The 228,759-nt window shown below is 39.4% G+C and overlaps 1 protein-coding gene across 3 annotated transcripts; it reads right to left on the reverse strand.

Annotated features, from left to right (window-relative positions):
- Positions 1-13,412: 13,412 nt before the first annotated feature.
- TAFA2 (TAFA chemokine like family member 2) lies at positions 13,413-210,956 on the reverse strand. Of its 3 annotated transcripts, XR_009631595.2 has the most exons (7): positions 209,582-210,944; positions 82,768-82,874; positions 49,252-49,404; positions 46,821-46,945; positions 31,739-31,967; positions 30,238-30,346; positions 13,413-14,971 (listed from the first exon to the last, which is right to left on the reverse strand). XR_009631595.2 is itself a non-coding variant. In XM_060777545.2 (5 exons), the coding sequence occupies exons 2-5, from the start codon at positions 82,871-82,873 to the stop codon at positions 14,960-14,962; spliced, it is 396 nt and encodes a 131-aa protein (XP_060633528.1). In that variant the 5' UTR covers position 82,874; positions 209,582-210,956; the 3' UTR covers positions 13,413-14,959. The 3 variants fall into 3 exon arrangements, 1 of the variants encoding a protein (XP_060633528.1); XR_009631594.2 differs by lacking the exon at positions 30,238-30,346; XM_060777545.2 differs by lacking the exons at positions 30,238-30,346; positions 31,739-31,967 and having other exon boundaries at positions 209,582-210,956.
- Between the last annotated feature and the right edge of the window lie 17,803 nt (positions 210,957-228,759).

A 228,759-nucleotide genomic window follows, 5' to 3' on the forward strand; every position in this document is an offset into this window, starting at 1 on the left:
CCCGATCTCTCCCTATAAGCAAAATTGATCAAAGGGGGACTACTGCACTTTGGACATAACATGAGAAGACATGACTCACAAGAAAAGACAACAATACTAGGAAAGATGGAGAGCAGTAGGAAAAGAGGGATACTGTATTACAGTGGATAAATTGAATCAAAGAAGCCGTGTCCCTGAGTTTGCAAGAGATTGAGCAGGTCTCTTGGTAACTGAGGGTCTTGGAAGTCTTTCATTCATAAGTCACCATAAGTCAAAGTCATCACTTTAGTTTTAAATCTTTGATGAAATAGCCATCTTGGATAATAATCATAGACATAATAATAACTTTATTCTTGTACTCCGCCTCCACCTTGAGGTGGCTTACATATGGCACAAAGTGCCTAAAACAAAACACAAAAGAAACACATAGTACAATAAAGTAAAACCATAGCATTAAAACAACAATTTAAAACTCAGAACAATGCCCAGTGATCTCTGGTGACAACTACTGTAAGATATGACCAAACTGTAAACAAGATGAGGGAATGGGATAGTGCAAATTGTAGCTAAGGAACAGAGCATGGGATGAAAGTGCATTCCTGAATATTTAATTGTGAACCGTTGGGGTTAGATGTTCTCAAAGGCTTTTTTAAACATCCAAGCCTTCAGGAGAGCAGTGGATGTCCCTGCCTAAACTCCCTTGGGAAGGTGTTCCAAAGCTGGGGGGGGGGGGGCATCACCCAGAAGGCCCTCTCCCTTGTCCCCACCAACCACGCTTGTGATGGTGGTGAGACCAAATGCTCAAGAAATTAGACTTCATAGATTTTGACCAAAAGGAACCTCATTTGCATCTCCCACCATAACATGAGCAACAGAAACTAGATAATCAAATTGATTTTACAGTTCCCTGATATTTTGCAACAAATCATATCCCTGAAAATGTTAAAATTAAGAAGGGAAGGACTTAATTCAGTTCAGTTGGAGGGGGGATGGCAAAATCACATTCCTTCAGATTTAAGATGGAAAGGACATTGGAAAATCAAAGCTGACAGACTCTACATCTAATTTTATGAATATTTTCTGCATAAAATTAGTTTAGATATGCCTGTTTTGGTGCAATATATGTTTATAGTCATGTGAATTCAAATGAGTAATAATTCACATACTGGACAGTACAGAATTATCGGTCTCTGAAAGGTATGCTGGCAAGACAGATGTACCCACCCCTATCTTGGACCTTTCAAAATGATCTGAGAATAATACACAACTCAAGATATACCTCAGAGTTTGCACCACCAAGGGCTTACCATCAGTCTGCCAAGTCGAGCATGCTGTATGTCATAGGCCATCTCTGATTTTCTTTGCCATTGAATGACTTTATAAAATGAAGGTTTACCAAAAGAAACAGTAATAGAAGTGGACATTTTGAGCAACAGGAGAGGAAAATCTGTCAAATCAATTTTCTCAGGACTGTTTCCCCTATTGCAAGCAAGCATTCTTATGTAAAGATAGCATGATATGAAAACAATGAAACGCATTTTTTTAAAAAAAAAAACTTTGTACATCATGCACTATGGAAGAATGTTCATTTTATTTACCTACATATTTTAGTTTAAAAATTGCTAGAATTTTGTTTAATTTTACTATACTTTTTTACAGAAAGCACAAGGGTCCCCAAACTAAAGCCCACGGGCCAGATGTGGCCCTACAAGATCATTTACCCAGTTCCTACTCTAAACTGTAGATTTGGGGTTGCCCCAAGTCTGAAACAACTTGAAGGCACACGACAACAATCCTAATTAACTTGACTATCTCATCAGCCAAAAGCAGGCTCACACTTCCCATTGAAATACTGTTAAGTTTATGTTTGTTAAAATTGTCCTTCATTTTAAATACTGATTTGTTCATTCTATTCTTCTTTTGCTGTACAAATAAGATATGTGCAGTGTGTTCATTCTTTTTCCAAACTATAGTCCACCCATCCCCCAAAATTTGGAAGGACCATGAACTAACCTTCTGCTTAAAAGATTTAAGGATTCCTGCTTTAGCACAAGAATTAAGCAAACACTTGGCCAGTATTGATCAAGTTATAAATAAAGAAGATAGATCTGCAAAGGAAGAGATTTTTTTCGACATTGCCTCCTGCTATTGCTAAAAATGTAAACAATAAATAAGTAGTAGACAAAATACTGGGGTGGTTCTAGTGTTGGAAGACTAGATAGCTATATGAAAAACACCTCATTTGCATTTCTTTTTATACTTAGTGAAACTGTACAGAGATTAGGGATGTCTTTTCCATTTAAATGATGGCTGTGCTAATTAAGATAGATGAAAGGATTGACCAAGCAATTATTAATGAAAAGTACAAGAACCAAGGAGAGATAAAGGATATATTTTTCAGAAGTGGCTTAGAATTTACCTGAAAGTACTCTCTTGCTCTCTCATGCAATCATAGATATGGAAGAGACTACAAGGGTTAGCCAGTCCAACCCCATCATGCAGGAACATACATTCAGGCACTCTTGACAGATGGCTGTCCAGGATCTGTTTAAAAATCTCCAGAGAAGGAGAATTCTATCACACTCCGAGGCAGTATATTCCACTGTCAAACAAATCTTGCCATCTAGAGGTTCTTCCTAAGATTTAGATGGAATTTCTTTTTCTATAGTTTGAATCAATTGTTATGTGCCCTAGACTCTGGAACAACAGAAAACAAGATGCTCCATCGTCATCATCTTTCAAATATTTAAACTTGTCTGTCATGTTACCTCTTAATCTTCTTTACTCCAGCTTAAACGTACCCAGTTCCCTAAACTGCTCCTCATACAGCATGGTTTCCAGACCTTTTAACATTTTGGTCAACTTCCTCTGGATACATATCCTTCTTGAATTGTGGCACCCAGAAGTAAACAAAGTCTTCCAGGTGAAGTCTGACCACAAAAGAATAGAGTAGTGCTATTACTTCCCAGGATCTAGACCCTAAACTCATATTGATATACTGGAAATTTTAGCTGCCACGTCATAATGTTGACTCATGTTCATCTTGTGGTCTACTAAGGCTCCTAGATCCCTTTTACATGTACTGTTGTCAAGTTGGGGCTACCCATGCTATATTTGTTGGTTTCATTTTTTCTGCCTAAGAGTAGCATCTTACATTTCTCCCTGCTGAAATTCATTTTCTTAATTTTGGCCCATTTCTAATCCATTTAGGTCATAGAATCATAGAGTTGGAAGAGACTGCATGGGCCATCTATTCAACCCTCTGCCTTGGCGGAAAACACAAAGTACCCTTGACAGATGGCCATCCAGCCTCTGTTTAAAAGCCGCCAAAGAAGGAGCTTCCACCACACTCCGAGGTGGTGAGTTCCACTGTTGAACAGCTCTTACAGTCAGGAAGCTCTTCCAAATGTTCAAGTGGAATCTCCTTTCCTGTGATTTGAACCCATTACCCGGAGGTACTTTTAGATTACGATCCTGTTTCCTCTCCTAATTTGATATCATCTGTCATTTGATATCATCTGCAAATCTGATAAGTATGCCTTCTGTTCCATCATCCAAGTCATTGATAAAGATGCTGAATACCACTGGGCCCAGGGCTGAACCCTGAGGCACCCCCCAATAATAATAATAATAATAATAATAATAATAATCAACAACGAATAATAATAAACTTTATTTTTATCCTGCCCTATCTCTCCAAGGAGACTTATAGCGGCTCGCAGCAAAATAATTAAACAAATCATCATATAAATGTATACAATTTGAATTAAACCAGCAGTTAATAACGAGGCGAACAATTTAAAAATTATGCAGCATTTTAAAATTACATAAACACTAGTCATTTCTTTCCAGGAAGCCTTTGGGTCTGGCCAGTTAATCAATTACCAATTCCCCCAGTAGTAGCATTGACAAAAGTCTTCCTGAAATCAAGGTGTATGACATCCACACATTCTCTTCAGCTCACTTTCTGCTCTCTCTGTCTGTCTACCTCTCTCTCTCTCTCTCTTAATTTCTTTCTTTCTCTCTCTTTCCACCTCACTGCTTAAAGTGACATTCATTTTGGCTTTTGCAGTTGAATGTGTTCATGTTGCATGAATCTTCTGCCCCCTAGCCATATCCTTGGGTTGGTCAAGTGGACAGAGATTTAAAAAGCAGAAAGAAAAAACTGGTCTTTTAATAGAAAGCTGCCTGGTTCTACATGGGATGAATTGCTATTCCAGAATATAGCTTCATATAGTAATAGATTGGGAAGATATCACATGGGTTAACTAGTCCAACCCTCTGCAGGAAAAGCACAATCTAAGATATAGGGGAGAAATGAGAAAAGATACACATATTTTCTTATTTATACACTATACAATGATTTCTATATTAAGATGTATACTGTTCAATTCTCAAGGTGGTAAAGAATGACATAACAAGATTTTGTTTCCAAACAGATTATTTCTGCAAAGAGTAACATATTTGAAAAATTCAATCACTATATATTTCATACAATTTCCTTTTCTTGGTGTTAGAAGCAGTGCTTTTCCTGCCTGCTGCCTTCTGAAGGCTGCTATTTTCCCTTAAGATCCATCACACAGCATTTGTTCCAAGGTGGAGCCCGAGGAGGAAAATGTGGCTCCCAACCAGCAGCCTCCAAAAAAGAGCACTCCCTGTACTGCTGTCTCAGGGAAATGACTATTTATTCAGTTACCCAAACCATCCAAGGACATGAATGCATTGAAAAAATGGAGGCATTTCAGCATCAGCATCCCAGAGGCAATGCAAATAACAATCACTGCAAAATTTGGTTCTATTTTTAAATGGCTACTCTGCAATAATTTTTACTTCTTTTTACAATTCATAGCCTTGAGCGCTGCTTTTTTTCTTTGAGTCTTCATGACTGATATGTTTTCAGTTTATTTGTCTAGTTGTATGTATCTACTCGAATTAGACTTTTATTTGCAAAAATTCATGCCAAAGACTTTTTTTTATATTCACTGAAACACATTAAGTATAGCCTGACAGAAATATATGCTTGAAGACCTATAATTTATGTTGCTTTCCTTCCTCCCAACCCCTGGCGAAGTTTTCTTCTGTAAGTATTTAATACTGATTGACAATCGTAGCTCTTTTGCTTTTTATTTCAATTTGATATGAATGACTGTGTTCACGATGATCGGGTGTTTTCCTACCTGTTCCAACAGTGACTGATAGTCAGAACAGTAGAGCTAAATGATGGTGAGGAATTTGGTAATGGGGCTTATAAAGTTTATTGAATAAGATATAGAAGCTCATTTTGAATGTCACATAAACTCCTTAATGCATTTCAGCTTAAACTGACTGAAAAGGGTCCATTGCTTTCTTATTTTGAAGGACATACGAGTTTCTCCTGCAATAAAAGAAACTTGAATGCAGGGTTATTTTAGCTACTATGGCTTATTGAGCTCAGAAATGGTCAAGAACAAAATTGTCATTATTGGTGATTAAAATCAATTAGGTATATGGTGATTTCCCCAAAGCTTTCCAAATGGATTTTTAGATCTCATTTGGAGAGATCAGCATTTGGCACACCAATTATTCATCTTCATTTGGTTGGTTTACCTTTAATTCCTCAATGTGGCTCTTTAGATCTATAATCTTCCCTTGCCTGCCCACTCTGAGGGATCTCCTTTGCCTGAAATGTTGCCACTCAGGTATCAAAGAGCACACTTTCCATCATTCTAATAGTTAAATGATGGCAACATGCTGTAATTGAAACAGCAGGAAAGGTCACCTTGTTGGTGCTGCGGCTGGGTTTTTTTTTTTTTTGTTATGTTTTTAAAAGTAGCTCAAGGCACCAGAGCATTTTGCAGTGAATGGTTTGACTAAGATTCAGTCTACGTGTGCAGACAAAGTACATTTAAATAATCTTAAAAGGTGTGACATAAAGCCTCCAAAACCTGTCTGAGTTTCTGCATAGAATCAACATATTTTCAAAAGAGATGCCAGACCAGACAGGCTGTGCAATGTCGAAAGCAGAGGAGTGGGGGGTTAGAGCATTACCAAATATTCCTCGAGGAAATTGTCTGCCTGCTGGGGCCAATTGGAAAGAAACTGATGGGCTATAGCCAGTATTCTAGTGATAATAATCATCCAGGAGTCTTTTTCTCCAGTCCTTGTATTCAACTTGTATTCCTTGGAGACCAGCTCCAAACGCTTTCTTTCTTTGTGTTAGCAACCTTTGCATGCCTATACTCACAAACGGCTAGTTTACAGATTTCTTGTTTTCTTGCTATACCACACTCAATCTCCTCTTATTATTCTAACCTGCAACCCATTAGATCACGTATTTGATTCTGGACAAAAGCCATATTCATATATTTACAATATGCTCCATATACTCAGTTGTCATTTTTTAATGGTTTTTTAAAATCTTTTTAAAAGTTATTGAGTGGGGAGCTGCAGTATTTTTGTTGGGTGAAATGCTGCTGGGAAGACAAGTCATTTTTTTCTGACCAAAGAGCAAGGGCAGTTGAGAGATTCAGGAAGGTCATCCCATGACAACCATTTGCCTGCTCCAGAGACACAGCCTTAAGTCTATACAAAGTCACTATATTTTCAGATCCTGAGAATGAGCATATTGTGTAACACAGACTTTGCCAAAGTTATACTTTACAGAGCCTTCAAAGAGCAGCTTAATTCGGACCTTGCTTCTGCCATCATCTACATCCTTTACATCTTTAGCTGCTGCCTCTGTAGTCTTCTAGTCTCAGACATCCCTTTATTCAATTTGTTGTGGGAGGAGATGCACGAATGGGGCAATAGTAGTGGATGGTGGCCATGAATGAAGAGGATAATCATCCTTCTCTTACAAAGAGTTAAATATAATAGGTATGGACACTGGGTTATGTAGAGGGAAGAAAGGGGGATGAGAACAAGTAGTTCTAGTGAGAAGCAAACCTAGAGCAGTCTTCTAGCGTCACTTCTGCAAGCACATGAATGAAACTTTCTTCTGTTCTTCTTAAAGACATTTTTAATTCATTGGTTAATTCATTAATTAATTAATGATAATATGCCTGAACTGTATCAATAGATCTCAAGATGGGACAAAATAAGTAAAATATATAAAACAACCCAAATACAATTTCAAAACATAAGACAGAAAATAAATAGAATGATTTCACAAGGGACTGAATTGTTTGGTGAAGAGCCGGGTTTAATATGGTAGCAAAGTAAAAGTAAATCTGTGCTAGGTGGACATCCAAGGGCCCATCTTCATGACTAAGATGTTTCTTCTGAGAAAGTCTCTCCCATGTTTCCATGTAGTGAATCTAAGGGTAAAGGTGACTCCCCAAGCATACAGAAATAAAATGGTTCTCAGTTTTTTTTTATTGTTGTTGTTTGAAGCAGGGAGGAGGTACACAAGTATCGAAATCCCACACCACATAGTAAAAATGTAATGGACCAAATTTGGGATGGAAATTTTGTAGTCCTTTAATTCTTACTGAATAGCTCACTGCTTCTTAAGCTATGGGTCCCAATCCCAAATGGGTCCCCTTAACTCAATGATGAGGTCACAAAAATTTGGCAACAGTAAAACATTTCTGAATGCCACCTAGACATTTACATTATTCAGTAAGGAACAGCTTATAGTGTTTGCAGTGGAAAATGATTCAGCTGTACTTCATAAAAAGTAAAACAGCCTGTTTATCAAGCCTTGCAAACGCTAATTTTCTTATCAGTAAATGTTTGATTTTATAAGTAAAACGTCATGTAAAAATTTCTGGGGAGGAAAGAGGGAGTGAGTGAGAAAAGGTAAGAAACCTGGGTACAGCTAATACTAAGAAATGCTGATAGTTGGCATTTTGAAGCTTCATAACTATAAACCAAATATAAACCACAAAGGAATGTACACAACTGAGACTATATTTACATTGCACAAAATCAATATATAGATACAGGTTCCTTAATAAATATTATTTTGTATCTATGCCCTCATATTTTTTCAATACCTGATATACATTCTCAGTCAGGTGTATTTCATAATGTACCTGTAAATACACATTTTTGCACAATGTTTTCCATCATCTTGCCTTTCCATATGCTCTCCCACTAGGAATCTAATGAGCTCTTCATATGAAGGATATCCATGGACTACAAGAAATAACAGTTAATCATGGCACATAAAATGCAAAGTTTACGTTTTGACATTTCTAGGAGAAAATTAGTGCTTACTATAGCTCCACCCAGATTTGGCATGAACCAGTACATTGCAATCCAGAACTAAAGTCCAAAGCAAAAATCTGGCAATGAGAAAAAAAATACTTTTGTCTTTTTGTTATTTTTCATTCACTGCTAATACAGTAAACCCTAAAAGGTGGTTTAACCTACCAAAATTGATACAGATATGTTCAGAGAACAGAATGTTAAGTCCTTGTTGACTTCCGAATCTTAGAAATGCTTGCTGATTCCCACTCCCTCAGAAAGTCGATAATCTAAGTATTAAAGTTCAGCTATGATAAGCTATAATTATGATACATAAATGAAAGTCTACTTGAATATAGTGTATTTTCAGTTCATTCTACCAGAAACCAAGCTGGTGACATTAAATGACACAGCATAAGAAAACCACGTTGATGAGAAGATATTTTATATCAGCAATCCAACTGCTTGAGGTTCCTCTTATGTATTCCGAGATCCCCTTAAGGCATTTGGTGGGCTGAGCTGGCACTAACAGAATCTTCTCTGTCATATCTGCATAAGCTTCTTTGGAAGAAGAAGAGTCTGAAAGCTGATGTTTTCAAGGGATTCAATAGTCTTTATTCATGCCTTACAAGTCTTCCCCTGTTGCTTTGCTGCTGAGATTTTTCGGTCTCCCTCCTGTGTTAAACAGTTGGTATTGCCACTTATGGTACTTCAGCAGGAGGAGGATGCTGTGATGCTTTGGTAATTTACCATGTTGATTTTCTGCCTACAGTAAAGGCGGACATCAACTGTGGAATCCACTCTGACTTAAAAGTAGTCCCCAGATAATGGTCAGACATTTTGGTGATGACTTGGCCTGCTTGTTTATGAGGGTTGAATGAAAAGTAATGCCTCCACCTTCATAACTCCTCAACAGATGGCAGTACTGGTATGTGATAGGTACTGGCTTCTTCAGTAGACTCTCCTCTACAGTTCCATTTTAGCAGGAAGCCTTAGCATTGAACAGTTGTGTTGTTAAAGCAGTGGTTCTCAACCTGTGGATCCCCAGGTGTTTTGGCCTACAACTCCCAGAAATCCCAGCCAGTTTAGCAGCTGTTAGGATTTCTGGGAGTTGAAGACCAAAACATCTGGGGACCCACACGTTGAGAACCACTGTGTTAAAGTGTAAAGTATGGAACCCTGCGCAGACGGTCAGTCAATGCGACTTAAGCAACGTGCAATCTTGACAGCAGAAGGTGTCACCCCAAAGGAGATTCATCAGAGAATGAATCAGAGAGCTATTTATGGTGATTGTGTTGATGTGAGTACTGTGCATCGTTGGGCAAGTAAGTTTGAAGATGTTGAGGTGGGAACATCTGACTTGCATGACAAACAAAGAGTTGGACGTCCGGTGACAGCAACCACCCATCGTGCACAGATCTTCCAATAGCCAAGCAAAGCAATAATGTGACCCACACGTTCTTGTGAAATGCCAATTATGCTTGAAATTTCTCTCTGAGTGATACGACAATTGTCCTGAATCAATCTGTCAACCTTTTGCTTGTGAAACTCAGTGGTTGCTGTCACAAGATGTCTAACTCTTTGATGGTCACAGAGCTTGCATTCTCTGATGAATCTCCTTTGAGGTGACACCTTCTGCTGTCAAGAATACAATGACTGCACGTTGCTTAAGTCGCATTGACCAACCGTCTGTGCAGGGTTCCATACTTCACATTTCAACAACACAACTGATCAATGCTAAGGCTTCCCGCCAAAACAGAACTGTAGAGGAGAGTCTACTGAACAAGCTAGTACCTGCCACATACCAGTACTGCCATCTGTTGAGGAATTATGAAGGTGGAGGCATTACTTTTCATTGAAGCTTGTATATCTACCTTCTAACACAAATAACTATGGACTATTGTGTGAGGGGAAGAGTCAATGTACTACTTTAATACACAAAAGCTCACATTACTAAGGAAGGCTATTCAACAAGATAATAGGAAATTTAAAAAAGAGAAAGAGACAAAATCATATAACAAAGTCAGGTGCCCAATCCCCACTATGGCTATTTTACGATCTACTAAGACAGCTTTAGCTGGCAAATGAATAAAAATATGTCAGAGGAGATAATGGACTATATAACTCCAATGATCTCAGATAATCTCTTTCTATAAACATTAAATAATGCTTCCCATAAACATTAGAGACATGTCAGAGCAGAATCTGGTTTAATGTTTCCTAATTTAATTTAAAGTTTAATTCCTACCAAGTATATTTTACTATGATTGCACATTTGTAAGAGGGTCAGAAAGATAAAAATAGTATTTGTTCTCTCAATGGAAATATTTGTCTTACCAAATACTTGGTTTCTTCAAAATTAGAAATGTTAGCAATGTCTTCACTAAATGTCAGACTGATGTGACAGAATGTCCAGGTTTCTACATATAATGTCTCATGATAAGCACACAAGTGGTACACTGGGAGTTTGCAGCTGAAATTTTCACTGCAGCAGTTACAATGACAGAGTATGCAATGGGAGCAGACAGGTTTGTAAGATCAACTTTAACTGGTTTAAAATATATCGTCTGGGACTATTTTCCAACGGCACAGATGGATAAACATAAATGATCTCTGGGCCTGGAATTAAACAGTGAAGACTGACAACCCGTGATTAGGCAATGTTCTTTGTGCCATTTAACAGCATCAAAATTAAGACGAAGTGTTTAATTCCATCAGATTGTTCAGCTGTGTCATCTTCTCAATGCAGAGCTCAGTTGATTTAACTATCAGCAAGAAAACAAACAGCAATGACAAAAAGATTAGGATGACATTTGCACTGAAAATCAGAAGCATGCCCATCTGCTACAATTGGTAGGGTGTACTGCAGTTCTATATATGAAACATCAGAGTCAGTCAACAGGAAAAGGTGGTGATGATATTATTATTATTATTATTATTATTATTATTATTATTATTTATTGTTGTTTTAAGTGTTTGTAATGGACCAAGAAACAACAATGACAACAACCCACCACATCTCCCCGTGGATACTCATCTAATATAATTACTTTGCACTGAGCAAAGCTACCCATTCCTTTTATCTATGTAATTTGAAGTTTGGTATCCCATAACCAATGGGATACCAGATTGCAAAAAAAGTTTTTTATCAACTAAATAGTTCCAGATGGCTTCAAGGAAATGAGCCAAGTGAAATGAAATAATGTCAAGAGTTTCCAGCAAAATGGTAAAGACTAACCCAGAAAGTTCCATTGTACTTCTGAAGCTAAGAAATGATGGAGATTGCTGGTCATGGCTGTGATGTCATTAAGGCTGAATTAATGATAGGGCAGCTCACAGAAGTAGGAAGAAGGAAATATGAAATGACAAGAGTGTGGCACAGAGCATCTGGAAGCCTGAAAAGTCAACACAGATGACTCTCATATTGATCCTCCTTTGTACTTTTCTCCCCAGAGGCTACTGAAATTTTGTCTGAAGATAATCTGAATTAGATCTAGTTGATTGTGACAGGATATGCATTGGAAACATCTGCATCTAATGTCCCATCTACAATTCTCTTTCAATCTTTCCTCACCTGTTTGTTTAGGACACATGTTCACCTCACCACACCACACACTGAAATCACCTTCCATAAATTGAATCATAAAGTCCTTCCAACATTTAAGAACACATGCACACAACACTGAACCTATTAAATAAATAACATTTTAAAATGTTTAAATAGACATATACAGTAGCTTAGAAGTCCAATACCTTCCAATTCAAATGCTTTCTAACATCTCCTAAAGATCATAATGGTTGCACTCAACATATCATTAAAGACTACGAAACAAAGGACATGATCCAGCACCATGTGGTGACTTTCATGTCAGTGGGGTCCTGGATCCACTCTGGATTTCAGTCTGGTTTTCAGTCAGATGTTAAAGTTACGAATGTTAAATGTGTTGACTATGGTACTGAAACCCTTTCCCCAAACTAAGATTGAATGCCTTGGATAGTTCTTCTAACTTTTAAACTAAAATCCGGACTAGATTCACACACATACACTAACATGGGAGAAACCAACAGCAACTGCCCTGATGATTTCTGACCATGAAGTGAAGGCATCTGGAACCTGGGACCCATTCACATTGTACATTTATCATGCTATGATTTCATTTTGGGTGCCATGGTTCCATTCTATGGAATTCTGGGATTGTGAGTTTAAGGAGGAACACCTCTTCAAAACAACAAATCCTAGTTTTCCATAGGATGGAAACATGGCAGTTAAAGTAAAAGACTGCTGCTAACATTATGTAATGTGTATTCATCAATTGAAAAAAATGCTGAGAAAGAAATTACTCTTTCTTTTCTGTGAACTAAAGATACCGAAGGAACATTTAAGCTTTGCAAATATTATTTCCTCCATATATATCCACCAGTCAACACAATTATATCCCATTTGCAGATATCAAAACCAAGTGAAAATATATGGGAAGTTGTTCAAAGAGACACAAAAAGAGTGGCGGAAAGAAGAGAATTAGAATCCCTGACTTGTGTCTGAATCTTGAAACATCCCTTATCTTTCATTGAAGTCTTTTAAAAAAAAAACAGTTTCCAATATGCATATTGCGCTGCATTCTTTATATATCAAATATTTATTCACTGGTTATCATTTATCACATTAACTTACTGCAGATACTTGGTTCAATGTATTTGAAAATCCATTTATTTTCACCTATTGATATGCATGTTTTACACTTGTATATAATACAATATTTTCAGTGTTGGTTGTAAGAATAACACAAAGAAAATAAATGCTGAGATGCACATTGTAGAATGTTGGCTAAACTGTGGCCAAACTGATAACGGCTACAAAATTACACATTTCTACGTTGTACTGTCCCAACCAAAGGAATTCATTGTTATTTTCAAATTAGATGTTCCCCCAATACACATATGTTAAAAATCAAAATCTATATAATATTTTTTTTCAAAATAGTAAGATAATTTACTGATGCTACATCCAATTTTCCCTAATTAAAAAATAATGGGGGAAAATACCTTTCCTGCAAAAGTTTGGATTCGTGTGTAGCAGAATGATACACAATGCATCTCAAATCCATTTCTAACAATCATTAGTTTTCCACTATCCAGTGCCATAATACAAGAGAGATAATTAAATTGCCATGGAGCAATCTTGTATCAGGTTACAGGACAGAGAGTGCCCAAATTATCCATCCATCATAAAAACCAATTTATTACTAATTAGCCATGTCAATCACTTGTGGAAAGAATTCACTTTATTTTCAGAGATATCAGTAAGCATTTCAAGAAAAAACATGAGCTTTGGGGCACAATTCTTCCTATGAAGACTCAAGACCAAGAAGTCTTGATATCGACACATAAAACGAAAGAGTATAAATTTTGTTTTGTCCTCTCCAAGAACAATTTGCAGCATGAACATGGAATGAGCAAGAAACAGTCACCCACCTTTGCCTTCCTATTTTCAGATAGCATGGCATATATTAAATGACATATAAAATTATACATTCTGTAATAACTTAGGGGAAAATGTTTACAGCTGCTTAAGGCATTTTAAACATTAAAGGTTCTCTATGAAACAACTGATCAAGATTTTAAAATAGATACTGAAATCGAAGGAAATAGAAAAAAAAAGAATTTTTGGCTGAACAAAATGGCCACAGGATGATTTAAAGATATCTGGGGTAGCCACAGAAAGCCATAATGGATGCCAGACTTGAAGACGGGATTGGGGGGGGGGGGGATTCTATCAAGAAACAGAGCTGAGTAAACATCTAACTTAAGCATTTAATTAATAAAGTCCAAGCAAGAAACAGCCATTTAAAAAAGCAAACTGAAAAAAAGACACATCTGAATGAATATCATTAAATCCTAGAACTGAAAAATTAACATGCATTTCTGGCTACTCTCATAAAGGGACTAGCTAATGTCATTTATTATTTACCATAATCTTTTAGGACCTAATATTAATAAATCAAAGAGTGTACAGGAACATCCATCTTCTTGAAATTATACAAAACAGATATTTTAATAGCATAAAATACTGGGGAATATGAAAATTCAGTTTTGACTACCCTTTATTCATCTGAAAGAAGTTGGAGTACCTGGTTAGCTGTCGGGAAACATATCTGACTAATGATACATTCATATATGAATGAGGCGTTCAGATTACTACATGTCAACAATAATGATTAACAATGGATATATATTTCCATTCCTGTAAGAAAAAGAACATCAGTGTATTGAAATATGTAGCCTTGGAGGTTCAGGAGCAGAATACAAATTAAAGGGGTCTAAGCCTGTGCTGTATCAGAGGACAATTTCTGGAACAGTAATTTGATTAAAGCACTGCACAGTCCCAGCTGTAATTGGAATGAAGGACCAGAAAAAGGTTGCAGAGGGAAGGGATCAGTCAATTTCATAGATGCCTTTCATAGAGGTGAATTTTCATAAGTCTCAGTCAAGGATCCAAAAGATTAGGGTTTCTTTGGTGTCCCTTTAGCATCACCTCTGCACTTTCTTAATCATTTATTTCTTCAGGTTTGCTATTTTTACAAATGTACACAGTACAGTCCATTGAACTCTTTCCAACAGAAGGTCTGCGAGTCTGACATCCCAGCAATTTTGATCCTATGTGACCTTCCATTACCATGCATGTTCTTACTGAAGCAACAGTACATCCCTGTAGGTTCAGACCTTGCCTCAGTGACCATACTTAAGTGTTAAAACTTCCTGCTTGGCTGTTTTTAATGTTATCAGTGTTCAATTTGATTCGATTTGCCTTTTGCTATCCAGTTATCTGTAAAAACAAAAAAGAAGAGAAGACCAAATTTAGATAAGTAGAACATCAGGTTTATATTAGCATAAATTTATTTATTTATTTACGACATTTCTACCCGGCCTTACTCCAACCTGGAGGTGACTCAAGCCCAGCAGCCATTTGATGCCTTCAACAATATGCAACTAAAAATAACATTTAAAACAGAATTATAAAATACATACATTAAGACCTTTAAACATATATTTTAAGAAAACCTTAACTGTTAGCCTCGTTATCCAAAGTCATAGTCTGAGATGTTCCAATATTCAATTGCACATAATTCTGTATTATCTATTGCACTAGATTTCCAAAGGCTTGATCAAAAAGCCACATTTTCACTTTCTTATGGAAGGTCACGAGAGAGGAGGCTGACCTAATATCCCTAGGAATGGAGTTCCACAGCCGAGGGGCCACCACTGAGAAGGCTCTGTCTCTCGTCCCTGCCAGTCATGCCTGCGAAGACAGCAGGACCAAGAGCAGGACCTCCCCAGATGATCTTAAGCTCCTAGTTCAGGGGTCCTCAAACTAAGGCCCGAGGGCCGGATACGGCCCTCCAAGGTCATTTATCTGGCCCTTGCTGAGGGTCAACCTAAGTCTGAAATAACTTGAAAGCACACAACAATAACAATCCTATCTCATCAGCCAAAAGCAGGCCCACACTTCCCACTGAAATACTAATAAGTTTATATTTGTTAAAATTGTTCTTCATTTTAATTATTTTATTGTTTTAAGTGTTTTTTGCACTACAGATACGATATGTGCAGTGGAATTCATTTTTTTTTTCAAATTATAATCCGGCCCACCAGCAGTTTGAGGGACTGTAATGTGGCCCTCTGTTTAAAAAGTTTGAGGACCCCTGTCCTAGATGATTCATAGGGAGAGATACGTTCAGACAGGTAAGTTGGGCCAGAACCATTTAGGGCTTAGTAAATCTCTTTACTATACCCCTATGTAGAAATTTTATTCTTGAACATGCAATGCAACTGCCATTAGAGTTAGGGATTCCAAAATTCACTCATTCCCTGATCCCTGTTTTGTTCAAGCTGAAGATGGAATTAGCATGAATAAGAAAAACAGATGTTTCACCTGTTAAAGAAACATGTCTGTATGCTACAGGCAGACTATAAATCAACCATTATATTACTCATGTATTAGGCCCAAATGTTCCATTTGAATATATCCTCTTGTGATGGGATCTGATGGGAACCATATACATTACCCTTAAATATTGTGCCCAGAGCTGTAAAATTCTACAGTAAAACATTGCTTGCTACAACTACAAGACAACTTTCTGTAGCTCACAAGTCTAAATATCCATTGGTAGATAATGTTATGCAGTAATAAATAAATAGGTATATATATCTTGGGGTCAATGATGAGAATTCAAATAGTCTTTGTGAACAAAGGGGAATTAATTTACATTTCTGAATTATAAATTTTCCCATTACACATAACATAGTTCCGCTCTTTCATCAATGCCTCTTTTGCCAAATAAAAGGCTATTTTGAAAAATCTACCAAAAGAAGATGAAAGAGCTTCTCTGGTATCAAATGAAGGGTTTAAAGGTAGAGAAAAGTGTTCATGGAAAGTCCATAACTTCTACAAACATTTTTGATGTCTTATTAAAACAATAGCAAGAAAAACGTAAAGGATATTTGGATAATCTTAGAATTTGTTCCTTGAAACTGACTACTTTTAAAACTGCTTAGATCAGTGTTTCTGAACCTGGGGGTTGGGACCCCTGTGGGGTTTGTGAGAGGGGTCACCAAAGACAATCAGAAAATGTAATATGGGGGTTCTGTGTGGAAAGTTTGGCCCAATTCTATCATTAGTGGGGTTCAGCATGCCCTTTGATTGTAGGTTAACGATAAATCCCAGCAACTACAACTCCCAAATGACAAAATCCATCCCCTCAAACCCCAACAGTATTCAAATTTGGGCATATCGAGTATTTGTGCCAAATTTGTTCCAATGAATACAAATGCATCCTTTATATCAGATATTTACATTGTGACTTATAACAGTAGCAAAATTACAGTTATGAAGTAGCAACAAAAATAATTTTATGGTTGGGGGGTCACCACAACTTGAGGAACTGTATTAAGGGGTTGCAGCATTAGGAAGGTTGAGAACCACTGGCTTAGATGTCTTCTGTCAAAACAAACTCAGAAAGTAAAAAAAAAAAATCACGAGCTGAAGCAGCATGATTTTTTTTAAAAGAAACCCCACACAATTTAGCACATAAATAATATTCATCCGCATCTCCCTTGTATATAAAGCAGCTTTCAAAACTTCACTACCATACTTTCATCCAAACCAACATAAAAACTAAAGGACAACAGGGAAAAAGTACACATGACAGAATATTTCACATTAATTGGGTTTTTTCTCTCTCCTCCTGACATGTATTTAAAACACGAAGAAAAAGAAAACAAAATCTCTGCAACAATATCAAGGGGAAACAAATCTTTAAGGACTATTTCTGCTGTGTCAGTAGATGCAATTAATAATCATGTTACTCCTTGGTATGAAACTTCGTTAAACAATACTCTGTTTTCTCTGGAGGCTTGACCCTCTGGGCTGGCCTTGGTAATAGTATATCAAGGGAAATCTCTGGTTTTGAAGGGCCATGCTCCTTAATGATGAAATATTCCATCGCCCTTAGCAAAACCATTTGCAAACTGCTCTTTTATCAACTGTGGAGAGAGTTGGAATACAGAAATGATCAAAAGGGCTGCTTTCAGAGTTTAGTTGTCTCTTTAACACTTTTGTGTGTCTGGTTTTTAAACACATAGAGAGCAAAAAATTGGCATGCATTTTTTTATTTATGCAATGGAAGTTGATTGAGACACTTAACCAGATGTTGGTTGACTACAAATCCAAGCATCTAGCCACATTGAGAGGGTGTGTCTAGGTACTGCCGTTAAAGGGTGAGTACTAACTGGGAAGATTTTTTACAAAATGTATGCCCCTGAAACCTGGATAATAAACAAATTAATACAAAGGAGTCTTACAGTTTAAAGTATAAAGCAGAAATGTTTATGTGTTGTCCTACATAATACTAAGAAGGAAGGACCTTATTTGATGGTCTGCAGGTTCCATTTCCATGCTCCTGGGAAATGGAGCCCCACAGAATTCCATGGAGGCTATCACATGACATAATGACACTTCAAGGGGATTCCATGGCACTTTGTTCCTAAGCTCATCGAAATGGTGCCCGAAGACAGTCTTCAGGAGTCAGGTGTTAACCAACTCCAAGCAGCAGAATGCTGGAGAAAGTGAGAAAGATGGGGACAGGCACAGTAAGAATGTGGGATGGCTGGCCCTCCCAAAAGATGTGGAAAGATGGGAGGACATGGGGTAAGAGAGTTTCCTTCACTTTCCCCTGTTTTCCCCGCTTTTCCCCCATGCATCTGATGAAGTCCACAGATAAGCGAGTTCCAAGCATGAGGCTACTAGCTGAAAAGCAGGGGGAGGGGGAGGAAGTAAACAAATGGCCCGAACATAATAAAATAAAAATACTGAAAGGGTTGCAATATTTATTAGTTAAGTCATTAGATGGTTGATGCAATCTAACGATGGCATCTACAAAACAATGGTCTTGCAAGTGATTTGTCACTCATTTTAAAAAATTCATAAGATTTATTCTCTGATTGGACAGTAAGAATTCTAGGGAGGATCTGTCCCTGATTGGGCAGGCAGCTGCCCCTTCTATGCAGCTGTATAAAATCCCACATTATCTGCTTTGAACTGGGTTATATGGCACCATGGATTAAGATATGACACCAGTTCAAAGCTGATATTGTGGATTATCTGTGCTAATGTTCTGGGTTATATGGTTGTGTGGAAGGGCCCAGAGGCAAAAGATACTATTAGCGCCAATTCCCGAGAAACAAAAGTCAGGCTATTACACTGGTCTTATGCCACAGTTGTTTTGTTGTTATATTTACTGGCTGGGATGTATCCTTAGAAATGCTGGTAAGATGGAAATGCAGCTACATTTGTTATCTGTTTAATATATAAATGTCTATGTTTGTTTATACACACATATATCAGATATTGTAATAGGTTGCAATGCCAAAGTAAGTTTATTATCTCCAATAGATGCCTGTTAAAGATAAATGTAATTGATGCTTCTGTGTATAACAATTCTTGTGTGTTTTATGCACAGCAGGGCTTATAGATAAGTAAAAATAATCACCCTCCAAAAAAACTGAGAGTTAATTTGTACACTGGATCAATGTGGACCTAAGTCTACTACAGTATCACTTCTGGTCTTTCATAATAAACACTTAAAAATGGTGGCAGCAGAAGCTCTTTGGTGCTTACCTGCTGGGTTGGGGAGACTAGAGCTCTGTGCTCTGTTTAGGTTACTGGGACAGGTTCAGATTCTTTCATTCTGAGCTGCTTGGAGTGGAGCCGGGGCATTTTACTAATGAAATTCTCACTCCACCCCCCACCCCTTTGCCCAGATCATCTCTCATCTCACCCACTGCTTCTGCTGCAACTGCTTCTGCTGCTATCCTCTCCTTGGTCAGGGAGACCCCACACACATGCTCCTGTTCCAACTTCTTCTCTGGGCGTCACAGCAGCAGTGCACTCCTCTTCTCTAGAGCTGCCCTCCCTGCTTGTCCAAGGCAACACTGCACAATGACTCTCCATTTATCTGTAGGTCATATCAAAATCCATAATCTTGGCTCATGAAGTTGACTAATGACACAACTGATGACATTATCACACCAGGGCTTTAAAGCAGTGGCACCACATTTCTGCTGACTGCAGAATTCTGGGAAATGTAGTTTGTGAAGGTGAGGATCTCTGTAGCTGATAATTCAAAAGACCCTGCCCTAAACTACATTTCCCAGAATTCTGTGGGGCTTCCCATTTTAAATCACTGGTGTGATAACATGGTTATACACAAGCATACAAGGTAAGTATAAATATGTTTATTAGAAAAAGAGCATATGAGAAAAGGTTCAGTTTCTCACTGAATGTGGCTCTAATGAATGTAAAATAATCTAGTGGTAAAGATTTGATGCCTTGCATGGATTGCAACATAACAGATAAGCAATGTGCCTAGACAATGAAAAGTCTATTTTCCCCATATGCAGTGTGTGTGTGTGTGTGTGTGTGTGTGTGTGTGTGTATGTATACACACACAGGACAATTAATTTGCCTGTTAATTTCCACCTGTAAACATCCTCAAATTTGCAGACTTAAGAGTGCTTAAGTGGAATGTTGATTCTAGCTCTACCTGTTTAGGCTAAATTGTTGCTCACAAGTTGGGAGTCAGGCAACCCAAAGATGACAGGAAGGTCTACCAAAAATACATAATAACTGACAAACAGGAATGTCCCATCCCACCCCCAAACAGACACACACACACACACAACCCTTAAGTTCCTCTCATGCAGTGGTGAACTCTGCCAGTTTAATCCATAAAGAATTCTTTCAAAGCTCAGTTCTGACAATATGATGTCGCATGTATTAACTGTCCAAGACTCTTAGATGAGGTCTCTTCTAAATATTCCTAATATGCCATTGTAGAGGTGGGGAGAGTTCACATGTGTAACACAATGCAACTCATTGCCAATCCCTAGTGTTGTTACTTATTAGAAGCTGCATAAGCACACAAAAAACCCACACCAAATATATATACATATATACACACACGCACAGGGAAATATTGCTATAAGGTTCTTTTCCATCCCTAGGAAATGAGTGGTAAAGATGGGTCACAGCTAAATAGTAAAGCAGTTGTATGCAGAAAGTCTCAATTCACTCCCTGGATTCCACATGCAGGCCCTGGAAAAGTTCTCGCCTGGAAGTCAAGAGAGCCAGTGCTAGTTAGTGCTAGCTTGATTTGGCATAAGGCAGTTTCATGTCTCCCTAAGAATTCCTCTATTCTTGGGATTCTAGAAGGATAGAAAATGAAATCCAATTTTTTTTGCATCATTCTTACACCAGCTTAGGATTTTATAAATATACACAAAATAGTTCTGTTTCTTTTTCCTTGCACACTAAGTACATTTTATAGGGTTTTCTTAGCAAGTTTTGTTCAGATGGGGTTTGCCTTTGCTTTCCTATGAAGCTGACAAAGACTGGATCTACACTGCCAGATAATGCAGTTTGGAACTGCATTATATAGTCAGTGTAGACCCATATAATGCAGTTAAACTGCATTGAACTGCATTATATAGCTCTGCCCTGCATTATATGGCAGTGTAGATCCAGTCACAGTGTGATTTGTCCAGGGTCACCCAGTGGGTTTCCATGGCTGAGTAGGGGTTCAAACCATGGTTTGCATAGCTATAGTCCAACAGTCATAGAATCATAGCATCAATGAGCTGGAAGAGATCTCATGGGCCATCCAGTCCAACCCCTTGACACAAAGCAGGAAAATTGCATTCAAAGTACCCCCGACAAATGGCCATCCAGCCTCTGTTTTAAAACCTCCAAAGAAAGAGCCTCTACCACACTCTGGGGCAGAGAGTTCCACTGCTGAACAACTCTCATAGTTAGGAAATGTTTCCTCATGTTCTGGTAGAAACTCCTTTCATAGAATCATAGAATCATAGAATCAAAGAGTTGGAAGAGACCTCATGGGCCATCCAGTCCAACCCCCTGCCAAGAAGCAGGAATATTGCATTCAAATCACCCCTGACAAATGGCCATCCAGCCTCTGCTTAAAAGCTTCCAAAGAAGGAGCCTCCACCACACTCCGGGGCAGAGAGTTCCACTGCTGAACGGCTCTCACAGTCAGGAAGTTCTTCCTAACGTTCAGATGGAATCTCCTCTCTTGTAGTTTGAAGCCATTGTTCCGCGTCCTAGTCTCCAAGGAAGCAGAAAACAAGCTTGCTCCCTTCTCCCTGTGGCTTCCTCTCACATATTTATACATGGCTATCATATCTCCTCTCAGCCTCCTCTTCTTCAGGCTAAACATGCCCAGTTCCCTAAGCTGCTCCTCATAGGGCTTGTTCTCCAGACCCTTGATCATTCCAGTCGCCCTCCTCTGGACACATTCCAGCTTGTCAATATCTCTCTTGAATTGTGGTGCCCAGAATTGGACACAGTATTCCAGATGTGGTCTAACCAAAGCAGAATAGAGGGGTAGCATTACTTCCTTAGAAACTACTTCCTGTAGTTTGAAGCCATTGTTCCATGTCCTAGTCTCCAGGGCAGCAGAAAACAAGCTTGCTCCCTCCTCCCTATGAATTCCACTCACATATTTATACATGGCCTCCATGTCTCCTCTCAGCCTTCTCTTCTGAAGGCTAAACAAGCCCAGTTACTTAAGCCTGTCCTCATGGGGCTTGTTCTCCAGACCCTTGATCATTTTAGTCGCCTTCCTCTGGACACATTCCACCTTGTCAACATCTCATTTCAATTGTGATGCCCGGAGTTGAACACAGTATTCCAGGTGTGGTCTGACCAAGGCAGAATAGAGGGTTAGCATGACTTCCCTTGATCTGGACACTATAATCTATCGATGCAGGCCAAAATCCCATTGGCTTTTTAAGCCACCACATGACATTGTTGGCTCATATTTAACTTGTTGCCCACAAGGACTCCAAGATCTTTTTCACACGTACTAGTGTCGAGCCAGGCACACGTACTGCTGTCAACCCCCCCCCCCCCCCATGCATAACCATACTAGTTCTCTTCTGTGCAACAGGGAGTTGGAAAATGGTTGCAGCTGCAAAATGTACTGAAATAATACATTTTGTATGGTCAAATACTGTGGGACCTTTGTTTATGTACAGGATGAATTTGCGCTTTGCTGGATGTATATTTTATTTTAGTATGCATATTGTTATTATTGTCATTATCATTATTTTTTTACTGTTTTCACCGAGGCCTTCAGTGGCTTTCTGCTGCCAACACTCCTGCAGCTCCACCTTTCCTTTCTTTTTGTACCTAAGTTTATGCTTGTAGGTCACACACTGTTACTCTAAGTAAAATTGGAATGGTTCATATTTGCTGCTATCTGGGAACATAAAGCCTAATGTAAGGGTAGCACACATCAGCCATTTGTGCTGATGGCATCTATCCACTTACCCATTAAGAGAAGATGAGAGCTTGGAAGTCAATTTTATTAAAAATGCAGTTAAATTTTAGGTAATACTCAATCCATCCATGTTATTTACAAGAAGGCTTTTTGATGCTGTGTTAGGTTTCCAACTAAGCAGCTGGAAGGTGCGATCCTTTGCCAGTTCCCTTCTTTTTTAATAGAAAAACAGAATTTGACAGAGGCACAGCAGCGTTTTCAAAACTCCTAGGAGAACAGTAATGTTCCAAATGTGTTCCAATCAATTCCAATCAACTTTTCAATTAATTATTAATACATCCGAAAATTAACTTTTGCTGTTGCTCAGCACTACAGATGGAAAAGGATACAACACTCTAAATATTTATTTGAATTAATTTGTTTCTACTTGGCAAGACGCTACTCCCTTTATGCTAATATTTTTTTTAAAAAAATAGGCTGTTATGTTTTAAATACAAAGAATTAGGCTCTCTTCATTTTCTGTGAACTCAATATGCAATTACAGTATAATTACTCTGCTATTTAAAGACTTTTTAATTTAAATTTGTGAATCTGCTAGGAGCTGAGTCTAATTGCATGTGAACAGTTTTATTTTAATATATATATTAAAACAACAATGTATAATTAAATCTACAATAATTTTACACCTCAGATAAAGTTGGACACATACAGATTCAGCTTAGCTTAGCTCGCTTCATTTACTGTATCACGTGAGTAACTTAAGAGGCCGCTGAAGAATAAATCTATCTGATTAAAAGCTCTTTGCTAACTCCTGAAGTAGGGAAAATGGGAAGCACATGTGAAAAAGCAATAGACCTATGTCTGAATTAATATCAATGAAAGGGGGTATGTTTGGAATCATAAAATAGAATCATAGAAAAATAGAGCTGAAAGATACCAAATGGGCAATTCAACCTCTGTTTAAAAGTTTCCAAGGAAGGAGCTTCCACCACACTCCAAGGCAGATAGTTCTACTGTTGAACAGCTCTTATAGTCAGGAAATTCTTCCTAATGTTCTGGTGGAATCTCCTTTCCTGTAATTTGACCCCATTGCTCCGAGTCCTAGTCTCAAGGGCAGCAGAAAACAAACCTACTCCCTCTTCCTTATGACACCCTTTCACATATTTATACATAGCTATCATGTCTCCTCTCAAACTTGTCTTCTGCAGGCCAAACATACCCAGTTCTTTAAGACACCCCTCATGGGCATGGTCTCCAGACCTTTGATCGTTTTAGTCACAGTCCTCTGGACACCTTCCAGCTTGTCAATATCTCTTCTGAATATCTCTTCTGAACAGTGTTATTCCAGGTGAGGTCTAACCAAAGCAGAATTCAAAGGCACCATGACTTCCCTCAATCTAGAGACACTATACTCTTTTATGATGCAGCCCAAAATCTCATTGGCTTTTTAGCTGCTGCATCACATTGTTGGCTCATGTTAACTTGTTGTCCATGAAGACTCCCAAGATCTTTTTGATATGTAATGTTGTTGAGCCAGGCATCACACATGTTGTAACTTTGCACTTCATTTTTTTTCCGCCGAAGTACATTTGTGTTTGATGAAATTCATGTTGTTGGTTTTAGCCCAACTCTCTAATCTTTTGAGGTCCTGTTGAATTCTGATCCTGTCCTCTGGAGTATTAGCTATCCTTCCTAATTTAGTGTCATCTGCTAACTTGATAAGCATGTCCTCTAAACCTTCATCTAAGTTATTAATAAAGATGTTGAACAGAACCGGGCCCAGGACTGAACCCTGTGGCACTACACTAGTCACTCCTTTCCATGATGAAGTGTAACTATTAGTGAGTACCTCAGTGGCTCCCCTGTTTTACATGTATGTGCATATATCTATGTACACACATAATTTATTGTACAAAATTTCAACACAACTTGTGATGGGTTGTGCTGCTAGCACATGTATTTGCACTAACCTATTTTATACACCTTTCCCTTCAATCCACCTTGTGCATATTATTTTCAGTTCTACTTTGGTGAGATACATAGCTGATGGGTAGAACTATGCACAAGCCAGAAAATGGATGCAGATTTTTCCTTCCCTTCATAGTAAACTAAAAATCAATTTTCCCAGTGATTCAGTGACCATGATCCCTGCTATAATACAGATTTAAACTGGTTTGTCTATCAAATAGATTGGTAGAATGTACCCTGCCCTTGATTCGGCACTACATGTACAAGTTGAAATGACTATTGGAATGAGAGAGGAACATCATTTGAGTCAAAATCTTATTTTGTCTTGTTTCGGTTCATGGTTTAACAAGCACTGGGCAATTGTGGCCTGCCAGATTTAGGATCACAGGTCCTCTCAGTCAACAGAGTCAAAGATGAGGGAAAGATGAAATTCAACAATATCTGGAAGGGACCAGTTGCCCAATAGTAGTTTAGCATTTTTTGTGTGCACATCCTCAAGTTGCCAACTGACTTATGGTGACCTCCATGGATTTCCCATTGTTTTCTTAGTAGTTCACCACATCTTCTTCTGAAGTACTGTGCACACTAATAGGTAGTCACTTAGAAACACCCTTGCAAGTACTAACTGGGCCTGATCCTATGTAGTGTCCAAGATCAGATGGGATTTGATGCCTTCTTGGTATTTTCTTTTTTTTTCCCTCACACACTTGGAGAGGGGAGGGAAGGAAGTCATAATACTTTAATACGAAAGTATATGTATGAAAGGAATGCTACACTTTTTGCATGGTAAGAGCCATGCAGTGTATATTTTAACGTGATTTTCGTATTAAAGTATTATGTGTGGAATCTGCTTGTTGCTGAGAAAAGACTAATAGACTGAAATTCTTCCCCACCTACTTTATCAAGCTACACGCTGCTGCTTTTAAACAATAGCCTCCTGTGCCCTGAATATCATTGATGGAGCTGACGTGAGGGGCATGAGGGGAAACACATAACTAGTAAGTATACTAAATTAAGGAGGGATGTCATATTCCCCCTCCAGCATTTGCTTTTTTATGTCCCCATAGGTCTAACATAGCCTCAGGGAAGATATGACTTATCATTATAAGTTAAGTTTACTGTGTCTGGTCTGGATTTTTTTTATTACTTATTTTTAATACTGTCTGAATACTGTATATATAAAATATGTATAAAATCAAATAAAAATAATTTAAGAAGAAACATTAATTAAGACTGGAGTACTCATACATTAAAATACTTAACTGGCACATTAAATCCCAATAATTTTGGGCACATCTGCACTGTAGAATCAATGCAGTTTGACACCCCTTTAACTGCCATGGTTCAATGCTATTAAATCATTGGAGTTATATTTTTATAAGGTCTTTGATTTTGTCTTCTAGAGAGTTCTTGTGCCTCATCAAACTGCAACTCCCAGGATCCCACAGTATTGAGCCATGGCAGTTAAAGTGGTGTCACACTACATTAATTTTACCATATAGATGCACCACAGTTTTATTAGATGTGTTTACAAAAAAATCAGATAACAAGCACTTTCTATGAAAGACCCGCTCATGTTTAGTGTTTGATGAAATGAGAAACGACTCTTCTGAGACTGTGCCTGTCACAATATATCTGTGCATTCTCTAAAATCAAAGAAAAAGGTGAATTTCCTATGTGACCAATATACACAGCTTGCACTGTGTTTTTAAATTAGACTGTGTTATTAAATTAAAGTGTTGAAGGTTTATAATTTCTAGACTTCATATAAGGTAACATCTTTCAAAACAGGTGGCAAGCCATACTTTATAGGGATCTTTGAAAGTGGATTGCATGTTTTACCAAGATAATCAACAATATATTGTTTGTGAAAGTAAATGTGGTGGTGATTGTCTTACAATCTGAAGGGAGAAAATTTACCTCATGGCTTTGAATATTTCTTTTCTTTTTCATCTGTAACTATGTTCACTGATAGGTTTACTAGGTAATTTTTTTAAAGTGGAAATATGATATTAATACAAGCTGTCATGGCCACAACACATATATAAAATCAAATATTTGATTAAAAAAATTAGAAGCCTGAACTGAGTTGAAAAATGTATTAAATTCTTTTTTATTTTAGGAACTTGGTTCATTTCCAGATTCTCATGTGGAGATAAGGAGAGCAAGCTTCTGGATAATGGATCCTGGAGGACCTGAGCTCAAATCTTCATTGGCCATGGAAACCTACTGGATGACCTTGAGCAAGTCAAATATTCTTAGGCTCAGTAGAAGGCAAATCCCATGATAAGAAAACCCTTGATAGGGTCACTGTAAGTCAGAAGCAACTGGAGGTCACCTAACAACAACATGTTGGGTTAAGAGTCCTAGGATGGTAGGCCTGGGTAACAACGGAAAAATTTGTTTCTAAAATCAATTCGTTTTTTGGGGGGGGTTGCGTTTCGTTATTTAAAATAATTACAAAATTTTCCTTAAAAAAAGTTCGGTATTTACGAAATTTCGTAAATGGTAAAAAAATTACAAAACAATAACGAAACAATAACGAATCGATTCGTTAATGGCGGCTGCGATCACGCAATACGCTAAAAAAACTTCTGAAGCTTCCCTCTCCCTCTGTTGTTGACTGTTGGTGTGATATTATAATTTTTTTTCACTAATTAAACAAAAAACAACTATAAAACTTGCCCCAGACATGCGGAAATAATAACGAAACGACCTCAAACCAATAACGAAACGAATACATAACGAAATACGAAGCATTTACGAAACGAATTGAAAAATTCGTTTCGTTTTTAAGCTGCTCCAGAATGGTTCGTTATCGCTTCGTTAACAAAAAATTAACGAATTTTTAACAAATTACAAATTAATGAAATGAAACCGCCCAGCCCTAGGAAATATAATTAACTCAGTGCATATTTTGGTCATCTGTAATATTTATATAAATTATTAGCAAATTGTATTGTCATCAAACATATAAACAGCTTAGGAAATACTTTCAGTATGACTTTGAGCACTGAGTTTTTTTTCCTTATGGGATAAACAATATTATCTTTGTTTTATACATCACTAAAATGATGCTACTTACTTGACTCTCAAAAGAAAATGTAGATGTTGATGCCTATTACTATGTGCCCTAGAAATTTATCCTCAGTTACTTTGCAAAGGGCCTAGCAGCAATTTACTGTCTAGACAATGTATGTGTTCTGGTGCTTATTTATTTAGACAAAGATTTTCACACCGACTCTTACGGTTTACAGAAAATGATACTGTGGTTTTGCTGTCTTGTAATAGAAACTCCAAATAATCAAGCTATCTTGGGGTAATTCTAGTTCTCTAAACAAAAATATGATCATTTTGGGTTCACCCAACAGCCCTATGCAATATGCAGTTTCCAAAGCTGAGAATGTGATTCTCAATCTAGGATTTTGTTCTTTTTCTATTTCCTTTCTTCTTTTCAGTTACTGGACCAAATATGAGCATTCTTGGCCCAGTTCTCCATTGTTTGTTATTTCTTCTTCCAAGCCTACTTGCAATAATTAATGTAGCCATTCTGTATTTCTCCAATATTTTAAACCTCCAAAGTATTACAGATTAAATTAATGCAATTTGGGCTCACTTTAACTGTCATGTCTCAATGAGATGGAATCCTGAGATTTGTAGTTTGGAGAGTCACCAGCACTCTTTGGCAGAGGAAGCTAAAATGGCAACTCTAATGATCCCATAACATCGAGCTACAGCAGTTAAAATGGCATCAAACTACATTAATTCTTCACCGTAGATGCACCCTTAGTTCAAAAGACCAAATATTCTAACTCAATGTTGGACAAATAAAATGATAAAAAAAACACCATCCTTTCAACAAACTTAAGGGTCAAAATGCCTTAGGGAATTAATAAAAATACTTTAAAAGAAAGAAAGAAGTAGCATAATTCAGATCAGGAAAAACTTGTAATGAAGTGAGCAATCACAAGTTCATCAGATCTGTTCTACAGCTTGGATGTTAAGAACCCAAACACAAAAGGGTGGGAAGTGGTGAGAAAAAAAACAGGGCAAAATGAAAAGGCTTCACTTTGCAGATTTTGCTCGTCTTAAAATGGAATGGGAAAGATGTTACATAAATAACAGTTTCAGAAGAGGCTTTAAACATGCCATCACTCTGCCTCAATTCACTGAATTTAAAGCAGGCTTCAGACAAGAGCTACTTAGGTAACACTGTGCGGGTCAGGAAAATCCACAAGCACAGAAAAGCTCCAAAAATATAAATCTGTGTGTTATTTGGTTCAATCTCTAGCTTTTGCTGAAATGCATAGACAGGGGAACATCATAAATTAGGAATAAGGGAGATAAGAAGACTGCTCATTCCAGCATCAGTTACAGAGAACACCCTTTGCCATTGCATACCCTTCTTATTCCATTATTTTCAACATTGCTTAAGTAGGGCTCATTTTGAGCCAAGTCTGATGCCTGTTTAATATATTAAAGAGTGCCTTTCCCGCAAAACAGAGCAATTCTTGCAGAATATATAAGTCAAGCATTAAAAGGAAGGACTTCCCAAGTTAGAGATAAAAGATTTCCAGGAAGTCGGAGTTCTGATATATTTCATTTTGGAAATGGTCCCTTTTTTCAGTGTCCAGAGAAGAATAATTTGTCACCAGGCCTGTAGCGAGGGGGTGGTTTTAGGGGTTCAACCCCCCCCCCCCAAATGTTTCAGATTTTTTTAAAAACCTGGTTTACTCATGAATTTGAACTGGTTAACCAAATCCCCCTGCTAAGTCTATGAGATGCAAAAAATTAAGAGTCTCTCCAGAACTGCAAGCACTATCTCAAGCAAATATTCACAATTTATTCACATTACTTGCAGCAATAGCCGATGTAGTGAAGCAACCAAGTTGAGCATGTGTGTGTTGAATGTGTGTGTTAAGGAGGCCATACTTGGTGGAGGTGGTTGACAGGGGCGGAGCTGCAGGCTATTGAAGGCTGCTCTGCCCCCTGCTGTGCTCTTTGCTTCAGCATGAGCTAGGAGGCAGGTTTCAACCCCCTCCCCCCACGAAATTTTCAACTCCCCCCCCCCCCGCAAATTTTTCAACCCCTCCCGAAAAATTTTTCTGGCTACGGCCCTGTTTGTCACCACACAAAGTAATACACAAGTGCATTTATATTTATTTTGAAGAATACTTCAACATCACTTTTCAGGCTGTGAGAAGGATTAATACTATCAAACCCAACATTCAAAGCAAAGGGACAGATGTCTTCTATAATCAAAAATTACCTCTAAAAGGAGCAACAAGTCTTGGTTTGAACAGAAACCAATAACTAAGAAACCAGAATTTTTTGCAACAGGATAAAGTATTGCTTTTTCCTTCATATCAGTGTGGTTCCTGAAAAAAATAAATCAATATACACATAGAAAGGCTCATTCATTAAAGTGTGGACCAGGGCATATAAATCCCTAGAGATTAGTCTAAACCAGAGTCTGATTAGATTCAGAGAAGCAGTGCAAAATTTGTTGCTGGCTTCTAATGAACATTCACTGTGACATTGATATTCTGGATCCCTGTCTACATATTCGACTGTAACTTAATATAAAAGCAGCAGTATTCATTTAAGCACACATGTTTATACTGTGTAAACAGACATGGATAAAATGGGAGAATTACACATGCTATCTTTTTAGTATTATTAGAACTGCATAAATATTTATGCATATTATATCCACATCTTAGGCATTGTAATAATCAAACAGAACACCTTATGATGGAAACTGTACAACAAGAGACTGTTAACAATCAGATTTCACTTTACACCTGTCTATTTTAGAGCACTAATCCCAACAAAGTGATATCATATTATAATCTAAATCTCTGTGAAATGCAACATCTCTTTGGAAAGAGACAGAGGATGTGCATACAAATGTGGACAACAATGGCTAATGGTCACTCTAAAATGATATTCTGCAAAATCTGTGCTAAGATGTCTTTCCTTCAGTACAACCAGAGAAATCTTTCTAATGAGGATCAACATTTGAGAATAAATGGTGCCTTATGCAGAATTAACATCAAGTATTTTCTATGGCAGGATCCCAGTTACGGAATTCCCTCTCAAATTAGGTGAGACCAGCATCATTCCTGATCTTAAATGGAGAATAACTGCATTCTCTTTTCTCTTAGTTTTTAATAGTTTGTAGTATATATTTTACTCAGATCCTTTTGATTTTAAAACTTTGTTTTAATTTTTTTTATGAAATTTGCCTTCATTTCATCCTATTTTTGTTGTTTATTCGTTCAGTCACTTCTGACTCTTCGTGACCTCATGGACCAGCCTACACCAGAGCTCCCTGTCAGCCATCACCACCCCCGCTCCTTCAGAGTCAAGCCAGTCACTTCAAGGATACCATTCATCCATCTTGCCCTTGGTCAGCCCCTCCTCCTTTTTCCTTCCATTTTCCCCAACATCATTGCCTTCTCTAAGCTTTCCTGTCTTCTCATGATGTCGCCTAAGTACTTCATCTTTGGCTCTAATATCCTTCCCTCCAGTGAGCAGTAATTTTAGGTTACTCAAATCCTTTTGATTTTAAAACTTTGCTTTAATTTTTAAAGATATTTGGCTTCATTTCATCCTGTTACGTAAACCACTTTGGGGTGGGGGGGGGGGGCTTTCAAGGATAATAATAAACAGCATAAAATAATTTTGTGAATGAATAAAATATATCAGAAGACACAGCATATTACTTAAATTCTTCTAGAGCTATGGAAACCTGTGTTTGTACACACCTGTTGCTTTTTGCATAACAAACCAAGGCTGGAACATCTTTTTTCAGGAGTGTTTTTGACTCTTCACGCCTCAGCACAACTTCTGGCCTTTCCTGAGAATCCAACCAAGATTAGGATTCATCACAACTATTTCTCCAAACGTGGAGCCAGAGTGTGTGTGTGGAATAATCAAAAATTGTCATCAGGCACAGCAGAAATCTCCTTGTTCTTGAAGGTTTTACACGTTTGCCTAAAAGACGAACACATAGCAGGTACTAAAATGAGTTGGATAATACAAAACTGGGATTACTGGCAGAACAGTTTGCACATAAGGATACAAATACATAATACCTTTATATATCTTAAAATGTGTATAAAGTTACCAAGAAGCATGTTAAAGAAAATGTTATTCTTCCACCTTAAACCAAAATAAACCAATTCTCCATTAAATATTTATGGCTGATTAATTATTGAATACTTCTCTGCAAATAATGTTGGTTTAAAGTAGGATTGACTTATAAATCCAAATTACTATTTTCTGCAAGGGCTGAGGGATCAACCAAGTCATGGATAAGTCCCAAGAAAAGCAATGGCTTATATTTAGTTGAGAAGATGTACATCCCAGAAGCAGCAGATACAACAGAAAATGATTTATTAAAAACCTGAAACTAGTAAGATGAACTCAGCCTAAATAAATGGGTTTTAAATGATGATTATATAGATATGTGCCCCATTTTGCTCAGTTGGGCTAACTCAAGTGTGAGTAGATATAGTTGCAGCCAACTTTTGGGTGCAATGTAGTTAAAGAACAGACATTATTCAGTTAATGAGGATATATCAAAAAAGAGAATGTTAGTCTTGTGCGTGCTTCATGCCTAATCCCAGAAGCAAATTAAAGACCCCTCCCCCTTTATCCCAACTGTCACTATCCAGGCCTCAGTGATACAGAAGAGAGAGCAGTATCTCTTCCCCACTGTCAGTCTCTTTTCCTTGCGTATCCTGTCTTATTTATATTTTAAGTTTGAGGGCAGGAAACTGTCACACTTTGATGGCTATAAAGTGGCGTATAAATACCCTAAATGAAATGATAGATTAACAGCTTTGCCCAATTCTGTTAAGAAACCCAATCCTCTATTCCACAAACATACATTCTAGCGCTCAGAGGTGGCCCTAGGTAATTTTCAAATGGTAAGCAAACAGTATTTTGGCACCCCCCCCCCCCAACCAATCACTGATATATATTTTCTGTTCATCGTGGGAGTTGTGTGTGCCATATTTGGTTGAATTCCATCATTGGTGGAGTTTAGAATGCTCTTTTGATTGTAGGTGAACTATACATCCCAGTAACTACAACTCACATATGTCAAGGTCTATTTTCCCCCAAGAGTGCCCCTGGGCCAAATCAACTATACTGCAAATGCTTACTTTGCGTAATGGGTTGAGCCACCCCTGATAGTGCTTTTTATCCTTTAGTTACTATTACTTTACAAGAAAGATCTACTGCATTTGTTCTTAGATAAATTACCTGTAAAGAATGGCTAGAAATAAGTCATTCAAGGCAAGCAAGAAGAAACAAAGAAGGGATTGCAACTTTAAAGCAGGAGCTGGGGTGCTTCTAGACGGGGCCCAAATCTGCAAGAGAATGGGTTTTTAAAACCCACTTTGATGTGTATTTGGGCCCACACACCCTCCCCCAAAACCCAGGCTTTGTCTGGGGGCTGTCACCATACCATCACAGTAACTACCACAATTGAATGGGACCACCTCCAAAGGCCCCCCCCCCACACACACACACACACACACAAAGTCCTTAAAGGAAGTAAAAACTTACTGAGCTGCCATGACACTCCTCCAGCAGGCCTCCTGGTGCACAGAAATGACACAGGAGTTATTTTCCTCTTTGCCCTTCCCTTGCCTTCTGATGTGTCACTTCTACATGCCAGATGGCCTGCTGGAGGAGTGTCATGGCAGCCCAGTAAGTTTTTACTTCTTTTAAGGGCTTTGGGGGGGGGGGATGGGTTGGGTGCCCTCTTGATTTTCCGGGCTCATGCAGGCCGAAGAACCAAGAGAGCAGTGGGGACCGACCCCTGGGAGTAACCGAGAGTCAGTTCTCACAACTCCAATACCACATTAGACCTGGGTCTTATAGGGTGTCTAATTAATTTGGGACAAAGCAGGATTTACCTGCTTGGTCCCAAATTGATTCTTTTTTACAGAGGCATCATTTGGATGCCTCCACTAAAGGCTTGAAAGCCTCACATTTTGAGGCCTGTCTGGAAGGGCGTTGGAATTGACTATCCTAAAATAAGGTTTTTGAAAGTGCAATCATGAAAACCCAATGAATATATCATTTGACTACAGCCAACATTTTTCCAATTATCAGACATTGTTAAGAAATTCTGCTCTAAGTTTTTTATATTTATTGATTAAAATAAAGCTAACATTTTGTCCATTAGGCTTTGCAAAATGTGGTCATTGTATCCATGATTGTTCTTCAAATTGACTCTATCTAGAGTAATGAAGTTTATAGGAAATGTTGGAAAATAATGGGGAATAGTAGGGACAACTGTGGCTTTCTTTCAAGTAATTTCCAGCTTATAGCAATCCTATCATGGGCATTTCAAGGCAAGATTTGGCCTTCTTCTGAGGCTCAAAGAATTAAATTTGCCTTAGGTCACTATGGTTTTCTATGGCTGGGTGGGGGTACAAGCCTTCATTCTGTAGAGTTCCACTCTAACTTTCAAACCACTATGTCATTCTGGTTGTCTTTATTACTGGGGACATTAATATACATACTTCCCATACTCTCTATATTAGATTGATAACATGCAGACTTCAAGGCTGTTTTTGAATGTGTCAACTTCTCTAGGCCCTTTAGACCAGTGGTTCTCAACCTGTGGGTCCCCAGGTGTTTTGGCCAACAATGCCCAGAAATCCCAGCCAATTTACCAGCTGTTAGGATTTCTGGGAGCTGAAGGACAAAATCTGAAGACCCACAGGCTGAGAACCACTGCCAGAAAAAAAGAAGGTGAATTACCACATCTTGAGACTTCTGGGAACAAAATGAAACATTATTTTTCAAAACAGTGGATATTCTTTGTTTGGGTTGGTTTGGTTTTTGGGGAGGAGAAACATTTAATTTGATTTCAGGTTTTTTGCATCTCTATCTGTGAAAATCTGGAGGGTCCTACCTAATATAGAATTTTAGCACCTAGCCCTTCTCTCAACTTTTGGGCATCTCTGTCCCCTGTCAATTTTAAGGAGTTAATTGTTTTCAGAAATGGTGGACTACCACTCAGAATCTGATCAGCATGAACATTAATGTCTGCGATTTGAAAATAATATATATGTCATGGTTTATCATAGAGACTTAGTTGAACAGTATATTCAGAAGGACAATCCTGTCTGTAATGACAACATGACCGGCAATTGGATCTATAAAATAAATACTATGGCATTTTAACTAAAAGTAATGAAGGTGAGATAATATTTACTGACAAATTAGTTGACATTTTCAGGGAAAATGCTGCCATTATGTCATCACAAATGGATCTAAAGAGTTACAGATATTTATAAAGAATATCTTTGATCTCTTTGCTGACAAGAAAAGGTCATAAAAAAGATTTTAAAAAAGCACTATAAAAATGCCCATAGTCTAATTGTACAATGACAATATGATTAATTACTACCTTAGAGTATTCTCAACAATACATATGATCCTTCCTTCTTCACATCACAGATAAAAATGAATTTAGCAAACAACTAGTTTTTCTTGATACTCACTGTTATCTGAGCTACACTACAACATTATAAACTAATATATTGCAAAACCCAGAAATTGATGTACATTATGCACGTTTGAATAATTGAATCATAGAACTATAGAACAATAGAGTTGGAAGAGGCCAAATGGGCCATCTAGTCCACCCCCCTGCCATGCAGGAAAAGCACAATCAAAATACCCCTGACAGATGGCCATCCAGCCTCTGTTTAAAAGTTTCTAAGGAAGGAGCTTCCACCACATTCTGAGGTAGAGAGTTCTATTGTTGAACAGCTCTTATAGTCAAGAAGTTATTCCTAATGTTCAGATGGAATCTCCTTTCCCATAATTTGAACCCATTGCTCCTAGTCCTAGTTTCAAGGGCAGCAGAAAACAAGTCTGCCCCCTCTTCCATATGGCATCCTTTCACATATTTAGACAAAGCTATCATATGTACTGTTGTCAAGCCAAGCTTCATCCATTCTCTATCTTTGCACTGCATTTTTTTCTGCCTAAGTGTAGTATCTTACATTTGTCCTTGTTGAAATTCATTTTGTTAATTTTAGCCCAACTCTCTAATCTGTTAAGGTCATTTTGAATTCTGATCCTGTCCTCTGGAGTATTAGCTATCCCTCCTAATTTGGTGTAATCAGTAAACTTGATGCCTTCTAAATCAGTGGTTCTCAACCTGGGGTCCCCAGATGTTTTTGGCCTACAACTCCCAGAAATCCCAACCAGTTTACCAGCTGTTAGGATTTTTGGGAGTTGAAGGCCAAAAACATCTGGGGACCCCAGGTTGAGAACCACTGTTCTAAATCTTCATCCAAGTCATTAATAAAGATGTTGAACAGAACTGAGCCAAGGACCAAAACCTGCAGCACTCCACTAGGATGAAGAGGAATCATTGGTGAGTACCCTTTAGAATCTGTTGCTTTACCAATTACAGATCCACCTAATAGTAATATTGCCTAGCCCACATTTGACTAGTTTGTTTGCCAGAAGGTCATGGGGGACCTTGTTGAAATCCAGATATGCTACATCCACAGCATTCCCTGCATCTACCCAGCTTGTGACTTGTTTTTGAGAAATCCATGTTGACTTTTAGTAACAACAGCATTCCCTTCTAAGTGATTGCAGACTGCCACCTTAATGATCTGCTTCAGAATCTTTCCTAGTATTGATGTCAGGCTGACTGGATGATAATTGTTTGGGTCTTCTTTTTTTCCCTTCTTGAAGAAAGGGACAACATTTGGTCTCAAATTTGCTGGGACTTCTCCTGATCTCCAAGAATTCTCAGCGATTATTGCTAGTGATTCTGAAATGACTTCTGCTACACAATACACAAACTTTACAGCTGCTTCTACCTCACTACTTACAGCAGCAATTCTCCAAACCACCATTCATCCCTCAACAACTCTCATCAAACTCACTCAGTTTAACTACAACCTATATTCTACTCCCATTGCATTAACCACCACACCCTAGTTGCAGTGTCTCAACTCTTTTATAGGTAGTTAAGCCAGAAAAGTCAGGTAATTTCCAAATGCTGACACAGCCTTCTTTCTACTATCTTATAATTAAATAGAAGTAACCTGGACATGTCTTATGAGTAGACATGCTCAGAATCTTTCCCCTTATAATGGGGGTAAGGGATAGCAAGGGAAATAGGGGAAAATAGATTAGGGGAAAAATATGGGGGGAAGGGTTGGTTGACTTCCCATCTTCTACTTTGTGGGAACTGTTTTCCGTTCCTCAGTCTTCTTTTATATACATCCTATTCTTCTCTGTATTTTAAGGGATATCTACCCTTCTCCTGTTAAATTTATATCAATATTTCCATTTTTTTCTTGTTCTATAAACTTCATTAATAGGGTCCAATCTGTTGTTGATTTATCTTGTCGATACCTGAGTTGTTGTGTTAAGTTGTCCATATTTCTGATTTATTTATTTACAGCTTTTATATTCCGTCCTTCTCACCCCGCAGGGGACTCAGGGCGGATTACAGTGTACACATATATGGCAAACATTCAATGCCAATTTTTGACATACAAACATATACAGACATACACAGAGGCTATTTAACTTTTTTTTTCTGGCCGCCAGGGGAGCTGTTGCTTTCATCTTCCATCTGCAATGCTGATGAAGCATTTCCGCATTCCCCACATGCTTCCCTGCTGGAATGCTTTGCTGGAGTCTTCTTTATGGCCTCATAAATCAGTTAATTTAGCCTCCCCACACTTTAAGGTGGTACTTTATTTTCCTACTTGACTGATGCAACTGTCTTTCGGGTTGCAAAGGTTGACAACAGGCTACACACAATTGGTTGGAAACCCACTCCAACCCGGGCTGGCTTCGAACTCATGACCTTTTGGTCAGAGTGATCTTAATGCAGCTAACACTCAGCCAGCTGCGCCACAATCCCAGTGATTTCCAACATCTTTGTTAACCATTCTTTTAAATTTGGGTTTTTTTGCTCTTTGTATGTTGTTAACCACCCTGAGTCCCCATTGGGGAGATAGAGCGGGATACAAATAAAGTTCATGTTATTATTATTATTATTGAGTGCATGTTAGAGTTCATGCATCTTTGGTCTCTGTAGGCCCTATATACTCTCTCATATATGTATGTGTATGTGTGTCTCTAGAAATGTTAGTCAAATTCCAAAAACCTGGGTTGACTTCTCTAAAGGTCATTGTGAGAACTGTTCCTTAACTGTTACCAAAAAAGGAACCATCCCCTTCTCTGAGTAGAGTGGTGGAAGGCAAGAGCTTAGTATGTCCTGTGAGAACCTAAAAGAAGCACCAACCCACTCTAGTCTCTCCATTGTGGTGCTGCTTTTGGACTTTTTGAATGTGTAAATAAGAAATGGTTGCAGTGGTGGCCCTCTGAGGCAGCATTTTTTCTCTCTATGGAATGACCCTTGAGTTATCCACAGGTCACATCAAATCCATACCCCCCCCCCCAAAAAAAACCCTGCCCTTCACTTATGTATGAGGTTGACTTATACACAAGTATATATTGTACTTCCCGATTGATATAACCTGACAGTTGCAGACAGGTTCACAATTGGGTGTATTCCTTATGTTTCTGGAAAACATGCTAAACCATAGTTTAGTACAGCAGATAGAAGTCTGGGCTTCAATTCCAAGACCAAAGAATCTGAAGTACAGAAGATCAACATGTTATGTGAAGCATAAACTCCTGAAAATATTCTGAAAACATCCTTAATTAGATTTTTGCTTATATTTAACAGTTTTTCTTGTTAGATCGGCATTAAAATAACCTTTAATAGTTTCCAAAATATATTTTATGTTAAATACACTTGATTTCAATCAATGTAATTTGAACAGGTTCTACTTTGAATGTTTAACACTTAGATCTTAAATTTCTCACTAATGTAATATAGATTTGTACCTCTAATCACCTCTTCTCTCACTGCTATTAAAAGTGGAAGTGCAAGTTGAAATTCCAAGGAGGTTTCATTTTTTTTTTCTATTTCATTTAGCGTATTTATTTATTTCCGGTATTTCTACCCCATTCCTTCTCAACCCCCGAAGGGAGAAGTATGTGTTGTATTTTGAACTGATTCATGTTTACAGCTATTTTCAGTGTCAGAGATTGTGTTTTACCATTTTCTGACATTTCTCCCAACAAACTGAAGGACTTCCTTCCCTAAGGCAGCTAGAATGGCCACTTAATAATGTTCTAAACTTGCCTATGAACTAAATATGTAAACATCTGACCTAAATCATTATTTATGTTCCTTTTTAAAATCTAGCCTATTTGTTGAGTACATTGTAAACCAGGTTTGTTTATTTTAATGTATTCTGAGACATGATTAATTGATCGTCCTATCTATACTCTTCTTCCAAATAGAAAAAAACATTGTACATATTAATGAAGAGACATAGGGCCCTTCCACACAGCCATATAATCCAGAATATCAAGGCAGAAAATCCCACAATATCTACTTTGAACTGGGTTATCTTTGTCCACACTGCCATATAGCCCTGTTCAAAGCAGAAAATGTGGGATTTTATTCAGTTGTATGTATATTTACTCTCCCTTTAATGTAATTTTATAACCTCCAACATTTCACAGTTGAAAACTGGGACACACAGGGCCAAGAACATCACAATATGGCCAAGATTGCAAAAGTTACTAATGGGGAAGAACATACAAGCTAGGAGAGTCTTTAGCAGTTTGCCTTCACCTGAACTTTCTGGGGAAAGCAAGATTCCACCCCTTCCTCTCCTCCCCTGCCCCAGTTGAGCTAATTGAAGGAAAACTACTTTTCCTGTTTGAACCCAGTTTATAGCAACTGAAATTAGTTGAAAATTGAAGAGAGGGGAGGAGGAAAGAAAAACTAGGGCAATTGGAGAATATTCCTTTGCACTTGGATATATATTTAGTAGATAATGTTTACTGTTAATAAACATTCTTCCAGTTATTTCCAGCAAGTTGCTTCTGGTGTGAGAGAATCAGCCATCTACAAAGATGTTGCCCAGGGGACACCGGGATGTATTATGATCCTGTGGGGACACATCAGGCCCATCCTCTGTTTGGATATCAGCCAGTTAAGCCATTGCTTAAATTAAGAAACAGCTTTCCAAATCTACAGAGAAACTTGCAGGAACACCTCAGAAAACAAGAGTCCAAAAGTGACAGGTTAAAACCCAAAGCCACAGACAGTGGCTGATGCTGGATGAGAAACTCCCTCCTGGGCACACAAAAGACTGGGTGACATGGAAAGTGTTGAACATACTGCGCTCTGGCACCACGAGATAAAGAACTAATCTTCAGAAATGGGGCTACAAAATGGAGTCTATGACATGCAAGTGTGGAGAATAGCAAATCACAGACCATTTACTACAATGCAGTCTGAGCCCTGCCACATGCACAACGGAGGACCTTCTTACAATGCCACCAGAGGCACTTGAAGTGGCCAGCTTCTGGTCAAAGGAAATTTAGTATAATGCCAAGTTTTTATCTTTGCTTGTGATGTTTCTATACATTGTAACTGTAGTTTCAATTTGCTTCTGACATAATAAATAAGGTATTTCCAGCTAAGGGATTACAAGGTTGGAATTACTCTGTATTATTGTACTTCCATTTAAACCACCAAAATCAAAGCAACAGCATTAGGAGTGTCTAAAATAGAGGTGGAGCTATAGAGACCAATAACAAGTTTAACCTCTTACTGGCCTACCATTTTTGCAAGAATATAATTAGTAATATATGTATTAAATATGTCCTAACTACCATTTTAAAAATCTGGGGTTAACTCTCAACGATTTCACGTCTCTTTTTCCAGTTCTATAAGGTGAACTCCTTTCATGGGTGTATAGTTCCCAGAAGGAGAAGGTGGACAGCAATGCAAGGAGAGCACCCCATGCTTCCCTATAGCTGGTTTTTATTAAGAATTTTATTTAAATGGTTTAACCAGCTTTTAGTGGGTCACTTCATGTTGCTTCCTTTCTTGTCTCTGTCACCTTTTCTTCTCCTTTGTCATTTCTGATGAAATGACAGAGGAAAACCAAATTGCTGCAGAGAATGCAATTTCACCTATAAGGAAGAAATATGCTTGCTTTGCCTTTTCAATGAAATTCAATCTGAAACATTCAACAGCCTTCAACAGTCAAACGTAAAAAAAAAAACCTGCCACCATGATATGTCCCCCAAAATCTCTCACATGTCATGTAAACAAGGAGATACACAACTTTAATCAGAGTCTTAGCTTTCTTGAACCTTTATCATTCCCTTGCCTGTGATTATTGCTTGTTTTATGTAAGCACTTTGGAGAAATAATTGGGCCTTGCCTAGGTCTTGTAAAGCCATCCGCATGCTTTAGTGCTGAATAAATAGCACTCAATGGCCCTAACTTAGTGCTGTAAGTAGAAAAGATTGTGACAGTTCACAGATATGCTATATGGAACAAATAAATCTTGACAGAACGATGGCCATGAAACAACGGGGAACTTAACACACCTAAGATCTAATATCTAGTTTGTGTGGGTTGTGAAAATTCAGATATGGGGGTGGGGAATTTCAAGGTGGGGTGATTGGGTGCACAAAGCTGAAGAGGAAGAGATTTCTTTCTTTATTATTTATTAGGAGCATTTCTATCCCAACCTTCTCACCTTCGAAGAGGGACTCAGGATGGCTACCAACAGGCACCATTCAGTGCCAAACAATAAAATAAGCATAATATACAATTAACCTACATTAAAAATAATTATAGATACATTAAAAACCATTCGCCGTTTCACGTCATCTTCCAAATCAATCCATTGCCGTCAGATAAAAAGTCCATTAAAACCATCTGTTCTGCGAATGCTTGATCCCATAATCAGGTTTGACCTTCTTCAAGAAGGCCATGAGGGAGGGGGCAGATCCGATGTCATTAGGGAGGGAGTTCCACAGCTGAGGGGCCGCCACCAGGAAGGCTCTGTCTCTTGTTCCCATCAAGCGCAACTGCGATGGCAGTGGGACCAAGAGCAGCGCCATTCCAGACGATCTTAAGGTCCTTGGGGGTTTGTAGAGTGAGAAACATGTTAGAATAATGACATGAGTAGCCTGGAAATAGGCAAATAAAGCTGAAGAGGAAGAGATTTGTTAGAAAAATGTAAGAATAATGACATGAGCAGCCTGGAAATACTATCTTATTCCAAAAATAACAATAGAATAGTATTTTTATTTGGCCCAGCTGGAATTTCATAAACTAGTCAGCATGCTTTCAATTTCAGGCTGGCTGTTAAGTAGCTCCTAACATAGCGCCAAAATTTATTTCCAGATAAAGTTGATGTAACAGCCAAGATCTTTTAAATTTTTAACTTTCAATCTGTTTCAGAGCTTAGCTAAAAGCACAGAGTTTGCATGCAAAGCTATAAACCACTTGGTGCTACGATTGATGGAAGACCACTTCCTCCTATATTAGCAGCCTGGGATTTTAGCAAGGTTTTCAAAATGTAGCATTTCTCAGTATCTACTTTTCTTCCCTCTACATGGACTTTATCTACACACGATACAATCATGGACTGTATGCTGTCTTCTCTTCTAATGTCCTGCCTAATAAATGTGAGTAATATTCCAGACTGAGATACCATTCCACATCATTCTTTTGGTAATCTTCAAATTGCTTTGATTGGAATTCTCCCTTGAACTAAGCAATTCCTATTCCATCTTAGATCACTTGAAAATGTCACCTGGAACATGAGAGATATTTCACTGACCTTCTTATGTTCTGGCCATCCTTTATTGTATTGTCCTACGGAATCTCATCTATTGCTAACACTGATTCACAGGCTGCATACTTGCTTTCAAGATAAATGACACTCAACAACAAATCTTTGCTTAATCTGAACTACAGTCCTATTTCTGAGAAGAAATTGAGAAAGCAGGAAGACTCAAAGGGAAGACGCTAGCAGGAGAGCAATATTTCAAACTTTTTTTTAACCAGCACAGACAGCAGCACTTGTCCTATTTTCCTCCTCTTCGCAGCTGCCTGAAGTGCTTATGCATCTGTTGTAATTCAGAGGAGGACAGATCATCAACCGATATAGCTGCTTCATTGACACTAATATCAGCCTTGGTTTCAAGATAAATTCCAGCTCGATATCCAGGGACTCATTCACAGCCCTACAGTATTGTGCCTCCTTATCCATCCTTCTCCCCACTTTTCCTCAGCTGGCAGGCAACTAAGTAGAATCAGTAGTAGCAGAACAAATGGGGATCATGAGAGCTATAACAACAATTGTCGGCTCCAGATGATTATATTAATCTTACAAATTATCATAGTCTCTGTAATAGTCTTTTTTGGGATATATCAATTCACAACCATTTTGGCAACTACCGCAATGTTCAAGTTTCTTTTCAGATACAATTCAGGCTCACAGAGAGGATTCTACTCTCATTTTATCTCATCTCTCTCAGCTATTGGATGAAGGCCAGGTATCACATCAGGGCAGAAGTGCTATATATACTTGCTCAGGTGTTAAGCCAAATTGAACTCAGCGGGGGGGTTACTTCTGAGTAGACACACAGAGACCTAAACTACTCCAGCACTATCTGCTAGCTAATATTTGCAAGATTTTAGAATACACTGGCAGGAGCAGACAAGCAATACTGTCTAGCATGGAAAATAATCTTGGGATCCACATTTTTCTTTCTTTCACCTGCAGTAAGGCCCTATCTACACTGCCAAAAAAATCCAAATTATCTGCTTTGAACTGAATTATATGGCAGTGTAGATTCATATAAGCCAGTTCAAAGCAGATAATCTGGGATCAGATACTGGATTATATGGTAATGTAGATCCAACCTAATTGGTAGGTAAAAGGTAAAGGTTTTCCCCTGAAATTAAATCCAGTCATGTCTGACTCTGGGGGTTGGTGCTCATCTCCATTTCTAAGTTGAAGAGCCAGCATTGTCCATAAACACCTCCAAGGTCATGTGGCCAGCATGACTGCATGGCACGCTGTTACCTTCCTGCCAGAGCAGTACCTATTAATTTGCATGTTTTGGAACTGCTAGGTTGGCAAAAGCTGGGGCTAACAGCAGGAGCTCACCCCCGCTCCCCGGATTTAAACTGGTGGCCTTTCAGTCCGCAAGTTCAGCAGCTCAGCTGTTTAACCCACGGTGCCACTGGTAGAGGTTGCCATATAATTCAGGAAGTTTATAATAGTAACATACTCTGCCCATTTTGAGGGCAACAGACCTCATGCTTTTCTGATATGAATTTACAATTCCAACCTAATTGAAAAATACTTATTGAGATATCTTTTTTCAAGTTAATATGTTTGTTTTTCTGATGCCAGTTTCTTGTCTCTAACCCATTTTTTCATTTTTCAATGATGGGCCTACTTTTACCTTTTCTTAAAATGAGAGTTAAAATGAACGCAAAACCAGAAGATGCTTATATGCAGAATAGAACATAGTTGAAGGCAACTATTCTTATAGTAAGATGTGAGTAGTGCTCACAAACGTCTGCATGTGGCATTTCTTTCCCGAATGACACAGATAGCTTTGATCTAGTGCCTTCTAATTCTTGTAATAATTACTTCCCAGAAAGATCTGTATTAACCTCATTCTAAATATCCATTGCCCTTTGAATACTACTATTCTGAGAAGAAATAGTTCTGAATAAAAAGGAAACTATATAAACTGCTATTATATAATGCAGAATCTTTATACACATCTGTATTAAGTACAAAATCATAAAGATCTTAGAAAAATATTATGAGAAGGCAGCAAGTATAAAACTGTATATTAATGTCATACATAAACATCTATGAATTCCATTTTACAAGCCAAAAGAGGTTATTCACATTTTATATACAGCTGAGTATTTTTAGTTTCTTAATAACTCAATTTCTTTTTGTTTTTATTCTAAATGTTGCTCTCATTTGAAAAAATGAAGAATGTGAGGAATTCTGCTAATCTTTTTTTTAAAACTAAAGGATTTGTGCACTTTATATACCGTATTTACACTATTCTCCTTTTTCTTTTTTGACTAAATTACCTTCCCAAAATTAGGGTGCACATTAGATTTGTGTAAATGCTTTTTTTGGGTTTCAGGTTTCTAAAAATTGAGGTGCATATTAGAGTTGATGGCACATTAGACTCAAATAAATATAGGTATTGCTTAATATTCTAAAAGACATGGGTATGTTTGATTATAGACATAAGAGATTTAAGTAAATTAGAGGTTGTCCTGTCCATGTATGAAGTAAATGCTTCATTTTAAGGACCTCATCACATGGATGAAGTTCCTCAGGATGCTTCACCATTCTCCATGGGGAATCGGTGGGGCAGCGGGGCAATCCCGGAACCCCACCTTGCCTGCAGTGACACTTCCCCATCCCACGTGCAGCTTCCCCCCCACACGAGCCCCATGCTTCCCAACAGAACATGGGAAGCCGCTCACATTCCAAGGGAGGCATCTTACCAGGATGCTTCTCCACGGAGCCCCGCCAGAAATCCCCATATGTTGTATGATGGAGTCTGGTGGGCTCTGAGGATGAAGCATCCTGGCCCGTGGTGGCGCAATGAGTTAAACCCTTGTGCTGGCAGGACTGAAGACCGACAGGTCAGATGTTCGAATACAGGGAGAGCGTGGATGAGCTCCCTCTGTTAGCTCCATCTCCCCAAGCAGATACATGAGAGAAGCCTCCTGCAAGGGTGGTAAAACATAAAGACATCGAGGCATCACCTGGGCAACGTCCTTGCAGACGGCCAATTCTCTCACATCAGAAGCAACCTGCAGATTCTCAAGTCGCTCCTGACACCCGCACACAAAAACTAGGATGCTAAATTCATCATGTGTGATGAGGTGGCAGGTCACTCCTCTTTTCCACTGTGATCTTAATGTAAACAAGGGATTAAGTCCTTAAAGAAACCTATAAGTTTTTCCATTAAGGTATTGGCTGAATTAGTTTCTGAAATCTGTGAACTAATATGAAACAGCAATTTCAAAAAACTCTCCAAAGATGTATACTGCATTTACTTTCAGTCAAATCAATATCAGAAATGAGAAGATGAACCTGATTTCAGTTCTACCTTCTTCAGCAGGCAGCTGATTAGAAAGATTTTAATATGATTTTAAAATCTTTTGGTTCAGGATGATTATGTAAAAAAGAAAAGAAACAATCCCAACATCTACAGTGGCCAAGCTGACAAATAGCAGCAGAGGAGGAAATAATGAAGAATTTGCAAACAAACGGAGACTGGCGCTTGGTATCTGGAAAAGAAGACAAAGGTAAACTTGAAGACTACCATAAAGGGGATTTAGTGAAAGAAGATATATGGGTAGTTGCTTGTTAGTTGTGTGATCCTTTTTTTGAGGGGCCTCAGATGTCATGGGATGGGGTTCACGGGTGTGGGGATAGAGGGTTAAGAAACGTTAAGGTATAATTAACTGTACAGCCAAGTCTGTTTTTTCATATGTATAACGAGCACTGAATGTATACCCTTTTGTAAACCTTTTGCATATTTTATCTTCTTTTTTGTTAATTTGTTTTGTTTCCTATATACACAATAAATCAATAAAAATTTATTTAAATTTTTTTAGAGAACACATATAGTGCTGAATCCAGACTTAATCTATTTTATTTCAAGACCAACTGAAATAAATGGCGTTCAGGTTTGTCATGACTAATTGTAAAGTCACACAGATTTCAATTCAATCTTAAATGCAGGTAATTTGAATTTAATCTAAGAATTCATTGTGTGATTGTGTTCTTCCATGTTTAAAAACTGCTTTACTTTATGAAACACATGATACATTGAGCCCAACATTCTCTTCCCAAAACTGCCAACTAAATTTCACGTGAACATAATACTTACCCTTGTTGTTTTCACTTTATTCCCAGAAGAACAACTCCATCCTTTTCGATCTGGAAGAACTTTACATTCCTCTCCTTCAAGACATGGTTGCATGTGGCACCACCATTTTTGCTCCACTATTGAAGCTAAAGAAACGTAGAACACATTTTGAAAACATTTTTGAAAGTTGGTTCATAGCTATGTGCAGAATAGGATCTATTGGGCAATTGCACTTATAAAGCCATTTATAAAGCCATTTATATGCAATAAGACAGAGAGGCCACCGTCCCTCAAGCATTGTGAAACCTTACAGTTATTGTCAAACATGTGTAGGATTAATTAAATATGTTCAGAACTAATCTTACATTTTAACCTTCTGGCTAATTTCTCCTGGTGTCACTTGAAAAGTTTAATCTCCATATGTCCACTATATTCTGAACTATTGAGAAGAAATGTACCCACAGAAGGTGATATATCTACGATTTAGTGATAGCTGACAACATAACAATTTCAGGAAAGAGATCATGCACTGTTCCCAAAGAGTTCTACACATTGGTCAAAGTCAAATGTGTTTCCTTTTATAAAAAAAAAAGATGTCTTTTAGACTTGAACAAAATCTTAACACATGGATAGAAATAATGTAATCTTTCTGATGTTTCAGGTGCAAAGCCATAATTCATCACCTTTAGTTACGATTAGATATGGTTGTTGGGAGTTATGGTCCAACATTTATTTATTATTTATTTATAATATTTTTATCTTGCCTTTCTCAAACCCAAAGGTGACTCAAGCTAGCTTACAAACTGGCAGCCATTTGATGTAATAACAATATACAATATATAATTTAAACATTTAAAATAAATTTATAAAATCATACAATAAAACCATTTAAAAACATATGAAATTAATGCCTTCATTGTTCATCTCATTGTCCAAAAACATTGTCTGAGCCATTCCACAATTCAGTTCTACATAGTTCTGTCACAGGCCACCAAGGAGAGGTGAAAGGGGACCTAACTCCTCCCAGTACTAAGCTGAGTGGGTTAAGCCCCATTGAAATGACCCAAAAAATTGGACTACCCAGATTTTTAGGTAATTGACCTTCCTGAGGAACTATCCATTAAATGTGCATTAAATGATCAGGCAGTAAGATAAAGACAGCTATTACCACTGAGCACTTCCAGGAATAAGAAAAGCTGCCTGCAATCTATCCTATGCACAATTACTAAGAAGTAAACTACACTGAACACATGGAGGACACTTTATTGGCAGGAGTCTTCCTATTTACAAATGGTTGCATGAAAATGAATGAGAAAAATAATTTGCACTCCCACTGCAAGTGTCTATAACTAGGTAAAAATACTGATAACAAAAATCTGCTTGCCAATGTTGAGATCCTCCTACCTTAAAATGGTTCTGGGATCCCTAACATCTGCAGAACTTTGTGATTCCTACCCAAACTAGATGTGGCATTTGTCTTGTAGGTAGCACAGTACACAGTACTAGCTTACCTATCCAAACACATCTCTCCCGTTGAACCACCTAGTAATTTAAGATCATCTGGGGAGGTCCTGCTCTCGATCTTGCCTTCTTCGCAGGCGTGTCTGGAGGGAGACGAGAGACAGGGCCTTCTCAGTGGTGGCCCCTTGGCTGTGGAACTCCCTCCCTAGGGATATTAGATTGGCTCCCTCCCTCCTGACCTTCCAAAAAATTAAAAACCTGGCTCTTTGAACAAGCCTTTGGAAATGCTGTGCAAAAGACAAACAGAATTATGTAAGTTTGAAACATGTAATGGCTTAAACGATGCTACTGGAAAGTGAAATTAACAGAAAGACATTGGTTATTATATGTTTTTAATGGTTCTTGTATTGTATTAATTTTATATTGAATTTATAATGCTGTTTTACATGTTTTAATTGTATATTGTGAATTTTTATGGCATCAAAATGCTGCCAATTTGTAAGCTGCCTTGAGTTGCCTTTGAGCTTGAGAAAGGCCAGATAGAAATATAATAAATATAACACATATATAAATTTTCAAAAAAGAAATTTTCAGAACAAAGAGAGTGATTTAAATTGGGTTGGTTTGTGGTGTGGAGGATTTTTAGGCTTTCCGATCACCTCACTCCTGATCAGACCCACCTCCAAATCTTGTTATTCACAATGTGAGTGATCATAATATGTCTCTAACAAATATTGGAATTAATTAAATCAATTCAGCACTATGGGCATTCAGACTTTTTCATCTTTTTTTTGCCCAAGGGCTTTTTTTTTTTCACAACCAGACTTAGTAATTTATTTAAAATTCTCTATCTACCATTCACCTTGGGTGTACCTTCAAATAATTCTCCTTGTCATTATAAACACTCATGAGAATAAACAAAAGGCAATCCTTTAAAGAACTCAAGGCATATGGCTCGAGAAGAAAGAAAACACAACAAAAGATGTCGCACCATCAACACAAGAAGGCGCAGCTCGAGTGGTACCTGCTACCTGCCCGGGGAAGCAGGAGCACTTGACTGTCTGTGATCTTTCTTCTATCTTGTTTTTATTGCAACATCGGTGGAGAGCCACCACTTCACAAGTTCCAGTTTTAACATGATGAGCTGTGGAAACAAAAAGATGTTGAGAGCAAGTATTGACTTCTGGGAGAAATTCAGTAGAATGCTTTTAAAGCAAGAACGCATGCACGGTATCCATCGCCCCTCTCTGTCACTGAAAGAATCATCTGTGCAGTAAAAAGGTTTATCCTCTATCCACCTTATTCTAGGGAACTTTATATGCTTAGTAGTTTCATACACCTCAGAACATTGCTAGCTTCGGGTTAGACAGGGACACAGTCTCTCAAGCCATCTCTGTCTGGTTATAGGCAGAGAAGATAATCATGTGAACAGACATGCACAGGAACACAAAACTGTGTTCCTCATTAACAGGGCTTGGAAATGGTAATTTTGCACTACAGCTTCCTGACTGCCCCAGCCAGGGTGTCCACTGGAATTCGGAGAACTGTAATCCAAAATTAAAATTTCCAAGCTCTTCCCTTATCTGACAATTTAGAAATGTACAAGTCATTTAAGAAAAAATCAAGTCAGACCTTCAACAGACCAGTGCATTGTGGGGTGTAGTTTTTCCACAACTTTCCATTTGTAACTTTAGAGACAGAGTACCCTAAAGCCATTCAACAATACTGATCATTATGTTTTTGCATTTCCCCAAACATTGCAGTTCTTCCTTTTGGTTCTCAGGATTAAATTGTGTGTTTGTGTTGGTTGCCTTTTTGGAAGGTAAACACAGGCTGAACTAGAAAGATAGGGCAACTGCTGTATTGTCGAAAGCTTTCATGGCCGGAATCACTAGGTTGTTGTAGGTTTTTTCGGGCTATATGGCCATGTTCTAGAGGCATTCTCTCCTGACGTTTTGCCTGCATCTATGGCAAGCATCCTCAGAGGTAGTGAGGATGCTACCTCACTACCTCTGAGGATGCTTGCCATAGATGCAGGTGAAACATCAGGAGAGTATGCCTCTAGAACATGGCCATATAGCCCGAAAAAACCTACAACAACCTAGGGCAACTACTTCTGATGAATTCTCATTATGGGAAGGAAAACAAGCTACTTATAATAGCTCTCAGTTCCTTTTATGACTGGTTTAGTTTCATTTTTATATCATCCACATGTCACTTACAAAAATTAGTTTCTATTAGTATATATGCACTTTCCTAAATACACTAATCCCTATATCCACAGGACTGATACCTGTGATTTCACTTATCCACATCCACATCTGAAAAAATATGTTCTTTTGAGGCATTTTCTAGCCCCCCTAGTGCAATTCTATGGTATATGTCCATGGTAAGTTATCTACTGAGTCATGCTGGAGGTCCTAAAACGCTTGATAAGTGCTCTCATCCGTTTAATTTTCTAGATCCTCCAGTGTAGTTCTATGGTATTCTTTCATCAAAGTTGAGCACAGAGTTGAAGGACTGGATAACATAACAATGTTAGAGAGATGTTCTCTCCAGCCACTTTTATATCCTTAACATGATTCTATGGTATGCTTTTGCTGGAAGATATCCATTTCAATAGGCTCACTACTAACTACGATTCTTTGTTTCCAAAAGCAATCCAGAAACACATTCCTTGCAGACATGGGAGTTGGACTGCACTTTATCTATTGGTAGTCTATGTAAACATTTTTAATAACAATAATACCACGGATAAGAAATAAAGAATACATTGAAACATGTATTCTTACAGAAAATAAGCATACTGTAGTATCACAAGTGTGACAGCTGGCAACAAAATATATAATTTATCAAAACACTATTTTTTATTTTTAAAATTCTATCCCACTTTTCCAAATGCAAATTCCAAGATAGTTGAATAAAATAAGGATAACATAACAATAAAAGCATAAAACACTAATAAATTAAGAAGATGACAGACTAAAAAAGATGAGATACCACATAGTTTAACTAATGCCTGTAAGGAATAACAATACAGTGTAGGATTGAGATATGATTAATCTAATAAGCCAAAACCTTCAAGAAGATGGTGGTCTTTTCTATTCAGAAGAAGATCAATAGTGAGATGGCTAGATGTCCCTCAATGGGCAAGACTTTCCAGACTATGAGCATTCTGTGCAGGTTCTGTTCATACTCTAATTTGCAGTTGTAATTATATTTGTTTTGTTTGTTTGTTTACTTATTTCCTGCCTTTCTCCCAGTGCAGGATCCAAAGAAGCTTAAAACAAAAATTAATATAAGGTACAAGATTAAAATGAGATGCAAGATTAATGTAAAATTGTGTACAGCTTGCAAAATTCCCAAACCAGCACATCCAGTGGCCATAGTAGCTGGGAGATTATTAGAATTGTGGCTTTTTAAAAAAAACAACTTTCCAACCTCTGTGTGTGTGTGTCTCAGACACAATAACCATTTGTTATGGGAAATGAAAAATTGAGTACAATCTTTTCTCATGCCAGTAAATACCTTCTGATAGTGGGATTCAATAATTCCAACTTTGCAACTCATCAATCAAAAGGTTTTTCCCCCCCTACTAACGATAGTTTTTAAAACATTTTGTTGCATGCACTTTATTATGCCAAGAATATTTTTGTTTTTTGTAATACTTATGGGATGAACACTCAATATGATAAACAATGCCGAGAATAGAAAATCAAACATATTTCAGACAGTATCGATATTGTTTCTAGTTCAAGGTGAATGTTAATTTCATGATATTCTAATTGAAAACAACAGTTAGCTTACTGGAAAATAAAAAGCTTTTTGTGCAGGAAATATGTACTCTGTCAAAACAAAAGACTAGAGTATGACTTCTTAAAAAACATATGCTAAGGTCATTTTAATGCATACTCCATTATATTATACTGACAATAAACTGGAGAACTTAATTGGAGACGGCATGGTCAATTGTAAAGTTAGAATTATGTGTCAACAATGTGGTATGACAGCTTTAAAAAGTAATGTAATTCTAGGCTGCATCAATAGGAGTTTTGTGTCTAGAGCAAGGGAAGTACTAGTGCTACTCAATTCTACTTTGGTCATACTTTATCTGGAATACTGTGACCAGTTCTGGGCACTATAATTCAAGAATTATATGGACAAGCTAAAGCATGTCCAGAGGAAGGTGACTAAAATGGTAAGTGGTCTGGAAGTTGTGCCCTAAGAGGAGCTGATTATGGAGCTGAATATATCTGCTTCTCCAGAGACTAGGGCACAGAGCAATGAATTCAAACTACAGGAAAAGAGAGTCCCTCTAGACATTAGAAAGAACTTCCTGATGGTAAGCACTGTTTGATAATGGAATGTGCTGCAAGGGTGTGGTACAGTTGTCTTCTCTAGAAGTTTTTAAACAGTTGTTGGATTACCACCTGTCAGGCGTGCTTGTTGCTAGCAGCACACCCTGCAAGAAAGATCATAAGTGCCTGCTCATAGAGGAGCATTTTAAGGCATGATTCTTTATTCTTCCATACTTGGTGAGTAAAAGTTTGGCAACATCTTCGCCACATGAGCCTCCCCCAAGCAGAGCAGACGCATTGAGTAACCACCAGTGTCTAAAAGCCTTTCTCCACATGCCACACATTCCTACAAATATGTAGACACCGTGACAGAAAGCAGATGAGTAAGAAAGGTACAAGGAAAGTTGTTGTTGTTTGTTCGTTCAGTCGCTTCCAACTCTTCATGACCTCATGGACCAGCCCACGCCAGAGCTCCCTGTCAGCTGTCACCACCCCCAGCTCCTTCAAGGTCAAGCCTGTCACTTCAAGGATACTATCCATCCATCTTGCCCTTGGTCAGCCCCTCTTCCTTTTTCCACAGGGAAGGAGTAAGTCCCAAACTTAGTGTACTCACAGTAGTAGTCCGTGCAAGTCAAGCACAGGAAAAAACCACCAAGTAGGAGTAACTAAGAAGTCAAACAACCAAAGGTCAAGATGAAAACAAAACTACAGTAGGCAGGAGAATCAAACACTTAAAAGGGCAACTTATCTAAGATAAATTCCTTGCTGCTGCTAACATGGCGGATGAAAAGGAACTGAGGTGCTAGCCCCATCTAATCGCTATTTCCTCCAGGGCAGGGTGAGGGGGCTACCACCAAGAGTTTCTTAAAGCTATAGAGAATTCCAAGCTGCCTTGCACCTGCACACAAGACCCCATATGTGGGATTTCACAGAGACCCCAAAGAAGAAATCTATTTAAAAGTCCCTGAAAATCTAGAACTTAAGTAACTTAAGTCTGTTACTTATTCTTCCCTGTTCATATTGGTAGGTAAATGTTTCGCTACACATCTCACAACATTACAGAAATTTGAGGTCCATCTGCATCTGCTGCATTCTACTCCTATGTAAATACTGTCATTGCATGCTTCAATTTGAGGTCAAATTTATAAGTCTAATCCAAGTCCTTACATCTGTGAACAGGAATTGCAAAAAAAGGTTAATTGAAGCTAATATGTTCCTCAGAAAGGACAATGAAAATCTAAGGATCTATAGATTAGTTACATCACATACTTCCCAAGAGTTATTAGATTTCACCAAAGAGGAAATATAAGAAAGTGAGCAAAAGATCAAAATATATAAAGCATGAACTAATGTAATATTAGGAACCTCTGGATCACTGGACCCTGTGAGGAAAAGACAAAGAGAGATGGTTCCATCAGAAGGCCCATTAAAGGTATCCTGAGTGACCTGAAAAGTTTACCATCCCAGTTCCAGCAGGAACAACTGCTTCAAGGGACTGGTAAACAGTGGTTTTGGAAAAAAATAGTGCCCTCTTTACTCAGTTGCTTCCTAATCAACTGATGTATTGTGCTGATGTGTGCCATAGATAATTAGGTACAGTATCCAGGCACATGTGTTTAGCATATGGGATACAGAAGATGAATGCAGTATTTATATATATCTGTAATAAAAGAAGAAGGAAGAATGTCACTGTCCACAAATAACAATGCTTTCACCCCATCCAACACCAGCATGCAAACTTTGGTTTCTTGAAGTTTTAGTGAAGTGGTTAGGAAAATATTCCTCAACTACCTTTTTTGCAAACCACCAATCCCTCACCTCTTTCCCCACCAAAACATTCCTAGAAATGCACCAAAATGGACTGGTACTTTGTCTTTTCATTTCATTTATTCCCCCTGAAATTATTCTAACTTGCCAAAAATCAGTCAAATATTGGGAAAGAATCAGGAAGTGGAAGATCTCTGGTTATTTCTAGGTTGAATTTTAGCCCAATTTTAGTCAAAAACATGGCAAGGTGGATGAGATTTAGTTCCTTCTATTCTCCCATTACATTTACTTGCAATGAATGCTCTACAAGCTCATCCCCTCACCCTTTCAATGTAGAAAAATAAACTCCATGTTTTTAGACTTAGCTTCCAGAAGTTTCAGCCATTATGGCCAATTGCGAGATATTCTGGGACTTGTGGTTGAACAAGTTCTGGGGACCCAGAGGTTGGAAGCCAGTGATATAGATCAAGTTAGAGTCACATCCCACTGTACTTAGCAAACTGTGTATTTGGCTATTTAGAATAAGCCATTTATTATCTTGGATGGAATGTAATGATGTATAATAAATGGTACTTAACAACGATTCTGTGCATCTCCACCTAAAAACATTGCTGACTGGACATCTTAAAAACCGAAACCCTGGGGCTGCAACTACGAGACAATATTTAGTCTATCTGGATTAGAATTGAGAAAATTGTGGCCAGGTGTGGAATCCCTCAAAGCATTTTTGAAGACACAGGGCCTGGCAGCACCTACCATCATTTCTTGGGGGGAAGTGGCCACAAATGGTTCCCCCCAAATCAGGCCCGTAGCCAGGATTTTATTTTGGGGGGGAGCTGAGTTTCATTCGGGGGGGAGGGGCTGAGTCTGAATGAAAGAAGGCCTACCTTAGCAAACCTTTTGTATCATTATCCCAATACCCCCATGCATATGGGATATATTGAGCATGGTGATCAGATCATGATATGAATAAACATAACAGTTTAAATAATGTACCAGTAAGGCCTACTCACAGACCACCATGAGAATTTCGGGGGGGGGGGGCTGAAGCCCCCCAAGGTACATGCCTGCCCCAATAGAAAATTGAAAAAATGAGGGAGAGGGAAATGATAGGCACAACAGCATCAAGAGTACAGCTCTCCAAGTTCTCTCAGAGAGAGGCTGTGTACTTCCCCCAACTCTAAGCAATTGCAAACTTCAGCTCTAGATCCTGGTTTCCAACTCTAAATCCCATCAAAAATTACCAATGTGGTAGAACAATCATTTGATAAGAAGACTCCACGTATTCATAAGCAAAAACAGAAATGAAAAACATCACCCCAAACACTGTAATCAGTCATATGTAATCCAGTAAGTTAGATACTGAAAACAAAGATGTCTAGAAAGAGAACAATAAGGTTTTAACAAAAATATAGAAGAGGTAATTTCTGTCCTCATTTTAATTTGTATTCTTTGTTGTATCATTGATTCTCACATTTTGCCTCCACAGATTCCTATTTAGTAGTTTTTACACAGTACAGCTAGCTCCCTAGAGACAGCACATTACACCTTCCAAGCAGAAATCAAGCATCACCTCTATGCACCAATAGGCATCTGAAATGCAAGCTATTTAATGGATGTGGTTTGTTGTAAAACACTTTCCAAATAAATTAGTGCTAAAACAAAAACTTTTCAAGGCAGCAAATTTCTCAATCTCTACCCATTAGCGAGAAAGAATAGGACATTTTAAAGTGTTTTTATGCCAATGTAATCAAATTAAATGGCACAGCCATTTAAATTTATGAATGGTTTTTAAAAGGCATTTCAATGGATGATGAGAAGAACTGATGAAACGAGGTTTGCCAGTAGTACAGCAGAAGAGAAATATAAGTTTTGTTCGATTTTGAACGAAGAAGACAATAACTGCCTGGCATTTCAGTGCAACACAAGCACATGCAAAGAGTGACTGCTTTCCATCTATATTATGACGTGCCTTTATAAAAACTACAAACTGATTGATCACTTGCCATGGAGAAAATACAGCCTTCTAGATGTTGCTGAATTGTATTCCCCTGAGTACAACCAACCTAGGCAGTGATGAACAATTGTGGGAGTGGCACTTCACCAATGTCTAAATAAGGACATACTTTGATTGCCCCTTTAGTGTCCTAATCTTTCTAGTGTCCTAGAAAACACTGATACCTTAAGTTGTACTATAATCTTTTTAGTTTTACCCAATTTAATTATATTTAGCAGTATATATACTCATATGCGGTGGTGCAGTGGGTTAGACCGCTGAGCTGCTCAGCTTGTTAGTCGCAGGTTCTAATCCGAGGAGCAGCTGAATAAGTAACTTTTTAATCTGAAACTTGAATTTTCCAAATCTTTTCAGTTTGATCTGTAACAACAGAGATTTGTGCAATTTATATATTTAATATCGGTCGCAGGTTCAAATCCAGGGAGCAGGGTGAGCTTCCGCTGTCAGCCCCAGCTTCTGCCAACGTAGCAGTTCGAAAACATGCAACTGTGAGTAGATCAATAGGTACCGCTCCAGAGGAATGGTAACAGCACTCCATGCAGTCATTCAGGCCACATGACCTTGGAGGTGTCTATGGACAATGCCGGCTCTTTGGCTTAGAAATGGAGATAAGCACCATCCCCCAGAGAGACAGACATGACCGGACTTAATGTCGGGGAAAAACCTTTACCTTTACCTTATGCAAGTACTACTCTATTCAAAGATATTTTCCTCCACATCTGTAGGTTTGACATTTGCAGATTTGATTATTAGAGTTTTTGCCTTCTGAAGCCTTTATCTTCCCTACTGAAGCCTGGGCTGCCACATTCACATGCACACAACAGCCTCAGGTTGAAGAAAAATAAAAGAAAGATTATTATGGCTGCTGCCAACTGCCTTTGAAGCTTGCTGTTCTGTGGTGTTTGGCCAGCACTTGGCCAGAGTGGTGGGTGGAGAGACCTCAATGAGAATGCAGAGAGTGAAGCCTCTTCCATCCCTCATCTGCTGGCTGCGGAATCCACCTTGGTCCCAAGAGCTTGCTCACCCTCCCTGCCTCTTTACCTAACTTCTCCCCATATCTCTCCACCACAAACAAGACTACGTAGAACTGCTACTGAATGTTTCGGAATGCACTTCATGTCATGATGGATTTCTGGCTGCAATGGGCAAATACAGTAAAATAGAAAACACTGATGCCCTTGCAATTAAGTGAAACCAGGAACAAAATCACACTGATGTGTTAATATCATAACCCTGTGCCCCCTCCCCAAGAAGCCATGCAGCCCACCCCCAAGCTTTAAAAATTAATCCAAAAGTGGCCAGTATCTACATCAATAGTTCCCAACCTTTTTTTGACCAGGGACCACTTTGACCAAGGACCACTCCCCAACATTAGTAACAAAAGGGTTACAAATCAGTTTTTGTCAACTTTAGATTTGGTTTGGTTATTTGGGGTGCCAATTCAGAAAACTGCATTTGATAGACCACATCAGCTCTAGTTTCTGATACAGAACATATGCCACCCAGCAGTAGACATCTGCTCACCCACACAAAACCATAAGCCTTGGCATTATAAGAGGGTTTTGCGTGACCAGTCATTCTTGTTGCAACGGTGTAGTAAAAGTGAAGCCATGACCATATTTTAGTTATTGCAGACCACTGGTGGTCCCCGGACCACAGGTTGGGAACCACTGACCTACATAATATCAAACCATACATATGGGATTTATGTGCAAATGTCATCAACAAACTTTTTCAAAAATGTCAAGGAAACACAGGGGGCAGGATCTAAAAGGAGAGATTTCTACGTGGATCATCCTGTAATGATTTGCAAAACTAAGTCATAATCCCCAAAATGAAAGTAGATATACCCACAGGCTCACAAAGTCAGAAATATGTTATTTCTCGCATTTAATCTTTAACTGTTAGTATGAGCAGAATCACAAATGTGCAGACCACTGCTACAAGATTAATTTAAATTGGACGTTATTTTTTTTGCAAAAAGCAAAGGGGGAAATCCAGTGGTATTTTTAAGGCTGATAATTTCAGCATGACTTTCAAGGTTTTCAGTCTGCTTCTTCAGATACATTAATAAAGATAAATTGATAACCATTGCCTGAATTCAGGATCAATGTGCAACAGATAACAACAAATCAAAAGTAATACTACCTTGGAACCATATTCCATATGCACTGATTCTAACTGCCCATCTCCTTCAGCCTTCATGCAATTTTTCTGATATGTTTACTCAATATTTTTACCCATGCAATATAAGAAGTCTGACATTTTATGGATGACACAATAAATAGAAAACATAGTGTGACTAAAATGTCTTTCAACTCAGAGCCCAAATCAGCATGATGTTATTCTGTGACCACACATCATGGCAAGGTGGGTTTCCCCCTCCCTGCCAAAACCCACAATGAGCATTTGCTTGGTTTATAATGATTGACACAGAAACCTAATGTAGCTTATCTTTCCTGCACACTTCAGTGGTCTTGGTATGTCACATCAGTCTCGACGTGTCACTCCAAAAAGCAAGAACATGAATAGACTGCAATTCTTTTTTTTAAGGCTTCATAATCTTTAGCTGTTTGTGATTGTTCTACTGGGCTGTGAAATCCAACTGAAACAAGTATTTAGAACAAGATTTTAAACTATTGTATGTTTTGTTTAATAAACATTGAGGAAAATGGCAAATGCATATTTATTCTGAAATACTGATGCCTAGTGTTAAAAGCTAGCATCAATTGAAGGACAATGTCCAAAATGCAGTGATGGACAATGTCCATCACTGCATTCAGCCCCATCTTTTTTATCATGAAGGCAAATGGAAAATAAACTACTCTTAAAAGTAGATTTAAAATAAGGATGATGATGATGATGATGATGATGATGATGGGCAGTTCCTTGACAAAATTGAAGGAAAAGTTGACAAGGAGAAGACTTAGTTATGGCTCACGAATGGAACATTGAAGAAGGAGACAGAAGGCCTGATTCTTGCAGCCCAGGAGAAAGCCATCAGAACAAATGCAATTAAGGCCAGGATTCAAAAATGACCCAAATGCAAACTGTGCAAGGAAGGAGATTAAACCATTGATCATATCCTCAGCTGTTGCAAGAAAATTGCACAGATGGACTACAAACAGAGGCACAACTCTGTGGCTCAAATGATTCACTGGAACTTATGTCACAAGTACCACCTGCCAGCAGTAAAGAATTGGTGGGACCATAAACCTGCAAAAGTAATGGGAAATGAATGCACAAAAATACTGTGGGAATTTCGAATCCAGACTGACAAAGTTTTGGAACACAATACACCAGACATCACGATTGTGGAAAAGAAAAAAGTTTGGATTATTGATGTTGCCATACTAGGTGACAGTCACATTGAGGAAAAACAACAGGAAAAACTCAGCCGTTATCAAGACCTCAAAATCAAAAAGCTCTGGCATAAACCGGTACAGATGGTCCCAGTGGTCATTGGCACAGTGGGTGCCGTGCCAAAAGATCTCAGCAATAAACACTCACAAAATCATGATCTGTCAACTGCAAAAGGCCACCTTACTTGGATCTGCACGCATCATTCAAAAATACATCACACAGTCCTAGACGCTTGGGAAGTGTTCGACTTGTGATTTTGCGATATGAAATCCAGCATATATATCTCATTTGCTGTGACATACTGTGTTTTTGTGTCAGTAAAATAATAATAATAATTTTATTTCTTGTCCTCTTCTTCTTGTGGCGAGTTATAGAATAATGATACACATAAACATTGTAAAAATACCAAAAATACACATATTAAAACATATTTCTATAAAAGTTACATATTAAAATACACAAAACAGGGATTAATCAAAGGACACACATTTAAAATTTATGTTTAAAAACTGTCTGAGTAGATTGAAACATATTACAGGTTGATCTTTCATTATCTGGAATTCCATAATCCATTGAAATCCAAAATTGTACACATAGGTGGCTGAGACAGCTTTACTTTCTGATGGTTCAATGTACACAAACTTCCACTTGGCATCTTGGGGTCTATAGAACATATATCAGTCTGGACAAATTAGTGTCATGATCTCCTAGCATGAATAGGAGCTGGCTATGGCTACCACTGCTATACTAGCTGCGGGATTCTAAGGACTGTAGCCAGAAAAAAGATTCAACTTTCCATGTTTCTTACAGATAAGTTTTACGTCAGGCATTTTTAGGTCATAAAAGTTCTGGCAACACTGATAAAAGAATTCCTTCATAACCCTTTTCCATATATATATATATATATAGAGAGAGAGAGAGAGAGAGAGAGAGAGAGAGAGTTTGCCATAGCCAGGTTGCCAAATTAGCTGCATTGTGCCAGAATAAATTGTATTTATCAGCTTGTGTGCCAATCACACCAGTTAATGCCATATGTACAGGGAGATTTTTGGACTTTTGGGGAAAAAATATAAAGAGAAAAGACAATGGTGCCCTAACTGCATTCTCAAAATGAATATTTTCAAACAGAAAAGACTCATAAATCCTGGGTTATGTCATCTAGCATCTAGACATACACAGATATGGACAGTTTTATGTTAAATAAAAATGGGGTTGGGGGAGAACACGGGATTAATACAAGGAAAGAATAGGCTCAAATCCATCTGGACAAACAAACTCCACATAGTACAGATCCACCAGATGGAGGAATCTTTTGGACCAGAGCATTTCCAGCCATCTGACTTTATCCTGTTGGGTTTAGCTAAAATAATTTAATTCATTCACCCGTGGTAGTGGTGGGTAAAAGTTGCTGGCATAAACATGTCACTTCTCCTGTGAATATGACAGGTATTCATTTTGATGAAAGTAACAAATCAAAATTAAAAGACCACTCTCAATAATTCCAGAGGCTATAGAATTAAAAAAACATACATAGTTTAAAGTGAATATAAAAAAATTTTTAAACATTTTCGTGTAACTCCCTTAACTCATTTATCTATAAATAACACTGGCCAAAACACATTTTTGTGTCTCAAATATTAGCCCTGTTTCTGGGTATATTTAACTTTCTGATTCCAAAAATGGCATCAGTTTTCCCCCATTTGCTCTAGTTTTTGAGATACAGAACATATGCCATATACCAGTTGCCATCTGCTCACCTATGAAAAGTCATGACAACCATGGGTTGCTGTGAGTTTTCCAAGCTGTATGGCCATTCTCTCATGACGTTTCACCCCACCTATGGCAGGCAACCTCGAAGACTGTGAGGTCTTTTGGAAACCAGACAAGTGAGGTTTATGTATCTATAGAGTATCCAGGGTGGGAGAAAGAACTCTTGTCTGTTTGAGGCAAGTGTGAATGTTGCAATTGGCCAGCTTGATTAGCACTGAATGGTCTTGCAGGTTCAAAGCCTGTCTGCTTCCTGCCTGGGGGAAGCCTTTATTGGGTGGTGTTAGCTGGCTCTAATTGTTTCCTGTCTCAAATTCCCCTGTTTTCTGAGTGTGGTTCTTTATTTATTTATTTAGAACAACTCAGAAAACAGGGGAATTTGAGACAGGAAACAATCAGAGCCAGCGAACACCTCCCAACAAAGTATCCCCCCAAGCAGGAAGCAGCCAGACTTTGAAGCTGTAATGCCATTCAGTGCTAATCAAGCTGGACAATTGCAACATCTACACCTGCCTCAAACAGAAAAGAGTTTTTTCTGCCACCCTGGACATTCCACAGATATATAAATCCCATTTGCCTAGTTTCCAAAAGATCTCAGGATCTCTGAGGATGCCTGCCATAGATGTGGGTGAAACATCAGGAGAGAATGCTTCTGGAACATGGTCATACAGCCTGGAAAATTAATACCAACCCAATGATTTTGACCATCAAAGCCTTCAACACATGACAACCATATCTAAGAAACTAAAGCTGATTCAATCTATCCAATGCAATTTTCTAATCAGTGCCCCAAATAACTCCAGAAACAGGCCTGAAAATCAAGACCTCAAGAAAAAAATGTTTTTTGTTCAGCTGTGTAATGCCAGAAAAAGGCTAAATTCATATGCCATTTTGACAATACTGCAGTGGTAACACACAAGCCAGTATTGTCCACATCTTTAATTTTGAGCCTTGAGACTCTGAAAGTGGATGAAATGTAGAAAGACGGTTCATTGCCAGCTATGGCAGATCTTAGCTTTATGCTTTATCCCTGCCTAGTTAATTAATTCAGAATTACAAGTACTCTTCAGCACTAATTTATCCACCTGAAAAAAAAATCCAGATGACTCAACAAGGATGAGCAACCAAAAACTTGTTCACCAACCTCTGCTTGCCTGTGTCATTTTGTAGTTCAACTTGTGCTATTCCAAAATGGCCATTCTGTTAAGCTGTTTTTATATACCCTCATTTTATATGACCTATGAAGGAACTTCATCCATTAGAGAAATGCTTTTCTTTTTTTATAATTTCACATGGCATTGTTGGATACTTTTGAATTTATTCCTGCTATTGCAAAGGAAGAGAGCAAAGAAACAAAAGAGAAGAGAGGGGAAAGTGCTATTCAAATTGGAGGTGTTTCTTCCTCCTTTTGTGGAAGCAAGGCTGGCTTTGTTTGATTAAATCTCTGTCTTCTGTCCCAGAGGAGGGGGGAGGCATCCACACTGTAGAAGTGATGCAATTAGATGCCTCTTTAACTGCCATGGCTCAGAAATCATTGTGAAACTAGGGCCGCAGATAGGAGGATCCATTCCCAGCAAGTGTATAGCAAACCAGAAGGGCCAGGACAGAGAAACCAACTTACCAGGTTGCTGGGTCAAACAGCCCAATTCTATGTAAAGTTTTTACTAGGAGACAATTTCCCCAATGTGACCTTGGTTATTGCCAAGTTTCTCTCTGAGGTAGCCAGGATAACACAAGTTTTTGTTTTAAACATTGTGCCCAGCCATATAACCCAGAATATCAAGGCAGATAATCCACAATATTTGCTTTGAACTGGATAATCTGAAATCACACTACCGCATAGTCCAGTTCAATGTGGATTTTATACAACTGTGTGGAAGGGGCCTCAGGCTGAAACTTGTCCTGTATCTATTTGCAGTTCTTACCCTTGTTCGCAAGCATCTTGAATTGCTTGTCATCCTCTATTTAATTAGTTTTATCAAGTTTATTAATCTGATTGTAATTGTGTACTTTTTACTGCTGAGCCATTCCAGATCTACTTGGTAGAACAGTGGTTCTCAGCTTTCTTAATGCCATGACCCCTTAATACAGTTTCTCATGTTGTGGTGACCTCAAGCAAAAAAATATTTTCATTGCTACTTCATAACTGTAATTTTGCTACTGTTATGAATCATAATGTAAATATCTGATATGCATGATGTATTTTCATTCACTGGACCAAATTTGTCACAGATACCAGATACTCTCAATTTGAATACGTATGGGGTGGGGGCGTTGGTTCTGTCATTTAGGATTTGTGGTTGCTGGAATTTATAGTTCATCTACAATCAAAGAGCATTCTGAACTCCACCAACGATGGAATTGAACCAAACTTGGCACACAGAATTCCCATGACCAACAGAAAATACTGGAAGGGATTGGTCGGCATTGACCTTGAGTTTTGAAGTTGGAGTTCACCTACATCAAGAGAGCACTGTGGACTCAAATAATGATGGATTTGGACCAAACTTTGCACAGATACTCAATATGCCCAAATATGAACACTAGTGGAGTTTGGGAAAAAGAGACCTTGACATTTGGGCATTATTGCTAGGATTTATAGTTCACCTACAATCTGAGTATTCTGAACCTCACCAACAATAGAATTGGGCCATATTTCCCACACATGACCAACAGAAAATACTGTGTTTTCTGATGGTCTTTGATGACCTCTCAGACACCCCCTTGTGACCCGCCCCCAGGGGTCCCAACCCCCAGGTTGAGAAACACTGTAGTAGAAGATCATTGCCATTCCTGCATAAACACTGGGTAATTAGGGCACACTTAATCCCAAGGTGCATAAGATTCCCTATAGCCAGAATAGAGAGCGAGTAACACTTCGTAGAAAACATCTTTCCTTTTCTTCTTCCCTTTGCTTCAGGCCTCATAAAGCATTGTTTTGAAGTGATTTCTGGGGACCAATACAGCAATATGACTCTTCCTTACATCTAAATACTATGTGATTCCACCCTCCTCTGAAACTTAAACTCTTTCTACTTAGAAATGCTTTCTCATGGAAAATGTGGGATTTTGTTTTACTCACCCACTGATCAAGAATTGATTGCTGATCAAATGGTCTAGCATGCATGCTCAGCTCTGTATTGGATTGGTTTCCTTTCCTTTTCTTTGATGCTTTCTTCTTTCTATACACCAATTAGTTTTCATTGAGACAAATTAAAATCCTAGTAGGCTCTGGCTGGAAGACTGTGCACTTGTCCAGCCATTGCTTTTCAGGACAGCGGGGGAGCAGGAAAGCTCCAAACCTTAGAACTCTAGATATATGCCACTTAGAAAACAGCATGTGGAATATCAGGGTTATCACCCTCATGATGTATCACAGTACTTTCCAATCTTTTTTTTTAACCAGAGACCACTTGACCAGGGACCACCTTGACAAGGGACCACTATCCAACATTAGTACCAAAAGGGTTGCAAAACAGATTTTGGTCAACTTTCGATTTGGTTTGGTTGTTTGGGGTGCTGATTTAGAAAATCGCATACGAGAGACCACAAAAGCTCTAGTTTCTGATACAGAACATATGCTATCAAGTCGTTGCCATCTGCTCACCCACAGAAAACCAGATTTAATAATCTAGAGCTGCAGACCTTATTTTAGGTCTCACAACCCACCGGTGGGCCATAGGCCACAAGTTAAGAACCACTGTTGTATTGGAAAGAAGATATTATACTTACTAAAATACATCAGAGCTCAAAGACTTTATTTTTCTCATACTTTCTGGAGTCACATTTTTAATGATCATTCAAACCTCTGAAATGTCCAGCAAAACACTTCATCACATTAGAAAACCCGCTAATCCCACTTGAGTAATTTAAATTATACCTGAATTTGTCTTTTTATTATTTACCTCTAGCTGTCTCCAGTCGCCTACACCACACTCAAAGAAAAAAGGTGCAAAATGAAAGCAATTTAATAAGGATAGATAGACAATTTCCCCCAGGATACAGCTAACTATCTTAAGTGAATAATACAGTAAATTGTGCAGACATTATGTAAATCAGCAACTTTTGCAGCAAGCCCAAGTTCACAATTATTAATAACGCAGTTTCATGGGAAGGAGGAAGGGCAGAAGAGGAAAATCTCACTCTCTGGCATAAAAAGAGTGCTTGCCAGAGACAGTTTATTATTTCCATTCTTGTTTGATGGGCCATATGCCAAAAGTCTGAACTCAGCAAGAAACAGTAGGATATATCTTCAACCAGCTTTCATGCTTTAAAGAATTTTGAAAATAAAAGGCTACAGTTTGTCTTTTCTTTAGTGCTCCAATACATAGGTTGTGCCTTTATATGACAAGCGGCAATAGTTTATAAACAATATCATATGGATCTTTCATTAATATTCCTTTTTATTATTTATTGCCTTGAAGTGAATAGCACATTGGCATCAAATGCAAACACATTAAATTCGTATCATTCTGGAGCATGATACAATAAGTTACATTCCCTGATGATGGTGATGATGATGATGATCATCATCATCATCATCATCATCTTTGCACCACATGAACATTTTAAGTATACATGTGTGAGAGACAAATTTCCAGAAAATTTGAAATGACAACAGTCATCATATGGAGACACTATAATATCTGTGTTTGGGGAATAATTTCATCTTATGAAGTGTGGCTTTTTATATGGGAGCACTATTAAGCAGAAACCTCTAATCAAGACTAACATAATAGGGTATATTTATTTTTCAAAAAATTACTGCAACCATCCCCCAATGTAAATGGCTTTACGAGTAGGTTAGCCAAAGTTGTTAACACTCTGAAAGAATAGACAAGAGTTTTCCAAACTTTTCGTTGGGAGAGACTATTGTGTCACCTGTAGTTTCTAGCAGTATTAAGTGACAAATGCCTCCCCCCACAAAAAAAAAAAAACACCTGCCTGGCCAAAACAGCCGGGTATTCTCCCTTGAATAGGCTTGGCAGCTGCTTAGAGGAGGCATATTGTCCACCCCTGGAGGTGAAACAGAGAAGGAGGCAGTAGCAGGAGTAATGGCAGAAGTGGCCTTTTAGGCTCATTGAGGATGGTTTCCTCCTTCTCGTCATCCTTGCTGCAATGCCAGGCCTGACCTCTACTTTGCCCACCCCACCCCACCCCCCCCCCCCCCACACACACACAACAGCAGTCCCAGTCACAGCAGGGAGGGTAGAAGGAGGAGAGTTTGGACAGATCTGAAGGGACCCCCAAAGGGCATCCAGTCCAACCCCCTTTGACTGAGATAGGATGCCTCAGTCAAATCCCTCCCAAATGACAGCCATATAGCCTCAGTTGAACATTTTCAAAGAATTATTATTATTATTATTATTATTATTACCTATTTATTTATTTATGCCTCGCTTTATCTCCCCAAAGAGGACTCAAAAAGGTTTTAACCTACCACCAGAAGGACAGCAGGAAGAGAGCCATTCTGGCTTCCCTGGGCAGAGAGTTTCAGTGTTGAGGGGAAACACTCAATTGCAGGAAATGTTATCAGAAACAGACAGACAGCCAGTGGAGCTGCTGCAACAGGGGGGGTTGTCTACTCCCTGTAGCCAGCCCCAGTTAGCAAGCTGGCTGCAGCTCTTTGGGCCAGTTGAAGTTTCCGAGCACTCTTCGGAGGCTGCCCCACATAGAGTGAGTTACAGTAATCCAGATGGGATATAACTAAGGCATGTGCTGCCATGGCCAGATCTGGCTTCTCAAGGAATGGGCACAATTGGTGCACAAGTTTTAATTGTGCAAAGGCCCTCCTGTGTAATGCCAAAACCTGAGTTTTTGGGTTCAGTGCCAAATCCAGGCAGACCCTCAAACTGTGGATCTGTGTCTTCATGAGAACCCCACCCGGCACAAAGGAGACTCTAATGGACTATAATTAGTCTATGATTCACTAGAGTTGTAAGATACCCCTAGAGGGCATCTAGTCCAACCCCTTTCAACTAGACAGGAACACACACTCAAAGTACCCCTGAATGACCATCTAGTCTCTGTTTAAAAACCTCAAGAGCTGTATAATAACTACAGAAGTGGAGGGCTGCTGCTGTTCAAGTGTAGATACTGTTATTACTTGTAAAATTTACACAATGTCTTGATTGAGTTGCAGTAATTGCCACTAAAATGGATACATTTCTAATTAAGAAAAGAAAAAATCTGTTGACAATGATGTTTGTGGTAAACCACATGGAACGGCTGCAGAGGAAACTCATAGGAATTGACTGTAGTATATAATAAATGTACTACAGTCAATTCCTGAGTTTATACCGTAAAAAATACAGGAAGTCCTTAAGTCCTTAAGTTACAAATGTCTGACTAATCTAATCCTCAGAAGGGAAATTTGCTTCTGTCCAGAGGAGGGCGACTAAAATGATCAAGGGTCTGGAGAACAAGCCCTATAAGGAGCAGCTTAAAGAGCTGGGCATGTTTAGCCTTCAGAAGAGAAGGCTGAGAGGAGACATGATAACCATGTATAAATATGTGAGAGAAAGTTATAGGGATGAGGGAGTAAGCTTGTTTTCTGCTGCCCTGGAGACTAGGATGCGGAACAATGGCTTCAAACTACAAGAAAGGAACATTAGGAAGAACTTCCTGACTGAGAGCTGTTCAGCAGTGGAACTCCCTGCCCGGAGTGTGACGGAGGCTCCTTCTTTGGAGGCTAAACAGAGGCTGGGTGGCCATCTGTTGGGAGTGCTTTGAATGCAATTTTCCTGTTTCTTGGTAGGGGGTTGGACTGAATGGCCCATGAGGTCTCTTCCAACTCTATGATTCTATGATTCTAGTTGCCTCTTCTTCTAGTTTTCTGAGATCAATAGGCTTTTGTGGTCACTTCTTTGCTAAAGAACTATTTCAGGAGTCATTTTCTCCTTCCTAATTGTCACTGCTTCCACCTTCAACAATTGTATCGGCAGGTCTTCAGTCTATGCTCCACCAACTTCTTCCCTACAGTGTTCAGACTTCTCTTTTATACACTTTGGCCAGAAACTTCACAGCCATTACCTTTTTACATGCTGTAAGCTCCCAGACTACTGGCCTGTATTTATAAGCCAATGAAAGCCAATCATATGTTCATTAACAAGCTGACCTTTCTTGATTCGCCTGACCAGTATATAAGCTGACAGGATAAACTGTGAACCATTAAGGTTCATAACAGCTTCCTCAGTAGCAATAGAAACAGTTTTATGGGCAGTTGGCCGGCTGCCACCCTGGGGCTCAGAAACAAAATAATTGTTAGGCTTCATGAAGGAAAAGAAAGGTGTGTTGCTCCACAAGAAAAAGCTCAAAACTTAGGGTCAGATCATGTTGTTATGAGGATCAATTAAATTAGGTCAAATTGTAGACTGGATGCAAGATGATATCAAAAAGAAAGGAAAAGAACACAGAAAGGAATAGTTACCTTGATGCTGAAAAGTCTGCATGACCAGGATCTTATCAAAGAATGGAAGAAGCAGCACTGAGTTAAATATATTACATGAATATTTCCAAGGAAATCTATGATTATAGTGTCAAACAAATAAAAAATGTGAGTCCCTCAAATATGCTGGCTATTAATATCTTCATAAGGGGCTTTGTTTTATGACCTCTATATAAAGTGCAGGGATTTCTAAGTAGTGGTCCCACCAAAATCAATTTGATTCCCTCTCATCCTTAAAAACAATCACCTTGAAAGGACTTCTGATCTTTCTGAATGTACAGTCAGCCCTCCACATTTTCAGGTTTAGCTTTTGAGTATTTAATTAGTATAATATTTCTAGGAATATCTCCATCCTTCACTGACTGCAACACAAGTGGTGTGCAAAGCTTCAAACCTATAATTTGGAGGTTTGTATGATTCGTTAATATGAATCTCTGAATTACTAATCAGAAAGGGACCCTCCTAAGCATTTACATATTGAAATAGCAGCCTCCAAATCTGGGTTGGGAGGGAGTGGGGGATGATGTATTGACAAGGGCAGCTGCATGATGCTTGCTTTCATGGTTGGTCCACTGCTGCTCTAACATTACAGTGTGCCTGGCTGTGCGGTTCATGGAAAGGGGGACACTGATTAAGATGGCATTCGTTTGCAGGCAGACTCATTCACTCTAGCCCTGACCTGCAAGGCACTCTATGGTCCCAAGATCAGGCTTAAAGCCATAAATGTTGCCTACAAGTGTGCCAAGTATCATCCTGATAACATAAAAATGATGGAGAAACGACCCTCAATTTTTTCCCCATTGCCACTAATGGAACAAATCTTAACAAAGCAATTATGAAGCTTCAGATATTCAGATTACTAATCACAACAGGACCCCTCTGAATATTTATGAAACAAAGTGAGGGCCATCTAAATCTCACTACACAATATCCCAGAGTACTTGTAAGATATCAGTACAAACACAAAACAATCTATGTGTAATGTCAAAGTGTATTATCAAGAAAACATGTAATATTCTATTTACCAAAATCCCCAGTACAAAGCTCAATTCAGTGGTACACAGAAATCAAAAGGAGCAACCATCTAAATCTCAAACAAATTACAAATTGGATTTCAACAGTTTCGTACACCTCTATCAGAATGACACTTGGCATGTAGTGTATTATTGTATGGCATCAAATTGTGCCTTTATGTGTGCCAGTCTGAGTCCCCTTCAGCATTGAGAAGGGCGGGATATAAATATGGCACATAATAATAATAATAATAATAATAATAATAATAATAATGTCAATTCTGCTGGATGTTGACCATAGAGTCGCACTGGGGAACCTAGAGATTCCCAGGGTGGTGTTTTCTCACTTTCTCAAAACCAGGAGGTGAAATTTACAATTCCTATACATCAGTGGTTCTCAACCTGGGGTCCCCAGATGTTTTTAGCCTTCAACTCCCAGAAATCCTAACAGCTGGTAAATTGGTTGGGATTTCTGGGAGTTGTAGGCCAAAAACATCTGGGGACCCCAGGTTGAGAACCACTGCTATACATTATCAGTATCAGTTACTAAACTTTGAGACTTAAAAGTAGAACACTGAAATCAGTAGAATTTAAATATAGTAACTTGTGACAATCAAGTCTCCATTTAATACATCTGCTTTAAATAAGAGTATCATTTAGTCATAGGCTTTTAAAGACTGTTGTCATTACTTGGCATGTTCTGTCATGTATTAGCAATCTGGGTTTACTTATTTGACTCATATGTAGATGTTCCACTGGTATTCTGGTACCTTTTACTTCCATAAATTGTAAAGTACAGCTGAGAAGACTGGCATTATAGTCTTTTGGTCCTTCTAATTTCACTAAAAGGGGCTGCAATTGCAAGAGCTGCCAAGTCATTTCTGGAACCAAAGTGTGAAGTAAACACAGCTTTTAAACACATTTTCTTTTTCAGTAACCTGTCAATTAAACTAAAAAACCCCATGTGTTTAAATCAACTCCTACTAAGTGCCAGCATATATAAACAAAGCGTTGGGTTTCACTTTTAATCATGGCTCCTTGACTTTTCAGCTGCTTTTTCATTGTTTCAAACTCTTCACTAGGCCAGCTACCACAACTATTTTGAAGAAGTCTCATAGGATATTCGATAACACAGCTTGCTACCTGAAATAAAGGTCTTAATTTTAAAGTTCAGCTTCATTCAGTGGGCTTCAGGCAAAGCTGTTTGATGAACAGAATCATGGGAGTAACTATAGTCAGGCCTTTTTGGGAGATGGGAAAGGGACTAACAAGATACATTGTTAGTCTGCTGAAATCCTTTTTTAAAGAGCTCTTCTTTGGTGTAACCTTCCCTTCACATTATTGATCCCATATAAATAGTGAGTCTCTAAGCCATAGGGCTGATGAATCAATAGCATACCTAAACAAAGTCTAAGAAGTAAACTCGCATGAACAGGAAAAACAGGTGGTTTGTGAAAAGCAGTGCAAAGGATTCAGCTTGCAAAAGGAACTGAATACATCCCTGCTATTATGGATTTTTCCTGTGTACAATTCAAAAGCTTTGTTTTAAAGGTTTCTAACACTCCAGAGAAGAGAGAAAACTTGACTGAGAGACAAAATTGCAGCCCTCTTGTTATGGTATGAAGAAATAGTATCTCTCAACCAGTTCCCTAATGTACCATTGCCTACCCTATAGTCTACAATTACTGGAATTGTTTCATCGGTGATGCTACAAAATTTGTGATAACCTAATTTTTAATTTCTGCCTTGTAATTACCTATAATTCCTGCTTCTTGGCAGGGGGTTGGACTGGATGGCCCATGAGGTCTCTTCCAACTCTTTGATTCTATGATTCTATTCTTCTTCTTCCAGTGTGATATATGTCATCATCTGCTGGCAAAGTTTTATTGCATTTTATATAGGAAAAAAAGCCTAGTTTCAAAACAAAAGGAAATCTGAAGAGAACTCTAACACTGATACAGCAATATTCAACAAAACACCAGAGAACACTTCAACCTCCATCTCTATCTCTTTAACCTCAAGTTGGGAATCCTTGAAGAGAAAACATGGACAGATTCCAGTAGGGGACATCTAACAAGAACTCATCAAGAGGTGGGTTCTTGTTAGCTTTAATAAAAACTTTAGTAAAAACAAAGGGTTTTTATCTCAAAATATGAATTAATTAACTTGCTACTGCTGTCCCATGTGTATGCCTATCTAATTGGCTAATTTTCATTCTCTCTACTTTTTATTTTAATCTCTCATCCACAAGAGTCAACCCAGAGGTTAAATTTTATATAACAGGTCCTGACTTGGAAAAGACAAAGTCTTCACTGAAGGGAGCCTATGGGCCCTTCCTGATGGGTCCTATATCCCAGGATCTGATCCCAGGATTTCTGTTTTTTCCTAGATTATTTGGCAGTATGGACTCATAAATCCAGTTTAAAACAGAAAACCTGGAATCAGATTCTGGGATATAGGGCCTATCTTGAAGGGCCTCATATTATGACATACAGCAAAAGGGAAGGACTAGGGGCCCTTCCACACAGCCCTATATCCCAGAATATCAAGGCAGAATATCCCACAATATCTGCTTAGAACTGGGTTATCTGAGTCAACACTCAGATAATGTGGAATTTTCTGCTTTGATATTCTGGGATATAGGGCTATGTGGAAGGGCCCTGTGCGACAGTATAGAAGAAAAGAATTTGAGATATATACGAGTTCCAGAATCAACATTGGGATATGGTCCACAGGCTGCATGTGTCCATGGGACCCTACATTTGTGTGGCCTGAAATACCTCCATCAGTTCACAAAAGCTTCTTAACCCAATCAATTGCAATTTGCAGGCATTTTATTGCCCCCAAATCATGAAGAAACCTCTGATACACATGTGAAAATACTACCATCTCACTCATCAAAAGGACTCAGAACCCAGCACTGCCCCTAAGAACCTCTGCAGTCCCTCTCTCAAGATGAAGTGAAGACACCATTTGTGTTGTTATTTTCCCCATACAGCTGCCTCTTCTACATCAGAAAGCTACAAGAACAACCAGATGTTTAAATGCACTTCCCTCCTCCAGTCCCCACACACCTCAATCTTGTGGAAATAAATCAAGGAATGTGTCCTCAATGCATAGCACCCGAAAGTGGCAAAATATGTGCATTTTAGGACCCTTCCACATAGCCATATAACCCAGAATATCAAGGCAGAAAATCCCACAGTATCTGCTTTGAACTGGGATATCTGAGTCCATATATTCCATATCTGCCATATATTCCAGTTCAAAGTACATAATATGGGATTTTATTCAGCTGTATGGAAGGGGCCTTATAATAAGAATCATTGCAATTCTACCACAGTAACGACATCAGCTTGAACTTCAGTTTTTTTTTCTATTTATCTGGATCACAGCCTTTTTATTTCAAAATAGGCTTTTGTAACCTTCAAATGTGATACTTTTTCTCCTTAAAAGAAAGGTTGAATTTGTTCAGATTCTCTACTGAGATAAAACAACAGAAGGGAAATGTTATTGGCAGTCAAGAATTGCTGTATAAGTTTTCAAATCTTCATATTAGTCACATTATCAAAAAATTATATTTTTCCAGAAACTTTACATGACAACAATAAACACAAAATCATGGCTGACCCAAAGTTGTTTCCCCCCCCCCCTTAGGTTGGATCTACACTGTCATAAAATCCAGGTTCTGATCCTAGATTATCTTCCATGAACTGGATCATATGGCATTGTAGACTCATATAATCCAGTACAAAGCAGATAATCTGAGATCATATATTGGATTATATGGCAGTGTAGATCCAGCCTGAGTTCTGATAATACGTTGTTTGAAGTGTTGTTCCATAATCCAAAAGGCTAAGATTCAATGATTCTAAATAAAACCACGAAGTTGCTATCAAGCTTGCTCCTCCCAGTGGCTCCAAGAGTCCTGAATGAATATTATATCAAAAAGGAGCTACTATCATTATAACAAGTATGGTAGCATATATGGGCGATATTGCTAATGGATAATGCACTATTGCTGGATGAAAGGCATATAATAAAAATGTGTGTTGTAGCCACTCTATGAGCCTTTTCAGCTGAAGAAGATATATGTGTTTGCTAAAGTATCATATTATTCTGGTATTTGCCCATCCTATATATTTGTATATGAACCTCTTCCCAGACTTTCTGTCCCCAGCAAAAGAAATTAACAAGGCATCCCCACCATTAGATGCCTGAGCTGGAAGGAGGTTCCATCTCTCAGAATCAGAAAGTGAAGGTTGTCATATACACTCTTCCCTCTAGTGCAATTTGAGGTTAGGGAAAGGAGATAATCCTTTCACACTGTCTGATGTAGTCTTCCATGTTAGATATTTGGCTCTGGAATGCTTGGTTACTTTTCAAAGCAAAAGGAGAACGAGGCAGCAGCACCAGGTAAAGCAACTCTAATGTGCAATCATTTGCTTTGCTGACATGCAGATACCTTTCAATCATCTACCAAATGTTACACCACATTTGTCTTTATCCCCCTATACCATATAAATCCTTTATGTCTGTGGTTCTCAACCTTCCTATGCCATGACCCCTTAATACAGTTCCTTATGTTGTGGTGACCCTCAACCATAAATAATTGTTGTTGCTACTTTATAACCAACTTTGCTACTGTTATGAATCATAATGTACATATCTGATATGCAGGATGTATTTTTATTTACTGGATGAAATTTGGCACAAATACCCGACATGCCCAAATTTGAATACTGGTGGGATTGGGGGGCGGGATGGGGTGGGGTGGATTTTCTCATTTGGGAGTTTTTGTTGCTGGGATTTATAGTTAACCTACAATCAAAGAGCATTCTGAATTCCACTAATGATGGAATTGAGCTAAACCTAGCACACATAACTCCTATGACTGACAGAAAATACTGGAAAGGTTTGGTGGGCATTGACCTTGAGTTTTGTAGTTCACTTACATCTAGGGAGCACTGTGGACTCAAACAATGATGGATCTGGACCAAAGTTGGCACAAATTCTCAATATGCCTAAGTGTGAACACTGGTGGAGTTTGGGGAAAATAGCTCTTGGCATTTGGAAGTTTTAGTTGCTGGGATTTATAGCTCACCTATAATCAAAGAGCATTCTGGACCTCACCAAACTTCCCACACAGAACCCCCATGACCAAGAGAAAATACTGTGTTTTCTGATGATCTTGGCGACCCCTCTGACACCCCCTCATTACCCCCCAGGGGTCTCGACCCCCAGGTTGAGAAGCGCTGCTCTATATAATCTTGTTAAGACTGACCAAGCTACCAAGTTGCCTAACAGAAAAAAAGTTCTTCAGCTGCTCTGAAAACCTCACAATTTTCCCTAAAACTTTTCATTAACTAGAAGGAAAAACCTTTTTTTCCCCTAAGGCATGCTGAAAATGGTGAGGGTTAGCATTTGAAATTTCATTAAAAAAGAAAAGCAAGAAATCCAAGTTTTTTACTTTATAAAGTAGAAACTTGGTTCTGCATTTCTAATGAATGACTATTGAGGAAAATAAGGCATCTGGAAGAAGGAAACTTTTGGATACTTAATTATATTACTCGCCCCAGAACATCTGCCAGATATATGAACAAAAAAGATAACAGAATATGAGAGAATATAGAAGACAAAATCAGCAGGGGACCAAAGAAACACTGTGGTGTGGGCTGAACAGTATCTGCCTTTGAGATGACAGATGTTTCAAACTTGGGTTGGGATTCAAACAGTTGAATTTGGGCATTCAAATGTGCAATAGAAAATTAATCGTTTTGTTTTTATACGGCTATGATGAATTCAAAATAGTCAGGTACTGATTAGATCAATGCCAGCTTGCAGAATTACAGTGGGGTTTTTTCCAGTTCCATGTGCCATCAGATAAGCTTTTTACCCAAAGTCTTTGTAACAATATTATAAATCCTGAATATAGTTCCTGTGGTTTTTCAGTTGCAGGACACACTGAATGTTCAGGAGAAACAGTGGGCTGCTAGCCCAAAAAGAAAGTAGCTCCCCATCGATAAATGTAATCACTTCAATTAATGTATCGAAATATGAATGAACACATGCCACAAGGATAAAACAAGAATTAAAGTATAAACCAATAATTCAAGCACCTAATCTCATCAACGACTACAAATCAATTCAGAAATTGCATGCTTCAAGTCACTTCTGGTGTGAGAGAATCAGCTGTCTACAAAGATGTTGCCCAGGGGATGTCCAGATGTGTTACTATCCCGCTGGAGGCTTCTCTCATGTACTACAATGCAGTCTGTGCTCTGCCACATGCACAATGGATGACATTCTTACAGCGACACTCCAAATGGCCATCTTCTGGTCAAAGAAAATTTAGTATAATGCCAAGTTTTAAACTTTGTTTGTGGATTTTCTATACATTATAACTGTATTCTCAATTTTCTTCTGACACGATAAATAAATCAAACTCAGAAATAATTATGTATATGCTGTAAAAAAAAACCTTCAAAGTAGCTGTAGTGTATTATTAAGGAATTATGCATTTGTAAAATTGATACATCACAGACAGAGAACTGATTCAAAAGTTCTTCCAAGAAGTCGAAGTTCAAATTCTGTCTGAACTTCAAAGAGTTATTTGGAGGATATAGTTCAGCGTTTCCAATAGCTCTTTTGCGAATTACACTAAAATCTGGTGATAATTTATTATTTCACTGACACAGGAAGCACCCAAACTAGCGCTGCCTCCATCTCATACAACCTCACATTAGTATAGAAAATCTTGAGCTGAAAACAAGCTTAGTAGATGACTATCTATGTCCGGCATGAAAACTTTCAGCAATGAAGAGGCCAGCAGTCTCCTGAATAATTGTTTGTACTCTTGAATTGTTTTTACATTAGATCTGTTCCTAAAATTTGAAATATCATAGAATCATGGAGTTGGAAGAGACCCTGAGGGCCTTCCAGTCCAACACCTGCCAAGAAGCAGGAAAATCGCATTCAAAGCACCACTGACAGATGGCCATCCAGCCTCTGTTTAAAAGCTTCCAAAGAAGGAGCCTCCACCACACTGTGAGGCAGAGAATCCAGAATATCCTGGGTATCTCACCACAATTACTGGTCTATTTTCTGTAAGAGTTCTTTACATATTTGGAGAGCACAGGTATGGCATAATGTGAGATGAACAGGAAATGGGGTTGTGGATTTGTTCCCACATCAATATTCCACAGAGAGAAGCAGTCTGAGCCTAGTGGTATTTCCAGTCTTCAGAAAACTCACATTTCTCTGTCTGCTTATGAATTTGCCCCAAAACTTCTCCTTTTATTCATGCAGACACTTATAGATGCACAAAAACACACGTGGAGTAGTGATTTGATTGTTGGAATAGGACACCTGAATAACAGAGTTCACATTTCCCCTCAGCCATGAAAGCACATTGGGTGACCTTGAGCAAATGACACATAAACCTCAGAAGAAGACAATGGCAAACCCCCTCTGAACTACTGGTAATTCTTCGAAGAAATCTTGTGATAGGGTCACTTTAGGGTCACCATATGTCAGAAATGACTTGAAGGTACCTAACAATAAGGAGTAAAAAAAATCTGAAAGATACATGATTAAGAACAGATATAATTATGAGTCTCCAGAGCCCCCGATGGTGCAGTGGGTTAAACTGCTGAGATGCTGAACTTGCAGACCAAAAGGTTGCAGGTTCAACTCTGGGGAGCGGCGTGAGCTCTCCATTATTTGTAGGGACAGCTGTGGAGGAAGAAGAAATAGCCACTCTATAAAAGTTATGGTTTGGGGAGAACATCTGGGGAACCAATAGGTGGTACTATTATTTATTTATTTGTTTGTTTAAAACTTTTATATACCGTTCTTCTCTAACCTCTGTAGAGAGACTCAGGATGCTTCACAGCAAGGATTCAATGCTAACAAATAAAACCATTTAAACATCATACATAACAATAGATAAAATACAATAAAATAACATACATATAAAACCAGTTTGCCAAGTTAAAAACAACGTCCGACTCAATCTGCACTTTGTGGTCAATACATTAATCAGGTACCGGTCTCTGCCATCATTCTGAGAATGCCTCATTCCACATCCACAATTTCACCTGTTTCCTAAAGGTCAGGATCTCTTACTATGCATGTGTGAACAGTGAATTGGGGGAAAAATGAGAAAGCACATGCCCCTGCCTCAACAGAGACATGCAGTCATCCCTGTATGTATTTTGGAAGAAGATTTCATATAAACTCTAGAACACTAAGAATATTTGTCTTTACTTGTGCAAGGCTTAGCTGACCTTTTTTCACATATGGATATTGTTTTGCATAAAGTTGTTGTTGAATATGTTGAACTGCTCTTTTTTTCTGTGGTGCAGGAACCTATCCCTGTTCTTTCTATGGTGTTTCTATCTCTGGTGTTAAAATTTCTGTTAAAGTAATGCCCAGAAACACATTTATTTCATTAACTGAACTATACCTGCATATATGAGATAAGCCATGATAGACAATCTTGGACATTAATAGTTTCTCCCACTGAATGTGGGAATGGCAAGGTGAATCAAGGAATAATATTTGTCCTTGCAGTTATTTTAAAAAGAAATCAAAATGAAAAAGTATATCTTGGAAAAAGTAGCATTTTCTTAAATTTGCATGTTTATGGCAGCTATATGCTGTAATACTGTCTTGCAGCAGCACACTATCACATTAGCTGCTATCAAGACACTGGGTGAGAACATCAGAAAAACAACTGGAATCCAGTTCTCATTTCATTCAACAGTAAGTCTTGGTAATATATTCTAATTATGTGGCCAAAGCTGTTAGATGGAATGCAATTTTGTTAACATTTAAGCAGTTCTGGAAGCTCAGCACAGCTGTGAATTTGGCAAGTATTATATACTAAAGTCCAAGACTGTTTAGAAAAATTACACACGGGACAACTTATACTTTCATATTCTAAAATGGGTGTTTATCGCAACATGAGATTTCCTTGTGGGCAATAATTGGAAACTCCATGGAAAAAAATAATGTGAGATATAACAGCACATAACTGAAACTAAGAATTTGCTGTTGGTTACTCCATGGGAATACTTTGAACTATGACGCAGAGTTCTTGACTATATTTAAAATAACTTATAGGAATAAGTTACACATAGTCTTATTGTTGTACAGGTTGTTTACACCTGTAGCAGTCATTGCAGACTTTTAATTATGGTACCCAGTCCAGAGTTAGTCACATGAGTTTCCAGACACAACACATACTGAGCCAAGTATGAATCAGCTTTTGACATTTACCCATAAGTAGGCGTCACAAAACACAAGTTTCAATACAATGGTATATCTGACATCTGTGCAACCTCTCCAGTATATGAGAGTACATCAATCAAGTTCACATAATGTCCTTAGTGAATCCTTTCCTCCCCTTCAGTTTGGCTTAACCTCTAGTTACAATAACAGGAAATTTGCAACAGGGCAATATGGAAGAAGCTAGCTGGATGAATTTTAATCCTTTGTCGCAGTCAGATTTAAAGAGACTTGAAAGGCTCTTTGGCTGGCAACTTTTGACTGCCTCTGCCAAGCTAGTTAACAGTAGTCTGGTGTTCATATATTTAGCAACAAACATTTTTCCTAGCAAACAGTATAAAACAGAAGGAAGAACTTAGCCAAAGCAAATGTCCTTGTATTTTTGTGTTATTAGTGTCAGAATAGCAAGGTTAGTAAAAAGATGGCAACCTTCAAAATGACACATCTTACTGCTTTGTGCCTCATAGCACTTGTGCTGCTGGTGAATGCATGCTGATTTTATTTCTTTAAAGGAACTATCCAAGGTGCTGAACCTATACTGAAACAGCATTCTTCTAACAGCCAACAGCCTGCTCATGTCACAGACCAAACACCCATATTTTAATAGCACAATTTTCCTTTTCAACTCAGATTTTGTAAGATTTTTTAAAAAAACAGAGTTAAGTTCAAAGCTTTTTTTCCTCCCCTCACCCAGTTATTTTTCACAAAACTCTATCCCCACCCTCTAAAATCAGAGTATCTTCACAGATTACTGTTCATAGAGTGTCAGAATTGGCTTTTGGCACAAAGAAAGAGGAACTCAATGAAGATGTCCAATGGGGTTCTTCAGGTCTAAGCCAAAATAATAATCAAAAGAAAATTAAATGTTGCAGTTTTTTTCCAAAAAAAGAAAATATTTAGAACAAATTAGAATGCATCATGGTAAGTATATTCTAGCTCAGATGCCTTTATAAAGAAGACCAAGGTACATCTATACTATATAATTAATGCAGTCTTACACCACTTGAACTATCATGTGCTAAGATATCCTGAGACTTAGAGTTCTACAAGGTCTTTACAGCCTTATCTACTAAAGAGTGCATGGATTCAGAGTAGTTGGTTCCCTTTGGCCAATCTGGCTTGTTCAGCTTAGCTGGATGGATGCAATGGTAAGGGCTCAGCCATCATGTATTTTCAACCATTATAGGACCACCTGGCAGCTGATCACGGCTCTTCCTCCCCTATTTAGCACCAAGCGGCACAGAGAGGCTGCTGCATGCTGCTCACATGAGGTTTCCCTGTGAACTCTTCCTGTCAGAATTAAAAAAAAAAACACTGTGATGTGTTTTACACAAGCTGTATCTAAGGAAGGGGTGCCAGGAAGGATTCTTCCTTAACCCCATTCTTCAAACCCAGATTTCCTTGCAAGGAAGATTGGAAAGGGTCTCAGGAAGGATGCTTCCTTAACCCAGTTGCTCAAACCCAGGCTCTCTTGAAAAAAAGAAAGGAAAGGATCCCAAGAACAGAAAGGGGAGCCTCATAAGTTCCCCATTCCTGCCAATGGGCTGGATCTTCCTGGATCTTTCAGCTGTGGATCAGAAACGGCTATCCAACAACCCTCCCGTTTTCAGGAGGCATGCAAAAACGGATCTGAAGGGCTCCGAGGATTTGGTCAGCAGAAATGGATCATGGTTCCGCAGAAATGCACAAGCCTAGTGCTGATGCCTCATTAAACTACAAATCTCAGGATTACATAGCATAATGCCATGGCAGTTAAAGTGGCATCAAACTGCATTCTTTCTGTGATGTTGATGCACTCTATGCCCATTATGGTTATCGGAGAGGAAATTAATTACACATAAAATACCTTTTTTTAAAAAAAGTTTAAACTTTTTTTAAAGAGATTGTTCTACAGCGGTCTCCTAGCAAATATTTACCTTACAACTATAATAATACTATACAACATGTATGAAACCACAGAGATTCTAAAAGAGATGTAATAATTTTGAGCTCATCCAGCTAAAATACAAGAACTGCATGATCATGTTTCCCAGAATTTATTTCTTCAAAGTAGCCATGGGAGGATCCAGTTTGACCTGGGCCCACAGAGCTGATGGAGCCTATATTCTTTTCTACAATAGGTCACATTGCTATTCCCAGACCTTGTGGTTTGATCAGGAAAACACCGTTGGCGTATGTGCAGAAAAATACAAGATCTCATTCCCTAACAATAAAAGCTTAATTGAAATTGCCTTCTCTCTGCCTCCCCCCTGTTCACAATTATTTTTAAGGCAGAAAAGGGAACAGAGAATCCAATAATGGATTTTCCATGTCTCATCTAGTTTGGCCTTTCTTAGTGCCAAATCCGCCTTCCCTTTTTATTCGCAGTAATGTTAATTAAATTTCTGTGGCTTATCCGATCACCTTTTCAGGCGTCCAATCTAAAAACACACAGACACCACAAAGTGAGAAATACATTTTTTTAAAAGCATTACAAAGCAAATAAAAATCATAACTAGCACATGTAGGTGCTTTTGAGAGCTACACAGCTTCATACCATTAATCTATAGATCAAAGGATACTGAATCCTGGAGTGGGCTTCCTGGTCATAAAGAGAATTATTCTCTCCAGAACAGGTATCAAATATTAAGCACAGATCTATAGTGCCAGATCAGGAGTGAATTGCAACAAGGGGAAAGATACAACATAAAATGCTAGAGATAGTGAAGAAAAAGTTCTTTTAGACTTCACCAAGAAAAAAAATTATATCAGCAGAAAAATTGTGCTAGGAATTAGTGAAATCAGTCAATTTCACTTTCTCTCATTTAATAAATACATAAATATTGCATTCCTGACATCAAATTAATAAGTGGCTTTTGGCAACTGTAATTCTGCACCAGAAATACAGAGCTACACGGGGAATCAAAGCCAGACATTCAAAAGCCAAGTACTCAATACCTTCTACCTAGATGGAACAATCCATCTTTATGAGTTTTTTCCGCATTTGAATTATTTCAAATCTTCAGCTCTTTTCCCTGAATTTATGAAGACATTCTAGAATCCTGTAAAGTTCTTCTCAAAAGATGAAATAAGCAAAGTTTTCTTCCATCCCAACTTTGTGTAGATAATTGGAATGCTACAGCAACAGCACATGTTACTGAAGATATTTTTTTATGTAGCTTTTTTCATGAACTCATTTATAGCATTTCCATGTTCCCTTTGACAAATTGCCTTTTATGAAAGAACCCACTTTATTATATGCTTAGTCAATTTCTCAAGTTTATCATCTTCAGATAGCAAGCAGAAAATATGGTGATAAAAAAATTCATTAAACAGTGTGGGCATAACATCTTTCCAGGGATAATTTGTAGGAAACTGAAGGAACATCACTTACAGAAAACTTTCCTCAACTCACTACTATACCAAAACATTCACAAGAAACATAAAAAATAAAAACTACTAAAATGTTTTCTTCAATTCTTGCTTGTACATTTTGTCTTAAAGTTTTTGCAGACAGATGCTACAGCAATTGTACAATATAGTACAATTTCTTGCCATTTCTTACCTTTGTGGTGGTTTGCTCCAGATGCTATTTTGCCCCACAGTGTTACAACAAATATTATTATTAGCAGTTTTCCTTTTGTTGATTTCTGCAAGTATCTTTTATTCATCCTAGAGAGGGAAAATACACAAAATAAAATCAGAATATATTTAATTCACTATTATCATTTTTTCATAACTTGGCAAATGTACCTAAAATACATTTCCATTTCCATTCAACCACCCAGCACAAATGAGTTGTTAGTACTTTTTCCATAGGAAGCAATTACATCAACTTCAGTTTATTGGCTTAGCCCAAATATGGACAAAGAATAATTCATGGTTCACATGCATCACAACCCTCTTTTTTCTGGTTTCCCGCATCCCCAAGATCAACTAAACATAAAGCAACCTGCTGCTAAAATGCAGTGGTTTGGTCTTGTAGTTGGCTGCTGAAGTTTTGTGGCAAAGCACACCTTTAGGGGGCTCTGCATTACTACTATTAAGACTTTTTTTTAATCTCAAAAGTAAGCACTGCCATTGTGTTGGATGGGGCAGACAATAATTTCTGAAGAGTAAAGGGAGTGCCTGCCTCTGCTACTAAAACATCAGTCCAAATAGTGCAGTCATAACTTGATAATGGTAGTCAGCGAAGTGTTGCAGTTTGAGTGTTGGATAAGGACTTGGTGACCTTGGGGAAGTCAGCCCAGTGACAGGCACCAGCAAACTTTTGCAGAAGTTAGAGTTGATTTGTAGGCACAGAACAACAAAAAAGGTTAAAATTATACCCACATTATAACAAGAGAAAGACTGCTATTCAAGAGAAAGTCAGCTTTTGTGCTTTTAATTTCTCATTTCATTGTCTTCAACTATAGCAGTGGAGAACCTATGGCTCTCCACATGTTCCTGGATTACAAACTCTGTCACCAACAACCCTTTCACATATTAGCTGAGGATGATTGGCATTGTATACCAGGGTATAGAAAGATTCCATGGTGCATTCAATCCAAGTAAAAGGTTACAGGGAAATGACAGTTACAACCCTGCCCCAGTCTCTGTATTGAAGAGACAAATAGCCGCTTGTAACAAGTACACACATCTACTGCAGTAGAAATACTGCTGTGAAGAATCTTAAGCACCACACAAGCACTACACAAGCCCAGAGTCTATTTTGGCAGGCATTGGTGGGGAGGGGGTGAATGTAATGGCATGACCTCAAGCAATAACAGCTCTACAGCTCCATCTACTGCCACCACATACCTCTTGCAACTCATTCCAGGGCAGAAAAAGTTTGCCCCAGGTTGAACTATCCATAATTACCAAGTGTTCCACATTTCAGAATAGTTAATAATACACCACAGGATTTCCTGAGTCTAGACAGTGCAACTAAAAAAACCCACCAAGAAAATTCTGTCCTCTTGCTAGTCTACACTGTTGTTCATCAAGGAGAATCCTGAGCTTTGAACTACAGGGGTGTTTCCCTACCCCCCCCCCCAAAAAAAAGATACTTCCAGGAATCCAGTGGAGTGTTGCCATACTAAACAGCAAATATGTGCATATGCCATATGGACAGATGCTAGATTTTTATCTAAACTGAAATCCAAAATACACTTGCTTCTGAGATAGTCCTCGATAAAATCAGTGATTCTTAACCCACCGGAGTTTCCTTAAGAGGAAATACACTAAGACAGTTTTACTGGTCCCAGTTAAAGCAGATCCACTGAATAATTTGATGAATAGTAAATTAACATTTATGTAAAACCCATTCAGTGAATGGGTCATCTATAATTAGAACTAGCAACTGGATTTAGGCCTATAAATCTGAAAATATTGTATAGTGTGGATCTAATTACTTTTCCAGAAATGTCCCTGTAATGGAAAAGTTAATTATAGTGGAGTTTTATTGCCTATGTTTATTAGTGTTGATAGTATGGCAAGGGCAGTCAGGAGTTGGTTACGTCTGATTGGTTGTTGAGTACCATGGATATGTAACCTTTGCAGTAGAAATGTATCCATTTGAGAGTGGCTAGCAAGAAAAGGGGTGGAGCTAGATAAAAATAGAGGGGAACATTTTAAAAAGTGAGGCATCTCTAGCCAGGAGCTAGAGGGAAGAGGATCAGTATTTAAGTGTGTAGCTTCCATTGTTACACTGAAGTAAAGAAAAAGCTAATATAAGTCTAAATGATCAGTTAAGTAGAACTGAGAGACAGAGATTCCTTTGGGAATAAGTTTTTAGTCAAAAATATTGACAGAAGAGAGTGATTAAAAGTCTAATGTTAGCCAGCCAGGAGGCTGAAGAGAAATATATTTTGAAGTCGAAGAAACTGGCCTAACAGAGTAGAAACCATTTACGTATTCAAAGGAGTGAAAGACAGCTGCTATAATATCCAAGTGGAACTGAAGTAAAGTACTTTGCAACAGATAAGCTTATGTGCCAAAGAATTCATGAATGAATATTTCTTTGTTTCAACATATACATTGAAGTCTTGTGTCAAGTTACAGGATTAAAGTTATACAGTTAGAAGTCAGTCTGTGATTACACTGAGGTAACCTGTGAGGAGAATTGAAAGCTACATATTGACTCGAAGTTTGGAATACACATTGAAGAAAAATATAGATATATAAAGATTGCACCCTGTAACAAACATATTAATAAAGGCATCTCAGAGACAGAAAAGGTGTGTTCCAAACATGAACTAGAAGTCACTGAGTTTGTGAGGTTTGATTCCTCACTTCCTCTCATCGCCTCACGTGTACATACATATATGTTCTATGTAAACAGGGGTGGGATATCCAAGGTCTTGATATATTTCCCGTCCTGTCTGTCCTCAAATATTACAGTTCCCTTTGAATTGATGTAACCACAGAATAAACACAATTATTTTAAAAACAGAAAAGTGCTTGGACCATATCTATCCTTTTCTCCTTTCCACTACAAACTGGAAACCAATATACAACCTGAAATGAGCATGAAATTTCATTCTGGGTGATGATCTTTTTGTAAGGAAGATCAAGAATATCTATTTGGACCTTTGAAGCAGATATGCCGTCATCATTAATCAAACTAAAGGCTCTTCATTAGCAAATACTGTCGAATTACAATTCTTTATTGCATCCATTTCCACAACTCCCAAAATTTAGATTGTAAACTCCCTGGGAGACTTTTGTGTTTATGCTCCCCTGTAAAGAATTATACACACAGCAAAGTGCGTCCAACACAGATGTAAATGAGAAAAACAGAAGTATCCTTGCTTGAGCTTTTGGTTCTCACATGCCTATAAATTACCTCTCTAAGATATATCTTGAATGTTATATATTTAAGCAGCCCTACAATGTCACTGGGAATAAATACTCTGGCTGCTAATCTGAGTTAGCAAATGCACATTTGTGTCTTACCAAAAATGGGAGTAGATTTAGTGCTGTATCAAACATGATTTCAGGTTACTTTCCAAGCATTAGAAAATATCTCAGATATCAGGAAAAGACCGCTTTTATCTCAAGGCTCAGGAGAACCACTGATACTCAAGGAAGAAAAACACAATGCCAGTTGGATCAACAGTCTGACAATTTAAATCTGTTTCATATAGTACAGCTGTACATCCTTTGGAGCAGCAGATTTCAAACAGTAAAGCTTAACACTAGATAACTTTAGCTTTGTACAGTTGGGGTTGCTGACTTCCATGTTAATGTGGCAGTGAAACTGCTCCAGGTTTCAGCCCAAGCATTAAAGGAGCTGTCCATGGTACTGAACCCAAAATGCTCTTTTGAGAGTACACAAAAATGTCTCAAATTGGATTCATCACTACAGTCACATAGAAGCTACCAGACTTCACTCTTCCCCCTTGGTATATGCAGAAAGAAAAGTCCTATTGCTGCAGTTGCTAATCTTTGCTTCCTCCACCTCACTTCACATGAAATATCATTAGCATCCCTAGCAAAAGAAAAAGAAAGAAAGAGAAGTTGAATTATTCAGTTAAAAGTTTGACTTCTTAAGCATTTTACTTGGTTGAATTATAGCCTGACAAATCCAGAGAATATTAAATTATAGGCACAAAGGCAGAAGACTTTCTACCTTTGTGTAACAATGACCGTGTTCTACTGAAACCTAGCTATAAGGTCATATCAAAATAGCTGCACAGCCAATATATTCAAATAAAAGGGGAAAGGATAAAGACAAAAACCTCAACAGCTCATGTATCATCAAAGCAAAACTAGTAGGGAGGGTAACAAATGTGACAATAGTCAAAAGACCATATTCCTCCATGTCTATAAAGAGCAGAGTTTTAAAAGGGAGTCAAATCATTTAAATGCATTCCAAAGATAAGAAATGACATGGACATTCACTTGGAAAGGTAGCAAAGAGAATACAAATTAAAATATCTGTGCAAAGAACACATTGACACAGAAAAGTATATCTGGCCCAGGAATGTGTGCCACAGTTCTCCCATTAACCATATCAAGCACAGTGGTAAGAAGATGCTGTGAGTTTCAATACAACTGTGGCACAATGGGTTACACCCTTGTGCTGGTAGGACTCCTTACTGAAAGGTCGGCAGTTCAAATCTGGGGAGCGGAGTGAGCTCTCATCTGTCAGCTCCAGCTTCTCATGTGGGGACATGAGAGAAGCCTCCCACAGGATGGTAAAACATCCAGGCATCTCCTGGGCAACACCCTTGCAGATAGTCAGTTCTTTCACACCAGAGGAGACTTGCAGTTTCTTAAATCACTCCTGACACACACAAAAATCTGCCTTAAGAACTGAGAATATATTCACATTGTATGCAACTGGGTTGAAGGAGGGTGACATTAGTGAAAGTATAAAAAGAAAGCCATGGGGTTCCAAAATTAAGTTCTCTTTTCATAAAGCAACGCCCTGTATGTTGGCCTTCCAATGTCTACGACCCAAAAGCTCTGTATTGTTCAGAATGCGGCAGCCAGGCTACTCACAAGAACACCCATGAAATGCCATATAACACCAGTGTTGCGGCATTTGCATTGGATTCTAACTGATTTCTGTGGTCTATATAAGATGCTAGTTCTGGCCTTTAAGATTCTTTACGGCCAGGGCCCATCGTATCTTAGGGACCGTCTCTCCTTCTCCCATCATCGGAGGTCGCAACGACCATCCCAACATGACTTACTTTATATACCGGGTCCTAGAGAGGTCCACTTGGAAAGGACCAGACGCAGAGCTTTTTCTATTTCTGCCCCTGCCTTGTGGAATTCCTTGCCGCCCTATATGAGAGCCATGCGTGAGTTGGGGACTTTTATCCTAGCACTTAAGACCTGGCTTTTTACTAGAGCTTTTTATCTATGTTAATTTTATCAATATCTGTATGTATTTTTATCCTTTGCAATTTGGCTTGTAAATCGCCTGGAGCATCGTGGATGGAGGGTGATTAATAAGTAATTAAATGATGATGATGATGATGATGGTTTTTTTTAAAAAAACTTTTATTATCTTTAGAAATTATCATCGATTGACTGTACTTAATTTTAAAAAATGTTCATATTTGCTAGTCCAGTTACTAGTAGGACAGAACACAAAAGCATTAAGAAAACATGTCCAAAGAAACTGGGATAGAGCAAAAACTTTCCATAGCCCAAGTATGAGAGAACAGACTTGGTGGGGGGAGGGGGGGGGAGTAAGAAGTGAAACTGGAATGCTATGCTGAAAAATCAAGGAAGTTATTATGGTTAAATCAGAAGAGGTTTTGAAATGGCCAAATGTAATAAATTAAATTGGACTCCAATATTAGAGGAATAGAAAGTTTGGCTTTGAATCAAATAAATATATATATATTATTTTTTTAAAAAAACAGGAAAATGAGACTCCAAAAGTTGTGGATGAAAAATATTATTAATATTGTGTGTATATGGGTAGAATCGTAGAATCATAGAATCAAAGAGTTGGAAGAGACCTCATGGGCCATCCAGTCCAACCCCCTGCCAAGAAGCAGGAATATGTATGGATATTTTGTACTAAGCACCCATACAAAATTTAAGAAATTTGGTGAACCAACATTAACAAATAAGCTTGAGATAGGCTATAAAATTGATTAGCTATATAGAACGATATAAATTTGATGTAATACAAAAAGAGAAAAAGCATGATAATGATAACATGACATTAATACTAACCTACTAACAACTGAAATAAAAAATGTAGCATTTTCTTCATAGATAATAATAATAATATAAGAGAAGATTTAATGTAAAACAATTTGCTATGAAAAAAATAAGATCAATTTTCATTGAAGAAAAAACTGGCAAAAAATATATGACAACCAGAAGACATTGTGAGAAGACACAAGATGATGATGATGATGATGATGATGATGATGATGATGATAATTTATTTATTTGACCAGTCATATGACCATTTCAAAATACAACATAAGTAAAAGACAAGGCAAAAAGGAGAGGACAGCAGCTGACCTTCTATTTATAGTCATGCCCTTCCAGATAGAAGATACGCCCAATGAACTTAAAATCAAAATAACTAGAATCTTCAATATTTTTGGAAATGTGTGTTAAAGAAATAGAATTGAAGACTTAGTTGTAATAATGACAAATTTGTAAAAGAATTCCATGTACCCCAACAAACTCCCACCCTCTTTGTTTGCAACATATTAGACATTTGCAAAGATGCAACTAACCAATAACAAATCTATTATTCCCAATACTTTTCTTTTTACTTCCCTTTCCACTCCCCCACCCCACCCCACTCTTCTAGCAAATGTTTAATTTAAAATTATGGGGGGGAAATATGGACAAGCTGCTCAATCCCTGCTGCTTGCCATTTTTTTCTTGACATCTTGCGCTGACTTTTGTGCAATGCTCCAAAGAAAATTTGTACCCCATGTCCTCCAGTGTGCTAATATAAGGTGTGCTTCCAACGCAAGTACACCATGGTCAAAATGTTATCATTCTATATTTCTTTTCCTTCCTATATAACCATTTTATATATGTTATGGCTATTAATCTTTGCTGAATGTTAGACTGGGAAATTCTTAAAAGAGTTTACTTCCAAAGTAGCTGGGATCATAGAGAATTTGGGCTCCTATGGTGCCTGTGAAGGTATTCTGAGTAGCATAAAGGGAATAGATTTTTTTTCCATGTCAGGAGTGACTTAAGAAACTGAAAGTCACTTCTGGTGTGAGAGAATTTGTAATCTGCAAGGACATTGCCCAGGGGACACCCAGATGTTTTACTATCCTGTGGGAGGCTTCTCTCATGTCCCCACATGAGAAGCTGGAGCTGACATATAGGAGTTCACTCTGCTCCCCAGATATGAAACACTGACCATTTGGTCAACAGTTCTGCCGGCACAAGGGTTTAACCCATTGCACCTGCTCCATAGGAACAGATTATTTTTCAAGTTTTAGCAGTGGGGCAATGTTGGCCCGAACTTCTGACAGTTGCCTAATCAGTTATAACACTTGGTATACAATTTGATAATTTTTTAGGTTCTTGAATAATAATCTTTGTAAGCATTCTGTTTGAGATACTTTATGCTTCAAGTCACATAATCTTCCCCAGTCTGTTTGTGTGTGTGTGTATCTTAGACTCTTTCTCAGTATCTATACTTATGTGGTTTAAGGTTGAAAAGGGCTTCATCTTTTTATGCATTTTTCCATGCAATAGCATTCACTTAGGCTCTTGCACATAAAACTTTGGCAAATGGCTAATAAAAAAATCTTTATTCATTTTTCACTTACTGGAGCTGAAAAAGAAAATTCATCTACCTTTTAAAAAAGAAATTGCACAGCAGACTAAAATTACAAAGTATACTACCATTTTTAAAAGACTATTATATCAAATTGAAAAAAGGTATTGTCCCCACAAAAGGAATGAAAGAATGTTTGGACTTGGGAAAGAAAATGGGAGAGCGGATTCTTGAGTGTTGGGTAACTCTGACAAAAAATGTTGGGTAACCCCTTGAACCTTATTTTTATCCCCTCTCACTGAGTCTTTGAATGGAGTCAAAGGAATATTTCTGCCTTGGATCCAAACTCACTTTTCTCCTGCCCACCCCTCAACATGGCAATGTCATGGCCAGGAGGAAGAAACCTATGTTCTTATAGCTGATACATCGCACAGATATCCTCCAGGACCTGTAGAGAGTTTTTAAAGTTGCTTCCACAACATGGAAGCAACTTTCATTTGGGGGACAATGAATTATTCATTCATTGCCCCCCCCCCCCAAATAAATGAATAATTTAGATATTCCTACTGCAAAATTGTTTTATATGCTTATTGAGCTTAGTTGATCCATCATTACTTGAGTCGACAGTGCTCTCTGGATGTAGGTGAATTACAACTCCAAAACTCAAGGTCAATGCCCACCAAACACTTCCAGTATTTTATGTTGGTTGTGGATGTTCTGTGTACCAAGTTTGGTTAAATTCCATCTCTGGTGGAGTTCAGAATGTTCTTTGACTGTAGGTGAACTATGAATCCCAGCAACTACAACTCCCAAATGACAAAATCAATCCATCCCCAACCCCACCAGTATTCAAATTTGGGCGTATTGTATATTTGTGCCAAATTTTGTCCAGTGTATGAAAATATATTCTGCATATTAGATATTTACATTACGATTCATAACAGTAGCAAAATTACAGTTATGAAGTAGCGACAAAAATAATTTTATGGTTGGGGGTCGCCATAACATGAGGAACTGTATTAAGGGGTCGTGGCATTAGGAAGGTTGAGAACAACTGCACTGGAGAATAAATCCATTTTAAATCCAGTTGCAGCTTCTGCAGAATTCTGGGGTTTGTAGTTTAGTGAGGAGGATTTAAAGTAGATTCATTCTCTAGTGTGATGGAGTAGTCAGTTCTTTCTTTAGAAATGAACCATAATAAACACGAATATACACAGTTGCTGGAAAAATCCATTGTCTGCAGCTAGTGTAAAGACTGAATGAAAAGTCATTCAGGATAGAAGTTGGCAGGTTATGTCATTTTCTCTGCTAATGCAGAAGTGTTAGCGCTTCCACTCTTTAAATTCCAATCCTCTACATATTCCTGTAACATCTGAATCCATTGCACCAAGTACCAATATATCTACCCCAATGCAGTTTTTTTCTGACTGAAAGCCTATTCCAAGGCCTTAAATATAAGTCTTGTTTGTGAATATAAATATTTAATATGTATACATATTTCCTTGCTACTTGATTTCCCCCTTAAGACGTCTTAATGAACCTGCCTCCTTCTACATGCAAAACACTAACAGTAAATTCAGTGTTCTCAATGCCTATCCTTACTTCGACAGAATTATGTGTTCCACATCATTAAAAAGGTGTTATCAGATGGCTTGAGGAATTTAAACAATTGCTGAATGAAGACTGAATCTGTTTTGTGGGCACAGATCATTGGAAGAGCAGGAATAGAATAGAAAGTGAAGAAATGCAGTAGACTTCCCCCAAAAGGAGTGTGGACAATTGGTTGGCTGGAATCTTAATTGATAAGAGAACTCCACACCACAACATTTATATAAAATACAGCCTACCCATAAGCTTGAACGTTTCAACTGAGCAATTTTGTTGATTTATTGACGTCCTGAACATCTGCTCAAAAGGTACAAAAGCAAATAATGATGCATGCTACCTCAGTCAGTTCCAAAGCCTGGAGCGGCTCTTATCTTTTATTGCAATCTACACTATATACAGGAGTAGAGGAAAAATATGTCTGTTCACTTTGCCATACACCACTGGAAGCACACATTCCATTCTCAGCATCAGTCTTCATCACAGGAACCGCTCTAGCAGTACATCACATCTCTATGCATTTAACTCTTGCATTACTACATCAACACAGTATAAACTACAAACAATATTTCACTACATTTAAACACCATGTTCTGACAAATTTTGTTTTAATGGATATAAAATAACCAATGACATTTCAATATGGCTTTGAAAAAATATTTAAATTGTTAGAACAAATTTTCACTGATAAAGGTCATTAACTTTGCTTAGAACACAGCTGATTTAAAAACTCTAATGCTCTGTGAGTATTTAAAAATGTTGAATAGATATTATGATGCCGTCATTTTATAGGAAACCTAAGGAGCCCCCGGTGGTGCAGTGGGTTAAACCCCTGTACCAGCACGACCAAAGACGGACAGGTCGCAAGTTCAAATCCGGGGAGAGCGCGGATGAGCTCCCTCTATCAGCTCCAGCTCCTCATGTGGGGACATGAGAGAAGCCTCCCACAAGGATGTCTAGACATCAAAACATCTGAGCATACCCTGGGCAACATCCTTGCAAACAGCCAATTCTCTCCCACCAGAAGCAACTTGCAGTTTCTCTAGTCGCTCCTGACATGTCAAAAAAAAAAATAGGAAGCCTATAGAAAGATTGGGGGTTTTTTAATCAATGCTTTGCCAATGGGGAGCCTGGGGCTAGATCCTAATGAAGTATGGATGGGAGATTTGACCAAACAAATCTTGATTCATTTCTATCTCTGAGTCACCATGTTATAATGGTGAAAGCTCTCATTAATATTTTTAAGAAAGCAGATAAATTGTCCTTTTAATTTTGCTAATTCCATCTGTGAGGAGAGGGTGAAGAAAAGCCATTCCTTTCTAGCTAAACATAGGCTCCATTCCTGAAGATCCACAGAACACATTTCTTTTAACAGAAATCTCACAAAATCCAATGAGGCGGGGATATTACCATTGTTCTGACAGCTGAAAAATGATATCCGATTGCTTTGAGATTTCAAACTAACTTTAAGAAATGACATAGGCCTAAAGCCAATTGCTGGTCTTAACTAGAGTAGTTACAATGAATCAATGAGTGTTGAATTATTCAAGTTGAAACTAGCAGCTGGAGTTAGGTCACAGTATTATGTGTATTTCTGTTTGAATCTCATGCACTCTCAACTTTGTATCCATATCTTACAGTTTCATAATCACAATGAAGTTGTCTTGGAAATCCTTACATCTATTGCAAATTGATAATAATTTACTCTTCTTGTAAATGTCCCATTGGCTTTGCAGATCCCCCCCCCCCCCCCCCGCCCCTCACATTTTTTCCTATCCTATAAACAAAATATCAGAAGCTGGGGTTATATTGGCAATTTCAGCTAAACTTTGAATTTGCCATTCCATCATCCTCTATGACAATGGTTCTCAGCCTTCCTAACACCCTTAATACAGTTCCTCATATTGTGGTGACCCACAACCATAAAAATTGTCATTGCTACTTCATAACTGTAATTTTGCTACTGTTATGAATGATAATGTAAAGATCTTATATTCAGAATGTATTTTCATTCACTGGACCAAATTTGTCTCAAATACCCAATACACCCAAATTTGAATACTGGTCGGGTTGATTTTCTCATTTGGGAGTTGTAGTTGTTGGGATTGATACTTCACCTGCAATCAAAGAGCATTCTGAACATCACCAATGATGGACTTGAACCAAACTTGGTACACAGAACTCCCATGACCAACAGAAAGTACTGAAGAGGTTTGGAACTACAGTTCCAAAACTACAGTTTGGGAACTGGAGTTCACCTACCTCCAGAGAGCAGTGTGGACTCAAACAATGATGGATCTGAACCAAACTGGGCACGAATACTCAATATGCCCAAATGTGAACCCTGGTGGAGTTTGGGGAAAACAGACCTTGACATTTGGGCATTGTAGTTGCTGGGATTTATAGTTCACGTACAATCAAAGAGCATTCTGAACCCACCAATGATAGAACTGGGCCAAACTCACCACACAGAACCCCCATGTCTTGAAGGGACTCACTGGCACGAGCCTCCCTCCAGCCTTGCAGGCTCTCCCTCGCCCGCACATGCGCACCATGCCGCCATGGGCTGAGCATGCCTGCTCTCCCATCCCTGCTTGGAGTCTCAGAAGAAAGAGAAGGACAGGTGGAGAGATCTTCAGCCTTCTCTGCCAAAGGGGTTCCTAAGGCCACCAGAAATATATGTTTTCTGGTGGCCTTTAGCAACCCCTCTGAAACCCCTCACAACACCCCCAGGGGTCCCGACCCCCAGTTTGAAAAATGTTTTGTACCAAGAGGACTGTGTTTTGTACCAAGAGGACTGTGACTACTTCCTCTATAAGGCACTAGAAATAATTATTTTCCGGAATCTTCATTTAATACAATTAATTGGCAAATTCTGGGCCTTAAGCCAGCTATCTTATTTTCTCTAAAACCAGAATTTGGCAGCACATGAGAGTCCTAGAGTGTAATTGAACACTTTACAGCCATCTTAAAAATACAGAACAATACCTACTTTACAACTATACTTTAAAGTAGATTTCAGTAAGAATTCTAATGAGTTAATACAATTGACAGAAAGCAAGCTAATGTTATAATTGCCAAGATATTCGCACAGATAGAAAGAGGAAAAAACCGAAGCCACAGCACTCTTATTTCATAAACAAAGAGTTCAATTTAACAAGCAGAATATAATCAAAAACAGGAAAACAAAATATGGTAATTAATTCCAGTGATGGTGCCATGCCTTGCAGCAAAAAAAAAAATCAGTACAGCACCTTGAAGACAAATAAATTGTGGCATAAACATTTGCAGGCAAAACTCAATTCAGATTTATATATTGAGTCACCTCTTTTCAAAGAGAGGAACACTTGTACAGAAACACAATTTAAGCACAAAATGAATACTCTACACAGAGTAGTTATGATTTATGGAGATTTTTGAACAGCTTGGTTTTCTATCTGGAAGTTGTTGTAGAGTCTAATAAACCCTATGGGTAATCTCGAACTGAATAAATTATAAGCTAACATCCAGTTTTGCTTGTAATTTTTGTCTATTGCTTTCACTGAAGCAGTTTATTTTCTTTTTCCTTGTCTTTTTTAGGGCTCTTGTAGAATGGTTTAAAAAAACATGAGCTCTCGCAGTTCATTTTTGTCATGTTTTGCCCATTGTGGCCAAAATATTGACTATTCCCTGTCAATAGGCTGTTCATTGGTGGGGAGAGAGTTTGAGTCTGGCAAGGTAAAGGTTAAGATTTCCACTTGACATTAAGTCTAGTTCAGTCCTACTCTGGGAGGGGGAGGGGGTTGTTATCTCCATTTCTAAGCCAAAGAGCTGGCGTTGTCTGTAGACACTCCAATGTCACGTGGCCAGCATGACTGCATGGAGTGCCGTTATCTTCCCACTGAAGCATTACCACTTGCATGTTTTCAAACTCCTAGGTTGGCAGAAGCTGGGGCTAACAACAGGAGCTTACTTTGTCCCGTGGATTCGAACCGCTGACCTTCAAGTCAGCAAATTCTGCTGCTTAGCAGTTTAACCTGCTGCGATACTCATGGCCCCATGAGTGTGGTAGACAGATGTATTTGTATTGTGCATATTTGATGTATTTCCTTTATTTTCTTTTGCATTCTGTATATCACCTTTTTACACAATAAAAATTATATATACACACACATATATATGTACACACACAGAGAGAGAGGCTCTCTTTTGTTATTGTTTGCTGTGTTCATGTGTTTTCGTAATTTATACATTTATTATTCTTTTTTCTTAATCACAGTACATCAGTTTTCAGTGAAATAGTGATACACCATATCATTTCAATACAAGAATTTTAATTATTTTTTCACCGATGCACTGTGATGCTATCATTTTTAAAAATATCACAGAAAAAAGAGAGAAGAGGATGAATGGGTTGACTTCACCTTTCCCACTATGTTCCTTACTTTGTAAAACAGGAGACAGGAGGAAAAGAGGGGCTCTTGGAGGTCTCTCATTCATATAGTTGTCATAAATCGAAGTCGGCTTGATGGCAAATGAAAACAAAATGAATTTTAGCTTAGCAACTTCTTACTGGAATCTCCCTGTACAACTGTTTTAGTTAATATCAAAATAAGGTGACATTGTAGTCAGAACTGCATTGGGAACACTTTTCTAGTTGTGTTTTTATACTTCCAAATTTGATGTAAGATTTGTTCTGTTTATTCTCTTGCATATAGGACAGGACCACCCAATCTATCCTTGTCTTATATGACCATGCAATAACATGGTGGCAGATGATGGAAATATAGTATACTATGTTAGAGCATACCTAAGAACTGTGAAATCCCACAAACGGGTTTCTGTGAGTTTTCCAGGCTGTATGGCCATGTTCCAGAAGCATTTTTTCCTTGCATTTTGCCAACATCTATGGCAGGCATCTTCAGAGGTTGTGAGGTCTGTTGGAAACTAGGCAAGTAAGGTTAATAGATCTGTGGAGTATCTGGGGTGGGTGAAAGAACTCTTGTCTGCTTGAGGCAAGTGCCCGGAAAACTCACAGCAGCCCAGTGATTCCAGCCATGAGTCCGCACTGTCAAATAATCTGGGATAAACAGAAAACCTGGAATTACATCTTGGGATATAGAGCCTGTATGGAAGGGCCCTCAATCCCCCTAATGTTCTAAAACTACAACTCCCAGCATTATTCAGCATTTATCAAGCTTCCTATGATTGTTGCGTTTTGCAGGTTAAAACATCTGGAGGGTCAACAAGGACTGAGGGTGTTTAAAGGCCACAGAATACAAAATATTTCCTAGTGGAGGAAACTGTAAACTGGAAATTGAACAGGGTATCTGTAAAAAATAAAGGATGCTGTTAATTTGATGTCTAGACCTGAAACACAAAAATGCAGTGCTGCAACATTTTTACTCCAATTAATTTAGTTTCAGATTCACAAATATTTTCCCAGATTCATACTGAATTAATGTTTTACCAAAAATTAAAAAGGGCCAAAACGCCATCTAGTGTCTTGTATTATATCCATCCAGCCTGGATCACATTTGTCTTTTTCCCTCTTCAAATCTCCAGTTGAGTCACCGTATATGTAAAGGGACTTAGATTCCCCTTTAAAATCATCTTTAATCTGGATTTTGACATTAGGCTTGGGGAAAAAATAAATTCCACTTTCCATTGCCTGCATCTGTCAATTATAAAGTTCCCAACATTAGGATCTATGTAATCACAAAAGAACCATTGAAAGACTACGCTAGTTAGGAAGAATGTGCATTATTTTTCTCCCACTGTTGCATTAACAGAAACAAAAAGTAAATGTGGAAATCATTCACAAAACCAACATTTTCAAAAATCGGTTATTTCACAAAACCTAACACCTTTTTTCTTTGAATTGAGTTGCTAGAATCTTGTGCAGAACAAGCATATATTGGAACTAGTCAAGATACACAATTAGCTAGTTCCAATATATGCTTGCTCTGCATAAGACTCTAGTCATACTTGCCACAGTCTAAATATTAGTTATAACATCTATAAGCAAAAGGTGAAGCACACTTAAGCTATGACAAATTTACATAAAGTTAACCACTCTGCACTGTAATGTTTACATTTAAATATTTGAATGATCTTACATCTCCTTGAAAAGTCAAAGCTTCGCTAGCATGAGTTATCCCTTCAACCTTCTCCTTTGGCGTTGGGAACTGTTACAGAAACGGCAACAATTACAGGATACAAGGAAAGGATGTAGTAATACCCTCTCTTATCCATTAAGGGATGCGTTGCCACTCAAACTGACAGGTAAGAGTGTCATCTCCCAGCCCCCATTGAAAAATGGTTGAAGACAACAATGCTACTGAACATTTGCAGTGAAGCAGTAACACTAGAGCGATTTAACCAGCTACGATGAAGTTAACAAAAAGCCACAGCCATGGTGTCTCCCATGTGTTTTCATGTCTCTGGAATATCGATCAAAAGGTGGTGTTGATACACCTTTTAAGAAGACTGAAAGGTGACATTTCTGAGGTAAGTGTTAACTGCAACACAAGAATTCTTTCCTCTGTTCAGCCACCAAAAAATGAAAGGTTGTTAAAAGTTAGGGTGACGGGTGCCATTGTTGCTTCATCCTTTAAAACAAAGCAGGCAGTCGACAAATCAGGATTTGCTGGGAGGTGTCTGAGTGATCAACAAAAAGGAATCAAATAAGGCTTTCAAGCTCCCACTTTTTTTAACAATAACAATTTTTACAACTGAAACTGTGAAATACTGAGCTGTAGAGCTTTAAATGCTCAATTTTGTTGCCTTATGCAGAAATCCCAGGTCAGGCTTTAGCACAGCAGATTAACCACCAGCTCCAGTAAATCTTGCCAACTGAAAGGTTGAGAGTTCAAAGCCCTGGTCAGGGTGAGCTCCTGGCCTTTGGCCCAGCTTCTTCCAACCTATGTTGTAAGTCAGCCTGTTCAGCCTGTGATTGTGTCTGATGTTCATGATGGGAATGGGGATGATATTCCTAATAGTGCATCTGGGTCTGTTGGCAATGGGGATGAGGGTTTGCCTGGGCCCGAGTTAAGCTCAGATGAGAGGCCCGAGCTGTCTCAGGAAGATGCACATGGTCACACTCCTGGGAGAGGCCCTTCACAGTCTTTCTCAGAGGAACTGTCTAAAGATGATTTGTCAGGTGCAGTAGTTAATGAGAGTCAAGTTAATAAGGGTATAGATTGAAAACAAGGCGTTTGTAAACAGAGACAGAATGTTCAGGCACAAAGAAGATCAGTTTGTTCACAGGAAAAGAGAGATAAGCAACACTTATCTGCATGTAAGCTCAAGAGAAATGCTTTCCTTTCAGGTTTGGGATCTGGAAAAGCTTTATATTGATTCATGGGAAAGAGTTGTCTCAGTTGGGTCAACATTGGAATTTCATGATGGTCTTGCTTTCAAGTGTTCTTAGTTTCATGTACAAAGATTTTGCCAAGCTCCTGTGTATTGGGTGTTTTGTGCTGCCTTGTTTCATGGATTCTTGTGCCTTATTTAATGGAATTGTTGTATCTTGTTATGCCTTGAAGCTCGTGGATTATCCTTTGTCTTTTTACTTTACAGTTTTTTTGCTAATTTTACTGCTTTACCTACATAAATTCTTCAATAAACTGCTTGCTGAGTCTACCAAGCTGGTGTAGTGTTTAAGGTCAGAGGGGTTCCTGCTCTGGTGTATGGCAACCTAGCAGTTTCAAAAACAGCAATGTGAGTAGATAAATAGGTACCATTTAAGGGGGGAGGTATATAAGGTATCCATAAGTAAATGAGAGAAAAATGCAGGTGATTTGATCAAGGAGGAAGTTTCCAAACACAGATCTTCAGCAGGCAAAGTGGAGTGACCCCCCCCCCCCCCCCCCCCCCCCGTGGCCAGAACTGAGCTCAGCCTCCAGCTGGGAAAGCCTATATATATATATATATATATATATATATATATATATATATATCTGTCTATGTACAGTTGTCTGTCTTGTCAGTGTATAACGGTATTGAATGTTTGCCATTTATGTGTTCTGTGATCTGCTCTGAGTCCCCTTTGGGTGAGAAGGGCAGAATATAAATACCGTAAATAAATAAATAATTCCTTTCTCCCTTCCATTACAAAGCATGAAGACCTGCTATGTCATTTTGGCACCTTAAAGCAGAAAGGTCCCACATGCATTTTTCCCTCTTCAGAAATAAAAAAGTATAATTCACTGTGTAACCATTAACTGCCGTTTACTGAAACGACCCCAAAGCAGTTTCCTGAGGCAACCATTTCACTCTCTCCAAATACAGGACTGATTCTGTCCCAATGTTTGGCCAGCATGGTTCAGTAAATGTTTTCTATTTTGCATCTGGTTCAGCACTGTAGATAATTGGGTTTTATAAGAACAAGAACAATCCTATGAATTTGAAATCAGTTCTCCTCTGGGTTAAAGGGTATTGCATTTATTAAAGGGCTTGAAACTTACAGTTATACATACTGTATGCTTTTAGATCTATTCTGCAGATGTTTACAGTGTGGATTCTAAAGGGGCAATTGTGAATGCAACAAACACTAGTCCATTTTCATCTATATCTATTCATCATTGAGATTAGATTGGCTGAAACCCTTTGTTCAACATGTGCTCTGAAAACGAAGGTCTGTCTTTGTGCACTGTCTCCAAAATACATGCTTGCAGGCAATATAATGAGCTGGTTATCTTCTGCACTGTACATTTCTCAGAGTAAACTAGTCTCTTTTATCTAAAATATGTTAATAGTACATGATCACCAATGACACTGTAAAATTACAGCAATTTCCTTCTTCCAAAGGAAGTCTACTAAATTGTATGGAAATGTTTCTGTTTTTACAAATTGAGTTACACTTTGATGAATAAAAAATGGACTGCCAGTGCTCTGAGCAAGTAGGCAGGTTTAAGAGATCAACCAATGCTAAGCAAAATATTCAACTCCAAGGGAGTTGGGATTAATTTTTAATACTGTTGTGATGGGGAAATAATTTCAAAGTTATCATACATAGACCCCCATAGCTGCTCTGGAATATGTAATCATAACATTTCAAAATGCAACAGTCCAATAAATGTTCATAGTGCTAACAACATCTGCTTACATCCTAATGAAAACATTAAAAATATCCGAAGTTCCAGTATGATCAAAGAACCAAGTAGTCCTCTACATATTATGAGTTTAACCTTCACGTGGTAAGACAAGAAATGTTAGTCTCTCAGAATCACATTTTACATCAATATTCACATAGACCTGAAAGACAGGCATTGTCCCTGACACTATGACTCTAAATTTCAATCACCTGTCATGTACAGTTTTTCCTTGTCAGCAAACATAAAACAGTTTGGATAAAAATGACCCAAAAGATCCATTGACTTTAACAACTGAGACACTTTCTGTCAATGAAACATACTGTTATTTTTCAGTAAACCATGATGTAGTAAAGCAAAACAGATGTCCTCTGCTTTGGTTACCATTAGACTGACCTTTTTCAGGGAAATCTGAAATTTCTTCTGGAGCAGAGGAAAACTCAAGTTTACTGGAGTCAGAAATGTCCCACAATACAAGAAACCTGTGTGTGTGTGTTCAAGTCGCCTAGTAACTTATAGGGACCCCATAAATTCAATAGGATTTTTCTAGCCAATGAATACCAAGAGGTAGTTTTCGCAGTTCCTTCCACTGAAATATTGTTTACAGCTCCTGTATGCATTGGTTTCCCATCCAAGTACTAACCAGGGCTGGATCTGATGTCCTTATGTTATTTAAGCCATAGATATAGTAGTTAATTTTTATTTTAATTCCAAAATGTATTTTCCGACTCTCGGTGTTTGTGTGCAATACGCATGATTCTGAACACAGAAATGTTCTTTGAATGTATGGATGGAAACCCATCTGAAGATTTGCTTTCTGAGATACTATAGCATATATGAAAAGCCCTGCTATGTTGGCTGGACACCAACAGAATTTGAATAACCTCTCTAGTATATCCGCTGCAATGATAGAATGGTCAGAATACAGATGAGGGCAAGGGAATTAGCATTATGGAAGAAAAGTTAATTTATCCTCACTTCCTCTACCTCCCACTCACAACTATCCTTGTGACAATAACCACCTCTCACTTTTGTACAACAGAGTAAAAGATTTAGTTGAAAACACTACCTAATCACAGCACACTATTATTAATATGTGCCCCTGATAAGAAGCCTATAACTTTGATAATAGGGAACACAGTACTGGGCTAGAGCTGTCTTTGAAAGCTCCATGTTAATTTTGTAGTTCAGGTTCCCTGGCTATCTTCTAACTCCAGTACATGTAAGACAATGAGGTTGGACTGTCATTATCCAACACAAACTGAAACAGGGATCAAGTCTCATTGCAACATTTAGACAAAGATGGTTTGTATATGATATAGTCTGCTGTCCCACATTCAAGAAAACACAGTAATGCCTGAACAGGGTTCTAGTTTACAGTTAACATGAGAAATACAAATTTCATCTTGATTTTTTTTTTTTTTTAGAGAAAGGAATAAAAACATCAAAATACTTTGCCCTAAATTGTTGGTGCCATCATACTTGGCATACTGCATATGGTTTTGCTCACTCCACTTCGTAAAATAATGCTTAGATCCAAGGAAGAGTTTGAACAGGACAACAAAAAGACATGGTGCTGAAGGTACTCCTCTATGAGGGAAGGTTACAAAGTTTGGGATTTTTGATGTAGGAAGATGTGAGTAAAGGGAAATATGAAAGAGGAGTATATAAGTTAAACTGTTATATCATTTTGTGTGTGTGTGTGTGTGTGTGTGTGTGTGTGTGTGTGAGGAGCAACTTGAGAAACCGCAAGTCACTTTTGATGTGAAAGAATTGGCCGTCTGCAAGGACGCTGCCCAGGGAACGCCCAGATGTTTTGATGTTTTACCATCCTTGTGGGAGGCTTCTCTCATGTCCCCGCATGGGGAGCTGGAGCTGACAGAGGTAGCTCAACCTGCTCTCCCCGGATACCATGAACCTGTATTACTTCTGTATTAGAGATAGTAGGTGAGAACAATTATCTTGTAGAGGTTTCAGTTTATCATGGACTTGGAGCCCCTTCTATACCACCATGTAATCCAGATTATCAAATCTGATAATCCACATTATCTAATGTGAATTGGATTTTATGAGTCTGCACTGCCATATAATTCAGTTCAAAGCAGATAATTTGGATTTTATATGGCAGTGTAGAAGGGGCCAGAGAATCTATGGTTTGAATCCCTGCTCAGTCATGGAAACTCAGCAGGTGATCTTGGATCATTCACACTCTCGCAGTCTCAAAGGAAGGCAATGGCAAGCCATCTCTGAACAAATCCTACCCAAAAAAATCCCTATCATACATCAAAATTGTCTTAAAGGCACATAACAACAATAACCATCAGAGACAATATGCATCTTAATACAAATTGCCAAGAAATACAAATAGGAGAGAGCTATCGCAGACATGTCATATTTGTAGGCTTCCCATACACAACTGGTTAGCCATTGTGGTCCATAGAATTCTGGTCTAATCCAGCAGGATTTGTATGTTCTAATCCTGAGTGCCTAAAATTTAAGACTAGCATGCTTCCACTTAGTTCCTGTTTGATACAAAGAAGCTGAACATATTCCATACAGGATAGACTTGTGGGTAATGCAAAGTACCAAGTACAAACTACAGTCCTCTCTTTGAAGGGTTTTCAAAGAAAACTCCTCTGTTTGTAGGAATCTTCTTTCTGAAACATGAACAATCCAAGCTCAGTCTGTTGCATCCTGACAGCAAGTTCCAGACTGATAAAATCACCAGACCAGTAGTCTTTTCCATGATGGTGAAGATGTATTCTATCTCTTTGTATCTATAATAACACATCTGTATATCTGCAAATGTTATGCAAAATATGTTCAATTCTCCAGCAATGAAGAAATGGCCACCTAAGTTCTTTATATGACATACAGTTCTGTCTCAAATACAATGCCCAGGAATCTGAATACCATTGCAGTCTGCTGTCAATTATCTCTCCTAACTTTAATTGGGTTAAATATCTTTGCAATCCGGAAAAAGGCATCTGCATGTACTAGTATCATAATATAATTCAATTTTCACAATAAGAAGGCAGGCTACACATTTTGTCATTGTTAGACATTGTTAGCAGTGGAGCATTATGCTGCAAGATTATTCTATCACCAACTCTTTCTCTCTTCCTGTAATAATTTTATTGAATCTTTACCTAGTCATATACTAAATAAGAAACCAAGAATGTGGTGGGTAATTTCATAGAATAGTAATGACATGTTATTAAACAGATAAGCTATTATGGTGTACAATAAGTTTCCATAATACTGTGGAGAGACACTCCATGAGAAAGAGAAAAAGTGAAAAAGTAACAATTTCCAACAAAACATGATCTTCCAGTAGAATAAACTCAATTTATATTGTCCTTAAAATGGCATGCTTGAGTTTCCTGGAAGACTGGAGGACTCAATGCTTCTCAGTCTTGAAATAACCATTATTAACGATTAATTAGTTAATACAGAAGTTGTACGTTCTTTTGGTTGTCTTCACCAACTTGGTGTCATTTAACATTTTTGATTATAACTTCCATCAGCTCATCCAGTTCCTGTTGTAGTCATAAGAATATAGGAAGGAATCATGTGCTAAGTCAGACAATTAGACAATTAAATGGTTCTGGCCCAGTTTATGTGTCCGAACAGATCTTCCCAGAGTTTAAGATATAATATACAGGGTTAGTCAAAATGAATAGGCCAATAAGAAAATTAATTTTAGACGAATGTATGTTTATTGTAACCAAACTACAGCTACGTATCGACAGATAAACTATCAAAGTTTTGTCTCACCTTCAGAGATGTTCGATATGGGCGCCCCGTGTGACACGGCAGACGTCCAAGCGATAGTCCAGTTCATTCCACATCCGTTGCAGCACATCCGACGTAATGGCATCGAATGCAGCACATATGCGCTGTTTTAAGTCGTCCAAGGTCAGCGGTAATGGAGGTCGGAACACAGTGTCTTTCACATACCCCCAGAGAGAAAAGTCGCATGGTGTGAGGTCGGGGGACCTGGGGGGCCACAGGAGGAATGGAAGATCAGTCACTCCAGCACGGCCAATCCAACGTCTGGGAAGGTGTTCGTTGAGGTACTCGCGTACACTGTTGTGCCAATGCGGAGGGGCACCGTCCTGTTGGAATACGAAATCGGGCACTTTCTCTTCTAACTGTGGCATCAACCATTCAGACAACATGTCAGCGTACACTATGCCTGTTACGGTTTTCTCCGCGAAAAAGAATGGGCCAAACACGTGACGGTTGGTTATTGCACAGAAAACGTTTACCTTCGGCGAATCCCTTACATGTTCCAATACGGCATGAGGATTTTCAGATCCCCAAAAGCGGAGATTATGCCTATTGACCTTCCCGCACAGGTGAAACGTTGCCTCATCACTGAAGACCAGTCTGTTGGCAAAGCCTTCCTCCTCTAGTCTTCGCTGCATTGATTCGCAAAAATCGTGTCGTTTCGAATAGTCACCTTTTTTCAAAGCCTGCACCATTTGCAATTTATACGGCTTGAACTGCAAACGTTTGCGTAACACGCGCCACACAGTTTTTTGCAGAACGTTCAATTCCATAGAAACACGATTTGTCGACTTCTGGGGACTTCGTTGAAAGGATGCACGAATGGATTCCACTGTGTCTTCGGAGACACGCGGTCGTCCTGTGGTTTTACCCTTGCATAAGCAGCCCGTCTCCTCAAATTGCTTTACCCACCTCGCAATGGAATGTCGATGAGGTGGTTCCTTGCCATACTTGGCTCGAAATTCTCGCTGGACCGTAATTACTGACATTGTTTTAGCAAATGTCATCACACAAAACGCCTTCTCTTTGCCTGATTCCGCCATTTTGAAAACAGCGACTCCTAGCGACGCCTAGCGGCATTAACGTACATGTGTGTTGCTCAAAAAAAACTTTGATAGTTTATCTGTCGCTACGTAGCTGTGGTTTGGTTACAGTAAACATACATTCGGGTACAATTAATTTTCTTATTGGCCTATTCATTTTGACTAACCCTGTATAATAATAACTTAATTTTTATACCTCGCCACCATCTCCCCAAGGGGACTCGGAGCGGCTTACAAGGGACAAGCCCAAAAATACAGATTAAAAGCACACAATAAAATAGATCAACAACAAACATCAAAAACATTACAATCATGGTATACATTTTAAAAACAGTTCCTTGTCTGAAAGATTAAGTGCTCAGTGTGGCGGGATCAGGGAATATACAATCATTCCTAGATAGAGCTAAGGGGAAGTGCAAGATTTGCTTCAAATTCAATTAAAGTCAGAGCCAGACTTTAAGATCATCTGGGAAGGCCCTGTCTCTCAGTCCTGCCTTCTTCACAGACGTGACTGGTGGGGAAGAGAGACAGGGCCTTCTCAGTGGTGTCCCTTTGGCTGTGGAATTCCCAGGGATATCAGATGAGCCCCCTCCCTCTTGACCTTCCATAAAAGAGCAAAAGCATGGCTCGTTGATCAAGCCTTTGCAGAACCTATGCAATAGACAAATACATAATTTTGTGCATTGGACTACTGAAATGGCCTGGATTACTATTATGAATAGCGTGGTTTAACAATGATTATATTGGTTTTATGTTTTAAATGTTCTGATGTATTTTATAATCCCATTTTTAAATGTTTATTTTAATTTTACATTATTTTAATGGCATTGAATAGCTGCCTGTGTTCTAAAGCTACCTTGAGTCCCCACCAGGGTGGAGAAAGGCAGGTCAGAAATGGTGTGAATAAATAAATAAATAAATAGCCCATCTAGATTAGAGTTGTCTACATTGGCCACGATTAAAAACATTTTGGAAGGCACCACTGAGAAACCAATCATACCTTTTCATTTGAACTCTTTATTTTGCTTTTTTTTTAAAGCCACTCTGTCCTCATTCTCAACTGTCTGGAACCAAACATGGAGGAAACAGAATGAGCATTCAGCTTCAAAAGAAAAAGAAAAAGCAATCTCATTTAAATGATTTGCTGATATGACTTAAAACAATTTATTTAATCTTTACCTTTTTTATGTAAATATCCTTCAACTACGGACTTAAAAAGTATAATTTAGAACAGATTTTAAAAAGTATAATTAGGTGCCCTGTCAGATGGGAAGACAAATTAAAAGTGCAACTCACACTGCTCCAGCAGCCTTGCCACCAAGGAGCTACTAATCTTTTGCACAATACTCACAGCAGAACGTACTCCACTCTCCGTAGGGCACGTGATTATAGACTTGCAGGGAAACTGGGATTTAAATTATTCATCAGTGCAGATTTTCTTTTGCAAAAAAACCCAAAAAAAACCAAACCCAAAACACACACACATACACACACAGTATGCGACATAAATAGCAAAAACTGTTAATTCACAGCCTCTTGCAAATTAAGTGCCTGGTAATGCCATCAGTTATTACCCATTATTTTTACTAGCACTTACCACAACAAGATGCTATGAACGAGACAGCTGCATGCTGAAAGAATATGCCAAGGACAGACTGCAATATCCCTGCAGCCAATTATTTTTTTCCAAATGCATGCACTCATGTAAAGGTAAATCTCTTTGAAGAAACTTGTCAAGGATCTGCTTAATGTCAAAATTCAGGTACATTATATGCAAAGTATTGTTTCTTTCCAAATTGATCATGTCTGAGGTCTTAGATCTTTGGGGGAGGCCCTTCTTTGGATCCCTTCACTCACATGTTTGTGTTTGATGGGAACTCAAAAAAGAGTCTTCTTGACATCAGAGTTTGCAAGTAATGAGTTACAAGTCACCTAGAACATGTCACTATGTAGGGCAATGAGGACATACAAATGTTATCTTTTTCAAAATAAAGTGATGAAAGATAATGCTATAGTTTTATTGTTGTAACTTATTATAATTGCAATATAATACAATGTAGTGTACAGTACATCCTTAAAAGTCACCAAGGTGCTTTTGATTCACTAATTGCTAATGAGTTACTAAGCAGTAGTATTTATTTATTAAGCTGAAAATGTGTACTGAGATAATCTAAGGAAAATCTGGATCATTTTGAGTTCTCCCAATCTTGGAATTTCCCATGATGAGCCCATGCAGGAAGCTATCTTTTCTTCCATACAATATTTGCAGAAATCATAAACGTGAACAGATTCAACTCAGACGCAAAAAACTTAGCACTTTCAAAGTAGCATGTTTCAACTTAGACAAGTGATTCCCAACCTGTGGTCTGTGGACCACCAGTGGTCCGCAAAAAAGAAAATATGGTCCATGGTCTCACCATTACTACACTGTTGCCTCAAAACTATGCAGCAATGAGAGTGCGTGGTCTCGCGAAACCCTCTTATAGTACTGAGGCAACGGGTATGTCATGAGGGGAGAGGCTGATTACCCGTGAAAGATTACTACTACCACATCAGCTCTAGATTATTAAATATGGTTTTCTAGGGGCAAGCAGATGGGGCCTACTGGATGGCATATGTTCTGTATCAAAAACTAGAGTTGATGTGGTTTATCCAATACAATTTTCTGAATCAGCATTCCAAATAACCAACTGGATCTAAAGTTGACCAAAAACCTATTCGGTTGGTTATTTGGAATGCTGTTGGAGAGTGGTCCCTGGTCAAAGTGGTGCCTGGTCAAGTGGTCCCTGGTCAACAACAGGGTGGGAACCACTGATTTAAACTGATTGAAAGCTGGTCCATTTCAGTTCCAATCTTGAACAGGATCAGAAATATGATGCTATAATTATCATATAATGGTGAAAGAACTATCATTTTTGTATCTTTATTTCAGAATTAGATGGAACTAGCAGCTGTAGGAACTCATTTAGGAGGCTATTATGGCCACCAAATAGCATCCAAATATGCTTTCCAGATTTTCTATTGTTTCAGTGGACCTGCCAGATTTTGGGGGGGGGGGGGGGGAGCAATGCAGGCATAGCTGTTTCTTCTGAAGAAGCCAAATTTCAAGATAATAGATGCAAATAAATTTTGTACCAAGTGCAGCCTTTAAAGTTGGAGAATATGCAGAAAAGATGTGCTTAATCCCACCATTCCCTTATGGATCATTGCTTTGAAAATAACTGACAGTGGTGGCCCTAGGTACAAAATCTGCAAAGTGGTCCAATGTACAAAACTTGAAAAGTTTCAGAAGAACTGGTGCAGTCATTCATCTAGAAAGGATATCCTAAAAGTTCTACAGAGAGGGGGCATGATTTATTTCATCTCCCACCTCTCTTTTTTTTGGGGTGATGGAGAGGAGACAATGTGTATGGGATGGATTATAAAGGAGACTTTAGGCAAGAAAGCTGCAATGTGTCTAAAGATTATAATGCTATAATGCTTGAAAACTAGTTTAAGTGAATCATGTTGTAAGTGGTGGAGCTTCCAGTGGTGCAATGGGTTAAACCCTTGTGATGGCAGGGTGAAGACCGACAGGTTGGAGGTTCAAATCCAGGGAGAGAGTGGGTGAGCTACCTCTGTCAGTTCCAGCTCCCCATTGTGGGGACATGAGAAGCCTCCCACAAGGATGATAAAACATCCAAACATCTGGGCGTCTCCTGGGCAATGTCCTTGTAAATGGCCAATTCTCTCACACCAGAAGTGACTTGCTGTTTCTCAAGTCACTCTCAACATTAAAAAATGGTGTAAGTAAAAAGAATGATGAATGATGAAAGTCGTCATTCTGCCCCCAAAGCAATGAACAGAATCCCTCATAAAATACGCCCTAGAAAGTAGACAGCTCAGCAATTAGAAAGTAGACATCTCAGCAATTCACCCAACCTCAGTCCTCCTCTTTTTCCAGACTATTCACTGAATATATTTTTCATGTCTGACCACCAGCCCTTTCAAAATCTGAAGTCCAAAATAACCTAACAATAGGACCCTGTATGAGTTCTGTTACCTTCTGAGTGAAGCCTATTCTGCTTCTACTTCTACTCAGACTTCATATATTTATTTGATTTCAGTACGCATCCTTGTTAGAAAGAAACTACATTACATCATCGAATAGTAATATTTTCCAAAACAATTTAAAGAGTATTCCATCACAGCCCACATACCATTGCTGCAAAGTGGCCTGTCCGTGATTTACAAACAGCAAAGAAAAAGGTAGCAAATATTACAAGTGATGACTTTTGGTCACCACCATGTAAAGTTACAACTACCCCCAATTTCAACCTGCCCCCCACACCCCATTTGAATATTTGCCTCTCTCTTTCAAAAGGCAAAATTGATGCTTTGTAAATTTGATCTCATGCATTGACCATAGATACAATTTTCCCTTGCAGTGGGACTATACAATATCCTCGACATATGCTGCCTGCCAAATCATTCTCAGAAAATGTTTCTGCAAAGGACAAAATAACAAGTGCAGCAATACTTGCACTCAGTAAGTGAAAATATTTATAGAGTGTATTTAGTCCATGGGGGGCACCTTGACCACCTCCATCTGAGAGGCCACAAGATGTATGACAGATTACTTGGCCGGGTAACACAGAAAATGAAATTTTAACAAGTGTATTTGATCCCTATGGTTCCTCCTGTGAATTTCCTTTCTTGGATTGCGCTACAGGGGTAGACTGTGGAAAGTCTGGACCAAGTCAGCTATATTGTGCTTCTGTTAATAACTCCTGTCTAGTTCACACATAATTAAGTATTCAGGCAGTACCCTGTAAGCAAACAATACCTACATTCAATCTGTGCAATGTGAAAAAATGCATTTTCTCACATACACTCCATTAACTGGAATAAAATTGCTAAATGAATGCTGAACATGAACCTATAATATTCCGCCAAATGTTATTTTGTTAAGGATGAATTTGTTTGCTCATCAGTAAAATAAGCCATATGAAAAAAATATTTGCCTAGCGCTAAAAGCATTCATTAGTGAAGCACTGAACAAATGTGTACCGACACCTTAATATCTTTGTGTAACCAACTATGGGCAACAGTTCTTTCATTGCTACCACCCTGTCTTCTTGTCATTTATTTTTGTATATAGTGAGCAGAGCACTTTGGTACAATAGAGCTATTGCAATCTTATCCCAAGGTGTACTATTAATGTGTACTATTAATATTCCACAAAAGGAATATTTACTATTATTTGTGAGATGTTTCCTGAAATGTCATCATTATTTCTTTCAGTTTATTGGATGAAGATGCCTAGTTAGGACATGCCAGGGGATAATGACCAGTTTCTTTTTCTTAATGATGGTAGAGTTTGAGACCTGGTATCTATCCCAGCAGCTTAATGTTAAAAGGTTTCCAGCTGTCTATGTTTTTTAATATGCTGTTTTAATATGAAGTAACATATAAGTTGACCCAAATTAATGGAAATTGCTGTTGAAGGCAGAAATATTCAGTAAGTGACCATGATACAAAAACATTATTGTTTCTTCCTCATCATCATAGGCTATCACTTGTGGCTGAGTATGATTGCCTTCCAAGTGTAGTGTCTTGGCAATGGGTCCGTAGGTGACTGCAGAGAACAATCTTGATCCACATGTTCTTTCGCAGTAAGCACATGAATTTCCAGATGGAAAGTGGTCCCAAAAAGGGTTGGATTGATGCACCTTTCTCTTGACATGTTTCTCCCTTTCGCCCTCCATTCGTGCCTCTTCAAATTCCACAGCACTGCTGGTCACAGCTGACCTCCAGTTGGAATGTTTGAAGGCTAGGGCTTCCCACTTCTCGGTGTCTATGCCACAGTTGTTAAGGTTAGCTTTAAGTCCATATTTAAATCTCTACTCCTGTCCACTAACATTCCATTTTCCATTCTTGAGTTGAAGGTATAGTAACTGCTTTGGGAGACAGTGATAAATCATTTTGTTACGTGGTCAATGCAGAAGTTAATGGTGAAGGATCATTGTTTTAATGCTGGTGGTCTTTGGTTCTTCCAGCACACTGACATTTGTCTGCCTGTTTTCCCAAGAAATTTGCAGGATTTTTGGAGGCAATAGCTTTATAAACAAGCATCTTGGTATCCCTACGAATGTCCTGATCCTAAAATACTCTCTGCTTCATTCAGAAAATGCTGCACTTTTAGAGATCAGACAGTGTTGGATTTTGGTGTCATTGTTGACTTTTGTGGAAAAGTGGCTACCAAGGTAGCGGAAATGGTCAACATTTTCTAATGTTGCACCATTAAGTGGTGTTTCTGGCACTGCAGAGGAATGGGTTGGTGCCTGCTGATGGCACACTTTGCTTTTCTCTGAATGAGCATGAACTACATTATCATCAGCATATTAGAGTTCTATAACAGACATTTTTGTGACCTTGGTTTTGACTTTCATCTACTGAAGTTAAATAGCTTGCCATCTATCCGATAGTTGATTTCCACACAGATAGGAAGCTTCCCATCAGCAAGATACAGTATCATAGCAATGACAATGGAAAATAAAATTGAGCAATAGCACATCCATTTCACACCTGATTCCATCTTAAACTGGTCACTTTGGGAGCCATTGCTGTCCATTGTTGTCATCATGTCATCATGCAGGAGTCACAGGATGTTCACGAATTTGTCAGAGCATAAGTTTTTAGGTGGATGGTCCAGAGAGCACTGTGATTCACTTTGTCAAATGCCCTTGCAAGGTCAATGAATGCCATGTACAGAGGTTGATTTTGTTCCCTGCATTTTCTGTGTCCACAAAGGGTGTTTGCCATGATTTCTTGGGCCATAGATTACCTTTGTGGCTTTAAAGAATCTCCGTGAATCATAGACATCTGCAAAGTGTGGATTTCTTGAGGGTTTTTTGTCCAGCAGATGTTCTTGAGTTCTCTGCTCCTTCTTTTGACCTCAGCTTTTCCAGCTGTCTAAACAGGATATTACAAAAAAAAATCTGGACCAATATGTAAGTTGACCCAAATTGATGGAAGGTGCTGTTTAGGGCAGAAATATTCAGGTGATTACCCCGATGGAACATAATTGTAGTTTCTTCCTACATGTTACACCACAAGAACACAAATGAAATGTGTGGATAGATAAATATCTAGTCTAGTTCTATTTTTAATTATGCACAAAATCAGATACAGTGAGAAAGAGATTAATTAATGCATTAAAGATTAAAATAGTTCATGTTCCATACTTGTGCTAAAAACTGTGCCCACTTCCCAAAAGGGCTGCTAATGACTGTACTTGCTCATGCAGAGGATAATATGGATCAGCACATCTCCAATTTCTTTATAATACTTAAGTTTATTAAATGCTCGCTGTTTTAAGGTCATCATTTCATTGTCATCCTGAGCTTTCCCCCGTTTCTTTTAAAGTCAAATGAATTATCATAACCGCACAGCAATACTTCAAACAGAGGTGCAGGACATCCATTTATTTCATTCCCATAGATGCTTCTGTTTGACTAAAACACTTTGAAATGCCTCAAAACCTTTTGAGGACAAACAAAAAAGATCAATGATGCTTAACTGTCTCCTAAACTGAATCCCACACTATACAGGACTTGTTCATTTCTTTCATCTATTTCTTTCTTGATGGCATCTCAAAGTAATATCAGGAGTTTGTCTTTCCCTAACTCAATGCCCGGTGTGTATGTGCTTTCAAATCACCTGTCAACTCTATGCATTTTATTAGGTTTTAAGCAAGGAATACTCAGAGGTAGTTTGTCAGTCACTTCATCTGAAATATTGCCTACAGTGTCTGGTACTAATTGGCAGTCTCCTATCCAAGTATTAAACGGGCTGGTCCTACTTAGCTTCCAAAATCCGAAAGGAACTAGTGCCTTTTGGGTATTTAGACTTTTCTACCTCATACCCAATGGCGCAATGGGTTAAACTTGTGCCAACAGGCCAGCGATTCAATTCCAGAGAGAGCTGGTTGAGCTCCCTCTGTCAGCTCCAGCTCCCTATGAAGGGACATGAGAGAAACCTCCCACGAGGATGGTAAAACATCAAACATCCAGGCATCATCTAGGCAATGTCCTTGTAGACAGCCAATTCTCTCACACCAGAAGTGACTTGTAGTTTCTCAAGTCGCCCCTGACACACACAAAAACCATCATACTCAAAGTAAAATAAGATCTCCTATATTTAAAGCTTGCTCCTGATCTCAGATACTGGCCTTGTGTTGTGTGGTGGTGTAGTTGTTTTCTGTTGTTGTCCAGGGCATTTTTTGTTTTGACTAACCTGTACATCCTACCACATTCTGATTTTTAAGCTTGCACCGACTCCAATCCCATAGGATGGCAATATGGATTTTTATTTTCTGTACATTTACATAACAAAGATTTTTCAATGAGTTTTTTGCATACATATAACTGTACGTTAAATTCCCTCTACTAGGTAGTTATTTTTCTTTGTAGCTGGAAAATTCTAGAAATTCCAAGGTCACAGAATGGCTCAACAAAACCTTCTGCTCTGAAAGCATTTTAACTTCAGTATAATGAAACTGCTTGTCTCGTTCTATAATTTTAATTTATACTGTTTCAAAGCTCTATAATTAACACCTTAGAATGAAATCAATGAAGGAAGGACAAGAGACTTATGGCTTAATTTATTAGCTTCTTGCTGTTCTCCGAAATCCCAATATCCAGTCTTGTGGCTGATTTAGATATAGCCTTATAGCTTTAGGTGCTAAATAAACAATAACTGTAAGAGTCAAGTACAACGCATACACACCCACCGAAAAAAGAGAGAAAACAGTCATCTGAACACAATTTCCATATGTGGTTATACATATGTAAATAACTATAGCGAAAGATATTATTTATTCTATTGCTTCTAGCATCTGCACAGAGAAATTCATTTTTTCTGACCATCGAAAATGGTGTGGACTTTAATTACTTCCTACTCAAGTGCTTAACGGTCTTTCCCTAACAAAAGGAATTATCAGTAATGATCAAATGCTATATAACAGAAAAGCACGCTTATAGGAAGGAAACTGCTAGGCTGAACAGGAAAACAAATGTAAACACTGTAATATCATTGTGTTCTGCAGCAAGTAAAATAGTATGTGCAAACACTGGGCTAGCAAATTTCTAGGAGTACTTTTCTTTTTTCTAGCACTGTGCGTGGTATTGCTTTTGATGTCTTATACTGTTTAATGTTTTTTATCTATTATGTTCTATGTATACTGATTTGTTGGAAACCGCCTTGAGTCGCCAATTGGCTGAGAAAGGTGGTATACAAATACAGTAAATAAATAAATAATAAAATTTGGTGCATTAAAAAAACAGACTGATCTGTATGTTTCTTATAAAATTAATTCCATAAATTTAATGTTTGTATTTATTAATTGGTAAACGTAACTTGCAACCAATTTGTGGATACTTAACTCTCCATCTATTTTTCATAAATAGATGGATAAATAACATTCTGAATGGGGATGGTGTTAGTAACAGATCTGGAGGGTGGCCTTTGCAGGATTAACAGAGCCATCAATTCCAAGGATCTTCTAGAAACTGAAAACAAAATCTGACAGATAGAGTTATTCAGATCATTTCTGTGTTAATACGATTTCTGCTGCTTTTGCGCTTTGCTAGTTGTGCATGCAGATTTATCATTATTTATGAAGTCTTTAAAGAAATAGAACAATACGAAGCACAGGATTAATTAGTTCTTTTTAGATTTATTTGTATGCCTGCTAGATTTAATTTAGGCATAACCTTTTCTGAGAGACAATGTGGTGTAGACTACAACTCTGGAGACCAAGCTTTGAATCTTCACTCAGCCATGGAAACCATGAGCAATTCTCAATGTCTCACCTTTAAGGTAGATAAAGGTTTTCCCCAGACATTAAGTCCAGTCGTGTCTGACTCTAGGGGTTAGTGCTCATCTCCATTTCTAAGCCGAAAAGCCAGCATTGTCTGTAGACAACTCCAAGGTCATGTGGTCGGTGTGACTGCATGGAGCACTGCTACCTTGCCGCTGGAGTGGTACCTATTGATCTACTCACATCTGCACGTTTTTCGAACTGCTAGGTTGGCAGAAGTTGGGGCTAACAGCAGGAGCTCACCTGCTCCCCGGATTTGAACCTGCAACCTTTTGGTCAACAAGTTCAGCAGCTCAGCAGTTTAACCCACTGAGTCACCAGGGGCTCCTTTAGGACAAGACAAAAGCAAAACATTTTGCTGAGCAAACTTTGCCAAGAACATCCCATGATAGTTTAGTGTTGCTATAAATCAGAAATGACTTGAGAGTACACAACAACAACAACAACAACATAGCTTTCCCTAATATGTCAAATCAAAACTTTGCAATATATGCTCTCTTCTTCCCACTTAAACAATCAAATCAAAGAGAAATCCTATTGTAGCAAAGCCCTGGATACCAGTTTATGTGCATGTCCATTAACATGATATATGTAAATCGATACCCTAAAGCAGAGCTTTCCAAACGGTGTCATGACACGTTTGTGTGTCAGCTGCAATATACAGGTGTGTCAGGTCAGATAAGATACCTCCGAGTCTATGCAAAATAAGCAAGAAATCATATTTTTTTAATATATATATATATATAAATGAAAGGTTTCATGAAATATGTTGTATCACCACACAGTTTGTTATTACAATTTATGTAAGTGTCCATATCTCTTATAAGGTATTGGTTTAACCTCCAGTTTGCTAATAAAACTGAATGACTGTAACATTAAATACTGCATGTCTAAAAAGTGTGCCACAACATGTTGTGTTCTTATGATGGCACGCCCGAGCTCTGTGAGAAGCTATCTGGTACCTTCTGTTAAGATTAAGACCCTTAGCAGACAGAGGAACTTTAGGCAAAGTGAAAAGATAACCAAATGAGTTACCTGCAAACAAGATGAATAAAGGGTTAACTCCACCTGGGACTACCATAGTCAACTTAAAACAATACATTACAAAGGGAAATCTTGTTGGTTGTAGTTATCTTTCTGGGGTCTTTGAAAGCCTTTCTTGCCTCTGGTGCAAAGAGATGGTTATAAACTGTCTTAATCTTCTTTCCCATGAAGCTTAGGCTGGCAAAGAGCTTCTGTTGTCCTTTGGACCGAAGGTATAAAAATACTGCTGAATGCAGGTGCTATGAATGCCTGTTTTGTATTGCTTGGATTTAGGATACCAGACAATCTGTAACTCTGTTAACTGTAGCTCTGATGCAGAAAAAAGGAGTCCAGCAAAGACCTCTGTACAGGGAAATGGAATAAACCAACTGACACTGGCCTCTGGAAGGTGTTTTTATGCTCCACCCAAAAACTAACACAAAGGAAGGTAACTACACTATTGGGAAAGCCTGTGAACAGGGGAAACTGAAGCAGAGGAAAGGAGAAGGCAGAACTAAGACTTCACAGTTCTAAAAGTTGTGCCCAAAGAAACCAGATCCTGTCTGGTGTAATAAGCTAAGCTTGATAACCCTTGATGAGTATTTGGGTGGGAAACTGCCAACAAATATCAGATATAATGTTAGACAGGCAGGAACTAGCAAAGTTACCTCTGAGTATTTCACGACTAAGAAATCTCTACCAAACACACAGACTTACCATAAGTCAATAGACAACTTATGATGACTTCATAAGTCAACATACATCACCATATGCACACATTTTATATAGGTAGATTTAAAAAGGTTGCTGGTCTGCAGAACTTAGAAGACTGCATGATTTTTAGCCCTGGTTTTGCAAAACAAGGCTTTCTTCACTTTCCAAGCAGTTTCCCAACCAGATCTCAAAGACGGTTTTGAAGATTCACAAAGGGATACAAGTCACTGAGATGGTGGCAATTCTGTCACAGGAATTACTCCTAGCCACAGTTATCACAATTCCACAATATGGATCCAAATAGAAGAAACCTCTGTCTGTGTCACCTGTCTTCTGTGCCTTTTCTATACTTCCTTCTGCACAACTGATGCTATCTGAGTTATCTTACAGTGAAATCACATTGTATGTCTTTTTCTGCATGTGAATAACATCCATCTCCCTTCATTACTATTCCAAACACAATGATTTGTGTATTTTGGGAGATGTGAGTCAGGTTGATTTCTAAGAAAATACACATAAATCTCTGTTTTGCTTGCAGCTATCAGAAAGTCACTGATGCGTCGAAGAGGATAAAATACTTCACCAAATTCAAAAGGCAGTACATCTACCACCACTCAAATGAAAGCAATACATAGTAAAATTACAGATGTCCATATAGCCCACTGGTCTGTACTTAAAATTACATTGCATCACAGCCCACTGCATTGTAACTTACAAGCAAAATTCAGTGAATTCCAAAGTACAGTATTTTATAATTACAGCCAAATGCTTTTTTTCAGAATTGGAATAATTGATATTGATTCTACTGGTGAGTGTATATATTTTATGAGAGTATTCTTCATTGTTTCTGGTCTTTAAAAGCATGGAACCACTCTCCTGATGAAGTGGTAGCTTTTTTTTCCTGTCAGGAGCAACTTGAGAAACTGCAAGTTGCTTCTGGTGTGAGAGAATTGGCTGTCTGCAAGGACGTGCCCATGGGACACCTGGAAGTTTGATGTTTTACAATCCTTGTGGGAGACTTCTCTCATGCCCTGCATGGTGAGCTGGAGCTGACAGAAGGATCCCACCCCACTCTCCTGGATTTGAACTGCTGATCCGTCAGCCAGCAGTCCTGCCGGCAGAAGGGTTTAACCCAATTGCACCACCGGTAGTGAAAGGTAGGATTAAATCTAAATTTCAATCTTAATTATAAGATTTAAATTTGATAAGATTTAATAAGATTTATTAAGCACGACATGCATTTGACCCTCAAATTTAGAAACTTCAGTTTTTCATGTGTTTGATCATGAAGTAATATCCTTAGACTGAAGGTAAAATAAAATAGGAATCCGTTTGTAAACCAAGCAACTCATTCTAGTACGACCTTAAAGTAACATTAATAGACAACATGGAGAAAAATGCCTTATTAGATAGCTATCAGGACATCATGTTTGAGTGTCTTATTGTGTGTTTTCAAGTTGCTTGTTGTAACTTCTGACCCAAGGCAAACCTATCCTGGGTTTTTATGGGGAGAATTGTTCATGAGTGGTTTGCCATTGTCCACTCTTGCGACCAAGAGAATTTGACTTGCTCAAGGTCACACAATGTGTTTCCCAAGCTATGGGAGGAGTTGAATCCCACCGCTGCAGACTCCTGGTCTAGCACTCAAATCACTACACCACATTCACTGGAGTGTCTAGCCAGGTAGATTTAGCCAAACCAAATGAACATAAAATTTCATTTTTACCTGTCTTGACTGTGATATTAAAATGGCTTCAAAAAGAGTAAATGTATATTACCTAGCGGAGTTTGACAAAAAACCGAGAAAAGCCAACATAAGAATCTGCCATCCAGCCGTGGGCTACCCCAGTGGCACTTGTTAAAAAGTAGGTTGGTGAGCTGATGTTTTGTATCAATTTTAGGCAACTTGATAATTGCAGTATAGAGTATTTATCCACTCTCGTGAATGGGTCATACACTGGGCATGTTGTACTGCACATAAGAGCTTTGCACGAGGCCAGACAAATCAAGATATATCAACAGGACAAAGAGAAACCACACAATGTTTTTTTAACATTTGATATGATGCTCTTTGGATTCTTCCAAACATTGCAGTGGCCAATAGAATTGCTACTTGGCACCTTCTGGTGGATTACATGCCTAATAAAACTACCTGATTTCATTATCTTTGGCTACTTGAAAACAATCCAGGGACTTACAAACTATGACCTCCCAAATGTCAGAGAATTCCACTCCCTGTCAATGTAGGCCAGTGGTTCTCGAGCTTCCTAATGCCATGACCCCTTAATACAGTTCTTCATGTTGAGTTGACCCCCCCCCCCCAACAATAAAATTTGTTTTGCTACTGCTATGAATCACAATGTAAATATCTGATGTGCTGGATGTATTTTCATTCACTGGACCAAATTGGGCACAAATACCTGATACAACCAAATCTGAATACTGGAGGGGTAGGGGGGGATTGATTTTGTCATTTGGGAGTTGTAGTTGCTGTGATTTATAGTTTACCTATAATCAAAGAGCATTCCGAACTCCACCAAAGATAGAATTGAACCAAACTTGGCACAGAGAACTCCCATGACCAACAGAAAATACTGGAAGGGTTTGGCGGGCACTAACCTTGAGTTTTGGAGTTGTAGTTCACCTACATCCATAGAGCACTGTGGACTCAAACAATGATGGATCTGGACCAAACCTGGCACGAATATTCAATATGCCTAAATGTGAACACTGGTAGAATTTGGGGAAAATAGACCTTGACATTTGGGAATTGTAGTTGCTGGGATTTATAGTTCACCTACAATCAAAGAGCACTCTGAACCCCACCAACAACAAAATTGAGCGAAATTTCCCACACAGAATTCCCATGACCAACAGAAATACTGTGTTTTCTGATGGTCTTTGGCAACCACTCTGACACCCCCTCGCGACAACCCCAGTGGTCCTGACCCCCTGGTTGAGAAACACTGATCTAGGCAATTAGGCCACTTACCAAGGAAGATGAGAGTAGCAGACCAACAATAACTGGAACTCCACTGCCTTCTTATCCACAATATAAACAAATTAGGGGAAAGTTCTGAAGTACTAGATTGTCAGTGGTTATGCAAATATCTTAAATTCCAGATTTAATATCATCTTAAATACCAGATTCAATGTACTGGCAGAGACTTTCATGTGATTGCACAGAATTCATAGTACATATGTGCACAGCCTTCATTATTTAGGAACAAAGCCCCTTCTATTCACATAGGCTTAGCTATAGATAAAACAGGAAGGGGGCTATTGTATTCTTTATGTACAGCCGTAATATGCACAAACACATACATCTTTAAAAAGGCATCTGCAAGATATAATTCCTGATGAAGCACTTGACAAGTGTTCCCCAATCTCTGGCAAAATTTAATCTTGGAAGTAATAAATGTTTTTATTAAAATGACACCATTTTGTTACTGTTTTCAGATAATAAAGCATGACTCGCATCAAGAAGAGGAAAAGGCTAATTTCTCTTCATTAACTGCTAGCTCTTATGAAAGGAACTTGAAAAGCATCCAATAAAGAAATGCACTCTTATCTACTATATAAAATATTTATATATAATTACAGTAGTTAGAGTTGAAGGAAAATGAAAATGGGCCATCTTAAGTCTACTTGTTCTAGATTTATCTGATCAGTGCCACTCATAAAGTTTCCCCCCTTTATTATAAAAAACGTAATAGCAACAACATAAATATTAATAGAACTGGGCTAATGTTTATGGTCCAAATATATAGAGAGAGAGAGAGAGAGTACTGTGTTATTCATATGCCAGGGATACTGAGTCTGCTGTGCTTGCTGTGAAGGGGCAATAAAGATCTCCAGCCTGCTCCCAGGACTCCTTGTGAGTAGCCAGCAGCCCAGGCCTCCTCCAGTGGGCTGTGACTCAGCAATCTGCAAGGAGGCCTCTACATCTATAAAGCTGAGTCCACAGCCCTGCCAGGGACTGAGTCTGCTGTGCTTGCTGTGAAGGGGCAATAAAGATCTCCAGCCTGCTCTCAGGACTCCTTGTGAGTAGCCAGCAGCCCAGGCCTCCTCCAGTGGGGTGTGACTCAGCAATCTGCAAGGAGGCCTCTACATCTATAAAGCTCTACATCTGCGGCCGCCATCTTGCGTCTCGCTTTTCCATTGCCGCCGCCGTCCCTTCACCGCTGCCACTGCGACCGGACCACCGCTGGGGCCAGGGCCGAGCCAGGGCGTCCCGCTTCTCCATCGCCGCCGCCGTCCCCTCACCGCCGCCGGTACGACCGGACCACTGCTGGGCCACGGAGAGCGTCGCGGCCGCTGAGGCCGCCATCTTGGCGCCCCGCCTTCACCATCGCTGCCGCTGCTGCGACCGGTCCACCGCTGGGGCCGTTGGGCCAAGCCAGGGCACGGAGAACGCCGCGGCTGTTGCGGCCGCCATCTTGGCGCCTCGCCTCACCATCGCCGCCTTTCCATCGCTACCGCTGCAGCTGCTGGGCCGCCGCTGGGCCATCGCTGCCGCCTTCCATCGCGGCCACCACCATTTGGCCCGCCGCCTTGTCATCGCTGCTAGATTTCACCTTTGCCACCACTGCTGGATCTTCTAGAGTTTCATCTTTTCAGCGTTGACTAATATTGTGTAGAACCTTTGTATGTGCCTTAATATTGTGTAGACCTCTTGTGCTGGCCTCAGTAGTGTGTAGACCTTTGGTGCTAGCCTTAATAGACCTTTAAGCCAGCCCCTATATTGATACATACTGAATGAGAGTTTGATTGACCATCTGTGCTGCCCACCGCTGAGTTGTCACCTCCGGAAGCCCCATCCGCTTGTATACCAACCGTCTAAAGATTCCACCGGGAATCATATCAATAGTTAACTAATTTGCCATCACTTTCATCCCCATTGGAGGGTAATATATACTACCAACTTAGTATATTCCTGGTTGTCATTTGTACCAATATGGTGAGAACATAATAGAGCACTTTAGGCGCCTGCCGCCTGCTGCTAGATTGCACCAGCACTTTCACCCCTTCCCCATCCCTCCGTGCCGCACTTTAATTATTGTCGAATAGAGTACTTTAGACCTAGCACTTTATGATTGTGCCCGATAGCACGTAGTGTCTGCTGTTGATTAAATACTACTATAGACAGGGCTGCATTTAAAAACTTGCACTTTAAGATCTAGCCCATTGGTGTGGCTGGAACACCACCACCATCTGTATTGCTGCTATCCATGTGGTTCCCCATCCCCATTTATGTACTGTCCCTGTTACTTCTGTGTAGCGGAGGGGGCAAAAAAGGAGGTGGGTTGGAGCCTGCGAACGAAAATGGGATAGGGAGGGAGGGGGAGGGGGAGAGAGGATGTTGGCAAGAACCAAAAAATCTAACAACGAGCAAAGTAGAAAGCAATTTCTTGACTATGGATGGCGGCATGGAGGGGGGGAGGTCTTCCACTAGCCGAGGGGCCCCCATAGAGGTCGTGGTGGGAAGGAGGAGATGCGGAAAAAGGAGACCTCAAATTCGGCCTAATTCGGAACGCTTATCCATATTAACAACCCCCAATCGGTCTCCTAAGGTAAATTGGTGTAACCAGGTGAGCGGACCCTCCGGCTTGAAGGTGGTGTTGTTGAACGCCAGATCTGTCAACGGAAAAACGACCTGGATCCAGGATTTAATCCTGGAGGAGCGGGCAGATCTGGCGTGCATCACGGAGACCTGGTTGGATGAAGCTGGGGGCGTAAATCTCTCCCAGCTTTGCCCTCCAGGTTTCTCCGTGCAACACCAACCAAGAGCCGGAGGACGGGGAGGCGGGGTCGCAGTGGTCTATAGAGATTCCATCCATCTGACCAGGAGCCCCATCCCGCAGACCACAAATTTTGAATGCGTCCACCTGAGGGTGGGTGACCGGGACAGAATAGGGATTCTGCTAGTGTACCGTCCACCTCGCTGCACTACAGTCTCCCTACCTGAGCTAGCGGGGGTGGTCTCGAGCCTGGCGGTGGAGTCCCAACAGCTCCTTGTGCTGGGGGACTTCAACATCCATGCCGAGGCAACCCTCACAGGAGCGGCTCAGGACTTCATGTCCGCCATGGCAACCATGGGGCTGTCCCAACGGATAACTGGCCCCACCCACTGTGCTGGACACACATTGGACTTGGTCTTCTGCCAGGGATGGGAGCAGGGTGGCGGTGTGGAGGAGCTGTCTATCTCTCCGTTGCCATGGACCGACCACTTCTTCATCAGATTTAGGCTCACTGCGCCCCCTAACCTCTGCAGAGGTGGAGGACCCATTAAGAAGGTCCGCCCCAGGAGGCTTATGGATCCGAATGGATTCCTGACGGCTCTTGGGGATTTTCCCGCCACCTCGGTAGGTGACCATGTCGAGGCCTTGGTCGCTCTCTGGAATGGGGAGATGACCAGGGCAATTGACAGGATCGCTCCGGAACGTCCCCTCTCGAGTAACCGAGCTAAACCAGCCCCTTGGTTCACTGAGGAGCTGGCAGCGATGAAGCGAAGGAAGAGGGTACTAGAGAGCGTGTGGCGCTCGGACCCAAGCGAGCCAAATCGAACACGGTTTGTGTCCTTTCTAAGGGCATATGCCGCGGCAATAAAAGCCGCAAAGAAAACTTTCTTTGCGGCTACTATTGCGTCTGCAAAGAACCGTCCGGCGGAGCTGTTTCGGATTGTCAGAGGTCTTTTAACTCCCCCTACCTCAGGTGGGAGCCCTGACAATTCGGTCACGCGCTGTGAAGCATTTGCTCGGTTCTTTGCAGACAAAGTCGCTTTGATCCGCTCTGAGCTGGACGCCACATTAAGTGCAGTCTCTGTGGATGTGACACAAGGACCTGCTTGTCCTATTTTGTTGGATTCTTTTCAGTTTGTGAAGCCCGAGGATGTGGACAAGATACTTGGAGGAATGAGGCCCACCACGTCCATCCTAGACCCCTGCCCATCCTGGCTTCTGAAGGAGGCCAGAGGGGGATTGGCCGAGTGGGTAACGGTGGTGGTGAATGCCTCCCTTCGGGAAGGCAAGATTCCAGCGAGCCTAAAACAGGCTATTATAAAGCCGCTGTTGAAGAAGCCATCACTGGACCCCACCAAATTCGAAAACTTTCGGCCTGTTTCCAATCTTCCCTACTTGGGCAAAGTCATGGAAAGCGTGGTGGCCTCACAACTCCAGGTATTCTTGAGAGACACGGATTATCTGGATCCGGCACAGTCTGGTTTCAGACCGGGACATGGTACCGAGACGGTCTTGGTCGCCTTAGTCGATGATCTGCGCCGGGAGCTAGACAGGGGGAGTGTGTCCCTGTTGGTGCTCCTGGACCTCTCAGCGGCCTTCGATACCATCGACCACGGTATTCTTCTGGGGCGCCTTGCAGAGATGGGTCTCGGGGGCACTGCTTTGCAGTGGCTCCGGTCATTTCTGGAGGGCCGTACCCAGAAGGTGTTATTGGAGGACTCCTGTTCAACACCACAGCCTTTGACCTGTGGGGTTCCTCAGGGCTCCATCCTGTCCCCCATGCTGTTTAACATCTACATGAAGCCGCTGGGTGAGATCATCCGGAGTTTCGGGGTGCGGTGTCATCTGTACGCAGATGATGTCCAACTCTGTCACTCCTTCCCACCTGCTACTAAGGAGGCCGTCGAAGTCCTGAACCGGTGCCTGGCCGCTGTAATGGTCTGGATGAGGGCGAACAAACTGAAATTAAATCCAGACAAGACAGAGGTACTCCTGGTCAGTCGCAAGGCCGAACAGGGTATAGGGTTACAGCCTGTGCTGGACGGGGTCGCACTCCCCTTGAAGGCTCAGGTTCGCAGCTTGGGTGTGACCCTGGACTCGTCGCTGAGCCTGGATCCCCAGGTTTCAGCGGTGACCAGGGGAGCATTTGCACAGCTCAGGCTCGTGCGCCAGCTGCGCCCGTATCTTGGGAAGTCTGACTTGGCCACGGTGGTACACGCTTTGGTCACATCCCGCCTCGACTACTGCAACGCTCTCTACGTGGGGCTGCCCTTGAAAACGGCCCGGAAGCTCCAGCTAGTCCAGCGCGCGGCAGCCATGTTGTTAACAGGAGCAGGGCGTAGGGAGCACACAACGCCCCTGCTGTCCCAGCTCCACTGGCTGCCGATTTGCTACCGGGCCCAATTTAAGGTGCTGGTACTATCCTACAAAGCCCTAAACGGTTCCGGCCCAAAATACCTTGCAGACCGCATCTTGGCCTACGAGCCCACGAGGACCTTGAGATCATCCGGGGAGGCCCTTCTCTCGATCCCGTCTGCCTCACAGGCACGCCTGGCGGGGACGAGAGAGCGGGCCTTCTCGGTGGTGGCCCCCCGGCTGTGGAACGCCCTCCCTGCTGAAGTTAGACAGGCGCCCTCCCTTATGGCCTTTCGTAAGAGCCTGAAAACATGGCTCTTCGAGTTGGCCTTTAACTGAGTGCTATATCTTGGCAATGATGACCGGAATGGACCACGACTATGAGACTGACTATGACCCATGATATGACGAAGCGGATTTTTAGTATAAGTATATGTCAAGTAGTAGTAGCATGTTATGTATTGTTCTGATTACTGTAAATTGTCTTTTCTATGTTGTTGTTCACCGCCACGAGTCGCCCCCTGGGCTGAGAGTGGCGGTAAATAAGTGCAAGTAATAAATAAATAAATAAAATACGTCTTATGGTGAAGGGAAGGATTAAGTGCTATATAGCAGTACCTCACGAAAGGAATGTATTGATCCTAAACATCACAATCTGTAATTCTACCAGTTTTGCGAACATACTGCTATGGATTATTGCAGAAATTGGTAATTACACTTCGTAAAGTTAGACAAAATAGTTATATAGATAGCCTTCCTGGTGGATGTGCCCACGCTATGAAACTCCCTTCCCCAAGAGATCCAATCGCTTCCTCCCCATTGTCTTTCTGCCAGCAAATAAATACCACTTCATCTCAGCAGACTTTTGGGGTTTTATGTTGTAGCAGCTTTTAATAGGTGAGGGAGATGTGTAGCATTCTTACTTTAATATATGGAGCCCCCGGTGGTGCAATGGGTTAAACTCTTGTGTTGGCAGGACTAAAGACTGACAAGTCAGAGGCTCAAATCCAGGGAGAGTGTGGATGAGCTCCCTCTGTCAGCTCCAGCTCCCCATACGGAGACATGAGAGAAGCCTCCCACAAGAATGGTAAAACATCAAGACATCCGGGCATCCCCTGGGCATCGTCCTTACAGACAGCCAATTCTCCCACACCAGAAGCAATTTGCAGTTTCTCAAGTCACTCCTGACACAAAAAACAAACTTTAATATATTTTAAATATCTTTTCATGCTGTTTTTAACTTGCATTTTAAGTTTTTAAAAGAAAATTTCATTTGTGTTGTAACTTTTATACTAAAAATATTTTTAAATGTATTTTTTAAAATGTTGTCCATTGCCTTGAAACCATGTACACTTGGATAAGTCAACCTTATGTAGAAGTTGAGGGCAGGGATTATCAGCAGGATTATGAATTTTTCTATGACCGGTAGATAAGTCAAGAGTAAAACTTAGGGGTGAGTAAAAACCAAATATTTTCTCTCTCTTTAAAAATACATCGATGGAGAATACATAACAAGAGCTAAAGAGGAGAAGATCTGCTTGACAAAGAAGTTAGTGGAGAAGGAGCAGTAGGAGAGATAAAAGCAAAGAAAACAACCTGCCTCTGGGTTACTGTGAGTTTTCCAGGCTATGTGGCCATGGTCCAGAAGCATTCTCTCCTGAAGTTTCATTCACAATTCTGGTAGGCATCTTCAGAGATTGCAAGGTTTGTTGGAAACTAGGCAAGTGAGGCTTATATATCTGTGGAATGTCCAGCAATAAACTCCTACCAATTACCCCTCCCTTTCCCAAACCTAAGAAAGAAAGGCAACTCTCCCTTTCGCCTCATCTTTTTCCCCCACCCATTAGTCTTCAGTAGCAATGAGGGAGAGACTGAAGAAGGTGGTGCACTCACTACATAAGTCTCTCTGAAGAGAAACTGTAATTGCCATTTTTAACAGGGGCAGATGAGGTTCTATAGCAAGCTCCTGTTAAAAGGGGCCATCACAGTTTTGCTTAAACACCAAAAAATGACATCACCAAAGTGACCCAGTGACGGCCAAGAACTTTTAAAAGTTCCATAGCCACTGCTACAGCAACCAAATAACTTGGGTGATTCCTGTTTTCCCCAGCCCTGCTTTTCACACCACTCAGAAGTGTGGGAAAACTTTGGGGCATTCCTTGACTCTCTCTTAATACAAGGCACAACTACGTCAAGTAACTGTACCCCATGTTGGGGTTAAGATGGCCCATGCGTCCTGTAGCCACCATGGATCTGACCTCGTAGGCCCGTAGCCAGGATTTTGTTTTGGGGGGAGCTGAGTTTGATTGGGGGGGGGGGGATGAGTCTGAGTGAAAGAGGGTCTACCCTAGCAAACCTTTTGTATCGTTACCCCAATACCCCCATGCATATGGGATATATTGAGCATGGTGATCAGATCATGATATGAATAAACATAACAGTTTAAATAATGTACCAGTAAGGCCTTCTCGCGGACCACCATGAGAATTTGGGGAGGGAACTCAAGCCCCCCCCCCCCAGCTACATGCCTGTGACCTCGTCCACTTCAAGTATAGTTCCCGTACAAATGTGCCCCATGAAAATATTGGCCATTATTGCCAAATACATGTACTCTAAATACTTAAAACTTTTTTTCTTTTTCAGATGCTCTCGCCAAAACAGCATTCAAACCCAAACACACAGAGATTGGATGCTTTTTTACCCATCCCCTTTGCAGCAGAGGGAGAACCAAGGTGGATCCATGGGTTTGAGTTTCTCATGGGACACCCTCCTCATTGATTTGAGAAACATACAGAGATCCAGGAGCTACATCCACACACCCCAGGACTCCTGAGTATCATACCAACCCTTCTATACAAAGAAAGAGGAAGACATCGCTGCTAAATTCCCCTTTCCCCCCCCCCCCCCCATGGTGAGTCAAAACATGTAAATCATTCCACTGTGGATTTCATCTTATTCTAAAAGAGATATTCAAAATGAGAAATACTGTCCTCACAAACAAGCTAAGCATCTTCAATGGGTCCTTTAAATTTCTGCTGAAATCTGAATTGATTTAGCACTCCGGTGACAAGAATGTTACTAGTCACAGCTGCACAGAAGGTCACTGGAAGAGAGAGGAATGTGTGTACAGAATCAGGGAGGGCCACGTTTTATTGGAAGTGCCTATCACTGGCATATAGAACATCCGAGCTTCAATCACTAGCATGTCCATTTTAAAAAGATATCAGGTACCAGGGCTGAACAACAGCTGGCAACAAAATTGGGACAGGAGGACAAATGTAATAAAGACCTTCACATTACACACACTTCATTGCAGAAAGCCAACATAGCCATCAGGTTCAGCAATGACCTCGTTGCAGATGATTGCTTGGACATGTCATCATTTGGCAACATTTCAGATATATGACATTTTGCTAGTGCTCTATCTTATTTTACACTGCTTTACAGACCAAGTGACTCAGGCTGGAATAAAAGGCATTAAAACATTTTAGAAATCCTACAAAGCTGGATACATGTTTTAAAGAATGAACCTTACAAGGAGATAAAAACCAAAATGGTATATCATATTGCTTATCACTTCAAGTCAGCTCTTATTTATGACGACACTATCATAGTGTTTTTTAGCAAGATTTATTCAAGGGGGGTGCCACTGTTTTGTCTAAAGCTGAAAGAAAATGAGCAAGAGTTGAACTCTGATTTCCCAGAGTCCTAACCAGTAATACCACTACCTCTCACCAGTATAATGATATATTGGTTATTTTCTTAGAAACATAGAATAATAGAGTCTGAAGAGACCACGTGGGCCTCTGGTCTGAAGAGTCCAACCCCCTGCCATTCAGGAAAAGCACAATCAAGGTATCTCTGAGAAATGGCCACCTAGCCTCTTTTTAAAAGTTTTCAAGGAAGGGGCCTCCACCACACTCTGAGGCAAAGAGTTCCACTGTTGAACAGCTTGTACAGTCAGGAAGTTCTTCCGAATGTTCAGGTGGAATCTCCTTTTCTGTAATTTGAACTCACTGCTCCTAGTCCTAGCTTCAAGGGTAGCAGTAAACAAGGAGGCTTCCTCTTCCTTATGACACCCTTTCACATATTTATACATGGCTATCCTGTCTCCTCTCAACCTTCTCTTCTGCAAGCTAAACATACCCAATTCTTTAAGATGTCCCTCATAGTGCATGATCTCCAGAACTTTTTAGTCACCTTCCAGCTTATCAACAAAAATATTTGATCGGCCCCCTCCCTCCGTATATTTCGAATAAGAGTCAAAACCTGGATTTTTGAGCAAGCATTTGCAGATGTAATGTAACAGGCTATTTTAGATCCATGGAACAATTGGATGATGTGACTAGCAAATGATTTTAATAATGAGATGTTGAGGACTTGTGTTTTATTGTTTTTATTATCGCTATTGTTTTTATATGGTTTATATTATATGTTAATGTTTTAATTATATTTTTTGTTATTGGGGGCATTGAATTTTGCCATTTGTAAACTGCCCTGAGTCGCCTCTGGGCTGAGAAAGGCAGTATACAAATATGGTAAATAAATAACTAAATCTCTCTTGAATTGTGGTGCCAGAATTGGTCACAGTGTTATTCCAGGTGAGGTCTAACCAAACAGAATACAAAGGCACAATGACTGGACACCATACTCAGTTTGATGCAGCCCAAAATCCCAATGGCTTTTTAGCTGCTGCATCACATTGTTGCCTCACGTTCAACTTGTTGTCCATGAAGACTCCAAGATCTTTCTCACATGGACTGTTGTCGAGCCAGGAATCACTCATTTTGTATCTTTGTGTTTAATTTTTTCTGTCTAAGTTTAGTACCTTACATTTGACCTTGTTGAAATTCATTTTGTTAGTTTTGGCCCAGCTCTCTAATCTGTCAAGGTCATTCTGAATTCTGATCCTGTCCTCTGGAGTATTAGCTATTCCTCCTTATTTGGTCTCATCTGCAAACTTGATAAGCACGCCCTCTAAACCGTCATCCAAATCATTAATAAAGATATTGCACAGTACTGGGCCCAGGACTGAACCCTGCAGTATTCCACTAGTCACTACTTTCCAAGACAAAGAGGAACTGTTGGTGAGCAACCTTTGGGTTCAGTTGCTTAACCAATTACAGATCCACCTAACAGTAGTATTGCTTAGCCCACATTTGACTAGTTTGCTTGCAAAAAGGTCCTGGGGGACTTTGTCGAAGGCCTAATTGAAATCAAGATATGCTACATCCACAAGATTCCCTGCATCTACCAAGCTTGTAACTCAGGCTTGGGCAAACTTCGGCCCTCCAAGTGTTTTGGAGTTGAAGTTGAAGTCCAAAACACCTGGAGGACCGAAGTTTGCCCATGCCTGTTGTAACTCTATCAAACAAGAGATAAGATTATTAGGGCATGACTTGTTTTTGAGAAATCCATCTTGACTTTTAGTAATCATAGCATTCTTTTCTAAGTGATTGCAGGCTGCCTCCTCAATTTCGTATCTGTTCCAGAATCTTTCCTGGTATTGATGTCAGGCTGACTGGATGGTAATTGTTTGAGTCCTCTCTTTGTTTTCCTTCTTGAAAATAGGGACATTTGCCCACCTCCAGTCTGCTGGGACTTCTGTTCTCCAAGAATTTTCAAAGATTACTGCATATTCTTGTTTTTTTCTGTTGCTTTTTTATTGTTGTCCATTTCTGAAGTTCGCTTTGCTTTCTTTTAAATACAGGAACCACTGCATCTTTTATCAGAATTGAAAAGAAACTGTGCCCGCTTGCTATGATAAAGGTGCCTTGTCTTCAACAAACTATTTATGGACTTCAGAATTCGAGTTTTGTATAATAGAAATAGTATGTAAAGGTTGCCACTCAAATTTCTTTTTTATATAACAAAGTGATACCGCATCTACCAAATTGTACCCTGCCTTTTTCTATATATAACACAAAGTTAAAAACTCATCACAGTTCATTGTTTCCCTTCCCGACAATGATATGATGATAACTGATTCACTGCTGTATTGCAGTAAATAGAATTACTCATTTCAGACTATAAGGCACACACAATTTTATGTTTACTGTTCCATGACCCCTAACCATTAAGAAATTGATTATAAGTAGTTTATCAACAAAGGTGTGTTTTCAAGCAATAAATCATGCATAGGACCTCACCTTGCAATAAAATGTATGATTTTATATCAACAACAAAACATTGCAGTGAGGCATCTCTCTCAGATCCTTGTTCTTTGATGTCATTTTTATTGTCCTAAAAGATGCAAAAAATGCTTTCTTCAAGAATGAAACAGATTGGATCAGTGTTGCTACTGGCAAGAGAATGTATGGTATAGAATATATTCGTAATTTCAACATATGTTCCATTCTTTAAGAGAATTCGAAGCACAAAATAGCCAAGAAGCTTTTCATTCATCCTTTGAGATGCCATCATACTTAGAGCTAACTTGGAAGACTTTACTGACTGATCTCCCCCAGGTAAAATATTATTTATGTTCCTAGAGTCAAGCAATTAATCACAGATTTTAATTTCAAGTGAAATTTTCATTTTTAAGATCTCACCAAAAACCTTGTGAAGGTAATGAAAAGCCTCTCTATGAACTAGAGTTTGGAAGAGACTACAAATTCCAGAATCCCTCAGCCTGTGTGGCTACTTGATATGTTGAGGAAGGATTCTGGGAGGTATAGTTGATTTTAAAAAAAGATCTGTTGCAAATCAGAAAATTATCTCATGTTTTCCCAAAAGAATATATCCATAAGTCAGCAGGAGTTCTGCCAAGAAAGATTTGGTAAGAACGGAACAGGGATTTGGACACTAGCTTTGGAAAATATTTGAACAGTTCCTTTCCACAAGAGGAAACCACTTTCATATGCAGTAATCTTCACTGCATCTGTGAAGAAAATATCATATTTAAATACTGCAAAGGAACTCCAGGTGCTTCAGAACTGACATCCATAATATATGCCATGAAATCTTCCCTTTTAGTAAAATAATTTTCTTGCCTTGATTAAGAAACATACTATATAGAGCTGCTACCGAGAAAGTTAAGCTTCCCACTGAGTGTGTTCATTTAATCCCTGTAACACAGTAAAATAGTCAAGATAGTACTTTATGTGCAAATGTGAAAGAAATTCCCACCTAGTTGTTATTTATGATGTAGCATCCTTTGTGGATACTTAACAGAAATCAATACCACTCCACCTGCAAATCTGTTTAACATGCCATATATTGATTTGGTAGAAGATTAGTCCAGTGTTCAATAAGCAATGTTTTGATAGCAATTAAGTAGAGGAAAAGATAAAGTCCAATACATTTACTAAAACAATGGTTCCCAACCTTTGGTCATCAAGGTGTTTTGGACTTCAGCTCCCAGAATTCCTGGCAGGTGACAAAGATAGCTAGAGTTTCTGGGAATTGAAATCCAAACTCCAGAAGGAGCAAAGATTGTAAACTGCTTGCCCAGAGAATTGGCCCCCTCTAGTGGTAAAAATATGTCTGTTTGTCATATCACCTTATTGCCCTCGCCCATTTATTCTGTGTTCTTTGAATTCATGTGGTTTTTGAGAATATTGCTCATTGGAAGATTAATTTGTAAATCTGATAGCAGATACATGTATCTCTTAGGAAATGCTGTTGCTAGAAGAAAAGTGGTTTATCACAGTTTGTATTCCCCTTTATGTCTAGTTTGAACTGAATATAGTTATCCTATTTTCAAAAACCTATTTTTAATTCCTAGCATTGAGCTTAAACCTGTAAGGACAACATGAAATCCCCATGCAAAACAACTGCAATTTGACATTTAGGCATTAATTCATAATCATTATAAGAATACAAACTTCTGTCAACCATAGTGTGTTGAGCAAAGCTAATGATCTCCTTCTTTTATGCAAGACAAATCACCATCTAAATGTCCGTATGCATAAATGTCACTTGTCATGCAGCTGTCATTCTGTAATGTCATTTCTGGCATGACCATAAAACCAAAACTATGAAGACAAGAACATGTTATTGATAGTGCCTATGATGTTTTGCAGGACAAAATGGACTGGCCTACCCAGTAGTTTTTTCGAGACCGTACTATTTATCTTTCTCCCATATCTTCTTATAGAAATAATATCCTTCTTGCCACCAATACATTGGGGCAAAATCTGTCTTCTGCACCTTTTGTCTGAGCTCTCCACCTACTGATTGTACTGGATCAATGTTAGACAGGTGGGGCATAAGAAAACTGAATAAGGTCATTGCAATATACACGTCATTTCTACACACTGACATCATCCATCACAATGACAGACATTTCATTAATATCTTGCCACATGCTCCCTGGTTCCCTGAAGCCTGAAACATTTGGGAGGGTTTACTTTTTTTTGTATGAGAAAGAACTGGAGAATTAAAATATCCTCATTTTAAAAAAATTCAAATGTACACACAGAGTAAAGCAGACGTGAAGTAAATCCTCTAAGTAGGCAACAAGTCTGCTAATTCCATACACTGGATTCCTTGGAAGACTACTACAATTCATGATGACTAAATTTTAGTTAATTTAATAGTTGTTGTTTTTTCTTGGTTTGAATCCTGTTGGTAGTTCAAACTAAAGTAAATGCACTGAAACAACAGGATATGCTAAAATTTTAACTCAATGTTTGTCAAGTGGTTCAGTGGATCTCCTTGGTTTGAAAACACCCATAACATTCAGAACCTTCTTGTTTTCTTCCCCTGCCTAGTCCAATACAACTACCAGCTTCTGATAGCTTTCCAGACATTTTTCTATATTTAGGGAAGGGAACTTTCCTCAACTACTGGCCAAAATATCTTAGAGACACCAGATCCTATCTGATCAGGCATGTAGCCGGGGGGGGGGGGGGGGCTTGAGGGGCTTCAGCCCCCCCCCCCCCCCAAAAAAATTCTCATGGTGGTTCGCGAAAAGGCCTTACTGTGCATTATTTAAACTGTTATGTTTATTCATGGCATGATCTGATCACCATACTCAATATATCCCATATGCATGGGGGAATTGGGGTAACGATACAAAAGGTTTGCTAGGGTAGACCCTCTTTCACTCAGACTCAGCCCCCCCCCCCCCCCGAAACTCAGCCCCCTCGAAGCCCCCCCTAAAAAAACTCAGCCCCCCCCCCCCCCGAATCGAAATCCTGGCTACGGGCCTGTATCTGATAGTGGAAGTTACAAAGGTTCAACCCTTCCTAGTACTGAAATGGGAGGCTGGCAATAAATACCAAGTGCTATAGGTTACATTTTTGAGGAAGGAACTGGCAAAACCACCCTTGAGTATTCCTTGCCTTAAACATTCTATGAAATTCATGGAGTTGCCATATGTTAATAGTTACTTGAGGTATGTATGCATACACCCACTTCCCAATGCTATAGTGCAGGTTTCCCAGAGATTTCTTATCATCAAAATTATTGGAGTCACTGGTTGTGCAATGAGTTAAACCCATGTACCAGCAGGACTGAAGCGCAGATGAGATCCCTCTATCAGCTCAAGCTCCCCATGCGGGGACATGAGAGAAGCCTCCCACAAGGGTGGTAAAACATCAAGATATCCGGGGGTCCCCTGGGCAACGTCTTTACAGATAGCCAATTTTCTCACACCAGAAGCAACTTGCAGTTTCTCAAGTCGCTCCTGACACACACAAAAATCAAAATTATTTACAACTGATTAGATCAGATTCTTTCTAAAACTAGTATGAAAACAGAATCTTAATTAAGTATCCATAAGAATATAAATCTAACAGACTTTGACAAATGTACTTTTCAGACGACAACTCTCAGAATCCCCATTCTTGGAGGTGTTCTCCCAAAAAGTCAGTTACGCAAGCTCTAAACTAAAAACCAATTGTGTGCACACCAGAATATTAGCATTTCTAACTGCTTATCTGGTCCAGTATCTAAGCAGAAAATACTCTACCTTGGCAACTTGATTTGGCAAAGTCCATTTCCTCCCTCACCCCTGGAAAAGCATTGTGGAGAGATCACTTGCTAAGCCAAGTATCACCTGCCACTTGTGTCCTTTTCCAGCATCTTGATTTGCCAAGGCATGAAAACAGGTGTTAGCCAAGCTGAAAGCCCTTCTGGCCATGTTGGCTGTACTCTCTGAGCAAATTTGATGAAGACGTGGTGCCAGCCAGGCCAAAATCAGCAGAAGAGTTATTCCCACTGGGAATTAGCCTTATTTCACACACCCATGCTTTGGGTTTCACCATCTCTTTCTTCTTCCAAAGCCTTGCTACAGTTTAGGAAAGCATCATTTGGAATGCCCCTTTAAAAAGCTACATAAAATGTCCCTTTTGGTCATTAGTACTAGCAGAAAACCTGAGGAAAGAACTATACTTTGTCAATACCTGCCTTTTCTAGTCTGAATTCAAAACAGCATTTCATAAAATTTTCCACATATGTTGACATTATTGGTCCTCATGGGATAACCAGCGTATTAACTGTTTTAAATGGTGTTATTTTAAATGGTGTATTTTAATATTTCAATAAATGTTTTTAATATTTATGTATTGTATCCAGGCATTGAATGTTTGCCGTGTATATGCTGTGCTCCGCTTTGAGTCCCCTTCGGGGTGAGAAGGGCGGAATATAAATGTTTTAAATAAATAAATAAATAAAATTAAGGGATTCAATGTTACATCCATCCAAAGCCAGATTACACCATGTAACACAAATTTTGTCCCTGGGTTATAAACGTCATTTCCTAATTGGTTCTATCTTAAAACCATGGAAAAGGTTGATTATACTGGAAAAACACTTGGTTTTTGCAGGACATGCTGCAGCATGTTTTGCTATAGTTTTTCAACGAATATCTGGTAGATTCTCCACCTATGCAATATAGATTGTGGCAGCCACAAAACCAAAGTTTCTGGAGTATATCAACTACTTTCAAAGTGAGTACCACACAATTAAACAAGAATAATTTTTTTTCAAATCAGGAACAGAATTGTTTTCAAATTTTGTTACATAATGTCAATGCTTTCATTGGTGCAAGTGCACCAGACTTCTTATTAATTAAGGGGAAAAGGTGTAATGTGCTTCCCCTTCCTATCCAACTAGTTCCTGAATCTCCGAAGGCTTTTGTTATCATCTATGTGTATGTAATTTGAGTAACTGAATAAAACTGCAAGGAATTAGTCAATCTTACCAAAGCTACAGGATCATAAAAAACATAAAGCTTTTTGTATTGCTGCCTGTTGAACTATTGAATTTCCATACCATAACTGGTTTAACTAATATAAATGCACAAATGAGCCCCCATCCTGAAACCCACTCCAAGCCCCAACCACTTTAATCCAGCATTGCATCCATCATAATAAATGTGGCACCAACCCTACATAGAACAGGAGTGGTCGAGCAAGTTCTGGAAACAGGTATTAGCTGGTGTAAATTCCCAAAGCTCAGACGTGCTACTCATTACTGAGAGCAGAAGTTTCAGTGCTGTCCCAGACATGCGTGCATTGATCCAGATATGTCTTCCCTGCTCTCTGCATACTGGCCCCTTACATTAAATTTGAGAGTGCTCATATGCTCAAAGAGCCATGTGTCCATGGGAATTAAGTTAATAATATATAACTAAGTTTATACTAAATGAAAATGATACCATATGTAAGTTATAAAATCTTAACATATGATACTTACAATCAGGAGTGGGAACTAGGACTGAGCTAAAAACCAATAGTGAGGAAGGGTGGGAGATGCAGTCCAACAGCAATGGCTCCCAAAGTGACCCATTTAAGGTGGAATCAAGTATCAAACAGGGATGTGTTATTGCCCCAACCTTATTTTCCATCTTCATTGCTATGATACTGTACCTTGTCAATGGAAAGCTTCATACCAGCATGGAAATCACCTATCAGATAGATGGCAAGCTATTTAACCTCAGCAGACTGAAAGTCAAAACCAGGGTCACAACAATGTCTGTTATAGAACTCCAATATACTGGTGATAATGCAGTCTGTGCTCATGCAGAAGAAGATCTACAAGCTACTCTAAATACCTTTGCAGAAGTATATGAAAAGCTTGGCCTCTCACTGAACAACAAGAAAATCAAAGTGCTCTTTCATCAGGCACCAGCCAATCCTTCTGCAATTCCAGAAATACAGTTAATGGTATAACATTAGAAAATGTTGACCATTTCTGCTACCTTGGCAGCCACCTCTTCATAAAGTCAACATGGACACTGAAATACAACACTGAGCTCTGCAAGTACAACATTTTTTTCCACTGAAGCAGAGAGTGTTTGAGGATCAGGACATTCACAGGGATACCAAGATGCTTGTTTATAAAGCTATTGTCACATATGTTATATGCCTGCAAAACATGGACTGTCTACAGACATCACACTCAACTTCTGAAAGGATTCCATCAGCGTTGCCTGCAAAAAAAAAATCCTGCAGATCTCTTGGGAAGACAAGCAAGACAAATGTCAGTGTTCTGGAGGAAGCAAAGACCACCAGCCATGATCCTCTGCCATCAACTTCACTGGACTGGTCACATTATCCGAATGATCAATCACCATCTCCCAAAGCAGTTACTATACCTTTAATTCACGAATGGAAAAGGGGAAAGAGATTTAAAGATAGAATTAAAGCTAACCTTTAAAACTGTGGTATAGACACCGAGAATTGGGAAGACCTGACCCTCAAGCATTCTAACTGGAGGTCATTGTTACCAACAGTGCTGTGGAATTTGAAGAGGCATGAATGGAGGGCAAAAGAGAAAAATGTGTAGAGAGAAAGGTGCATCAAACCAATCCTTGTTGGGACCTCCTTCCCTCTGGAAATCGATGTCCTCACTGTGAAAGAACATGCAAATCAAGAATAGGTCTCTACAGTCACCTACAAACCCACCATCAAGACCCTGCACTTGGAAGGCAATCATACTTGGCCACAAGTAATAGCTTATGATGATGAGTCCAACAGAGCCACACAATTGCTACCCCTATCGTAAATACAAGATTTTATATTGATTCAAAGATAAAAGACATTGCTGCAGAAATAATTTTCTATCCATGTTGGTGAATACATGTTTTAGCTGTGCGCTTTTGGATCATTTCTAACTTATGACAATCCAAAGACAAACATAGAGTTTTCATGGCAAGATTTGCCACTGACTCCTCTGAGGTTGAGAGGATGCAATTTTCCCAAGATAACCCAGGATCCTGTGTCTAAGTAGGAATTCAATCAAACTTTGATCTTCCAGAGTCATAGTCCCAAAGCCAAACCACCATCTCACACTAGCTCTCTTTCTGAAAGGATTTATTTATATTGTTTTATAATATAAGTTTCCATATATCCAATTTCTCAAAAAGTTCAAGATGTTGTTGGACTTAACTTGAAGTGTTTTTTGAAGCATGAAATTAAGTATCCTTCTCATATACATTTCCAGCAATGTGCTCATAAGGGACAATCTGTAGCAAAGTATGCTATCCCCTTACTATTGAGAACTTGGTCTCAAATCATAAATATTGCTAAGCTTAATGATTTCATCTGACTAGTGCACAGTAAAACTTATGAGCAAAAAAACCCGATTGGCATAAACTTGTTGCAAATGACAACACATTCAATACTAGATCAGTACTAGAAAGAAGGAAGGTTATTCATTGTGCACAATGTCACGGTTACAACCCCATTAAGTCAGCCTCCACTAATTGTCATTCATCTCTACTTACCATGAGTATGCAAGGCATTCTAATTAAAAGTAACAAACACAGCTATGGGTGACATGACAAACTGATAGCCGTGAATACTTTTAAAATATTACATGGTACTTCAGATTGCAAAACAAGTCATCCTGACAGTTTAGGGTTATTCTGTGAATTTTACTTAGCAAATTATGCTCTCTCCCATATGCAAAGTAATAAGATGCTCATTTAAGTGCCTCTTTCACAACAGCAAGTTTTCTGCTAACTTGTATTAAATAGAAAAACTTTCACTAAAGTGAAAAGTGAATGAAAATGAGAGCATCAAGTAGCAGTTGCAAAAAGTGGAGAATCCTAGAATCATAGAGTTGGAAGAGATCTCATTGGTCATCCAGTCCAACCCCCTGCCAAGAATCAGGAAAATCACATTCAAAACACACCTGTCAGATGGCCATCCAGCCTCCAAGCCTCCAAAGAAGGAACCTCCACCACACTCCGAGGCAGAGAATTCCACTGCTGAACAGCTCTCACAGTTAGGAAGTTCTTCCTAATGTTCAGGTGGAATCTCCTTTTCTGCAATTTGAAGCCATTGTTCCATGTCCTAGTCCAGGACAGCAGAAAACAAGCTTGTTCCCTCCTCCCTATGACTTCCTCTCACATATTTATACATGGCCATCATGTCTCCTCTCAGCCTTTTCTTCTGCAGGCTAAACATGCCCAACTCTTAAATTTTCTCCTCATAGGGCTTGTTCTCCAGATTCTTGATCATTTTAGTCACCCTTCTCCAGACACGTTCCAGGTTCTCAACATCTCCGTTCAACTGCGGTGCCCAGAATTGGACACAGTATTCCAGGTGTGGTCTGACCAAGGCAGAATAGAAAGGTAGCATTACTTCTCTGGATCTAGACACTATACTCCTATTTATGCAGCCCAAAATCCCATGGGTTTTTTTAAAGCTGCTGCGTCACATTGTTGGCTCGTGTTTAACTTGTTGTCCACAAGGACTCCAAGATCTTTTTCACATGTACTGCTGTTGAGCCAGGCATTGTCCCCCATTCTGTATCTTTGTATTTCACTTTTTCTGCCTAACTGGAGTATTTTGCATTTGTCCCTGTTGAACTTCATTTTGTTTTGGCCCATCTCTCTAATCTGTTTAGATCGTTTTTGTACAGGTATGCGCGAACCAATTGTACAGGTGTGGATGATTAAGGAGGGAATTAATCTCAGGCCTCAATTGTGTATAAGAATATATTATGGAGGAGGCCAATTATTACTTGTAAATTAAGGTAACTGCCACCAACGTGAGGTATTTGAGGTACCACCGATGAGATCTGGCTTTACAGACGCAGATTAATTGAGATGAGACGGTCTTCAACAAAAGATAACAAGTTTATTGTGTACAAAGCGTATGGTTGCAGGCTGTTAAATAACTTATAGAACTTTGTAATACAGTCCACTCTTCCAAATAACACAGCTCGTGGCTAACTTTTACTGAGGTGAAGCTCTTTAGTGAACAATATTGCCTACTATGAATAGCCTTCCAATTTGATCTTTCCTTGATCACATCTCTGATCTCTAGTCCTTCCTTGACTAGGGATCCTAACAAGCTTTCTTCAGTCTTCTCTGACTAAAGAAACTGGCCAGGTTTCTCTCTTCAGCCCTTCTAGACTGAAAAACCTCCAGCTGCTCACACACACCTCTCTCCCAGGCTTTTCAAGCCTCCACACTCACTCACACACTGCCCCTTTTTCAAAGACGCCCATAACTTTTTTCCTGCTTGGCTCCGCCCACTTCTCACTCTCCTGAGCTAGCCTGCCTGGTCTCCTTGGCAACGCTTACTGTGATCAATCAATCAATCAATGATTTATTACGGTCTTTGACCAGCACAGTACAGAATGGGGCATCGGTGCCCAAGGGAGGGAATCGCAGTTCCCAAGTAGATCAAGTATAAAAGCAGATTAAAAGCAGATTAAAAACATGTTATAAAAAAGACAAATTGTGGATTCAAACCAGATAACTCTAGTTTTAGCTACTGTTACAACCACAAATATATACTCTAACAGTTAAACACATACATAGTATCAATGACTTCTGCACAGTTTTGAATTCTGCTTCTGTCTTCTGGAGTATTGGCTATCCCTTCCAATTTGGTGTCATCTGCAAACTTGATGATCATGCCTTCTAATCCTTCGTCGAAGTCATTAACAAAGATATTGAACAGGACCGGGCCCAGGACGGAACCCTGCGGCACTCCGATCATCACTTTATTCCAGGATGAAGAGGAAGCATTGGTGAACACCCTCCAAATTAAGGTAAAATGTTACAGTAAAAGCTAATATAATTCCTCACATGAACATTATCCCATATTTTTATCATACAAATATCCTCAGGTATAATTTCAAACTTTCTGAATTGCTATTTTTCTAACCCTACAACGCATTTACACCAAAATCTAATACATGTGGGTCATGGATAGAGGAAGAATCTATTTGGGAGGTATCAAGAGCTCCATAAAGTAAAATAGTTATTATTACATTGTACAAAGTGCTTTGCTTCTACTCTCAGTTGGAGCTTAATTGTTAAATGACTTAAAATAGCTACTGTAGACATAGACCAAAATGTGTGATAAAGAGCTTTCACAGAGCTGACCATTAGTTATATACAAAGGCACTCAGAAGCCAAGGGCTCCTACAGCTCTCAATAATGAATGAAAACATGAGTGGCTGTTGCTCCTGAAAATCTGCCCACTTCATTTGTTCCCAAAATGGAAGCTGAAATTGAAAACTGAGAAAAAGAGTGTTCTCTAACTTAAGCATTACATGTTCTTGCCATCAGATTTGGAAACAACCATTTTTATATCTGGGCAAACTGTTTCATACTCATTTTTAAAAGAAATTAGTAACTATCTCTTCCTATGTTGCTGTGAGTTTTCCAGGCTGTATTGCCATGTTCCAGAAGCATTCTCTCCTGATGTTTCACCCACATCTATGGCAGGCATCCTCAGAGGTTGTGAGGTCTGTTAGAAACTAGGGAAGTGGGATTTATATATCTGTGGGTGAGACATTGCACAGAGTGGGACGTTCCACATTTCTCCCACCCTATAAAATTGCACTTGCCTAGTTTCCAACAGGCGTCACAACCTCTGAGGATGCCTGCCATAGATGTGGGTGAAACATCAGGAGAGAATGCTTCTGGAACATGTTCATACAGCCTAGAAAACTCACAGCAACCCAGTGATTTCAACCATGAATTTCATGATTTCAACCCGGTGGTGCAGTGGGTTAAAGCGCTGAGCTGCTGAGCTTGTTGACCGAAAGGTCGCAAGTTCGATTCAGGGGAGCAGCATGACTTTCCGCTGTCAGCCCTAGCTTCTGCCAACCTAGCAGTTCAAAAACATGCAAATGTGGGTAGATCAATAGGTACCACTCCGGCAGGAAGGTAATGGCGCTGCATGCAGTCATGCCGGCCACATGACCTTGGAGGTGTCTATGGACAACGTCGGCTCTTCGGCTTAGAAATAGAGATGAGCAAAACACCCCAGAGTCAGACATGACTGGACTTAATGTCAGGGGACAACCTTTACCTTTTTCTATCTCTTCCTGTGTTTGAGATTGTTTGTGGTTTGTTTCATATGAATAAGGAACATGAAAACTGTATTTGTAAAGCAGATTCTCCATTCCAAAAGATGCCACTCTTCAGGGGTTCCATTTATTAATCTGCTGCTTCTCCAACATTATTTATTCATGCCACACTAGTTAACAGTTCCAACTGATCTATCCGACAGGTCAACCACAACACAAATAGTTTGCTGAATGAAGCATTAACAATATTTAGGGTTCCCAGATCTCGGGACCTGATCTTGAGTCTCTTCTCAAGGGAAGAACACACACGACGAACTTAAATGTGGGGGTTACTGGTGGGCTCCAATCTGAAAGCTCACTGGGAGTGCATGCTGAAGTTCTTTGAGATGTCTATCTAGTGTCTCCTCTCAACATTTCTCGAACTGCAGGCAGAATCAGGACTCAGGCCCTCATCTACACTGCTATAAACTGTAATCCAGTTTGAACTGCATTGTAGACATAAAAGCTAATGGGTTTTCATATATTGAAATCAGATAGCCTCACTGAAGTTTTTAGTGCACGTGAAATTCAGCCTCACCAGAAATGCCATTTCTAGAATAATGATGATTATAATGATAATGATAATAATAATAATAATAATAATAATACTTTGTTTATATTCCACTCCATCTCCCCGGAAGGACTCAAGGCAGATTCCAAACATAAAAGGCAAACATTCAATGTCCGAATACAACAACAATCTATCCATACTAACAAAATTTAGCAACTAAACTACAACAAAACTAAAACAAATACACATATCTGTTGCCCCTTTAGGAATATGACTGAGGAGCTCCCAGTGGTGCAATGGGTTAAACCTTGTGCCACCAGGACTGCTGATTGAAAGGTCAGTGGTTTGAATCCGGGGAGCAGGATGAGCTTCCATCTGTCAGCTCCAGCTTCGCATGTGGGGACACGAGAGAAGCATCCCACAGGATGGTAAAACATCTGGGCGTCCCCTGGGCAACGTCCTTGCAGATGGCCAATTCTCTCACACAAGAAGCAACTTGCAGATTCTCAAGTCACTCCTAATACAGAAAAAAGTATGAGATCAGAAAAGATGGTACATTTGTAAAAAATGTTGATCAAGATTCAGGGTATTTGTTTATTTTTAAAAATCCAATAATTTCCATAGCAAAGAAGATAAGCACAAACTCGGACTGGGTGCTTTACAGACAGACAGACAGACAGACAGACAGAAAAATCAATTTTCCAGGGGTTGCACTGTGCTAAAGATAGCAATTTTATTGAAGCTGACCTTTAGAGTGCAAATCCTCTTGTGTCTATTCTCTGTATTCATACTAAAAAAAAGGTTAATTAAATATTCTACCATAGCATCTGATCTTTATTATATGCTGAACATACTTGAGTAATAATTTTACTAATTCCCCATTGTCTTCACAAAACAGATAATCTTCTCTTGAAGCTCAAAGTAAAGAATAATTTCATGCTCAATAATTCCTTTCTATGTCTCAGTGCAAAAGGAGACAATGCATTCTCTTATTGACATGTAAAGAGTTTCCAGTCAGGGATCCCTTCTGCAGTCTCACTCCTTTCCCCATTCGATAATACTGTATTGGAACTGGAACTGAAATTTGTGTTGGGAGCAAGTAAGTTGCAATACAGTATTATTACCTGAAAACATCTGTCACCAGGTATGGAAGTCAAAAGCAACAAAGAAGCTTTCTTCTCAAATTCGATTCTGATATCAACCGGTATTAAATACATACTAAGACACCTTTAAACCACTAGATCTTGGGAAGAGTTACCCCCAAGTGAAATATGTAAAAATAGAGAAGGGAGACAAAACTGTCCAAATACATGGGGTAGTCCAGGTATTTGGTTGAGACTTGGGAATTATTGGAAAGGTACTTTAGAAGTGTACTGTAGAAAGTTACTGTAGAAATAGGTCAGCCTTGACAATTTGGTTCCCAACATTTTGCAAATAACCATTACTTTTTACAGGATCATGCCTAGAAGGCCTCTCATGCTCCCTACCTCCTTCTCTGGTGATGAAGTACAAACCAGGCTTATTTCAATAAATCATTTTACCAGGGCTGATCTGGTATGCCAAACGTCAGATTGGCCCCAGGTATGCTTCCTGTGCCACTGTGGAGGCAGGAGGAAGTCCACCACCCAGTGGCATCAAATGGGGTTCAGTGCTACTGAGTGGCCACCCTAATTGTCCCTCCTGCCCTCTGTGTTGTGTCGGTCTTCAATTGAAACATGAGTCCTACCTATTTACTGTTGTATTCCATGACATCAGGCAGGACAACGGAGTGCTGAGGGAGGGAGGAAGTGGGAATAAATCCTCCCTCCTCTCCCCCTTTTTTCCCAGTTCCCCCTGTTGGCCTAGTTGGCATGACAGTATGCAACAGGGGACTGGTATGATCTGTGTCATGGCTAGAGATCCCCATGACATGGAGGGTGGGGCAGAGGGAGTCCAAGAAATATGGGATGGCAGTAGTAACAGTTCTGGCTGCTTCCATTTCAGAACCAGTTACCACAGGCCCTAAGTAAGGGAAAAGTGCAAATTCTGCTGTAGAATGCAGACTTTTGCCCAACTTTTGCTAATCCCACGTTACTCCGAATCAGCTCCATGTGGCATTTGTCTTCCACAGAGCTGATCTGCCTCTGCACTGACCTACATGGACAGTGTTTATGGAGCTCAGGGCTGAAATCTCCTCTTAGAGCCTTGTCACATGCACCGCCATAATTGCTGTGAATCGCCACACACTGCAGATCACCCAGGAGGCGTGGGGACCTATCGCCATGCACCTCACACCGTTCCAGCTTCCTCTCTCCCTCATCACATAGGAGAAAGCATCTGCCAGCTGGCTTGCCCTATTGAGGGCAATGCAACATGGGAAGCCTCCTGTGTTGCCAGCGGCTTTTTTTTTTTTTTTTTTTTGGTGGTGGTGGTGACTCCGGTTCCACCGAAAAGCCACACTGGAAGTCTCCCATGTAGTGGGAGCCGGCGTGCTCCATGGCAAAGCTGCGGCTCAACAGGAGTTGCTGCTGAAATTTGCCAGGTATGATAAGGTCTTAGTTTCCAAGGTTAGCCATGAAAACTCAGTTACCTTGAACAACTCACACTCTCACAGCCTAAGGCGAAGGTAAACCTCCTCTGAATAAATCCTGCCAAAATCCTATAATAGCATCATTGTAAGATGAAGTCAACATGGAGGCACACAATAACCATAAATGTGCTCTGGGTGCTTCTATCTGCCCATTGGAGAAAGGAATCAACTTTCACACACTACCGGACAAAGTGTGGCTATATAAAACACTAGGAATAATTTGAATATTGACATTTCAGCACAATGTCCGTTCTCTCTTCCCAGTCACCCCACATCAGTATTCCAGCAGGCATTCATACAAGGATGACCAGAAGGAAAGCTGTTCTACTTTTTATCATAATGAGTTTTAGTGGTGTGAGCTGAAATTTTTGAAATGAGACCTGTCACTTCCAACCATCATTCAAATTTATCCATAAGTAATACAAATCAAGAAACAATGAGCTGCCTTTTTAGTCTCCAAGAGAAATTATATCGATCATTATTTTAAAAACAACTCTAATCTATAAGAATATGTCAAGGCAGATCAACACGTTTTCTGAAGATTAGATAAAAAGCTGGGAAAGGGTGTATCTTGTCTCAGGTCAAAAAAGACAAGGAAGAAATAGATGAGACACTGCAGCACTTCACCTATGAAATATATGAGCAAAGGCAATACATCATTGTGAGACAAAAGGTCACATCCCACAAATCAAGGAAGCTCAGTTCTGCAAGACTACAGCCAGTAGAATTACACAGTGTGTAATTTTGTACATTCTGCAGATATCATGTCATTTAATGTAACTGGTAAAGTAATACATGCAATTGTCGAAGGCTTTCATGGCTGGAATCACTGGGTTGTTGTAGGTTTTTCCGGGCTATATGGCCATGTTCTTACTTCCCATGCAAGCAAGGGAAGTGAGACTAATAAAATAATGAAATACAGAAGGAGAATACAATATGTTGTCCAGTGAAGCTATACAGCAATTTTGAGATCAACTTCATCATTTTTTAATTTTTGAAATGTATACATCAGAAGAATACAACAAAATGCAAAATTCAGAAAAGAGTGGTGCTTTTATTGCCTAAACAAAATGCACAAAATATATCATGTCTCAGATCTTACTCCACTATAAGCTAAAATGGCATTGAGGGATTTCAGTGAAGTCAGTGGTCACTCCCTCTTAGCCATGTAAGGACCAGGGACAAAAGGCAATAAAATGCTCCATTAACAAGAGAAAAATAATTTCACTTGAAATCAAGATTCTCCTTGTTCTTTGTGAAGCTAACTGCCTCTTTCTTAGGCAGAGAACACTGTTTATTCCAAGATGTCCCAGTACTTTTACATTTGGAAAAATCTTTCTGTGCTGTATAGGTAAAAATTTGACAACTGTAAGGTAAAGGTTACTTAATGTCTAGGGGACTTAATGTCTTGGGGGTTGTGCTCATGTCCATTTCTAAGCTGAAGAGCCAGCATTGTCCGTTGATGCCTCCAAGGTCATGTGGCTGGCATGACTGCACAGAGCAGCATTACCTTCCCGCCAGAGCGGTACCTATTGATCTACTCACATTTGAATGCTTTCAAACTGCGAGGTTGGCAGAAGCTGTGAGAGCTCATCCCTCTCCTCGAATTTGAACCACTGACCTTTTGGTCAGCAAGTTCAACAGCTCAGCAGTTTAACCCACTGTGCTACTGAGGGCTCCTTGGCAACTGTCACCCAACAAGTTTTATAAAAGTGTTAAGTTGTAATCCATTAGCTTCATCTTCTTAAAGTTCCCCCTATTGCGGCACAATTCAGTATAAAATCCTCAAAAGAAACTGGTCGACCGATACAGTGTCTAAAATACCAATACGACACTTAAAAGCACTTTAGGCAAGTCACATTCTCTGAGGGGGACAAAGGCAAACCTCCCTCTGAACAAATCTGGCCAAGAAAACCCCATGAATGTTTTGCCTTATGGTTCCCATAAGTTAGAAATGACTTGAAGACACAAAACAACAAAATTCATGATAAATTGCCATGCTAAAATTCAGCTTGTTTTGCATTGAGAAATTGGCACAGTGTACTATGCCAAGAAGCTTTTTAAAAATGAGATTTTGTTATTGGACGCAGCGACAGTAAAGATGCCAATTTTTAAACTATGTGTGGTCTTCCTTGTTTGCAAGATAAGTACATTCTGTGGTAAGCAGTTGGGTGTCAATATTTTGTCTCCAGCAGTATCTGTTTCTGCATTCTTCTTATCTGCTCTTTTCCATTAGACAGAACAGATCTGCCAGTGAACTAACTGTTTCCTGAATTCCATCTGTGTTTTCAAACCGCTACCCATCTGTGCAGTTTCAACTTTAAATAAACCTCTGACCAATCAGTAAGAAAAAGCCAGTAGGGATGAAAAATCATTCTATGCATATCTTTTGTTCTATAGCACTTTTGCAGATTTAGATCACGGCAAGCAGAAAATGATTGGCATTTATTTAAATCACAACCTGACAAATTTTTAAGTCAAAAAACCACTTTCAAATTAAGGAATAGCTGAATTTAGAAACTAATTATATTCCAACTTCATAGAAAAGATCCAGCTAAATGGTTTTGGAACCCCCTGCCTTCCTGATCATCCGCATTTAAAACCGGCGGTTATCAGTGCTTGCCACTATGGAAGAAAGTGACAGGAAGCACAGCAGGTCTAAAGAGCTGTGCATGACACCATTCAAAACAGTGATTTGCTTTTGTGAAAGTGCACCCTATTATCACAGAGCCGAGCAACATGAACCTTAGAGCCAAAAACATTTATGCATCTGCTTAATCACAATAAGAACAACTGCAGTCTCACTGAAGTCAAATCAATTGGAAGGTTTGCCATTCTCACCATCGGTACACTGCCACTCCAGGGAAACTACATGCTTGGGTCAGAAGATAGAATCTGGATAAAGAAGACATCCCAGATTCCTCTGAACAGGAAGATTGCAAACAGGATACTATCTATACATCCTGGATAGAAACAAAGATTTCTATTTACATTGATTAACAGAAGTGTTCCATACAAAATGACTCCTTTATCCACCCTTTCACTTACCCATGTTCCAAAATACCCCCCCCCCCCCATTGACAAAAATGCCCACACAACTCAATTTGTGGGCCTCCCCAGGTCCTCCAGGCATAATATGGTTCTGGCCCAAGCATATCACAGAATCACACTGGATGACCTAGAGAGGTCCACAAGTGGAACTGTTTGTGGACCTCTCTAGGTACTCCAATGTGATTCTATGGTATGCTTCCAGCCCATGTATAACCAAAATATTGGATTTACTATTATTCATGGTTTTAGGTATCTATGGGAGGTTATGCAATGTATTCTTCACCAATACAGGAGCCATACTGCACTGTTTTTCACATGGAAACTTGCTTCTGCATTTTGTTATATGGGAAATGGATCTCTGGAAGTGGAGCAGAGGGAGAACATCTAAATGTGGACTAAAGAAAACTATACCTGGATGTCAACCAAGAGGAAAACATTTATTTATTTATTTATTTATTTATTTATTTATTTATTTATTTATTTACAGTATTTATATTTTGCCCTTCTCATCCCGCAGGGGACTCAGGGCAGATTACAATGTACATATACTGTAAACTGCCTCGAGTCACCTTCAGGCTGAGAGGGGCGGTATATAAATATGGTAAATAAATAAATAAATAAATAAAATATACATGGCAAACATTCAATGCCATAGACACACAACATATATAGACAGACAGACAGAGGCTATTTAACATTCTAGCTTCATGAGGGTATTCTGGCCAACAGGTGAGCTATCATTCCTGTCCATTTGTGACACTGATGGAGTATTTCCTCATTCTTTTGCTTGCTTGCTGGAGATTTTATGGCATTGTAAATTAGTTAAATTAGCTTCCCTGCATAAGCGGTACCTAAATTACCTACTTGACAGATGCAACTGTCTTTCAGGCTTCAAAGGTCGACAACAAGCTACACAATGGTTGGAAACTCACTCCGACTCAGTCTGGCTTCGAACTCATGACCTTTCGGTCAGTAGTGATCTTAATGCATATAACTCCCAGCCAGCTGCGCCACAATCCCAGTGTTCTCTATTGTTGGAACATCTCTCTATTGTTTCATTACTTGGACATAAATTAGGAAACCTAAGGCAGCTCTACACAAATACATAATCCCAAGGCTGACCCAGAGTTGAAAATGCTGAATCAGCCTGGGATGGTTTTTCCACTAGCCCCCTGGCCATTGTGGAGGCTGAAGGGTGACTTAACTATCCCACAGCATCAAACCCAGTTTGGCACAGATGGATGGTCACCTTTTACCATCCCCTTCCCATCCTCTTTGTATCAGCAGCCATTGGGAGTGACATGAGTACTGCCCATTACTAATCACCTGAAGTAACATCAGCTGAGGTGCCAAAGTGACGCCAAAGACAGAGGAAACGGGGAATTGCCCATACCTTCCCACCTCCCTTCTCCAATCGCCTGTCACTATGGCTAGCATCAGTCCAGGTGATGAGTGACGGTCACCAGCTATGTCATGCCCACTGGCTGCCACATCAAGAACAGGAGGGAAATGGTGAGTGCCATCTATGTCCCCAGGCCATCCAAGCCCAGGGAATACAGGATGGCCATGTAAGTAATTGCAGTTTATTCAAGATGTGGCACTAGTCAGACCTCAATCTGTGCCTTCTTCACTGCTTTTCTTGTCTTGCAGAACTCAAATGCTCCCTTGCCAAGAATACAGAGCACATGGTGTGCACTTGCAGAAAATTGTAAAGAGGTTTAGCAATACATATTTATTATAATGTATGTACATATACTAACTTGCCTTAAACTTAACTGGTTTGCCACTTTACTGCATTCTGCTCAGGTTTTGTATAGTCAATAAAGCGGTCTTAAAAAGAAACGTAAACATATATTTGTGATTGTGCCTACATTGCACTAATAAGGCACAATTTTCTCTGAAAGGAAGACTGCAACCTCAAAGGCAGACATGGGAGAAAAAATATACCCTCACCAAAACTGAGAGTGTCACCTCAAAGCTTCTGGAATGCCTAATGTATTTGGGGACATTATCTTGCAGGGAAGGACTTTCTTTTGCATGGATTTCATATAATTCCAGCACTTATCCAGGAACCTGAAAAGATCATTTAGACCTAAAAAGAGTAATTGAATATCCAGTGCAGACCCAGGGAGAACCTGAGGTTGAGGCAGATCAGAGTTCATAATTGCATCCCTTTTGCATTTTTTTGTTATCAGTGTATTCACAGTAATTTACTTTTACCTCAATGTATCCCTTCAACCTAAATTCAATAGGTACTGGTGGATCAGGACTTCCAGAGCACTGCAGTAAATTGCCACAGACAATTTTAGGACTGGCTGATAAGGCTGGGAAATAATCTTACTCACATTTCCTATCAGACTTGCAAATGTTTAGAGGTTTGATGTTGCATATTTATTTTGTCTTTTTTGTTTCTTCCCTCTAGCAATATTATAGCTGTTTTTTCTGTTTTACATTCTATACTTCCTCACAAACATTTTGGATGATGTTCAGAGGCATTGGATTCCATTGATCCCCCTTCAAATAAAGAGGGGAGGAGAATAAATCCTTCTTTAAAACAAAGAGAAGGAAAAAATAGAAGATCCTGGTCTGTTCACTCTGCAGAAAGGTTCCTGAATGAAGAGAAACCTCCATGGATTCCATAAAAATATAGCTTGATAATGTATTTTTAAAAAATATTATTTTGAACCTTTGTATTGAAATCACATTCTGAAAGAACAAGATGATCTAACTAACCTGGAAAAGTAGTTCGGACTTAGAATCATAGTTGGAAGAGACCTCATGGGCCATCCAGTCCAACCCCCTGCCAAGAAGCAGGAAAATCACATTCAAAGCACCCCCGACAGATGGCCATCCAGTCTCTGTAGTAGTGTCTCCAAAGAAGGAGACACCACTACACTCTGGAGCCTGAACTTGCTCTCAGTGAATTATGTGCAGACACAGGGCAGTGATATTGAAGCTAACAAAAATGTTTTGATGAAACTTACAAGTGGAATGTAACCTTGTGGTCTCAACAACTGAACTGATCCTAATTTTTAGGATTTATTTCTGAGGACTGTTCTTTGTATAATGTTAGTCATTATTTAATTGTCTTAAATCTTTTACTACACATACCCTTCAACTTTTCTTAGAAGAAAACGGCAACATGTATGTTCAAGCGACTTTATAATGTGGTGACAATGACAAAAGATTCTGAATATTTAAAGGAAGGCCTGCCATTTCAATATAAATAAACATTATCATAACAACAATGATAGGGATATGGTTTGCAAAAGTCATTCTATGGTTTGAAGGGCATGTTTTCCCCATTTTTAGCAGGGTATCCATAGCTAAAAGACCTTTGGAGTTCTAGAGTATACTACAGTATTAGTATGTACTAGGAGGGCATGCTTCTTACCAAATTCTGTTGCCCATGTTTTACATTAATCCATAATTCCATAATGCCTTTCTAGGGAATTCATACTCTCTTTTGTGTCCTACCCATTCTTGTACATTGATGATGGAAATCATCCCTAGTCTGGATGCAGTGAAATCTTTTTTAATAACCAGGATTTTTTTCCATATATTTTAAACACCTCAGGAACTCAATCATATTCCTTGGACTGTGAAATTTTGCATCCATGAATGTCCTGGGGATGCTCACACTTCCAACCAACACACCTAAACCTTTACTGATTCTGATGTAAAGAGAAAAACATCCAGGTGATCAACAAGACAATTTGAGTGGCCTTAGACCATTTCAACAGAGTCCCGCTGCCAGATTCAGACTTTGCACTGAATCCTGGGTCAGCAAACAACTCTTAATGTAGCTCCTTCTGCAGATTTTACAAGATAACAATGATAATATAAGCCCAATCTAAATAATTAAGAACATTGTTTTGGTATGGATGTTGTAGTTGTTGGCTTTCTTTTTTATTTTTGTTTGCTTATTATTTTGTTTGTTTAATATTGTTTGTTTGTTGTTGGCTTGCTTGTTTATAGCTCCCAGGCTTCCCTTACTGTAATATATCCCCCTTTTTTATAAGCAGGAAATAGCAGGAAACAGCTTGTAATATGCTAAACACTATTATTTATGGAGCACATTGCCACAGAAGCCATGGTCATCTGCAGGCATGATGGTGAGGAAGCAGTTGCCTCCCCATGATTTCCATCTTCCATGTAGGAGCCAAGTTCTAAGGCAACATGTACAAACACCATTCTGTCCATTTGGTTGGTAATCACCTAGCCTCTCCTACACTCTTTCAATGTTGTTCAAACAATCTTTTTAAACAATCTTAAAATACAGTCAACCACCTATATTTACAGAGATTAGGGGTACAATACTGCAAAAGTGAGAAAATAGAAATAAAAAGCAGGGAGCAGCTGGAACTTTCTCCCCAGGGAGATCAGTTTAGCACCCACCCTGTCCACCTTCCCTAAAGACCTCAAAATGTGGATGTTCCTATGTGCTTTTGATCAATCAGTTCACTAGATAATTTTGGCCCCTCTAGCTATAACTTAACACTGTCTTTTGCACTTTGCCATTGTCCCTGCCCTATAGCTGTCTTGATCTAATTGTCTTGGCCCTCCTAGCCCAAACTTATCATCTGACTCCTGCACTTTTCTATCAGCCCTGCCCTTGCATAAGACCTCCTCATCCATGAGCTTAGTACACGGTCATTATGCTAGACTATTAGTTGTTGTTGGTGGCTATGTTTTTATGATGTTTTGTATTTGTAATTTTTAGTGTGAACGGATTTGTCCCCCTGTAAGCCACCCCGAGTCCCTTCAGGGAAATGGTGGCAGGATACAAAAATAAAGTTGTTGTTATTATTGTAGTTGTTACTAAAATTGTACTCAGTTTATTGGGGACAGAGAAAATCTCTAGATCCTCCAATGCAATTTTATAATTAACTTCCTCTGGAAATTGACCATAGAGGTATGTTAGAAGACCTAAAAAATACTAAAGAGATCACCTCTTTTTCCATTGCTGGTCATCTCACTATATAGAGCTGCATTAGAGAATCTAGAGATTCCTAGAGAGACCAAATTAAATAAAATCTGTGAATAATCAAATCCACAAAAGTTAACCCCCTATATGTGGGTGGCCAACTATAAAATTATATTACTCAATTTCATGGCATGTTGACTTTATGTAAGGAAATGCAGGAAGTGGCAAGGAAAATTGTACTAACGGTGCAGACAGAAAATCAGGAGATGAAATTCAGGATAAGACTACTTAAAAAGCCATCACTTCCCACATGAAGCAGGAGATATACTTCAAAGGAGATTCCATCTGAACATTAGGAAGAACTTCCTGACTGTGAGAGCCGTTCAGCAGTGGAACTCTCTGCCCCGGAGTGTGGTGGAGGCTCCTTCTTTGGAAGCTTTTAAGCAGAGGCTGGATGGCCATTTGTCAGGGGTGATTTGAATGCAATATTCCTGCTTCTTGGCAGGGGGTTGGACTGGATGGCCCATGAGGTCTCTTCCAACTCTTTGATTCTATGATTCTATGATTCTATGAAAGGTCCTCCACATGTAGAGTTAGCCCTTCACATGTGTGAGTTTGAGTTTTAGATTTTATTATTGGAGGATTTGATTGAAATGTTTAATCTAAGAATCTCTTCTGCCAGGCCCGTAGCCAGGATTTTGATTCGGGGGGGTGCTGAGTTTGAATCGGGGGGGGGGGGGGTGCTGAGTTTGATTTGGGGAGGGGCTGAGGATCTACCCTAGCAAACCTTTTGTATCATTATTCTCTCTAAAAAGAGACCCAAAGCAGCTAGCAGCACTAATAAAACAATACAGTATACAATTTAAAACTAAAAACGTACAAACACTAAAATAGGATTAAACATCACAATGTGTGTTCAACTAGAGTCTCATTAAATAGTTCCCATTCAAACTGGGAAAAATATAGTAGAAATCCAGAGTTCCCATTACTCCTATTACTGTTTTAGTTACCTGTTTTCTAATGGTTATATCTGTAATTTTATGGCTTTTGGCTGTGTGTATATGTGTACAAATGCACATACATGTGTCATTCTTATTGTAAACACCTATAGGCTACTCACAATAAAGAAGAAATGTTATAAAAATAAACAAATGTGGTTGCCATGGTGAAATAATGTGAGGAACATAAAAGAGTGAAGCAAAGCACATCAGAGAATGTGAAATTAAAAGAAATCAAATTTAAAATATGAGGAAAGAAGGAAAAAGCAAGAGGAACACACCAGTAATCAGTAGATGGCAAAAGTAAAATGAAAAATTTAAATAGCAAATGTTCCAATTTGCTTGCTCCTTTGCTGGCTGAGTTAAAATCCAAGAATGAGGAAATGAACTACTTTGCATTGAGGTTGCTGCTGTTATTATTATTATTCTATAGGTAAAGGTAGTCCCCTGACATTAAGTCCAGTCATGTCTGACTCTGGGGTGTGGTGCTCATCTCCATTTCTAAGCCGAAGAGCCAGCGTTGTCCATAGACACCTCCAAGGTCATGTGGCCGGCATGACTGCATGGAGCGCCGTTACCTTCCCGTAGACCTATTGATCTACTCACATTTGCATGTTTTCGAACCGCTAGGTTGGCAGAAGCTAGGGCTGACAGCGGAAGCTCACGCCGCTCCCCGGAATCGAACCTGCGACCTTTCGATCAACAAGCTCAGCAGCTCAGTGCTTTAACACACTGCACCACCGGGGGCCTTATTATTCTATACTTCCTCTAAAAAAAGTAGTGTTCACGAAGTAAAACAGTTAATAGCATAGTTACCAATGGTTAAAAACATAACTAAAAACAAATTAAATAATAAGAATATCATAATAATCTATTCAGCCTTAGTACCTAAAATGCATATGGCTGTAAAGTTGTTTGCGATGTAATACATTCCTCCTGACATTAAGTCCAGTCATGTCTGACTCTGGGAGATGGTGCTCATCTCCATTTCTAAGCCGAAGAGCTGGCGTTGTCTGTAGACACTTCCAAGATCATGTGACCAGCATGACTACGTGGAGTGCCATTACTTTTCCACAAAAGCAGTACCTCTTGATCTTCTCATATCTGCATGTTTTCAAACTGCTTGGTTGGCACAAGTAGGAGCTTAGCCCACTCCCCGGATTTGAACCACCAATCTTTTGGTCAGCAAGTTCAGCAGCTTAGTGACTTAACCCACTGCACTACCAAGGGGGCTTTATTATGTTTACAAGTACACAAATGGTGTGATGTGTGAAAAAGCCTTTAGACAGTACTGTCTTCTAAAAACAGCTTGCAAAAACATATATTTCAGGCTCCATTACTCATAGGATCAATAACCAATAATCTCCTCAAAAATTAAATGGAATCAGGCATATAGTTTCCTCTCTTTAGAAGTCTGATCACAGGAATATCACTGTTAGACACAACTAATGATATACTAAGAAACCTCTTGAAAATGACTGGTAATTCAGACACAGTCCTTCACTCATCTACAGTCTGAGACATGATATGGAATATACTTTAAAGGTTGGCGTACATTATTCATTTGGACTAAAACTTATCTAAAATAATTCTTTCACTACAGAATGTACAATATTGAGTCAAAAATTATCTGCACTCTGGTTGACTGAATTGTCTTATCAGCGCTTTCCGTATGAGGGCGCTGTCTCTCAAGTCACTGATGTGCAGTTTTGAAATTGTTGCATTAGTTTATTTGCAACTGCAATGAAAGAAAAAATTGTTATCCTCCCCCCCCCCCCCATTGTGATTTGCATGAAAGAAGAGCAGCGTTCAGAAAAAAAGTTCAATCAACAATGCTCCTTACAGTGAAATGCTCACTGAAGAGCTGAAGCCTCAAATTTGAACAAAACGTCGAGGACTGCTATCCAAGGGCATTGTACTGTTGTGTGACAACACTGTTGACACTCTCCAAAAACTTGGTTTTGAGTGTTTAAGCATCCTTCTTATATTCTTGATCTTGCCCCATTGGACTAACAATCACCTGTTTCGGCCCCGAAAGAAGCCCTGCAAGGACAAAAAAATCATGTTTGATGAAGAGGTGAAGACCACAGGGAGATGAAGACAACAGCAGCTCAGCTCAAAACATTTTCAGTTAAGGGAATATGAAAGCTTGTTGACAGATGGACAGTGTATTGAAAAACAGGGAGATTACATACATTGCATTATAAATAGTGCTCCTCTGCCACCTCATCAAAACAGTACACTAGAACCTTGATTGCGGGCTGGGGGTAGCATTAATATATGGCAGAACTACACCATAACACCATATAGAACAAAACCCAAGCCAAAAGAATATAACCATAATGAAACAACTTAAACTGAATTTCAAAGTATTAAGGTAAAGGCAAAGGTTTTCTCCTGACACTAAGTCAGTTGTGTCCGACTCTGGGGGTTGGTGCTCATCTCTATTTCTAAGCCAAAGAGCCAGCGCTGTCCATAGACACCTCCAAGGTCATGTGGTCAGCATGACTGCATGGTGTGCCATTATCTTCCCGCCAGAGCGGTACTGTGATGAATTCCCTACCTGTTAGGCTAGGAAAGGCTCAGAAAAGTAGGCCCAGGAAGTTCGGCAGCCATTTTAGAAGAGTGCCTGGGGGCATCCATCTTAGACACTCATTTCCTGAAGGGGGCCTGCTTAGGAGCAGCTTGGAGGGAAATGAGGGGAGTTTGTGATTGGCTGGGAGAGAGTGAGCTGAGCTTAACTTGAGAAAAGAAAAAAATTGTCTTTAAGGGGACATTTTAAAATCCTGACAGCTCAGATTGGGTCTGGGTGTCAGAGAAGAAGGAGATTGAGTCTGGGTGTCCAAGAAGAAGGAAGATCAGGGTTTGGAGTGAAGAAGAGAAAGGTTAGGGAAGCCTGAAGTTGGTCATTTAGCCAGCGGAGATAGTTAAGGAGAAGATTTTACAGCTATTGGGAAGGATAGCTAGTGGAGTGGAGTGGCAGATCCAGGGGGAAAAAAGGACTGTCTGTGAGGAGTTTGGGATTGCTGGGCAGAGAGGAATCCTGTCAGTAATTTCTGGAGGGAGAGAAGAGTTTTATGTGCAAATAAGTTTTGAACTGTCTAAAGAAACCACATGCTTTATTCAACATTAAAACAGCTAAGCTTAATACCTGTTTTGTTCAAGTTCTCTCAAATAAACAACATTGTTATTTGTTCACAACATCTGCCTCATGTGTGCCTTTGTGTGAGAAGTTTTAAAGCAGTTTACTGAAGAAATCCAAAGGTCTAATGGTGGCAGCATATATTTTTTAAAGTAATCTCTTCATTGTTACCTCAGAGCACAAGCCTGAGTGCAAATCCAGCACATTCTAGCCTAAAGATAACTCAAGTAAGCCAAGGGCTTAACATTACTTTTAATTTGTGTTGGTAGACAGAGTTATTTTGAAAGGTTTTTCAGCCAGAAGATTGTTTCAGCTTATTAGGCTTTTTGATTTTTTTAACTAAAGAAGCCACATTCCATTACAAGTGGTTGTCAGCTTGTGGGATTTATACAATAGATAATTCCCCTACCTTTTATATTTGGTGTCAGGTGGTGGGATTTATTGCCAAATAAGTCCCTATCTATTACACTTGGTGGCAAGCCCTGGAACTTATACAACAAATAGGTCTCTATCCACTATAGGTACCTATTGATCTACTCACATTTGCATGTTTTCGAGCTGTTAGGTTGGCAGAAGCTCGAGCTAACAGTGGGAGCTTACGCTGCTCCCCAGATTTGAACCTGCGACCTTTCAGTTAGCAAGTTTAGCAGCTCAGCGGTTTAACCCACTGCGCTACTAGGGGCTCCAATTCTTCTAAAAGACAATCATTCAAATATAACAATTGCACCACCAAAATTGCCACTTACACAGCCTTGTTCAATACCTGCTAGTCATTTCAGAAAAACAATTGTTCCCTTGAGAATTTTTTTAAAAAAAACATTGTCATTATTTTCCGACTAATGTCAGTTTTATCACATCGTCTGTGACAGCAGGAGTCTTCTAACAATATATACACAAAAGAGCATTTCACAGATTAAAAAAGAGCAACATATTCCTTTAGGGAACTTTTCTCTTGTTATTTACCTATGCCTACCTGAACATATTCCCAAAAGATTAGGGCAGTCTATTTTCCTCCCTTGCAAATTTAGCACAAGTTAAAAGCACAAGCCACACTACAGACATCCACCGGTTATTGTCACAATAGAGGTTTTTTTCCCTCTTGAAATTGCTTTCAAGTATCAAACATATTTATTTCAGGAGAGAACAGCTCATTAAGGTGAGCACTTCATTCTCAATAAGAAGCTGTGCACAAAACATCAGTCACCCCACTGTCAGTCAGCCTGCCTCTATGGAAAATAAAATACAAATACAAATTATGTATTCTGGAAATTGTGCAGACGGGATTAACATTGCTTACAGCAAGCAGCTGCTAATTATAGCAAGTCGTGTTGCATCTGGCATCATTTTGGTAGATGGGGAAAGATATAGGAAGTTTCAGCAAAGAATTCATGAGCAAAAAATTTATAAAATTTGGATAACAGAGCAGGCATGGCAGAATCAACAGGCTCAGGTCCCAATCAAGCATCAGGAAGGATTAATACACCTGTAACATTTGTTTTGCTGTTTGTGCAAAACAAATTCAGAAGATTTCACCTCACTTTCTGTTGCTGTGACAATTGGATTTTGAAAATGTTGGCTTATTGTGGAAACATTAATTGGTAATAAAGCTTCAGTGGAGCTTTTTTCCCATGACAACTCTTTCAGGAATGAATTTTCTTTCCTTTCCTAGGGGTAGATTTCTCTCACTTCCTGTTGCCCTACCCCTATATGTAACTAAGGGCAGTTCCAGACAGCCCTTTATCCCAGGATCATTTGCATTTTAAAATGTGGATGTTCCTGGGGGGCTGTCTACACCCACCCCAGAAAGTGCGCACTTTCTGAGATGGATGTCCAAATGCTCTCGCAGGACTGGCCCACAAGAACATTGGGAGGCCCTACCCCTGCGCATTCTTCTGGCACGTCATTTCTACGTGCCAGGAGAACTCCAGCTACTGGAGGCCAGGTAAGTTTTCCTTACTTTTCAAAGGGATTTGGGGGCTGTGGGGGAGGTGGGTGGCCATTTCCACAGTTTTCCAGACTAATTTAGTCCGGAAAAATGTGTGAATGGTGTCTGGACTGCAGTATTCTGCAGTCTAGAACTGGAAATAGTGGGTTTATCCCAAACCTTCCAAGAAGGCGTGGACTAAACCCACTATTTAATTAATTCGCTACAAACTAGGGTTTTCCTGATTTGTATCAAATTAATTCAGGATTGTCCAGGATGTCATCTCGACAGCCCCTTCTTTATTGCGGTAATTACTGCAATAAAGGGGCTGTCTGGATGCACCCTAAGAGTCAGATGTAAGCCAGATATTTATAACTCAGGAATTACCTGCAATTGGTATTTTAGAGAGGGAAGTGGCCATGCAATGCTAGAATCCAGGATTGTGCGACAGGGCAAAGATTAGTAAAGTCTAACAGGGAAACAGATACCCAACAATGGTGGGAGGTCTTGAAGAAGGAGTTGCAACATCCGCAATTACATTGATTGCTGCACCTGAAATAAATTACTTTTCTGGTGAAAAACAGCTAATAATTCCTTGCCAAAGTCATTGTTATGTGCCCTCAAGTCACTTCTGATCTATGGCAGCTCTAAGGCAAACCTATCACAATGTTTACTTGGCAAGATTCAAAGATGAGAGAGTGTGATTTGCCCAAGGTCAATGGTGGGTTTCATGCCTGAATGGGGATTGAAATCCATATACCATACAGTTTCTCCATCATTCCTTACTAACTAAATAAAGGGATGAGAACCATGTCTCCTTTCTGATGGGATTGGACTAATTCGCATGTTGCTATAGACAAGAGGAGGTATAAAGAAGTCAATCAATACTAAAGGATGAGTGGCCAAACTACATTGAACTAATTGTAGATGATATCTTACATTTAGGACAGATTTGCTCAGTTGCCAGATGCGTCGAGATCCCACCATCTCCAGGCAACAACTATTTCATAGGCTTTATAGTGCAGCTGGGGAGACTATTAAGGATTAAAGAAGGGGCAACTTTTGAATGAGCAGGAGTCTTCTGAAAGTGCCAATAACAAAATGTGTCCCTAAGTCCAACAGTGATAACCTCCATGATATTCTCTGTAACCTGGCCTGGTCACTAATGTTCCAAACAGTGAGTTAATTGATTACACTATAAGTACTTAAACAAATTCAATTACTGGTATTGATGGAAATGAATTAATTTCAAAACTTCTAATGATTAATATTATCAATTTAATTTTCAAACCTGAGGTCCCATGCTTTGGGAGTATGCTGAAGAAAAGCCAGGTTTCCCAATTAACAAACAAGTTGTAGAGAAAATATGAACCCTGTTAGCCACCAACATCAGTCTGGCTAAAATGCCAATCTAGGGTTCAGAATGAGCCAGATTTTTTAAAAACTACCCAAAAATATTTGAGTGAATTCCTAGTTCTTCAGATCAATTAAACTTTTTAATTATACATCTTAACTAGCATTGTTTTCAAAGCTGTGTGAAATAAAACCTTATTTGTATTGCCATAAGAATGCATACACAAATAATATATTGATAGTCCTTACTATCCTTACAAAATATAGTTAGTCTAGCATTGCAAATTAATACATGAATAACCATGTTATAAACAGATTAACCACATCGAGCCTAAGGAAATTATGTTGTGAAAACATTTTTATAGATCCCAACCATAAAGCAGTGGTTCTCAACCTGTGGGTTCCCAGATGTTTGGCCTTCAACTCCCAGAAATCCTAACAGCTGGGAAACTGGCTGAGATTTCTGGGAGTTGTAGGCCAAAACACCTGGAGACCCACAGGTTGAGAACCACTGCCTTAAACTCTTTGTGTCTTGGTTTAGAAATAGGATATTATTGACTCTAGATTTAGAGTTAGAATGAACTTTCTGACTGTGATTGCTGATCAGTAGTGGAACTCTCTACCCTAAAGTGTGGTGGAGGCTCCTTCTATGGAGGCTTTTAAACAGAGGCTGGATGGCCATCTGTTGGAGGTGCTTTGAATGTGATTTTCCTGCTTCTTGGCAGGGGGTTGGACTGGATGGCCCATGAGGTCTCTTCCAACTCTATGATTCTATGATTGGCATCTAACACTATACATTTCTTGGTACTGTTCTGTTATCCAGGCAGAGGCCAAAAGGGGGCACTAGACAGAGAAGGATAGTCCATTTTATAGGAGGAGAGGGGGTTGAAGGAGTAAAACCACTTTGCCCTGTTTTCTTGTTACTCCCTCCATCCATGTCACCATCATGGAAAAAACCCTTGTTTATGAAATGAGAAGTAGGGAGCAGAAATAACTAGTGAAAATGGGAGAAATCGTTTTCCTCCTTCAATTTTCACCCTCCACCCCCATAAAGTGGACTATCCTCTGTCTAGTACACCCTTTTGGCCTCCATCTGGATAATGGAACATTACCCATTTTTAAAATAGCAGATTACAATATATGTCGAGAAACATACAATTTTTGATACATATTACAAATTTTAATAAACTCCCACTATCAGCAACAACTATGATACAGCTCACCCAGATTATAAAAAAAAAAATGGGGTAACTGTAAAACAACTGCCTTAAATATAGAATCATGGAATCATAGAGTTGGAAGAGACTTCATGGGCCATCCAGTCCAATCTCCTGCCAAGATGGGGGAAAAATTGCCTTCAAAGCACCCCCGACAGATGGCCATCCATCCTCTGTTTAAAAGCCTCCAAAGAAGGAGCCTCCACTACACTCTGGGAAAAGAGTTCCACTGCTGAACAGCTCTCACAGTCAGAAAGTTCTTCCGGATGTTCAGATAGAATCTTCTTTGTATTGTCGAAGGCTTTCATGGCTGGAATCACTAGGTTCTTGTGGGGTTTTTTGGGGCTATATGGCCATGTTCTAGAGGCATTTTTCCTGATGTTTCGCCTGCATCTATGGCAAGCATCCTCAGAGCTAGTGAGGTCTGTTGGAACTAGGAAAAAGGGTTTATATATCTGTGGAATTACCAGCTCTTTGCCCCACCCCAGTCATTCCACAAATATATAAACCCATTTTCCTAATTCCAACAGACCTCACTACCTCTGAGGATGCTTGCCATAGATGCAGGCGAAATGTCAGGAAAAATGCCTCTAGAACATGGCCATATAGCCCGAAAAAACCCACAAGAACCTAGGAATCTTCTTTCTTGCAGTTTGAAGCCATTGTTCCATGTCCTAGTCTCCAGGGCAGCAGAAAACAAACTTGTTCCCTCCTCCCTATTACTTCCTCTCACATACTTATACATGGCTATCATGTCGCCTCTCAGCCTTCTCTTCTTCAGGCTAAACATGCCCAGCTATTTAAGCCACTCCTCATAGGGATTGTGCTCCAAACCCTTGATCATTTTAGTTTCCCTCCTCTGGACACATTCCAGCTTGTCAACATCTCCCTATCTGGCATTGTTATTTATCATGTAGACACAAGACTGCAGATGTAAAAGTTATATAACTGAAAGTAATCTCTGATCTTTGGTAGTAAGAGGAGAAACTGATCTTTTCAAAATGAATCGTTTTTCTGCAACCAAAAAATAACAACATCAGAGTTTCACAACTAGTGGCAATAAAAATGATGAATAAGGTATCTATAAGCATTTCCATTAAGGGGTAAGCCCTGCAGTGTCAAATGGGCCATACATCCATAAAGGATGTATACAGGATTGCAACGGCAAGAAAATAAAAATATGACTGGAGCAGGAGTCCCATACATAATATTTTTGGAAATAACCCTATGGAGTGCAACCGGGCTTACTTCTGGGGATATAGTAATAGAATTACACTTCACCTTTCACAACAAAGCATTAGCAACACACATGCAATTAACAGGAAAGCGGAATGATCAAATGTTTTAGATTGTTTCCTTTTCTTCTTGCTTCGTTTTAAACCATACTTTTATCCCAGTAGTTTTCAGCCTCTTTAATGCCTCTGCTATGTAATGTCTCATAATGCTTATCAGCTGCATAGATTGCATCTATAAATAAATATTTTCGAGACAGCAATTCTAATGGAATCCTCCTCCACTATATATTTATTTTTGACAGTATTTTTGCATATTCTTGACAGGATAGCAGCTCTGATGCATTAAACATCCTCATTGCTGTCAACCATTTAATATTTAAAGAATTATATTGTGACAATGTAGTTTATTTATAAGTAACATTTGCCAGGAATGTTGAAATAATGTATGGAAACACTGACAGAACACTGAGAGCAGTTAGTGGCTCTCACTACAGACAATGACAGAAATCTGAAGCACAGGAAAAACACAAGGAGTTTCCCCTGCCTTCTTGTAAGTATATAGTCGTACTATTTAAAGTACTGGTCAGGGACTCTAGGTGATCCAGAAACCATTGGCTTCTCAACCCAGGTGTGTTGCTAGAAAGGAAAGAAACAGGCATAGGTAAAAGGCATATCTATGGTATTAGTTCATCCGGCTAAAAGGAGAATTTTAGGAGCCCCTGGTTGTGTCGCGGGTTAAACAGATGAGCTGCTGAGCTTGTTGACCAAAAGTTCTCAGGTTCAAATCTGGGGAGCAGCATGAGCTTCCGTTGTCAGCTTCTGCCAACATAGCAGTTCGAAAACATGCAAATGTGAATAGATCAATAGGTATCATTCTGGCGGGAAGGTAACAGCACTCAATGCAGTCATGCCAGCCACATGACCTTGGAGGTGTCTATGGACAACGCCGGCTTGTTGGCTTGGAAATGGAGATGAGCACCATACCCCAGAGTTAGACATGACTGGACTTAATGTCAGGGGAAACCTTTACTTTTTAGTTCATGGCACATTGGGGGAAAAATAATTGTTGATCCCACAACATCATGTAGATTGTGAATCACTGCACTTCAGAAACCTTTGCCTTCCATAAATTTGCACTGGAAATAACCATGGGTGGTTTGCTGTGTCATTTCTGATTCATGGCAACTCTAAAGTGAATCTATCATGGGGTTTTCTTGTCAGAATTAGGTCGGGAGGGGTTGCCCCTCCTGTCCTTTGAGGATGAGAGAGTGTGAGATGCCCAAGATCACCCTGTCGGTTTCAATGGCTGGAGTGGGGATTCTAACTCCAGTCTCCCAGTGCCCAAGTCCAATACTCAAATCACTACACCACTCTATGATTTACACAACTTTAAAATGGATAATGAAGACATTTAAAGAGTTTCCTATATCCTGACTCAATCATTAATCAAAATGGAAACTGCAGTCCAGAAATCAGAAAACTAGGATTTGTACCAACAATCATGAAGGAACTAGATAATAAAATGCTTAAGTGTAAAAATATGCCACTGAATGTCAACAGGGGGATTGTCCATGTCATCCTACATAATTGGCTCTAGGATCCTCTGTAGATACCGAAGTCCATGGATGCTCAAGTCCCATTACAAACAATAGCATAATAAAATAGTGCCCCTTAGATTAAATGACAAAACCAAGTTTTGGAAGGATTTGTCTTTTGGAATATGTTGGAATATGGATCATGTGCTTTTAATGCTTTATTGGGTGTTTTAATTCTTATATTCCATGTTTTAAATGTTTTTTTATTGTATGTTATGATGAATTGTTTCATTGATTTTATATTTTGTTATATAGTGTTGATTATGATTTGTGTACATTGTAAGGCATTGAATTTTTTCCACTATTTCTGTGTAAAGCGCTCTGAGTCCCTCCAGGAGTGAGAAAAGTAGTATATAAATACTGTAAATCAATAAAGAAAGAAATATTTTCAATCTGTGCATGTTACAACAATGGGGTGGGGACAGCTCTGACAGTTTTCTAAGTGGGGAGAAAGTATGCTCTGCTGATCCCAGAACTTTCTCTACCATCTTCCTACTTCTACTCTGCACCACTCCAAAGGACCATGATACTAGCTTAAAATGAAAATGTGATTCCAGCCTTAATGTCCTTTCCATGAATGGAAAGGCAAGCAACGAGAAAAATTTAAATTCCCCCTTTTTGCTGTAACTCACAATTCTCAAGCTACTCTAAAGTTCTCCCAAGGCCCTTCCACACAGCCCTATATCCCAGAATATCAAGACAGGAAATCCCACATTATCTAAGTGTGGACTCAGATAACTCAGTTCAAAGCAGATACTGTGGGATTTTCTGCCTTGATATTCTGGAATGTAGGACTGTGAGGAAGGGCCCGTACACTCAGATAACCCAGTTCAAAGCAAAGATTGTGGATTATATATTTATCTCACATTTTCTGCTTTGAACTGGGGGCCCTTCCACACAACCCTATATCCCAGAATACCAAGGCAGAAAATCCCACAATATCTCCTTTCAACTGGATTATTTGAATCCACACTCAGATAATCTGAGATTTTCTGCCTTGATATTCTGGGATATAGGGCTGTGTGGAAGGGACTGGTGAATCAGGCAAAAAAGTCACATTGATGTGGCTCGTCTACAATGTAACTATAATAGAGAGAGTAGACTACTCTATACTGTTACCATGTTTGCTATTTCCTTAGCCTTCATTTTTACCTGTAGCATCCTAAATGTAGCAACATGCAGTAAAAATTATGGCAGTCAATTATAAATGACAAAGAAGTGCACCAACCACGGCATCATTAACTCAAGGACTGTTCTTTCTCTGAATGCTTAGTCTTCCTTTCAATGTTTACAATGAGATGCCCGCCTCTTACATTTTCATAGTTTTGTATTTCTGTTGATCCCTTCATTTTATGTATTGTTTTAAGCAAATATTTTCAAAAGAGTTTGCAAGATCGATCAGGGCTAAGTCAAAGGGCAGACAATTCATCATCAAGATCTCGCAAATATATGCATGTCTGCCCAATGCAGATTCTACCATATGCTTAAAAAATCTGCTCATCTCTTGTTTCTTGGGAACGTATCTCAAAACAAAAATATGGTATTTTTTAAGATATGGAAATATTTTTGTGCATATCCTGAGTCATTCCAAAAGTTTCATAAGCATAACATTTATATAAATTAGCAGTGTACTCCCACATTAATGTCCATTAGCTCTGAATCTTACAATAAGATTTCCTAATTGTATTCTTAGGGAAAAAAATTCTGAAAAGCAATTAACTTATAAATTAATCAGGAGAGTAAGATGCTATTTCTTCAGAAACCCACACTAGGTCTGATAATTAGGTTTATAAAAGTCCATAGTCAAACCAAAACATCACAGTAATGCCAATTTTCTTAATGGCCCTCCTCCTAAATTTAAACAGTTCAGGTTGTTTCTTCTTAATTCACTCTTACAAAACCTATTTCACACAGTGCTGAGTTTATGTTGCAAGGAGAACATGAATTTGAAGTTAATTCTTTAACAAGTCACAACCAACATCATCAAATGGGGAAGAATATTTTAAATGTTTTTACACTCTCGCCACTTACATAAAGTGCATTCAGCTTAGAAATCAATAATTCAAACTTTCATATCAGTGATGAATAATACAAATAATCACAGACATATTACTTTATTCAGAATTTCTTTTGGTAAGTTGATTCTAGTTTTATAGAGGTAAGGTTGTACTTCCATCTTCTTGGAATTATTTGAAATTTGTAGAGAGACCAAGGCGCTTGTTTATAAAGCTATTGTCCTCCCAACCCTGCTATACGCCTGCGAAACGTGAACTGTCTACAGATGTCACACTCAATTCCTGGAATGATTCCATCAGTGCTGCCTCTGGTGAAAAACCTGCAAATCTCTTGGGAAGACAGACAGACAAATCTCAGCTTGCTGGAAGAAGCAACGACCACCAGCATTGAAGCAATGCTCCTACGCCACCAACTTCACTGGAGTGACCACATTGTCTGAAAGCCCAATCACTGTCTCCCAAAGCAGTTACTATACTCCCAACTCAAGAATGGGAAACGTAATGTTGGTGGGCAGGAAAAGAGATTTAAATATGGGTTTAAAGCCAACCTTAAAAACTGTGGCATAGACACTGAGAACTGGGAATCCCTGGCCCTTGAGTGCTCCAACTGGAGGTCAGCTGTGACCAGCAGTGCTGCAGAATTCAAAAAGGCACAAATGGAGGAGCAAAAGGGAGAAATGTGTCAAGAGGAAGGCGCATCAAGCCAACCCTGACTGGGACCACCTTCCACCTGGAAACCGATTTCCTCATGGCAAGAAAACATGTGGATCGAGAACAGAGCTCCACAGCCACCTAGAGACCCACCACCAAGACAATATACTTGGAGGACCATCATCCTCAGGCTACGAGGGATCACCTAAGTAAGTTAGTAAAGTACTTCCATCTTCCTGGAATTATTTGAAATTCCACCCCTGATTTAAAATTGCTTATCCAGCTCATGTAAGAAGCTATAAAAATGGCTGAAGCTGGAATATTGACTCAAGAAAAGCATTTAACATTATAGGTTGTGTTTAATTAACTGCATTGATAACTTGCCATTTAGAGATCTCTGCACACTTGACTCAGCACTTCTTTCATATAACAGCATTCCGCAGAGACTGCTCTTGGATCCCGTGTTATGTGCTTTGCTTTTTAAAAAAACGCCTTTCTGTTTCTTTTCTGCGTACTTTGCAGCTTTGTGGCAAAAGCTCACCCAAGAAATTCCCTTTACATGTCCGTGGCCCTTAGAAACACCTAGGACCCCTGGGTGTCATAGCCACAGGGGCTAAAGTGATGAATTGTAAAATTGTTTTTTGACAGTCAACGCATGGCACATTAAACATTCTGCCGCGTGAACAGTGGGCATGCTGTCCGGGGAATCTTTAGTTCTTTTCAGTTTGACTGACATAGGTTTCTTAGCCAGAGGAATGCCCCAGTGCAATCTTGTGGAAAACAGCAAGGGCTGACAGATTCCATGCTTGTTTGTTTGTTTGGGGCTGTCCATTATCTCTTAAGGCTACAGCTCTCTTGTCAGAGCTGTCACTTCTCCAGCAGAAAGCTAATGTCCATTATTAATTTATTCATTCATTCAAAAGTAAGCAATTTTACAATTTCCCTTTGAGTGACTAGTGACGTTGCTTAAAATAATATTTTTAAAACTCCAACCAGTTGATAAAATGATGATTTTTAGCTAGGTTGGAACTGGGGGGAGACAGCAGAAGGGCACAAATATTGGCTTGTCTTCCCAGCCAGATTATGTTTAAATCCAGTTTAAATCCAGTTTCTGCTTGTAGTTTAGGGAGGGGCCAAGGAGCCATGGTGGTGCAATGGGTTGAACCCTTGTGCCGGCTGAACTGCTGACCTGAAGACCTGAAGGTCAGTGGTTTAAATTCATGAGATGGGGTGAGCTCCCATCTGTCAGCCGCAGCTTCCATGTGGGGACATGAGAGAAGCCTCCCACAGGATGGTAACTCATCTGGGCATCCCCTGGGCAATGGCCTTATAGACGGTCAATTCTCTCACACCAGAAGCGACTTGCAGCATATTCTCAAGTCACTTCTGACATGATAAAAAAGGGAGAGGCCTTTAATGATAATAATAATAATAGTAATAGTAATAGTAATAGTAATAGTAATACTTCATTTATACCCTGCCACCATCTCCCCAAGGGGACTCGGGGCAGCTTAGATGGGGCCAAGCCCAACAATTATAACAAAGCAAATATACAACATAAAATAATACATCAATAAAATATAATAAAAATAATAAAGGAACAATATAAAATAAACACAAGATGTAATATAAAATCACAATAATTGATCACGATGGGCAGGGCCGGTTGCAAGGATTAAAATATTTAAAAACCCTAGGTGAGATAAGTAGTGTAGTGTATCTGGAAGGAGGTTCAGGTGGGACGAAACAATGAGGTTTAATGACACTAGAGGGTGAGATAAAGTGTGTCAAAGGTCATTTTATGCAGAATTTGGTCAAGGTAAGGGATTGTTGTTCATTCATTGAAGGCACACCGGAACAGCCAGGTTTTTAGGCTCTTCCTGGAGACTGCCAGGTGGGCGCTTGCCTAATCTCTCTAGGAAGCGAGTTCCAGAGCAGAGGGGCTGCCACAGAGAAGGCCCTCTCCCTCGTTCCCACAAGTCGCGCTTACAACAGGGGTGGGAGCTAGAGAAAGGCCTCTCCAGAAGATCAAAGGGATTGTGTAGGTTCATAGAAGGTAGTAGGGTCCCAAACTATTCAGGGCTTTGTAGGTATGAACCGGCACCTTGAATTAGGGCCAGAAAATAAACAGCAGCCAATGGAGCTCATTAAACAGGGGGGTAGACCGCTCCCTGCAATTTACTCCAGTGTCTGGCTGCCGATCATTGGACGCAGGCCCGTGGCCAGGATTTTGATTCTGGGGGAGCTGAGTTTGATTCGGGGGGGGGGGGGGGCTGAGTCTGAGTGATAGAAGGTCTACCCTAACAAACCTTTTGTATCGTTACCCCAATACTCCCAGTTTACCAGCTGTTAGGATTTCTGGGAGTTGAAGGCCAAAACATCTGGAGACCCACAGGTTGAGAACCACTGTGTTAGAACTAAACAATGTATAGCAATTGAATAAAAGGAGACTGGAGATGCAGTTTTTTAAAAAATAAGGAGGGGACATGAGATATTTGGGCTGATAAGTAACGAGTAAAGAGAAGTTAAGAAAAATCATTAGAGATTTGTTGATTTCTCATCTTCCCCAAACTACAGGCCCTTCCAGACAGGCCCTATATCCCAAGATCTGATCCCAGGTTTTCTGCTTTAACCTGGATTATATGAGTTCCCACTGCCAGATAATCTTGTATAAATAGAAAACCTGGGATCAGATCCTGGTATATAGGGCCTGTCTGGAAGAGCTCTACTTTGCACAGTAAAAACTGGAGGAAAAGCATAGTAGATATCCTTCTCACCAGAACTGCAGAGCATATGTTATGGACAAGCTGACAGCAGCATTATTGGTAAACACCTTGTCCTAGAATTGAAAGAATGAGCCTTATTTCAGAAAACTATAACTCCCTAGAACACAATAACTGATACTTATAGCATTGATGAAAAATGCTGCCTAAGATGTGGTGGAATCTCCTTCTCTGGAGGTTTTTAAGCAGAGACTGGATGGCCATCTTTGAGGGATGCTTTGATTATTTGTTCTTTCATGGAAGGGTTGGACTAGATGGCCCCTGTAGTTTCTTCCAGTTTTATGGTGCTATAAATCTATTATATATTGCTTACTGCTGTCCATCTACAAATATTAACAGCTTGTGTCTGAGATCAACATTGAGTTACTGACAGGGCCCCGAGTGGCGACTGTCAGAACGTCTGCTCATCTCTGGACAAGATTAATCCTCACATCACCCTGTCAAATGAAAATGGCTTCCCTGGCCCATGCTGCTTTTCTGCCTGCCAGCTCTTTCTTGCAGACATGCCCACTTTCACGCCTATAGATGACATTAGCAGGCCACAAAAAAGGAAAGAAGGGCTGGTCTGATAAGTGGTGCTAACTTAACAGGGTCAGCACATAGCAGCTAGGTTCTTGTCATGGTCAGCATTCATTGTGCTTGAGCCAAAAAAAAACAAACAAACAAACATGTCATTCTTTGAAAAACAAGAAACTGTCTTAAAAGTTCTATATCTTTTTCTATTCCTGTAAGAGCTATGTAAGCTGGAATACACTGCTGGGAGTGAAAGGATAAAGGACCTAAGAAACTTGGAATTGCAGCTAATATGACAAGAACTAAATCTAGGGTGGAAGAGGTTATTCAAGTATTTAAGTCTTTCTAAAAACAAATTCAGGTAGATAAAATCTGAATAGACAATAGACCAGGAGCTTAACTGAAAGATTCTTCCCTTAAGATCTAGGGTTATTACAGTGCGATATTCTGCTACTGCATTAACGTCAACCCATTTACTAAGCAGTACTGGCAGAGATATAAAGCAAAGACTTTGTTATCAACATTTTATCAACCGCGATACTAAGAAAGGAAATTAATCTGTCATTTTTTAAAATAAAAATACATTTGGTTTGGCTGTGATCCAAAGATACTAAAAATGTGATTTGTGTACTCTGAAAATGAGACCAATTTAACAGAACTGTGGGTGCATTTTGTCAGGCTGTCTGAGACAAAGACAACAATACTTCCAAAACCAGAATAACACAATGAATACAGCAAATCCTGATGGGACTGACAGTTTAGGATGAGGCATTCTGAGAGTCACCAAACTATAAACCCGATTCCTCAAGATGGAACCATAACATTTACAAGTCGAATAATAGCACTATAAATATACAAATTGTCTCCTGGTTGCCATGCAGTCATCTATGTGTAGGTGGAGAGGTTGTATATTAATATTTTTTTCTGAAATTATTGTCCATCCAAAATTAGCACAGCTCACGCACCTTGGAAAAGATGACATTTCCCTTCCTACAAAATGGTTTGCACTTACATCTTTGCCACTTTTATTTTTTGCTCTCAAGAGAATTATGAAAAATATTTCTAGCTTTAAGAATTATTAAGAATTTCATATTCCTTACCATATGCCTTTTGTCTGTATCAGTAAAAACAGGTAACAGAAGCCCAATTGTCTGTTTAAACAAAGATGACTAACTTCCAGAGGGAGCAATCAAGGTGGAAGCGCAACAGAGAAAACTGTGCTGCCTCACTATCACTCCTGCTGTTTTCCTCACTCCACATCATGCCCATAGAAGCATTTTCCCTATGGATTTCTAAATAAGTGTTTTTCTGCTCCTAGTAGAAAAGTACTCAGGTGAGCAAGGAAAATACAGACACAGAAAGCTCTTTGTATTCTTCTGTTGCTGGGTAGCTCTTTCTCAACTACATCAGGTTTTTTTTACTTATTTCATGTCAAAAGCATTACATACATAAGTATAAACAGATAAAAATAGAAGGAGCACAAGCGGCTAAATAATTTTTGACCAGAACTGGGCAACACCGACCACATTGTCGGTAGCTTTAAACAATTCTTCCTCTTTACATGAGGCAGGGCATTGTGGACAAGCATACAGGTTCAGAGTTGCTTGTTTTGCTCCACAATTGCTTTTGAGGCACCTTTTTAGTTCCATTTTGCCAGGTTGTCTTTTAATCTGCCCACTCCACTCCTTTTACACAGCTGAATAAAATCCCACATCATCTGCTTTGAACTGGAATATATAGCAATGTGGATTTGGATAACCCAGTTCAAAGCAGATATTGTGGGATTTTCTGCCTTGAAATTTTGGATTATATGGCTGTGTGGAATAGTCCTAAGTCTGTTCGGGGGCCTCCAAGTTGACCATTCTTGGTCTATTCCTGGAGGCAGACCCTCATGGGGGACCATCCTAGTTTAGCTATCCATAGGGGTGCTCTTGCTATTGCTGAGGGAACATCTACAACAACCCAGATTTGGGGCCAGTTTCCTACCTTCTACATTACATGAGCTGTACAGACTTCCATATCTCCAACAATGCAAAACATGGCCAGAAGTGAGCTTCTAGTTTTAAAACACTGGCATTTTTAATTTCTATAGAGTAATAAGTGTCCTTGCACTCTGTTTAAAAGGCAGAATGCTGCTCTTGGAGGCTTCCAAGAAAGGCAATTCATTTTCTTTTTCTTTTCTTTTTTCCTTTTGGAGGTTAGTAAAAGACACTCTGATTAGGCAGGAAGCAGTGAGAGCCACCAAAACAGCTTTGAGAAACTGCTTTGCAGTCTCAAGGGCATACGTTGTTCACTTCTGATCTAAATGCGACATATGGCCATGCTAATACAAATGTTCAAGTAAAATGAACAAATTATACTTCACTCTGAGAGCCAACATGGTGCAGTGGTTTGAGTGCTGGACCTGAAGCCCAGGGCTAAAATTCCCATTTGGCCATAGAACTCTCCTGGAGATTTTGGGTAAGCCACACTCTTTCGGTATTAGATAAAGGCAATAGCAAGTCCTCTTTGGACATATCTTGCAAAGAAAATCTCATAATAAAATCACTATAAACTGGAAATTACTTGAAGGAACAAAGCAGCATATCTCAATTCAGGGAGTGGATTACAATACAACCACTGTGTCCATGGGAATATGTACGAAGAACCAACCAACTGCCATTGATATCTGGAACTGTAGATATCAAACTCTATAATTTAACTATAATTGGCCGAGAAGCACACCACAGAATCATATTGGAGGACCTAGAGAGGTCCTCAAATATTTCCAAGGAAAATATTTTTAATCCATGAGTAGGTGAAACCATGAATAGGAAATCTGTTCTGCTTCAACAGAAAATTTTGTGCAAGAGTCAGAAATAACATAGAAAGAATGGGGATAGTTTCACTATACAGAAAGAATAGGAATAGTCAGGTAAACCAAGTAAAAGTAAACAAAAACATTTTAACTCTTTTAGGGGACACCTGAGGGCCTCTTCCAAAATGAATTTAGAGATGACTTTTATTTTAATTAGCTTCCACTTTTCTTATGATTCCCCTTTTGCTAGACAATGTATAAATCTGTTCTTTTTTTCTTTTAACATACCGAGGGCAGTAGTGATACAAGCTTATATACTTTCAACATTTCTTTCTGTTTTGCTATTCACACATAGTTACTAAAAGATTCTGGAGGAATTTCCTTAGTGTGGTGGTTCAACCTCGTTCATTTAGTGAAGGACTAGAAGCTCCAGGTCATCATGAAGACAACTAGGGACCTTATCACATTAATGTCAGGATTTGCCACACATAATGGCGAATCCGTGGAGAAGCTGTCACCCCACACCCTGCATTGCCTGACCTGCCTTTGGCCCCATCCCACTGGGAAAAGCGTCCACTGCCCATCTTCTCTCCACTGTTGCAAATGCAACGCAGGAAGTCTCCTGTGTTGCCACCACAGCGGCATACGCTACTTCCTCTCCCCTTTTGCCACGGAGCCCTGCCAGAAATACACAGAGCCCATTACATAATGTATTTACGTGTAATATTGTGTATTATGTTTTTATGGTTTTAATTGTATACTGTGCACTGTATATTTTGTTGTAAACCGCATTGAGTCGCCAGTTAGGCTGAGAAACGGTGGTATACAAGGACAGTAAATAAATAAAATAAATAAATAAATAAATATTTCTGGCAGGGATCTGTGGCAAAAGGGGAGAAGAACCAGCATATGACGGGCAAATTAGCCCATATGATGAGGTTATAGGAATGACTTCCAAGTCACTTTGAGTTTCCTTGCCATTGTAGCATGCCGTAGCTTTGTAATTAATGCAAGATATAACTCCTAGCTTTATAATATCTGGTTAAGTAATCCTTCACAAATCTACATTTTCTGCAACAGCAGGGCATGCCTACTAAACATATGCCACAATAAATTAATTCATCTTTCAAGCTCCAATGGATTTTTGGCTGGGATTCAAGAAACTGCTGCATGGTCCAGTAGTTTCTGGACTCCTTTTTCAAACAGCAGAGGTCTTCCCCATGTCATATTACAACCTGCTATTGACACTCTTCTGAATTTCAAAAACAGAGGGGAAGAGTAGCTATTGAAGAATCATAATCCCAAATCGCTGGTGGACATGCAGAATCAGTTGTATGGTTCTTTGAACACCAGCCTGTGTCTCTTTTGCTGCAAGACTTGGCAGCTTTTCTGAAATTAACAAGTAAAGTGATCAGTATATGATGTCTTGAGACTAGGCAAATAGTTTCCTTATTCAAAGACAGAAAAACGGAATATACTATTCTGGAAAATCCTTGTTTGTGTAACACTAATTGAACATAGAGCTTTCCTTGGAAAACAATAGTTCAGCACACATACAAATTGCTGGGTTTAGCAGGAATCCCTTTAGACCAGTGTTAATTATTTGAGACTGGAGCCTAGAGACTGGAGTGAACCAGCAAGGCGGAAAGTTGACAAATGGTAAATAGCAACAACTTGTTCCACAAAACAATAAATACTGATAATGGTGACGATGCAGAGCTGAAAAGCTGCTTGACATAAAATGAAATTATTAAGAGTTAATGAAGAATAGAGAGCCGTCAAAGCTGTGAACAAGGAAACAAAAACTATACATTTCCAAATTGGAGCGTGAGTCTTTCTTCTTACAATTACTACTTATAACTGAGCCATGGTTTTGTTCAACTGTTAACAGTGTTGATTGATATTTGAAAACAGACATTTGATGTAAGTATTCATGGTTGAAAAACACACATACAGTGGGCCCTTAATATCCACTGGGGTGTGGTTTCAGGACACACACACACAACTCTGTGAATACCAAAATGCACTTGAGTTCCATTATATTCAATGCCATAGTAAAATATCAAATGCCAGAATCAAGGTTTGCTTTCTGGAACCTTTAAAAATATTTTCAAGTCACGGATGGTTGACTTTGTGAGTGCAGAATTTGTGAATACAAAAGGCTGCGTGTACTTTTTAAAAATTAAGATTTATTTTCTCAATGTGTGTAGAAAGAGGGAGAACAACCTTGCAGCATTTGCAAGGTCTCAATTTCTTACTTTTGCTCACTACATAGTGGTCTCAATAAGGAAAGAGTATCAGGCTAATCTAGAAGCCCCATGATCAGGCACAGGATTCACTACTGTTGTGCATTTCTCACAGTGCCACAAACGTGACATAAATTTGTTTGATTTGCAGTTTAATGCAAATTCAAATGTATTTTCCAAAATGATAATGTGCATTTACACTTTGATCCTTTTTATTTTGTGATGTAGTTTCAAAATGCAAACAAAAGTGCATATAGATCAACAACAATGAGAAATGCATTATATTGGCAAAAATAACGTATAGAAAGTCATTGCTTTGTTGTTCATTCATTCAGTCGCTTCCAACTCTTCATGACCTCATGAACCAGTCCACGCCAGAGCTCCCTGTCAGCCGTCACCACCCCCAGCTCCTTCAAGGTCAAGCTAGTCACTTCAAGTCAATCCAGTCAATTCACACATTGCTTACAAGAATGCAAATATTTAGCACATTTTAGGAGGTATGTGCATAAAGGGCATAAATGTGTTTAAATTGAGGGTTGCTGTTTTTTTTTTAAAATTTAAAGAAGAAGAAGAAGAAAACTTTCAGGATGAGGAAGGTGGTATATAAATACGGTAAATCAATCAATCAATTAATCTGATGCCGGTTCATAATGGAACCACACCATATCTTGAAAAATGATAAATTAGAGCCTCTTTCTACACTGCCATATAATTCAGATTATCAAATCGGATAATCCACGTTATCTGCTTTGAACTAGATTATGTGAGTCTACACTGCCATATAATCCAGTTCAAAACAGATATTCTGAATTTTATATGGCAATTTAGAAGGGATCTTAGATGTGACGCAATACATATGGTTAAGGACATCCAATTTATTTATTTTTTGTTTCAATATTAAACATTTAAGGGATTCAATGTACACATAAAAACACATTATTTTAGAAGTTTTGTTTCTTCTTATGGTGGCAGGGAAGTAAAAGCACCACAAAAAATCTCAGGGGTAGTTGCATATGAACATAAAAGCTTCTCTAATTGCTGTCTACAAATTTGGAAGTGGGTGAGATTAGCCAAACATGAAAGGCAAATGGGAAATTCACATTTACAAATTTTAATTGTTGAAGTGGTATTTTAATATGGACAAATAAGATAATTTTTAAAATGTAAATTGATAACATTAACCAAACATGAAAGACGAAACTAAAATTAGCATATACATATTTTATTATTCAGTGGTATTTAAATTAATACTTTCTGTTCCATTATCTCTGGAAAGATATCTAGCCTACAATAAAGGAAAAGATTTAGAAATCATTTACTATAGTACAACTACAGGGTGATGCAGCATAACTTCCTTTTTGCAAAACTTAATAAAACCCATTGTATGAATCAGAATTTTTTATTTTTTTATAATGTAGGTGCATACCTAAAGTTTAGTTTTACGTAGTTTTGAAGATCAAATTAGGTAGGTGACGTCCCCCATTCTCCATTCTCCATACACTGAGTAAACCGATTTCTGGCATAGCAGGCGTTATGTTGGCAATTTCTTCCTCGATGTTGGTCTTCAAGTCTTGTAGGGTCCTTGGACGGTTCACATAAACACTGGATTTCAAAAAACCCCATAGAAAAAAAATCACAAGGGGCCAAATCAGGAGAGTGGGCCGGCCACTCCAAATCCGCTCAGAAAGTAGGCCTCAACGGCAAAAGCACACTCCTCACTGCTCCAACGCATGATGGCGACTGAACTATGTCAGGACAAAACTTTATACTCCCGCCTCTCGAACATCTTCAACCAACTGAATGGCATGCATTTTAAAAAAGGAAGTTATGCTGCCTCACCCTGTATTAAGTAGAATTTTTTTTTCACATACTAACCACTGTAATAAAGAGCCAAGAAGAAATAGACTCTATTTTTCAAGTAAAGACTTTCTGTGTATATTTCAGATTTCAATATTAATGTCAAAAATATGTATGATTTTACATAGGATTTTCACTATACTAAAGAGCCAAGAAGAAATAGGCTCTATTTGTTCTTATCTATATGACTAAATTCTTCTAACAGAAATAGACACTAAGACTCATTCTACACCGCCATATAATCCAGATTATCAAAGCAGATAATCCACAGTGTCTGCTTTGAACTGGATTATCTGAGTTTACACTGCCATATAGTCCAGTTCAAAGCAGATAATCTGGATTTTATATGACACTATAGGAGGGTCCTGGGCTATAGATTCAGTCAATGAATCAATCAGACAGTCAATAAGGAGTTTGGTTTAATTTATTTCTAACAACAGTTTAAGATATAGAAAGCCAGCCACAACAAACACAAAGTATGACATGGATTTCTTCCCACGACTGTGATTTTGCACAAGGCAAGAAGGGCAAACTAAAATTATGTTAAACTGCATCAAACTGCAAATCATTTCAACAATGTCTGTTTTCTTATACTAATGTCAGAATGTGTTAACTGAACATTCAGCATTTGACAAAGAGATGAAACACAAAGGAGGTTGTTGAATATTCCTCTTGAATTGTACAATCATAAAGGAACAGAAAACAACTGCAAAGCATGCAAAGGAAAACAAAATTGCCTGAAATTCTGGTGGAAGCATCATTTTCTTTCAGCAAGGGCACAGATTCTAAAGGTTTCAGATTAAAGCCATTTTGCTAGAGTTTTAAGGACTATTCATCCTCATTACGAAGTGGGCGTGAGTCACACCCCATGCAATTGGATCTATTACCCTTCTGGGTCGATCCTATTTCCATTTGTGCTCTGCAGCAGAGATGTAAAGCACCTATCTCCTACATTGCTGGCCTCACTTCCTATAACATTTCCTTGCCTCTCCACATCTATTAATGCCTGTGTCGATAATATACACATACAGGCATACCTATTTATTGCAAACATCTCCACAAAATAGTGTTCAATGCACCTAATGGCTATAACACAAAGGCAAAAAAGTAAAACACAAGTTGATTCAAATACAAATAAATTCAATCAGTTAAAACTAATGTTTCACAATGACAAACCCGGCCTGACTAAATAAAGACATCTCTGCTTGTGAGCAAAAGGTGATGAGAGATAGCGTTGCTGGATTTCCCTAGGCAAAGAACTCCAAAGCTTGGAAACAGCCACCAGGAAAAACCTGTCCACACATTTTGTGCAGCTAATAAAGAGAACACATCCAGTTGCGGATTTAGGACAAATGAGGCCCTGTGCTAGTTATTAGGCCCTTGGGCCATTAAGGAGGTAGGTCTGGAAGGTCTATGCTGGGCTCGATCAGAACTGAATACATCAGGGGACAATAAAGGTTTAGGAAGACCCACCAGGGTCATTGTGGTCACACACCAGGGATATTTAATCCCATCACAAATCATTTTCTCACCCATTGTTCTGGGACCTGCCAACCCCTTTCCAACCATTGGATAGAGGGAAATCTACATCAGAGGCATCTGCCCCCCTCTCCATTTCTGTAACATGCTAGTTGTTAGGCACTAGTGGTCAGGTTTGGCAGAATGATGGTCATGATGAGCTCTCCTATTTCAAAACATTAGTAAAAGGCTTAGTTCTGGTAATGAGAATTTTACTTCTCTCACAAAACTGTGTAATTAATTAGTGCAGTTTGACTCCACCTTAACTGCAATGGCTCAATGCTCTGCAATCCTGGGATTTGCCCTTTGTTGAGGCACCAGTTCTTTGGTCCTCTTTTTGTCAGAGAAGGTTAAAGGCACATGATTCCATAGCATTGAGCCATGGCAGTTAAAATGGTGTCAAACTGCATTAATTCTACAATTTAGATGCACCCTAGAACAGAATAAGAATGTGTTTGTCTAAATTACAACCGCCTTTTCTGAAAATCGGAAAGTATACATGCAATTGAGAAGAAAAGGAGGGGGGGGGAAAGAGGAGGAAGGGTAAAATGCCAAAACTTGTTCAAAACCTGCTTTGCTTCTGTCTTCTTTGGAGAAAGAAAAAAGGCTCAACATGGCAAAAATGAGCAATGTAATGAGGAAGGGGGCTGAAGTACAAAATAGTTAAGAGGTAGAGAGTTAAGAACACATAACTACATTAAATAAAAGTCCCAAAAGTACTAAAGCAGGCATCCTCAAACTCTAGCCCTCCAGCTGTTTGGGCCTCCAACGCCCAGAATTTCTGATCATTGAACAAGCTGGCTAGGACTTCTGGGAGTTGGAAGCACAACAGCTGGAGGGCTGAAGTTTGAGGATGCCTATAAAGAATCTGCAATTGTAACTTTTAAAAAAAATTGGAAAACAAGTGAGGTCCTTGGATGCTAGATATCAATGGTCAGAACTGTGCATTCAGCCAGGAAAATAACAAGAGGCTTCCTTACCAGCACCATTGATTCATATTATGAGCAAGTCGTAAACCATCAGAGAGTCTTATGAACATTTTGGTGCAAGACAACTCCTTTTTGATTAGACATGTAATAATAAGAAGTCAATATGCATACCATTAGGATTCATATTCCTTACATATATAACCTTCATAATCCTGTCTGTATTATTACAGACAGAAACTGATGTTAACACTATTATTTGCTTGAGATCATCTAATTATTAGGCGCCCCAGTGATGCAATGGGTTAAACCCTTGTGCCGGCAGGACTGGTCAACTGATAGTTCAGTGGTTCAAATCCAGAGAGTGGGATAAGCTCCTGTCTGTTGAGCTCTATCTTCTCATGCGAGGACATGAGAGAAGCCTCCCACAGGATGGTAAAATATCAATCATCCGGTCGTCCCCTGGGCAATTCTCTCACACCAGAAGCAATTTGCAGTTTCTCAAGTCGCTTCTGACACACACACACAAATCTAATTATTTAAATATCCAAGGTAAGGTTTGAACTGTGACCTCCTACATTCAACCTGAAGAATTAGTTATACCTTCTTTATATAGGTAGAAGTACTACCCCCACCTCACAGTACAGTGTTTCTCAACCTGGGTGTTGAGAGTCCTTGGGGGTCATGTCAGGGGGGCTCACCAAAGAACATTCGAAAACACAGTATTTTCTGTTGGTCGTGGGGGTTCTGTGTGGGAAGTTTGGCCCAATTCTATCACTGGTGAGGTTCAGAATGCTCTTTGACTGTAAGTGAATTATAAATTCCAGCAGCTAAAACTCCCAAATGTCAAGATCTATTTTCCCCAAACTCCACCAGTGTTCAAATTGGGGCATATTGAGCATTCGTGCCAAGTCTGGACCAAATCCATCATTGTCCACAGTGCTCTCTGGATGTATTTGAATTATAATTCCCAAACTCAAACTCCCAAACCCTTCCAGTATTTTCTGTTGGTCATAGGAGTTCGGTGTGCCAAATTTGGTTCAATTCCATTGTTGGTGGAGCTCAGAATGCTCTTTGATTGTAGGTGAACTATAAATCCAAGCAACTACAACTCCCAAATGACAAAATCTACGGGTATTTGTGCCCAATTTGGTCCAGTGAATGAAAATACATCCTACATATCAGATGTTTACATTACGAGTCAGTAGCAAAATTGCAGTTATGAAGTAGCAACAAAATAATTGTATGGTTGGGGGGGGGGGGGGTCACCAACCAACATTAGGAACTGTGTTAAGAGGTTGCGGCATTAGGAAGGTTGAGAACCACTGTAATAGTATAAACTAGCCTGGACTTAACTATATTTCAGGACAAATAGTCCAAGTCATTTGCTAAGTCCTAATCTGCAATAAAAACTTGACATAGCCAAATGATAGTTCCCTGCTATACCGCATTATGTTTCCGTAACAATTATGCACCATTGGACAGTGATGCTCTAAGACTGTAGCTTGTTCAAAGAATGCAAAACAGAAATAACAAGGGAATATTGGGGATCTTTAAATCCCAGTAACATTTTAATGACCTCAATTTTTAACAGAAGATCAATCCAATTTACAGTTTAATTTATAGAGCAAGTCCTCTCAGTAACAATGCAGCACCTGCTTTGTGGTCTGAAAAGAACTCCTCCGAGGTTCTTAATAATGACACAAGAGGATGGGGAAAAGAACTGCTGCAGTCAGTCAAACAGCTGCTGGAACTCAGTCCCTGGGAACATCCTATAGATAACAAAAAATTTGTAACATTCAGCACAGTAATGGCAGCATGTTCAACCAAAACAAGAGGGAGGGATCCAACAGAAGCTTGAAGAGGAACAGCAATGGGGTGAAAGATTTATGCTGAGGACAACTTTCTACAAATCTCTAATGAGACTGGATGAACAACCTACCATACATCTTTTACCAGACATTCTCCAAGGTGCTTAAAGAAGACACATTGAAATGAAGCAAAGTAGGAACAAAAAATTTAAGGATGCAACAAGTCTTTCTTCTCACTTTAGCTATATTTTGGAAATATTGCCTGGAAATAAGTCATTAGCCTAAAAGCTACCTGCCTCCAATAATATATTATTTGGATTATCTGGGTTAGTCAAATGAGACTCTTTATCTTTCCGCTTTGCTAACTGAATCCTTTTAAGTACAATCATTTTCCCTTCTAAAATAATCACTCCTCCTTTTATATTAAATAGATCACAAACTTCATTTATATATGGGCTTCTCCTCGCATATAGCCCTTTTAATTAAGATGATTAAAAACATCTCTTCAAATGGATCTTACCTGTAATTAAATCCAAGATCTAAGCAGACAGACCCAACTCAGTCGTCAGAAGCACGTAAACTAGAATAAGACCCCTTGATGTAAATTGGGATGAAAATGATGGAAGTGCTTTGAGGACAGTGCCAAAAATTGAAATAGTGATGAATAGTAGGCAATCAAGGCACCAGGACACAAAATATAGTATTTGATTTATTTTTCACACGTATTCTTGGTAGAACCTTTGTACTCAAACAATCAAATGTTGCATTCACATAGCAAGATGAGCTGAACTCTTTGATCGAAAGGTTTGAGGTCTAAAAATATTTAAAGTGTTGGAGCATGCAAGAAATAAGTTAGTTTGTGTGTGCGTGTGTGTCAACTGTAATGAAGCTGATTAGTTGGGCTACGCTCGGGGAGATGGCTGAGCCTGGACTTTTGGTTACTGTTACATTTTTCAGGCTTGAGCTATGCATGTGCTTGCGGAGAAGCACAGAGAAGCAGAGAGAGTCACCGTTTGACGTGTGCTCTTGCTTCATGAGCTGCTGAAGGGAGTTTCTCTACATGGGCAAAGAAAGACCATTCTCAATATCTCATAAAAGGACATTATGTGAGTCGATGCAACTGATCACGTGATTGTAAATATGTTGTTCTGAATTACAAAGAGTAAACTACTTGCCTTGCCAGAGAAAGAAAATATGCCATGCAAATGAACTTTATTGTTCATTTGCATGGCATATTTTCTTTCTCCGGCAAGGTAGAATGTGAGCTGATCAAATGTGAACTACACATGGTTTATTTTACATTATGCCACATAAAGTACAAAAATTAGTATTATATACTAAATGCAAAAGGATAGATATTTCAACATGATTGGTCATGGGTTTAGTAGCATGACTAAGCATCTCTTCTTCTTCTTTTGTCGTGTCAGGAGCAACTTGAGAAACTGCAAGTCACTTCTGGTGTGAGAGAATTGGCCGTCTGCAAGGACATTGCCCAGGGGATGCCTGGATGATTTGAAATGAGACAAGAATCAAAAGTATATCTGATTAGGCCTCAAACTCTAAACAACTTGGGGGCACAATATATGAAAGACTGCTTCCTCTCATATGAGCCTGTCAGAAAAAACAAGATTATTGGAAGTGGTCCTGCTGCTGTTCCAAACATCTTATGAAATTAAGTTAGTAATGATACCATCAAACACACTGCTAGATAAGGCCACTGACTGGGCTGAATAGATAAGAAAACAAGAATGTGAGGAAAGGAGGATAATCTACTAAAATAAAGGGTACATTCGCCTGGTTAAAACTAGGCTTGAACAAGACTTGACTAATACAGGTCCTCTTTCAGTAAACTTTCAGTGAATGATCCTTATTTACATGGAAATAATCATGGCCCCTGATATTACAAGTAGATACAAATTACAGTATGATGCTGTGTCATGAGATTAGGGTTTTATGTTAAGTTAAAAAAAAGTAGTTTACATATACACAATTAGGAGCCCTGTATGCTAATGAAGGAAGAGTCTAACACTACAGTAAAGGTAAAGTTTTCCCCTTGACATTAAGTCTAATACATTAAATCTAGTTGTGTACTACTCTGGGGAATGGTGCTCAGCTCCATTTCTAAGCCAAAGAGACGGCATTGTCCATAGACACCGCCAAGGTCATGTGGCCAGCTTGATTGCATGGAGAGCCGTTATCTTCCTGTCAGAGCAGTACCTATTGATCTACTCACATTCGCACGTTTTCAAACTGCTTGGTTGGCAGAAGCTGGGGCTAACAGTGGGAGCTCACCCTGCTCCCTGGATTCTAACCGCTGACCTTTTGGTCAGCAAGTTCAGAAGCTCAGCAGTTTAATCCACTGTGCCACCACGGGAGATAGATAGATAGATAGATAGATAGATAGAAACATGTGGGTTTTGCTCACTGGTTTTGAGAAGTATCTCCCAGGTAGCCCTTCTGTATAGATTGCAGAATAAAAGCTGTTGAGTGATTTCCTATTCTGGTGTCAATTAACTGGCATGTGTTGCACAAAACAAGTAAATTTGCCTGATTTAGCAGCAACAGTGGGCTTCTCTGTAGTAGCACCTTGACTGTGGAACTCACTGCTAAAGGAAGTAAAACTGGACACATTTCTTTTAAGCCTCTAGAGAGCAGCCAAGACAGTGCTGATCCACATGGCACTCGGTGTTTGAAATTACAGTTTTAACAGTTTCAAAACTGGATTCTAGGATTATTTTAGACTGCTTTTAAGAGTTTTTAAAGAGTATTAGAATGTGTTTTTATTTTTTTTATCTTTGCATTGTTTTAATTGGTTTCTATTTGTTTATTGCCCTGGGAGCCCTTGTGGGTTGGGAAGCAAGACAGAAATACTTTCAATAAATAAATAAAAGAGTTATATTAAGGAAAATGATGAAGAAGAAGAACAGAAGCATCAGCCTCGAAAGATTCTCCATCTCCTTTTTGTTTGTTTTATTTAATAGACATTATGAAGCCAATCCCTTAAGGAAAATTCTTCAGCAAGTTGAATATGAGCTCTGAATACAGAAATCCAAATGTTTATGCAGTCACTCAGATGAATGTCTATGTAGCTGAAGCTTCTCACCGTGATAACTGAAAGTCAAATGAATTAATTTAACAATGGCAAAACTTCAATACTGATTCAACACAAAGCATCATCAACTTGGAGTTGCAGTGTTTCCTCTTTACGAACATTAGAAACCAGTACATTTTGTTCTTTTTCATAATGAGAAGATATAAGAAAACTATTTGAGACATTCCTAAAAAGGATTTCTATAGTGTATTCTTATTTCATATACTACTTGCTACTCTAGTATATGAAATAGGTCTTGAGGAGGACTGCTGTATACATTTCTCCATACCTGTTGGGAAGTGGGCTAACTTATAGGCGAGCTATATATATATTGAGAATTACATAGAAGGTTGGTTAAACTCAAATATAACACTGACAAACACATGGCTCTAGTTTTTGAGATACAGAACACATCATATACCAGTCTTTATCTGCTCACCCATAAAAAAACCATGATAACCATAGCTAAGTCTAGTAAAGGTAAAGGTTTCCCCTGACATTAAGTCTAGTCATGTCTGACTCTGTGAGGAGGTGCTCATCTCCATTTCTAAGCTGAAGAGCCGGCGTTGTCCTTAGACACCACCAAGGTCATGTGGCCAGCATGGCTGCATGGAGCACCATTATCTTCCCACAGAAGCGGTACCTATTGATCTAATTACATTTGCATGTTTTCGAACTGCTAGGTTAGCAGAAGCTGGTCCTAACAGAGGGAGCATACACCACTCCCTGGATTTGGACAACCAATCTTGCTGTCAGCAAGTTCAGCAGCTCAGTGGTTTGAGGAGGTCCTGATGCAGTTTATCCAATGCAATTTTTAATCTCTTTTTTGTTGGGCCATGTAATTATTAATGAGTAGACAATATTTTCAGTTTCTTAATTTCTGCTATTTTTTAAATTCCTTCCCCTGTACTATTTAGCCAACTATCCATCTTCCATGCAATACTGCTTTGCCATGATAAAATGTGTTTCTGCTTCATTTAATGCTAAAACCATTTCTCCAAATATTACACAGCATTTCACATATTAGGATATATCATCTACTTGTTTTCTTCAGTAATTTAGAATGCTGTTGCAAAACTCATGTGTCATTCAAGTTGTGGTTTTCTCAGGTTTTTGTATGGTATCCCGGTTACCTTCAATCTTTGTCATATTTTGCAGCATTATTTTTCTTTTAGTGCTTTCTATCTCTGTGAAAAGACACTGCTATAGAAAACCATTTATTTTCTTCACCCACACCCACCTTATTGCTTTCTGCTCTTCTTTGAACAGCCTTCACTCCTCTACTAAAGCTTTTTTTCCTCAAATGCTAACCAGTTAGGCATGGAGCCCCCGTTGGTGCAGTGGGCTAAAGTGCTGAGCTGCTGAACTTGCTGACCGAAGGATCGTAGGTTCGAATCCAGGTAGTGGCGTGAGCTCCTGCTGTTAGCCCCAGCTTCTACCAACCTAGCTGTTCGAAAACATGCAAATATGAGTAGATCAATAGGTACTGCTCTGGTGGGAAGGTAACAGTGCTCCATGCTGTCATGCCGGCCACATGACCTTGGAGGTGTCTACGGAGAACGCCAGCTCTTCGGCTTAGAAATTGAGATGAGCACCAACCTCCAGAGTCGGAAACGACTGGACTTAATGTTAGGGGACAACCTTTACCTTTATTGAACCAGTTAGGCAGGAGTTTATTGGCCCACAGACTGCCTCCAAGTCTTAAACAACTGCTCTCTTATAACAGGATCTATGACATAAATGAGAATACAGGGACAAGACTTTGTCAAAAACCCAAATGTCAACTCTACATATCTACATTGGGATTAGTATTATAAGGGACAGTAATATCCCCAAAATCAGATGCACTTGCTCCTTCTCCAATGTGATATATGCCAGTAATGCTCCAGACACTCTATAATGGACAAACAGGACACGAGAGGAAAAATGGATACAAGTCCAATATTAGAAATGGAAACACCCCAAAATAAGTGTCAGAACACTTCAACTTTCCTGAACATACAGCAAGGGCCTAAGTATCCTAAAGGTACCAAATCTTATCTCAACTTGGAAACTAAGCAGAGTCAGCTCTGGTTAGTACTTGAATAGGAGACTACTAATGAATATCAGATGCTGCATTATTCTATATTTCAGAAGAAGGTATTGGTAAAAACATCTCTGCATATTCCTTATCTTAGAATCCATGAGACTGCAATAAGTTAACAGGCAACTTGAAGGCACATATGCCCAAATGTTCAGATTCAGACTTTCATTCCATCTTCTAAAAATATTTTGTCATATTTGTGGACCGTGAAAATCTATTCATTGGGATTCCTTTGCTTTTGCTTTGCACCATTTGTTGAAAAGGAAGTTAATCAAGCTATTATTCACAAAGTGATCGTTTGAATTCCTACAACCATAATTAATGTTTTTATGTGTTTCATCATTAATCAGAAAATTAGAAAACAGCATTATTCAATACTCACTAAGCATTCTGCATCTAATTACTTACATATTGATGTTCTACTAGCTCAAGTATCCTGCAAATAATGTTACAGACACAGAAACAGCAAAAAGCCAGAAAATATTTATTTTATTGTGACTTTCTTTTGTCAGAAAGACTTTATTTTATGCAAAATTTTGAAATAAGAAATTTCCCAATTACACATAATGATTATATAGCATATTAGGAAACTACTTAGGTTCACAATGTTGCAATATTTTTTAACCTGATAGACCAGTCATAGGCAAACGTTGACCCTCCTGGTGTTTTGGACTTCAACTTCCAGAAATCCCAGCCAGCTTACTGGCTGTTAGGCATTGTGGGAGTTAAAGTTCAAAACACCTGAAGGGCCAATGTTTTCCCATGCCTGTGATAGACTAAAGCCTTTTAAGAAACACTAGACAGATGAGCGCAAGACGTATTGTGCCTGCTGAGTTGAGTCATAGCAACTATAGGCATGATTTCTGTCATATTGCAGACTTACGACCCTAAGGTCTGCTTACACTATGTCCATGTGGGAGCTGCCTTCCACAGAGGAGAGGAACAGCACTATAATTCTGCCCTTAAAATTACTCCCCCAGCTTCAATATGTGTCAACTGCAAACCAAAGCACTAGCTAAGAAAGTATGCCACCTAATGACTGAGGCTGGTACTGTATATCCCAAAGATGGGCTTATTTAGATTAACAAAAACTGATATATTTCAAAAGAAATAACCACAGGGGCATGTCAATTTTCTAGGTTCTAGTCTAGGTTCATTATACATTTATCTGATTGCATGAAGGGCCAGTGTGAAGATGGGCACATGCATGTTAGGTCAACATCCTAATGTCTCCACTGCAGACCCTTTCATTTTTGGCTGTTGATTTATCCTGGCCCACAGATGTCATTGGCTTTTATTAGGCGAAGAACACTCAAAAGTAGTTTTGCCAGTTTTTTCCTCTGCAAAATGCCATCTGGTATTTGTTGTAGGTCTCCCATCCAAGTATCAACCAAGACTGATTCTGTTTAGCATCCAAAATCAGACCTTTGTGGTATTGAGGCCCTTTTGTATATACCTCTTCTTTTATTGTATGGAAGATAATGGAAATACAATACACATTTCATACATCAACCAAAGCGTACTGCTACACAAACTTTATATGCTATCATCTGTTTTAATTATTCTTACATGTGGTATAAATGTGTATTTGTTTTGGGATTTGGGTGGGATGGGCATTTACTTTGTTGTATGGCATTGGATGTTTGCTGATTTTGCGAGTCTCTCCTCAGAGACCTTGTGGGAAGACAGGATGATATACAAATAAAGTTTTATTATTATATTATTATTGTTGTTGTTATTTATCAATTGCATACCCAGTTGAAATGAGGAAGTAGACAGGAAAACACACAACTAGGAAATACAAATGATAGACATGTTCTGCATTCTTGGATTCCCAGATAAAAATCAAATCACCATTAAGGCAGTCCTTTCTAATTTCACCTGCTATCATTCTTTCCTACTTACCAGGAGTAGAAGAAATGCAAGAGTTGTCCTAGCTAGAACAAACAGTTCATAGTTGACGTGCAGCCAGTCAGAAGACTGAATGCAGGTGTATCTGCACGCTAAAAAATAAGTGGTGCACTTAAGCTAGCCAAGTGGTGTGGAGCTTGAACTAGTACTCCAATACTTGGCAATCATTGTTATCTGGAAATCGGGAGCATGATACCTATTTGTCAAACCCTGTCAACAAAACAACAACACAAAGAGCATCGTTAAAATCTTCAAGCAGTAAAGGTGCTGCGAGAAACCTTTGGAGATAGAAAGTACAGGTTGAATATCCCTCATGTAAAATGTGTAGGGCCACCTGTGTTTTCGATTGCAAATTTTGGAATACATGTATTTGCGCATATGTATATAATGAGATATCTTGGATATGGGACCTGAGTCTAAATGCAAAATTAATTTAAGTTTCATATAAAACTTTCACACCAAGTCTGAAGATTATTTTATGCAACATTTTAATAGTTTGTGTATGAAACAAAGATTGTGCTTACTGAACCATCACTATCTCCCTGTCATTATTTTAAGTCACCCATGTGCACAGATTTGGAGTACTTCAAATTTTAGAATTCTGCTCAACTCTATAACATGTTTAATCTCAAACATAAGCTGTAACCAGACCCAAAGTACAACTATTCTGTTTAAGGAAAGGACATTGTAAACTAGATATTCAGGGGCACATTGGCCCTTGGAAGGACTTATCTGCTATGTTTCCCTTTTTTAATTTTTTTTAAAAAATAATAAATACTCCATGGCATATTTCATGGGAGCTCTTGTTTTTGAATTGTCCTCAGTTTTTAGGCCATTTTCCAAAATCCGTTTTTCAAAAGAGTTATTAAACAGGAAGGAACTTACTGGGATGTGTTTTGGGAAATGGGGGCTTCTCCTGAGACTAAAACTACTAAGAAGTGGTGGGAAAAGTTGCAGAATTGTTTTATCCTGTAAAATATGCCTCCAGAAAGTGGGAATGTATTTCCAGACTTAACAAAGCTTCAGTTTATTCTAAAATGGGAATAAGAATGGGGGCACATGCAGCACAAAGGACTTTTGTTCAATTTTTTGTAGATTCTTCTCTGGAAGTAAGTATTGCTTAACACAAGCTGGAGATACACTGCCATATAATGCAGTTTCGGGGTGCAGTTTAATTGCACTGAACTAGATTATACGGCAATATAAACTCATATATTCCAGTTTAGTGCTTCAACTGCATTATATGACAGTGTAGATCCAGCCTCAGAGAGACTTGCTTCTGAACATACATGTATGGAGATATATTGTAAATTGTCAGTGTGTCACATTGACTTGTAAATATTGACATACTGTTTCAAATATGATCATACTTTATTGAATTATTTGGTATGCAATTGTCCCTCCACATTTGTGGTTTTTTACTTTTGTGTCTTTGATTACTCATGGATTTGATTTAAAATGTTCTCTCTAGGAATCTACAGGTCCTACAATGTGATTCTATGTTCAGCTTCCAGATCAGGCTGACCACAAAATAATTCTGCAAGACGTAGAAATTCATAGGGAGATAAATAATAATAGTAGTAGTAGTAGTAGTAGTAGTAGTTATACACTTTATTTATATTCTGATTTATCTCCCTGGAGGGACTCAGAGCAGATTACAGTACACATAGAGGGCAAACATTAAATGCCATATTACACTAACAATGACATATAATACACTGATAAGGTAAAGGCCTTCCCCCTTTTCCATCTTTCCATCTGGAGGCGATGCTAAACTTCTGGCCATGGGGAGGTGCTCTTATTCCATTTTCCATCTCGAAGGAGCATGCTGTCCATAGACATCTTGGGTCTTTTTGCTGGCATGTCTGCATGGGGCACCCTTTTACCTTCCCACCAAGGTAGTACCTAGTGGTCTATTTGCATTGCATGCTTTCAAACTGCTAGATAGGCAGAAGCTAGGACTGACGGTCGGGAGCTCACCCTAACTCGAGGCTTTAAACTTTTGGCCCTCTGGCCAGCAGCCTTTCCTACAGTTAGCAACTTTAATTGCTGTGCTACTTTGCCCCCTCTCATGTAAAAAAAATAATTCTTTTATTCACAGTTTTTAACTTTGATGGAAGTCCTATGTCCCCAACCACAGGATATGTCAAGGTATGATGTAGTTTGATCATACTGATAATACTATACAGATATATAGTACTGATGTAACAATATTACTATGAACTGACTTTAATAATGTGTTTTATATCCTTTAATCCATCAGATAGTTTTCATAATGATGCACTGCTGCTCTTCACACTGTTTAGATGGCATTGCCTCATTGCCATCCTGTGAGGTATGTTGCACGAATGGGTCTATTCAGTAAACTTTATAACAAAGTATCATACAAAAGCAAAATAAAACAAAACCCTCACCAATTGACAAACATTTCAACCGTGTATCAGCCTTTCAACAATATGTGAGTATTCTTTACATCTTTATTTGTATCCCTCCAGCTTCCCCTAAAATGCAGGTGGGTTTAGCTTATTTTTCCAAAACCGTAAGAACTTCAAAGATTGAAAATCTTTAATTAAAAGCACCTCATATAGAAATGGAGCCCCTGGTGGTGCAGTGGGTTAAACCGCTGAGCTGTTGAACTTGCTGACTGAAAAGTTGGTGATTTGAATCAGGGGAGTGGGGTGAGCTCCCGCTGTTAGCCCCAGCTTCTGGCAACCTAACAGTTCAAAAACATGCAAATGTGAGAAGATCAATAGGTGCCACTCCAGCAGGAAAGTAACAACACTCCATGCAGTCATTCATGCCACATGACCTTAGAGGTGTCTATGGACAACGCTGACTCTTCAGCTTAGAAGTGGAGATGAGCACCAACCCTCCGAGTCGAATATGACTGGACTTAATGTCAGGGGAAAACCTTTACCTTTTTTCCTGAAACAACACAATATAAGAAAACTGGTAATTTTTTATATTGAAACACAAATTATTTCAGACTGCTAAAGTAAGGGATGAAAAATAGTCGTGCCAAGGTTAGAGGAGAAGGTGGTAAATATAGTATGCAGAACATAATTCTGCAGTTTTCACAATGCCTAGCATCTGGAGAGCAACCGTAGCATGAATTACCGCTACAAAGCTTGCAAGAAGAGAAAAGGCTAAAGAATAGTTTTTCATCTTTTTTTCTGAGCCAGTATGAGGCTGTCCAAATTTACACAGCTTTATCCATACAGAATTCATAGAGAGACATTTATGGAGAGCCTCAATTGCTTTTGCAGTGGTCTAAAAATCCTTTCCTCTTGACAGATTTAGGCCATCTAAGCAGGTTTTCTGCTTCTTTCATTCCTTCGGGGGTTAAAATTGAAGGAGATTTGAAAACTTTGACTTTACAGAGAGGCAAGTAAAAATAAAAGTCAGAGAGCTAGCCATTAATAGATATGGGTCTTTTCTGGGATATGTTTCAGCCCTAAAAACAACATGTAGAAATTAGTCGCATTGATTTCAATGTAATCTGTGTAAGACTTTTTTGCAATACAATATTTATTTATTTACAACATTTCTACCCCGCCCTTCTCAACGCCTGAGGGAGGACTCAGAGCGGATAACGCGGGCAACAATTCGATGCCGCAATATCAACAATATAAAATAATAAATATACAATAGATTAATAACAATAACATCAATTATTATTAAATGTAAGGCACTGGGTATCCCAACTGATAAATCTATATACTTTGGATAGCATAGGGAAGGGTTAACACCCCTGTGGTGCTTGTTTTGCTTCCTGTGCCTCTGTTCAGAAGATATCAACTCACTTTCTGTCCCTGTGATAATTGGATTTTGAAAAATTTCGCTTGTTGTGGAAACAAGGATTGGTGATAAACCTTCAGTGGAGACACCTTTTCCTATGATAACTCTTTCAGGAGTGAATTTCCCTTCTAAGGAATACATTCCTCTCACTTTCTGTTGTCTCACCCCTGTTTTTAACTATGAGTCATTTGTAAATCAGATGTTTGTAACTCGTGAACTGCCTGCATACTGATTCAGCCATTATAGTACAATACTAAAATATGTTGCAATTTTCAGATTTTTTTTTTAATTAAGGGAAGGAAAGGTAAAAAGGTTGCAGGAATTTTCCAGCCAAAATTAAGAATGTTTAAGCCATGTTAGGTTTTGAAGGTCAATTCAGGGGATGCTATGGTTTTTAACTTTGAATATGTTTTAATGGTTTTTAACTGTGGAATTTTTAATACTGTCTATATTTAATTCTGCTTAATGATTGTATAAAGGTAAAGGTTTCTCCTGACATTAAGTCTAGTCATGTCTGACTCGGGGTGGGGGGTGGTATTCATCTCCATTTCTAAACTGAAGAACCAGCATTGTCCATAGACACCTCCAAGGTCATGTGATCAGCATGACTGCTTAGAGCACCATTACCTTCCCATAGAAGCATACCTATTGATCTATTCACGTTTGCGTCTTTTTGAACTGCTAGGTTGGCAGAAGCTGGGGCTAACAGCGGGAGCTCACCCTGATCCCCGGATTCGAACTGTCAACCTTTTGGTCAGCACGTTCAGCAGTGCAGCAGTTTAACCTGCTGTACTACCGGGGATCTAATGTTTTTATATTTGTATATATTAAATTGTATGCAGATGCTTTTATGTTAAGCCACTTTGAGTCTCCTCTGGGAGAGAGAAAGTGGGATAATAATAATAATAATAATAATAATAATAATAATAATTAATAATAATAATAATAATAATAGGGTTATTGTAGGTTTTTTGAGCTGTATTGCCATGTTCTAGAAGCACTGATGTTTCGCCTGCATCTGTGACAAGCATACTCAGAGGTTGCAAGGATGCTTGCCACAGATGCAGGTGAAATGTCAGGAGAGAATGCTTCTAGAACATGGACATACAGCCCGAAAAACCTACAACAACCCAGTGATTCAAGGCCATAAAAGCCTTTGACAATCCAATAATAATAATAAATTTTAGTAGAAAAGCTAAGGCATGTTATCCACAGTTATATCACTGGAACTTATTAATTTGGACTGTACTCTGCCACACGTCTGCGTTCTCTCCATATCTGAAGACAAGATTGACCTCCTCCCTTTCTCTGATACTTTTCCACATCTACTTTTAATTAAGAAGAGATACCCAATAAGAAAAATGACCCATTTGCTAGGCTCACTTCTGTTGATATTGAATTAACAACTAAAAATAAGAGTTACCAAACAGAAATGTCTGCATGAAGCTGTGTATTGCTTTCCTTCTTCCACTTAAATGCATAGAAATGCACCAAAAAATAAAGATAACTGATAAAGTAAACAGCTGTAAATTACCTTCGGCATATTTTATATACAGATTACAAAACTTCCTATAATGAAGACTGATGAATGAGAAAATGTGTGCTACTTTTTAAAGTGTTTTGATTTTTAAGATACTCCACACAGGAAAATTAAAGCACTACCTTCTCAATCTTTTTAACTTCTCAGTCAAATATCAGAAGGCGTATGTGCAATTTGCATTACAACTCTCTTTCTTCCCCCATAGTAGCATTGGGAAGGTCAACTCTTTCTGCAAGGCTTCTCATTGCAAACTACAGACAATGTCTGCTGAAAATATCAAAGGGATGTTCTTCTGAGGCCAATCTTTTCATTGGCCATGTGAGGACCTGGGACAAAGAGCAATAACAGACAGGTAATGAAATTTTAACTCCATTAGTAACAGACAGAGCACCAGACAGCTTGATCGCTAGAAAAGTTAGTTTCTGTTGCTAATAGAATTGAAATTTTATTACTTTTCTTATATTGCTCTTTGTTTCATGTCCTCACATGGCCGATTAGGGGAGTGGTCTTTGCCTGCATTGAAAGAAACCCTTCAATACTATCTTAATCAACAATATTTGAGATAAAATGCTATAATATGCATGTTTGAACACTCTAAGTATTAAAGCAAAGCAAAGTAAAAAGGAAATTGCTTTCTTTAATCTGCCCTTTTCCTAAATTAATGTATTCCTAGATACATTTTTCAAAATGAGGTGACAACTATCAATTATGAGACTTGTTTGCAGCTTGAAGTGATGCAGTTCACTTCGACTTGCTTCTCTTGCTTGTTATCTGTATTTTTTGATTGAAATAATTAGCAAATGCTATATTTTATTTATTAATTTCATTCAGTAAACATTCCTCTTTCTGACAGTATTTGTATGTAGTTCATGGCAGCACAGTTATAGTGGAAGAAATACATGATAATCCAGTGCTGTTTTGTGGGAACAACAAAGGAAGAAATAGATTGAAGAAGTTACATGGAAATCACCTTTTGCTTCTTTATTATGTATATTGGCGTAGTCTGAAATTGTTATTTCTTTTGCAATTTACTTTTCTATCTGAAGTATTAGGCCCTTCTACACTATCATATAATCCAGATTTTTCAATACAGATAATTCACATTATCTGCTTTGAACTGGAATATATGAGTCTACACTGCAATATAATCCAATTCAAAGCAAATAATATGGATTTTATATGGCAATATGGAAGGGGCCTAACTGGCACATGTTTTACTGCCGAACATATAATCGGTTAACCAACATGGTCATCAGCTTTGCAGATGTTAAGTACTATATAGTGCGAACCAAAGCAGACAATGGACAGATCTGCATGAGGTCCCCCTTGCCGATTCACCATGGGCAGGGCAATCCCAGTGACTCATCCAGTCAGCAGTAGCCAAATGAAACACGGGGAGGCTCCCATGTTGGTGCTGCAGCATCCTAGTATGTTGCCAACCCAGTTGAGCAGCAGAGCCTCGCTGGAAGTGAGGCTACATCATGTGATGGGTGGCATGGGGCTCCATCTTTCAACTGGGATGGCAGCACCCTACATACTAAAACTTAATTGTATGATGAGGTTGGTAATCCAAGGCCAGGACAGAGTAGCTGGTGTAAGCTCGACAGTGGAGGTGCAGAGTCCAGACCAGCCAGTCAGGCCAAAACCAGTTTGGCCACACTATACCTTGGTGGTTCCCTGTTGCCAATACCAGGCTACCATGAACTCCAGAGGGCTCCTAGTTGTCACCAGGCACCTTAGCTGACACTCACAAAGGTGCCCCCTTCTTTTTCCTGGTTGTATGGCACCTTTGCTAGTGTCAGCAATGGTGCCCAGTGATGCGAGGCAACATGGGTCCAACTTGTCCCTTCGTCCCTATGCAGAAGAATGCAGGAAAAAGAAGATGGTGACACCAAACTGTGTGGACAGAGGACCAATTTGAATTAGAGCCAGCAAAGCTATCCACACTGACCCCAGAGTGTGGTGGTCCTCTGGAATTTTGGCTTAACATTCTGCAACTTCTCCTAAAATAAGATAAAACTGGGTTAACTGAATTAACACCATATTAGGCAACAGAAGTCCTTGGACATTGTCTGGACATTCAGGAGTGACTTCTGGCCTAACAAGGAATACAGGGTCAGTGTAAATAGGTACTATTAAGAGATTCAAGAATATTTATTTGAGCTGATTGGAAAGGCAACAAAATCTTGGGACCGGCAGTCTTTTTGTAGTGAAGGATTGTAAAATTACAAATCCATTGATTTCATAGCATTGGCAGTTAAAGTGGTATCAAACTGCATTAATTCTGCAGTGTTGCTGTCCCAAATGATAATGGTGTTCAATATCAGGGATTTGTACACTGCTAAAAATGTCAATTGCCTAAGTATCAGAGCTTTGATTCTTTGCATAAAGCAATAGTATAGTTGCACTGGGAATAATACATATTGTTGTAAATGTATCTCAAAATTATATTGTACATCTGGGAAAGATTCAATGAACATTATTCATGAGCTAAAACATTTTCTTTACAAGGAGAGGATAAAGTATTTGTGGCTTCTTTAGGGAGGGGGCCAAGTGAAGTGACTAAGTACAAGACATTATATTCGTTTATTCATTCATTCATTTATATCTCATATTTTCTCCACTTCTGGAAATCAAGACTGTTTACAAAAGTTATGCCTCCTACAAAAGTTAAATATTAATTGTAAATATGTATAGTGTAAATATGGAAGATAAAATCGAATGGGAGCTCCCCCCCCCCCCCCATCTCATAAAACTGGAATTCAACACAATTCAATGATCAATAGTTTCAGGATATATAGAAGTAACTAAAACAATATTTACTCACATAATTCAGTATTAGTTAATGGAATTATCTGTCATAATGTAGAGAGATGACCTTATACAAACTCTTTAATAATAATAATAATAATAATAATAACAGCAACAACAACAAAAACAACAACTTTATTTATACCCCACCACCATTTCCCAAAGAGACTCAGGACAGCTCACAAGGCACACAAAGGTGCAAACACACAAAATACAACGAGTGCATAAACAATAACACAAAAGCAATAACAAATAACATAATATCATAAACCCCACTGGTTAAAAAGCAATAAAATGCAATAGTTGCAAATATAAAACAAACTGCAAACAATATCAGTCTCATAAAATGGAAGGTGATATAATCTCTTGGTCCACGAATACATTCAGTAAGTTTTCTAAACATGGTCAAAGGCTTATCTAAAAAACCATGTCTAGAATTGAGCCTGGAAGGCTTGGAGAGTGGGGGCTAGCCTGCTCTCAGGAGGGCATTCCAAAGATGGGGGGGGGGGACAGCATCAAGAAGACCCTCTCTCTTGTCCCCACCAACCACACTTGAGACAGAGGTTGGACTGAGAGGAGAGCCTCCCTGGCAGATCTCAGCTCCCAGCCCAGTTTGTAAAAGGAGATGCATTGTATGTTTCTTGTTATTTGCCACAAAGCCAGCATTGACTTATGGCAGTTTTGTGAATAGGAGAATTTCAGGAGCCCAAATATCTACATCCAGACCTATAGTCTGAAACGGAAGAGTCCAAAAACCATTATACCATGTATGATTTCTGCATATTTGAATCAACTATTAGAGAAAAAGTATATAACTGATTGCTTAATAATGTATACAGTTAACCATGCTATAAAATTCATTTTTCAAAATAAAAAGGAAGAATGAGTTGTTATGAATACCTTTACAGAAGCCCAGGCTCTGGTTATTGCCACTATTTGAGATACAATGGCTGGCTATCAGTGCTGGAGTCTTTCCTGTGTTGGTGCATGTGATGTCAATGGTTTTTATGTGAAAATGTTTTTTGGTTTGTTGGTTGTATGACATAAGTGGTTGAAGGGAAAGGGCAGAGAATGAAGCATTGAAGTGAATGCTGTTTGGTGGAGTGGTTGAGGAGATTTGCGTGACAGTTGATTAATGACAGAGTTTACGCAGAATTCAAGTTAGCCTGGAAATTTGAGAGGAGTGTAGCGGCGAAATGTATTGGAAAGGGATTTGAGTTAGACTTGACCAGGAGGCAGACAAAGGAATTGAGATGAGAGATTTGTAGGGGTCTATTTTAGCTTGAGATGAGGGGGCGTGATGTCTTAAACTATATCTTTAAAATTTCTGCTCTTTTACGTATAACTTGTGTAAACAAAATTTTGTTTTTATTTTTATGCATTTTTGGTCTCCAGAAGCACTATACATTTTTTTTTAGATTTGGGTGTCTGTCATGACATCATGATTTGGGTGTCACATGATTTGGGTGTCTGTCATGACAGCATTGATGGATGGGAGGTGTCTTCTTGGGGATAAAAGTGGTGTAGTTGCCATATGAACTTTGAAGACATTTAAGGAGCCAGGAGAAAATCCTTATATGTAGCAGAGGTGGGCATCAGAGAAAACCCACATAGCAAATGTCTGTGGAGAGCTTTACATTTGGTGAGTTAAGAATAAAATCTCTACATTTGGCCACAGGGGAGGGATTGCCTGAGAGGAATTCCCAGTTGTGCCACTGATGCAATTGCCTGTGTGGAAAACCTCACACTTATTATTTACTATAGTATGAGAAAGGATTGAATCCTCATATAAAGGATGGAAAACGCATATTTTGTAGTGGCATAGAGGCTTGAAACCCCCACCATGCCTTATTTACAGAATTACATTACCAATTACTCCTGCAGGACCACAACTTGATGTCTTAGGCAAATCTTCTTGTTAAATGTTTTCATTGACATTGAAATCCACATGAACTAGAAACTGCAGCTCCACCATTCTTCTAAAGCAGCAATTGATATTTATTTTGGGTTGCTATGAGTTTTTTCCTGACGTTTCTCCCACATCTATTTTTATTTTGTTTGGCTTTGTATGACCTTTTAAAAACTCTCATGACTAAGTAGGTTAGATATACTTGGATATTCTTCTGAAAGTGTGTTGTGATGCGCTATTATCATGTTTTAAACACGTGGGAGGTGAGCAACGTGATAGTACAACTTCAGTTAATTCACCCAGAACTGTCTCTGACTCTTGACAATGCCATGCATTTCAACAAAGTAAGTATAATGTTATTAGTAAACAGCTGCAGAGTGATTCTTCCAGAATTATCACCCAGCTAAAGATGTCATCTACTCAAATGGCAGTTATACAACTGTAACCAAAAAGTATGCAGACAGCAAAACTTTGGCCCTTCTTATCCTGGAAACATCTACCAATCTTCTTTTTCCTGCCCGGTGCTTATTTATTGTAACCCCCGCTGTATTCCCCCAACCATTTTATTAATTTACAGAATACATATATTTGACCACTTATTTCTAGTTATTTATTTAACAACTTGAACCAAAACAATCCAATACAAACCAAGGTTTACTTTTTCTAATGCACCTTTTCCAATGTTTTTCAATTAGATGTTTGGCTAAGGAGATTATATATCTATGCGGAGTAAGAGCTTCATTTTTAAGTTAACTATTACCTCTCCAATTTTAATAGAGGAGGACTAGTACAACTGTGGAGCCCCTGGTGGAGCAGTAGGTTAAACCACTGAGCAGCTGAACTTGCTGACTAAAAGGTCAGCAGTTCGAATGCAGGGAGCGGGGTAAGCTCCCACTGTTAGCCCCAGCTTCTGTCAACTTAGTAGTTTGAAAACATGCAAATGTGTGTAGATCAATAGGTACCACTTCAGTGGGAAGGTAATGGCGCTCCATGCATTCATGCCAGCTAAATGACACTGGAGGCATCTACAGACAATGCCAGCTCTTTGACTTAGAAATGGAGCACCACCCCCTAGAGTTGGATACGACTAGACTTAATGTAAAGGGGAAACCTTTACCTTTTTAGTACAACTGATTAACTTTGAACACCCTAAAGATCTCATTCCTCTGCTCAGATATATATGTGTAACTTTGGTTGATACTTCAATGCAGATAAAAACACACAGTTTAAACATCTTCTGTAAATAATTGCTGTTGTCATGCAAAAGAGCTTCCCCTTTTGCAAAGTTGACTAAACCAAATCTACTGAATTTTTCCACAGACGATGTTATATTTCATCATACATTTCAAGATGTAGTTGCAATGAAATCGGGGCGCAATACTTTCTTGCCTGCTTGTCTCCATTTTAGTCACATACGCAATGCACTACCCTCGCCGCTACAGCAAGGCAGTATCTTGTTATTTCATCTCTCTATCTCTCCCTCTCTCTCGGCAAAGTATCCTTTCAAATACACCATATGAAAGAAATAGCATAAAACCTGATTGAATTCTATTATTGTGAAAGTGGAATGCTTTACACTGCAGTCCTAGATGAGTACTTGCGGCTGACATGATTATTTTGCACTTCTTCTTTATAGACAACTGCCAGTACATGGTTTATCAGAAGTTGGAGAGAGGCTGTTAACTGCAGAATTAGAGCAAAGAAATTACTGTATGGTATATATAGAGAGAGAGAGTAGAGAGAGAGACTGTCAACTTGAGACATTCTTTAAAAGATGACTAGACACTGCAGTGTGAGTGATCACATCTGTCGCCAGATTTTCCGACGATAATGGTCTTGCTGATTAAGATATTGTTTCCTCAAAATATGTTTATATTCTAGATATAATTTTGCAAGCATGCCTAGTGTGTTTCTTGGAACATATATTTCCATAATGTTTGGGGTTTTAAAAAACATTTCTCATCGTATTGTCTGCAGTCACAAATTGATCATAATGCTTAAACATCTCATTGTATTGACAGTATATTATTAACTGCTCCATAATTCTTAACAATTCAGTTTCCAAAGAATACTGACTGGACTTCACTTCAGTTTGTTAACATTTTTTTCTGCCCTTGCAATATTTTAGAAATATAATTATAAATGAATAATACTAGCAGTGCAACTCTATGCATGTATATAAAGAATTAAGTCCCATGATTTTAATGCAGCTTGTACTCTATAGCTTATTGGTTAGGACTAAAATTTAGCAATAACAACATTTAAAATGTTTGTTTATATATTTTTAAATCCAGGGATTATTTTTACAGAGTGATTTAGCTATATCCACTTCACCATTTTGTTCTCTTCAAAAAGGACTAAGGGAGCATTCAATGCTAATCAAGGTGGCCAATTGCAACATTCACACTTGCCTCAAGCAGGCAAGAGTTCTTTCTCCCACCTTGGACATTCCACAGATATATAAACCTCACTTGCCTAGTTTCCAACGGAGCTTACAACTTCTAAGAATGCCTGTCATAGATGTGGGTGAAAGGTCAGGAGAGAATGCTTCTGGAACATGGCCATACAGCTCCAAAACCTCACAGCAACCCACAGACTCAGAGTTGTCCAACTGTAAGGTCTGCACTATCAAAGCAATGCACACCTTATAGTTGGACAACTCTCAAGTCCCTTTTGAATAGAACAAAATGAAGAATAAACTACTTCAAAGTCACTCTGTGTGTGTGTATGTGCCTTCAAATATCTTGTCAATTTATGACAACCCCATGAAGTTCATAGGGTTTTCTCAGAGGTAGCTTTGTCAGTTTCTTTCTTTGAAATATAGCCTACAGCATCTGATATTTGTGGATAGTCTCCCATCCAAGTACTAACCAGGGTTAATCCTGCTTAGCTTCCAAAATTAGATGGGATCTGGTGCCTTTTTAGTAGTTAGGCACTATCATGGAAAGTCACTGCTGTCAATGAAAATACAGCTTTGTATTTAAAGATTCCATTTAACTCTGAGGAAGCAAATATAAGATAATGAAGCAGACTGTTGGAAATCTAAATCAGATTTTTGTTTGTATATTTACCTTTTCTTTCTCTTTTCCTTCTTTTATTGGGTGTTACATTTATATCAGGTGTATATCCAATAATCCTGATTTTTTTCATGTCCACACCTCTACTATTATGTGTAATTTGTTCTCCATCTAAATCATGGTTGCTCAATAAATTTCTCTCTTTCTGTTTAAAGTCTCAGTGAACAAGCAATCAGATGGCTCTGTTTCTGCAGATTTACCTGGAAATAAAATCCATGGTCACACATTTTGTTTCTTAACTATCCTTTTGTTTGAAATAGATTTCCAAGAGAAACAATTATATGCCTGAACATTAATATTGAATGATTCAACTTCCTCTCCTTAGTGTTGAAATGTTCTGCTAGGTTGTTTGTCTTTATGATTATGAGAAACAAGAAGATCACAGTACGTACCCAGTACAATATGATTTCAAGCTTACCGTTCCTCTTTCAAAATATTTAGATAAATCCATAGTATTAAATATGGATGATGTTAAGATCAAATGGGGGGGGGGAGATAATGCACATACGTTTTAAATTTAGACATGCCTTTCTTTCCAAAAGAAAGGCATAAGAAATAGATAGAAGTTCCTATATCTCTGATTTTCCATGAATTTCGGTTATTCCATCAATATTTCAGTGTAAAATTCTGGAGAGAGATAAATCCATTCAATATAAGGCAATTCAGATCTACATATGATTACATGACAAAGTTTTAAGTTAGGAAAGAGAGCCATGCAGCCTGGAGCTGCTCCTTTAGTAACATAAACCTTCATGAGATTAAATGAATCTTCCCAAACCAGATCATTTCTGAACCAATCAAGTGGATCTCTAATATAGTATCTATCTTCCCAAGTAGTTTGAATTTGCAACTCCAGCCCATCTATCTGCTGGACTTTGCCTTCCTTGACATACTGCTAAAATCTTACATTTTTCAATAGAAGCACACTTCAGATTAAAATATCGCTCATACAATATATGAGAAAGTCCACCTGTATAGGCCTCTTTAAAATGCTCTTGCATAATTCCCATTCCTTTCATTGAGACCGAAGCAGAGGAACTTCTTAGTGGATTATGCTCTATGAAAGGAATCTGAATGCTTCCAGCTAGACATCATTAATATATCAGTCATATTTTCCAGCAACCACACTGTGTCCACTCACACAGGTCTACAGAACACTGCTACTTTGTGACTCGCAGTCCTGTCCTAACACAAATTTGGTTACACACAAACTCAGCTTGGTTACAGAGATGTTTTACACACACACAATGGCAAAATGTTAACTTTGGAAATCAACCAACTCAGGCCCCTTCCACACAGCTGAATAAAATCCCACATTATGTGCTTTGAACTGGAATGTATGGCAACGTGGACTCAGATAACCCAGTTCAAAGCAGATATTGTGGTATTTTCTTGATATTCCATTTATATGGTTGTGTGGAAGGGCCTCACTGTAAAGAAAACAACTAATATTTATTTGAACATCATTAACTTTGCAACAAAAAGAAAGGTTTACATACATCTTCCAACAATGGTTACTCTGCCAATTGCAAAATATATAGCTGTGCATGTAAAGAAGTGCACATTTCCTTTATTGTTGTTAAAATCTTAAATATTGTTGCTTCCTTGACTGTGGTATGTCAATCTTGTCTGTTTGTGCAGATGCTCCATAACGATCAGTTAAAATATGTTCTGTTGATTCTAAATAACAATGCAGGGGATTTTGGTGTCAGTATATAATGTTTTGGCTTAGTTTGTATTGACTAACAAAGGAGTTTTCAAAGCTAACCCCCTTTCAAACATTTCCATGCCCAAAGCTAGTTCATAAAAGGGAGCACCCGGGTCATTTAAATGAACCTTAGGCTGCAAATAGATCATAAGACCTTGGAATAACGTACTTTATTGGAATGATTGACTGTGATTGATACTTACATCTATACTCGGGAACTCACACAAGGAGACCAGAGAAAAATCTTTATCAATTATTAGCAGGGTAATAGGAAGGCTCTTTGGTGTTGTCTTAATTGCAGGGAGCAAAGAGACTCTTGAAACTACACACACAGAGAAATGCTTAAGCTGCAGGAAAGGAAGGAAAATATAGAGAAGAGAAAGCAGGACTAAAATGCATTATTGTTGTCAGTGTTTTGTAATTGCAAGTCATTCCTGACTTATCGTAGTAAACATATCATGACAAGATGTGTTCAGAATAGGGTTCGCCTTTGTCTTTCTCAGAAGCTGAGAGAGTGTGACTTGCCCAAGGTCCATGGCCAGCCACCAGGGTTGTGGTCAAACACTCAAACCAGTTTGCCACATTGGCTCTTAGGTAAAAGTAAAGGTTTGCCCTTGACATGAAGTCTACTCATGTCTGACTCTAGGGGGTGGTGCTCATCTCCATTTCTAAGCCAAAGAGCTGGCATTATCCACAGACACCTCCAAAGTCATGTGGCCGGCCTGACTGCATGGAGCACCATTATCTTCCCGCTGAAGTGGTACCTATTGATCTACTCACATTTGCATGTTTTTGAACCACTAGGTTGGCAGAAGCTGGGACTAACAGTAGGAGCTCACTCCGCTCCCTGGATTTGAATCTCTGACCTCAGTGGTTTAACCTGCTGCGCCACTGGGGGCTCCACATTGGCTCTTAAGGTAATACAAATATTTGCTTGTATGGCTTTCTTTGATGATCTCTATAGCCATCTATGAAATGAAGTAGGTGTTTCAAAACTCTGTTCATAAAGGAAGGCAATGATATGGGAAAGGTCTCATTCTTGTCTACAGAATACTAACATAGGTAAAATGGATCTCTACGTTCATCTTGTACGTGACAAAAGGGAGGAAGCACATAGATGTGTTCGAGAAGAACTCACATTTTATAAGCTGCAAGTTTGGAAAGTGCTTATGCAGAAGTGAAAGAAGCCATAAACTCCCTGGCTTTTGGAAAGCTCTTTTCTTCCACCCCGCCACAGAGATTCATAAAACAATTCCTCCACTATTTAACCTCTCCCTCTGGTTATCCAATAAAATGACACTTTGCCAAACACAATTTTTGTAAATCACAGGATATATGAAGCTTGGGAAGTTACCAAGCCTAGCTCTATATGAGAGGAGTTAGGAAAAGAAATCAATAATCTCTCTGAGATGGCCCTGCATCTCCTCCTGCAGATATACTTTGGGGTGAGAGAAGCAGAGATGGGATTAAAATAATAAGAAACAGCCAGTGTCAGGATTTCAAAGGAGAGGCTTGACACTTCCCATTGATCCACAGTAGAGCACGAACTGGCTAGTTAATACAAATCTAGTGTCATACAGATAACCAAGCTGCCTCCTCATTTGAAGAAAATGTCAATATTTCATTTTAAAGAAATGAGTAATATTTTTGGACATTACTGCTGCTTAAAATAGAAACTGGGGTGCGGGTGGTCTTTTTAACCATTCTGATCACACTATAGCAATACACAGCTTTAGGAAAAACAGATGCTCCTCCAACTCCCAACAATTCAAATATGGTCATTTTTCATATTGCTTTACAAAGAAATGAGAGACGATCTGGAAATTAGGTACAGATAGGAAGAGCTCGGTTGGTTTCTAAGCACTAGCCTTTGTGGTGTTTCTTCTGAGGGCACAAAGGGACCCTTTCAAGAGCACACACACATCTATGTTGCACCTTTAAAGAACTGTCTAAACAGACCTCACAACCTCTGAGGATGCCTGCCATAGATGCAGGCAAAATGTCAGGAGAGAATGCTTCCAGAACATGGCAATACACACCAGAAAACTCACAACAACTCAGTTCCAGAACTCATTCAGAACCACTGTTTCCACCAAATTCCACATTCCCAGCATATAAAAAGAATGCAGTGTTCTTGTCACTCATCTTCTCTCCCTGGAAAAGAAACATCTACCCTTGTCACCCTGCAGAGTTGATGGAGCCGGGCTTCAGAACACTAAAGGTGATATTCACCACTCAGAAACATGCCCTGAAATCCAAAGACCATGATCCCCTAACAACTTCTCTCTCCCTCTTCCTTCCCTCTCTTAACCTCTAGCAAAGAGATTCTGCCCTCCCTTGTCTTTCCCAAGAGAAGAAAGGGAACAAACCAAGGCATAGATGAACTGGTTTTCTCCACCTTGCACTTCTTTTCCCTCAAATCCCACTCTATAGAAGCAATCAGATCATCCAGGGGCTCTTCCGCACAGTCATATCACCCAGAATATCAAGGCAGAAAATCCTACAATATCTGCTTTGAATGGGTTATCTGAATCCACACTGCCATATATCCCAGTTCAAAGAAGATAGTATGGGATTTTATTCAGCTGTGTGGAAGGGGCCCAGGATAAAAATATAACAAGCCTATGCTTCCAACCCTGCCTTGAGGAATCAAGGTTGAATCCACACTGCCATATGATGCAGTTTGGACTCATATAATGTACTGTGTGGGTCTGAACTGACCATATATCGCCATTCAAACTGCATTGCATGGCAGTGTAGACCCAGCCACTGATAAACTGATACTCAGTAGAAGAAATTCAAAAGATAAAGACATCATTGGGTACATATATATATATATAAGTCTATGCTTTCAACCCTGCCTTGAGGAATCCACACCGCAATATGATGCAGTTTGGACCCATATATAATGCACTATGTGGGTCTACACTGATCATATATTGCCATTCGAACTGCATTATATGGTACTGTAGATCTAGCCACTGACAAACTGATAATCAGGAGAAGAAATGAGAAAATAATCATTGAGGACACGTATATGCACATGTCTATACTTTCAATGCTACCTTTTAAGAATCTAGGACTGGGTTGCTTTGAGTTTTCCAGGCTGTATAGCCATGTTCCAGAAGCATTCTCTCCTGAGAATGGCAGTCATCCTCAGGGGTTGTGAGGATGCCTGCCAGGGCTGACTTAGGCTGGATTCAGGCTGGATCTACACTACCCTATATCAAAGGATCTGATCCCAGATTTTATTTTATTTCACCAGGAGCGACTTGAGAAACTGCAAGTAGCTTCTGGTGGGAGAGAATTGGCCAACTGCAAGGACGTTGACCAGGGGGCGCCCAGCTGTTTTACAATCCTGTGGTAGGCTTCTTTCGTGCCCTCACACAAGAAGCTGAAGCTGACAGATGGGAGCTCACCCCGCTCCCTGGATTTGAACGGCTGACCTTTCAGTCAGCAGTCCTGCCGACACAATGGTTTAAACCATTTCGCCACCAAGGGCTCCTTTTCAATGCCTAGGAAGAAAGGAACTGTAATCTTTTCAGTGTCTTAAAATTATAGTTCCTGTCTTTCTCAACCAGTACCCATTGCACCACTGAGGGCTCCCAGATCCCAGATGATTTGCTTTGAACTGGATGATATAAGTCTACACTTCCAGGTAGTCTGGGATAAGAAGATAATCAGGGATCGGATCAGATCCAGGGATATAGGGCAGTGTAGAGTCAGCCTCAGATTCCAACTGCATGGCATGGGTCTGCACTGAGCACATAATGCAGTTTGAACTACACTATAGGGCAGTATAGATCCGCCTATTAGAGCCAAACTGCATGGCATGGATCTGCACTGACCACATAATGCAATTGGAACTGCACTATAGGGCAGTATAGATCCAGCCTATTAGAGACAAGCAACATGGCATGGGTCTGAGCTGACCACATAATGCAGTTCGAAAAGATCCGCCTATTAGAGCCAAACTGCATGGCATGGTTCTGAGCTGACCACCTAGTGGAGTTCGAACCGCACTATAGGGCAGTATAGATCTGCCTATTAGAGCCAAACTGCATGGCATGGGTCTGCACTGACCACATAATGCAGTTCGAACCACACTATAGGGCAGTATAGATCCAGCCTATTAAAGACAAACTAGATGGCATGGGTCTGAGCTGACCATATAATGGAGTTCCAACTGCACTATAGGGCAGTATAGATCTGCCTATTAGAGCCAAACTGCATGGCATGGGTCTGCACTGACCACATAATGCAATTCGAACTGCACTATAGGGCAGTGTAGATCCAGCCTATTAGAGACAAACTACATGGCATGGGTCTGAGCTGACCACATAATGCAGTTCGAACTGCACTATTATTTATTTATTCATTTATTTATTTATTTACTGTATTTGTATACCACCCTTCTCAGCCCTCAGGCGACTCAGGGCGGTTCTATAGGGCTGGATCTACAGGGCAGTATAGATCTAGCCTATTAAGTTCAAGCTGCATGACATAGGTCTGCACTGACCACATAATGCAGTTTGAACTGCATTGTTTGTTTATTTATTTACTGTATTTGTATATCACCCTTCACATCCCTCAGACGACTCAGGGCAGTTCTATAGGGCTGGATCTACAGGGCAGGATAGATCTAGCCTATTAAGTTCAAGCTGCATGGCATGGGTCTGCACTGGCCACACAATGCAATTCGAACTACACTATAGGGCAGTATAGATCCAGTCTATTAGAGCCAAACTGCATGGCATGGGTCTGCACTGACCACATAATGCAGTTCGAACTGCACTATAGGGCAGTGTAGATCCAGCCACTTATCATGGGAAGAAGAACTCCAAGGGAAAAAGCCACCAGAGAGTAGAGGAGACTCTCCACCACATGCCATTGACCCCGAATGGAGGAGGTTCTGCCCTTTTGCCCCTGGGGGAAACGAGAGGGCAAGTCCTGCCCGGTTCCTAGAGGTCGGGGGGCGTTTGGAACCCGTTTCCCTTGCTCCCTGGTGTGCCTTGGGAAATGTGGGCGCCTCGGCGGAGCCCAGCCCTTGAGGGAAAGGAAGGAAAGGAGGAGAAGAGGCAAGGAGGCGAGGAGGAGGGGAGTGAGTCCTCGCTCACCTACCAACCTACCTGCAGACCCGCCTAGCGATCCTCCTTCAGGCCCCGGAGGGAAACTCCAGCCTTATGGGACTCGCATCGCTTCCCGAGCCCAAACCCTCCGGCAGCATCCAGGAGCAAAAGAGGGCGAAGGGGTGGAGGGGACTCCAACGAGGCGAGGGAGGCTCTTCTTCCAAGCAAGGGCTACTTTCCTAGGGATGCAGAAGTTTCCACTCCTCTCGGATCGATCAGGAGAGGCGCTTTGGGGTCGGGACGCTGGGCTTGGCCCGCTTTCCGACCAAACAAAACACAAAGAGGCGAGAGAGGAGGAGGAAGAGGAAACGTCGCCGCGCTCGCTTTAATCCGTCCAGGAAAGGAAAGAAAGGGGGGGGAAACCCCACACACATATAATAAGTTAGTCTCACAGCCCTGCCTTGCCTGTATCAGTGATACAAGTGTACCAAAACTAAGAATTGTAAGAAAAGACACGGCCGTTGACTCTTTCTGGAGTGCGGCAGCGAGAGAGAGAGAGACTCCCACCTCCCGGCGCCCCGGTATTTATTCCATCTCGGCGGAGTGGGCTCGCCTTTCAGCACCACGAAGGGAGCCTGCTCTCTGCCGGGCTGCTCCTGGCCATGCTCCCCGCCTCTCCCTTCCTTTCCCCCCCAAGAAACGAGGGGGAAAAGAGACAAGGAAGCCCCTTCCTTGAGGCTGGACGTCTTGCTCCAGAGCGCTGCTTTCCGAGAGGCGTTTTCAGCCCGGAGTCTTGGCTGGCTGGGATGGAGGGACGAGGAGGGCGAGGTTCAAGGCAATCCCAGTCTCGGGGTGTCGCCCAAAGGGGTTCTTCGACGTCTTTCCCTTCAAGGGAAAGCCATCAGGTCTGCACTTCCAACTCGAGGGTTCTCTGATTCCACAAAGCACCCTCTTTGATTGTTTTCCTCCCCTGGCTCTATCCTCACGTCCTGCTCTTGACCCGCTTTGGGTGCCTCCCCAGACCTTCCTCGCAGGCTCCGATCCGGATGGCGTCCTCAAAGCGGCTCCCCAGCCCTCTCTTCCCCGCGCAGCTCCATCCTTTTGCGCCTCAAAGCGTCTATGAGAGAGGGAAACACCGCGTCCTTCACCTGAACCAGAGCCGGATCGGGAAGGAGCGAGGAAAAAACATCACGTCGAGGAAGAAGAGGTCCGCTACTCCGCTTCTTCCAGGGTAAACAGAGGAGGATGAAGTGGAGTGGGACTCCCTTCCCTTGGCCTTCTGCGGGAGGAATCCTTCCCACAATCACTGGGCTCTCATTCAGGAGCGTCGAGGAAAGAGTGCGCGCTCAGCTCGGGCTGCCTCCCTTCTTCTTCTTCTTCTTCCTCTTCTCCGCTTCACTTCCCTCCTTTCTCCTCTCCGGCTGGAGCCAGAGCGCCCGCTGCCTGCTGCCGAAGACAAAGCGGGGCCGAATGCCTCGCAAAAGCTGGCCTCTGTCTCCCTCCAGCGGTCCAAGAGAATTGGGACGCAAGGCTGAGCAAGAAGGGGGCTTTCCCTTGTCCCCACCTCTGCTACCAATGCAAGGGGCTTGCCTATAAAGCTACTACCTGACCCACCAAGCGTTGCTGTGGCCAACCTTGCCTCCCTCTTTCTCTCCTTCCTTCCTTCCTTCCTTCCTTCCTTCCTTCCTTCCTTCCTTCCTTCCTTCCCGCCCTCCCTCCCTCCCTCTTTCCTTCCTTCCTTCCTTCCTTCCTTCCTTCCTTTTTTTCTTACTTCCTTTCCTTCCTTCACTTCTTCCCCTCCTTCCCCCCACCTTTTCTTTCCCTTCCTCTTTCTCCCCTTTCTTCCTTCTCTACCTATCCTTGGACTGCAACTCCCAGCAGTCCTCCTTATCGAACTGTCTACCTACCTATCTCTATCTAATCTATCTACCTGGAGGATTGCTGGGAGTTGCAGCCCAGGAATTGTTGTTGTTCATTGGTTCAGTCGCTTCTGACTTTTCATGACCTCATGAACCAGCCCAGGCCAGAGCTCCCTGTCAACCCTCACCATCCCCAGCTACTTCAAGGTCAAGCCAGTCACTTCAAGGATGCCCTTCAGCTATCTTGCCCTTGGTCAGCCCCTCTTCCTTTTTCCTTCCATTTTCCCCAGCATCATTGTCTTCTCTAAGCTCTCCTTTCTTCTCATGATGTGGCCAAAGTACTTCATCTTTGCCTCTACTATTCTTCCCTCCAATGAGCAGTCAGGCTTTATTTCTTGAAGTATGGACTGGTTGGATCTTCTCGCTGTCCAAGGCACTCTCAGAACTTTCCTCCAGCACCACAGTTCAAAAGCATCTATTTTCCTTCACTCAGCTTTCCCTATGGTCCAGCTCACATCCATAGGTGACTACGGGAAATACCATTGCAGCCCATGAATAGGAAATTGGAAATATGCAGAGAATTGGATGCTCTCAAATAACCCCAAGGAGAAGAAATCTTACAGCTTGGAAGCAGTGCATTTGGATCATCCTCCTCTCCTAATGGGCCTGGTCTAGGGGATGCTGGAAGCTGTGGTCTGGAAGAGAGTATTGATATGCTATTGTGTCATTTTTGCACATGCGCTGTAGCGTCTTTTTGCTTTTGGGGCTTTTAAAGTCCCTTCCGCTGTGTTTTTCAGTATTATTATGAGTGATGGTCACTCATTGGCCTGTTAGGTGTATTGTGTCCAAATTTGGTGTCAATTCATCCAGTGGTTTTTGAGTTATGTTAATCCCACAAACGGACAATACATTTTTATTTATAGATTGTCCTCCCAACCCTGCTATATGCCTGCAAAACCTGAACTATCTACAGACGTCACATGCAACTCCTGGGATTCCATCAGCATTGCTTCTGAAAAATCCTTCAAATCTCTTGGGAAGACAGGCGGACAAATGTCAGCATGCTGGAAGAAGCAAAGACCACCAGTAATGAAGCGATGGTCCTCTGCCATCAACTCCGCTGGACCAGCCACTTTGTCCCAACGCTCGATCACTGTCTCCCAAAGCAGTTGCTCTACTCTGAACTCAAGGACGGAAAACAGAATGTTAGAGAACAGGAAAAGAGGTTTAAAGATGGGCTCAAGGCCAACCTTAAAAACTGAGGCATAGGCACTGAGAACTGGGAAGCCCTGGCCCTTGAGCACTAGTAGCTAGCAAACTGCAATGAAATCTTAATCTAACAATGCATTATGGGGAAATAAAATGTCAGCTAAAATGGGGGGGGGGGGGGGGGTCTTAAAACCAGAGATTTTCTGCCCAAAGGAGAAAACCAGAAAATCTTTGTTTAAATGTTCAATACCAAACAAATGTAATTACCCAAACCAGATTCCCCAATCTGATGTGCTCCAAATGTATTAGACAACAAATCTGTTAAGTCTCAGCCAGTATTAGGTGCTGAGACTACAAATGGTGTAAGTTGTAATCCAACACATTCAGACAGAACTAGTTTAGGATAGATTGTATTAGAAAAATTAAACTGGAAGTTACCTCCATTATCCAGGATGCTCTAGAATGAAATAACCACGCCTATGCATGTTTCTGGAGACAAATATGATTGATTTCCTTACTTTACAATCTGAGCCTTTCTCCTGTTCTCACTTGTTTCCTGCCTATGATATAAATGACTACTCTGACATGTAAACACTTGTGTCCTGATAATAAATGATAGGTCATTGGACATGCCTACTGCAATTTTGTGCTCACAAAAGAAACAGATAACATTTGACCTAAATGTTAAAGGAATTGGATTTTTCCTATATCTGATGAACCTGGACATGACTTATAAAATGGAGTATGGCATGAAATACTGGTAATATACACGAAGAATGAAGCTTGGCTATTTGGTAGTTTGGAGATTGGATCCTTTAGTATAGGAATTGAAAGTCACATTTGGCCTGAAATGCTACATGGACTAAATGAGGTGGGTTGAGAGTGAATGGACCTTGTGGCATCCATATGATGTGCAAGGCTGATTCACCCTATACACCAGGCAAAGGTGCCTGATGCGAGCTTGCCTCACATTATCCAAATTTGGGGAATGCCCTGAAGTTGTAGAATTCACCTTCATTTTGGGAATGGGAAAACAGTTGGGCTACCTCCAAGTTGTAACTGGCAGCTGCTATTTACATGTCCATCCTGTTTTCCCCAGTGTTGCACTGACCATGAGTGTAATATTGCTGGTCCTCACTCATTGCAAGTGCTGACACTGGCCCGAGTATCAGAATGATTAGAAAATGGAGGGATGAAAGAAGCAGTGATCTCTCCTTTCCCCAACCCCTCTCCCAAGTCACTTTGGTGCACCGGACAATATCAGCACCTTAGATGAGTGACGACCACCAGCAATTTTACATACTATGGTCATTGCTAAGCTGAAAACAAAATGCTGGTGGTAAGGATGGCTATCCAGTGGCATCAAAACAGGTTCAATATTGCTGAATGGCCACCTTCTCACCATCAGGCTGCCCTGGTGCTGTGCTATGCAGCCACACTCTGACTGCTGAGCCATACTGAAGGTAGACTGTAGACTCCCATGAAGCTGATCCAGTGTACCTCACTCTGGATCAGCCCCAGCATAAGTGGCATGTGTAGATGTGCCCTTAGAGAGTAATTATGTCAACATGGAAGAAGACTTAATTAATCGCCTGCTGGATGGCTTTAGAGCAGCATTTCTCAACCCGGGGGTCGAGATCCCTGGGGGGGTATGGTGAGGGGGTTTCAGAGAGGTCGCCAAAGACCATCAGAAAACACCTGCCCTTCCTTTTTAGAAACAGAGGCTCCTCCCACCAAAAGCTTTCCTCCTGCTGTGATTGGCTGGCCTCTCAGGTGGCCTCTCAGTCAAAGGGAGAGCTGTTTCTGAGACTCCAAGCAGGGAGGTGAAAGCAGCCATGTTTGACGCATAGCAGCGCAGTGAAAGAGAGCGTGTGAGGCTGGAGGGAGGCTTGCACCAGCGAGTCCCTTCAAAGCAGGGGGGAAAGCACCCATGCAACGTGGGACTGACAGTGGCCCAGCAACATCTGGAGGAAGAGGAGGAGCAGTAGAATCAGCTTAGATAATTTGTAATGCTATTTATTAGGAAAAAAGTCAGTCTTTCCTTTTGTTTTTTGTTAATGCTCTCATTAGAAATGTATAAGGATGTGGGTGAACTACAACTCTCAAAATTGTGGGTCAATCCTTCTCAAATCCCTCCAGTATTTTCTGGTGGTCATAGGGGTTCTTTGTGGGAAGATTGTACCAATTCTACGATTGGTGGGGTTCAAAAGGCTCTTTGATTGTAGATGAACTATAATCTATCCCCCCCAATCCCACCTGTATTCAAATTAGGGTATATAGGGTATTTCTGCCCAATTTGGTCCAGTGAATGAAAATGCATCCTGCATATCAGATATTTACATTGCGATTCATAACAATGGCAAAATTACAGTTATGAAGTAGCAATGAAAATAATTTTATGGTTGGGGGTCACCACAACACGAGGAACTGTATTAAGGGGTTGTGGTATTAGGAAGATTGAGAACCACAGTTCTAGACAGAGCTACAATATGTTGAATTCTGTGTACAGAGAAGTCTCAGGGTGGGTGGGGAAAACTCCTGGCTTCAGGCAAAAATATTTCTACTGTTGCCAAGGTTGAACATTCTACCTATCTCTGTCCTACAGATGTTCCTAAGCCAGGCTACAAAAGTCTGTCCCCAAAGCCCTGGTCCTTCTTCAAAATGCCCCTTCCTGGAAAATGAAGTTCTCACCACTCGCCTTCACAATTGAAAAAAAAAAATCAGCAAGGAATTCTGAATTTTGATTGTTTCTTCAAAGGGGAACAGGCAAGGAATTCTGAATCCGAACATTACACTACATCACAGCACTTGCTAATTTAAGAGAATCAGAGCATTGAGAACTAGATGCTGATGCAGTGGAAGCAATAATTCAAAGGGAAGGGAACAAAAGCTAATTAAATTTGTTTGCGTACATAACCTTAGCATTGTTAACAGTTGATTGTCCCAGGTTTTATAAAATAAAAATTAAAAAGCCTCAAAGCCACCCCACCCACGTCTTTGGTCTATTTTCTAATTTTTAGTTTCTGCCTTTCAGAGAGAGAACAGAAAGAGATTGCTTTCTTAGTGTAACCTTCCATAGAACGGATACAGCAACTACTGATTACAGCAAGTATCCACATCTGAGAGCTGCTCTGTAAATCTCACCTCAATCAGAAAAGAAAATAACAGGTTGCTTAAAAAAGTAATAAGAGTACTAGTATGTTCTGGTAGTAGATTTAAGTTAATTTTTTTTCACATCGGTGCATTCTGTATTTTGAGTTTTGATATATTTCTTCAAAGGGGAACAAAAATAGATAGTCATGGCAGACAAGATTCTCACCTTAATCATTTTCATAAGAAAAATGGAAGTGTGATACCAGAACGATTGAAATGAAAAGGATATATTCTCTCCAATACTGAAATATGGAACTATTACTTCAGAAAGGAATATCACACCTGGATGTCCTCTCCAGAAATAAAAAAAAAACCTTCTCAAAAATATGAATTCATTTATTTACCCTGGTTTTCAATCCATATTTTATATTCTCTAATGATTGATATACTATTGTTGGTATCTTTTTGAAAGCATCAATTCAAAAATAATGGTTGCCATGTGTTCACAACTGGAAATATTTTTGCATGTGGCACAGTGGGTTAAAGCACTGAGCTGCTGAACTTGTTGACCGAAAGGTCGCAGGTTCGAATCCAGGGAGCAGCATGAGCACCTGCTTCTGCCAACCTAACAGTTCAAAAACATTCAAATGTGAGTAGATCAATAGATACCACTTCTGTGGGGAGGTAACGGTGCTCCTTGAAGTCATGCTGGCCACATGGCCTTGGAGGTGTTCATGGACAACGCCAGCTCTTTAGCTTAGAAATGGAGATGAGCACCACACCCCAGAGTTGGACACGACTGGACTTCATGTAAGGGGAAAAATAGGTCTTTACCTACCTTTTAACTCAGCTTAGCATGTTAAACTGTTTATCATTTGGAACTTCTTTCAAACCATTCCAAGTCAACCAGTTACAATTTTTTGTTTGTAGCTGTTCATTCTCCTTAGCTTTTGTGTGCCTTGTGCTTGTGGTTTTATTTATATTGTTGACCCCTGGACTGTTTTATTGTACATGTCTCTTTCTTCTTTCCCTTGTGGCTTCATTTATTATGACTGTTGACTTCTCATGATGGATTCTGGAATGGCTGAGATCTTACTATTGCACCTTCCTTCAATCTCACTAAGCTCCTTTGGCTATCCATGTATGAACCTGACTGGCTTCAGCTCATCTGTAACTGCTTCTTCCTACCAAAGTCCTTTCTCCTTAACTTGCTGCCAGTAAGACAGGAAAGCCTTTTTCTTGTATTTGAAGTCTTTTCTTGAATTTGTTGGATATAATGATACTAACTTGAAGTTCAGTACCTTTGAGAATGTTTGTAGCATCTTTCATATACTTAAAATAGGTCTACACAAACACCAAATCTGAGATACGAAGTGGATTAAAAGGAACTGGTTCCACTATGGAGCACCTACACAATTGCTCCCAGGAACCCATTCAGGGATGGGATGGTGACCACAGTATCTGCTAAATAATGAACACATAAAAAATGAACACAGAAATTGTTTTTCTTACCCAGTTTACTCAGGTGTGTTGATGCATATTGCCATGTCCATTTGGAATCAGCACTAGAACGTGGGAAATGAAACTAAAGGGGTGGCAAGCAAGAGTTCCCATGGGAATGACGTAGTTTTCTCTCTTGGAGATGCTTGTTTACCTTTTGGCCGGCTATGTTTCATGGTCTTTAAAAAGCGTATTAGTGCTACCAATGTCCTGTCAGTCTTAAATCCCTGCATGGGATATACTATGATCACTACAGATTTTCTGGCTTTTTCTGAACATTCTGGTGATTTTTTTAATGTTTATGGCTTAATACATGGTACATTGGGGTGCATTGGGGTGTGTGTTTTGTGGACACCATATCCTTGAGCCAGCTTCAACCTGCATTATAGTACTCCCCTCAATCTACCTAGCTGAACTACATGAGGTAAAGAGTACTATACTTACTTATAAGATCCTGAGGCTTGAGTGTGAGAGATAGCACCAACCTGATTATTGGATTGCCATTGGAGCTCAGATGTTTCACCTAAAGGAAGACTGAGGAGCTAACCTAAGATTCACATCAGGTTGCTGCCCCCTTATTGCTTCTTCCAGATAGAATTTATTTAAATCCAATATAGGTCAAATAAAAAAGCCTAACACTCTCTGTATCTTGTTATTCTATGATTACTCATCAGTGTTTTATCAGATGCAAGTAGTCTACAAAAACTTATGCTACAAGCCTCTTTCTCTTGGTTCGTCTCAAAAGTGCTCCAAGATCTCTTTGTATACTGATCCAGACTAACATGGTTATGTCTTTGAACATGTTGATTTAAATATAACATTTAGAGTGGTAAATCTTTCCCACAAGGAAATTCTTCAAAGACGCAATCTGCCTAGTGCAATTAATTTTGAATTACTTTGGCTGTACTTAGATTCCAACTATAATTAAGCAAACAAAGAAGAAAAAGTGGTTTTACGCTTCCAAGGTCTTAGACTAAGCAATTAAAAAGGTTAGAAGAAGGAAAAATGCATTTAGTTGTTTCTTAAGATTCTCTTCAGCAGGAAGAAATTTTTAAGAAGACATGATAATTCATCAGTAAGAAGGATTAGTCTTCACATTAGGGATTCATGGTACCATTCATTATCTCTCAAGATACGATTTTGGTAATCTGTAAAGTGTCATTTTACGCACATACTTCAAACACCCTACTTTTTTTTTAAGAGAGTGAGATCTTATGAGCTGGGTAACTTCATCACATTATGATGGGGGATACATGAGAAGTTCAAACAAAAAGCAGTTCAAAAGGTTCCTGGCCAAATCCAGCTAGGGTGATCAGCGCAGATAAGCTAATATCAGTGTCTGTACAAGGTGCTGAATCAATCTATCTGCCCCATAGTGTTTTAATGCAATGAACATTAAGATACACTGGGGAATTTAGTCTCCTCAAAAATATCTTGGCACAATCATACCTCGCTAAACTCACAGCTGAAACAAGAAGGGGCCAGTTATTCTGATGCAGTTTAATTGCTTATGGTGGGCACTTGTTAACAGCTGGGGTTTGACTCCAGGACCCCCTCCCCCCAATAGTTAACAAAATCTGTGGACTCTCAAGTTCCATTATATACAATGGTGTAGTAAAGTGGTGACCTTTATATAAAATGGCAAAATCAAACTTTGCTTTGGCAAATGTATGTGTGTGTGTGTGTGTGTGTGTGTAGCTTTCTAAGATCTACAGAGTTATTTGCAGGAACACCTCAGCAAGTGAGAGTTCAAAAGTGGCAGGCTAAAACATGGAACCTCAATCCATGGCTGATATTGGATGAGGGAGTCACCCCTGCACAAACAGAAGACTGGGCCACTTGGAAGGCACTGAACAGGCTGTACTCTGGCACCATGAGATGCAGAGCCAATATTAAGAAATGGCGCTACAAAGTGGAGTCCACAGCATGCGAGTGCGAAGAAGAGCAAACCACAGGCCGCTTACAACAATGCCCTGCCACATGCACAATGGAGGACCTTCTTACAGTGACACCAGAGGCACTCCAAGTAGCCAGCTTCTGGTCAAAGGACATTTAGTATAATGCCATGTTTTTAACTTTGTTTTTTTTTAAATTCATTATAAGTGTACCCTCAATTTGCTTCTGACTCAATAAATTTTATACACACACTCACACACACACCAGTGTATATATCCATGGATACAGCATCCATCAATACTGTGGGCTGACACTATATAAAGTTAAGTGTGTTCCTATTAAAGAGTTTTCTGTACAAAGTCATATGTAAATACATTTTCCTCTTTCATTCGTTCACTTATGTATTTATTTGGGTTTTTCTCTTGCATCTTGAAGAATGGGGTTCACAGTATGTAATACTTGTAATCACTGGCCAGGGGTATAGTAAATAAGACAGAGAGAACAGAAAACAGACGTGAACAACGGAAAATATTTTTTTCTCTTAACCCTCTATGTTTCAAAACAGAATATAAATCAGAATAATACATATTTATGAACTCATATGTATTCATGAGGGAGCATTACCTGCTGCCTTAAAATGCTGTTATAAACATTATTACTGGTGTTCATGTTTGATGATGCTGTAGGAGTACCTGAGAAGCACAATAATGATAATTATAAATGGATGTACATCTCACTTTTGACTGAACCTGAAACAGTAACGGCAAACCTCACCTTATGATCAAGAGGCAGCATTTGAAACTATTTTTTAACAAAGATACAGTTTCATATCCTTCCCCAAAAACATGAAGTCAAATTATTATTTAAATAATACAAATTAGGTTTGCCAATGGAATTAATGAAATGACAACTATCAGCCTTTCAGGGGTAGGAGGGCCCCCAAAATCCCCAAAATCCTTTTTAATCATAGTTTTGAATAATGTCCTTCTTGGGCAAAAATATCAAGTTGAATCAGTGATGAAGTAAATATAAATAATTATCCCACAAAACTAAATTTGATTTTTAATATGAAGGAAGACGAGCTACAACTAACTACTGTACTAGACAATGTTTCAAATATAGAATCACCTGTGTAAAATATTATGTAAACTAAGAGTAAATTATTTTTTAAAATTCAGAGCATTTGTAAGAATCCAAATACATATGTACTTCTCTTCTGTTTCTACAAATGACTCTACATACATTCAGTGTATGTAGCGAGATCCAAAACATTTCCATGGGGGATATATTTTGGAGTGTAAGTAAAACCATGGGTACTGAATCCATAGATAAGGGTTTGGTACTCTAGATTTCTTAGTCAACAGAAAATAAGGTATTGCCTTTTATAGACATGACAATTAGGTTGTACTGGGACCCTAGGGTTTTTCCACATTTAAAAATACACAGAAATGGCAGACAATCCCATCTATTTAAACTGGAATTTTTCATTTAATGCTACTTTGATTATATCAATTGAATAATACCTTAATAAACAAGCCACGAGAGTAAAGACAAAGATCCACCCAGAGCAAAAGTCTTCTTACCATACATCAAGTGAGCCACTGACTGCATAGGGAAGCTGGTGAAGAAATACAACCTACAAGCTATCTACAGACCCACCAAGAAAATCCAACAAATGCTACATTCAGCAAAGAACAAGAGGGATCCTCTCACTTCTGCAGGAGTCTACCGGATACCATGCAGCTGTGGACAAGTCTACATAGGGACCGCTAAATGCAGCATCCAAACACGAATTAAGGAACATGAAAGACACTGCAGACTACTTCAGACAGAGAAGTCAGCCATAGCAGAGCACCTGATGAACCAACCAGGACACAGCATATTATTTGAGAACACGGAAATGCTGGACAACTCTAACAACCACCATATCAGACTACACAGAGAAGCCATTGAAATCCACAAGCATGTGAACAATTTCAATAGAAAGGAGGAAACCATGAAACAAACAAAATCTGGCTACCAGTATTTTAAAAACTCTAAAATCAGGACAGTAAATAAAGAACAACACTCAGAAGACAGGGGAATTCCAGACAACAAACAATCAGGGCCAGTTAACACCTGCCAAAAAAAGATCCCGCCAGGCAGGAAAAAAACAGGCTTTGAAGCTGTCAGGCTATTCAATGTCAATCAAGCTGGCCAATGGCAATGTTTACACTTGCCTTAAACAGACACCAGTTCTTTTTCTCACCTTGTATATTCCACAGATTTTTTGTTGGGAGGGGTTAGCTGGCCCTCATTGTTTCCTATCTGGAATTCCCCTGTTTTCTGAGTGTTTTTCTTTATTCACTGTCCAGATTTTAAAGCTTTGTTTAATACTGGTAGCCAGATTTTGTTCATTTTCATGGTTCTTCCTTTCCTAGTTTCCAACAGACCTCACAACCTCTGAGGATGCCTGCCATAGATGTGGGTGAAACACCAGGAGAGAATGCTTCTGGAACATGGTCATGTAGCCTGGAAAACTCACAGCAACTCCAGTGATTCCAGCCACAAAAGTCTTCAACTACACATTAAACTAAGATGAGCCCATCAGATGGTTGCATTTTTAAAAGCTGCTGAACAAACTCGGTTTTTTTACAAATGAAAGGACAATGCAGACTTGCAGATTAATGATGAATGGAGCCATTACTACATTATAAAGATACCAGCAGGGATAATCCTACTGGCATAGGCATATGATCGGTCTAATGTTTGCATTACCTGTTTGGAGAAGACTTAGATTTGCAAGTAAGTATTAGCAATGCTACACTATGTTGTGAACTCTTGGTTTAACCTTAATATCCTGAAATGTGTATAACTACACTGCTGTTTCAAGCAAATATTATACCTGGGTACAGAATGTTGAGTGTGCTTTGGAAAGTGTGTGTCTTTTATTCCATTTGATCAATTGACAGACAAAAGAAGTCTGGGCTACGAGAACACTTTAAATGGCAGGATCACAATGTTTGCACAGATTCCGATAACAAAATTCAGGGAGTCAGACTCTAATGAATATTTTAATTTCTTATTTCAAGTCAGACAAAGATAAAATGTCAAGAGAATGTAAACAAAAGCCATTAACAAATACAATTCTAAATACCAGTATGTATTTTACTGAATGCAAGGTGCCATCAAATGCAAATCACATCCTCCTTTTTGAAGTTTAAACTTTTGAAAAAAAAAAACCAATTTTCCTAGAATTTTTACAACTCTCTACATTTTGTTATACTTACAGCATTTCTGTAATGCCTCCCAGCATTTCTGTAATGCAATCACAGTTAATCTGCCCCCAGACACACCCATGCACATGCATGCACACACACACATGCACACTTATTTTATCCATCCAAGTTTTGTTTAAGCATAAGGAATGACAAAGGCATAATCAGAGAAAGAATTCAGTTGAGAGAAACAAATTAGCAAATGTCAGAATATAAACTTAAATAAATTACTCATATATTTTATGAACAGTCTCGGGGTGATCCTGGACTCATCACTGACCTTGGAACCCCAGGTGTCAGCGGTGGTCAGGAGCACCTTTGCACAATTAAAACTCATGTGCCAGCTACACCCATACCTTGAGACACTAGATCTGATCATGGTATTCTACACCTTAGTCACATCCTGCCTAGACTACTGCAATTCTTTCTACATGGGGCTATCTTTGAAGATAGTTCAGAAGTTTCAACTGGTTCAGAGATCAGCAGCCAGATTACTAACTGGAGCCCCATATAGGGAGAGAGCTACTCCCATGTTGTGGCAGCTCCACTGGCTGCCGGTCTGCCTCCAGGCTCAATACAAAGTGCTTGTTATTACCTTTAAAACCCTAAATGGCTCGGGTCTAGGATATGTGACCAATTGCATCTTCTCTTAAAAATCAGCTCAGACACTGCAGTCAGCGGAGGCCCAGCTCTCGGTCCCACCCCATCACAATACAGATAGGAATGAGAGAGAGGGCCTTCTCCCCCCACATCTGGAACTCCCACCCTGAAGAAATAAATATGACCCCCTCCCTCTTCTCCTTCAAAAAAACAACTGAAGACTTACTTTTGCTCACTAGCATACAGAGAGAAGGATTAGATAATGAGAGATCTCTATTGGACCTCTGGCTGAAAACTATTATTGTATTCAGGCTCTGTCAGTCCACTTTAGCCCAGTTACCATCACTGGCCACACAATCAACCCATATAACTTTGTGAACTTCAGTTGGTTCTTGTAAATCAGTGTGGATTTTTAATATTTAGGTTTATGTTATTATACAATTTTTGATTGATTACATTTTATTTAATCTATAGATGTTAGGTTCTAAATGGTTTTTCATATGTGGGGTTATTCTGGATTATTTTGTCAGTACTTTTTGTTTCAATGAGGCATTGAATGTTAGTTTTTTGTATATTGGAATCCACACTTAGTCCACCTGGGGAGATAGGGCAGAAAGAATATAAATAAAGTGTAATTAATTATTTATTATATTTCTTATCATGGCAGGGGCGGCTCAACCCATTACGCAAAGTAAGCATTTGCAGTATATTTGATTTTGCCCAGGGGCAAAAAACTAAGCAAACTTGCTTCACAAAGTCCAAGGAAATATAATCCGGATTAAACAGAGAAAAAGTCCAGATTAAAGCGCAGTACTTAGCAGCAAGCAAACAGCGCTAACACACAAATGGTTAACAGCAAACAGAAACCGCCAGAAGAGAAACCAAAGCCAGCCGAAGTCTAGAAGTTGTTGTAGGAGCAGTCTGAAGAAGAGTTGTTACCCAGTCCGTTAAGCAGCGTCGTCCTCAATTCAGTCCAAGGGTCAGGAAGGGAGAAATCCGCACTCACGAGAAGTCAATCCAAATTGAAACAAACAGGAACAGAAACTCCAGGCTGTAAAACCCAGACCCAAAACCCAACAGGAGAACAGGCAGCAACAAATGCACACGATACACGAACGTAACCAACACTTTGCCTTCTGCAAAGATCCCCCATTTCAGAGCTTACTTTTATCTTACAGATCATCATCGGAAGATGAGCTGACCTCCGCCCTGTCATTATCTCTTACAGCTGTTCTGGTTTCCACACGTGAACTCCTGTTTTCATCCCTCCAATTCCTCCAGCGTCTGTCAAGACTTAGGTCTCCCCAAGACTTAGATGTATCCCCTGTTTGCCAATCCTCATTACCAGAGAAACCCATAAACGTGTCACTGGATGTTGGTTCTGCACGCACATCTCTCACCTCTTGTACCTTAGTCCAGTCCAATGTGTCATCCCCATCCTCATCACTCCCAGAACCATCACTTCCAGAGAAACCCATGAATAGTTCGTCATTTGTGGGAGCAGTAAGTATATCCCGGATCCTCTTCCTCTCATGCTCCTCATCCGATTCCTGCTCCTAAGTAACCCTCTTTGTACCTTTATTCCCATCCACTGGATGTGAGGGCAATCTGGCTGTGACATCTGTCACCCCTCCCCCATCCACTGTATCTCCTTCCTCCCCCTCGCTCATTGACCCTTCGTCTCCCGAAAACCCTTCGAATGAGTCTTCATCGGTAGGCTCCATAAGTATATCCCGGATCCTTTTCCTTTGTTGTTCTTCATCTGACTCCTGCTCACGAGTACCCCTTTTCCCTTGTCTGGCACTCATAATACTGCTTGCAGCATTACATACAGGCTCTACTACAACACTACCCTAACCTCGAGCTGGCTTCAAACTGGATTTAAGTGCCTGTGTAGAAGGGTCCTCTATGGTAAACCTATGTTGAAATGGATCCAGCAATGAGAGAGCCCATGAAAACCTTGGAGATGCTGTGGGGAAAGCAGCCAAAAAACCAAAAATGGTCTTGTCACTCCCACAGACTCCCACAGACTTTCCATTCAACACCACTTCAATACAATAAATAGGTTTGCTGATTCAATTGCGGGAAATAATGTGTTGTCTCCAACGATACACTTTCTAAAGGTTTTCCTGGAGGCAATAATATTTCAAATGTCTTATTGATAATGTGAATTCATCAGATTATAATTATCTAGACCAGTTTCTCAAATGGTGCTCCTCCAGATATTTTGGACTTCAGCTCCCACAATCCTAACAGCTGGTAAAATGGCTAGGATTTCTGGGGACTGAAGTCCAAAACACCTGGAGGAGCACAGTTTGAGAAACACTGATCTAGACAATGGCATGTTTTGAATATCATCTCACTGTCATGCTGGTCCAATTGGCCTACACACATACAAATACTTGCAGTATCAAAATTCCATAATATGTACAAAATATAAAATAATTAGGGAAATCCCAGTAAGGATTTATTTTTGTCCTAATAACAGAGGGTTTATTTTCAATTCAGCCTTAACAGCTGGTGTTTCTATCTAACCTCACTCTAAAGTTGAACAGTTCTGTTGGTTTAGCTATTTATAAATGTATCATCTCATTTCTGCGAACCTAATTGTCTTGGTGAATTTGACTCTCTTTTGTAGCATGATTAATCAGAGGTATGTCTCCTTCAGTTCAATTCAATCACTGCAGTGTTGGAAGGCTTTGTTGCTCTCTTGTATCGTGAATAATTGAGCTAATGGAGTTTATTAGGAACAACAATGCAAGCATTGCATATTGTATTTTCTCATTTTACTCTCTTGTCCTGCATTTTCAAAATCTCTATTAAACTTTCAAAGCTCATCTATACCATTCCTTGCATGTCCAAAGTGGTGTAGCTTTTATGTTTATGGCTGATTTTAAGGTAGAGGTGAGAACTGTGCAGCCTTCGTGCAACCCTTTGGTTATCTTGTGTGGCTTCTGGGACCACCCAGGCTCCCAAAGGCCCTTTAGACCACTGATAAAAAGTTTCCTGGCTAAGTTTGCTGCTTAGAACACTGGAAGATGTTTGGAAGGGTCATCTTGAACAAAAGTGACAAAAATAGTCCCTGGTACAGCAAAACAGTAGCCAAGTAGGAGTGCTTCAGGGCTCTGGAGGATCCCTCAATGGCAGTGTGCTGTTTTCCAGTCTTCAGAATATGCCCAACTCCTGAAGCCCCTTAAATGGCAAGAAATCACACCAAATAGAATATCAGGTGTTCTGTAGTAGTTTATGGCCTAAATACAGTTCCGATCGAAATAGACCAACTGAATCAATGAAACTTACATTTTCATTAAATCAGCAAAAGTTCTATTGATTCAATGGCTGCAAATAGTTGGGACTAATAATTTAATTTAGCTTTAAATTTAGCTTTGATTTGGCCACACAATGGATTTAAAACTGTGTCAGCTTCTGGCCCAGCTTTGCTGTAGAAGCTTCACTAGCAGAATGCATTCAACCAGGAGTGGGAAACAACTAAGACCCATTTATTATTATTTGAAACACAAATAGATTAGTACACAGCAAACAAGGTCATTCTGCTGGCTGTTGGATCACACGTTGGATACTTCCCACATGTCTAGGATTATGTGATGTATCGGTGAATAATGCATGCAGATCCAATAGGGTGGCCTTTTGCAGCTGATAGATGGTAATTTTGTCAGCACCAATTGTGGTTTTTATTATTATTTTACTGACACAAAAACACAGTATGTCACAGCAAACGAGATCTATATGCTGGATTTTGTATCACCCCGCCCCCCGATGGGTGCCACCTTATCGTGGTGGGGGGCTTAACTGCTCCAAGGTTGCTGAGAGTTGTGCTGGTGGTAGTGTAACTACCAGCAGGTTCAACCAAAATGAAGGCTATACTGGCTCGGTCAACGCCCAGGATAAAAAGGACCGCAGTGGATATTGCTGATTCTGGACATCCATCGACAAGTGGGCTACGGAATCAAAATACAAATGAACAATCACAGAAGCGGCAGAAATATACAATGGCAGAAAACCACACTATTATTATTATTATTATTATTATTATTATTATTATTGATCCCCCATAAGTGAGCTTATTACAGAACATGCTCTCGATCCCACCTCCTTCTACTTGCTATTTAACAACATGCAACAACTATATATGTTTAAAACAACAGCTTAACTCTCATTTGCCTTCCTATCCGTTGAATAAAATGTGCAGCTTCCAATAGGTGAATAGCTGCTGCCCTCACATGGTTATCCATTGTTTTGCAAGACTATGCTTAGATGTGAGAAAATGTCACTGATAAACTTCCTTGATTGACAGAAACAGAAAGATTTTTGCAGATAATAATATAATGTGAAACCTCAAGGTTTTTCATTACCATTATATGTGAGCAGAGCTACTTCCTGCTCCAATCCATTTTGTTTTTATTTCCACTTCAGAGCTTTTGAAGTAGGACAAAGAAGGAGTATGTAAAGTGGTTTCTGCAGGCTCATATTATCTATTAAACTCTCCTAAAGAAAGTTTCAGGGTGGTGGTCTACCTGAACATAGCAGAACTTATTGGATTTTTAAATAACAACAACACCTTATCACAATCCTTGTAGAATAAGGTCAGGGTCCGCCTGGATGAATCACATATCCAAAGAACAGAGGTGAATATGGATGGCTGAAGCTTTTCAGGACCTTTTTACCTGAGTAGGGCATGTGTCTTCAGGTGCATCTGCATTGTAGAATTAATACAATATGACACAATTTTATCTGCCATGACTCAATGCTAAGAAATCATAAGATCTCTCATAGTTCTTTAACCTTCTCTGCCAAAGAGTGCTGGTGCTCCTGCCCCCCTCCCACCACAAATGTCCAAATCCCATGACTCCATGGCACATGTTAGTAAAAGTGGTGTCAAACTAATTTAATTTTATAGTATAGATGCACCCTTTCAAATGATCATCATATAGATAACAATGAACAGAAGCAATCCCACATTACTGTTTTGGTACACCTTTCACACTGTAAGCATTAAATTAGATCATGGAAAACTAATATTGGGTTATTTTGGCTGGGGTAACGTTTCAGGCCCCTTCCACACCACACTTATATCCCAGGATCTGATCCCAGGTTATCTGCTTTAAACTGAATTATATAAGTCTCCACTGCCATATAATCTGGGATAAGCAGATAATCTGGGACCAGATCCTGGGATATAAGGACAGTGTAGAAGCAGCCTCAGTCCGCTATATAAAAAGTTATAGTAGGTAAACAAGATAACCCAGTAATTCTTTCCAAAGAGCACAAAAACACAACATCAGGAGGAATGCCATCATACAGGGATGTCCCAGCTCAAGATAAATATTCTCAGTTGTTAAATTACTATTGTTACTGGGTAAATTTGCAGCCTTGTTGAGTTTTGATTAAGAGAATATATTTGGAAAGTGAAAGGTTTCCCAAAGGAGGACAAATCAATTATTTTTTTCAATATCAGCTTCAAACCACATAGGGCCAATCAGATGCTTGGCGCTTTTTACCTTTTTATGTTTCAAAGGCAACAGTTAGGTTTTAATAAATTTAATTAAAATTCTAGGTAACTGGCATTTGCGGAGATAACATCATACATTGTAGAAAGAAAGAAAGAAAGAAAGAAAGAAAGAAAGAAAGAAAGAAAGAAAGAAATCCTAGCTTTATCAGCATTCCCATATCGTTATATTATAAGGGGAAAGGGAAAATCAATATTTTCTACCTCAATAGTACACTCTTGTGAATATAGCATGCATAATAGCTTTTGTTTGGCATCTATTAAGGAAGAATACCTTAATACTCACAGTAATTGGAC

Source organism: Anolis sagrei, chromosome 5 (genome assembly GCF_037176765.1).
Source record: "Anolis sagrei isolate rAnoSag1 chromosome 5, rAnoSag1.mat, whole genome shotgun sequence".
In the NCBI taxonomy this organism is placed as follows: Eukaryota; Metazoa; Chordata; class Lepidosauria; order Squamata; family Dactyloidae; genus Anolis; species Anolis sagrei.

What these genes read in the sequence shown, in the direction of transcription:
- TAFA2 (XM_060777545.2), bottom strand. Translation starts at nt 82,873, where the DNA reads ATGAATAAAAGATACTTGCAGAAATCAACAAAAGGAAAACTGCTAATA. An exon ending in TGGAGCAAACCACCACAAAG is followed by an intron (nt 49,405 to 82,767) that starts GTAAGAAATGGC and finishes TTGTTTCCACAG; the next exon opens with CTCATCATGTTAAAACTGGA. An exon ending in TGCGCCTTCTTGTGTTGATG is followed by an intron (nt 46,946 to 49,251) that starts GTGCGACATCTT and finishes ACGTTTCTTTAG; the next exon opens with CTTCAATAGTGGAGCAAAAA.